We start from the raw sequence: 215479 nt of genomic DNA on the forward strand, positions 1-215479 counted from the left end.
CCGAAACAATCGAGGTAGGCTATGTGAAGATCAGGGTGAGGCCGTATATCCCAAATCCCCTCCTATGTTTTAAGTGTCAAAGGTTTGGCCACAGTTCCCAGAACTGCCGTGGCCGACTGACCTGTGCCAAATGTAGCGACCATGAACATCCGTCCGAGTCATGCCAGAACACTCCACACTGTGTAAATTGTGAAGGCGAGCACCCCGCATACTCGCGGTCCTGCCCACATTGGAAAAAAATGGCTGTGGCGGTCCTGCCCACATTGGAAAAAATGGCTGTGGCTTAGGTTAAGCCCAGGATGCGAAGCATACTAGCCTTTATTTTAGTTGTTGAACCACTGTTTAGCCTGGTGAACTGTTGTTGCTTGGCTATATTTGGTTTGGCTAGACGAAGAAACAACTCATGCGTTACTCTGCTTCGCCTTCAAGAGTGGAACGCGACAGCGTTCCCGTCGACCCGCCAAGGGGTGTAAGACAATGTGCTACAACGCAGCGACTACGCGCCCCGCATTGGACGCGGTGAGCGTCGAGCAACGCAGCGTTCGGCGCGGCAACGAAATGTGCGCCTGAGCAAGCGACGCACGCCTGAGCCTTAGAAACAGCTCGTTTCTAAGGCAACACCGCATTCACTAGAGGCGCTTTTGTACCGCTTTGAAGCATCGTACTCGTGGCTCAGTGGTAGCGTCTCCGTCTCACACTCCGGAGACCCTGGTTCGATTCCCTCCCAGCCCATCTTGCAAGAGTTGAGCCAAAGCCACCTAGAAAATCAGTCTCTGCAGCACGCCGCAACCTTCGCTTCTCATTCCAACGAGCAGCTCTGTCCCCAGGAGGCATCTCACCTCGTGAGTGTCTAGCAGAGGCAAGCGCAGCTGCTTATATAACGCCGCGAGCGACGGCGCGAGTTGGAGCCCCGTTTCTACTCTGTCGTGACGTCACGGTGTCACGTGGTATTGAAGGCGACACCGCCGCGCCTGAGGAGCTGGGTTGAGCTCTCGTAATATGCTTCGCATAAAAGAAAAGGAAATAGTGGCACTCAAAACCAAAAAGAACATTTCGTTTAAGGAGGCACGCAGGCGCGTATCCTTCTTACCGAAGAATAGCTTTGCCGAAGTGGCGCGTCAGGGGGCAGCGCCACAACGGCCTCCGGCGGCTGTCCGGCCCACACCTAGTGAGCCGGCAGTGACGTCCCCTGCCCCCTCGGCGGTTGCGGCTAGCGCTGCTCCGTCATCCGAGAAGGGGCCGTCGACCTCCGGGCTGGTGGCCTCAAGGGCCTCATCCTTTGAGAAGAGGCTTTCTCAACAAACAAATCGCTCACAAGAGCGGGTGTCCAGCGCTTCGCAGGAGGCGATGGTCACGACACCAAGTCAAAGGGCGCCACTAGCGCCTAATGAGCGGCGAGAATCACTCGACCGCTCCAAAAAAGAGAAACATCGCATTACAGGACCGGAAAAGGGTCCTGTAACCTAAATTCTCTTTCTAGACACACAGCACTAACCTCGTTCCCGTTATGGATACCCAAATAATACAATGGAACGTGAGAGGACTTCTTCACAGTCTTGATGATGTTAAAGAACTCCTTCGCAAATTCACTCCAAAGGTGCTGTGTGTCCAAGAAACACACCTAAAAGTAACACAGACCAACTTTCTAAGGCAATATGCCACTTTCCGCAAAGACCGCGAAGATGCAGTCACCTCCTCAGGGGGTGTAGCCGTAATAGTCGATAAGGGCGTTGCATGTCAGCAAATCAAACTCCGAACTCTCCTTGAGGCAGTTGCAGTCCGAGCTGTGCTGTTTGGTAAGTTAATCACAGTTTGTTCGATATACGTCTCCCCCTCCTGTCAATTTTCTAAAGCAAAGTTTCAAAGCCTTATCGATGAACTTCCTCCACCATACATAGTCGTTGGTGATTTAAACGCACATAGCCCCCTGTGCCGACTCGCGTTCCGAAGCGCGTGGGCGCCTGATAGAAAATTTTCTGTTTTCTTCAGGTGCATGTTTATTGAACAAAAAAGAACCAACGTATTACAATGTTACACATAACACATACTCGGCCATAGACATGAGCATCGTTTCGAGTTCACTATTTCCTTACCTGGAGTGGTCTGTTCTCAAGAACCTCTATGGGAGTGACCACTTCCCAATTACATTAAACCTAACCAAACCAGATGCATGCTCGCCGCATTTCCCTCGATGGAACCTCGAATCAGCAAACTGGGAACTGTTTTGAGAAATCACGTGTTTAGGATGGGACGACATTTCTGATTTTAATATAGACGATGCTGTGGCATACCTAACTAGTTTTATTATTGACGCTGCAACAAAATGCATTAAACATTTTAACGGACTGGCAAAGAACTGTCGCATCCCATGGTGGAATGACGAATGTCGAAATGCACGCAAAAATCAAAACAAAGCTTGGGGATTGCTTCGTAATTCTCCAACAGCTGAAAACCTTATTAATTTCAAACAAGTCAAATCTCAAGGCAGGAGAATACGTCGACGTGCGAAGAGAGAGAGCTGGGAGCGGTACATATCAAGAATAAATACTTACAACGACGAGGCAAAAGTGTGGAATAGGGTGAATAAACTAAAAGGCCGGGAGACGAACCCCCTGCCCTTAGTAAGTACCCATGGAGATATGGCCTGGAAGACCAGGCAGACTGTATGGGGGAACACTTTGAGTATATCTCCAGTGCATCGCATTACTCACAGTCATTACTGAAGTTCAAAGAACGCGCAGAGCAACAGCGCCTTGATCGGAAATGTGCCCAAAATGAAGATTACAACCGCCCGTTCAGTTTAGCTGAGCTCAAAACTTCTCTTGCTAGGTGGTGACCGTATCATTTATGAAATGATCAAATACCTGCATTCTGAAACACAGAAAACACTCGTCTCACTATTTAATGCCATTTGGGCCGCTGGGTATATTCCATCTTGGAAAGAAGCAGTAATAATACCCATACTCAAACAGGGTAAGGACCCGTCCTTACCTAGTAGTTACAGTCTAATCGCTTTGACAAGCTGTTTCTGCAAGCTTTTTGAAAAGATGATAAACCGGCGCCTAATCTATATCCTTGAGAGCAATAGACTACTAGATCCTTACCAGTGTGGTTACAAAGAAGGCAGGTCGACCGCAGACCACCTTGTCCGCATTGAGGCTAATATAAGGGATGCCTTCATACACAAACAGTTTTTTTTTTCTCTCCGTATTTCTTGATTTGGAGAAAGCATACGACACCACATGGCGCTTCGGTATTATTCGAGACCTTTCCGCTATGGGTATCCGCGGAAGTATGTTAAGTATCATTGAAAGTTACCTTTCTAACCGCACATTTCGTGTTAGGGTGGGCCATGCCTTGTCAAGGTCTTTCACCCAGGAAACTGGTGTTCCACAAGGTGGTGTGCTAAGCTGCACACTCTTTATGGTGAAAATGAATTCTTTGGGCATGGCTATCCCACGAACGATCTCATACTCTGTATATGTAGATGACGTTCAGCTTGGTTTTAAATCATGCAACTTAACTATCTGCGAACGACATGTCCAGCATGCCCTAAATAAAGTGGCAAAATGGGCTGACGAAAATGGTTTCAGGTTAAGCCCACAGAAAAGCACCTGCGTTCTTTTCACGAATAAGAGAGGAATAGTACCACGTCCTGCTATTGAGCTCTCTGGTAGCAGATTACCTCTAAGCGCCGAGCACAAGTTTCTCGGCATCATACTGGATTCGAAACTGACATTCATCCCGCATATTAAATACTTGAAGGCTAAATTTCTCAAAACAATGAACTTATTGAAACTTCTATCAAGTACCACATGGGGCAGTGACAGGGAAATGTCTTTTGAACTTGTATAGGTGTCTTGTCGGCTCACGTCTTGACTATGGCGCTATAATATATCAGTCCGCTACACCAAGTGCTTTAAAGATGTTGGATCCTGCCCATCATTTAGGAATCCGCCTCGCGACTGGAGCCTTCAGGACAAGCCCCGTACAAAGCCTTTATGCAGAAGCAAATGTATGGTCACTCCATTTTCATAGATCATATAGCACTTTTACATATTTCCTCAAAGTAAATTCTAACCGCGAACACCCCTCTTAATTTTATTCATGCATAAGCGATATGGCCGATGCCATACTCTTCAATAACCGACCTGCAGCGAGAAGACCGTTCTCTTTGCGCGCAAGGAACCTCAGTGAGGAAATGGGTGTTCCGGTGCTTGAACATTGTCTTATGGCTCCAGCGAAACTGTTAGCGCCATGGCAGTGGCAGCAGATAGAGTGTGCACATCCTTTGTAGAGGTCACTAAACATGCGCCAGAGACACATATCAAAATGCATTTCTTGGAGCTCCAGTACAAGTACTCGTGCACAGAGTTCTACACAGACGCCTCTATGTCGCATGCCGGGGTGTCCTACGCAGCCATTGGTCCATCCTTCTCGGAATCCGGTGTACTGCACCCTGAAACAAGTATATTTACGGCTGAGGCCCATGCACTGTTATCGGCTGTGAAACATATCAGAAAATCAAATCTTCAAAAATCAATTATATTTACAGACTCCTTAAGCGTCGTAAAAGCCTTGAAGTCACTCTGTAAACACAAAAACCCTGTACTTACTGAGCTCTATTCCATTCTCTGTAGAACGTATATGTCTAACCAGCATGTCATTATATACTAAGTACCGGGCCATAGAGGCATCGAGGGGAATGTACTAGCTGACGGAATGGCTACATCAATCACCTCGCAAGCTATTATTCCTACGGCTGCTGTCCCTGTCACAGATCTGAAGCCTCTCTTACGGAAGAATCTGCGAAGCCACTGGCAACGCTTGTGGAACATGGAAGCTACGAATAAGCTTCACTTGATTAAGCCAAAGTTAGGCTTCTGGCCCCCGAAAACGAAAACACGACGAACTGATGTCCTATTCTGTCGACTCAGGATAGGACACACCTATGACACCCACAATTTTTTACTGACCGGAAATGAACCTCCAACGTGTGGTAGATGTGGTGAGAGGCTGACCGTTCTCCACGTCCTCGTGGAGTGTCGGGAAGCCGAAGCTGAGAGAGACATTTTACCCTTGTATATCGCCAGCACCCCCCTCTCTATCCGGCAACGTTTCTTGGTGAAGAACCGTTCTTTGACACCAAATCAGTTCTAAATTTCTTGAACGATGTCAACTTGCAAGTTTTTAGCCCCAGATATTCATAGCACATCCTCTTTCTAGAGGATGCCGCTGTGATGGTATACTCTAGCATAGCACATGCCTACAGGCCCTTGCATCCCAAGGACTCTGTTAAGGCAGTAGTGCTTATTGGAAAAAGTATATCTGTGAGATATATCACTAAATCATCATTACTTCACAATGTGTATTTCGTGTCCATTGTACAGCCCATTAACCATCGGCATAGTTTTATCTTGTATAGGTTTTATGCATTTTAGACCGTCAGTTCTTAGGCCCCTTTACAGCCACCGTAACATCTGCCCTTCGTTATTCATACCTCCATTTCGAACGCATTACCACCGGCCTGGCGCTCTTTGGCCACATTTGGCCCTTGCGCCACAAAACACCACATTCATCAGTATTGGCCTCGAGCTCCACCACTGGAAAAGCTGGCGCCACCGTCGCCGTGACGTGCAATTAGGGATCACGTGGACATAGCGGCCGCGTCGGCTGCTTCGGGAGCGCCGAAGCGAGCTGAAAACGAGAGTTTAAATTCCCTCCTACGCTGCGCTCCCCATTTAGTGGCGAGATTTTCCGGCTTCGAGTGTCTCCTTTACAACGCTTGAAAGCACTACAATAGGTAGTGGCTGCCTTTGAAGGCGCGCAATATGGTAGGCTACTGCTGGGTGCCGCAATGCCGGACGTACGCAATGGAGCCCGGTGTCAGCCTTATTCACACGTAGCCGCACGACAAGAAGCTGCGTGAAGCTTGGCTCGCGAAACATAAAACCGGCAAACAGTCATCGGCTACAACTCGGGTATGCAGCAAGCACAGACGCGAGGAAGATTTCTGCTACGGCGCCGGGTCTGCAATCTTCGGAAAACGCGCACTGAGACGCTCGCCCGAGTCCGCTGCCCGACTAATGTCATGACGGTTTGGTCTATGAACTTGTCGATGCTATAGATACTGGCAAGTTCACTGGAGTGGAAAGGGAGCGTAAGAAGCAGATTATAAACAAGTATGACATAAGGTCATGTTTGTGTTATGAATTAATGCACTAGACTACAAAAAAGAAGCAGCGGGAAATCGCACACTGAGAACACCGATAGACATACAGTGCGACGCAACTCGAGCAATAATATTGAAATGTCCAAGAATTTAGAAGAAAAAAAAAGATTGAATCGTCGCGACGGCACATATCCCCCTAGGCGTCGAAGTCTCTACAATGAAATTATTTTTGAACAGCTCTGATAGCGCCCACGCAACAATGATTGCTTATATATAATGTCAAATGCTCATATTCTGCGGCCTAAAGCTCATGGCACGGTGCGAAAACGCGCACGCTGCGAAAGCGAAACAGTGCGCGGACAAGCATACAGACGCGAAGTCGGTCGCTGCGAATCTATACGTGCGATCGCTGCATTGAGGCTTCATTCTATTACGCTCCATTCAGTTATACAAACACAATAAGAGCATATTTTACATAGTTTGCTCTCACCGTTTACCTACCTTTCACGCAAGAATTAAGCCGGTTCGGGAGACTCCATCGCGGCGACCGCGCGCAGTGGCATTCACTGTACGTATTCGGTAAAGAGATAGCGTCTGTAAACGATTCTGTGCTTTCACTTTGTCCAAGGTTATTATTTAGTGAGTAAAAAACTTCTCTCGTTTCGAAAGTACTTACAGAAATGTCCGGGAGAGCTCGCGCGTGGTGTTTTCAGTGAGCGCTGACAGCAAAACCTACGGGGAGCGCGCCGCGTGATTCCTCATACTAAGCCAGTGAGGCGCTTCCCGATAGATGGCGATTCCGTAACTCCTCGCCGCCAATAGTAGCAAGAGCTTGGTGGCAACCCACCGCCCCGTTCCAAGGGGGACGCTCATAACATCCATATATCTATCCGCTAAAACCCCTTGATAATTTGAAACATTTGAAAGTAGCGACCCTTTCCTCCCCGCGGCGCTTTCCTCCTCGCTTCACCTCGCCCGCCGGCTGCGTGCGCTGCGCACAGCACGCTTTTTCTCCTGGGCTCCCGCGGACGGGCCGCATCATTCTAGGAGGCGCGTTATTTTGGGCCAGTTGCGCGCCCCAGTGGTGCCAAAATTTTGAGAAATGCTGAAAGCAGCATCGATAATGCTGAAGGCAACGTTTATGGGGAGGTTGGTTATTTCTTAAAGCCGTGAATGGGGTACACTGATGTAAAAGGAGCTTTGAGGCGAGTTCTATACTCCAGACAATTTTTCTGCCACATGATCAGATGCTTTACTTTATGCGTCTGATGTAGTATTGCTTGCGGCACAACCCTCTGCAAGTGGCTTATTAAGCGAAAGTCTTAGATCTCTTTCAAGGTTGCGTTGTGAGGTATAGAAGATATCACGACACCCAAGGTAGGCTGGAAGTGAATGAAAGCATGTCCAGCCATGTTAAGAGATGATTACTCAACAGCAAAGTTCATTAATGATTGATTAGTGAATATATCAAGAGGTATATTAAGGTGGATTAAGGTCAATGAAGGTGGATTAGGGTGGATGAAGGAGAGTTAAGGTGCATTATGGAGAATTATGATGGATTAGAGTGGATTAAGGTGGATGGAGGAGGATTAGGGTGAAATACGTTGCAGTGCTAAACATTATTGCCTGCACAATATTCTCTGCATTACTACATCATGACCCCAATTGTGATTGATTGCTCAACATTCGTAAACAAAGCGCATTGAGGCAACGATTACGGCTCGTGTTAAATCAGTGGAAAAAGTTTCCCCACAGAACAAAACCACAGACGGGTGGTTTTAAAACATTCGCTATTAAAGCAAAGATTCCCGGCTTCCACCTAAATGTCGATATCGACAGCAAGCGTGCGCGATCATGTGAACCGCCTGCAGATTGTCTGAATCCGTGAAAAAAAAACAAATAATAATCATCGTCCACTCATGCATGCATGGAAGTGCAGTTCCAAGCAAATTCCAAAAATCCAAGGTGTCCTTAGGTATCGCCTAAGAGACGCGAAAGCAAAAGCCTTGTAAAGCCTACTGTAATTGACCTTAATTCACCTCCATCAACCCTAATCCATCCTAATCGGTTTTAATCCTGCTTCATCAACCCTAATCCTCCTTAACATGCCTTAATCCTTGTTCATGCACTTTAATCGCCTTTTATACACCCTAACACACCTTAATCCCCTCAATCCACCTTAATCGGTCTTAATATTCTTTCATTAACTCTAATTCACCTTAACCCTTGTTTGTGCACTCTAATACACCTTTATACACCCTAATGAACCTTAGAAGGAGGCAAGGAGGTGAGAAGGAAGCGGAGGTGGCAAAATTCAAAGAGTGGCGGTACTTTAAAATTATCAAGGTACTTTACTCACCGCACGTGGCCTCAGCGACAGCGCACGAATACGAAACCATTACCGCTTCCACTTTGCTTCTGTACGATCAGATGTTAGAAACGCAACTGAGTTTTAGTTAACGCACTGTGCTCCAATCATGCTGAATTGAATCATGTGGATTGAAGACGTGTGCAGTACTTGTCTGCAAAAATAGTGACTGGCATATCAAGGAATGGAATGAATCTGTGTGGCTAAGTTCGCAGACTGCTGCTGCAACTGTCAGTACGTATTACTGGCACTTTGAGATGTACGGCTTTCCTCAAGAATACAGAAATTTGCTCATCTGCCACCGTCGTATCGCTAACCTTCAAAAAAAGTGCTTCAGCCCCACAACGTACGTCAGCAACAGTGAGTACCACTCGTTAAACAATGGCAAAGGGGGTAGCACCGCTTCCTGTCGTAGTAAGTATTGCACACAGTATCTACACACATATACATCTACCCCAAATGACACGGAATCTTATGCCCACTTTATCGCCAAGGTGTCAATAAATAAATGGGTGCACACTTGATATGTGCACCGTACACGCATAATAAATGACGGACTACACCGATAACGCACGAATAGTCGAAGCTGAATGTTTCGTGACGGTCCACAAGAGTAAGCGAGTAACTTGCAATAATACGTATTTGCTACAAGATATTGCAATGTACAAAACAGCTGTGTTTCAAGCCTTGCACGTAGCAAGAACAAATCTGTCGGAACTGAGCGCAACCGTGAGCGATTAGGCAGAAAATGAGATAGCGACGGCACCAAGAAAATTTACTGAGTCAGAAATGTGATAAGCCGCTGCTTCAAAATATTTGTCAAAAAAAAGAACGAACAGCAAAACACACTAATCTTGAATCAATCCATAAGCGAAAATTTGTTTAGCTTGGAATACATATTTAGTTCCGCTTTTAGAACAAGCACTATATATGCTGATCGCGCCATTTGGACATTGCTTAATCAGCTCCGGAAGCGCTTTTGCATGTTCTCTGAAGCTGTAGCCAAAGCTTCGTGTCGTTCACCCAATCATCGTCTACAGTATCTCCTGAAACAGAGGTTTGCTAAGCTGCACCGCCATCATACACAACTATTGTAAACATGGAGGCATTTGAGGCAAGCAATGGACACGTCACCACGTGATCAAACATGGCAGCGCCCATGGTATCACCGCGAAAAGGGTCAATACCCACGATGCGTCGTACAAGACAGCAGCAGCAGCAGCAGTAGAAAAGCCGAAGGAAGAGGCAAAGAAAGCTTCACTTAAAAAAATAATAATAATAATAAGGCGAGGACCATGACCTATGTGACGTTACTCTCCGGCTCCGGCATTGGAGAACGTAGGGAATGAATTTTGCTTGCGTAGACTAGACGGGGCAACTGGCGAGAGAGTTGATGTTGGTATGCAGCGAAGCTTGCCCCCTGAAATCCTGGGTTATAGCGACACTTCAAATATTTTTACCTCTGCTAATAATGAACCAATTTGAAAAAAATCTAGTGGTAGAATGCTCCCTAGAGGGCACGACAATTTCCAGTGTATAATCAAAATTCGCTATGTCGAATGGTGACGGGCCCGTTAACTGCTAGTGCAGGCTTACGAGGTCTTGCTGTATTGCTTTTGTTTCTTGTTTTATTTCACATCTACCATTTTCTCTCTCATGTTCCGTTTTTAGAATCAGGACAATGCTTTCTACAAGTAAAGTATTGCCACGCATGCTTTTACTTTTTGCTAGTCGTCACAATGATCATTGTTACCATAATCATGTACAACTTCTTGAAGATTGTAATTGATTCTATAGCAAGGCAGAAAGATGACACATATGTATACAGGGACTTGGTTGCTTTTATGCTAGCTTGAAAAAATATCTTATGCTTACTCTTGCTTTGTTTTCACTGAAATACCACAGATCACATTTTTTGGTACAGAATATAGTTCAATAACACACTAGGCAACTTTGCTTGTCTAGTCAATCCGGGAAAAAAAGAACTGGCATCATATGCACATCATATGCATTGTGCTTCTGCAGAGGTGTGGACTTTATTGGCTGCATATAAATTGGCAACTAAACCTTTGTAGCAGGCAAACAATGATGCCAAGTATTCTACTGAAATTTAGGGGGGAGGGGGGGGGACCTATCTTATTGCAATATCTGAGTGGGCACAAAGCAGTGGTAAGTACAAGATCTTATTGCCAGAATAAGAAGAATGTCAGAAGTTGTCAGAATAAAAGTTTTGCTCACTCTAATATAGTAGATGGACTTAAATAGTGAGATTCGATTCCAATAGCACCGACTTTGCTCGCCATTTAAGTGGACACTCATTAGCCTCCTGCACACTTTGAAGTCTTGCTTTTGCATGTCCTTTGACTTGTATACATCTTAATTGGAATCGTGAACTAGCAAACACCAACCAGCCATGCACATGAAGAATTTTTCAAGTAGAAAAAGGTGTATTGTTTATTTGTAGCTCTTTTTTACAGAACATATTAGGCACACTCATGTAGATTATACAGCACATTTAAGGTTCTGCGTGGTTCTCATGAGGTTACAGATAATGCTCATACGTCGAGCCACCAGAGCATAAAAATGCAATACAAGGCACAAACTCGCAAGGCCATATTCCACGCTTGCACAGCTTGTAACTGAACACCAGTACCAGTACTGCATCCCGTTCAAATTGCAAAAGTTGCTTATTATTTACTTACTAAGTGCTAACCATCATTGAAATCAACATAGGAAAATAATTCATTTCTACGGTCACCACTGCAAAGGTTATGGAGACTTTACAGTTTGTGGTGATGAAAGACCATAGCCACCACCGCCAGGTGTCTCCACATGAAGAACATCCTGCAAAATAAAAAATATCCCAACATATTGAGTGCACAGAAAACTGCAGGACCTGAGCAGCTCATTGAAAGCATACGTTAGGGTGAGATCCAGAGAAAGTGTCTAGTCACTCCACTTCCCTTATCAGCAAAGGCCATGTATTTTTACATTTGTAACAAGACTCCACCACATCACCAAACAAGTCACACTTCATGACTGTCACTGCAACACTTTCCTCCGACTGCATTGCAGCTGACCTGGCCACATGAGTAAGGATTGATGGGTATAGAAATATGGTACACGGCTTACCAGCAGTGTAATCAATTTACCTTCTCTTTTCATTCCTTGCAAGGCTGCATTTTTACATGACTACAGCATATTTCTTTAGCACAGGAACTCAAAGGCTGAAGAAGTACTTTATCACTTGCCACAAAGCAGTATACTATATCAGTACAAATCGTAATGCCTCCAGTTTCTATCACCAGTTTGTGTCAAGCTTTGAGTGGCAATATGGATGGAGCTGGAGCAATGGAAATGCTACGTCACCATATATGCTGGGAAATATTAAGGCCAGTAATGATATGCAACATGCTAAAATAGATAAATATGTGTTACAGTTTAATGGCAGTGTGGCACTTTGCAACCTTTACATCATAAAGCAAAAGACGGCCAGTAAATTATGAGATGCCTGAGCTGCTGATCTCAAATAACAAGTTTGTGCTTTTCAGTTTATAGAAGCTACAAGGGACAAAGGTTTGTAACAGAGCAGTGGAAAAAAAAAATTGCTGTATTGCCTCGCAACTTAACCTTAGCTTGAACTTTAAAGTTACAGTCTACACATGCATGTGTAATGACTAAGCTGTGAGAAAGCTTTTCACAGCTTTCAAGGTTCATACACCTTAGTCCCAAATAAAAATGCAGCTCTACAAAGTGCAGCAGTGTCACATCCTAGGCCTAAACAATGGGTCAAGGAGGCATAACTATTTTTGCAGGCAAGATTATTCAACATTTTGCTGGGCATTCATGCACTATGATGCCATACCAAATGTGTTGTATAAATGAACTACGTATAGAATAAATTATAACAAATTTTGCTATCATATTTGCACTGCTATGACACGACCATAACATTATGATCATATGATCTTAACATGATTTGATGCTGTGTCATGTATGCAACATAAAGCTGCGTCAATAAAAAATTTTGAATTCAAGCAACTTTTTTATCTCCAAATATTGGACTTTCACTGGAGTAGGGCACTCGGAAACAAATAATTTTTACGTTCAGTAAATAATTTCTTTTTTCTGAAATGCAGCCATTCAAAAGGTACAGGGACTGCTATAAATATACAACACAAAAATTAACATTTTTCATGTCTCAATATAAAAGTGTGTTGTTATGATCACGTGATCATAACATGAATTGATGCTGTGTTACTTATGCAACAGAAAGCTGCATTATAAAATTATGCAGATTCCATGCACTGTGGGAATCGATGTAAGTGAAGTTTTCTATGCTGTTTGCTTTGATTGACGATAATTAACAGTGATGTTGATAGCGACTGTTTAAATTATTCAATGTTTTGTCCAACACGAGAGTGGTGAGTTGCTATTAAATGGCTCTTTGCATGCACCGCTGCTGTTTCTCCGCATAGTACACAAAACACAAAGAGAGAGGTGTTTGCTTGAGGCGTTCTTGTGCGCCACCGTTCATAACCTCTGAGAGTGTTCAGCATCAATGCACACATGGCACATCGCATAGTGGCAGAAGCATTAAACTTGAATTGATTATGGGGCTGTATGTGCCAAAACCACAATCTGATTATGAGGCAGGCCACAGTGGTGGACTCCGGAGTAATTTTGACACCATGGTGTTCTTTAACGTGCCCCCAAATCTAAGTGCATGAGCGTTTTTTATTTTGCACCAGTCGAAATGCGGCTGCCTAAGTCGGGATCAAATACACAACCTCGAGCAGTGATATAGCTGCAAAGCCCCCCGCGGCAGGCACAGAAGTGTTGATTTGTCATGCAACCACTTCCATTGTGTCACATGGACCCTGCGGTGTGCTTTAATTAATGCGGCTACGTTTCTGCACGCCCTGTGTAAGTTGTCCGCTAGACATATTTGTGTAGTTTTATTTTTCAAAAATAGGATAAATGCACCATACCATACCTAGAACTTAAATTTATCCAGTTTCCCTGCAACTGCTGTCATGTGTGTAGTAGTAGCCTTTCCTTGCCTTCTCACATCACTTTTTCCCTATCCCCCCCCCCCCCCGCTTTTATTTGTATGGAAACTGCGAGCAAAGAGTGGCAAGGCTGTTAATCACTGGTTTCGTGACTGCGTCGGTTCTGCCCATTCACTGCCTCCTCTTCCCCCCTCCTCTCTTCCATTTTATCTAACTTGTCTATGGACTTGCATGTTAATAGAAAGGTAAGCGCTTGCAGGGGTTCACGGATAATTACAGATGTCAAGAGGTGTGGTGACGCCCAGAAAGCTCCAGAGGGTATTAGCACATTCAACGCGGTGCAGTCCAAACAAGTTTCTCTTGCTCTTTTCTTCCCCACCCCGCTCCTTCCACGTATATACTACATGCTCTCAACCACCCCCCAATGCAGTGTGCCAGACAGCAGCAGCAGTAGCAGCAGTAGCAGCAGCAGTAGTGGGAAAGTCAAAGAAAGAGGCAAAGAAACCTTCGCTTTAAAACAGCATGAAGCATTACTTATGCTGCATACTTATTATTATACTTTATAAAGCAACTAAAGACAAAAGCTAATAAAACTGAACTGTTGTGCATGACAAACAGACCCATGATCTATCTCTTCATAGTATACTTCATTATTATTCAGCCCTTCTACATAGAGAAAAAGTGGCACGATGTAGCATAACACTAAGAGAAGCAGTAAATCAGTTTAGACTGATGGAGCATTCTTTCAAAGTATTAATTACATTTTCCTGGCTCAAAAATTTCAATTGTCATAGGAGAAAATGTTGCCCATTTCTGGCATTTAGAAATCTGCACTGTAGAATCGGCACCAAGTTATTTGGGGGGGGGTATTTGGCCGGTAATATAACTGCATGTTACAATCGGGGGCACCGTAAAATCATGCAAATACGGTATTTCAGCAAGTACAGTCTTCCAGAAGTATGTACTTCAGAGGTACATACTTCACTATAATGCACTGGCCCTTCTTAGGAAGATAAAATGTGCATTAAATTTCATAGTTTATGCTCTTTGTAGTATCAAATGAAGAGGAAAGACTAACTGAACAAGTTTATTACAGCATGAAATATTTAACTGAGCTTCAATGTTTGGCAGGGCAAAAGTAAGTTTCGGTGAGAGACCTGTTTCTCTAGCAAGTTAACTATTACAATTAATCAGAGAAACAGTCCTACATTTGTTACCTTTTGCTTATTGCCATGGGTTCTGTGGACCTCTTGGTGACATCGACGGACTGAAAGAAGCTCCACCCTACGTACTCAATTGCTTTGCAGTGCCACCAAACTACGTCTTTCATTTGCCTACTTACTATCAAGGCATGTAAATGCAACTTCAATGACATTTTTCACTGGTTCGCTTATTTGAGATGATATCGAGAAACATTTCAGCATTTATTCATGACACCACTGTCAGCATAGAAAAATCTCTATTCAACCACTCACTTCAATGGCACTGAACCATGCTAACAATTTGCCTTTCAAACTATCAGTGCCAATTATGCCGTTGTCACATTTATGTGCCAAAGTGTTAACATGATATGCAGAAGGAGAAAGTGTGGTTTGAAAATGACGAAATACAGTAATCTAACAGTTCAATAATGTGAATTACTCAAAACTTTTGCCATCACTTTATATCAAAGTTTTGCAGTGCTACAATTCTGTCTAGAACAAGACGACATCAAACATACCCTGGTCTAGCATATTGCCAGGGCTTTAACTGAATTAGCATTTGCTGGGACTTCTAGAACATGTCTCAAGAGAGTTAAAATTTTATGAAGCTTGATGAGAGTGACCTCTGTGTACATACCCTGAATTTTAGTCTCAAAAGCTTGTGTAATGAATGGAAGGACCAAAATAACAACATAATGAAAAAGAAATGCTTTGGTAAATTAAGTGATCTACATAATATTGGAGGCAATTTATGCAAAGTTTTGGATTCCTGGAGTTCCAAACTTCGTCACGGCACAGTAAACAGCTATTAGGGCAAGCATTTTTAAATTATGTGCAATGTGTCATGGCATCAATTTGTATGCATTTGATTTCATTTGCACAAAACACAGGGTGTAGTATACAAAAACTACACACTGCACCAAAATCAAGTCTAGTCCTACTTAATATAAACACCCCATGCACCTTCTAAAAATTGTATTTTCCTTAGAAGAAGAGCAGCATATAAGTTACATGAGAAATTTGAAAAATGCTCTTTTTTATCATTGTGAAATTCATGAGAGCATATACCCCAGGTGAGATGTTAACAGAGGCCTTTGAGCCCACGTTGACAATTCTGCCACTCTTGAAGTACAGCAAGTTGACACCGCATGAACCTGGGTGGCCACCTGCATGAAGCATGAACAAGCACAAATGCGGTGCAGTCAGGTACTTAAAGAAGGTGGAATCACATCATTTTTGTGCCCTTTCTCATTTACCAAGCCTCCATTCATTGTGACTGAGCTATCTTGCATTCCAGAAGTGTAGTCTATGAATTTAACTTAACTCGGCATTTCTTTTGGGTGTCCTGGTAATATGTTGCTTTCTGATTCATTCTGCTTGTCACTGTCTGTATCACTGTGACTTAAACACAGCCAAACATACCCTGATCTCCTAACTTCTAACAACCCAAAACGTAAGGACCTAATTCCAATTAAAAAGCCCATCATTAGATCTGGTCTTACTGGCCTGACAATCGCAGTGCATACAATGCACGCTAATAATCATGTCTGCAAAGTATTACATTGCTAAACGTCGTGAAAAGAGCTGAAATTTTAAACCAAACACTGTGCGCCCTTGTCGCGGGTGCTGTGCTCCTCGCCGGAGAGTCTACGTCATTCGCACAAAGGCACCTATGTAATTCGCAGTGCTGTGACACCACTCACTGTGACATGTGACCGAGAATTATTCAAGGCGATGGCAGTTACTTGTTTGATCTGTTGCTTCAATAAACAAATGAATGTTTAGAGAATTGATAAAACCTACAAACTAAATGTGTGCATGTCTGTTTTACTTCGTACTATAGCAAGGGAGATTTACTTCCATTTCATCTGCTTGTTCCAACGTCGTGCAGTCACAACGTGCAGAGAACGAAACTATGTCATTTTCTACCGCATTACAGCACGCGATCATGCTCTTTGATCCGCTTGTGTCTACCTCAGTTTTCATGTGGCACTGATTTATCATACTGCTAGTCTGGTGCCAGCAGTACAACGACACGGTGTATTGCTGTAAGGATCCTTGAGCCGGGCCAGCCTCTCCAAACATGTGCACACTGAGGAATCCAGCTTGCAAAAGCAGCCAGACAACAACGCAAGTGTTCTTGCACGTTTCTATCTCTGTTAATAATGAACCAATTTTAAAAATTGTTGCAGTAGAATGCTACCTAGAGGGCACGTAACAATTTCCAACGTATAACCAAAATTTGCTATGTGACCTGGTGAGGGGGCCCTTTAATACTATTCATGTGATACCTTACCAACAAACTGTGTCCAGCTATGACAATCATTCCTTAAAGCACTGTACTTCTACAGTGAATGTTCTCCACCCACTTGGAAAACAAAGAAAGAAAGTAGCAAGAATGTGCTCCCTTTTCCAAAAGACACACACATGCATATACACACGTAATTGGCACTGGGCGTTTTTCAAATAGTCCACCGAACAACGTCTTCCAGTCTTTGACATAACAAGGGCACACCTGTAGCATCATCCATCACAAGGACAATTGGTGAGAAGATTCGACAGCACTAAGAAGCAGGCACAAACTTTCGTTTGAAACTTTTGCTGTTTTCATGGGTTCACTCGTACAATAATTTGTGCTGAAATCATAATGGAATCTATGCACACTACTTCGTTTGCAATGCCGAGATCTGGTGAGGGGCAAGAATGCATATTGCAGGACCTCCTTGTGCTCTCGTCACCAGTGAAAAGAATAAACACGACAATGTGCAGGGTGATCAAGAGTTAACAAGGCCTTCAAATTCAACTAAGACCCAAACTCACTGTAGCCATAGTACAAATTTGAATGAGGTTATAACCCCACCACTAAAGAAATGATTGTTAAAGAACAAATATGAAGGAAAGCATAGTCCCAACACACAATGGTTATAAAATAAAGCATTTGAAGGAGTGTATAGCCTTTTCAGAAATGGAGCTGGGCAGGTCATGTAATGCGTAGGGTAGGTAACCAGTGGACCATAATATGTACAGAATGTCCTGTAGTTTTAGGTCCTGCAGTGGACATAAAGATAAGCTGCTGCTGCTGATGATGCTAATAATGATAGCTTTTTCGCAGCTAAATCAAGAATAATTCTGGGCGAATGATTCATATAACAAATTTGTTTGATAACTCTAGTCACTGACACAGAGATACACTCAAATATCAATTAAAATATTTCTGCTTTAATGTGTACCTAATTGTACTTGCATCTCATCTACTGCGCAGTCATTAGACTGCACAGTGAATGAGATGAAGGTAGTACAGGGTGCTGCATATTTGCGGAAATTTTGCAAAAGGGTCGCATGTTGGAGTCCACGTTGTTCAATGTAGCACTTGCCACAGTTAAGTGCCTGGTTTTTAGGAAAAAAGTGCAAATTTGCCTGCACCTGTGGAGATGCGAACTGCTGCCGTGATAGCACAAGTATAAAATTGTGTCGACGCCTGCCGGCAGCTACAGAAAGCAGCCAGCAGGCGGTGTCATAATTTTATGCTTGTGCCGTCGCAGCAGTAGTTTGCATCCCCATAAGTGCAGACAAATTTGCACTTTTTTCTTAAAAACCAGGCACTTAACTGTGGCAAGTGCTACACTGAACAACGTAGACTCCAACATGCGACCCTTATGCAAGATTTCAGCAAGAATAATGCAGCAGTGAGCGTAACACCTTTTTTTAACATACGCAGTGAAATATGCAGCACCCTGTACATTGCACCCTCTTGTATGTGATTTACCCAGTGCACCACCACTGGCAGTCAAATTTCTCATGCAGGCTGCTTAATCTTTTCTGCCTTAGCATTTCTACCTATCTTAACATTTCTACCTTAGCTTTTCTCTAAAAAAAAAAAAACAAAGCAGCACCTGACAAGCATGCCTCAAAATCAAGTGGCTGATCAACATCCCAAGACACAGGAAAAGTGCATCATGGAAAGGCGTGACAGGCTCTTCTTGTGACTTGGCTAGCACAGAAGCAGCACAGAAGTGGCACAGAAGCAGCACAGTAGCATAATTGTCTTTGCACGGTTCAAGAGCTCACTGGGGCACACCATGCCAGCAAGCACTGAATGCCAGTATGCACAGCATGTTTTCATATGCAATAGCTGAACTGCTTTGGCTCTTTAGCTTTTATCATAACTTGATGATGTATGGGGTTTTATGGCGCAAGGGCCAGGTATGGCCAAAGAGCGCCATGTCTTGCTAATGGGTTTGCAGTGTAATGATGATTACTATGAAGTTGGTGTGACGTGGCTGTAAAGGGGCCTTAAAATATACGCTCTAAAGTGCATAAAATCTGTATAATAAAATTATGGCGATGACGTATGACTTGTACTATGAACATTTAGATGCATTTAAAAGAATGATACGATAGGTAAAATATATCAGATTATAAGAAATGCCAGAGCACTACTGCCTCCTTAGAGCCCTTGAAACACAAGGGCCTGGAGGCATGTGCTATGCAAAACAATTATCGCAGTAGCATCCTCAGGAGAGAGGAGGCGCTACGAATGCATGGGACTAATAACATGTAAGACCACATATCTGAGGAAACCTAAGACTGTGTCTGTATTAAAAAGCGGTCTGGACCAAGAAGCATTGCAGGATGTAGAGGAATGTGCTGTTGGTATGCTAATGAAAAATGTGTCTTTCTCTCAGATCCGGCTTCCCGACACTCCAGGAGGATGTGGAGTACGATCAGCCTCTCCCCGCATCTACCAAAGGTTGGCAGCTCACTTCCGGTGAGGAGAAAATTATGGGTGCCAAACGTGTGTCCTATTCTGAGACGACAGAATAGAACATCTGTACGGCGTGATTTTGTATTCGAGGGCCAGAATCCTAACTGTGGTTTTATCAGGTGGAGCTTATTATCCGTTTCCGCATCCCACATGTGTTGCCAGTGATCTTGCAGCCTCCTTCGCAAGAAAGGCCTCAGATCTGTGACAGGCACCTGAGCGGTAGGGTTAACAGCTTGCGATGCGATTGACGTGGCCACCTCGTCCGCCAGAACGTTACCCTCAATGCTCCTATGGCCAGGCACCCAGCATATAATGATATGCTGGTTAGATCTGTACGCTATACACAAGACGGAATATAGTTCATTAAGTACTGGATTTTTGTGTGTATTCTTATATTTGTGATTTTCTTATATGCTTCACAGCAGACAATAATGCATAGGCCTCGCCCGTAAATATACTTGTTTCCGGATGTAGTACATCGGATTCTGAGAAGGATGGGCCGACGGCACCATACGACACCCCGGCATTAGACTTCGAAGCGTCTGTGTAGAACTCTGTGCAGGAGTGCTTGTGCTGGAGTTCTAGGAAATGAGTTCGTATTTCGATCTCTGGTGCGTGTCTAAAAAGGATATGTCACATTCTATGACCTGCCACTCCCAAGGCGGTAACAACTTGGTTGGATGCATTAGGCGAAGCTCGAGGAGTGGGACACGCATTTCATCACTAAGCTCCCTCACTCGAAGCGAGAAAGGCTTTCTTACAGAGGGGCGATTATGGAAAAGTGTAGTGCAGGTCATATCGTTAACAGTGTTAAAACATGGATGTTGATGATTGGATTGTATTTTTAGGAAATATGTAAGGCTGATGTAAGTTCTCTGTAGATGGAGGGACCATTCATTTGATTCCGCATATAAGCTTTCAATCGGGCTCGTTCTGAAAGCGCCAGTGGATAACCGGATACCTAGATGGTGAACAGGATCTAGCATCTTTAGCGCGCTCGGGGCGGCAGAGTTATATACTACAGCACCATAATCCAATCGAGACCGAATTAGGCTCTTGTATAGGTTTATTAAACACTTCCTGTCACTACCCCATATAGTCTGCGATAAATGTTTCATTAAGTTCATTGTTTTTAGACATTTTTCTTTCAGATATTTAATGTGTGGAATGAAAGTGAGTCTGTAGTCAAGTATAATACCCAGGAATTTGTACTCTTTGTTGACAGGTATTTGGTGTCCACACAGTTCTAAGGAAGGATCCGAAAACAGGCCTCTCTTTCTTGTAAAAAGAACACAAGAGCTTTTGTAGGGGTTGATTTTAAATCCGTTTTTGTCTGCCCACTTGGAAATCTTGTTCAAGCCCTGCTGCACCTGTCTCTCGCATACTTAGAGGTTACAGGATTTAGATTTGAATGTCGTCAACGTAGACAGAATAAAGAATGGCAGGTGGTAGCGAAGCACGAAGCGTGTTCATCTTCACGATGAAGAGCGTACAACCCAGCACGCCTCCCTGTGGTACACCTGTTTCTTGTGTGAAAAGTCGCGACAATATGTTGCCGATTTTCACTCGGAAGATGCGATTCAACAAATAGCTTTCAATTATTTTCAGCATATTGCCACAGATGCCCATTTCCGACAAGTCTCGCAAGATGCCGTAGCACCATGTTGTGTCATATGCCTTCTCCATGTCAAGGAATATTGACATGAAAAACTGCTTATGTACAAATGCGTCCCGAATACATCCTTCCATGCGTACAAGGTGATCTGTTGTCGACCGGCCTTCTCTGAAGCCACACTGATAGGGATCAAGTATATTGTTGAGTTCAAGGAAACGTATGAGTCTGTGATTAATCATTTTTTCAAAAACCTTACACAGGCAGCTTGTAAAAGCTATCAGGCGATAGCTTGCCGCCATGGATAGGTCTTTCCCCTGCTTCAAGACAGGGACCACAATTGCTTCTTTTCATGCAGTTTGAAAGTATCCCGCAGCCCAAATAGTGTTGAAAATTGTGAGTAGTGTAACTTGGGTGTCATTGTGTAGGTTTTTGATCATTTCATACATGATTCTGTCAGAACCTGGTGCAGAGCTCTTGCATGATCTCTAGGCAGCTCTGAACTCGGTAATACTAAAAGGACAGTTGTATGGTTCAATCTTTCGACATTTTCTTATGAGTGGCTTACATTCTTCTATTTGTTTGTATTTGAGAAAGGATTCTGAATAATTTGTTGGACTTGACACGCTCTCAAAGTGCTCCCCAAGTGAGTCTGCCTGATCTTGCAGTGTATCGCCCTGTGTATTTACCAGAGGGAGTGAGTACGTTGGTCGACCTATAATTCTATTTACCCTGTTCCAGACTTTGGCCTCATCTGTAAACGAGTTAATACTCAATAAAAAGTTCTGCCAACTTTCTCTTCTGGCCTGCCTGCGGGTTCTCCTGCCTTGAGATTTTACTTTCTTAAAGTTGATAAGATTCTCTGCAGTGGGGGAAGCGCGTAGCAACCCCCACGCTTTGTTCTGTTTCTTACGAGCAATCCTACATTCGTCGTTCCACCACGGGACACGCCGTCTGCATGCCAAGCCACTTCCTTCACATATGCATTTAGATGCGGCATCTATTATGAACACTGTAAAATACTCCACAGTGGCATCAATTTCTAGAGAAGACATATCAGCCCATGAGATGCTAGATAGAGTTCGAAATTTCTCCCAGTCGGCTGTATCTATCTTCCACCTAGGAGCTTGTGGGGGAAATTAATTTTTTTTAGATGTTCTTAGCAGTACGGGGAAGTGATCGCTCCCATAAGGATTGTTCGTAACTTCCCATTTGAGTTCGGGCAGTATAGACGCGGAAACTATACAGAGATCTATTGACGTAAAAGATCTGTTCGCAAGAGAGTAATATGTGGGTTCTTTCTTATTTAGAAGGCACGCTCCAGAAGAAAAAAGGAACTGTTCAACGAGACGACCTCATGCATCGATACGAGTCTCCCCACAAGGTGCTGTGTGCATTGAAATCGCCATGAACAACATAAGGTTCTGGCAATTCATCTATGAAGGACTGATATTCGGGTTTGTTTAATTTGTAATGTGGGGGTATGTAAAGCGAACAAATAGTGATGAGTTTGTTTAGCAGGGCAACTCGAACCGCCACTGCTTCAAGGGCCGTTCGTAGCTGTAAACATTGACATGCTATGCTTTTTTGAATTACAATGGCAACACCGCCCGATGATGCGATAGCATCATCGCGATCTTTGCGAAAAGTAACGTGCTGTCGAAGAAAATTTGTGTGTTTTGGTTTTAAGTGCGTTTCCTGTAAACACAGCACTTTTGGATTGTGTTGGTGGATGAGTTCTTGTACATCATCAAGGTTTCTCAGAAGACCTCTGACATTCCATTGTATGATTTGTGTATCCATATTTAACCCTTTGAGGGTCGATTTTTTTCGCCACATGCGACCACTCAGGGTCGATTTTTTTTATTGCACATTTAAATTCTTCAGAGGGAGCTATTTCGAAAAAAAATTACTGTAATTTTTCTAGGGTGACCGTAAAGTGAGAAAAAAATGTTTGGCGTTGGCATGTATGGACTATTTATTCATGAAAAACAATAAAAAATAGCAAATAAAGTTATAAGATTTTTAAAAAATTGGCGCATTGTTATACACAATGTGCACACGAGAAATATACACAAGAAGAATGTGCACACAAAAATTTTTTGCAAGTCTCAAATGTTCCTTTTGCACTAATACTTCTTCAGCGTGTGGTAGTTCTTGAAGCATGGCTCCACGCAGAGCGGTTTGTTGCACTCAGCGCGCATGTACCTTGTGTCCTCGCGATATTTTTGCTGCCGAGTGGTGTTGGCGCAGACATGGCACCTCCTCTGGGTACTGCTTCCCTGAGCAGACGTGGGAGGCAACTTCGGAATAAAGGGCCAAAAAAGGAAACGCATGCACGGCGGCATCCTTCGTATGCGGACTCCTGTGAGCAACAACCGAGCAGGCAACAGGCGGTCACCCTTTGAGTGACAAGAACGAGATAGCCATCAGTTTCGCGAGCACAAGAAGCCGAAACCGCGTGCAGAACAAAACCGAAACTAACCGCCGCGCGCCCGCGAGCGTGCCAATGCGCGAGCGGTAGCAGACGCGCCAGAGCAAGAAAAAACTATAGAACGAAAACTGAAAGAGAGAGACGCGAGAAAAAAATTTCATGTATTCCCACATAGTAGCACCACATGCCAGGCAAGAAAAAGTTAGGAAATTAGCGCGCGTTTTAAACGTACAGACGGCGCCGTAAATATACGGCATCGACCATTTTCGGACCTGTTCGCGGTGCCGTATATTTACGGCGTCGACCCTCAATGGGTTAAAGTAATTTGGTGCTGTGTAAACGGAAACAGAAGTGATGCATTAGATTACAGAGCTCTTGCGAGGCCCTGTAACCGGGGTTCTGCTTTTTCTGGAGCGTTCGAGGGAGCCTCGCCGCTCCTTAGGGGCTTGGTGTGCCATGGGGATAGGTGTTGTGTCCATTGCCTCTTGTGAGGCGCCGGACACGTGCTTTTGCGAGCGAGAAGTTACTAGAGAGGGTCCCGCCTTGGAGGGCAAGACCGCTGCGCCCACCAACCCGGAGGTCGATGGGGCTCCCTGAGGGGTTTGGCTGCGCCGGCTGTTGCCAGCGCAGGAAGGGGCCGGGGAGGCCGGGGCAGCCTCGGCTGCGCCAACCTTCGGGGTCGATGATCCCTCATTCTGGGTTGACAGAGCAGCGCTAGCTGCAACCGCCACGGGGGCAGATGGCGTAGCTGCCGACTCACTGCTTGTGGGTTGGACAGCCGCCGGAGGCCTTGTGACGCTGCCCCCTGACGCGCCACTTCGGCAAAGCTTTTCTTTGGTAGGTATGCTACCCGCCTGCGTGCCTCCTTGAATGTGATATTTTCTTTTACTTTGATCGTTACAATTTCTTTTTCTTTCTTCCAGGATGGGCACGACCGCGAGTACGCGGCGTGCTCTTCATCACAGTTTACACAGTGGAGAGCGTTCTCACAAGTTTCAGTGGTGTGTTCTTTGGTACTGCATTTAGCACAAGTTTGGCGGCCTCGGCAGCTCTGCGAGCTGTGGCCGAAGCGCTGGCATTTGAAACAACGGAGTGGGTTTGGCACGTACGGCCTAACACGGAGCTTGATGTACCCGGCCTCGATTGACTCGGGCCGGACACTTGAACCAAAGGTGAGTATTAGGTGCTTGGTTCGGATCTCTTTACCATCTCGCCTCATTTTAATTCTTCTGACATTGATAACATTTTGCTCACTGAAGCCCTCCAGGAGTTCTGCTTCAGTCAGCTCAAGCAAATCATCATCCGACACAACACCACGGGTGGTGTTCATTGTATGATGCGGCGTTACTGTTATGTGGGTCTCCCCGAATGACACTAATTTCTGTAGATTCTCATATTGTTTCAGATCGCAGAGTTCCAAGAGGAGGTCACCGCTTGCCATCCTCGACACCTTGTAACCTGGACCAAAAACATCAGTCAAGGACTTTGAGACAAGGAATGGTGAAATGGTTCAGACTGCTTTGTTTGGCTTTTCAGAATGAATAACGTGGAAGCGGCGGAAATTCTGGATTTGGTGTCCAAAAAACTTGAAGACATCTTCGGTGCGCCCTCATTTATGAGGGCCATCAGGAAGTTTGGGGAAAGAAGTTTCCATGAAAATATATAAAAATTCGGCAACAGCGCCGACCACCCACCACGGAGCCCAATGAGGGGACGCGGCAGAGCTTGCATGCAAGTCTGCACGACGCCAGTCGTACGCCGCCACTATAACCAAATATGGTGTACGCAAGGTTGGATAGCCACACAGGGTTAACCCTTGCCGCCAAGAAGAAGGAAGTAAATAGAAAAGAGAAGAAGACAGGAAAGGTGGAAAGAAAGGGAAAGACGAAGGTTGTAGGAAGAGAGAGACAGGAAAAGGCGACTGCCGATTTCCTCCAGGTGGGTCAGTCTAGAGGTGCCGTCTATGTGAAGCCGAGGCCGAAGAGGTGTGTTGCCTCCGCCGGGGGGCCTTAAAGGTCCAAACACCCAGCATCGGCTCAACCCCCAGGATCCCCTTTTCCCCAGACACGGCTAAGCCGCGCACGGCTACACGCGGGAGGGTCCAACCCTCGTGTGCTCGGGTACGTGGTGTCGCAACACACCAAACGCCTGCTGACGTAGACGCCCCTGCGGGGAATCATAACTTGTTTCACCTATTGAGAGTGCCTTCAAGATAACTAATATCTCACCATGAGATAGACGAAATGCTCTCTTTGTTTTGCTATTATCACAATTATTTTTTCTATAGATATTGCATGCCTTCAATGTTACAAGTACCTCTCCATGTTATAAGCGAGACTCCAAACTCCAAACATTTCAATCCCATAATTATTGCCTGAATTTTTAAACAAATGTTATTTAAGGATGCTCATTCAGAATAGCCAACAAGAATGTCATAGAAAAGCAAAGAAAAACATTGTTTTAGTTTTCTTTCTCGTGATTGGTGTAGGTTTTATCTTCTATTATATACAAGATCATTCACTGTGTTATAACAGAAAAACAAAGTCTTTATGAAAATAACTTCCATAACCAAAATGTGGCCATTCTCTCAAAAAGTGTAGCTGCCAAAACAATTTACAGCTTGCTATGCAACATTTCTATCGCAAACAAGGCTCAGGTGCTATTACAAATATGGCTAATTGAGGCACATGGTGATTCAGCACCCAGTCAACACTGTGGTAAATGTACACCCTATTGCAAAGGAGTAAAGGCCAGCCACCCATCACCAACAACGGCCAACTAGCATTTACATATTTGCAGTAGGCTGTACACTGAAAACGACAGCAGGCAAGGATATTTTTGTTTTGCCATGTATAGCACTTAGATATCGGTAAGTCAATCACATCAAAGCCAGTCATTTAAAGCATGCAACATCATGCATCAGCACATATGGCAGCAGCATATCAGCATATCATGGCAGCTATTAAAAAAATTCAAACACACACAAACAAATAAATTATAACCTACAGAAAGCACGTAAAGCCTGAACATGAGTGACATGAATAGAATCCTAGTAATGCACATTCTGTGTTCACTCAAAAGGAAAGGAGACTACAAAAGCTACATCATTTACAGATACATAGGTGTGCCATGTTTTGTGCTGCAGAACCGCTCTGCACAAAGGAGCTGTAGATACCTTGAAGGCCATATGGAGCAAAAACACGGCGCTCTGTAAGAACGGAGAGATGCAGGGGCTTCCGGAACAGAAGCTCACGAACAACTCCATCTCCTCCTGTAAACTTTCCCTGACCTCCTGTGCCTGGGTTCAGATGATACTTCTGCAGAATCACAGGGTACCTGCAACATTAAAATGTTTATGGTGGTAAAGGAACAACAACATGTGCAGCAGCAGGCAGCAAGTACTAGCAGATTGGTAGTGATGTGAATGAACAAAAAATGCATGTTCCCTAGCCTCCTTTTTATTTAAAAGCTCGATCTCCTTGTGATTTCGCTAGCAGTATGCTGGCTGCCACATAAACATAAACAATTTTTATAAAGAGCAGAATGGAGAATTTAAATGCACTGATGAGAGAATGCAGGCCAATGATTAGCAACACTAATCACCTGTCTAACAAAACATCAAGTTCAAGATGCCATTACATCACTACACTCATTTTTCACGTGTGCATTTTAGGGGATTGTGAATATTCAAAATTGTGAATATAAAGTAAATATGTTTTTGATGCCTGTATTCAAATAAAAAATATGTATTTGACAAATTTATACTGTCAACATCACATGCATATTTGTAACTATGGCATTTGCGAGCACTAGCTTCCATTTTTTCTTAGCAAACCTTATCAACAAAGCAGCATGGTGGCTTCGCGCACTGTTTGTTGTTATTGCCAGCTGTGCGGTAGCAGGTTTGTTCTTTTTGTTTCTATCTGTAACCTGTGAAAATTTGCTAAATTCTGCGCAACATTGTACACTTGTGCCATGGGAAACAGAGCTGTTCACGGGCCAGAATGTCATGTCATGGCAAATGCACTTTCACAAAGTAAGGAAAAATGGCAGACGACACAGACAACGAACCCAGTCACCTCTCAACACTGCTGCCCACCCATGACCAGGACAGAGAATGCACACATGTCAATTCTAGCCTGACCCTTAAATTATAGAGCATAAGTTAGAATTTTAAACCATCCATTTAAGCTATACACCACAGACTAGATCTAAAGGTGTATTATTAACTGCAGCTAGAAATTTTGTTATGGTATTGCATGAAGCTCTCCTATGGAAGGTATATCTACAGCTGCATTCATATGCTCAAGTTTGGTAAAACATTTTGCAAAATTATAAAAATTACAATTTCACTGGCCACTAACATCTCACAGATTTGTAAATACTACAGTCAAACCTTGTTATAGTAAAATATGTTGCAACAAACTAATTAATAAAACAAGTAATCATAATTTCCCATGAAACCTTGTTTTAACCAAGCAAGAACTTCCTCTGCACGATCACAATGAAACCATTTTGGTTCAAAATAAAGATTTACTGATTATTTCCTGCTGATGGCACTGAAATCGGGTGGCATACTTCACTGCTAGTAACTCAGCTAATATGGCATTTGAAAACTTCGGCGGCTTTCGGGCACCTGGCAAGGCGCCAAACCGACCATACTGCCCGAATTCGCAGTGGTACTACATTTTACTGCTGCCACCTCGCCCCCCACCGGCACACTACCACCACCATCTCCCACACAATGTGCTGTGCCTCAGTTGAGTGTGGCATACTTTTATGCCAGAATGAAACACAAACAGCAGAGTGCATGACTTCTAGTATATGTGTCGTCTAACCCTTAACCACAACCACAGTAAACTGCTGCACATTTGTGGTCAAGTTCACGGATTCACAGCTTCGCACCCTGCTCGTGTTCTTGGCATGTACCCTCTTTCTTTTTGCATTCCTTTTGCAGCTTTAGAGCAGTGCATGGTGGGATGTTCAAATGCTTGAGCTTACATGGTGTTAACACCCTCACCACAGCCCCCAACTAAGGTTGGCAATATTGACTGTGAGGGCAGACAATAGCTAGAATGAAGCAATTCCACATGCTTCTTCAACTTCATTATAGTCAGGTTTTACTGTAGTGTGCTTATGGTGCATACGTAAAAAGCACATCTGGAGGAATGGAGACCATTTTTCTTTCTCTCTTGCTACCTTGCTCTCATGGAGCTCAGCTCAAATACACATAAACCAAGAACATCAAAAAGAAAAACGATCACATAAATAAAAAAGTCACAGTTTCTCACAAAAAGCGAAGCATTGAGTGCGATAGTAAATTACAGGACAGCTATACAAAGTAAAGATAGTAGTTTTATCTGCCGTATAAATTTGTAAACATAGGCATACTAACTAAATTAACAAGCATGGTGTCACGCATACACAAGCAAACATGAACACATCTCTCCCAATGACAGCAGAAACTCACTGTCGAAACGCTGTAGTGAGGAAGCACGCCACCACAAGCGAGCGGATTGACCTTCATGCTGCATCTCGGATCAACATGAACTAAACCATGAAAACACAGCGCGTGGCAGACTCTTTCCCTTTCGCAGATGGCTTTCAAGATACAGTGGCACAGGCCGGCGCATGCAAGTTCCTGGGCCTCCCGGAGTAGAACACACAACCCCTCCCTGCCCTCCCCCCAGAACCTTGCGCGCAACAGAAGACATCGTGCTCCTTCCCCACTTTCCTCCACTGTGTACGTGAGATTGAGCCGTGATCGCCGGCTCACCCTCGCACCCTTTCACTCACACATACAGCATACAGCGCGCGGCGACAATTTTATCGCCCTTGGACTTTACATAGAACCTTACTGAGAAGCCAATGGCGACAGTAGAAATGCACCCGGAGTGTTCATATAATATGCTATTGCAACAAAAAGCTAACCTAGATCTAGCTGGTATTTGCTAAAGAAATGCTGCCAAGCATCACTTACTGTACATTTAATTCTAAGCAGCACATTGTCACATCAGTTCTTTCATTCACTATAATGCAGTATAAAACCACTAAATGATTTTTACAGACACACTTTATTCAGTTATAGCATAGCTAAAATCTGATCTCCATAATAATACCTTTACCAACTACGCTATGTAATATACTTACAGTCCCGTGAAAAGTGTATCACTGCCGACTTCCATTATTTTGACCCTAATGGGACCGACGAAATTGATCTAATTATCCAATGGGTTGAATTAAACAAGATGCATAAAAACTTGAACGCACACTGCTCATTCATTTAGTAGTATTTGCCTGATTCTAACAAGCCCCTCAATCAAACACACGCATGCTTTTTGTGTCCCAGTCCAAAGTAGAAAACTAACATAGAAAACACATTAAAGCTTAAACAAAGTGAAACCTAATGCACACTCGATTTTTATCAAGAAAAATGGGCAAAGGTCTAATATGCGTTGCAAAATGGCGGCCGACTTTCTAAAGCCACACATTAAAAAAAAAATCAGGTTCACCGCAACACAGCCAAGTTATGCAGAAAAGCATACAACCGGCACAGACGTGGTTTTAGTTTGGTATACAACTGCACCGAGCAGACAATTTTCGACCCAATTTTCCCGGGCAAAAAAAAAAAAGGAGATGCAAGTTAGAATCGGATACCATCATAATCGGAAATTTCAGCTAACGCTATTTCTTGAAAATCTTCCTAGGGCAGGCTGTAAATAGGTGTTTCCGACAGGAGGTGACGCATGTTCAATGTGCCCCAAGTTCCACCGAGACATGGCTGCCACTAACGGGGTCACTATTAGGGTCACCATAGGGCTCACGCGCGTGCATGCTAACTGGTCAAGTTCGAATTACCCGGTGAATGCCAATTTTAGGATTGGAATAAAGAAATTTTGGACCCATAGAAAAGCATGGGCACTACCCGGGACCTTCGGTCGATCGAATTAACCGAAAATCGAATTAACCGGAGTTAAAGGAAGTCAGGCATTACGGAAGTCAGAAAGTTCAGGCATTCTACTGCATAGTGATATGAATTATTTCTAATAAACATTTGCAAATGGAAACAACAGCATGTGTATGCTTTGCTTTGCCCATCCTTTTAGCATTGTTGGGCTCATTCAACCTTCTTGCCAACCAAAGAGCAACTAGGTTCTTTAGTGGACAGAAAGAAAAGGCAAAATAATGAAAGAAAGAAACCTGCGTTCCAAGATTTCTGGGTCCGTGATTCTAGTATTGGTCATGTGAGTGTGTATGCCACTGCGACCATGCCAGTGAGGACCCTGGAAAACAAGACAAGTAGATATTTACAGCCTTCATCAAGCACTGCATTTGGCAACCGGGTGAAAAGACAAGAGCCTGAGCCAGCACAGACAAGTGCATGATCAGTAAACTTATGTGCCAAATGCACCTGTGATGATTAAGAGATCCGGAATACTTTCAGTTGCATTTTCGACCACCCATATGACTTTCTTCTTCAACAAAAATACTTGATAATTGCATTCATCATATAAAAAATTCCGTTTTAGCATTAAAAAGTGCCATGAGGCAGTTCCCCCTGAAACCTGAGGTACATGTTGGAATGAGTGCGATACTATTAAAGAAACATATTCCCCAAAAGTATTTTAGAAAAAGTCTTAATATCAATGACAATATAGGAGGGCAATGATTACTCTCCCCATTCACCCTTCATCTCATCTGTTCTCTTCAACCATGGTGGCACTGGCAGCAATGCCCCATCTATCTCGCCTCTTTACCTACCTTCAACATTTTTCTTTATCACTTTTTGTTTATTTTCGAAGTGCACTTATGGTAACCTCTACTTCATGTTGCTGCACACATTGCCAGTCATAACATTCAGAGACAGGGATGTGCCACACTGAGCTATGGCTACTAGCTACACTGGGAATCAGACATCATGCCTATGACCCTCCATTGGCCATTAGCAAGTGCTTTTTAAGGTGAGCCCCTGGCAAAGCTGCCCAGGAGCAACAAAACAGCAGTGGTTTAATGCACAGAATGCATTAAAGACCAATGCTTACCCATTTCCAAGAAGCATAAGTTGGCAAAATAAACTGTTGAAAGAACAAGCGAGATGGACATTGAGCAGAGAAACAACACTTGCATTTGTCTCACATTATGTTTAACCCCAGTCTGCCAGTCCGGGTGACCTGCTCTGTGCATGCTCTACTTTTAGTCTTCTCCACGGGTCGGTGGTGCCCACTGTGAAGAGTGCGCTCCACTAGAGCTCATGTGCATGACACTGTCAGGACACTACACGATACAAACAGAGCTCACTCAACCTCACTCACAAAATTTAATTTTAGCTTAGGGATCACTCGGACTCAGACTCACCAAGATCGAACCCAGCCTGGCTTCATCATCATCATCATCATCATCTTTTATGTCCACTGCAGGACGAAGGCCTCTCCCTCCGATCTCCCATTACCCTGTCCTGCGTCAACCAATTCCAACTAGCACCTGCAAATTTCCTAATTTCGTCACACCACCTAGTCTTCTGCCGTCCTCTACTACGCTTCCCTTCTCTTGGCTTACTCAGACTCAACCTCATTATAAAAGAGGTCAGCCAGGCTCACTGTGGCTCAGACTCATAAAAATCAGGCACTACCAAACTTGCCCAGACACAGACTCACTAGTATCTGGCTCAAGCAACTCACTCAGGCTCACAGGCCTATACTCATTTGGGCTCACTCATATTCATGGAAACACCAACTCACTCACACTCACTCATGCAGACGCAAAAGCTCATAGTGCACTCACTTAGACTCACCATCTCATGGTAAAAGTATTAGCTCTATTAAACGTCAAAATCTATAGATAATGGCATCACAAATGTGTGTGTGTGTGTGTGTGTGTGTGTGTGTGTGTGTGTGTGTGTGTGTGTGTGTGTGTGTGTGTGTGTGTGTTTGTGTGTGCGTGTGTGTGTGTGTGTGTGTGTCTGTGTGTGTGTGTGTGTGCGCACGTGCGTGCGTGCGTGCATGCGTGACACTGATGACAGTGGCACACACTGTTAATGACGGTAAAAGTCCAAATGTAACTCTACTGGCATAGCAAACAGTGTTTGTGCACTGAAATATCTACACAAATTATTGTGTCACCTAGCATGTTAAACACCTGCAAAATTTTATATAAAGGGCATAAGTCCTTTGTTCACCTCAGAACGACAGACCCCACTGATGTATACACTATATCCAATTCATTCGGGACCATATATACCCTGCCTTGCATGTTGTACTCTTATGAACTCAAGAATGATTGGAATCATATTCAACTTAGATTTACTCGAACTCACTCAAACTCACATGGGCTTCAATTCAACGGTACTAGCTTAGACTTGTACTCACACCCCCTTCTACTCTCCTCAATTCACTCAGGCTGAGGGCTCACCTTGACTCACTCAAGTTTGGAATCCTGCCCACCCAGGCTCACTTCAACTTGCTCAGACTCACAACCACTCAAACCCACTGGAGTTCACTTAGACTTCCACTTATGGGTGGCTCTAAATCTGAGAGAGTGAGCGATTCGGCCATCAGAAGTGAGGTTGCCAAATTAGACCTAGAAAATTTGAAAGAATGTGCATGCATGCCCAAGCTTTCTCACATAAGTAATTTGTGGTCAAAAACGCAGGTTGGTGAATAGGCTCGTAAGTCAATCCATCAAGCAGAATAGAGCAATGTACGAGTCTGAGTGAGCATCAAGTCCAAGTGAGCAAGCAAATGAGCACGAGTCTCAGTATGAGAGAGCCCAAATGAGACTTAAAGGGGAGGTCTGACTGTGAGTGAGTTGAAGTGAGTCTGAGCAGGTGCAAGTCTGTCTGAGCAAGTCCAAGTGAATTCAAGCGAACCTGACTCTATTTACAAGTGGAGTCCTCTGGAACAAGCAAAATTCCAAGTGGTAACATGTGAATAAAGGACTGGTGTAGTAAAGGGACACTAAAGAGAAAAGTTACTTCACCTGTATTAAAAATTACCTCTCTACAATATAAAAAAGTCACTCTTTTCATGAGATGAAGTTTGGTAAGCCAGAAAAGATGCAAAAGTGAAAGATAGGCAGCAACGATGCCTCGAAGTTCTCGAACCGGCTCACAATGGCATCACAAATCTGGACGGCATCTGCTAGACCTTGTTAATTGCTTATAGGTAAAAATGAATTACATTGTGTTCTAAAGAAGTCAAATATTGAACATGGCAAGTTTCTGGAACTTTTATTGAACCAACATGGGCCAAATACAAAAAATATATATATATACCTTGAAATCCATGACATCACACTGACGTACTAGCACTGGGGTTTTGGCAAAAATTGAGAAAAATAGAACTTCGAAGTTCATTTTCTCTTTAATAATCAACCTATTAAAGTGAAAATAACGAAAAATATATCCTATTATCGTGAAAATAGTGAAAAATATATCCTATTATCGTGAAAATAACGAAAAATATATTTCTCAAAGAATAACTGTCAGTCTAAACTGATTTAGTGTTGCTCTTTGGTGTCCCTTTAAATAAATTTTTACAGATGTAAAGAGACAGGTTATGTGACAAATTGTGCAGAAACTTTACTGTGAAAAACAGTTCATCACACTAGTTAACAGCGCCTATACCTCTTTCTCGACTAACCTCTTCACTCACTCTCTATTTCTCACACACAAACACACACATACACACTCATGCACATGCGTAAATCTGTTTTACCTGCAGCAGAACACCAATGCAACTTGTTCATTATGACACCATTACACATGCTATATTATACTACCATTATGCTATTCTATACATACTGATTCTCAATCAAGATATCCTTATTGCAAGATGGATATTCTGAGTGTGGGTGTATAATAAGCCTTCAAATCTGAAACAAGCCCAGGTGAGTCCATGGATCCATTAGTCTGAGTGAGTCTGAGTTCATCATTCTCCAATTTTGTGTGAGTCCGTGATTCCATGAGTCACGTAGAGTCTCAGCTCTTGATTCTGTGGTCCCTAGTGAACCCAATTGAGTATGACTGTATGCAAAATCTCATGCACCTGAGTAAGCCTGCTTAATATTTTTACGAGTGTGTGTCCAAGTGTATTTGGCATGGTCTGATTTTGTTTAATCTCAATCTGAGTGAGTTGAGTTGGGTTCCACTTCTGAAATTTTACATCAAAGTTAGCCTGGCTGAATATTAATTTGGTGAGTCTTAGCGAACCCCAAGCTAAAAATATTGTTACGGTGAAGTGAAGGAAGACGTTGAATTGGACTAGAGAAAGACGAAGTCTGGCGGTTGCCTGAACGCCATATCCATCATTTGTAAATATAAGTTATTTTACACTCGTGGGCCTGCTTTCTTCCCGCAACATTTTGGTGGAAGGTGCGGGGTACCACCACGGAACTTCGCAGCGGACGTCATCTACCTGCTGCCACAATGGCAAATCAACCGACACAAGCGACAACGCCTCGGCAGCCCGTGCCCACGGTCATCCTCACTCACCCACGGGACCCGGGAACATTTTGTGGCACGGACAACGTCGACGTCGAGGACTGGCTTACGATGTACGAGCGAGTGTGCGACAACAACAGGTGGGATCCTACAATGATGCTTGCAAACGTAATATTTTATCTGAAGGGAACTGCGAAGCAATGGTATGACACACATGAAGCTGACCTAACGAGCTGGGATGTTTGCAAAGAAAAAATGCGAGACCTGTTCGGCAGACCTGTCGGTCGTCAGCTGGCAGCTAAAAAAGAACTTGCGTGCCGCGCTCAGACGTCCACAGAATCCTATGTCGTGTACATACAGGATGTGCTGGCCCTCTGTCGCAAGGCTGATGACAACATGACCGAGGCAGACAAGATTGGCCATATATTGAAAGGTATTGCAGACGATGCCTTCAATCTCTTGATGTGTAAGGATTGTGCCACTGTGGATGCAATTATTAAGGAGTGCCGGCGCTTCGAACAAGCGAAGGGCCGCCGCGTCACTCAAACTTTCGACCGGTTGCCCAATACCGCCGCGACATCTTCTTGCGAAGACCCGCCGCGGTTCGTTCAGCCCGCAGGACCGGAAGAAATAACGCGCATCGTTCGCTGTGAGCTTGAGGCCATGGCCCCGGCTCCCGTTCGTTCAGACTGTCGGGAAAGCGTACCCGCTATCTCCCTTATACAAGCGGTCGTTCGGGAGGAAATAGCAAGTTTGGGCATTCCATCTCTCTGCTCAGTCCGCCATACCAACACCTACCAAATTTCTCCGACCGCTCGCTCCCGGACGCAAAGCTTTCCACCACTCCGTCGCAACCCAGCTGAATGGCGCACAGCGGATGATAAACCCATCTGTTTTAATTGTTCCGGTATTGGACACATCGCCCGTCATTGCCGCAACCACTGGTCGTCGCCTCCTCGGTGGTCGTCTCCGAGTCACTACAGCCAAGTACCCGACAATCGCACTTTCTCGCCCTATACGCCGACTAGGAACATCAACGCCGACAGTGCTCCACCAAGATCCAGCCGATCCCCGTCTCCGCAAGGTCGTAGGTCCCGTTCGCCTCTCGTTCATCGCTCTTCGTCCCCTTCTGCAACCGGTCGCTTCGCTTCGGGAAACTAGGCGGTGCAGCTCCCGGAGGTGAAGCTGCAACTCCGACCCGGTCCACAAATCCTCTATTGACCCTGCCTACATGTGGAAACCTGCTGGACATTGAAGTCGATGGCGTTCCTGTTAGATCTCTCGTTGATACAGGAGCGCAGCTTTCAGTTATGAGCGCTGCTCTCCGCCGCCGGCTCAAAAAGGTTCTGACCCCCGCCGTACCGTGCACCGTGCGAGTCGCCGATGGGAGTACGTCACCTGTCCTTGGAATGTGCACAGCACGTGTGACCATTGGGGGCCATTATACCGTTGTTCTATTTATCGTCCTTGAACACTGCCCACACGACCTAATTCTCGGCCTCGACTTCCTTTCGAAACACTCTGCCCAAATTGACTGCTCCGCAGGTGTTGTACAGTTGGACCTGCCGCTTCCTGCCGACGCAACCACTTGTGCTCCACACCGCTTATGTGCTGCTGAATTTGCAAGGCTGTCTCCACAGGCTGCTACAAATGTCCTGCTGATGCCCTGTCCTCCCGTACCTGATGGCGAGTACGTCCTGTCGCCGCTTACTGACGTGGTTTTGTCGCGTAATATTGCCCTACCGAGCACCTTAATTCGGATCCGCGAAAACTGCGCTCGCGTGCCCATCCTCAATTTTGGGTTCTCGTCACATGTTTTGCCACACGGTATCGCCATAGCGCATATCACTCCTTTGGAAGAATTTCAGATTTCTTTTTTGACCTCTGAATCCTTCCTCAGTACGAACGGACCTTTGTCACCCACTCCTCCGTACTCGACGCCTGCGGACGATGTTTCTAAGATGATCGCCCCCGACCTTCCTTCCGAGCAAACAACAGCTCTTCGTCATCTCCTGTCATCTTATCGGGACATCTTTGATTTGGACGACCGTCCACTTGGCCAGACATCTGTTGTCACGCATCGCATCAACACCGGTGACGTCAGCCCCATTCATAGGCGGCCATATCGTGTCTCGGCAACAGAAAGGGCCATCATACAGAAAGAAGTAGACAGGATGATGGACAAGGACATCATTGAACCCTCCAGTAGCCCGTGGGCATCACCGGTTGTCTTAGTAAAGAAAAAAGATAACTCGTGGCGCTTCTGCGTTGACTACCGTCACCTCAACCGGATAACAAAGAAGGATGTTTACCCCTTGCCTCGCATTGATGACGCTCTTGACTGCCTTCACGGATCCCAATACTTTTCATCAATTGACCTCCGCTCCGGCTATTGGCAGATTAGCGTCGATGAGATGGACCGCGAGAAAACCGCCTTTGTCACACCGGACGGTCTGTACCAATTTAAAGTCATGCCCTTTGGATTATGCAATGCGCCAGCTACATTCGAGCGCATGATGGACTCTCTCTTGCGCGGCTTGAAGTGGTCTACATGCCTGTGTTACCTCGACGATGTGATTGTGTTTTCGCCGAACTTTGAGAGCCACCTGCGGCGCCTCACAACCATACTCTCCGTGTTTCGCAGGGCTGGCCTTCAGCTAAACTCCTCCAAGTGCCATTTCGGTCGCCGTGAAATTAACATGCTTGGTCATCTCGTCAACGCCGCCGGAATCCAACCTGATCCACAGAAAGTTCACGCCGTGCGAAATTTTCCTGTACCTTGTTCAACGAACGATGTCCGTAGTTTTCTGGGCTTATGCTCTTATTTTCGGCGATTTGTGAAAAATTTTGCGGACATCGCTCACCCTCTCACTGACCTTCTTAAGAAAGACGCCTCTTTCTCTTGGGGACCGCTACAGGAGAAAGCCTTCTCTACCCTGATTGAGCGGCTTACCACTTCCCCGATTCTCTCCCACTTTGACCCTTCTGCGCCCACTGAAGTACGAACTGACGCGAGTGGTCATGGCATCGGCGCTGTCCTCGCTCAGCGTCAACAGGGCCAAGACCGTGTCATCGCTTACGCTAGCCGCCGCCTTTCCACGCCCGAGCGAAATTACTCCATTACTGAGAGAGAATGTCTCGCGCTCGTATGGGCGGTCGCGAAATTTCGCCCGTACCTTTTCGGTCGGAGCTTCTGCGCTGTCACCGACCATCACGCCCTCTGCTGGCTCTCCTCTTTGAAGGACCCAACTGGACGACTTGCACGTTGGGCATTGCGCCTACAAGCATATACATTTTCTATTATATATAAGTCAGGACGCCTGCATAAAGACGCTGACTGCCTGTCCCGCAATCCCGTGGATCAACCGGACGATACCGATGCAGACTCGGACATCAGTATTCTGTCCCTCTCCGGCTTCCTCCACATTGGCGACGAGCAGCGCAAGGATCCTGTTCTTCGAACACTTATGGAACGCCTAAGCTCCTCGCCCAATGACCCGTCCCTTCGGATGTTCACCTTGCGCGATGGAACTTTATACCGTCGTAGCGTTCGTCCTGACGGCCCGGAGCTCCTCCTAGTCGTCCCCAAGCACCTTCGACTCACCGTGCTCCAGCAACTTCATGACGCTCCTACTGCTGGACATCTGGGCGTCACTCGTACTTACGACCACCTGCGGCGCCGCTTCTTCTGGCCTGGCATTTATCGCTCTGTGCGCCGTTATGTCGCTTCTTGCGACCTGTGTCAGCGCCGGAAGACGCCTGCTATGCCTCCCGCTGGTTTGCTTCAACCCATTGATATACCTACAGAGCCCTTCTTCCGTGTGGGCCTCGACCTCCTTGGTCCGTTTCCAATTTCCATCAAAGGAAACAAATGGATTGCTGTAGCAACCGATTATGCCACTAGATATGCCATCGCACGAGCCCTGCCTACCAGCTGCGCTACAGATGTCGCCGACTTCTTACTAAAAGACGTCATCCTGCACCACGGCGCCCCTCGCCAGTTGCTGACGGATCGCGGCCGCTACTTTCTATCGAAGGTCGTTGATGATCTGCTCCGCTCCTGTTCTACAGAACATCGGATTGCTACCGCGTACCACCCTCAAACGAACGGCCTCACCGAGCGACTCAACCGCACACTCACTGAAATGCTCGCCATGTACGTTTCCAACGATCACCGCGACTGGGACGTCGCTTTACCATACGTCACTTTCGCATACAACTCGTCCCGTCACGACACTGCCGGATTTTCACCATTTTTCCTTTTGTACGGCCGCGACCCCACCTTGCCTTTTGACACATTGCTACCTTCTGCAGTACAGTCACCCAGCACTGCTTACGCTCGCGATGCTATTGACTTAGCCGCCCAGGCCCGAGATGTCGCCCGTCATCGCCTCACAGTCTCGCAAGCTTCTCAAAAGCGACGCTACGACCTTCGGCACCGAGACCACCATTTTTCACCTGGTTCCCTTGTCCTTCTCTGGACGCCTTCACGTCGTGTCGGCTTGTCGGAAAAATTACTGTCCCGTTTTTCTGGTCCGTACCAGATCTTACGCCAACTGTCCGACGTGACCTACGAGATCGCCCCACTCGGTCAGCCTTCCGTGCCTCCCAACTTAACCAGTGATGTTGTTCACGTCACCAGGCTCAAGCCCTATGTCCCCCCAATAAGTGAGGCTGTTTAACTTGCACCGGGACGGAGCTCCCCCACCGGGAGGGTGATGTTACGGTGAAGTGAAGGAAGACGTTGAATTGGACTAGAGAAAGACGAAGTCTGGCGGTTGCCTGAACGCCATATCCATCATTTGTAAATATAAGTTATTTTACACTCGTGGGCCTGCTTTCTTCCCGCAACAATATATCTAGTGAGGTGAGTGTGAATGAGTTATTATTTTGCCAACTTATAGTCTAAAAACGATTGGCAAATGGCTGGTATCTATGGGCTGCTGCGACCTTGGTACCGCTCATGCTAGGTCTATTTTTTGACAAAAGTTGGCTGAGATGTTTGCAGCTTCATGCTCTTCCTGCAGATTGTGTTTACTCATGAAGCTCATGGAGTGGCTCTAGGTCCCTTAATCCCTTCCCCCAGTGCAGGGTAGCAAACCAAAATCTCTCCAGGTTAGCCTCCCTGCCTTTCCCACCCCATTTGTCTCTCTCTCTCTTCTCTCTCTCTCTCTCTCTCTCTCTCTCTCTCTCTCTCTCTCTCTCTCTCTCTCTCTCTCTCTCTCTCAGGGTCCCTTAAAGTTTATGCCACTAACAAACTTCTCTTCAACTCATTAATCCAGAAAAAATAAAGTGCTGTCAGTCCTTGGGTTCTTTTTTTTTTCTTTCCCAGTAGCTTGCCTTTAACATACTAAATGTTGGGTTACAGATATACAAACAGATTTGTTTTGTGCAAGTAGTCCAATAGAAAACTGGTATTTTTCTTTCAAGCACATCTTTGGGAATTGCTTGAGAAAAATACCAGTTGTTTCAGTGACCTCTCTCTCTAACCACTAAAGATAAAATATTCAAGACAAGACAACAATTATTACTGGCTAAGATTGATAGCAGTGGCAGATATTTAAAAAGAACAATGTCATAACTGATTAATCATTGAAGTAACTAATCAACTATCAACATTTTAATTAATTAGACATTGCTGCAATTGCAGAAATAAACCCAATCATCACCCAAGATGTGATTTAGTAGGAATCCTTAGATTACACCCAGTTTGAAAATATCCATCAACAAAATTTGTTGCAATGTACATTAATATTCTGTATTCATATGCATATGAAATGCTTACTTGGAAAATAAGGGATACGCCTATGCATTAGGTCCATGTTTGTAGATGGATATGTCAAAACTCGCGCTAATCTCTGGGTTCCTAGTAAGTCTACACGGATTAAGCACATCTTGGCTTTATTCTGCAATTAAAATGTGTGTACTAAGACGCTTAGTTACAAAGTCAATTAACAAAATTGTAAATGCACATAACACTGTATTATTACTTGTTGACTTATACAGTAACCACATACACAGTGTGTATCTATTTAATCTAAAAATCTATTTTAATGTAAACAGATGTTTTTTAAAGAAGGATTTAAACAATGTGATGATGCCTCCTTCCATATCCATTCTTTCAACACGGCAGACACTAGATGGTCGAAAAGCCGTCCCAGTTCATTCACTACTTAACTAAGACTGGCCAATTGATTCCTTATTACTGGTTTTAACACCAAAGTTGCCATGGTAGTATTGGAGGAGGATGCCACAGGAGACAAAAGCAATTTACTTGGTCTTAAACATGCCATCCATTGTTGAGATTTTCATCGACAAATATTTGCCCTTTTTTGCTCCGATACTGAAACTAGGAATGCAAACAGCGCTGGAAGCACCACCCACATTATTCACGACACTTTCATGATGTAATGCAGTTCGCTGTGAGAACCTGTTGAGGCATTCAATTTGTTGTCACACATTTGTACTGCAGGCGACGGTAGGTTGCTGAGAAAGTTTCTTCGCAAGATGAGATAACAGGCGTGCACAGGTGGTCAACCCGTTGACGTAAAGACGCCAAATGAGGTGGGGAATATCGCATGGGTCGTTCTTTCTGTGTGTTTCATGCACCCAGTTTCAGTACCAAAGTGAAAAAAGGTGAACTTCTGCCAACAAATATTTCAACAACAGATACTTCTATTGCAGCTTTGGCATTAAAACCAGTAATTAAGAATTTAATTAACATACCTTAGTTAATTAGTGAACTGACTGTGAAGGTTTTTTGACCATCTAGTGTCTGCCATGCTGAAAGAACGAAAAGTGAAGAAAGCATCATTGTGTAGGCTAAATCCCGTTTTTTTTTTTCCTTTTCTTTTTTTTAAATCTGTTTCCATTATAATAGGTCACATGGTAAATTTAAGTTGTGATAAGTTATGTATACAACAAAATTCTCATAAATGATAAAACAAGAGGCAAACTCACAGCGCCAGCACCTCCTCCAATGGTTTCATAATAGCCAAGAGTATCATCTCCAAACGTTATGTTGTTCATACAACCCTGAAGACAAATGGAAAAACATGTTTTGTGATGCACACAAGCGCCTAATGTAAAGTCACTGAACAGAATTACCGACTTTGAGCTTAATGACAAATTGTAGTATCACCATAAAATTTTCCAAAATGTGTGGCATAAAACAATAGCAACATAGAAACTTAAAATAAATATACTTTGTAGCTGCTTACTCATTTTAAATGTATCTTTCCAGTTTTAAGCAATATTTCCTTTATAGTCATGCTTCACTTATTGATACTTTAAAAGCATGTAAATAAACTGTCTATTTACATACTGTTCCTTCTGATTGATGTAACACAACATTCCATAACTCCTTTAATTTCAGAAAATGGAACATAAGTTTGCGTAAGTTAACTTGCCTGCTCAGAAATTCAGCTAAACTTACTGCTTACACCACTGTGAGGTGGAAAATTGTGTTTGTTGTCCTATGTGCACAATAAACTCAAAACTGGAGAGTGGCAGTGGCAGATTATGATGCCAGTGTCCCTGGGTTCTTGTGTCTCTAAATTCGGGGACAACTTATTGCAATACTACTGCATCAAACGCTATGAGAGTGGAACATGTACAACAATGCCAGCTATTCTCAGCATGTTTATGGTTGGTTTTGATCTCAGGCTTATTGCTAATCTTCTTCTACTGAATTTGGGTGAGGACAAATATATTTACAAGCACATGAAAAATTGACAAGGATCATTTAGTCCATATTAAAACTTCAAAATATTTAAGAATGCTATTATTTACAGTATGAAAAACTAACACGCGTGAGTTGCTGACACTCTTGAGGTTGCAGCACCAAAAGCAAACAGTTGACAGAACTGATACTGAGCAGAGGCTCCCAAACTGTTCAACTTATCATAGAATTTAGATTATTAGAGTTCATCAGGCCATATGATGCAATTACATTCAGTTGTAGCAATGTTCATGAAAAGCACAGCCTTTGTTTCAACTTTCCTTTTTCTTCTAAACTGAGTGACATGTCATCAATCCCATAGAGCACAAATTTTTGAAACAGTACACTTGGCATATAATAAGAAGTACTGGTGTACATTGTATTAAAATGCAATGAGGCAAAGGTTATGAGGCTGAGCTTTGTTCTCTTGTTCTTACTGGAAATGCTTGGAGTTACCACAATGAATCACATGCGCCTCAAAGACACGAGAGGACAACATGGCATTTCTTACTTTATCAAGGCGACATTGCGCTCACTGCAGCCAGTGAACTTATTTGCAGCCTGCCTTGTGGCATCCAGCATTTTGCTGCATCTGCAACAGCACTGCAGCCAATACGTCTGGCTCCTTGAAAACTTTTTCAGATCACCCTTTATTTCAGCCAATAAATGAATGTGGAAAACAAGCTTACTCATGAGAATAGAGTTCTTCTTTATATGATGCTGATTCAATCTATTTCAAACCTGTAGGGCACAGGAGGCATCCAGAAATTAGTGTTCATTATAGATCCTGATCTGCTGTGCTACCTGCACCTTGCAGCATAGGTGTTAATAAGGTGTCAGCCTTGGTATGTCGGAAATATGCTCTGTCATATGTAGAGAAATGTGGGGTGCAATTCATGCTTTCACCCATGGTAGCCAATGAAAGAACAGAACCCTGGCATAGTGACATTCTATTACACCTGTAAGTAAACCATATGCTTATCCAATAAATCTTTAACATTGCTAATTTTCAAACTAAATAACAATTTAACAAAGATCGATGAATGGTGCAATAGACAATATGTAAAATCAGCAAGTGCGCTTCTCCACACACCTTTTCTTATGCAAGCAAGATGGCGGACCTCAAACTAGGATCATAATTGAAGTACCAACATGCGGGTCAGTGACATTTTATTATATATATTATATTATATTATATTGTATATCATAAAAAGGTCACAGTTTCCCCCAAAGGCAAAGCATTTTGCAGCAGTAGCAAAGTTACTATTCCACAATGTAAGACTCATAGTTTTGTAGGTAGTATAAGTTGCGGTAAGCATTTGTTCACTAACTACACATGTGTGGCATCATGCACCCAAAGACACATACGAACAGAGTTCACTCAATGACTGTGAGCACTCAAGGTCACAAGTCTGGCATGATGAGGAGCATCGGCAGTAGGGAGTGTGTGCTTATCCCAAAGCGAATTACATGCTGCCATTCCCTTCACCATTTCAACTGTGCTATGCCTCCAAAACTTGGCAGATCATATGATCTCTGTTCTGACGTCAGCACATATGCAGAGCGTGGTGGCTATCGTGGAGTACCTGGTGGCAATCACTTTCCCCTCCCCATGTTCCCTTACCCTTACCCTGTGATGTGAGGGCATAAAAACAATGCCCCAAGACAATAAGGCAGGCTTTTTTCTTGTTGGCATTGGCGAGTACTGATGTCTGGTCACTTCAGTGGCGACGAGGGTGGGATGATCGGATGAACACCACCAGGAAAATGGAATGGCCAACAATACAGGCCCACCGCCATTCGACAAGGCCACCGATAAACGGTGAGCATACCAAGTTCGTCTGGAGGCATTCTTCAAGGGCCATGGCATTACGGACAAGAAGAAGAAACAGGCTTTACTCGTCGCAGCGCTGAGCACCAACAAGATGGCCGTATTTGCTGGACGCTAGGTGCCAGCCAAGGTGAACGAACTTTCGTACAGCAAGGTCGTTGCCGTTCTGCAACAATACTTTTCGTCGGAGCCTAACGAGATAGTCCAGTCGTACAGGTTCTTCACGTGCAGCCAATGGCCAGGTAAGCTGGTCAAAGAATTTTTTTCTGGCTATTCATCAGATTGCAAATACGTGCGATTTCGGAGACATTCTGGACAGAATGCTGCAAAATAGGATTGCATGCGGGTTGCAAAGCTCCAGTGAACATCGGCAACTTTTAGCGAAAACAGGCCTGACCAGAAGCGAAGCCGAAGAAATAGTGCTGGCAGCTGAGAACGAAAAAGGAATAGGCGCGGCCAAGTCGGACAAAGACGTGTATGCAGTGACTGAGAAAGGCGCACCAAGGGAGAGACGCTGAATGTCATGCTTCAGGTGTGAAGGTCAGGGACACAGTACAGAAACATGCAGTTTCCACCCAGCTGTATGCTACAAGTGCCGTCAATGAGGGCACCTGGCATCTTGTGAGCACTTATTCTGTGACCCAGGAAGTCAACTTCCGGTTAGCGAAATTTGGACTTGCCTGGGTGCAAACACACTCCCGACTCTTGGAACCTGGTGTGCTTTTGTCACACAGATAAATTGCCTACCACACCAAGAGCATCACATCAGGACATCGGTATGCTGGGGCCAAGGAATGACGACGCCAAGGCTGGTGGCCTATTCATGCTGGGGGCTGCTGAAGACTACGTTGGGGCCCTCGGGACAGTCAAGCCACTTGTGCCTACATTGTAGTGGGGCGGAGTTCTGGTCACCATGCAGCTCGACACTGGGTCGCCTTTTTCAATCACCATGTGGACAATATATATAAAACACTGGGCGGCCTGGCCTAAGCTCCATGACTAACCATTGAACTTAACTTGTTTCCTTGAGAAACTTCCTGTGCACGGATAGTTGAAGCTCAACGTTTCCACAGGGGCGTTCCGTGGCAGACACCTTGGCCACCCTTGGATGCAAAGGGCCCAACCTGTGTGGCCGAGACCTCATCAAAGCGTTCAACCTACTGAATGTATCGGTTTTCAGCATGTCAGCCAAAGGTGAGCCCTTCATCATAGATTCAGCAAAAAGGTTGATGTCCAAGACCTGTTAAGAGAATTCCCTGAGGTGTTTGAACCAGGTCTGGGCCTTATCAAGGGTCCTCCTGCCCACCTTCACCTAAAAGAAACCACCGTTCCAAGATCTTGCAAAGCTTGTCAAGTGCCGTATGCATTACGTTCCCAAGTAGCCGAGGAAATTAATCGGCTAGTAGAAAGCGGCATTCTCAAACCAGTGCCACACTCTGAATGGGCTGCAACCATAGTTCCAGTGGTGAAACGCAATGGCAGCATGAGGTTTTGCAGGGATTTCAAGGTCACAGTGAACCAAGCCTGTCTTACAGCCCAGTATCCTCTTCCCCGCATGATCTACTTGCTACGTTAAATGGAGGGGAAGTTTTTACAACGATTGACCTTCGTGACATTTACAACCAGCTTCCTTTTGATAGAGAATACCAGCTACTTACAACTGTGAACACGCAGAAGGGGGTCTTCTGTTTCACTCTACTATTACTCAGGGTTTCGTCGGCACCAGCATTGTTTCAGAGCCGCATGGAGGCGATACTGCAAGGTTTTCCAGGGGTGAAAGTCTATCTCAATGATGTCATTGTTGCAGAAAGAAGAATGACTGCATCACGGTTCATAAAGTACTGGAGCGGTTCCGAGAGTCGGGAGTGTGTTTGCACCCAGACAAGTCCAAATTTTGCCAACCGGAAGTTGACTTGAAGTTGAACCGGAAGTTGACACAGAATAAGTGCTCACAAGATGCCGCCGAAGAAGAAAAGCATTGATGCAATCCTCAAAGTGAAGGAGCCGCAAAGCGCATCGGAACTACGGTCCTTTGGACTGGTCACTTATTACCACAAGTTCCTTAAAGGGCCCCTCACCAGGTCTGGCCATATTGAGCTGACAAGCGCAGAGCATATAATGCACACCAAAGATCATGTCTGCAAAGAACTACATCGCTACGCGCCGCGGAAAGGTCTGAAATTTCAATCCGAATGCTGTTTTCCCTTCTCCTCGCAACCGCTACGCTACAAGCCGGACGGTGACGTACTCGCATCTCTGCGCCTACGTACTCGTGTCCGCAATGTGACGTCGCCCATGGTGACACGTGACTTCGAGAATTATTCAAGGCACCATCTGTTATTTGTGTGATCTGTTGCTTGAATTGACGAACTGAAGTTTAGAGAAATAATAAAACACTCAAATGGAATGCCTGCGTGTTTTTTGTTTTACTTTGCACTGAAGCAAGAGAGATTCACTTCTGCTTCGTCTGCTTGTTCCCACAGTCGTGTATGTCACATGTGCAGGTACCAAAGCTATGCCATTTTCTGCCGTGTTACAGCGCGTGATCATGCTCTGCGATCCACTTCTTCTGCCTCGGTATTCGTGTAGCACTGAATTATACCACTAGTCATGTGTCCTTGTGTACAGCACGCAAAATCGTTCGCTGCGCGAACAACACAACAGCTCGCACGCAACGCTGTCAGTGGAAGTGCGTAGCGCCGAAAAAAAAAAGCGAGGAGAAAAAAAATGAAGCCAGGGCTTGCAACGCATGCATCACGCGATCCTCGAGGTCCGGTATGGAAGAACGCAGGGAAGGAATTTCACTTGCAGAGGCTAAACGGGGTGAGTGGAGAGAGCGTCTTGCTTGGCAGTGGAGCCCGCCTGCTGAAATGATGGGTTTGCGGCACTGAAATATTTCTATCTCGGCTTTTAATGAGCTGATTTGAAAAATTTTTCAGAGGACACGTAACTACTTGCAGCGTATGACCAAAATTTGCTATGGGGCCTGGTGAGAGGCCCTTTAAGAACGCATCCTCAGTGATGGCACCCCTGTATGAGCTTCTCCGCACAAATGTCAAATGGCATTGGGGCCACCCACAGCAGGCAGCCTTTGATGAGGTAAAGATGAGGCTCAAGGAAGCTGACTGGCTAGCTCACTTTGATGGTGACAAGCCACTAATTCTCGAGTGCGATGCACCACCAGTCAGAATCAGCGCGATGTTGTCACACAATGTGGGCTAGGGAGTGTTATGCCTGTTGGCTTCCACTCCCACATACTCACCCAAGTGGAGCGTCTATTCACAGTTAGAGCAGGTGAATCACATTGGTGTTTGGTGTGCTCAAATTTCATGCGTAATTGGAAAACTCGGCTCAGCAGAGTTTTCACCTTGATAACAGACCGCAAACCACTCGTGAGCCTCTTCCATCCTGACAAGCCTGTCCCTGCCGTGGCTGCGGGTTGGATCCAGCGCTGGACCCTGCTCTTAGCGCCTTCAGCTACAACGTCCAACACAAGGATGGCAAGGCCAACGTTCCAACCAACGCACTCAGGTGGATTCCAGTAACCACATTGACACTCCCCGGTGAATTTGAAGATTGCAACGGTTGTGAGTATGTCCTTCTCACGGACAGCCTCAACGATGGGGTGATTTCAGCCAAACAGCTAGTGGCCTTGACTTCGAAGGGCAGAGAGTTAAGCAAGGTGCGAAAATGGATACAGGAAGGTTGGCCGCAGCACATGGCGAGACAAGACGAGCCTTTAAAGGTATACTTTAACAGAAGAGACGTGTTGACAGTAAGTCACGGACTCTTGTACTGTGGCCATCGCGTGGGGATGCCCATTGAGGCAAGAACAGTGATGCTACATGTGTTGCACGTAATGCATCAAGGAATCGGGCCGATGAAAGCACTAGCCCGCTCACTGTTTTGGTACCCACGGATTGATGCTGACATAGAACAGCTCGTAAAAAGTTGTCACATTTGCGTGCAAGCAGCTCCTATGTTGCCTAGACAGGACGAGATGCCCTGACAGGAAATGGGTCGGCATTGGTCGAGGCTGCCCATAGATTTCACCAGTCCTGTTGAAGGGTGGTTGTTGCTGATATTGGTAGATGCTCATACTAAGTGGATTGAGGTTGTGCCCATGAAGAGCACCACAGCGTGCTCAACCACATTCAGCACATTTGGCATACCGGAAACCATCATGTCAGATAACAGTCCTCAGTTCACGGGGAAAGAGTTCACTGACTTCCTGCGGCTGAATAACATCAAACACTTGCGCACCCCATCGTATCACCCGCAGTCAAATGGATTGGCGGAACGGGCTGTGCAAACCGTAAAGCAGGGATTGAAGAAAAACCAGCAAGGGTCATTAGAAACCCGTCTGGCAAGGATCCCGCATAGTTACCAAAGGACCACGTTGGCCTGTGGAGAAACATCTGCAATGCGGCTGTTGGGGTGCCAGCCGTGTTCTAGATTAGACAACGCTGTGGTACCTCTTGCTCTGGTTGAACGTAACCCCTGCTATACTCATATGCCCGGCTTCTTTCAGACAGGCGATCCAGCGTGGGTACGTAACTTTGAACAAGGAGAGCCCTGGACGCCGGCCACGATCTGGGCGGCGTCCAGATAGGCGCCTGGATAGCAATGGCAGACGGCGCTGCGGGAGAGATCATGCGCCGTCACTTGGACCAAGTCAAGGTGCTACTTCCGGACAGCTCATTGGCCAATCCACCAGTCCAATGTTCCACCAACATCTGGTCGAAAAGCACCATGGGCCATCCAAAACCAGAGGACCCAGCTGCAGCAGGTTCGCCTGCATCTACACGCCTACTGCCCCTACATGCCACTCCACTTCTGAGTAGGTCCACTCGGATCCAAAGGCCTCCCCAGTGGTTCTCCCCTTAGAGAGGGAGGGGGCGAAGACTGTTCTGATGCCAGCGCGCATGTGGCATGCAGCAGCTATCACGGAATATCTGGTGGCTACCACTTTCCCCTCACCGTGTTCTCTTCCCCATGCCCTGTGATCTGGAGGCATAAAAACAACGCCCCAAGACAATAAAGCCGGCTTTTTCCTTGTTGGCATTGGCAAGTGGTGACATCTGGTCACTTCAATCACCAATAACAGACCGCACAGGTCGCACATGCGCTACCACACACTGGGCAGTACGGTGACAGCAGCAGCAGTGCCACTGACAATGGCAAAAGCATGCCTCAGGAGTGTCCACGTACAGTTAAACCTCAAAATAACAAAAATCAATAGAACAAAATTCTCGATATAACAAGGTACCTAACTTTTCATAACCTCTTGCCCATAGAACACTATGTATTTAGAACCTCAATATGACGAAGTGTGCTTCTATGTGATTTCAATATAACAAAATTTCACTGCCGCCGCAAAGGAATGCCAAGATAATAAATGAAATTTCTGCGGATGCAGATGGTCAAATGATTGATTTAGAAGCGGCTGCTTGCAAATGCACCTCTAAAAGTGCATGCCGCACGACAAGAGCCACTGTAAAAGTGAAGCCGCATCATGATGACGTATAAAGTCCAAGTGCAATAAGATCCTATCGCGCCCCGCACACTGTTAGCTTTAAGTGTGAGTGAAAGTGTGCAAGGGTAAGACAAGAGAGATGGTGGTTTCACGAGTGCCGCCTACCCGCACGAGCAAAGGGAAAGAGGCGGAGGGGCACGAGCGAGGAGGTGGAATGGGGGAGGGGGTGGCGGTGTGGGGGTTAAGTTAGCGTGCAGCTCGATTTCTGGTGCGCGTCTTGGCTGTGGCCACGCACAGCTGTAAGCGCAGCTGAGCGCATAAGCAGCCGTGTACTCTGATTTAGAGGTAATCTGCCCCCTCTGCAAAGACTGGGCGTGCCGAGACGGCGTGGCACTATGTAAGCTGTCTTCCTGCGCATTTAGTATTGGACATTGCATAATCTTCAGTTTCGGTAACTAGTTGGAGCGAGAGGCAGACGAAGCATTCGCTCCCCACTGCTGGCACTTTTCCTGATAGCGTCGTCCCAGTGTGGGCGATGCTATTATCCACAGTGGTGGAGTGCACGCGAAAGCATGGGTAGGCTTTGCTTAATTTGTACCGCCGATGTGAAGATATCATCGACGTATGTGGCGTGAAACAGTATCATTCACCGCCGACTCCCAAATATATAAAAATGAATTGTTTTCTCATTCAAGCTTGTTTTTTCAATTGCCCAATAATTCGGAAAATTCTGTGGCCCCTTTCAGTGCAAGAAAAATCGATCGGCGACTGCACTTATTTGCATAAAAGGTTGAACTTCAATACAATGAAATTTTGATAAACCGAAGCAAATTGCCTATTTTACCGACTTCGTTATATCAAGGTTTAGCTGTACTTCCGCTTCATTAGTTTGTTTCTATGTCGTGCAGTCCCATACACAGAGAACAAAACTGTAATTTTCTACCATGTTTCAGCACCACAGTCATGCTCTTTCACCATCTCACTCCTGCCCCTGTGCTCGTGATTATGGCACTGACTTATACCGCTAATCAGGTGTTTAGCGGCAAACAGCAATTATACAATTGATAAATTGCTGAAACAAAGCTTTCACTCAAATAAAGTGCATCTAACAGAAGTGTCACAAGGAGTGCAGCAGGCAGAGCTGCAGCTTGTTGACAACGCTATCGAATGTAAGAGGAAAAGCTGTCTGTATCCACTGATTTCTGTACTCAAAAAGCCAGTAGAGCAGCTGAGAGACATAGCAGGCCTAGTCTTCATCTCAGAAAATACATACGTTTCAGAAAGCAAGTGAGCACTGGAGCGATCATGTTAGAGTCACAAAAGAAAAGACACTGGCCAACGTGGTCATGCTGACAGCACGTCTTGCCATCGGTGGTACGCCACATGCATCTCACCACCAGTGTGTGAGGGGCTTCCAGCTCCTTTCATTTAGATGTCCCGTCCACACCAACAATGTCTGTACTACGAAGACAAAAATGCATGGCCTTGTGTAAAGCTTTGTGCTTTTTTTCACCCTGCTGATTGTCTGGACAATGAGTTTCCTTATTAACAAGGCACAAAGGTATCGGAAAAGTTTGGTGCTTCCAGAAATTGTCTGTAATTCAAGTAGTCCATAATAATGAGGCACAACTGCACATTGTCGTGGTAAAATTTGCTAACGAAATCTGACACAATAATATTTTTAAATGTTTAACAGCAACAAAGTGGCACACTTTCAACATTGATTATAGTAATCTTTATGACTGTGATAATTAGATGAAATTGATCTGTAGTTCTATTCTCAATCTAAGGTGAAATTTACTAACATAACAAGCAACATACAAAATAAATGACGAGAAAAGGAAGGCTGAACTTGCCTGTGATGCAGCACATGTGTTGAAGGCATGAAAGACAACATCAACAACTCTTTGTGAAGTCAACACATTGCCTCCAACAACTGCTGCATCTACAGAAGGGTTGAGCAGTGAATTCCGGGGCAGCACTACTTTTACAGGTGCCAGGCAACCCTGCACAATGAAATTGTGGTTAATGTACTTCTGAAGAAAAATAACGCAGTGATTGAATAGCATCAAGCACTTGAGGGGTGATACGACAAAGGCAAAGGCTCTCAATCTAAGCCTTGTTAAAAAAATACACCCCCCCCCCCACCTCCCCCTTCCCAACCAGCCTTACAATTGAAATCTTCATGATAAAAGACAAACCAAAAACTGTTATACACAGCTAAAGCTGAGAACACCACAAGTTCCACTAGCTCAGTATTCAAAATGTAGAAATTGCAGTAATATAATGCTCTTACTGAATTTCAGAGATTATTAAAGCTGATAACATTCCAAATAATTTAACTATTCTCACAGCAATTATACAATTGCTAAATTTCTTCAATTAGCAAGATAATGTGTCGTGTTTCTATAGAATGTGTAGAAGTTGCTTTACAATTTTTCCATGACTGTCAAAATTTCTGCGGGCAATGAATGAGAACTAAGAAGACTGTTTCACTATCAGCTTTAAATGAGTGCTAGGAGCCAGATAACTAGTAAGATAAACTGTATTTTCCAGACTACAAGTTGCATTTTTTTTTCTATAATTTTCGTCGGTGCGTTTGCAAGCTGGAGTGCAAGCTGGAGCAACCATTATGAGCATTTCTTTAGTTCACGAGTACAATAAGAAACCATGCGCAGCAACATTCTGAAAGAAATCGAATCTTTTATTAACAGAGCAGTGACAGTTGTGACAGATGTTAGTTTCTAGGGCTCACCATGTAAGCAGCACCGTGGCAGCCAGCGTGACTTCTCTGATCTTGTTTATGAAAATTTAGTGCCCGAAATGGATAAGTATGGCATTTTGCGATGTGTGTACAAGCTTGCATAATCACGTTTCATCATGCCGACTGAGTTAAGATAGGTGTGTCTTATACACCAGTGCGACTTATATACACATTTTTTTCTTAGAAACTCACATAAAGTGAGGAGTGTGACTTATAGTTCGAGATACGGCACTAATTTTTCACCTATTCAATTAAAAATACAAATTAACCTTTCAATAAAACCCCCATGTAGCCACCAACAATGTGAATTCCGTAGCTTTCTAGGAGAGAGAGAGAGAGAGAGAGAACACTTATTAAAATAAAAGGAAATCTCAGGGTCCTTCGACAGACCCTGGACGCGGGTGGAGTCCAGGACCCCATGAGGCACGGCCACCCAGCAGGCTCAAGATGGTCCCATGAGTTGATGCTAGACAGTGAGGCTTCCGACTATTGTGTGGTGGGGTGTGGGATTGCAGGGTTGGCACTCACGAGCTGGCACGCCCAAGTGGCATGGTACAGCTTAGCCAGCGCATTGCAATCTCGACATTGTTGTGGGTATTCTGTGGGGTACATGGTATGATATATTCTGTTTCAGCACGCATGAGGGAGTTGTGCAGTGGGGGATATTTCCTGCGCTATAGTCTGTAGTGTTGAAGTATGGCGTGAAATTGTTTTGGGATCAGTTCCGAACTCTCCTCGTCATGGTTGTGTCGCTGCGAGGCTTGGTGAGTGTGCGCTCGAGCCAATGTGGGCCCTCAGGTTCCCAGCAGTGCCCCCGGGCCCAACAAGGTTACTTACAGAATCTTGGCAAACCTCGAAGATCAGGCCCTAAAGACGCTTCTAGACAACTTCAATGACTTTTGGACATCAAGCAAGCTACCGCAACAACGCAAAACAACCGAAGTATGCTTCATCCCCATACCAGGCAAGTCCCTGCCCATTGACCACCTGCAGTCAATAATAATATGTGGTTTTTATTGGTGCAAGGGTCAGATATGGCCAAACAGCGACATGACATATGGTGATGGTTTCTCAATGTATTATAAATGGAGTGGGCAGTGAGTTGCAAATGCTAGATGTACCGTGGCTGTATAAGGGCCTAAAAACAATTCATTGTAAATTGCGTAAAATATAGGAGTATTAAAATAATGACGAATAATGACTCAGGGTATGAGCATAAAAGTTCCGTTAAGAATCGATGACAATAAAACGTATGCAGTAGCACTAGTGCCTCAAGAGGTCCTTGAAGTCAAGGGATGTGCTCATGATATGTGGGATAAAAGTACTTTTTACGTTGGGCTTCTATTTCAGGACACTTGATAAGAACATAGAGGACTGTAAGATCGTCGCAACACCTATCACATGTCAGGGGATCACTGCCAGTAAGGCAGTAAGAGTGTGTTCCATAGGTATGTCCTATCCTTAGTCTGGAAAGAAGCACTTCCTTGTGTCTTGTTTTTTCTGATAGCCATTTCCCTATCCTTGATTTGATCATAGGTATGTAGCTTATTACAGGAGGTATTCAGAGACCTGGATTGGGAAGAATTCGGGATAAGATTTAATGGAGAATACCTTAGTAACTTGTGATTCGCTGATGATATTGCCTTGCTTAGTAACTCAGGGGACCAATTGCAATGCATGCTCATTGACCTGGACAGGCAAAGCAGAAGGGTGGGTCTAAAAATTAATCTGCAAATAACTAATGTTTAACAGTCTCGGAAGAGAATAGCAGTTTACAATAGGTAGCGAGGCACTAGAAGTTCCTTAGAAGCTAATCCCTTTGGATTTTGTCCATATTGTGTATTTTACATTTGTATAGTTTTATGCTTGTGACATATGTGCAGCAAGAGTTGATAGATGATGATTTGCCTTCCCTTTCTTCGTTTCTCTCTTTCAGCCCGTTGCGAATAGTATATATTTGTGCAGGCTTCGATAAACATGTTGTTGGCAGTCAGCACTGGTCCTGTGCTTTTCCTTGTCCGTGTGTTTTTTGGCGTTTTTTAAATGAATGATCCGTACAAACTAGCTCGCGCCCAAACCCTTCTAAGTTATCACTTGATGACCACAGGTATTCGTGGTCACAACACTGGTGTGATGAACGTCGCCAGCAGGGGACACACAAACTCATCCCAAAGTGAATGTTCTATGCTGCCTTTACCATTTCACTATGCTGCGCCTTTGAAGCTCGGCAGATTACGTGACCTTCAATACTGGACACATGTGGGAAGATGACGCACATAAAGGCACCAGCCTTTTCACCTTAAATGCTTGCCTTCGCTGTTGCATTCACATGCTTGCGCTCACACCTGCAGCATATCACGTGACCTTAAATGCTCAGTGCATTGGCTATGAATGTGCCATCACACCTAGGACAGCACAGCAGTGGTGACAGCAACAGTGCGAGGGTGCCTTTTGTGTAAGCATAATGGCTATCAGGAAAAACATTAGAGTGGCAACCAAGTATCATAGCTTTGACGTAGCACCTCAAAAACTTTGAAACATTCCAAGAGAAAATTCCAATAGAAATTCCTATTGGTACTATACACCAAGAATTATAGGCCCAGTACCAAAATGTACAGGTCCCATACAGCTTTCTGTCGGTCCTCTACCTCCTTCTATCAGGGCAATACACTGCTCTATAAGACAAATAAAATGGTTTATGGGCCCAAATGAAGCTAGTAGTAGTGATCATGATATAAACTTGTATTGGTAATATTGCTTGGCAAGAAGCCACCCAAGTAAATGCACCGAATATTGAGAATGAAGGCACAGTAGGCTTTGCTTTAATCAAGGAATTATGCTTCCTAAGCTGTATGTTTGTTTCACGAAGGATATTTAGGTACTGTTTGTTGCTTCACTGAGTAATTTCATGGAGAACAGAGCTGACCTCCAGCACATCTGTAGGGGAACACAGGTCGGGCCAAGACTCACTACATGAATGTCGTCCTGTGTGTCAGCTATTTGGCAAGACAGCAGCATAAACCACAATCAGCAAAATCTGATAGGGTTTACCTAGAAAGCTTTGCTTTAAAATGAACAATGAATGTGCCTTTATACTTGTAAGCTCATAGACCAATATCGGCTATCAGTGTATCAGTTGTATTGTTTCATAGACCAGTACTGGCTATCTGTTTACGAGTGTATCAGTTCTATTGTTTCATAATCGAATAAAATAAAACAAATAAAATTTCTCTATCGGAATTTTTTGTGGGGATTACATTGTTTGGAGAATGGCGAATCAACAAGTGATCAAGTGATCAACGAAGGTTTTTCTTTTTTTCTTTTTTTCTTTTTAAAGAAAGACGAAACTTACCCATTAGCTTATTTTTGATGTCAATATGGTCAACAGATGATTTGATTATATGTTAAAAACTTCACATATTCCCATACCCCTAAAAAAATTAATACAAGCTCAAGCTTACACACACGCAATACAAACAATTAGAGTTTTAGAGTTTAGATTTCTGAAAAATCAAACTTTGAGAGGCATTTATCTATGAGACTCAAGTAGACCAATCTATGTCGAATTGAAAAGGACAAACCTGGTTTAGTGGCAAGTCATGTCCTACCATGCAGCGAAGACAATACAGTATTGCTGAGAGTGTCACCGCACGTGGAGCATTCAGGTTACCATGCACTTCACGGCCTGTCCCAGAAAAGTCGAACACAGCTGTTCCCTAAAATAAATAAATAAATAAATAAATAAATAAATAAATAAATAAATAAATAAATTATTGTGCCCAGGAACAACCCTAAAGTCTGAATGCTGGAGCATGCATGCATTAAAGAACAAACAAAAAAACCTGCAGAGGAATATAATAAAAAAGACTGTATAGAAAAAACAAGTTTGAAAACATGAGTGCACATACAACAAAGCGCAAGGTAAATATAAAAGGAAAAGGAGGAGAAGGGCAGTCGAACAATTGTGAAACTATGACACAACAACACCAAGACCGGCAAAGAACAAAGAACAATGACAGCGAGTTATGAAAAATATCGAGATCATGAAAATAAGCGTTATAAAAACTCTGTTCTCTGTGTATTCTGTATTGAGTGTTGGTGATGACAGGACGGAACATTAAAAGGTCTATGTTCTCTGGTAATCCTGTGTGAAATACGAAACATGATACAACTGAGGGTACCATGAAAGAGTCTGAAAAGAAACAGAAGGCCAGCATGATTATGTCGGCAGTGAAGTAATGGCAATGACAATAATCCAACTGTGCTAGAACAAGGTCCAGTGCCCTTGTTAGCGAAGCGGCCACAAAATATGCTCCGAAACTTTTTTTTAGCGCAATTATGATAGCAGTGAAGTAAGGGCAATGACAATAATACAACAGTGCTAGAACAAGGTTCAGTGTTCCTGTTAGCGAAGCGGTCATGATATATGCTTGGAAACTTTTTCTGGACACGATCCATGATGATGATGATGGTGATGATGAAACCAGTGAGAAAACATGCATGTCTACAATTTCAATTGGCTTAAATGGCAATTATACAAGCTTCTTCAGCATGTATTGTTGTACGTATGTTTGTCAGCTGCATATCTCATATAAAGTAAAGCTTTAACAACTCGATATCAGTTTAGTAGGAATTCATCATTATTAAAAGGAATATTAAGGTCTGCCAATTTTTCATGTTAATCTTGCTCTACATTTTGGACTGACAGTGTGCCCTTATCTGGAGAACTTGTCCTCCGGGACCTTTGGCACTGTGGGACCCTTGGCACTGTGGTGGAAGTTCTTGGCATCACTGCTCATATTCGCAGCCTAGGAGTCTGACTGCACTTGCTCATCACCCGTGACTGCTTGTGCCAGCTATTCCAACAAGATGCTGACAAAGCCTGGTAAACTATTGCGAGTTTTTACCACATCGATGTCAGGATAGCATGCTTTCCTGGGCCAATGGATCCTGTGCACTGGGGAGGGACCCAGAAGAACATGCAAATTCTTCATTTCTGAGAATAAAGAAGCTGAAAGCAGCAAGCAGTGCTGACAAGACAAAGTATTCAGTATTTGCTTTGTATGGAAACATGGCAGTGAGAGGAGTACATGATGTAGGGTACATGATGGGTACGATAAATTTTTGAATTTACACTTCACAACGCCCAAGATGAAACGACAGCCGAAACATGCTGCTATTACAGCCAAAATACATTCTTCTTCATAGGCATTACGAGTGATGCCCAGCTTTCTCAGGTGCAATGGTGGTGATTTTAAGGTGCTGCACGGGGCTAGCCAGATATGAGCTGCGGCACCACAAGCTGCCGAACTAAACGTTCCTGTGATGGTTGACCATCCCTTGAAAGCACTATACAGCAAATAGACAAATGTGATATGTGCCTATCAAATAAGCTACTCACTTTTATTTGTGAGTGTTTTCTTTCCCATAACTTTTGGAACATATCATACTGAAACATATAACCGTTTTCTTAGAAAAGGAAAGTATCATATCACAGCATCAACATGGCTTTCGCAGAGGCCTTTCTACAATCACTCAACTACTAGAACTAACCCACGACATATCATTTAACATCGACAAACACAGACAAACAGACCTCATCCTACTCGATTTCTCGAAGGCATTTGATCGGGTATCACACAAAAAGCTCATAAGGAAACTTGAGATTACATTAGGTACAGGCCTCATAATTGACTGGATTTACTACTATCTTACTAACCGTACCCAGTTTGTGGAAGTGAACGGACAGATTTCCCAGACAGCCCAGGTAACATTGGGAGTCCCCTAAGGAAGCATTCTGGCTCCCCTTTTATTTCTAATTTTTATTAATGACCTACCCACAAAAATCACAGGAAACATTAGGATATTTGCAGATGACTGCATTCTTTATCGAAATATTAACTCGTATGATGACCACATAACATTAAACAACGACTTGAAAGTTGTGTCTAACTGGTGTGCCCACTAGCAGATGACCATCAATACTAAGAAATCTGCTGTTCTTTCAATCACCAGAAAAAAAAGTAACTCGAGCTTTATGTATACCGCTAACGATGTGCCACTAATGCGAGTTCATGAACACAAGTACCTCGGATTAACGTTAACACATGACTTCAGATGGAACTCCCATATAAATAATGTTACAGCAACTGCAATGAAACGCCTTTTCTTTCTTAGAAGACACCTCCGACTAGCACCACCCGATACAAAACTTCCGGCTTACAAAACTTTCGTCAGGTCAAGTATGCAAATGTTATCTGGTTCCCATACACTAAACAACTAATTGAAAAACTAGAAGGTGTACAAAGGAAAGCTCTACGGTATATATACAATAAACATACATTAACAGACTCGCCCACAGAACTACTTAATGAATAAAGGGAAAATGAGACATCCACCTGTTCGTAGCAATTGCTACAAAAGAAACCCATACGGGTTCCTCGAAATAAAAGCCTCATAGTTGAAGAAAAATTCGTCCTGGTCCGGGACTCGAACCCAGGACCACCGCCTTTCCGGGGCAGCCGCTCTACCATCTGAGCTAACTAGGCGGCTAGCAGATGGCAGGGCGAAGTCGAATTTGTCGACAACACGAAGCAAAGGCAAGAGTTTGATGTAGTAGTTCTGCGGAAACCCGCAAGGAGGAGAGAAGTAATGAATAAAGGGAAAATGAGACATCCACCTGTTCGTAGCAATTGCTACAAAGGAAACCCATACGGGTTCCTCGAAATAAAAGCCTAATAGTTCTGCCGTAGTAGTTAGCCTACTAGTAGTAGTTAGCCTCATAGTTCTGCTGACGTAGTAGCCATAGTAGTAGCTGCCGTAGTAGTTAGCCTCATAGTTCTGCTGACGTAGTAGTTCTGCGGGTTTCCGCAGAACTACTACGTCAAACTCTTGCCTTTGCTTCGTGTTGTCGACAAATTCGACTTCGCCCTGCCATCTGCTAGCCGCCTGGTTAGCTCAGATGGTAGAGCGACTGCCGCGGAAAGGCGGTGGTCCCGGGTTCGAGTCCCGGACCAGGACGAATTTTTCTTCAACTATGAGGCTTTTATTTCGAGGAACCCATATGGGTTTCTTTTGTAGCAATTGCTACGAACAGGTGGATGTCTCATTTTCCCTTTATTCATTACTTCTCTCCACCTTGCGGGTTTCCGCAGAACTACTACGTCAGAACTACTTAACAAAGCCGGAATCCTAACAGTACAAAACCGTGTTGTACTAGCCCGTTCTAAACTTATATGCCAGCTCCTACACAACAAACTTAATATTGATACCTCTAGATACATCTCCAGAAATGAAACACGGCCAATGCGACATAAACACACACAAACACTCAATGAGTATTCTTTTCATACCGATTGCTTTAAGAATTCATTCTTTCCTTTAGCGATAAGAGAGTGGAATAAACTGAGTGAATACATTAGTAACAGCTCCTCATTAGATACATTTGCTAATTCAGTAGAAAAACATCTCCTCACCTTACAGCTCTGATTTACATACTCAGGTTTGTTACCGATCTTCATAGTCTAACACTTTAATCTATGAGTGTTCTTTTTGTATGATGCATTATATGCATGACTGCATCCTGTTTGTCATGTTCATTAGGTGTTTTATATGACATGTGCTTTCAGGTGTCTTTTTTTCTTTCTTGTTTGGTTTCTTCTTTTCTCAGATTCTTCTTCGTTATAGTATATTGTACCCAAATATTGCATTTGTGATGAAGTGCTTAATTCATTTGTTTAGCAAAGCCAAAACCTATGCAATGATACACTCATGATTATATAATGTATTTATATTCTTTGTTCGCAAGTACTACCATATGTACTTGCCCTTCCTGTTATAATCCTATGAGGGATTGACAGTATGTGAAATAAATAAATAAAATATTTTAAAAAATCATCTTATATCATATATTTTCCAGAATCCAACAAACTCCTAACTAACAAGGTTTTACTGCAGCTGAAGTTATTTCAGTTAATTTGTAAGTCAAGTTAAAAAAATATCTGTCATGAAAGCAGTGTAGCATGCTGCCTCAGTAAGTATTCAAAGACACATATTAATGTACATACAAATATCCACAGCATTTAAGTTCTTAAAGTTAGTTTAGTTGCCCAACCTGCATCTGGGTGAAACATTACATGCACTGCATGGCCCTACATTCCAATTATTCTTGCCCTGGATGTGCACAATGCGAAATTGAGCTGTCAAATTAGTTATATAATGCTCTATAGTAATAAACGCTGAAAAAATGTCAACAAAGGTATTATTTACAATATGAAGTAGCACCTTTCATTTCAGAGTTTCAACTGCTAGTAACAGACTCATTTTTACATTAAAAAGATTGAAACACTTAGGCACGTGGAGAGCAGCACTTCACTTTTCATACTCTCACCTGACATCACTCCATTTTTTTTTTCTTTTTCACATTGCACATTTTGCGCTGCCGTGACGTAATCTGACGCGCACTTTGCACTGCATTTGGCGGAATCTGATGTGGGAAATGTGCCCACTGAGCTGTTTCAAATTGCACAGACATTAAAACAGACGTGCAAGTTCCACAGATATCGAGAGAGAGTTTTATTCTGAGCAAGCACAGTGTGCACCTAGGTGGGCAGCCACCGTATTCTAGGTAGCCATGGGCCATGGCCATCTCTCGTGCCCGTTTGATCAGGCTGCACTGTTTCTTCGGGTCCAGGTCTGTTAGCTTGGTCTCCCACTGCTCCTCAGTTAGTGTTTAGATGTCTACTGTGCCATGTTTTTGTACACCACCCCATACGATATGACATAGGGTGTCTGGGACATCACAGTACTTGGAGATGTAAGAGTGCTCAGATGGTGAAATTCGGTGCACTAAGATACCGTGGATGTAGGTATTGGTTTGCAATTTCCTAAGTGTTACTGCTTCTTCCCTAGTTAGGCTCTCCTAAAAGGACAGTTAGCGTCATCTATTGACAACATATATAAACTTGTACAGTGTATATTGGCTGTCACAGCATCCACAAATAGCTTTTTAAACTAGCAATACCTCCCACCCAGCCTATCCTTTTTGTGTATGAAGCAACCATAAGTGTGATAGCATGCTAACTCTTTTGTTACTGTTGGTTTCAAGCATTCTTTTTCTGCTCTTTCTAGTAACCTAATTTTAACAGTCACGTGTTATCAGTGTTACCATATGACAGGCTTGTTCCTGGCATAAAAGGATTTAGTGTTTGAAGTTCTATGAGGGTGTAAGATGGCAAGACATGACTATATTTATGTATCGTAATCAGACAACTATCGCTGCTAGCACCACATTTGCTTATCAAGCCAAGCCCAGACAAGCTTACATTCTTCATTTATTAGTCTTCCTCTTATTATGACACATTAATGTTGTAGCAAAGAAACTTGATTACACACAAAACACAGTTTGTCAAAAACAAGAAGTATTGCACAAGTTAAGCCACTCAACAAGATTACAAGAAGTGATGGATGACATGTCTACCAGCCACAGTAAATCAGCGGCTATGGCACTGCACTGCTGAGCATGACGTCAGCAATTGGTATCCTGGTTGCAGCAGCCACATTACAATGGAAGTAAGATGTAAATATGCTCATGTAGCTAGATTTATGCTCACATTATAGAATCATCATCATCATGTCCACTGCAGGACGAAGGCCTCTCCCTGCGATCTCCAATTACCTCTGTCCTGCGCCAACCAGTTCCAACTAGCACCCGCAAATGTCCTAATTTCCTCACCCCATCTAGTCTTCTGCCATCCTCTACTGCGCTTCCCTTCTCTTGGTACCCATTCTGTCACCCTAATGGTCCAACGGTTATCTAGTCTACGCATTACATGACCTGCCCAGCGCCATTTTTTTCTCTTAATGTCTATTAGAATATTGTCTATACCTGTTTGCTCTCCGATTCAAACCACTTTCTTTCTGTCTCTTAAAGTTATGCCGAGCATTCTTCGTTCTATCGCTATTTGCGAGGTCCTTAACTTGTTCTCAAGCTTCTTTGTCAGCCTCCAAGTCTCTGTGCCTATGTCAGCACCAGTAAAATGCACTGATTGCATACTTTTCTTTTCAATGATAACGGTAAGCTCCCAGTCAGGAGCTCACGATGTCTGCCGTATGCGATCCAACCCATTTTTATTCTTCTGTGAATTTCCTTCTCGTGGTCAGGGTTCTCTGTGATTAGTTGACCTAGGTAAACGTACTCCTCCGCAGACTCTAGAAGCTGGCTTGTGATCCTGAACTCTTGTTCCTTTGCCCGGTTATTCATCATTATCTTTGTCCCTTCTGCATATTAATCTTAAAACCCACTCTTACACTCTCTCTGTTAAGGTCCTCAATCATTTCTTGTAGCTCATCTGCATTGTTGTTGAAGAGAACAATGTCATCGGCAAACCGAAGGTTGCTGAGGTATTCACCGTCGATCTGTACTCCTAAGCCTTCCCAGTTTAATAGCTTGAATACTTCTTATAAGCATGCAGTGAATAGCATTGGAGAGATTGTGTCTCCTTGTCTGACCCCTTTCTTTATAGGTATCTTCCTACTTTTCTTGTGTAACTTTTATCCCCAATTCTTCCCAATCCAGGTCTCTGAATACCTCCTGTAAACACGCTGTGAATAGCATTGGAGATATCGTATCTCCCTGCCTGACGCCTTTCTTTATTGGGATTTTGTTGCTTGCTTTATGGAGGACTACGGTGGCTGTGGAGCCGCTATAGATGTCTTTCAGTATTTTTACATACGGCTCGTCTACACCCTGATTCCGTAATGCCTCCATGACTGCTGAGGTTTCGACAGAATCAAACGCTTTCTCGTAATCAATGAAAGCTATATATAAGGGTTTGTTATATTCCGCACATTTCTCTATCACCTGATTGATAGTGTGAATATGATCTATTGTTGAGTAGCCTTTACGGAATCCTGCCTGGTTTTTTGCTTGACAGAAGTCTAAGGTGCTCCTGATTCTATTTGTGATTACCTTAGTAAATAGTTTGTATGCAACGGACAGTAAGCTGATCGGTCTATAATTTTTCAAGTCTTTGGCGTCCCCTTTCTTATGGATTAGGATTATGTTAGCGTTCTTCCAAGATTCCGGTACGCTCAAGGTCATGAGGCATTGCGTATACAGGGTAGCCAGTTTCTCTAGAACAATCTGTCCACCATCCTTCAACAAATCTGCTGTTACCTGATCCTCCCCAGCTGCCTTCTCCCTTTGCATATCTCCCAAGGCTTTCTTTACTTCTTCCGGTGTTACCTTTGGGATTTCGAATTCGTCTAGACTATTTTCTCTTCCATTATCGTCGTGGGTGCCACTGGTACTGTATAAATCTCTATAGAACTCCTCAGCCACTTGAACTATCTCATCCATATTAGTAATGATATTGCCGGCTTTGTCTCTTAACGCATACATCTGATTCTTGCCAATGCCTAGTTTCTTCTTCACTGTTTTTAGGCTTCCTCCGTTTCTGAGAGCATGTTCAATTCTATCCATATTATACTTCCTTATGTCAGCTGTCTTACGCTTGTTGATTAACTTCGAAAGTTCTGCCAGTTCTATTCTAGCTGTAGGGTTAGATGCTTTCATACATTGGCGTTTCTTGATCAGATCTTTCGTCTCCTGCGATAGTTTGCTGGTATCCTGCCTAACGGAGTTACCACCGACTTCCATTGCACACTCCTTAATGATGCCCACAAGATTGTCGTTCATTGCTTCAATACTAAGGTCCTCTTCCTGAGTTAAAGCCGAATACCTGTTCTGTAGCTTGATCTGGAATTCCTCTATTTTCCCTCTTACCGCTAACTCATTAATAGGCTTCTTATGTACCAGTTTCTTTCGTTCCCTCCTCAGGTCTAGGCTAATTCGAGTTCCTACCATCCTGTGGTCACTGCATCGCACCTTGCCGAACACGTCCACATCTTGTATGATGCCAGGGTGAGCGCAGAGTATGAGGTCTATTTCATTTCTAGTCTCGCCGTTCGGGCTCCTCCACGTCCACTTTCGGCTATCCCGCTTGCGGAAGAAGGTATTCATTATCCTCATATTATTCTGTTCCGCAAACTCTACTAATAACTCTCCCCTGCTATTCCTAGTGCCTATGCCATATTCCCCTACTGCCTTGTCTCCAGCCTGCTTTTTGCCTACCTTAGCATTAAAGTCGCCCATTAGTATAGTGTATTTAGTTTTCACTCTACCCATCGCCGATTCCACGTCTTCATAGAAGCTTTCGACTTCCTGGTCATCATGACTGGATGTAGGGGCGTAGACCTGTACAATCTTCATTTTGTGCCTCTTATTAAGTTTCACAACAAGACCTGCCACCCTCTCGTTAATGCTATAGAATTCCTGTATGTTACCAGCTATATTCTTATTAATCAGGAATCCGACTCCTAGTTCTCTTCTCTCCGCTAAGCCCCGGTAGCACAGGACGTGCCCGCTTTTTAGCACTGTATATGCTTCTTTTCGCCTCCTAACTTCACTGAGCCCTATTATATCCCATTTACTGCCCTCTAATTCCTCCAATAGCACTGCTAGACTCGCCTCACTAGATAACGTTCTAGCGTTAAACGTTGCCAGGTTCATATTCCAATGGCGGCCTGTCAGGAGCCAGTGATTCTTAGCACCCTCTGCTGCGTCGCAGGTCTGACCGCCGCCGTGGTCAGTTGCATCGCAGCTGCTGGGGACTGAGGGCAGGGGTTTGATTGTTGTGTTCATATAGGAGGTTGTGGCCAAGTACTGCACCAGGGTGGCCAATCCTGCTCTGGTGAGGGAGTGCGTTACCAATTCTGGTCACCGGGATCAGGCCACACTCCAGGCCTGTTTGTGCAATTTTATCAGCACGCGGATTTTTTTTTTTTTTCAATCCGGTGGAAAACTGCCGGCACCGGGATTCGAACCACGGACCTCTTGCACGCGAGGCGGGTGTTCTACCTCTACGCCACCGCTGCACCGCTGCACTACAGTATACCCAATAATGTATACTGTACATTATTGTTTCGAATAGAGTGCTCCGGAGTCCTCTGGGTACTGTAAAGGTCAGTATAGAATTCTTCCACTGCTTTTATTAAACCTTCGAGATTGCTGATGATATTACCCTGCTTATCTTTCAGTGCATACATCTTGGTTTGTCCTATGCCAAGTTTTCTTCTCAATGATTTCGAGCTGCATCCATTTTTAACAGCTTCTTCAGTCTTTCTCATGTTATAATTTCTAATATCACTTATTTTCACTTTGTTGATCAGTTTTGACAGTTCCGCGAATTCTATCCTATCTCTTGAGTGGGACACTCTCATTTTTTGTCGTTTCTTTATTAGGTCTTTTGTTACTTGGGAGAGCTTGCCTACTGATTGCCTTGGTGCCTTGACTCTAACTTCAATTGCTGCCTCTGAAGCCAGCCTCGTTACGGTTTCATTCATTACCTTTATGTCATCATCATAATCATCTCTCTGTTCTAAGGCTGCATATTTGTTTGCAAGTACCAGCCTAAATTTGTCTGTTTTTACCCTTACTGCCTCTAAGTTGAACTGTTTCTTCTTCACCAATTTTACTCTTTCTCTGTTCAAATTGAGGTGAATCCTGGCCCTCACTAACCTATGATCACTACACTTTACCCTACTTATTACTTCTACATCCTGCACTATGCTGCGATCGGCAGAAAGTATGAAATCAATTTCATTTCTTGTTTCACCATTAGGGCTTTTCCAGGTCCATTTTCTGTTGCTTCGTTTCCTGAAAAAAGTATTCATTATTCTCAGCTTATTTCTTTCTGCGAATTCTACCAGCATCTAACCTCTAGCGTTTCTAGAATCGACATCGTAGTTGCCAATTGCCTGTTCACCCGCCTGCTTTATCCCCACTTTTGCATTGAAGTCCCCCATTACTACTGCATACTGCGTTTGCACTTTTCTCATCGCTAATTCAACATCTTCATAAAACTGATCCACTTCCTCATCGTTGTGAGTGGATGTTGGAGTGTAGGTTTGTACTACCTTTAATCTATACAGTGAAAGCTCGTTAATTCGAACTTCAATAATTCGAATTTATGGATAATTCGAACTGTACGATTTGGTCCGGCCAAGCTCCACAGAAGTCTATGTATACAAAAGTCCGTTAATTCGAACGCGAGAAGGTTGCCTCACGGATAATTCGAACTACGCTCGCCTGGCACACGGCCAGAGAAACGCGCCTACTGCCTACACACAAGGCTGTATTGCCTCCGAAACGGGGAGAACGGCGAGAGAAGGCAAAATCGGAAAAAATCTAACCGACGCGGGGTCAGCCAGAAGGCAACGGCGGCTGCCGCCTCTCCGTTCTACGTAACCTCTGAGACTTCTTGCCCGCTACGAATCTCGGAGGCTTTGCAAATCTTGTACAGCTGCTAATGTTGTGCGGAGATGGCACGGCAAGCGCCAAACACAGCGAATCAAGTACGTCGCAGCTGCGCTTGCAATCAAGAACGAACGAATCAGGGCCTTCGCCACCTTCACATGTTCGACGTTTTTGTCTCGGCAGTCTTCATCGGTTGTGTACCTCTGTTTTCAGCTTAGGAGGTATCGGCCGTCGCGATTCATTGTGATGGTGTTAAGCCTCGGCTAACGTTCGTTACTTTGGACATCGGTGGTGTGGCACAGTCGGACCCAGAGCTTCGACTCGAAGATGGCGTGTGCCCGCGGCACACGCCATCACTTTTTGACTCGCCAAATTTCTGACATGCCCTACTGCTTCCAAATCGCAGTGTACTGTTGCTCTCCTTCACTTTCGTTAGTTCGAACTTTCGTTAATTCGAACTGAAGCGGCTTCCCCTTGCGGTTCGAATTAACGAGCTTTTACTGTACCTCTTATTGAGTTTGATTACGACTACTGCTACTCTCTCGTTGATGCTGTAGAATTCTTCAATGTTGCCCGCTATATCTTTATGGATTAGGAATCCTACCCCGTATTGCTTCTTATTCGGGAGACCCCTATAGCAGAGGACATGGCCGTTATTCAGCAGTGTGTAAACCTCACCAGTTCTTCTAATCTCACTAATGCTGATAATATCCCAAACAGTGCCTGAACAGAGTCCTCCTAAGCTAGCCTCAGTCAAGAGAGTTTGGGTGTTAAACGTTGCAAGGGTCAGTTTCCATTGGCGGCCTGTCCGGAACCAGGTATTCTTAGCACCCCCTTCTGCGTTGCAAGTCTGACCACCGCCTTGGTCAGGTGCTCCACAGCCGCTGGGGACTGAGGGCCATTTCATTGAGGAGATCATTTCATTAGGGAGGTTGTGACCAAATACTGCACCAGAGAGGCCAATTCCTGTTCTGGTGAGGGAGTGTCTTTGTTCAAGCTTTGTGGGCCTTCCTGATTTGGTTGTACCTGGATTAGTATAGCCCCACTCGCTCTCGGCATCTTTTGCCGGTGTCAGGTGCCACTCCAAGCCTGCAGATGTAGTGCACTGAAGGATGTCACAAGCAGATACACCATCATTTAAAAAGGGGGGGGCGGGAAGAAAAGAGGGGGGGGGGATTTGAACTTCCAACTACCGCAACCGAGAATAAGACATAGCATCTTAGAATCTTAGGTTATAATAATAAATTTAAACTCCTCTTAACCAGCATCTCTCATGGCCCATGAGTAGTTTTGGGATGTACAGTCTCATCAGTTATTAATATTATGGATGGTACACTTATAACATGTCTGCCTAACCATGATGTGAAGTATAAATGTTGAAAGAAATTACGAATGTTAAAGAAAGATGCCATGGTTTAAACAATTTTGGGAAGCTGTATATGGCACAACATGTGGCACATATTAAATGAACTAACCTCCTTCTCATTGAGTTTGACAGTGAGGCAGATGCGTGAGCCATCATCCATGCGGTCCCAGGCATGCAGCTCAGCTTTACCCAATTTGCTGATGGCCGAGTTAGCCACCCGACGCAGCAGGTCCTTAATGGCCACTTCTGCATTGTCCTGCACGTAGCCCATGTAGGCTTGCACTGCCTCTAGGCCATAATAGTCAATAAGTTCCTTCACAAGGATGATGCCCTGCAAACAAACAACCAGCTATAGCTCCACAAATAATCATCACAGCCTAACACATTAAAATGAGCTAAGAGACTACCCAAATATAGTCAAGTTAGCTAATGCTTTATTTAAAACATAAATGTTAACATCAGTGCTTTTAAATCCCAGAAATTGGAGCACCTTTATGCAACACTGATACAGGTAAAAGATACAGTTATTCTTCGCCTTTTAGTATTTATTTTTCAGTGAACACGTTACAAACAATACCATTCCAAAAGCCTTACAAGATGTTCTTAGAGCCTAATGATAAACATTCCGATTCCTTATTTGCAACAACAAGGAAAATTTAACCAGCAATGGCATTATAGGTAATAATAAGTCAAAATTATTACAATATGGCAATGCAGCTGCCAAGTTTAATCTGAGTGACAGGAGAATGAATAAACTATGGCTAAGTATAAAGAAGCGTCCCAAAAATCACAGAGGCACACACAGAGCCACAAATAGGAGAGTAAACACTCTGTTTACTCACTGTTTTTTCCAATATGGAACCTGTCTAAGTTCTGAAATTTAAAGCTGCTCTGAAAACTGGAAAAACTAAAAAGAAATATTATACTAACTGGCATGTCATGGCAGCAGAGGGCAAGGAACTGTAATGTTCACTGAAGCTGCTTACCACATATGTGCATGCAAACACCACCACACAGAGCTTACAAATTTCAGTTAAATATATCACGTTGCACATCACAGTCGTTATAGGTGAACGCCACTGATATGCCCCTGGCTGTGGTGACTTCCTGGTAGTTACATTGAATTTGATCAGTCCTGGCTCAAAGCCTAACTGCCACGTACCATGTGGTAATCATTCATCATCCTGCAAAGTTCCAGCATCTTTTGTAGCATTTTGTATGGAACAGTGACACAATGTTGCCAGCCTGAAGAGCAAGTACTGGGTATACTATTTAAATATACAGTATTTGGTGAGTGAATAGTTCTCATTTACATGGGCACAAGTTTTCCAGTGGCCTGGAATACATCCATCAACATGCCATCCACAGCCTGGCATTGTCATCATTTCTTTATTTTTTCTTCTTCTCATGGGTTTTATGCTCAGGTTTGCGCTGGATGTTTCTTTTGTGTTCAAAGATCTCATTTCTTTATCCCTCATCTCTTCAAGTTTTGTTCACACTACTCATGGTGCTTGTACAAGCTTTTACTTCAACTGCGAAGCTTTCTTTTCGAGATACTTGTACAGGTTCCTTTGCAGCTTCGTGCTACACTCGGGTGAATGACAATTTTTCTTTATCATGAACCTTCCTCCATATTGCAGAATTTCTTAGAACTGATATGCCTTATTCAGAGTCCCCGTGCTTTGAGTTGATTAATTTGCCCTCGCTCTGCAATCGGTTAGCCTTGTGATTAGCTCAGATGGTAGAATGGCCACCCCAGTAAGGTGCTTGTCCAAGTTCAATCCCTGAACCTGGACAAATTTTTCTTCAACTGAAACTGCAAAACTTTCTTTCTGAGAAAGAAATGAGCTTCTTTTTAGCTTCATGCACACTCAGGTAGGTGACAATATTTTTTTTCTCTCGAGTTTTCTAAGCCTGTGAAGTAATCCATAAATATATCTAACACATTTTGGTCTACTGCATTGGGCAATATATGATCATCGGAACCAAGAATGGGACTATGTTAAAGATACTTTCAATAAATAACCCCTTCTCAACGTCCTAAATGTATGTCTCTCCTCCTTTGGCTTCACATTTCAGAAAGCATAGAGTGTGTACTGTACTCTCCTGTTTGTATTTTGCTTCATGTTGCACAACTCAACACGGCAATCAAGACTAAGTGTGTGTTAACAGGCTAATGCTGGTAAAGACTGTCTTGAAATCCAGAAAGTCGTTGCAGCCATGAAGCATCCAAACAAGTGTAATGTTTGCAGCTCGAATTGTATAGTGGAAGTGACTAGGAAGCTAAATTATTGTTAATGAACCAAGAAAACAACAGCTGTGCAAGAATTCATGGCCATATTCATGGCTAAACATTTCATTTATGAATTTAATTGATATAGGTTTAGTTCTGCTTGAGAAGAAAGCAGCCAACATCAACCGCTCACTGGTCACATACCTTTTGGTTGGCTGCAATCTGCGCCTGTATGTCAGCCAAATTATCACGCAGGTTTCGAGTACCACTGCTATTGGGCAACAGTGAGGGGGCATTGAGGGCTTTGGTCAGGGCTGCATATACAGAAGTAGAAAAATGTGAATACATGAAAATCATTGTGTGATGGTAAACAAGCAGGCATCTAAACCATGGCAATACCAGGAAAGTTACTCTCAGCAAAACAGTGATCAGCAGCGGTTGAGCCAGGGATGTCTCAGGCAGGAGCTGACATTTTAACAAGGGGACTTTTATTCATCATGATCCCAATGAAGTTCCTTTTCAATAAGTTAGCTCAGCCTATAAAGTTCTTTGAACACTTTTCTACACACAGAAAAAAAAATATCTCATGTCTAACAATATGAAGAATGTTGACTGTGATAAGCAAAGCTTAGCTCAGAGACTTTCGTTTTGTATGCTACACTCCTTAATGAAAGCTTTAAAAAAGTTTCAAAATACTATAATTCGTGAGAGTGTATATGAATAATGACTTCTGATCAAAACATTTTAATACAGTACAATCAATTATTGCTGCAATGTATGTTTTTTCAGCTTTGAAAAAAATCCTGTCCACATAAAATGCATTTAAGTTTTGTTCAGAAGGTTTCTAGACTTAGGCAGTGCTTTTCCCCAGTGCAATTACTGCTTTGTATGTCAGATGGTGCCAAAAAATGGAAAGTGCAGAGTCAAGTTTGTGGCCATGTTCTGAATGGCTAAGAAAGCTGGCTACAGTGCCACACATACAGTAAATGCATCATGTTTTCATTAAGGTGTGCGGGTTTGCGTTGCAGTGCTGAAGTTACTGCATGTAACAAAATAGTACAGGTATGAGCAATCACACACATAATGTAGAGTTGAATCATTGTCAAAGTAATTAAAGAGAAGAAAAACTCCAACCAAAATTTATTTTAATAAACCTGACGTTTTGGAGCCCAACTGGCTCCTTCTTCAGGGGCAAGACGGCATGAGGCCTAGTAGTGCTTATATGCATTTTTGATGCTTTGACAGACGCTTTGAAAGCGCGCACACACTTTTCATAGAACTTGAGTGTGAACCACGGGAAGTGTTCCTGACAAACAATTCATGTTACCCGCCGTCTTCTGGATGCACCAGGATTCTAAAAGGACTCACCGCCGGTGGTTGTTTCGTCTCTCCAAGATGACAGCATCGTTGTGGCTAAGCTGGCGATCAAAAAGCTTGCAGTGTTCTGCCACAGCATTGCATTCTCTGTTTAGGTGGCGGAGGTCATTCTTGTGTTGACAAATTCTTTCTGGGAAGTTTTTAGTCTTGCCAATATACAATGTGGGGCATTTGGTGCAGGTAATCTTGTACACAATGCCCTGCGCCTTTTCGACAGGAACATAGTCTTTTGGACGAGGGAGGAGGCTACCGTCCATAAAGAGAGGCTTGTGAGTGATATCTACTCCTGCCTCTTGCAGTACACGGGCTAATGACCCGCTGATGCCTCGAACATATGGTATCAAGACACGGCGTCGTTGCCTGGGTGGTGCAGCAGCCATTGTCTTCCTTTCATTCTCATTCCGTCAGCGGAGGGCAAAGGATCTTCTTAACGGAGAAGCATACACCAAGATCAAGAAACATCAAACGTCACAAACCAAAACCCACAGGAAGAAAATTCTCTCTGAAATTCTCAAGCAACATTCAGAATTCAAAACCTTTTACTTGAGGTTGATATGCAGAAATGGCTCTGCCCTAAACTTCCATGACCTCCCAAAGATTCACAAAACAGGAATTCCTCTACAGCCCATAGTAGATTTTACGTGCTTTCCCCTACGAGCCGTGTCCACCCATTTTCATAAGATACTCTCTCTCCTTACTGAAAACATGGAAACCTACATTCACCACTCAGGACACTTTACAGAAATGGCGTCCAATGCGAGTCCTGATGAAAACGACTGCATGGTGTCTTTTGATGTGGTTTCGCTGTTCACTAGCGTGCCTGTGCCCCTCACGCTTTCTGTAACATGTTATGCGCTCGAACGCGAGTCCACACTGAAAGACTGCACCCCCTTTCTATTAATCACACCTGTCGGTTACTGGAATTTTGCCTTTGAAGCACTTCAAATCTACAAACAGACTAGTATAACTGATTGGGTGCCGCAACCTCGGTCACAGTCGCCACACTCGCTACAGAGGACGTCGGCAAGCAGGTGCTTAACAACGTTCGACGTTTATTGACCTTGGTGTATGCTTCTCCGTTAAGAAGATCCTCTGCCCTTCCCCGACAGAATGAGAATGAAAGGAAGACTAGCTGCTGCACCACCCAGGCAACGGTGCCGTGTCTTGATACCATATGTTCAAGGCATCAGCAAGACTGCCTATGTGCTTTGAGAGGCAGGGGTTGATGTCGCTCACAAACCTCTCTCTATGGTCGGTAGCCTCCCCCCTCCTCTAAAAGACCACGTTCCTGTCGAAAAGGCGTAGAGACTTGTGTACAAGATTACCTGCACCAAATGCCCCACATCATATATTGGCGAGACTAGAAACTTCCCAGAAAGAATTTGTCAACACAACAATGACTTTCGCCACCTAAACAGAGAACGCAGTGCTGTGGCACAACACTGCGAGCTTTTTGATCACTGGATTAGCCCTGACGGTGCTGTCGTCTTGGAGAGAGAAAACCACTGGCGGTGGCACCTTTTGCAATCCTGGCACATCCAGAAGACGCCAGGTAACATAAGTTGTTCATCAGGAACACTTCCCGCTTTTAAGCTCGGGGTCAACGAAAAGTGTCTGCGTGCCTGTCTGCGTGCCTGTCAAAGTGCCAAAAATGCATATAAGCAATGCTACACCTCACACCATCTCACCCCTGAAGAAAGAGCTGGTCATGTTCTGAAACGTAAAGTTTTTAAAAATAAGTTTCGGTTGGAGTTTTCCTTCTCTTTAATTCAGTTGTCCCCAACCAGACAAATATCTGCAGAATGTTTACCTTTGTTGAAGAAATGCCTGCAGTGTGTAGTAGTCCCTTAAATACCAATGCCTATTCAATAAGAAACCATTAAAGGTTGCTAACAGCATTGCAGACAGGCCAAACACTGCGCCTTTTTTCCTTACTGCATTCTCTTTCAGTAAGATCAACTAGCACATACATCATAATCCTAAACAAATGTAACAGAAATGGCTGAGCTCTGCATAGCTTTCATGCTTGGTAACAAGTTGTACTACCTTTTTTATTCTATTTCAGCTAAAGCCTAAAAAAAACATAACTTTAATATCTGCCCATGATAAGTACACTCGTATTTCTCCATAGTTTCCTTGGTTTCAATGCATGCCCAAAAACACTATCTTGAGATGACACTATTAGTGATACTGTTTTTAACACCTGCACTACAATGCAAGTGGTAATGTTGCTAATGACTAAAATGTACCCCACCTTACAATATTCTCTCACTAAAATCCACTATGCTATTCCAGCATCCCATTAATACCAATTAAAACTGATCACTGCTAGCTTGCATCACCACAAGTACAGAAACACCATGAACAACAGGTCCTTTTGGTACCCGCTGTATATTAGAAAAGAAAACTAGACTTGATGCAGACATCTTTGCAGTAGTCATCACAAGAACCGTTTATGAGAAGACAATGAAGGAACACCACGCTGTGGTGTTTCAACTGAGAACAAAGCATCATTAGTAGGGGATCATGCACCAGTATTATTAGAAGTCTCCCCGGTGAGGTGAGGATGTGTCAAGCCTGACAGGCCTTGCAGTAGTACACTGAAACGGTGTGTGCAGGGAAAGCTGACCTCACTACTATTCAAGAGGTGTCAATGTGTTTGAATACAAGCAGGACAGACTCAAGGAGCGGAGCTAGGTCAGCCACATAACAAGACTGCAGGGCTCCAGCACACTAGACCTACCAGAGGAAATGTGAGCACTAGAATACTATAACATAGCATATGATATGCTGCCTGCTTGAACTTGGCCTAAGTGTGCCTATATGAGTATATGTGTCTCTAATGTTGTGTGTTTTCTGATGTGTGCCATGCATGTGTTAATGACAATGTTAGTCACAAATGCTAATAAATGTTCTGAACATATGAAGTGCTCTTACCACGCATGGGGTACGCAGCTGGTATTAAAGCAAAAGCCTTAGATGGCTTATGGGATGAAAATTTGGCTGTCCAGCATTATGGCACCAAAATTCAATGGCACCGAAATTGAGGGTCAGACCCTCAACCTTTGATGGGAGTCGAACCCACAATCTTTGGTGTTAATTAAGGCAAAGTTAATGAAGGTACAGTTAATTAGGATATATTTAGGGCACTCGAACCCACGACTTTTTGTGGGAGTTGAACCCTTGACTTTTGGTGGGAGTCGAACCCATTACCTTTTAGTGGTAATTATGGTAAAGTTAATTAGGACAAGGTTAATCAAGCCACCGTTAATTAAGATGTCATTAATTAAGACACTCGAACCCATTACCTTTGGTGGAAGAAAGCAAGTAATAGAAAGTGACAACGCATTCGAATGAGAATGTCAAGTCATTTAAGGAATGTCTCGTGAGCGTGCAGGCTTTCGCCTTCATCCTTTTTAGCATATGCTAAAGTGATTGTCAACTTTTATACATGACAGATAATCAAACCTCTGCAGTGACAGTTCAGGCTGCTCATTTTGTGACTGGCACTCACAGACACAAAGAACGTTGTGACAATAGCACTGGGAATGAAGAAATTATTTCTACACCAAACAGTGTTATGCGGCAATCTCTACAACCAGGATGCACGTTGATGTGTGTCCAGCGAAGAAAACAATTACGCTGACAAAACACAGCTCTTAAATTTTTTTCACTTCAATCTTGCTTTCAAAGTGAATTGCTGTGTCCCAGTAAAGATAGCTATCTAACAGACAGTGGCTAGTTTTTTTAAACATTGTGCATGTAAATAAACAAAAATGATTAACTGATTTATGTGGCTAGCTTTTTTTAAACATTGTGCATGAAAATAAACAAAAATGATTAATTGATTCATTTACCAAATTAATTCAGATCGTCAAATGGGGAAAAAAATTAATTGACATCCAGCACTGATGTTAAATGAACTGCATCAGCTTGTCTTAGTGGGCAGCACTTCGTGAAAGGTTCATTTACCTTCTTGTTGAAAGACGCCAGCCTGGACAACTTTGAAAGAAACAAATGTGGCACCTTCTTCAAGAATGGTGTTTGAATTAGCTGGCATTGAACCTGGTGCAATTCCTCCAATATCAGCATGGTGGCCACGGTTGGCAACAAAGAATACAGGCCGTGGCTGATCCTTGTAGAAGACCTAAATGCCATGAGCATTTAAAGCAGTAAGGCTAAGGAGAACATTTAACACCCATTAACCACACACAAAAAAATGCAAAAGACAAAAGAAAATAAAAAAAACATTTCGAGGTTAATAGTGCAAACTATCTTAATGTTAAAGAAACCCTAAATATAAATGGCCCCTATCAATTTCATCAGACTTCAGTGTTTTAGCTGTGCTGGAGGCATAAACAATCCTAACATCAGATGAATGCAGTTTAACTTTTTATTATTGTTGTTACTATCTTAATCCTTCTGGCCCGTCAACTTTTAAAAGAGAATATTAAAAACCTACAATGGAAAAAAAGTGCTTGTAATCTTAAATTTAATCCAATGGTGTTAGCGTTTCAACTGGAATGAGAACTAGAGGAATAAAATAGTGTTTTTGCTCAGCGTGGGGAAACAATATACAGGTGGCAAATAAAGCACAATAAACTTTATGAAGCAATGCAGTACGTCATGCAGCATGGGACAAATCATACAACTACTACATGAACCTCAGTAAACATTGCTGTGAGCATTTTGCTACAACAGCTAGCAACAGCAGATTATTAGTTTGATGACAACAGAAAACTGCACAAAGAAAAAAAAAGAAGAAATCGTTACTTGAACTTCTCAAACTCATGTTTGCTCTTTGAGTGCTTAATGTTTGAAGGGTAGCGCAAAAACCTACACGGGAAGGCTGGACAAAGCACTGACTTTTTGCTGATGCTGATGGAAATTATCGAAACTACCAAGCTTTATATAGGTCTCATGCTAACGACACGACTTACAAGACAAAATAAAGAAAGAACAGAGGTGGAAGAAAATAAAAGAAAGAAGAGAGAAAAAGAAATGGAAAGGACAGTGGGACACAAACTGAAATAAAAACATGTGTACACAGCAAAAAATGCACTCTACTGAAGCTATCACAGATCCTAAAGCATGGTTTCACTGTCCAAGAGGTAAACTTGTATGTAAAGAATCAGATGTAATTAATAACTTGCATACATTTTTGGTAGTTCTGCAATTGATTTATTACCTTTCTTTTACTCGCTGATGCTCACTGTAATTCAATTACTTTTTTTCAGTAACCAATTACATGTTACAGTTACTTTTTATTGATGAGACAAGGTGTAACAGGCAACGCAGCTTTGAGCACGAATTTTCCAGTTACCACAATAGAATGCCTGCAATCGTGCCACACAGCAGCCTCATAGATGCACATGTTCAAATGGTAAAACCCAGGTTCTCAGTATTTGTTTCCTCGTTCTAACACTTTAACGCCCTACCAAACGTTGGCTTATAACCTGAACTGGCACTGCTATGGCTGGATAGCGATGGCTAATTTCGACTTTGATGCCACAAAATCGCCAATAGATGTCTTTTTTTCATTTTGCGTTGGCCCCACCGGTAGTGCCTTCTTAGGCCCTGGCAACAATGAAGTGCTGCATTTCATAGAGGACCAAGATTCTAAGTAACCGCATTCTTGCACGTAAAGTGTTCGCATGTTAAAACACGACTCTTCTACCCAAGTGTGCACATCGAGAGAGTTTTCAGTGGTACTGCTGGTGTCTAGATAAGAAAAGAAGAGAAAAGATGACTGAAAACAAATTTTGAAAGGCAATTGTTAGGGAACAGCATGTGAAGGGCGACAGAGGATGCACTGAAAGAGCCAGGCCAACTTGTTCTATTCACTGTAGTAATTGTGCAATGTTAATATATATTGGAAGCAAAGTAGCATAAAAGTAATTGATTACATTTTAGTAGTTGCCTAATTACTTTTGTGGAGCAGTAATTGGTCACTGCAATCAATTAACTTCTTTAGTGAAGTAATTGTAATCAGTTACCTTTATCCTGTAATGCGTACAAGTCTGTTAAGATGTCAACCAATGGCTTACTCACACAGTAAGCTGCGCTCAATTGCCTGAGCAGAATCACACAGTTCTGCTATTCCTCAAGTGGCCTTTTCACTATCACTTACAGTAATCTCATTGCTTTTGAGTGTGTGGACATATTCATGACTGAACTTTTATTTGCGTAAGTATGCACTTGCTACAATGCATGAGGCGCTGCTACCAGCTTATAGTACATGGCATATAGTGTATATGCAACAAAGAGCGCATACAATAAATAAAACAGAAAAATCCTACAATTTCAACTGCATATTGGTGCTGACGTCATGGCAGGGTTGTCAGGGCACAAGCTTTCAAATACAGACAAAGCAAAGAAAGGTGCTAGCTACAAAGAATGAGAGTGGACACTTGTACCATTCCAAGGCAGAAAGGGAGCCATCAGCGTTGTTATTCTCAGGACTCCCTTCTATGGACTGACAAAGCCCAATAGTGTATAGTTAGCTTCAGCAATCTAATGACAACAGACGCATTCAGAATGACATGGCTCATGTTCAAAATCATGCGGAAACCCTATGTAGCCACTAGATGATTTCTTTTTCTTTTGTAATCTTTTTTTTTATGTGCTGTCATGGGCGGATGAAGATCTTCCAGCACATGCTCTGACCAGTAGTGGTCTAGCCACTTTAACATTTGGAGTCATTTTTAGGGCAGAAAAAAGGCAGTTTTACAGTAGTTTTGAAACGTCTTGGAGAAGCCACACTAGCTTTTTTTTGGAAAAGTTTTAGAGCAGAAAATTTGCATTTTTGATCACCTAGAGCAGAAAACAGTAGGTGCGCAACCATTTAAAGCAGCTTTTTATTAATGCAGAATCAGTAAATGCTGCTCTACAGTTAAAATCAGTCAGCAGCAGCTAATTAAGCTCGCCTACCCAAAGAAGAATGCCATGGTGAGAACAAAATTATGTGGCCAAGTGCAATACGAAAATGGCTACAAATGTGCAAAAATAATGTTGCGCCATAAGGCATAACAGAAAACGACTAGATGCATGGTGTGCAGTCATATCACAAATTTGAATAAATCAGGCATTCAAAAGTGCCTACATGCTCGTTAAAACGGACGGTTGGGCAAGTTGGTAAGCCATATTTGAAACAGAACAGCACGGTTTTGACGGGGACAGCAGGGAGAACACAGCCGGAGGTTTCAGATATGGCTCACCAACTCACCCAAACGTCCGTTTTAACGAGTTGCATTTCAAGTACATCGGGCTCAGTGCTCGTCCGTGTCACTCTCCCTGCTGTCCCCGTCAAAACCGTGCTGTTCTGTTTCAAATATGCCTACCTGCACCATGCAAGCATATTTTGTTTATATTGCATAAGGCAAATACATTTTACAAATACTACACATTAACGCCCATGTCATTAACGATGGCTTGTTCAATCCAATCTGGGTATCAATCAAACGAAAACATCACTGTTGGGAAAGTGTGAAAAATTTTATATGCCTTTTCCCTCTGTTAGTGTTTTTTTTTTGTTTTTATTCTTCAGATCATCAAGCTCACAAAGTATGGTAGCCAGTCTCATTGCCTTCTACCAGCAACTTTTGCCCACTTTGAACTTTCTCCATGTTCTTGAGTGCCAAGAAAAAGGATATTGTCTCTTTAGCCCGTTTAAGTAATGCACGGTATGATGCAACCTCTTCATTTAACTCCTTTGGTCTTTAACCCTTTAAGGCGACTTGTACACAATTGTGTACATTGTATTTCTGGTGTTTTTTTCATGTTTATGGCGCGCAATTTTTTATTAGGTTGGCTTTAGCGCATTCCCAAACTTTAAACTGACAACCATGTGCATTTTGGGCGCCATCTGTCGCATTCCGGTGAAGATGTTCATATCAAAACAAGAAATGGTGGACGCTGGAGCAGCAAAGAGCGGTGAGTGAAGTTCTTATTTTTTTAGAGCTGCTTTTTTTTATTGTGGCAAGCGAAAAAAATCAGACGCGCTTGTGCATCATATGAAGTACCGAGGAGTGATAATTTCATCCATTCTGAGGAGATGACCGAACGCTAACGCTCACACGCGCATGTGTACACGATTGTGTACAAAGTGCCGTGGTCGCTGCAGAAATGAAGAACGCTGAGAGCTGCTTTGATTTTCTTTCCAGGTTTTTTGGCCATTCGTCGTTCTTTCTACAGTGCAAACAAGCATAAGAAAACCCAAAAGACAGCTGAAAGGCTTTTGGAGCTCATTGCTGATAAATGTTTTAGACGTCGGGGAAAGTGACGAAGAAGAAGCCACGTGTGAAGCGACCGACGCCTGCGTCGCAGCTGCGTTCACCAACCTCACAGAAGAGGAAGATGCTGCTGCAGGGGAAACGCAAGCTGAAGAAGTGGACACTGAGAGTGCTTTTTCCTTTCCTGAACCTGGGTACCTGCAATTCTTTGCTGGACTACCACCGCGACAATCAAAGGCTGCCTAGAGCTAAACTCCTATATTTGATGAATTTTCGCTTGCAAGCTGCCGAAGCATTAATTAAGTCGGTACTACCCGAGAAAAAGCGTGGAAGGCCTTCTCTTGCAGAGATCCAAGCACCACAACCAAAGATAGGGCAAAAAAGCAAGAATATCGCTTCCTTGCACCGACGCGCACTACGACTCCTTTGACCATTGGCCCGAATCCCGCAACCAGAAGGTGTGAATTAGGTGCAAGCTCGAGAAGTGCACACGAGGCGCCCGGATATTCTGCATGAAATGCGCCGTGCCACTGTGGCTGACGAAAGAGAGAAATTGCTTCCTCGCATTCCACTAGTGAATATTGTGACCACCGAGGCGCTGTGTACACAATTGTGCACGATGTTGCAAATAATAAAGTTTCATGATAACAATAAAGTTTCATGATAACTTTCAAGAATTCGATGGTTTTGTGTTTCTTAGGTCCCAAAAAGAATGTTTATATATAAAAATATTTTTATCTATGCATAATTGCAAGTGGCGCCTGAAAGGGTTAAACATGTCAGAGCAAGTCCATGTGCCTGCAGGTTTTGACACCTGTGAGTGCTCCTTTTCCTGTTACAAACATACCCTAATAATATTAAGCCACAGCCTTTTTTTCTTCTGGTAACTGCACTGCTGACACTCTCCTTCTCAGTACCAGCCTTCAAAAGGTAAATTCCATGAAAATTTTGTCCCTTTCTTCAACCATCCTTTAAAATCGCATGACTACCATCACAAATCATCATCTTCAGCAGCAGCCTATTTTATGTCCACTGCAGGACGAAGGCCTCTCCCTGCAATCTACAATTACACCTGTCCTGCGCCAACCAATTCCGACTAGCGCCCGCGAATTTCCTAATTTCATCGCCCCACCTGTCTTCTGCAACCCTCGACTCCACTTCCCTTCTCTTAGTACCCATTCTGTAACCCTAATGGTCCTATGGTTATTTAACCTGCGCATCACAAGGCCTGCCCAGCTTCATTATTTTCTCTTAATATCAATTAGAATATCAGCTATACCCATTTGCTCTCTGATCCAAACCGCTCTCTTTCTGTCTCTTAAAATTATGCCAATTAAGCCAAATTATGCCAAATTATGCCAAGTTAAGGACCGCTTTTTGCGCGGTCCTTAACTTGTTCTCAAGCTTCTTTGTCAACCTCCAAGTCTCTGCCCCATATGTCAGCACCGGTAAAATGCACTGATTGTATACATTCCTTTTCAATGATAACGGTAAGCTCCCAGTCAGGAGCTCACGATGTCTGCGGTATGCGATCCAACCCATTTTTATTCTTCTGTGAATTTCTTTCTCATGGTCAGGGTTCCCTGCGACTAGTTGACCTAGGTAAACATACTCCTCCGTAGACTCTAGAGGCCAACTGGCATTGCTGAACTCTTGTTCCCTTGCCCGGTTATCCATAATTATCTTTGTCTTCTACATATTAATCTTCAACCCCACTCTTACACTCTCTCTGTTAATGTCCTCAATCATATGTTGTAACTCGTCTGCAGTGTTGCTGAATAGAACGATGTCATTGGCAAACCGAAGGTTGCCGAGATATTTGCCGTCGATTCCATGAATCGAATTTGAACTGAACACAAAGAGGCAAAGGACACGAGAGCAACGTTTACCCAAGATAGCCAATCACCTGCCAGCCAAACTACAGTTATTAACAGAAAATGACGCTTTTGGCTGCTGCTTCTCTGAATGCACAGCACCATCAGAAAACATACATGATTGTTAAACAGTATACTCGCTACTAGGTGCATCCTGTGATAATGGTAATTTTTTTAGTCTTCAGTGCAAGAAAACACAGCCACACAAAGAAAGGCACATTCGTCACAGCACCCCCCCCCCCCATTTTTTTTTAGAGGGCCACTGCTGTAACCTTCAAATACTGCACAGCTGGGGCCCACTAACAACAGGAACAAATGGGAGTGAACTTGGTCAGTCAGGGGTCACCGTCACCTCCTACAACAGCAATCAGGCTGAGGCCCACTTTTGTCTGTCTAATTGCACTGCTCTTGTTTGTCACAAATGTGAATGTACCCCTGTAACAGGTTAGTGATTACCAGTGAAAAGCATGTTCCAATGAAAAAGTATCCAATGTCACAATCCTCAATCAATGGTGCTAACGAAACTGGAAGCAGGCCTTAAGTAATACCAGGTGACTCCAAACATGGCCATGGGCATGCATGTGGGCATGCATGTAGGCATGCAGGTAGTACAGCAACACTCCATGTTTGCTCATTTTGTGGCTGCAGTGTTTAAAGGCAGAAGATCGCTAAAAGCCTTCATTGATGCAGCTGCAGCAATGCTGGATGAATGCGCTGCTGCCTAGAAATGAATGAGAAGGCTAGTAAAACAAGGCTAGCAAACCAACCAATGGAAAGTTGACTGGATTGAATTGGCTTCGCCTGCACCTGGTGCTATTCGCCAGGCCAAGAACAAATACTGTATAGGCTAAAAAACCATCCATTCCCATGTAAGCAAGGTGAAACTAGTGCACTTTGGAACAGTTCGCACAAGTGGCACTTGGGTAAGCACAGAAAGGTGCAGGCAAGTAGAATGGAAAAAATGATACAGACGGTGCAGTTGGATCACCACTGTCTGACTAATCAAACATGGGTATTCTAAAAAAAAAAAAAATGGAGTTCACTGTGTATGCTATAAGCTGAAGGCCTGAAGGAATAAGATAAGTATGCCAAGCAAGCATGGCAATTTAATAAAAACTAGCAAACTGAAATGAATAAATGTAACATGACAATCAGTGCTTTGATGATGCTTTCCTTGAATTAACTTACCGGGGTGATGACTGTGAGATCAGGCAGGTGGCTGCCACCAGCTTGAGGATGATTAGATAGCAGAACATCTCCAGGTATAAGGCTGTCACCCAGCATCTTCATCTGGGTGATTCAAGCAATAAAAAATGTAGCAATAGTATTGCAGAGCTCTGCATAGAGTGAGACTAAGTTTGCAAACTCAGTCAACTGCTACGATTATATTTTTCTCATTTATGTAAAGACAGCAATGCAAATGCAACTCAAAAAGGGCTACTTACTGCTGATAAAAGCCAAATAATAGTTACATATTTACATAAAACACAACATAAATGTTATTTTTCAAGGCCGTTAGTAATGACACAAATAAGTCACAACTCACATCATTTGTCTGCAAAAGTTATAAAGCCTCATCTTCTCCTACAATGCTAAATCCCTCTAAATTATGAATTTAAATAACCTTGTATCCATTCCATTTAGTGCCAAAAAGGACATTCTCGTGCAGCTCAGCAGAACATAAGAAAAATGAAAGTACCTTAAAACGTGCTTGATTCTATGGCACAGTAAATAAGGCAACAGAAAAAGTTTACGATCACAGAAGTTTTTCAAACATAGAAGCTATGAAAAGGTTAAATTTCCTCACAGCTAAGCACGCAGCCAGACACCGAGCACAATTTTTTCTGACTGGCAAAGAAACCTCACGAAATATGAAAAATACCACGTGAATGCACTCCCACCCGCATCATAAAGCAGCACCCTCAAATAAGCTGATTGAAAGCAACTGCAGTGCCCGCAACCCTGAAGAGAGAGCGCATCACCTTGATAATGGTACGGAAGGAGCAGCAACAGCAGGTTTCGTTGCTTTCGCAGCTATTCCTTCCTCTCATTTCTACGTCACACTTATCCGTCTCTCAAGGCCAACTGATCACATTGATAACAAAAGCCTCTTGATAACGCAGCCGAAGCGCTGCTCTGACCACCCACGAAATGTGAAAAGCAATGGAATAGGCATAGAATGTTTCAAGATCTGGGCATTGCCCGCACTACATCGAAAGAGTGCTAGGGAAGCTATATTTCATGCCAGATTGCTTGCTTCAGACCAAGACCAAATTAAAGTGACCGTTTTATTTTTCATGAAAGTGTATATGTGCTGCAAAAACAGGTTCGTGTACAAAAATACAAGTGAAATAAACAGACTGGGAAGCAACTAACGCGTAGAGAAAATACAAAAGCGATGCGCTCAGGAAAGTAAATATACCACTACTAAATGATCCAAATTGGCAATCTGGATCTCTGCACAAAAAAGAAAGAAAAAAGAAACCATCAGATATTAGTGTGCCCTTATTATCTATGAATTCATAAGCTCCGTTGAACACGAGCCTAGAGGACGTGTTCAAATAAGTCTCCTTTTGTAGCTACGCAGTACTGTGTCCATTTTATCCCATATTCAGTGGCTTTCTTGACAACCGACACTGGAATTCTACGGCAGACATCCATTATTCTTGCCTTGAAATAATCTGCTGTCTGTCTCAATCATGTAAGCGCAATCTTTCACATAGTCCCAAAGAAAGAAAGCGAGTGGAGAGAGGTCAGGTGATATAGCCGGCCAATTTACAGGCCCGCGCCTTCCAATCTATTGTGCATGAAAAGTCGCATCCAGCCAGTTTCGTACTCGGCTGCTGCTGTGTGTGGGTGCCCCATCTTGTGGATACCACAGAAGTGGAAGATGTGACAGTGGAACTTTGCTGAGAAACTCGTCCACCACCCCTTCAAGTGTTCCATTCACTTAACGCTGTCCAGTCAGCGTGTGATCGAACAAGATACGACCGATTATAGCACCGGCGTAAATTCCGAACCCCACACTGAGCGACCACTGGTACTGTACCGTTTGTGATCTACCCAGTGTAGATTGGAGCCCCTCCAATAGTGTGCATTACGCTAATTTGCCTAGGTGTTTCTGCGAAAATTGGCTTCATCTGTGCACATGATGTTGCTCAAAAAAGTCCGGTGACTCATCGACTTTTGTGAGGACCCGATTCGAGAAATCTAGATGATTCTACGGGTCTCTATCTTCTATGCATTGGTGCTGGGTAAGTAGTACAGGTGAAAGGCCGCCATTTAGAATCCTCCAAACTGATGACTTGGAAACTGATACCTGGGCGGCCCTGTCCCGCATGCTAGCATGAGGGTTTGAGGCCATAAATGCTAGAACGTCCGTGTGTAGGCTGGAACTCAAACATGGAGTCTTCCGCCACTGTTTCTTGAAGCTGCTCGTTTGTCTTAGGTTTTCAAAATTTGTGATGACAGTCGATGTGCTTGGTCTACCGCCACACTTCCATTACCAATACATATATATATATATATATATATATATATATATATATATATATATATATATATATATATATATATATATATATATATATATATATATATATATATATATATATATATGTGTGTGTGTGTGTGTATGTATTGTAGATCCCAACGCAAGGATCATGTTTACCTTCTGCTCATTAGAGAAACACATGGTGACAGGGACAAAACAAAACGCACCTTTAAACCTTTGCACTGACATTGTCAATTTGCTTTTGTGGTGATAGATCTTGTGGGAAAAAAAAAACATCCGTGCACTTTATCTATGCTAAGACAACAGCTATCATAGCTTGTTTCCGACTGACACCAAACGCGATGTGTTACTTCGGCTGGGGTGCGGCTGATAAGGCACCAGCTCGATCACAATGTTTTCCTTTATTTCCTTTATTGCATTCTGGTTAACTCAGAGGGAGCCTGTTTGAGGGCGCTGCTTTATGCTCTGGGTGGGAGCACAGTCACGTGGTATTCTCCATATTTCGCGAGGTTTATTTACCAGTCGGAAAAAGAATAAGCATGCAATTAGTACATCGCTGAAAATACCGCGGTTAGATGTCCCTTGGCTGTGCCTTCAAATGCCTCATTGACACTTTGATAATCAGGATGGTACGTCTCGAGTTACATAAATATGATTACCTAATTCAATCTCAATAACGAAAAAATTACTGGCAGCTACTCCACTGTACTGTAAACAATATGCACTAGGTTTTCTTCGAGTAACACACTGCTCTTTCTTTTTTAATATTGGTGAGTAACAGTTAACTGGGACGCCCTGTATACATTTATGACCTTTGCATGCTACTGACGATGTTTCCATCCCTAATAAATGTTGTAAATTATTAGAAATGTTTTATTTTCTTGAGTCGCTAGCGTTGCTCACTGAAAAAGGAAGCAATACTGAGACACACAACATTCACATGCATTTCATACACCATTAGACGAAAGACTTCTGAAGGGGTCACTGAAGTCTTTGGGCTGTTTTCATGGTAAAAAAAGCAAGCAAAGCAATTTGAAGCGTGGTAAACATACAGCAACATATTCATTCTCTAGACATAGGCTATCCATACCTTTAAAAATAATTTTTAATTAGCTACCTCCATATCTTTCAAAAATATAATAAACTTTGTCCTTTGTGTGTATTTAAATATATTGTGTGTATGTGTGCTGTTTACAGTGGAGATTTAAAACAATGTTGAAGTGAAAAAATACAAATAAGGCAGCCGCCACTAGTCCAACCAGTGATGTACCAATCAGCCCAGTGTGCTGCACTGGGCTGATTGGTACATCGTTAGGACAGGAACAAACAGAGCTTCAACGGGACAAAATGAGGACAACAGACTAGGCACTGAACTAACAACCGCTTGTTTATTGCGGGAATTGTAAAATACACAAAACACAGGCCCGGTGCAGAAGACCAACAAAAACACGGTACCTGTGCAGGAATAGGAGTGAAATCATCACATCATGTGTGTCGTCAAAGCAAGCTGTCATGTTTTTAACAAATAGTTAATCTCATAGCTATGCAGAGAAACAGAGGGTACACTGACACATGAGTTTCCGTGTGATTCGATGCAAAATGCTTCGTAAATCTCACATGCACTTTGCTCTTTATATCTACCTAATATTGTGCATTTATTCAAGATAGGCTGGCAGCCACATTCTTTGCAGTGCTGGGCTAAATGACTGGGTACTGAACCTTTTAGTGAGTATGCATGCTCTCTCAGTTGGTTGTTCAAGCATCGACCTGTTTGGTCAATGTAGCAATGCTCACGTGTGAATGGAACCTTATAAACAACTGCATAGGCGCAGTCAACAAAAACTTTTCTGTGTTTTTTTCTCATAGATTGCTCTTCTGGGGCCTTCCTTGTTAACTTCGCGGCATAGTGCCTAGAGCTTGAGCTTTGCGCTGAACAAAACTCGTGCACTTATTTTACCTGCAATCTTTTTTAATCTGCGTGAGACCTCATGGACATAGGGACTGATGGCTTTGCTCGAATGAGGTCCTTTATACTGTGCGTCATGTCATGCCCTTCCCCTGGCCAGCTTCACCAAAACCCTTTCTGAAACGGCCATCAGCAGGGCCATAGGATACCCAGCCTGAATGTACCAGTGCACTTGGTGCTTGAAGCTACTAGCCAACCGTTGGTGGAATGATCGGGTCAGAGCTGCTTTGAGGCAGCAGGCTGCAACAATCCTTTTAACTACTTTTGAGTGCACAGACATGAAGGGGAGAATACTTTTCTTCGAGGAGGGATTGTATGTCCAACATACGTGATCAATTTCAAACAAAATCTCGAGGTCTAAAAACCGTATCCCAATGTTGGAGGGATGCTCAATCGTTAGTACCAAAGGTTTCATCACCAACTGAAAGATGTCAAAAATTTATTTTGCACACCTGTTTTGTCAGTTCTGTGAAGTACAATGGAATTAACCACGAAGCGGAAAACTTTAGTAATGCTGCTCGGTAAGAGGCTGCTCATGAGGCTTCTGTCAAACCGTGCCAGCAAAAGGTTGCTCAGAATGGGAGCGATACTGGACCCAATGTGCACGCCATCCCGTTGGATGAAAATAACATCATTGTAGCTTATGAAGGTCGATTGATGGTAAAAGCTAAGGAGCTCTGAATAGTTGTCAACGTGTATTCCACATACATTCTGAAAGTTAGTGGTCCCATATCTATCAATGCAATGGCTAACTTTATCACACGCGAGGTTGTGGGGGCAAAGAATAAAACAAGTCTTACACGTCAGCCAAGACGGCACTTATTTGCTCCAGGCACTCACTCTGAAGGTATTGTGAAACACTGTTTGGGCTCATGATGCAACATGGATCTTCGATGGGGAGGACATCAAGGGACGACTGCAGGCACGAAGCTACGCGCCGTTGCCAAGTACCATACTCTGAGACTATGCTCGAAATGGGTTGCCTCCTTTGTGGGTTTTCACAAAAACAAACACAGAAAGGCACAAATTTCATGCTGCCTTAACAAACTTGGCCATGGCAGAGAGACCCACCTCTTTACAAATCTTGACCATATGGGTTCTAATTTTTGTCTGGTTGATGCTGACCAGCCTTTTGAAGTTCCTTGAGATGGCCTGTTCAGCTTTGCAGTTGTATTCCCGCCTTGGCAAAAGCACAAAGTCCCCCTCCTTGTCAGCCTGAAGGTGTTTGGTGTCAGCTTTTCGTAGCGAGGCCATCATGAAGCGCGAGCATTGCCCTGTTTTCGTGACCTCTTGAAGAAGGCACTCAACACCTTCCTGCACTAGCCGGCCAACTTCATCTTCCTTTGCCCATTCCACGGCATGTCTCAAAAGGCTGAGCAGCTCCATCCTGTCCAGCTTCGGATGCTCACAAAATTTTGGTCACTTCAGTAGCACCTGTTTCACGTTTTACGGTATCGGCATGTCACCAAGGATGGCCACCTTCTGACCTGGTTCTTTGTCTCAGTGGCTCATCTTCGGCAACCAAAGCAAGAGCTGTAGCAAAAGGAACTCCACCATTTGCTATGCCACTCGAAGGTCCTGGTAGAAGAGCCTCCCACCCCTTGGGTGCCTGTTCCATATTGGTGCAGTGCAGGCATTCTGTGAAGAAGCGGACTTGATGCCATGCTTCGGAGCGCAAGATGTGGCATATTCTATTCACATATCCCTCTTAAGGTGCAAGCCCTCTGAACAGGCAGAGGTCTTCTCAGGGCAAATAATAATGCTTCAGTGAAAAGGTATACAACCGTGCCTTACACGTCACAGCTGTAAGCAAGCTCACACAATTGACTGATTACTTCAGAAGCTAGGGGAACAGCAGAGAAGAGCTTGATGAACTAGAAACGAACTGAAGGAGTGAGCTGGACTGGGCTGGTTGGTACACCATTAGGATGGGAACAAACAGCACTTGCATGGGAATGAACAGCACTTGGACAGGACAAGTGAGGATGACAGACTAGGTGCTGAACTAACAACCAATTGTTTATTGCAGGTAATGCAATATATACAAAACACGGGCTCTGTGCACAAGACCAACATAAACATGGCATCTGCGCAGGGATAGGACTGAAATCATTACATCACGTGCGTTGTCAAAGCAGGCTGTCACGTTTTTAACAAATAGTTAATCTTGCAGCTATGCAGGGAAACAGAGGGTACACTGAGGCATGCATTTCCGTGTGATTGGATACAAAATGCTTCACAAATCTCATGTGCTTTTTGCTCTTTATATCTGCCTAATATCGTGCATTTATCCAAACAGGCTGGTAGCTGCATTCTTTGCAGTGTAGTGAAGAGGAATTCTCGACGGCTGCAGCCACATTGCCAGTTCTCCAGGGAGGCGCGAGCTTGAGATTGCCTGGGCTACTCTGGCTGAAACGCTGCCAAAGCTGCTTGCTGCTCTCGTGTCCTGTCCCTTGCTTGCTTTAGATTTTGGTGGAGGTTGTTGTGGTTTTCTACCACACTGGAATTACGCAGCCAGACTCTGCCGTCCTTCATGCCTGACGACGCCAACCAAACGTCCCCGTCTGTTTTGCCAGCCATCGTATGTGCCGGTACACAGCGTCAGAGAGATCCTGACATCTTTAGCGGCGCCGTTGTGAAAGACGTTGAAGATTGGCATTCCTCTTCACTACAGCAGTGCTGGGCTAAATGACCGGGTACTGACTCTATATCCAATATCAACATATTCGAGTTCATTGGCCCAAGCAAGAGAATTTCTATTCTTGAAAACACAAGTATCACAAGTGCCTGAAGCAGTAGCTACAGATTTTACACATAAAGAACATGCATGAAAATACATAGAAGGCTGGAAATAAAGGCAAGGCAAAAACTGAAAGGTAAAGCTGAAGGGTAACTGCAAACATTTTAAACATTCCTTTTAAAAATGGCATATTTTTGTGCGTTACCATTTCAAAACTACACATACTGCACAATACAGACAGTTAACAACACGCGCTACAATGTTACTATGCAATAAATATGTTATGAACTAGTACAGCATCATCAATGACACACGAGCTTGTGGAAGTGAGCCACACAAATGCTGTCCAAGCCTAACACTAGTTTAAGCAAATGTGCAGTAATGACATTACACTAAATGCTTAATGTATGAGTACCTTGAAGCAGCCCTGAAAGACCCTTTTCTCAATCTTGAAAATGCCTTGGAATGAGTGCAGTACCTTCCAAGAAACATAATACCAAAATAATTTTGCAGGGGGTCTAATATGAATAGATATATTCAAAGGTCACTGTTTACGTCTCCAATTTCTCCTCAACTCATCCGTCCCCCTCAGCAAGGGCAGCACAGTTAACATTGCTTTGCCTACTGTGACACATCATCTAGCTTTATTTCTTCTTTCTTCACCATGCTGATGGCAACATCTACTTCCAATTGTTGCCAGCTGTTGGGAGATGGTTCCCACCAGCCCCAAGATTCCTGATACAATGCGGTATGGCTCTTACCAACAACATGAATCAGAAGTCACACCTGGAAACTAAAGTCTGGCAAGTGCCTTTCAAGGTGGCTCTCTGACAATGGAAGCATCAACTGTGCCTCACTGCCTGGAAAGTATGAAAGGGTTTGCAGGCATGTGTATGCTTGTGTGCACAGCTAATTGGAGGTAAAAGCTAACAAAGTTCTATGCTGGCATACCAATAATGAGTGACCCTGAAGTTTCATTTAGGAGGGCACAAGTTTGAGCAGATGACACTCATTTTTCCTGCAAGTGCACCATCCTTAACAAAATTCAAGATATCAGTTGCATTTTCTTCAGCCTGTTTCATTTGCATCATCAAATATTATAAGCATTAACAGTATAAGAACAGCATTTCGGTTTTTGAACTGTCATACAAATTTTTCACTTGCGTCATCTCAGCAATTGCCCAATGGCTAATGGTGTCTTGGCTGGTGTCAGGAAACAGCCAGCTTACAGCAGTACAACAAAGAAGGAAAAATCCTCTTTTCCAAAAAAGAGGGAGCTGAATTAACTTTCCTTGCTTACAAAGCTCTAAGCTCTGTGTACAACTTTAAAAGTTGGCAGAGATGTTCATAGCTATGTGCTCTACCAGTTAAATATAATTATTGATGAAGCTGGAAGGTGGTTTCAGATAGCTTAAAGAACAGCCTTGTGACATAAAAATTTAAAAAATGAAGCCACTACAAGCATGAGCATTGCTGAGCCTTGGCGGCATCATGTTGAACCCATAAAACTTCTGGTGCTACATAGAAAGCTTTAGAGGGGAAGGTCAAGGGATTACTTCCCACTCTTGAGCTTCTGGGCAGTTCAGATGCAACAAAAAGCCTAGTAGACAAGGTCAGCTGCAGTCACGCACAGAGCGGCATTGCTTCTCTTGACAAAGGCTGTACATTATAGTGAATTTTGAGCAAATGTGCAACAGGAACAAGAAGGTATAAATGCAGGGCTCACCAAGCAGTCATATGAAAAAAAGAATAACCATCATATTACAGTGCAGTGCAATTACCTGGTATTGGACAGCCTCTTGCATGGCTCCCAGGTGGACAGGAATGTGTGGTGCATTGCACACGAGGCCACCATCAGGACCAAAGAGTGCACAAGAAAAATCGAGCCTTTCCTGCACCACAAGATTGCACATTTGTTTTTTGTAGCAAGCATAAGTGAAACAAAACCACTTGCAGTTAATTTTTTCGCAATTAGTAGCAAGCTCGGCTGCTTCATCAATTCATCAGCCATTTAACAAAAAAGTTTATCAGATGTACTTCACTACCACGAACTATGTTTTTGATGAAGTCAGCTATTTAAGATAGTTTCTTGCTCTATGTAGCTTAGAATAATTAAAAGCTAACATTTCTGTGTCAGACTGACAATCACTGTGCCAGAAACACAGTCAGAAACAAGGATTACAAAGTCCATTAGTAATACAGACATCACCTTCTGGCATATACAGAAAAGCTAATACCACTAAAAGCTCAGCTATGTGATAAGAAACTGACAGCACAACTGAACACACTGAACAATAAGTTGGCATTAAAGCTGTCCGAGTGCCAGAACACATGCTAGGCCTTGCATCACCAAATAAATTGTGTAGAAATCAAATTCTTCCTAGTAGACTTATATGGCAAAATAAATATGTTATTTCTTCTATTAATTCGCATTGTGCTAGTCCAATTTCATTTCATAGTAATTGCTAACCTAAAGTTTGGGATTATTTTACCTTTGCCTACACACAAGGGTTGTTCAATTGAAACCAGAAATGTTTAAGAGCTGTCTGTATTGCCAATATCACTGACTGTTGGACATATGATGACTTTGATCTGGAGCTATCAAATTATGTCAGAAAACCTGCAGCATGCATATGAGACTGGGAAAAAAATTGAGAAGTTGTCAGCAACAAAGCACAAATGTGCCAAGGAATAACAGTGAAGCTTTAGAACTTTGTTTAGCAGAGGTAGAAAAGCTATGGATAATCTTTGTTTGCTGAAAACTGGATTGTAGAGACAGGTTTGAGTCCTACACAAGCCAATGAATGAAGTGACAAATTAAAGAATGGCATTGCCAGTGTGAAGAACTATGCCTGCCTGGGTCCCGAAACTGCAGAAGGAAAATACAGCATTGCTGCAGTAGAAAATGTGATACAGAACCGCCCCTCCCCCCCCCCCCCCCCCCCCCAAGGGCTCCTATATCTCACAATCGCTTTCACTAACCATTTGTCTTTTCTTGTCATCTATCAGGCACGTAGCGGCTAATTCATGTGGCAATGAACCCAAGTAATTATGAAGAGTGAATAAAATGAAAAATCCCATGAAATGTTACAAAATACAACTATAGTGCATCAGATTTGAGAAGATGGTATAGCTATTAATTATTAGGCACGAACAAATTCACCATATCATTCATTATGTACGAAAAAATATGTGCAAGGGGGCACCCAGTCGTAACACCTGAAATGAGAGGCATCACTTTCTGCTAAGAGCATTTGTGTCTATATTACACATGATGAGGAAATGGCAGGAAGTCACCTGGTGTCGTCTCATCCAATTTTTATGTATGTCAATCGAAGAAGCCGATTAGTTACAGAAATTGTAATGATGTCACAGGAGTAGCTGCATGCTCATATGTCATTTGTTTTTTGGGGCAGTATGTACAGCCCTTGCCTAAAAAATTCAAGCTGCCATGACCTGTGTTAGTGCAACTGTGGGGCTGTGCCATGCTGTGGCTGTCCCCAGTGCACTACAGCGTGCAACTTGCACAGTAGCCAGTGCTTGAGATAATAGAGGATGAGGATCGAGGTAATAGAGGGTGAGGCAGACCGACATGCTCGCATGCTGCCAGGCAAGTCAGTTGTACAATAGCAAGTGTACTGCACCTGTCATCCTTGAGTCATGCACTGCACCACTGCACTGTGTGAGGGCGCTTGTTTTGAGAATAGCGAAGAGTGATGTGTGGTCAAGCTGCCAGACGACTTCTACATGTGTCTAAGGAAGTCTAGTTTCCTGTTTCAGGGCCATGACAATTGCTTTACTTTATACACGGCCCGACACAAAACCTTTACACACAAAACCAGACACCAGCATTACATGTAGCACTCAAGGGCAAGGTCATGTTTCCATGAAATATTTTAAAGCATATGTGTAGAGCTATATCTTTTACGTGGCTTGTACAGCACTAATCCAGTACACTGGATTATCCCCAGTTCTATATAGGTAGTAGTGATGAAAGACAATTTTAGGGTTAACCTGCTGAACTTCTTGATTGCCATGGCATTCTTAGTGAGTGGATTCGTCAAGACAGTAAACTGAATAATTTTTTAATGGTCATATAAGTTAGGGCTATTAATAATAGCACAAGTAAACAAGCTGTTGCTGCCATATGAGTTGATCTATTAAAATCTTATAAAAAGGAACAACACTATCAAATATGACAGGTGTGTTCTGAAAAAAATCCTGCCCTTACTTTACGCAAATTTTTCAGAGCAGGTTGGTAATCTGAATGCTTCCAGCTATCCTGTAAGCTTTTTTCTGCTAAGGCAGAAGTAAGGAGCATTATGCAACAAACTTCCAAGCAGCAGACACACAACAAACAAAATAGAAAAGAAAAAGTTGTCGTTCGGCCCATATTCATTGGGTCTCACATACACTTAAGAAAGTAACAGAGTAGTCAAACATTAGGGCTGTGTCTGCCCTCCTCCTGAAGCTGTCTCAATTTTGTAGGCTAACAAGTCGATGCTCGAAATTTGCCAGTTTGTATGGTTCTTCGCAAAAAATGTTCAGTGCCAAGAGGTCGTAGTTTACACGATTCACTTTTACTGCAGAATGATGCAGAACACATGGCAAACTGGTCTTAATGTCACATAAGAGAGTACTGAAATAACTTTTTTCTAATGAATGGTCATCTGATTGCCCACAGTGATAGCTATCATATGCATTCTTAATTATAGTTGCACCATTCTTGCTTGAAACTGGAATAAGTGGGCTAAGCTTGATTATCAAGGAAAAGATGACAGATGAAGGATGTGAAAAAGATAAAAACTTAGTGCCACTTTGATGATGTTAGCAGAAAAAGAACTTCACTTTTTGAATAAAAGCAAACTGTGCATGTCTAGTAAATTCGTTGTAAGTGCGCCTTCTGTGTGTGGTCTCTGCATCTTTCTCATATGTCATCATTAAGTTGCACTTCTGTCCCACCATGCGAGATGAACATACCTATGAATTAGGTAACTATTTATAATGATGTAACAGTTTACAAATTGGCATCATGCTTTTGCAAAGAGATTTCATATTCATTTTTCTCCATGAAGCTAATCATCAAATAAAATTTCACGAAATTTCTCGAAACTACACCTTCCTTCAAGTGACCCACCAAGTACATGAGGGTGTAAGTCAAGTCCCCACACTACAAAGCACTTCTACTGCAATACTTCATGACCAAAGAAACAACACTGAATACCACAGTTTTAGGCAGAGTGTAAGTCCAAGCCAGTTAAGGTAAATGCATGAAATATGATCTGTGACTAATGCACACCGCTACATTCATACTGTGGCAGAGCTCCCTACAGTCAAGTTTTCATTTCCTGGTGTGCAGAATTAACTTTCTCCAATTTGTTCTTTACTATATGTCAACTAAACTTTTATGACAAAGCCATTTTTATTTTTTCCTGCCTCATTTGAGTGATGACATCTGCTATTCATTTTGCACACAACAGTTTAGAAACACCAACAGTCAGCCACTAAAATATTTAAATCTGCAGTTTATCTTTGGCCATAAATACAGGACCTAGTTAGAATATTGTGCAGTTAAAGAAAACAGCAAAATTATCATAAATATATTAAGTGACAGTAATAAAATACCAATAACTGGCTAGCAGCTATAGTGCATTTCAAATGCTCCCAAATTTTGCTACCCGATCTCTTAAAATAAAGTTAACCTAAAAAAGTTTGCTAAATAAATGTTCCTTTTACAGATGGCACACTTAAGTTCTACAAACACATGCACCTTTATTGGTCAGTAGTCAACAACTATGGATTTCCTTTTATTTATGGCTGGTTAGTTACTTTGGCTTACATCCTATGCAAATTAGAAAAATTTATTTTACCTTTATGTTTGTGGATATTGATGTTCTCTGAAGAATCCTGCAATGAAGCAAGTTATAAGAGGCCTGCTCGAAGCATTCAACAATAAGTTTTGCATCTGAGATATGAGCGCTTTGAAGAACAACAGGTCATGTATCTTGAATCATTCATGTACATGGAGTGAAAAAAATTCTTTCAGAAAAACTGGTTTGAGAAAGCACCATGCATGCCATGCTAAACAGCCACAATATTTCTTACTGAAACCTGCTATGGTTAAGCCTAGGACACTTGCAATAAAATTTTTTTTTAACAAGAGCAATTCTTAGCACACATAAAATATATACATATATATAACAAAACTTTTTCTGGAAACAAGAACTAAGTCAAACCAAATCATTATCTAGCACAACGACATCTCTTACCCATTCGTTTGGTGTAATGAATCCAACTTCTGCATTTCAGTACTGTGTGCATCAGTTAGGCTTGTATTTCACTCCATAAAGTTGTGCAGTGAAATCCTAGTTACTACTAGATTTTGTAATGTGTAATGTGTCAACTTTAAAAATTTGTTTTCTTCCTTAACGAAAATAAACCTTACACTTTCTGCAAAAGTTCTTGATTTACTTCTCTTTGAGGGCCACTATTTGGAAGATTTTTTACAAAGAGCACTACAGTGTTCTCTGAACACTTAAATAGGTCAAAATGCTGTATTTTCCAAATTCAACGCAGTTTCCGGGGCTGATGCATAACATAAGGGCACAAATAAAATTTTAGCACATAATTTGTATTGTGCACACTAATATTATATCATGTCTATGCTTTTGCATTCGACCCATTTTTTGTACACAGCTTCTAGAAAATAGTATGTAATCTTTTTTTTTTCAACTTTTAAAAGCAAATTCCAAGAACAATATTAGAAGTGACTAAATTGTTTTCTATTAAAGAAACCATGTCTAGCAACTATGATAGTGTGGGTGCTGTGACAACGAAGACAATACTCAATTTTTGCCAACTTTTTCTCACACCTGGTTTGGTTCAATCTCAGAAAATTCAAATGACCCTAAAGTGTACAAAAAATTTTTTTTCACTTGAAATATTCTGGAGAAAGAGTTTACTGTCCTATTAATTATCTTATATTTTTACCGCAAAGCTGTCTATGGCTACCCTCCGGAAAAATTGTGGCTGCGACCAGAAAACACCTTGTGGCAAAGCCAACTTTCTTGCGAATGCTCTTAGCTCTCAATCTAATGTAGGTATCTTGGAAAAAAATCATACTGAAATTGGCCGCTAAGATGACTCTATCGTTATGCCAAGTTTCATTTACTTTTCATGATTACATAGTTCACAGTGAAGTTGTAAACATTGTGGAATTCCGATCTACTGTCAATACATGGGCTTCTACGGGAAGAAAATGGACAGCCCCATGTTTGTCCGCTAGGAGATATGCTCAATAGCAAATTACAAACAAATGTGTTTTGTTTCGTGCACTCTTTTGGACTACACCCGGGTCAAAGCGTATAGTCGCTCGCGTCGAGGCTCGGTTTAATGACCACCTGTGTATAAACGGCACTTTGTTGCAGCTGCGTCGGCAACACCTGCATCTTTAGAGCGGTGCCATAAAAGCCCTTCAACGGTAGCTGAGTGTATGTACGACATAGTGCATGACGTAGTGTGTGACATATTTCGCGCCTGATGTTTTTTTGTATTTTGCATAAATGACATATACATAATTATATGTATAATTACATACCAACAAAACTTTATACCAACATAATTTATACTACCATAACAGTTTCGCTGGTCAACCACCTTCACAAGGTGGAATGGCTCCTCAATTTTTTTTTTTTTTAAGAAAATTGGAGATGGTCAAGTGCATGGGTTGGGACAGTCAGCTTTGATTGACCAAATTGGGCAAAACACCCCTGAAGTAGCATAATTGGAGCCTCTAAGACACAGAAACACATTTAAAAGCACAAAAAGTCCTGATGAAGTATGATATGCGTCACAGTTTAGAATAATTTTGAAGTATACACACTACAGTCCATCAGACCGTGTAACATCTAGCCAAGAACAGCATCACAGTGCTACGGCAAATATACTGATATGAGTGCTTATGCCTTTCTTGGGCAGTTAAGGAATGGAAACATTGAAAACTAGTAGCCTAGTAAGAATGTCTCTAAGAATAACACAGTGATGAGTAGTAGCTTCAGATGGCCAATTTAATGTAAGTAAGGCCCTCTGGAGCTTCACTAATTGAGTACTGTATACATCCCATTTTTTCCACAATTTCATTCTCCGAAACAGCATCTGCTGTGGTTTCCCCACAAATTAAACACTGAATCCTAGTTCTTACAGATCACTTGCAGAATCCAATTCTTTCTGTGGAAAATCGTTAAAACCAGCCATTATTTTTATACTAGAGTGTGTTTGATAATGTGTAAGATTTATGAGTCTGCAACTGTGCTTTTAAAAGCCCAAAGATGCATAATACGTGATCAATGACAGTCAGGTGCACCAGCACTAGCGAGTGGTGCACAGCAGAGCAAGAGAAGCAAGATCTGCTGCAGCTATTGGTGCTCATGTCTATAAGGCTTCAAGTCTGTGTGCATGATTGCAATGCAGGTATCACTGTGCAAATGCAGTTGGTTTACTGATATGTCACTTTTGTTCCCTGGGTGGGCACCACTCCAGCTATTTAGAAAAAACATCCACACACTTGAAAAGTGAACCCTACTGCTATTTGTAAATTGCATGATTAGAAACGTTTGTTTCAGTTCTACATCTACTCACAATAAACTTCTTTGTATGACAGTTTATTTTCACAGAAACTAAGAGGCCACACTTTGCTACTACCTGTTGTGTGCATACTCCATTTGTGCATGTTTCAGTTCAATGTAAACTAATTAACTGAACAGCATTACTTTTTTTTTATTGCCCCACATACCAGGTGATCATTTCTAAGTTTTACAGAATTTAAAAAAATCACCTGTTGTACATGGCATAATTCCATTGGTTAAAACACATTTGCGGGCTAGTTGGTTTGAATCCCTGATAGAGTGTGTAAGCACAACTGAATGAGGAGGTAGGAAGAAACAGACACACAAAGACAGCACTACTTCCAACTATTGATTTTATTTTCACACGCATCGATAAATATATACTGTACGAGCGGAAACAAATGTGACAGCAAAAAAGAACATTCAATGGTGCATGTTGATGAACCGTACGTGGGTCCAAGGCATGGTCAAAACATACACTGCAATAGTTACAACGATAAATCGAGGAATTGTATCTCTTTTTCACATAGCGACACTGATGACTTGCTCATGCACCTTTCCTCTAATTTTGCAATTTCATAGGCCTCCACAATTTCCCTTGTCATCCTACTATGAGCCCTATACAAAACAGAAGTACTTTCAAACATAGGTTTGCATGGGAAATCTCGGCAATTAATGCCCAAATGGCCCAATATTACTCTAGCAAAGTTGTATTAATGTTCTTTTTAGTCTTTCATTGATGCATCTGCCAGTCTGACCAACATGCATTCTTCCGCACGAAAGCGGAATGGCATAGACATCGTTATGAGTGCAGGTTACAAATTGTTTGTGATGTTGTGTGGAACATGCGTTCCAACAAGCGCCTGGCAGATTCTGGTTACCCAATGCATATGTTCACCTCTGTCATGGAGGGCTTGAGGAGGAACTGTAAAAACACATCGAAGGGGAGCAGTACCACTGCTAGAGAAAAGAAAGTTGCTGTGGTACCATACATCCATTGTATTTCACAAAATCTCAGAATAATAGCAGCAATGTCGGGGGTGGGCATGGTTTTCTTTGCCCCTGGGCATTTACAGAAGCAATGCAAGTAGGTTAATTCAGAGATTAACAAAAGGAACGCATTCTACACAACATCACAAACAATTTGTAACCTGCACTCATAACGATGTATACGCCATTCCGCTTTCGTGCGGAAGAATGCATGTTGGTCAGACTGGCAGATGCATCAATGAAAGACTAAAAAGAACATTAATACTTCACTAGAGTAATATTGGGCCATTTGGGCATTAATTGCCGAGATTTCCCCTGCAAACCTATATTTGAAAGTACTTCTGTTTTGTGTAGGGCTCATAGTAGGATGACAAGGGAAATTGTGGAAGCCTATGAAATTGCACAATTAGAGGAAAGGTGCATGAGCAAGTCATCAGTGTCGCTATGTGAAAAAGAGATACGATTCCTCGATTTATCGTTGTAACTATTGCAGTGTATGTTTTGACCATGCCTTGGACCCACGTACGGTTCATCAACATGCACCACTGAATGTTCCTTTTTGCTGTCACATTTGTTTCCGCTTGTACAGTATATATTTATCGATGCGTGCGAAAATAATATCTATAGTTGAAAGTTGCACTGTCTCTGTATATCTGTTTCTTTCTACGTCCTTGTTCAGTCGCACTTACACGCTCTATCACAATTCCATTCCTTGAGCTGGAATACTCAAAGAGGTGGACATTACTTGCAAGAGAAACCAAAATACATATCCAGCAAATTAACGAATATGCACTAATTAATCCCGTAATTAATTACTTTACAGCACTTACTACAATTTACTAATTGAAGCTGGCGAGTTTGCAAGGTATACCGACTTAGAATGAATTTTCAGGGTGACACCAGTTTCAAGATATTCATTGCAAAAGTGCGCAACGAAATACATGGGTGTTCTAGTTACTTTTGTACTTCAATGCATAACAGAGCACTTTGTTAGTAAGTTTAGTAAGTTAGGACTTTGTTAGTTAGTAAGCAAAACAACAGCGCATTTTTACTGCAAGTTCGATGGTGCATATTTTGAAATTTTTGCCATCCGCAAAATTTGTTCCTAGTGGATATGCCTTGCAAACTAACCAGCTACAATGCATAAATTGCAATATGTGCCAAAGTAATTAATTAAGAAGTTTATTAGTGAAATTTTTAAATTTATGTTGTGTTTTTATTTCTAGTGCAAGTAATATCCACCTCTTTGAATATTCCAGCTCAATAGAATTATGCAATCTGCCATAAGTGATCTTTTTTTAATTAAGTAAAACTTAAAAATTATCACCTTGTATATTTCAACCACTCTATCTCCCGGACCAAAAGATTAAAACAAAATATTAGACTAGAGATGAAAGGTAGGTGGCCTTTGCTAAATGTTTCAAGGCAACTTTCCGATCTTTTGCTAGCCGAGTTGAACATCGTACCACGTGGGCGATGCGCATGCAGAATTCCTCTCCCTTGCACTACTTTAGTGTTTGCCGAGTGTGTTGAGTGTACGCAGCGTGATTGGAGTCACCCCTGGCTTGCTGTCACCTGCACATCGTCTGCGCTGCTGCTCAGGACTACGATCAAGCCACCCCGGGCGATGGTGATGCTGTGGCCAGTTCGGCGCAGTGACTTCGGCGGCCTCCTGTATCCAGCTCACAACCCTCGGCGGCGGACAAAAGAGCCGGCGGTCACCAACAGCTACGGCGGCTCTTGCCAGCAGGGCGCGTCGGCGCGAGCGACGCTTGCTCATACCGACTACTGCGTCGTCGTTTCCGGAGTCCTGGCCTGGAATCGTGCCGTCGAGTCTGCAAAGCTGCTGCTGTGACCAGCGGACGCCAGCGGTGTACCCAAGGACAGTCGGCTCGCATGCTATGGACAGCGTGTGGACATTTCCTCAGCGCAGCCACTGTTGCATGCACTACCTTGATGTTAGACCGTGTGACATGTTTCGCGGGAATATGTAGTGATTTAAGGTTGGGGGGATGCGGGGATGCGCGACTCTCGCGCGTCCCCTGATGTTTTTCCCGCATAGCGCGTCTCCTGTAATGCGGCTTCGCCGCGTGGCCTGCGTGATGCCCGCGGCGGTCGATGTGGTTGGGGCGCAGTGCGAGAGATGGCGCGAGTGTTGCGCTGCTAACGCCGCCGACAGGCGAGGTTACTTGGGCGCCGAAAGGAAGGCGCTTGCTCTCTTGGGTTCGAGATCAGCAAACGGTACGGACGTGCCGTGCCGTGCATGCGCCGACCCATGCTTCTGCGAGACCGTCTCGCGTGGCCGCCTTACAATGCGCCACCATTGGCGTGACCGTACACGCGAATGACCAGGCGTTGGGATCCAGCATGGGGCGAACATATTCGCTCGCTATCAGGTTGCAGTGAGTCGGACTTCAAGATTTGTCGCGCGCCCATCGGCATGTTTTGTGGATAGCAACTCGGCTAGCAGGCATTGATCTATGAAAGGTGCAATAAACGCCCTTGCGATTGTTTGCACTACTGTGTTGTCATTCCTTTGTCCCAAGAGCACGGAGGAGAACCCCCACAAGCTATTGCTTTGTAAATGGCACACATCACTTATTGCACTGGTAGAATTTGTTTGGCTCCTCATATCAAGTTTTCGGTTCCTTTCTTCCTGCATTCTTTTAGGCTTTAGAATCAATGACTTTCAGTGTGGGGAACATTCAGTACCATACACATACTCGATTGAAAGTTCTCAATCAGCTTTTCTCTGAAAACAAGCATACCTAGCTGTGCAACACCTTGAACTATCATTGGGACCTCTATATGCTATGCCTGGGATTCCTAGTGAAGAATAAGGTCACTTGCACAGGCTCTATTAAAGCAGTAAGACATCATACCACTAGCCAAGCTTCTGTGGAAGGTCAGGCTAAGGTCAAATGTATGCTCTTGTCAAAGTGATGATTGCTGGGTTTTAATGGTGCAAGGGAATCTTTAGCCAAAGAGCGCCAAGTCTTGTCAAAGTGAAAACACATGACTGGAAGCATTTATCATAATACATTGTCCACACACTGTTAAAACAATAATGAATAAAAGTAATCCACTGCAGGAAAAACTGGAATCATATACTCAATAAGTGGAACAGGAACATAAAAATCAAAATGTGCACTCCAGGGTACCATATTTTCCAGTGTATAAGACACTGTTTACATACTACCAAAATTTTCAGCGGTGCACCTTGTATAACAGTGTGACTTATATATAGAATTTATTGAAGGTGGCAGGTGTTACACGGCAGCACTCAGAGCACACATGCTTGCCAACTCGTGAAAGTTTGCATTTTACGCACCTATGCATGTGCAGACGATGCGAAATAGGTTGTACGCATCGAAATGCGGCACGATTTTGGCCCTTTCTTCATCATCTTGGTGATAATGTGAGATCACGCAAGCATCTCACTTTCCAAACGTTTGTTTTAGCTCCCACGTCACTGTGCAGGTGATGTTCAATTTGCGCTCCTGCCTTGCTGTGCTGACAAACACTGATGAAAGCATGGCATCGGCCCAGCATGAGAGATAACAAGAGTGCAAGCAAATGTTTGGAGAGTGAGATGACCACCCGACATCGCCCCTAGCTCATTTTTAATAGTGGCTGCCTCGTGTCCCTGTGTGCGTGCTGTTACAGGCATTGTCGTTTTTCATACACCCATTGTGCATACAGAAAACAGCGCGAGATATTTTTCTTGGGTGGCCAAAATCTCTGGTAGATCAGTGGTGTGTAGTAGCCGAGCACATCAGAATCGGGCAAGTATGGCATTTCACGACGAAGATATATGCGTGCAAGCCCACAATGTGTGAAACACATGCGTCTTATACAAAGGTTCAACATATATTAACTTTTCTGCAAAAGTGGCTGTTCTTAGAGTGGTGAGAGTTGTACACCAAAAAATACAGTATGCCAGAAAGTTTTAGGCACCATTGTATAAGTGTAGGTGTTGGAGCGTAAAAGTGGGCACTATGATAGACTCCACCAAGTCTTCAACACTGCTTTCATTTAAAAATTCTGCAGTCAAGTTCACCAAAGTGCACATTTTGCATTCTTTGATTTGGCAAGTGCAACAAGCAGTGGAGGCCAATTTCAACAATACCTCCTGTGAATATTTATTTTCCAAGACCCTCAAATGTGCCGAATATTGATAGATCTACCAGATGATAAAAATGTAGTGTTTGGTTCACACAGTGCATGAAAGAGCTTGAAGAATCATTCTGAAGCCAGTGTTATGAAGCATGTGCAAAAGCTAATATAGTCAAATTGATTAATTTCCTATAGCCTAGTAAGGAAAAAGTTAATGTGCACCTAAGAGTCAGTACAAAAGCATTCTTGCACTTAACTCCACCAGAATGCAGCCGCTACGGCCAGGGAATCAAATCCATGACTTCTTGCTCAGGAGCGGAATGCCATACCCACTTAGCCAGCATCGCCGGTACAGTTTTCTAATTTTACTGAAAATCAGAGATCGGAAGTGCTAGAGGAGCTCCTCCACAAAGCTTGTTGACAGCCCTTAGCTTCACTAAATTTAGTAAAGTTCGTACTACAAAGCTTTCATTTCATTGTGAAAACAACTAAGACTTATCAAACCCAAGTGAGAGTAATTTACTATTTTAATTAATGCTAAAACCATAAGGGACACACAATACATAAAGTGTACTCACTTTCCCATCTGTTCAGCAATGCTCATGAAGCGATGAGAGAAAAGAGAAAGCCGTACTGCATCCAACTCCAGTCCTATTTTTTCTTCATTAGACTTGCTAACCTGGGGAATTTGCAAAATATTAGTCCTGATTCTTCCGAATGCATCACATCTTTAAAAAGCAGAACTAAAAATTGTGCCGATTCTGGAGTAAGCTGCAAAACTACTATTTTCTACAGAGTTTCTTTCAAACTTAATTAATCATAGGCTAGCCTTAGACACCGCAAAATATGTATCCCCCTTGATAAGCAGATCCACTTGACACCACTACCCTCATTCTCTAGCACCAATTTTCACAAGAACTGAAACTTTTCGGTACTCTTTTTTTTTTTCACAAACAATAGCTGACTGGAATAAACTAACTGAAGCATACCCCCACCGTCCATGAGCTGTATACCATTTGTGTAAATAATCTTGTTATTTCATGTATTAATTATAGTTGTGTTGTAAAGAAGCTTAAATTTTTTTTAATCGTCTACCTTATGACCAAATAAATTGTGTGAAAAACATGTTACACATTGTTTCATCTTGTTCTTCTGTGTATATAATCTTTTGTATTTTGCTCACCCTGCTTGGACTTCTTGTCTGCATTATTGAATAAATAAATAAATAAAGCGTGTATCCTTTGTTGTAGAAGTACAATGGAACAGAAAAGTCAAGTGGCATTAAAATGGAAAAGTAAAACCTCATGAATGCTGTTCCAATGACCTATAACTATTGAATAATATATATATAAATTATACCAGAGGAAATAAGCTTATTTTCAGATCTCTTTTGTGTTATCACTTTACTTAAAGGCACATTACCTGCAACACGACACGTACTATGATACCTCAAAGCTAAATCATTAGGGTCTTGAATGGAAGCAATGCATGATACTCTTGAAAATTTTTTTAAAAATGAGACTTTTAGAATAGCACTTAAGCAGCATGAACAAAAAAACTATCTTATTTTAGTGATAAATTTAATAATTAAAAAACCTGAAACATTCAATAAACAGTCTACTACAGTTAATTCGATCCTGACAGGACCGGCGAAACCAGTTGAATTATTCAGCAAGTAGAATTAAACAAAAGGCAGAAAAAACGCTGAAACACGCCATTGATTCCTTTGGCAGTGTTTGCCTTTAAATTTAGTGCAGGCATAACAGCAGCACCAAAAAACACGCAGGAAAGAAAGGGGCACTGACAGAAACGGACAATCACTGCACACACAACTGATTTTATTCCATGAAAAGAGGTTGAATATAAAGGCTGCGTCGCGCATGCGTGTTCGGGGACAAATAATGCCTGCCACCCCAACACCCCATAAAGTTTTACTGCTGTGTGTAAAACATATTATGAGAATTGCTTCCCATTGCGTGGAGTACTTTTAACTGAAACAATAGTGTGCAGTTGATTTTCATTGAGTTTAGTGCACAGTAGCAGATGTTGCTTGCCCTGAAGTCATTGTGCCAAAAGCGCTGCTGTTATGCCTTCAATAAGTGACCAACTTGCATAAGAACTTGTTTTACTGAACTTTAAATTTAGCTTTGCCGCAAACACAGTTGTGTCTTGCGGTGAAGCATACCAAGCAGGGAAAGGTGGCACTGTTAGTGGACATAGCACGTGTTCCTTTATTTACACACAAACATGTGCCGTCTCCAGTCATACTATGAGCACTGAGAGGCCTAAGTTTACTTGCAGGCCTTAATAGGATTAGATAAGCTGCTGCTTTTTTGTTGGCTTTAAATGCCCCCCCCCCTCCCCCCGACTTTTTTCTTTTTTCCTTTTTTTTTTCATTTTACCGCCTTCCTTTTCGCTAGCTTTCCCAAAACGCAAATGTTTTTTCTCTGCTTCTCAGTGCATGGCGCATGCGCACGCGTATAATTAAGGAGCGCATATGCGCACATATAATTAAGGAGCGAGTACTAGGCCCCGTTAATGGTCGCATATACGAGGCGCACATGGCGCGCGAAATGAAAGCTCAAATCGCCATAGTAACATCAGAACCAATGCTGAATGGTTGCCAGTATGCTTATTAGGCATCTAGGTGCTTGTACTGTGACCGGAGACCAGTGGAACCCTTCCCATTCTTGATATGCTGATATTATATGCAATATAGCTGCATAACACGGCTGTAGTGCAGCGAAGCTGACAAGTCAAGTTTGAATTATCCGGCGAAGGCCAATATTGAGATCGAAATATCGGAAGTTTGTGCTCATAGAAATGTATGAGCACCAAAGAGGGCCTTTGGTTGGAATCAAATTAACCGAATCAAATGGAACTAAACAAGGTCAAATTAACGGAATTAGCCTACTGTATGTGCTTTGTCAGTGTTATTTATTTCTTGATGATAGAACAGGTTAACAAGTTTAATGGGTAAGATGCCGAGGTTGATGTTTGCCAATATGATGCCCATATTATGCACAAGAAGAGCAGTTTCTCCATAAATGTGGAGCCTTTATGCCCTAGCAGCAAGCTTGAGGTTCCTTTTTCTCTGCATTTTTTTTAGGCTTTTGGCACAATGACTGTCAGGGCATGCAACATCTGCTACTATGCACTAAACTCAATGAAAATCAACTGCACACTATTGTTTCAAACTCCACACAAAGGTAAGCAATTCTCATAATATGTTTTATGCACATCAGTAAAACCCTAATAAATAAAAGTAACTCAACTGTGGGGGGAAAATACAATTGCGCTCAACATTACAGCACAACAATAAATTCAAAACAATGCACACTCCCAAGGCTGTGCCAATGTTTAAGGCACTGTTACAGCAGCCTATTCGGAAAGTGGGCATACCAAAAGACCTGGCTAAGTCTTCACCCCTGCTTTCATTCTAGAATTTTTAATCCAAATCAGCTGAAGTGCAAATTCTGCCCTATCTGATAAAAAATGTTGAAAAAGAAAAAGCAAGCCTCAGGAAACTGAAGCTCCATGTCATTTTTAATGTTGCCTGCCTCTGAATTGGTGTTTTTTTTTTCTCAAAATCTTCTTTTAGAAATTTCAGTGTCCTTTAAACTTTTAATGAGTATGAAAATGTTTTTATTGAGCTTGCCTCAAATGCCTATGAAGTGAACACTAGCACAATCTGTCAGTACTTAGAAGAAGACTTTGAGCTAAGAACACACATAAAACAAAGCTGCAAAAGCATACAAACAATCAGGTTAATACATCTGGTTTGGTCAGCATGCTGTATGTGTACCAAAACCTCTCTGGAAAAGTTTCAATCTGCGAGCAAAATCTGGTGCTTGCATGTGTGCGTGTGTTTGTGAGTACAATGAGCATTCCTAAAATAAAGTGGTAAGCACAATTTACTTCCAATCCTCAAGGTAAGTAATACGCAGAAGTAAAGCAAGTCAATACATGATGATTATCAAACATGTTACAAACCAGTTTAGTTAAGCCTTCCTACAGCACCTTTTTAGTTATTTTTTTTTCTAAAATATTAGAGTATTTATGTTAATGGAAAAAAAAAAGTATCTGGAAATAAAAGTTACCTCAATGCTTATGTCTCCATGTTTCAGAACTTCAGCACAGCATGCAGGCTCCACAACAATTGTGCTTTGAGAAAAAGAAAATCCCAATTGCTCCTGTTATGACTGCACTGATGACAACACTACCAAAACTACTAGAAACAATGTAGAAAAGGTGAACAGGAGAAGGTTATGAAATTGTCAGGAATTACGAAAACTTCCAGCACAGCAAAATTGAATGCAGATTCAAAACATTCATTGCACAATATTTCCCACATTAATTAAACTAAGTAACAATGTAAATGCACCGTGTCTGAATTTATGCATCCAAAATTGTGGCCTTGTCCGGCAGTGATGAAGCACATGTAGCAACATTAAAACCTTTATAAGCCTTTCAACATGTAATATGAGCTCTTAAGAATGCAGACGTTTCTTAGACTATCATAAAGCACAATGTTCCAGTAAATCACAATTCTTGCGGCAAGAAAGACACTCAACAAACAGAAAAAAGAACTTAGAATAGGCATCTATTGACATTCACAATAGCATACACTAGGCAACTGCAATCTTGGATTCCTCAAACAACGAGCCTGCTCATCTTAAAGGGCCCCTCACCAGGCCCCATAGCAAATTTTGGTTATACGCTAAAAGGTATGTGTCCTCTAGGGAGCGTTCTGCCACAAAAAATTTTTCACATCGGCTCATTAATAGCCTAGATAGAGATATTTCAGTGCCGCGAACTCATAATTTCCGGAGGCGAGCTCCACTGCATAGCGAGACACTATCTCCACTTGCCCCGTCTAGCCTCCGCAAGTGAAATTCCTTCCCTGCGTTCTCCCATACCAGACCTCGAGGATCGCATGATGCATACATCACAGGCCCCGCCTTTTTTTTTTTTCTCAATTTTTCTCTCTCTTTCTTTTTTCTTTCTTTTTGCGCTGCGCATGAGTTGTTGTGATTGTCCGGTTTCACACAATGCACGATTTTGTTTGCTGTGCGCAAAGACACATGACTAGCGGTATAATTCAGTGCTACACAAATACTGAGGCAGAACAAGCAGATCGCAGAGCATAATCACGCGCTGGAACACGGTAGAAAATGGCACAGTTTGACTTATACCGTTAATGACTTATACCGCTAGTCAAATGTTCTCATGCACAGCACGCAAAATCGTGCACTGAGCAAAACAAGACAAACAGAACAGCTAGCGTATGACACCACCAGCAGAAGTGTGCCACACAGCAAAAAAGCAAGAAAAAAGAAAGAAGGCAGGGCTCATGACGTATGCATCATGCAATCCTCAAGCTCTGGTATGGGAGAACGCAGGGAAGGAATTTCCCTTGCGGAGGCTAGATGGGGCAAGTGTAGAGAGTCTCTCTCTTGGCGATGGCGCTCGCCTTCTGAAATCATGGGTTCGCGGCACTGCAATATTTTTATCTTGATTATTAATGAGCCAATTTGAAAAATTGTTGTGGCACAGCACTCCCTAGAGGGCATGTAACAACTTTCAGCGTATAACCAAAATTTGGTATGCTGCGTGGTGAGGGACCCTCACCGTAATAGGATTTTTAGCGCCAGTCACCACTGTCACCAAAATTGCCAACAACGATTATGGAACAGATTTGAACAACAACAAGGCTCTACAAGCCCAGTGCAGATGGAACAACCACACACAAAAAAAAAGGACAAGACGACATGCAGAGCGCAAACTACCAACAAAGGTTTATTTTTCCAGGGCACAGTTTTATACGATCGCACAAAGCCACCATGCATGCACAAATAATTACCTTGTAAGAGGTAATTATTTAATTAACCTCTTAGGACATAATTATTTGCGCATGCGTGGTGGTTTTGTTCAAGCGTGTAAAAGCGTATAAACCTTTGTAGGTAGTTTTTGTTCTGTGTGTGGTCTTGTCCTTCTTTTTGTGGTTGTTCCGTCTGCGTTATGCAACCTGAAGACTCTATACAAATTGAAATGATATGGGACACATCTGATGAAGGTACCAAGTGAAGATATGGATGACAGATATCGAGGCCAGTTTCACCTAGAACTCAGTACTACAAGCAAGTGCTTAGATATTTAATGCAATAGGATTTATAGTGCCAGTCAAAACTGTCACCAAAATCTCGAACAACAATTATGGAGAGCATATGTTTTATGGGAAGACCCAATTGAAGAAACAGAAAATGCTAAATGGAAGAACATAATAGAGGGACCACTAACAACCAAAAAGCTTAATGCTGAGGTCATATGTGGAACGTTTAAGGATGCCCACAAACATAAGCATCTATATATTCTCAGATGCCAGTCAGCTGGCATAAAGAATGGTAGAATACGGAACAGTGCCATACTTGGTAGTATCCCACGAGGATGGAACAAAATTAGTACAATTGCTGTTGGAAAAGACAAATGTAGCTCCAAATAGAACTACTAGCCTGGCAAGGTTAGAACTTCTGGGATCAATGCATTCAGCAAGAATATGGAAATTCTTAAACCAAGAGTTGGAGATGACAAAATAAGTCACTCAAGTGAAGTTTTGGACTGATTTAACGATAGTATTTCATTGGATCACAAAGCAGAAGCGAGAAGCTTTCACTGACAACAGAATCAGAGAAATAAGAAGTATGTTGCAAGAAGAACAATGGAAATATCTGCAGAGTAACGAAAATCCAGCAGACTTCCTCACGAGAGGTATTACTGCGCAGAGGCAACTGCCAGCTGAACTGTGATGGAAAAGACCACAGTGACTGCACAACAATGAGCAAATGCCTTAACGGATGAGTAACCTGAAAGAAAAATCAGAAGATAATGTTGTCATTGTACAGATTGATTGATGTATGGGGTTTTATGGCGCAAGGGCCAGATATGGTCAAAGAGCACCATACACATGGTGATGGGTTTTCAATGAATTGCTCGTGAAATCGAGAAATGTACTTCGAATGGTGGATGTAGCATGGCTGTAAATAGGCCTAAAATCAGTCGCTCTAAATTGCATAATATATATAAGTATTAAAACAATGACAATGACCAGAGATGTGCACTATGGCACTGTCTTGTTACGCACGGATGATGTAACAGAACGTGTAGTGAATGCAGCACTGATGCCTCTACAGGGCCCTTGAATGCAAGGGCCTGGAGACACATGATATGTTAAATGTAACGAACGCAGCAGCAGCCTCTGGTAAGAAGCTGTACTACATAACATTTGGTCGGATAATGTGCAATGCAAGAATGTCATTTAAATAATTTAAAACTGATTTGGTGTCAAATAATGGGTTAGTGCCGAGATTGTGCTGGATGTAATGGGATATGGTGCCAATATACCAAGGGAAAGTGCTTTTTCCTCTCGCATTCTGTTTCCCTACACACCACAATGATGTGGATCACCGTCAGCCTTTTACCACATCTACTACATGTAGGAGGTTCATCACCAGTCAGCAAGAAGATGTCCATACAGCATGTGTGCCTCTTAGTCAACGGAATGCGACATCAGTTTCTTGTAGCTTTATTATAGATGAGGAGGTGCTTAAATGTGGCCTGATTAAGTGAAGTTTATTTGAGATTTGGGAGTCCCACGAGCGTTGCCAATAGTCTCTTAATTTTTTGCGAATTAAAGGTCTCAAATCTATGGTGAGGACAGCTATGGAAGAGTTGGAATCTTTTCTTGCTGTGGATGTGGTGATTTCATCAGCGAGCACATTACCCTCGATGCCTCTGTGTCCTGGCACCCAGCATACAATGACCCATTGATTGCATGCACAAACAGCGCAGAATAGTGTATAAAGATTATTAATTACAGAATTTTTTTGTTTTCTTTAGCAATACTAATGCCTTAACAACACTCAGAGAGTCGGTATATATAATTGACTTGAATAGTTTTAATTGTTTTATGTGTTTCACAGCCGGTAATACTGCATAGGCTTCAGCCGTCCAGATACTTGTTTGCGCATGCAGAATGCCAGAGTCCGAAAAGGACGGATTGACTGCTGCATAAGAAATGCCGGCTTGCGACTTAGATGCATCACTGTAAAACTCCGGGCAGCAGTACTTCGACTGAAGTTCAAGGAAGTGCATTCGAATGTGCATCTCAGGAGCATGCTTACTGACTTCAATAAACAACATGTCACATTCCACGAGCTGCCACTGCCACGGCGGTGACAGCTTCGCTGGAAGCATTAGATGGTTTTCTACAAGTGGGACACACATTTCTTCACCAAGATTCCTTACACAAAGCGAGAAGGGCTCCCTGGCTGTAGGCCAATTATTAAAAGGTATGGCACAGAACACATCGTTTACAGTTGTGTAACAAAGATGTTCAGAATTCAAGTTTACTTTCAGATAATATGTGAAGCTGGAATATGACCTCTGAAGACGGAGTGACCACTCGTTTGATTCTACATAGAAACTTTCTACAGGGCTTGTTCTGAAAGCACCGGTCATAAGGAGGATACCTAGGTGGTGCTCAGGGTCTAGGATTTTTAGCACGCTCGGCATTTCAGAATTATAGATTATAGCACCATAGTCAAGACAAGAACAGACAAGGCTCCTGTACAAGTTCAGGAGACATTTTCAATCACTACCCCACGTTGTGCGAGACAGAATTTTTTAAATATTCACCGCCTTCAAACATTTTGCCTTCAGATATTTAAGTTGAGGGATGAAGGTAAGCTTAGAGTCTAGAATTATTCCCAGGAATTTGTGCTCACTGCTCACAGATAGTTCCTTTCGATTGATGGTGAGTTTTGGTGCTAGTGTTATGCCTCTTTTGTTTGAAAAGAGTACACACATACTTTTGTGGCAATTTATTTTAACGCCATTTGCATCTGCCCATTTAGATCATTTGTTTAATGTAAGCTGTAGCTGTCGTTCGCACATCACAATGTTACATGATTTAAAACCTATCTGTACGTCATCGACATACGCAGAATCAAACCTTGTGTGTGGTATGACTGTATACAGGGAGTTCATTTTTACAATAAACAGTGTGCAACTAAGCACATCCCCTTGCAGCACCCCAGTCTCTTGGTTGGATGTTCTAGATAAAGCATTGCCCACTCTCACACCAAACGTGCGGTTGGATAAGTAGCTTTTCACTGTGTTTAACATATTTCCACAGACACCCATTGAGGAAAGATCTCGCAAAATCCCGAAGCGCCATGTCATATCGTATGCTTTCTCTAAATCTAGAAATACCAAAAGTAAAAACTGCTTATGTATGAACACATCTCTGATATTTGCCTCGATGTGAACAAGGTGGTCTATTGTCGACCTACCTTCTCGGAGCCCACACTGGAAGGGGTCCAGTATTTTGCTATTTTCTAGAAAAGAGATTAGGCGCCGGTTTATCATTTTTTCATACAGCTTGCACAGACAGCTTGTTAGTGCTACTAGCCTGTAGCTGCTGGCTAAGGACGGGTCTTTGCCTTGTTTAAGTGTCGGGATGACTATGGCTTCTTTCCAAGAGAACGGAATATACCCAGCCGCCCACATGGCATTGAAAAAAGATAGGAGCATTTTCAGTACTTCGGGGTGTAGTTATCTAATCATTTCATACATCATGCGATCACCACCTGGCGCCCAGTTGTTGCAACAAGCGAGAGATGCCTTAAGTTTAGCTAAGCTAAATGGTCGATTGTAAGCCTCATTCGATTAGTTTTGTGATTAAGGGGCTGTCTCTCTTCACGTGGAAGAAGAAGGCAACGGTGAGCGCACGCACCCCACGTCGACTACAGTGATTCCTACAGTGATTTCTAGCGGTAAATGTCGGATCGACCAGAACTGGTTAAAATAGTCAATTGGAAGTAGAGAGGACTCTGTGGACACCAGCGTTTTGTTCGTAAGTCGATTTTTCGCCCTTTGAGAGCCAAAAGTCTGCCAGCCGTGGTGCTGATGCACTAACCCTAACGCCAGCCACTAGGCCAAACGAGGGCTAAGGCTTACCGAGGTCCCCGGTGCCGCAGCCTCGGCCGTGCGGCAGCCAACAGGCAGTATGAATATCACCGTGCAAGGTCGCAGCGCCGAAAAGGGCAAGCTCGACGCCACAGAAAGGATCACAGTACTCAACAAATGCAACCTCGAGGAGAAATGGGCATGGAAAGCCAAGCTCGCTTCAGAAGAGGTCAAAGTGATACATACCCTACCACCATCACCAAAGCACGACGGCAAACAGCAAGCGGAGAAATCGATCGCCTCGAACCAAGTCAAGCTTCCAGAGAATGGCTGAAGAATCATTTTCCACCCCAAGGGAGGCATGGTAGTCAAACAGTACGATGGACCAACCCTGACCGAAGCCATACAAGTAACTGCGAAGATTGAATGGAACAAGGCGTGCCAGCTCGTCAAGAACGAGAAGCAAAAAATTTTTGTCTTCTTCAATCCCAGCACGGAGGCAAGAGACAGGCTCCTATGCCTCACACACCTGGACATTGAAGGGAAAGTGCACGGGATGACCGTTCACTTGAAAGTGCCTGACGACTTCCCAAGAGGAGTCATCCACGGAATAGGACTCAACACCTCACTGCAAAAGATCAAGCAGGGGATAGCAGAACATGAGGAGAATCCCAAGGTACTGGAGGTAAGATGACTAGGACAGAGCGAGACCATCATGCTCACATTCACCACCAAGGAGATGCCGAGGAAAGTCAAATGCCTAGGTACCATCCTGAATTGTTACTTGTACAAGAAAGAGTACGATGTATGCTATAAGTGTGGAGACCTGGGACATCGATCCGACGTATGCAAGAGCAAGGAGGAGAAGTGCAGGGGCTGCGGCATCCCTAACCCAACCGAGGGACACGACTGCGACCCCACCTGCAAGCTGTGCGGCGAGCCGTACCCCAACGGCGGCAGAATCTGCAAGATCTTCAGAACCCCATACATGGTTAAGAAATGACAATGGGAGAAGCTCCAGCAACAGGAGGAGGAGGAGAAAAAACTACCAGAACATCGCAGCAGGCGGGACGAAAGCCAGACGCGGGCCACGAGCAAGGTGCAACTCTGGTCCACATCCTTCCTGAGGCTACCGCAGCAGGCCACCACCACCCCGCCCAACAAGCAAGGGGCACCAACCATTAAAAAGGTAGGCTGGGAAGCGGGGAATTCCCATGACTAAGACATAGTGAGGGAGCTCAAAGAGCAAATGAAACAACAACACGATATGATGAAACAGCAACAGGAGCAATGGAAGTTAGTGTTCTTACGTCCGAAATTACAGATGTTCTCATACATTGACTCTATGGGGTACGTAGTGGTGGCGCAAAGCCATCCGAATTATCGGGTGTGTCCCAAAAGTCGGGCGTCGATTGTACGCTGCAAACTCCTCCAGCCGACGACACGGCGTAAAAGTCGATTTGTTACGATCCCTCTCTGTTACTCGAGCGAGCATTAGCGCGACTTTCGTTCCCTTTCAATAAAGTTACAGCTAATTTTCCCTGACAGAAGCAGAAATTCCCTGAGTTTTCCCTGAGTATTTCCAGACTATTCAAATCCCCTGAGAATTTCCGGTTTTCCCAGCTGGTGGACACCCTGGAATCTCATATTAAAGATTGAGTAGAGTTTTAGCTTGGGTGTTAAGGTTTATAAGAAACGTCCGTTGATGCAAAATGAGCAGTCCATTGAAATTCACAGAAACATCACATCAAGGCAGAGACCCGACGACCACAAAAGGACGACAGCATTCTATTTTGAGGGGCTGCAAAGTCTTTGAAGATGAGTATGGACTGCCGAGACTTTGAGGAGGGCTACAAGAGGCATTACTGAGATTTCATAAAAAACATTCAATCGTGCTACCAAGTCACAACAGTTTCACAAAACTGCTAGTGACACTTATCATGAGACGTTACATGGTGGAATCGGGGACAAGTTAACAGAGCTGAGGATCAAGTTTTGAGTGATAAAAGAACGACAAGTCATCAAGCAAATCATAAGAGAGTGTGGTCTACATAGCCAATTCAACTTTAAGGCCTCTGAGACAAGACACACTCCCACTATGAGCTTACAGAGTAAGTCAAGCACAACCAGTCTAAGTCATCTGAATAGATTTTACAGGTCCACTTCAAGCAAGAGACACAAACTCGAAGAACAATATGAAGATATATGTAGTAATCTTTACTTGAGTGGTAACATGAGCTGTACATTTAGAATTTGTACAGAATGTCACGACTCAAAGCTTCTTACAAGCCTTCATACCATTTGTAGCAAGACGAGGAATGTGCCAAGTAATTCACAGTGACAATGCAGCTACCTTCAAGAGAGCAGCCAAGGAACAAAAAGTAGTCACAGGCATATCAGCTGATCCCTCCGTACAAGACTTCATTACCAATCAAAACGTAAAATGGAAATATATCCCAGACGAGACACCTTGATGGGGTAGCTTTTACAAAAGATTGTTTACAAAAGCTTTTACAAACATTGCAAAGGCATCCCTTTGCAATGTCATCAGACGTCGATTACTCAACATAGATGAGATGCAGACCACTGTTAGCAAAGTAGATGAAATACTGAACAACAGACCTCTTACCTACGTTTATTATGAACCCTGGGAGCTTACGCCACTAACATCTGCTGAAATCATAGTTGGTTAACAAAAACTGAAAGAAAAATCTACTCTACAGTGCAGTGACAACTGGAACAATCGTGGCGAGTTAGACATGAAGTTGTCGCTAGATAATGGTGAAGGTGACACGAAGAAATACAAAAGAGCTCAAAGGAACTTGAAAAATGGAGATAAAGTTATTTTTAAAGAATGTCAATCTTGAGCTTTATGGAAACCTTGCATCGTCGAAGAGTATGTCTGCTGCAGACATGAAGCACAAAGTTAATAAGGACGCCACTATGCTCAGTCTTTCCACTAGAAGGATCACCCGGGAAGCTGTTGAGCCCACTACAAGGAGAAGAATGCAAAACGAAGAAGAGAAAGAGCAACTCTGCTTGCCCATGCTTGGATTACAACTATGAACAAAATAAGCAATTCTATACCATATGGCATTGTGGCTTCTCCATTTATAACAATGCATGCCAGTAAGCCCAGTGGAGTGGTCATGCAGCTGTGTCAAGCGGTGCATGACTCCCGCCTACAATTTACATCCTGTTATCTGCAGCCTGCTTTGTGCCCAAATTTGTGCTACACTACCTGATATATGTTTTGAAATGGTTGCATTAAAAGATGACATTTTATTTACTGCACTCTCGAGGAACCAAGGCTTCATACCATAATTACTAGAACGACAGCTATCTACTGAAAAAAAAAAGAAAATCTAGACAAAGCTTTTGCTTCAGTACTTAAAGACACTCAATTCTTCTAACACATTATAACAACTGCAATGTAAAATTAGGAACCACTTTTATGAATTATTCACAAGGCTTTCTTTTCTGAACCTCAAAGTTTGTCCTAAATCACATATTAAGAGCTGATGCAGCATAGATACATATAACAGCTGCACATTACTTACTTACAAGATTTCGTGCTAAAAAGTTGGGGCACACTTACTGCAGGGATAAAATATATCGTCTTTTGCAGCTAAAAAATTTTTTCCCACAGTTCGCCATATCTGTCGTTATTAAATGGAACTACAAAGAGAGCAAAGTGTGTGTATGTGTGTGTGTGTGTGTGTGTGTGTGTGTGTGTGTGTGTGTGTGTGTGTGTGTGTGTGTGTGTGTGTGTGTGTGTGTGTGTGTGTGTGTGTGTGTGCGCGCGCGTGTGCGTGTGCGCATGCACGCACATGCATCTGTGCATGTGTATCCATTTTAATTTATGTTTCCCATATGAAATAATACATTATCTGCCTTTGTAGTGCCTGCTACGTAACCAGCAATTGTAATGGAATTATAATCGTAAAGGCTGAAATGAATAACACAGAATATTAAAAATTACACTGCCATACAACTATGACTACATCACAACATGGCTAAACTGGGTTTGAAGCTCTTTTCACAGAAAAATGACTAATCAACTCCTGAGGTTTCGGGTACAGCTTATAAACAAACAAACATCTAAAAAAACATTTTTCTGAAATAATTGTTTCTATGTTAAAGGTGTGGGTATCACACAAGTTTGCATGGTAATCAGAATTTCAGAATCAGAAACTTTTACAGCTGTGACGTTCCACTCCTGTACAGGTGCTGCGGTTTCGTCACTAAATTGAAGAAAGGGAAGTTTGGGCTTCATTTTCTCCATAATTAAGCAACAATTTTTCCCAAAAAATGAAAATCGCGCTCTGAACAAATATTGACATGTCTGCACAGTGCAAAAGACGAGGGCAGAAGAAAGGTCACAACACAGACACTGAGTTGTGTCCTTTCTTCTGTCCTCGTCTTTTGCACTGTGCAAACATGTCGATATTGAATCACCAACTCGCCCAAGCTTCCACTTGAAAAAATACTAGTCAAAAGTGATATAGTGTTGCCCTTTATGTATTATCTCTTTAAATAACACTGGTTTAATGCTACAATTCTTAATCCTACAACAGAGGTCAGGACAAACACTACAAAAGTTGGTATACAATTAGTTCCATCCCAACCAGACAGCTGTGCCCGTAACAAAGATAAATAACGAAAATCATTTATCTCAGTGAAGCATATCTTACAACCCAGACATGTAGCAAATGCAAAGAGCTGGTTTGCATCAACGTGTGCCTTATTAACCAACATCTTGCACCAAGGTAATCGGAGACATTTCATACCAGTTATCGTCAATGATGATAGCAGGACCATTAATGATATTGCCTGCCAATAGATTTTTCAACAGGTACACAGGAGTTTGGTGGTAGCTGTCTTCAAAGTAGCACTGCACAGTCTGAAATTAACAAATAAGTTTTATACATTTGCTCACGGTAATGCTATCACAATCTGTGCCAAGCAAATAGACGGAGCAACAGGGTGGAAGGAAATAGTGAATAAAGTAACCAGTAAGCCAGACCACATTAACTGCAATGCTCAACCATAAATTTTCTGGAACATTTTATTAACCTTTCCGGATCTAATCATGACAATGTATAGTGTTGTTTTATCTCAAGTAATAATTCTTCCAACATTTCATTTCAACGAATCATCTGGTATACAGCCACAATAAGGAATTTAAAAGGTAGTTTTACCTAAGGCATGAAGACTATATTGACATAATAGTGCTGCAGAAACCCTCAAGGTGGAGAGAAGTAATTAATAAAGGGAAAATGAGACATCCACCCAAATGTAGCTAAGTGCTACAAAGGAAACTCATACGAGTTCCTTGAAAGAAAAGCTTTGCAGTTGAAGAAAAATTTGTCCTGGTCCGGGACTCAAACCCAGGACCACTGCCTTTCCGGGGCAGCCACTCTACCATTTGAGCTAACCAGGCGGCTAGCAGATGGCAGGCGAAGTCAGGTGATGTCAGGTGAAGTCAGGAGATGGCAGGCGAATTTTGGCAGGTGAAGTCGAAATTCGACTTCGCCTGCCATCTGCTAGCCACCTGGTTAGCTCAGATGGTAGAGCAGCTGCCCCGGTAAGGCGGTGGTCCCAGGTTCGAGCCCCGGACCATGACAAATTTTTCTTCAACTGCAAAGCTTTTCTTCCAAAGAACTCGTACGGGTTTCCTTTGTAGCACTTAGCTACGTTTGGGTGAAGCATATATTGCTTAGTTCTATTAGAATTGTTTCTGGCCCCCTAGCAGCACATTTGTAACACATTTTTCATCTATAACTTATTTAATGGATACCATCTACACATCAATCTAGTTCAAGAAATGGCACAGCACCTACCATGTGATAGTGAATGTATCTATATTCCTGAAGCAATGGAACAACTTTCCTAAGACATTACGGAAGCATCCTCAGACAATTTTTTTTTAATAGAACATGAACGAGAAACATTTAACACTCAACATTCTTGCTAACTTCATTTAGCATTTTAATTACCTACAACACTCACCGTTTAACCAAAATGTAAAAAGTTAACGAAAATACACTGTACACAAAGAGTTGATAACTTGGAATAGTCCAGCAGTATAAAGAAATCAATGGTTTTAACTCTACTGAACACATCAATACAGACTCAATATATTGAAAGGCATGTACACATAAGTGCAAACAAAAATCTTTAACAAATGTTGATGACATTAGATATGCTGCAAGTCAGGCCTATTGGTTGTTCATAGTTGAGAAAAAAACAGCACACAAATTATACTACCACCTTCTTCCTTCTTCCAGAAGGAAAAAAGAGAAAAAAATTATTGCAGTATCAAGCACACAGTCCCATTCATTCCTTGTGCCAGGGGAGTTGTCTACAAGTTGGCATTATCCTGTGGCACACTGTGCATCGGTGAAACTGGACGACGCATTAATGAAAGATTAGGAGAACACTAAAGATTACTTGGGTCAGGTTCCCTTGATAACCTCGTTAAACATTGTCGCACATGTGGCAAGAATGATAAGAAAAAGATCTAATGCAAACTGCTCTTTGACAAAACAACAATCCTATTCAGGCGCAGGGATCAACTCATGCGAGAGCTCATGGAAGCCTTCCATATGCGTATCAACGGAGATAAATGCGTCAGTCAGACGTTCGTCCGCTTCTCTGATGATAACCTTGTTTTGTTCTGTTTCGATTTTCCTATTTATTCGGTTGTGCAATAGGAATAAACTTCAATTGCGAGTTAGCACTCGTCTTTGTCCTTTCTCGCCTTGTCCTTGTGTCTCCACGCAAACTTTTTCAGTATACATTTCAACCAACTAGCCCAACTATCTGCTCTCCTTTCTTAGCAAATTAATACTTGTTCATGTAAAACAAGGCCTTTACTTGTTGAGCCACAGTGGCTGCATTTCAATTGGGGCAATATGCAAAAACACCCATGTACTTAGATTTGAAGCACATTAAAGAACCCCATGTGGTCAAAATTTCCAGAGTCCCCCACTACGGCATGCCTCATAGTCAGATGATGGTTTTGGCACATAAAACCTCATAATTTAATTTTTTACTTGTTGAGGAAATGTGTACGTGGTTGACCTACATATGTTTTTTTCTGTATTGAACAAGGTACTCGCTACATAGGCTATTGGTCCAACTGTTTTTGTACCCATCCCTTGAATTGTTTAAATAAAGCTCATTTTTTAGTTATTGATTGTTAAATTGGTTGATTGATCGATCGATCGATTGAAATGTGCACTGATACTGCTCTCTTTCCTAACACTATGCGCAGTTCTTTCTCAAAATAACAGCTCATTCTCAGACAGGTCACTCACACTTGTCGAAGGCAGGTCTACAGCCAAAGTCATAGCAATGCACACCAAGACTCTGAACTGTGTAATTAAATTATAAAGCTGATCTTTCATAACCGAAAACATTGTTTTTATTAGCGCCTTTATAATGTTAGTCACACAATTCAGGGTATAAAAGAGCACTTCCATAATGTTAATCATGCAGTTGATGGTCATAATGGTATGCAGCGCCCCCATGAGCATGGCTGAAATCTACCTTACCACCTTCACCAGGTCTGGCACCTCACCAGGTCTGGCCCCTCACCAGGTCTGGCCATTTTGAGCTGACAAGCGCAGAGCATACAATGCACGCCAATGATTGTGTTTGGAAAGAATTACATCGCTACACACCACAGAAAGGTCTGAAATTTCAATCTGAACACCATTTTCCCTTCTCCTCGCAGCCGCTGTGCTCCAAACTAGACCAGACAGTGACGTACTCGCGTCCCGGCGCCTAGGTACTCGGGTCCGCAGAGTGACGTCGCTCGTGGTGACACGTGACTTCGAGAATGATTCAAGGCACCATCTGTTATTTGTGTGATCTGTTGCTTGAATTGACAAATTGAAGTTTAGAGAAACAATAAAACACACAAATGGAATGTCTGCATGTTTTTTGTTATACTTCACACCAAAGCAAGAGAGATGTACTTCTGCTTCGTCTGCTTGTTCACACAGTCATGCAGTCACGTGCACAGGTACTGAAACTATGCCATTTTCTACCATGTTCCAGCGCAATGCTCTGCAATCCGCTTGTTCTGCCTCAGTATTCGTGTAGCACTGAATTATATTGCTAGTCATGTTTCCTTGTGCTGTCGTGTGCTGCGCAAACAAGACAACAGCTCGCACGCGACGCCGCCAGCGGAAGTGCATAGCGTTTAAAAAAAAAAAAAGCGAGGAGAAAAATAAATGAAGGCTGGGCGTATGACGTATGCGTCATGCAATCCTCGAGGTCCGGTATGGGAAAACGCAGGGAAGAAATTTTGCTTGCGGAGGCTAGACAGGGAGAGTGGAGCGAGCATCTTGCTTGACAGTGGCACCCACCTACTGAAATCATGGGTATGCGGCACTTAAATATTTCTATCTCGGCTATTAATGAGCCAATTTGAAATTTTTTTCGGCAGAATGCTCCCTAGAGGACATGGAACAACTTGCAGCATATGACCAAAATTTGCTATGGGGCCTGGTGAGGAGCCCTTTAAAGGGGCCTTGTGCCCCAAATTATGCACATTGTTTTTATTCCATGTTTGATTACTATAGGACTTGACCATGGCTACAACGCCGTTGAAAGCACTGAAATCAGAGCATCTGACATTTTAATTTGCTCCTGAAATCTGTTTCTGTGCTAACTGCAGTGTCATAAATCAACAACTTTCTGCAGCAAATGTGAGCCATAGGCACATGGCTTATGCTGTTCGTATTGATTGGTTGGGTATGAAGAATACAGTCTGTGCATTTATGCTGTACATAGAATGACAACCCCAAATATAGAAGACGTTTTATGCTTTTTAAAGCTACAAAGAGGACACACATTTGTCAAATATAAAGTAATTTTGTTTGAAAAAGACACTAGGTGAGCTGTTCAACAGTCTACACCCGAAATAATGCAAAAATAAGCATTTGCATGTAGCACATACATGTGTAAAGCTGATTCCGCATATTTCTGACAAACATCCTATGAATGTTTATACAATTTACTGCACCTGAGAGGGTGTATTTGCAGACGCCTTAACTAGATGGCACCACCACATCCAGTGAGGCTCAGGATCACATCCAATCACACTCTCATCTAAATCGCATCTCATCGTCTGCACTTGCTGCTAACCTGTACTGAGAATTCGACTTTACCCATATTAGACGTGACAAACACAGCTTTGTTAAATACGATGAACCTTTATTGTGCAGGGCAAGTTATTGTAACCATGGCAACAACGTCGTCAAATGGCATGGCTGGCACCACTGTGGTTTGACGGTAGGAAGGCCACAATGGGAAGAAAGCTTCTGGCACTAAGGGACGTAAGCTGCGTTTTGATTGGAATCAGCATAAGTGCTCGCCTGGTAAGTGAAATGCAGAAGGGTATGCTTCTTTCTGTTGGCTGCTTTTACTTTGAGTCTGTAAGTTAAATAACTTTTGCTTGACCTTGTCCATTCTCATAATTCTATTTAAATTCACCTTGTGATAACATAAAATGGTCACAGGTCTCCCTGAGACCAATATGTAGTTGCCTCTGTGCAATTGTGAAATTACGTCAGTTATCACAAAAAGGTAAATAACTGCAGTCACTGAAATAGCACAGGCTAGTATGAAGCTGCCTGTCCATTGCCCTGTCTGAAAAGGAGATATCATTCTTGTGAATAACTATTCATGGGAGTAATATCAATATAATTATTTTTTGGTGTACCGTACAAAACCATTTTAAATACAGATGCTTGTTGAAAATACAGCACGCTGTTTGTGTCTTGCACATGCCCTTAGCTTTCAGTCTTCATTCCTGCCTATAGCATGTTGCCTTACCATTAAATTTTGCCAGAAGAGAGAGTAAATTAGAAGCCATAGTCATAATAAATTGATACGAGGAAAAACAATTGCTTACAGTTAAGCACTTAAAACATCCTTCATGGATAAGCACTCTTCAACCTTGAATATATTATTATGAACTACAAAATGCTAGCAATTTAAAAAACTGAGCAGTGTGGAATATTAGTGCTAATAGGTAGAAATGCCATAACTGACAAAAAAAATCTTAACAACTTCATTTGCTCAGCATTCATGAGACAAGAAAGGCAACAACTTAACTTATCTAAGGAATTATATTAACAAAATCTTGCTGTAGTTTGCAAAACATCACAATTAGTTTCATTAAGGTAGGCTATTTGCCATTACAACACATTAAAGGGCCCCTTACCAGGTCTGGCCATTTTAAGCTGACAAGCACAGAGCTTAAAATGCGCGATAACGATCGTGTCTGCAAAGTATTACATCACTGCGCGCCACGGAAAGATCTGAAATTTCAAACCAAACTCCATTTTTGGTGATAGGTTTCGTGGCAAAAAAAAAAAAAAAAACTTCCATGCACTTTATCTACACTAAGACAACAGCTATCACAGCTTATTTTTCAACTAACACCAAACGCGACGTGTTTGGCGCGGGTGCGGCAGATAAGGCACTAGCTCAATCACAATGTTTTTCTATATTTCCTTTATTTCGTTCTGGATAACTCGGAGGGAGCCTGTTCGAGGGTGCTGCTTTATGATCAGGGTGAGAGCGCAGTCACGCGGTATTCTCCATATTTCTAGGGGCTTATTTATCAGTCGGAAAAAAGTTAGTATGTAATTAGTACGTCACTAAAAATACCGCAGTTAGATGTCCCTTGGCTGTGCCATCAAATGCCTCATTGATACTTTGATAATTAGATAGTTATGTCTCAAGTTACATAATTAATTATAATTACCTAATTAAATCATGTCTCAAGTTAGATAATTATTTAATTACCTAATTAAATCTCAGTAACGGAAAAAATACTGGCAGCCACTGCATTGTAAAAGGTTTTCTTCGAGTAACGCAGTCATCATCATCATCATCATCATCAGCCTGGTTACGCCCACTGCAGGGCAAAGGCCTCTCCCATACTTCTCCAACTACCCCGGTCATGTACTAATTGTGGCCATGTTGCCCCTGCAAACTTCTTAATCTCATCCGCCCACCTAACTTTCTGCTGGCCTCTGCTACGCTTCCCTTCCCTTGGAATCCATTCTGTAACTCTTAATGACCATCGGTTATCTTCCCTCCTCATTATGTGTCCTGCCCATGCCCATTTCTTTTTCTGGATTTCAACTAAGATATCATTAACTCGCGTTTGTTCCCTCACCCAATCAGCTCTTTTCTTATCCCTTAACGTTACACCTACCATTCTTCTTTCCGTAGCTCGTTGCGTTGTCCTCAATTTAAGTAGAACCCTTTTTGTAAGCCTCCAGGTTTCTGCCCCGTACGTGAGTACTGGTAAGACGCAGCTGTTATAAACTTCTCTCTTAAGGGATAATGGCAACCTGCTGTTCATGATCTGAGAATGCCTGCTAACGCACCCCAGCCCATTCTTATTCTTCTGATTATTTCCGTCTCATGATCCGGATCCGCAGTCACTACCTGTCCTAAGTAGATGTATTCCCTTACCACTTCCAGTGCCTCACTACCTATCGTAAACTGCTGTTCTCTTCTGAGACTGTTAAACATTACTTTAGTTTTCTGCAAATTAATTTTTAGACCCACCCTTCGGCTTTGCCTCTCCAGGTCAGTGAGCATGCATTGCAGCTCGTCCCCTGAGTTAGTAAGCAAGGAAATATCATCAGCGAATCGCAAGTTACTCAGGTATTCTCCATTAAATCTTATCCCCAATTCTTCCCAATCCAGGTCTCTGAATACCTCCTGTAAACATGCTGTGAATAGCATAGGAGAGATCGTATCTCCCTGCCTGACGCCTTTCTTTATTGGGATTTTGTTGCTTTCTTTATGAAGGACTACGGTGGCTGTGGAGCCGCTATAGATATATTTCAGTATTTTTACATACGGCTCGTCTACACCCTGATTCCGCAATGCCTCCATGACTGCTGAGGTTTCGACTGAATCAAACGCTTTCTCGTAATCAATGAAAGCTATATATAAAGGTTGGTTATATTCCGCACATTTTTCTATCACCTGATTGATAGTGTGAATGTGGTCTATTGTTGAGTAGCCTTTACGGAATCCTGCCTGGTCCTTTGGTTGACGGAAGTCTAAGGTGTTCCTGATTCTATTTGCAATTACCTTAGTAAATACTTTGTAGGCAACGGACAGTAAGCTGATCGGTCAATAATTTTTCAAGTCCTTGGCGTCCCCTTTCTTATGGATTAGAATTATGTTAGCGTTTTTCCAAGATTTCGGTACGCTCGAAGTCATGAGGCATTGCGTATACAGGGTGGCCAGTTTCTCTAGAACAATCTGCCCACCATCCTTCAACAAATCTGCTGTTACCTGATCCTCCCCAGCTGCCTTCCCCCTTTACATAGCTCCCAAGGCTTTCTTTACTTCTTACCCGCCGCGGTTGCTCAGTGGCTATGGTGTTAGGCTGCTGAGCACGAGGTCGCGGGATCGAATCCCGGCCACGGCGGCCGCATTTCGATGGGGGCGAAATGCGAAAACACCCGTGTACTTAGATTTAGGTGCACGTTATAGAACCCCAGGTGGTCGAAATTTCCGGAGTCCTCCATTACGGCGTGCCTCATAATCAGAAAGTGGTTTTGGCACGTAAAACCCCATAATCTAATCTTTCTTTACTTCTTCCGGCGTTACCTGTGGGATTTTGAATTCCTCTAGACTATTCTCTCGTTCATTATGAATGAATGAATGAATTTTATTTCTCCTGTTTACAACAGAAAGGAAGCAGAAGCTAAAGGCCATGTGGCCTGACGAAGGCTTCTGCTCCCGCAACAATTCGGCACGCAGGCCGTACGCAGCAACATGTATCATACATACATACTGAAATCAACTGGAATAGTCACGAGACAATATTGTTTTCGTGAAACAAAACATGTATACAAGAAATATGAGAAACGAACAGGATACTCAAAGTACGATGCATTTTGTAAGCGAACAACCACAACCAAAGAACAAAAGAAACAAAAGACTGACAATTTATAGTGTGGTTCTAATCAGACGAACTCAATATTGTTCAGGATGAGAAAATGTTTGAATGATTTATTCGAATATTCTATAATTTCATCTTCAAAATCACGTAGGCGGTTTAGTAGTGCAGGTGCCTGGTAACTGACTAGTTGTTTTCCGTAATTGGTTCGTATTTTTGGTGTTCTCATGTTATGTTGTCGAAGGCTGTAATGCGGATTGGTGGGTACATTCAAGATGTACTGCGATTTGTTCTGTTTAATGTATTGCAGCAACTTGTAATAATACACCTGGTTTGCCTTTAACATAGAGTGTTTTATAAAATATGGTGTGGTTCTAAAGTTTTGTACAGGGCCATAGTATCCCTCGAATGCGCGTAGGACTCTTTTTTGTAGCACTATCAGTTTATTATAATTTTTTTGCGAAGTAGTGCCCCAAATTAAAATACAGTAGGTTAATCTAGAATAAAAGAGTGCGTAGTATAAAGAACTTTTCAACCATGGAGGGACCAGAGTACTGAGTCTGTATAAGCAGCCAACAGTTCTGCTTAGTTCGATAGCAAGTTTGTCAATGTGCATGTTCCAGGCCAAATCCTCCTGGAACCACACTCCTAGAAATTTTTGACATTATCGTTGTGGGTGCCACTGATACTGTATAAATCTCTATAGAACTCCCCAGCCACTTGAACTATCTCATCCATATTAGTATCTACCTCCTATAAGGCAGTGCTCTCCTTTTAAATCTTGTTGCATGACAGTTAACTTGGACACCCTGTATATATTTATGACCTTTGCATGCAAGTGCCGATGTTTCCATCCCTAATAAATGTTTCACATTATTAGAAATGTGTTTTTTTTTTGTTCGTGAGTCATTAGCATTGCTTACTGGAAAGGGAAGCCATACTGAGACACAACATTCACGCACATTTCACACGCCATTGATAAGACCCTGCCGAAGGGGTCACTGAAGTCTATAAGTTCTTTTTTTCATGGTCAAAAAAAGCACGCAAAGCAATTTGAAGCATGGTCAACATACAGCAACATATCCATTCTCTAGGCATAGGCTATCCACACTTTTAGAAATAATTTTTAATTGGCTACCTCCATCTCTTTCAAAAATATAATAAACTTTGTCCTGTGTGTATATCTAAATATATTGTGTATGCACACGGTGGTTACAGCGGAAATTTAAAACAAAGTTGAAGTGAGAAAATACGAAGGAGGAAGCCGCCGCTAGTGCTTCTAATGCGCGTGTCCTTCAAGTGTGAGGATTTGCAGAAATAAAGCGAAAGTATGAATTAAAAGCCGTGCACGTCCGCGCCAACAATGATGGAGTAAGCTATTAGCGCCAGTAAAATTTCAAGTGAGAAGGTGTGTCTGGCGGGGGGCACTCAGCCACCTCCACCCCACCCTCGGAAAACTTCGGAGGAGGCTCGAGCTCCAGAGCCCCCCGTAGTAGGGGCGTATGACCCTGCTAGTACGTGGCACACCTAAAAACACTGTTTGGAAAGCTTTATAAGGATACATCCTTTAATACTAAATATATAGTACCCCTTTCATAGACAGTGTTGCAGCGATCATTTAATATGTTAGTAATTCTTTATGTTCACACAAACATACAGTTTGCTACTTACAATGCCCTGACTCTTTGTCACCTGTAAATATAAGATACCAAGCACCTACTATGATGTAAAGTTAACATTAAATCAGACTGAAACAAAACAGTGTCATGAACGGCACCTGAATGGGCTGTGGCAACTCCTCTTTTCCAGGATCAAGGAACTCACTCTCTGGCAGGCATGAGCGTCCCACAGCTCGGACACGGATGTCATCAACAATTATGCTGCGCCCTTCCAGCACAAAGCCAAATTCCCGCTTGTACCTACATCCCATTGCAAAAGGATACAATGACATTTCTCACTAGCATGGGAGGAATATCAAACTAAGGAATTTGATTTCTATAACTGCTCGTACTGCTTTTATTGAGCTGCCTTCATATAAATTACTGTACAAGCAGAAAAGAAAAAAGAAATTGACCAAAGGCCACACATGCTTTGTTAAAAAATTGAAAGACTAATGCTCCAAAGTAAACAAATATTCCATGACAGTTCAGCACAGACTCGCTACTAAAAAACACCCAAGCATGCTGTAATAACTACACAGCCTCATTACTGGCATAAAAAAGGCAGATAATGTTGATTTGCTAAGTAGCTTTCACCCAAAATTATTTGGGTGAAAAAATATTTTGTTTTTTTTTTACATAAATAAGCAACCTGCACAAAAAATTTCCTTCTAATACTAGAAACTGTACAAAGGGAGAAATTCGAGTTTACTGACATGCCCATGACTTCTGCATGTCGAGCACATTTCAGAGATATTCCACTTATTCAGTTGTCAGAATGCCTACACTAACAATACTGTGAAGGATTCCTGTGAGAATCACCTTGCATAATATGCATTTGTCAGCATTCAATGCATAAGGAAAAAAAGAAAGGGGGTGGTGCTCCAGTTTAACAAATTGCCAAGCATGGCACACTATTATGACTTATCCTGTTACCAGGCTCATTCTTTCTACATTATCTTCATTCTGTTCAGTGCATTTCTCCCTTCTGTGGCTGCATTTAGCAGAATATCCTAAGATGCTTAAATAATATACAACAATGTTTGCTCTTAAGACAAACAAATATAAACTAACCTTGCCTTGAAGGACATTTCAAAATCTCCAAATGTGGAGACAGCCTGCTCAGCAGTAGAGCCAGAAGATGTATTCATTTCACTCTTATTGATGTCAGGTGGGCACATGAGGGCACAATCAGTCCGGTCATAGCGCATGTGAAGAAAAGGCTCAACAATAATGTTCTGCCTGGAATCAAGAGGATATTATAATTTTAACATATTTTTACCCATGACCAGCTAGCAACTATAGCATTTAATTTGTGTGGGCTTACTTTTCAAAACCTTGACGACGAAGGGCTTCTGTGCACTTCATACTCAAAGCTTTGATTCTGGCATCAATCATAGGGATGTTTCCTAAAAAACAGTAAAATTATCCTTTGCTGTGAATTAACCAGGCATTATTTTCACAAGACAATTAGAAAGCAAAGACAGAAGGCAAAGTGCTATGCATAAGATTTACCAAGTGTTGGCACAGACTTAAATGATGGAGCGATATGTTCCTGAATACCTGATGACTCCAAGCTATCAACCCTCAGTAAAAATAAAGATGCTGTAAAATAGGCATGTGGTTAATAGGAATTCCAAAAGTACAAGTCCAAGTGTACATTTTTAATTACAACATTAAAAAAACATAAAAAATTAAAATCTTTCTTTTTGTATTACTATAACATATAGAAGCAAGTTAAAAGTAAAAATAATTTTTTATTTGTTTAAATCTGTTTAAAATCCTTTTCTAAAAAGACAATGCATCTTTCTATTCTACATTCTGGCCACCAATATTTTTGAATTGCACATTGCAAATGAAACACCACAGTGTTCTCACCAGCAGTATATTTCATAGCACATGGCTCTTGAGACTCTTCCACAACATCAGCAAGTGCCATGCCATAGGCTGATAATATACCTGCATATCTAGAAAAAAAAGAAAGTGTGTACATACATACGAGGAACGTTCCAAAAGTAAGTTTCATCATTTTTTTTAAAGAGATGGTACACCAGGTGAAACAAACAATCACCATAAGAATCCACGCCCATTGCTGGTTCAAAGACAGAAGAAGCGGTCAGTGGAGGAGAAATGATGCATGCACCGAGCACCGAAGAAGAGAGAGTAGCAGCAGATCGGTGTGCCCAAGTTTACTAGAGTACATATCATGATGGCAGACAGACGTGTGCTGACAACGTAGTCGCCAATGGAAGTGTGTGCTGTTATCCGGTATGAATGGACACCTGTTCCCTGCATTGAAAGCCTCACTCTCAAGGCGTCACTTCCAAAACAATGCTGAGGTAAAGCAGGCTGTGCGACAATTCCTTGCATCCCAGGGCACTGAGTTTTACCAGAGTGGTTTCTTCAAACTGATTGCATGCAACAACAAATGTCACAATGTCAGTGGCGGCTATGTGGAGAAATAGTGCAAGGTGTATAATTCATGATGCCATGGTGTATTTTTTTTTTTTGGCAATAAAGTTTCCATGTGAAAATAAATGAATAAACTTTCTTTCGAAACGTCCCTCATACAACAGGAAGTAGAACCTCTGTGGTATAGGCATGGTTACACAGCAAGTAACAAGATGCTTTTTGACTGCATGTATGTAATGCTACCTAGTGTGGGGATGCGCGACCCTCGCGCCTCCCCTGATGTTTTTCCCGCATAGCGCGTCTTCTGTGGTCCCGCTTCGCCGCATGGCCTGCGTGACGTCAGCGCGGTCGATGTGGTTGAAGTGCACTCCGAGAGATGGCGCGAGTGTTGCGCTGCTAACGCCACGAGGTTACTTGGGCGCCGAAAGGAAGGCGCTTGCTCTCTTGGGGTTGGAGGCAGCGAGCAGCACGGACGTGCCGCGCGTGCAGCGCCGCTCTTTCCCGGCGGGTCGGCGCGCGGCGGGGGACATCTCCCACGTGCGCGGCGACCGATGCTCCTGCGAGACTGCCTCGCGAGGCCGCCTTCGAACGCGCCACGATTCGCGTGACTACACACGCGAACGACCAGGCGTTGGGATCCAGCATGGAGCGAACATATTCGCTCGCGAGGACGCGGTGAGTCGGACTTCTAGATTTGTCGCGCGCCCATCAGCATGTTTTGTGGATAGCAACTCGGCTAGCAGGCATTGATGTATGAAAGGTGCAATAAATGCCCCTGTGATTGTTTGCACTACTGTGTTGTCGTTCCTTTGTCCCAAGAGTACAATGTGAGAATCCCCACATCAGACCCCACACTAGTAGCCTGTCAAGATGAACCATACAAAATGTTGTGTATCTCACATTTCAATATGTCATGTATTTTAAATGTTCATTGCAGAAACAGTTCCCAAAGTAATTTCTGTGCGCCGTGACCCAACGGCAGATCACAACCCATATGCTCCAGGTGCCCTGAGAAAATGTTTTTTGATTAGTGCACCACTGTTACAACTATAATGTGCCAAAGGCCCGTTCTATTACTATTCATGGTGGTCCTAATTGACTGGTTCCCAGAATGGGGCCAGCTGTACACCACATTATCTGCATACACATTCCAGCACACCCTTAAAACTTCTAACTCAGAGATACCTTCAATGGTTGATTCTAAGCATAGAGGACCTCTCATATATATATATATATATATATATATATATATATATATATATATATATATATATATACAAAGTTTCAAGGAGATATTGTGAATTGTTCGTTTACAGCATCAGTTCTGAAATCTAATTCACTGCTCGAAAAAGTGTTTCAAGGCCTCAATGTCAGTCTGAAAACTTCCTACAGTTCCCTCAGTACACCTACAACTTAAAAATTTCTCCAGCATATTTCTCCCAAGATGAACTTAATTCCTACAAAGTTTCATCTTGATATGTTTGATAATTTTGAAATTGCACTGTTGGACACTGCATAAAGCTTCAAAGCACAATTAATACACTTTAACTATCTCCCACAGCATTAATAATTAGTCCACACACTCATAAAATTGCCCACAGATCCCATTTGATATGCCCAACATTCCCTTGAAATTTCATTGCTCTCGTTCTAATATGTTGTATACAGGGTGTCCAAGTGAATTTGGACCAAGATTTGAAAAAAAAAAACAAGAGCTCTAGAGAAATCGTACCAACTGCATAGTAGCCGTGTGTACTTTCAGGCAGTATTTTTTTCATCACAAATTATTAATTAATTGTTTTTAATTAGTGAACATTTTAATTATTGCTTGAATTGCAAACATATCAATTCCAAAGTTGTAGGGCACCTCAAATAACCTCCGAATCGAGCATTTGTTTTGTGCTCAGCTTTGCCTTGTTGGTTTTCCCGAGAAAAAACAAAAGTGCACGAAACATCCAAAATACGAAACAGATACGCATGTGCACGCCGCTACTCAAGCGCTCCCAAGTGAATAGCCACAGATACACGGCTTTACTAGTGGTGGCAGCTTGATACAGGGCTTCACGCTATGTGATGGTCGTAGCATCATGAGAACATGCCGCTGACGCATTGGTAAGCCTAGCGGAGCCATAGAAGGGAAGGGGGGGGGGGGGGGATTTCGAAGCTGGGAAACCATATAGACGAACTTGGGACTGTAATTTTGCACGCTCATCTTGTTCTGTAGATAAGCGCACCCAAAACGTGTGTTCCTTTTGTTCCCTTTACCAACAGAAACAAACCTTGCGCAGGCTATGTCCATCTAATACATTTTGGCAGATCTGTATGGCCAGCATATGCTGTTGTCGATTACGTAAATCATTTGTGCTTGACGTGTCAGTGCGTAGATAATAATGGGAGATCTCAACAGTACCATGCCAGTGACCTGCTCTTCAAGAAGACAGTCATGCCCTTCATGAATGATCAGAAGGCTAAAATGATCCTGGCTTTGGGAGCGGCACACGGCGACAAGAGGAAGGCAGCCGAGCTATTCCGGATGTGGCATTGTGGAGGACGCCCTAGTCCATCAACAATACTTACAACGTACGAAGTCTTTTGCGAGACAGGTAGCTCCACAAGAAAGTGACACAGGACTGTGATGGTATTTCAAGAAGAGGAAATGGATGTTTTGGCATTCTTTGCTGCTAACCCTCATGGTGGTGTACGTGATGCCAGTGTGGAGGATTTTCAAAAAATGTCATATGCACCCGTACCATGTACATCTTCTACAAAAACTTGAAGACCGAGATTTTGAAAACAGACTTGACTTTGCCAATTGGATTTTCCCGAAATGTGAAGAAGAACCGGACTTTCTCACTCGCGTGCTTTTGACGGATGAAGCTTATTTCTCCAGAAATGCACAAGTTAATCTTCACAACGTGCACTACTGGAGTGATAGGAATCCCCACTGGCTGGCACAAACACGACGCTAATACAGTAAAAGCTCGTTAATTCGAATCGCATGGGGAAGCCGCTTCAGTTCGCATTAACGAAAGTTCGAACTAACGAAAGTGAAGGAAAGCAACAGTACACTGCGATTTGGAAGCAGCAGGGAATGTCAGAAATTTGGCGTGTCAGAAAGTGATGGCGTGTGCCGCGGGCACATGCCATCTTCAAGTCGAAGCTCTGGGTCTGACTGTGCCACACCACCGATGTCCACAGAAACGAACGTTAGCCGAGGCTTAACAACATCACAATGAATCGCGACGGCCGATACCTCCTAAGCTAAAAACGGAGGTACACAACCGATGAAGACTGCCGAGACGAAGACGCCGAACATGTGAAGGTGGCGAAGGCCCTGATTCGTTGGTTCTTGATTGCAAGCGCAGCTGCGACGTACTTGATTCGCGGTGTTTTGGCGCTTGCCGTGCCATCTCCGCACAACATTAGCAGCTGTACAAGATTTGCAAAGCCTCCGAGATTCGCAACGGGCAAGAAGTCTCGGAGGTTACGTAGAACGGAGAGGCGGCAGCCGCCGCTGCCTTCTGGCTGACCCCGCGTCGGTTAGATTTTTTTCCGATTTTGCCTTCTCTCGCCGTTCTCTCCATTTAGGAGGCAATACAGCCTTGTGTGTAGGCCGTAGGCGCATTTCTCTGGCCGTGTGCCAGGCGAGCGTAGTTCGAATTATCCGTGAGGGAACCTTCTCGCGTTCGAATTAACGGACTTTTTTATACATACACTTCTGTGGAACTTGGCCGGACCAAATCGTACAGTTCGAATTATCCATAAATTCGAATTAATGAAGTTCGAATTAACGAGCTTTCACTGTACCAGTGGTCATTTAATGTGTGGTGCGGTATTTTTTATGACAACATCATCCGACCCATCTTTTTTGACAACACACTAACGGCGCAGCACTACATCAGCAACATCCTCAAGGGCCCCGTAAATGACGTCTGTTGCAATGTTCCACTTGCGCACCTTCTGAACATCTGATTTCAACACGATGGTGCTCCTGCGCATAGTAGCAGTCAGTCTCGAGCGTGGCTTGAAAAATTTTTCCTGGACATTGAACGTCAGAGATTGACCGTCACGGACTGACCGTCACGGACCTGTACCCTGGCCTGCAAGGTCGCCGGACATGAAACCCCTGGATTTATTCTTGTGGGGCTATGTGAAAGACTACGTGTTAGCAGCGAAACTACCACACCAGATGCCCTAAAGGCAAAAATAAGCAGAGTCTGCCGCAGGATTCCAATGTCGTTGGTCAAAGCTGCAACAGCACAAGTGTTGGAAAGAAGCAAGTACTGTATTGCTTCAGACAGTGACCTGTTTGAGCACGTGCTATAAGTGGCAGTGGAAAATAAGTGCTCAAAACTGGTGTAAAACATGACTGTTTATCCCACCTTCATGATGTCACCCTATCCTTACATAAAGAAAGCCTGCGACAAACATAGAAACAGGTAAAAAACTGCTTTGTTTTGCCTTTTTTCTGAAGTTCAAGAGACAGAAAGCGTAAATGGCTAAACCAGTTGCACCTTTAGATGTTTCTTTGTGGTCGGCTGAGATGCCTTACGTGCTTTTGGTTTATTTTTTATTCAAATAAACTCCCGAGTAGCTCTTTCCTGCTCTTTCGAGAGCTGTCTTTTTTCTTTTTTTGTGCTCTTAAGCGCACATAATTTTTAAGCATTGCCTGAATTTCTTTTGTAGCTTTATTTCATGATTCGCAAAGGTGAAAGCTATCCAGAGTGCCTGTAATCGAGTACAACATTCTTGCGTCCACAGGTGCTGATGCTTATCGCATCACACTAGTTAGGTCACGAAACCTCTCAAGCCATCCTACATGATGAAGCTGTGTATGTGGCGATAAACAAAGGTAGCGTTATATATTTCAGAGGTTGCTTGGAGGCGCTTGAGTAGCGGCACGCAAGTGCGCATCTATTTCATATTTCGCGTCTTTCGCGGGCAAGCAACCAGGCACACTTCAGCACGAAATAAATGCTTGATTTGGGGGTTACTTAAGGTGCCCTACAACGTTGTAATTCACATGTTTGCAATTCAAGCAATAATTTTAAAAAGATTATTAATTAATATCAATTAATTAATACTTTGTGATTAAAAAATACTCGCTGTAAGTACACATGACTGCTGTTACTATGCAGTCAGTACGATTTCTCTAGAGCTCTTGGGTTTTTTTTTAAATCTTGGTCCAAGTTAACTGGGATACCTGGTATGTGAATTATCATAGACATTTAAGTTGGACAATTCTTCACTGCATCTGGTTTCAATAACAGCGTTTCTGTAAAATATTCAAACAGCTTTACAGAGAGCAAATAGTCACTTGACAAACAGGGAAATGGCATCACAAAGAGTGAGATGTAAAAAAAATACAAAGGTATCATCTTCCTACCTGTGAATGAGAACTTTTGTCATGCCAAGAGCTCTGGCAATAGCACAGGCATGTTGTGCTCCTGCACCTCCAAAACAAGCTAGCAAATGTGTGGAAACATCAAAGCCTTTGCCTTGGGTCAGGGCTCGAATAGGACGACACATAGACTCATTGGCCACATTAATGAAGCCCATTGCAACTTGTTCCAAGGTCATGTGCTTCTTTGCACTACCCGGCTGGCTTTTCAGGAACAAATTCACCTGCACAATGCCATTGACAGCTGTATAACCAAGAATCCATAAACAAACAAACAAATTATGCAGCAGCTAGAGACTACCTGCCAAGCAGGTTAACTTAAAAAGCAGGCATACTATGCAGGGTGTTTCAGCTAACTTTAGCTAGAGTTTAAGAATATGCCAATACACTCTAAGGCGACGTGACCAAATGCATGTTGCTTACTTTTGTATGTAGTGTGCCATGCTGTATTTGTATTTTGCTTAATTAGATAATTAGTCAAGATTAATTAACCAGTTTCTGAAGCAACAAAGCAAGCAAAAATATTCCAATTAGAAAGTTGCAGAGCAGTTTGCAAAACATCCGAATAAAGTTTCTGTCTTTCTATCTATTAAGTATTAGTGTTCTTCAGCTTACTGCGGATGCCCGAAAAATTGAAAAAAAAAAAACATGTGACATGCCTGCTTGCGCGTCGTGATTGCACTGCTCCCAAGCATTCCACGCACAAACGAACATAGCATTTAGTCAGGTGTACTGCACTGCATCTGCTTATCACTATCATGAACCGCCACAAGGGAAGCACATCACTGGCGTAAATCGCACAGCCAACACCTTCATCACTGCCCTGTCGCCTTTTAAGCGGCAGCACGCCCACTAGATGCTGTGTTCGTTTGAACAAGGACAGTTTGGAAGCACTGAAATCACAGCGTGCAAGCGGTAATGTCATGTGGTATTTTTTTTTTTATTTCGCGGGCATACGCAGTAAGCTCAAAAACGCTAATACTTAACAGATAGAAAGACAGAAACGGTTTATTCGGACATTTTGCAAACCACTCTGCAACTTTCTAATTGGAATCTTTTTGCTCACTTTGTTGCTTCAGAAACAGGTTTATTAATCTTGACTAATTATCTAATTAAGGAAAATACAAATATAGCGTGGCACACTACATACAGAAGTGAGCAACATGCATTTGGTCGCGTCGTCTTAGAGTGAATCGGCATATTTTTTCATTCTGGCTAAAGTTAGCTGAAGACACCCTGTATAATGAAACATCACAGTATTGCCCTTTATTGCTAGACCAAAATGCATACTCTGAACTTGAATAGTGCTAAACCTCAAAACAGCCATATCATTAATCATCTCTGCAGCAAAAATTATACTAAAACATAGACAGGGGGCTGTGTTTTATAATAATTCTTTAGTTCTATTCCAATCTTTTCTTATACGGTAGTATTCTGTTGCACAGAGTGGCCGATACCAGAGATAATTACAGCAAGAAATGTACTATTTAGTATTTCTTTTGTTTCACCCAGCTAAGCACCGAAGAAAAAGATAGCACATACATCTACGAGGACATTATTTTTCATTTGGACAATGTTCTTCAAATGGAGTCCAAAGGTTGTATAGTATCTGTAAATACAGTTCTAGTCTCTGTAAAGACATCACTGTTAGCAAAGCCTCCTCCTTGTATGCCCAGATAACAACATCAGACGAAGCCAGGAGCCATGTAAGTAGGTTTGTGTAGCATATGAATATTTAAAACCCACTGTTGCAATGAAGCAGCAGCATGTAATGGTGAAGTAGAAAATGAAGTCCGCTTTTTAAGATTACTTCTTTTTGAGCATACCAAAAGACAAGGTCAAACTTTCAGTTATAGATTGCTGAAGAACTCATAATTTTATTGTCACAATATCACCCCAGCTCTAGCTCCCCATGTGCTCCTGGGCCCTCTATTCCTGTTTCCGGTCCTGTTTTGTGGTTGAGAATGACCGCATCAGGAGATACCTAGTGCAATGACACACATAGCAGCTGTACAATATGCAGTCAACATGTAGCCACAGAAAGCTTAAATGTAGGAGTTATTTCATGTGCATCCTCTACAAGATCTATGGTGCTTTACTTACACTTAGTGTCATAATAAAAAAACTTCTGGCAGAACTCATTTCACAATGAATGTTAACGTTAATGTGATTAGCATTGAAGCAGTGTAGCAACACACCATACTGCCACCACCGAAATGTGCCACATATGAGGCATGTGTGCAGCAATTCCTCTCTTGCGCTTCGCACTGAACATGGCACGCCACCTAGTGGTGCTGCCACAAGATCCGAGCATGGTGCCTGTGTGAATATATTAACGCGAGATAGGCTGATACCTGTGTCCACCGGCCGCTTGAACAAGAACGCTGAAATGCGTAGTGGTACACACTCTCTAGGCATCTCCTGTTGTTAAAAGGACAACACACTATGCTCTTATGTCGACTACAAACGGCTTAACAAAGACACCGAACGCAATGCTTACCCCCTGCCATGGATTGACGATGCCTTGGGCCATCTACGCCATGCACAGTTCTTTACCTCACTAGGTCTTAAGTCACGGTACTGGCAGGTTAAAGTCGAGGAGTGTGACCACAAGACAACTGCATTTGTGACTCCCGATGGGCTATATGAATTCAAATGTTCTCATTCAGCCTGTGTTCCACATTTCAGCAAATGATGGACACTGTACTCGCTGAACTGAAGTGGGAGATGTGCCTGGTCTACCTGGACAACGTTTTTGTGTTTTCAAGCACGTTTGATGAACATCTGGCACAACTGAAAAGCATTTTAAATGCTATGCACAAGCAAATCTCACAATCAAGCTTGAAAAATGTCACTTTGCTTTTCAGGAACTCAAGTTCCTTAGACATGTGGTCAGCCCCCAGGGCTTTCGGCCAGACCCCGAGAAGCTGGCTGCCATTGCTGAGTTCCCTCGTCCTAAAGACAAGAAGGCTGTTCAGTGGTTTTTGGGCCTCTGCACCTACTATCGTCACGTCATTACAGGACATCTAAAAATTGCTGAGCCTCTGAAGAGACTAACACACCACAATGTGCCCTTCATGTGGATGAAAGAGCAAGAACTAGTGTTCACAGAATAATGCAAACGATTTCAAACATCTCCAGTGCTTGTGCATTTTTATGATGGTGCCTTATTTCTGGTTGTGCCGTACATTATTTGACATTCCATGTAAGTTGATTCTTTGGAAGCACTTTTGCAGGCTGAGATGAGTAACAATGCAACTGCTTTCTCTCTGCCATAAATGTGTAACCTTAGAGTTGTGGCTATGATGTCAACCTGTGAACTACACCATTGCTGGTTTATTCCCAGCTAACAGTAGCTGCTCTTTGCGTAAACAAAGATTGTTTTGGTACACGTGCAAGGTCTAGATGTTTACTAGAGCCAAGCACATTACACTAAAGTCAAAAATGAAATTTGAAATCATAATTTTAGTTTAAAAAATATGTGTAACATTCCTTCATTATTGTTGACCATTGTTGACCTGAGACTGCCTATATTATTACCATTAGCAGTGCCAGTATCAATGGCTATGGTTAAGACTGACAGACTGACCATCTGTATGAAAGGTGACGAATTAGTTACATCCACCATGCAATTCTACATCTACAAAAGTCATTCAAATCAAAACAATCATTCACAAAAGTAATGTGTCATGTTCAGGTACCACCATTTAGGCATTTAAAGCATTATCCTGATATAGCACCAGAAAACCGAAAACCTATATCTTTTCTTCTTTCATGTAGTTACAGTACAAAGTTTGGCACTTGCCAAGCCATAGCAATTACGAAGCAACAAATTTAATTTACATTTTAAAAGGCGCTTGACAGCTCAGCTTCTGAAATAACTGTATTATCATAGTAATTACCAGAGTACTTTCTGCAAGAGGGATGAATTAATCACCCTAATTAATGATCTGCAAGCCAATCTAATTGCTCTAACTGAAACATGGCTCAGTAGCAAAATACTAAACTCTGAATTGTTTCACTGTGATAAAAAGTATGCTGTCTACTGTAGTGACCACACTGATAGAATAGGGGGTGGTGTTTTGCTCACAATCGACGAGCGCTTCGACTGCTACTGCCTGAGGGATGGGTCAGGGCCCTTTTAATATCAATGCACCCCTAAAGCCCTGCTATTTCAAGAACTACGAAATTACCTCGTGTGTGAGTCTACGAAAAGCTGCTACAGCAGCTTCTTTATCCAGTGACTCTTTTTCTGATGGGCCAAAAATCTTGGGAAAATAATCTGGTAACAGCCGGCCCAAGCACACATTGGCATCAGTCACAGTTAGTGGACCTCCTGAAAAAATGGAATGTGGTCAGGCTGTTATAGGATTATGCAACATGGAAAAATGATAAAAGCACTAACGTAATGAACACTTTATTGAAGCAAGCTTATAAGCCTAAAATTACTGCAGTGGTTACACACATTTGAATTTGCAACAACAATCAGGTCTTTAACACAATACAGCAGAATCTTGATGACAAGAACCTGCCGAATATATGTATAGTCATGAATATATGTATAAACCATAATTCATACACCAAGATAAATGAAATTTGTACACTGAGGTAGCAGAGACACATTCACATTAATTTATTGATGGCTCAAAAGATCCTGCACCATCTATGCCTGATATTTTGGCAGAGCAAGGACTGTAAAAAGGTCCTAAAAGAAATCATTTAAAGCAAATAGTTTCAGGTAAAAAAAAATTTGTCTTTTACAGTGCCACCAGCATGGAAAGCTCTTTAATAAAGTGTTGCTCAATCCTATGCTCCAGTTCAACTATGCCTAGCTGACAATTTGTAACAGTCAGGTGCCAATGTGTAGTCTCATATGCATGACACGTCATTGATTGTACATCACTGACCCTCAATGTCATGCTGCAGTAATTAGTTAGAAGGCTAGCATCCACACATAAACTTGCTCGATTCTTCTCACACAGAGAAACTGAAAAACAGACCCACAACCAACCACTGGTCAGGCAGGTACTTGAGTCTGTGGATGCCTTCTGCAGCTTAATGTTTGCAGAAAGCAGCTAGTGTGGATAATGATTACAGTGTTGGCAATACATGCACATGTGGGATGATAAAGAAGAGCAAATTGGAGCAAAGGGCTTGCGAAACTGTAGGATTGTCCAGTTGGCTGGGCTGCGGAAAAGACACCAATGAGCGTTACCACAGCATAGTCACATGAAGTACTGTACAACATTGAAGGACCAGCTTTCTACTTGTTGGAGCTTGCCTTTTCACCAGAATAGCAAACAAATTTTAACTTCTCTTGGCCTTTTCACCATGTTACTACCAGCGGTGATGATTCATATACTGCAAGATGGCACGGAAGAGTATTTGTATAACCTGAAAATTTAGCATTGTACAAACTAGGCATCAGCCAGGGGTGTTTCTTAGCTCATATCATCCAGACATTCATATTAGCTGTGTTCGTATAATCAAGATTTAAAGCATTTCTGTACTCTAGTACCATCAGCAAGCCCTGTGAAACTGAACTATTTGTGGAACCCAGCAGAAATTTGGATGAAATATAAGCAACATACTTGAGCTTAACTTCATTCAAATTTTTGCTTGATTCCTCAAAGCATGAGGCATGCATATGTCACTATTTACTAGTGCTTTGAATAAACACGAAGCATCATGTGACAAAAGTATGCAAAGGTATATTAGGACATATTATTCTAGCTTCACTTAATGTGCAGTCATAGTGTACTAACAGAAGAGATCACAGATAACAGGAAACATAGAAAAAGGCAAATTAATGGTAATAATTTATGAGTGTAATTATATGTTACGGCAACAGAAGTGTAGACTTGTCTAGAAGTCTAGAATTGTCTAGGCTTGTCTATCTCTAAGCATAATCATGGCTTGTATGTTATATTCATATAACACCATCCTGAACAAAAATATTCACAACAGCCAATGCAAGTGTCATGTTTGTATCTCGTGTCCTGATATCTGCACTTTTTTACAGTGCAGATAACAGGATAATTAACATAGAAAACAGATCATTACAGAGCCTATATAGTTATAGTAATAAACACAGTATTTTCAACATTACAACACTAGACACCATATTGCCATATTATATTCAAAACATGACTGTATGCTTGGAAACACATGATGTCAGCCTGCATTACATTCCCATTACCAAGACCGATGTTAAAAGGTGGAACATAACATTGGTGATATTGCTAAGTTCCCTAGTAGCCACCTTACACATAATAAAAATGACCTTATGACATGTAAGAACATGGAAGTTGTGTATTTGGGATTGCATTATCAAGAAACGTAATGTTTTCACCAAAATAAATATCCCATTTGAACAATGTTTATAAGTAATTTGTAATGACCTGTAATAAAGAGATATTAGTTTTTCAGTAATGTATTAAAAAGCTACAAGGAAGAAAATTGACCTCACCTCTAAGACATTATCAGGAGGCTATGGTGATTACTAGGTTATAAAATTATTACAGCTTAAATGTTTTTTAAGCTGGAATAGTTTTATAACCTAGTAATTTAACCTAGTAACCTGGTATCAAAAATAAGTTGATATTAACACAATGTGCCAAAAAAAGTCATCATGTGATCCAACTACAGCAGTTTATGATATGTAAGAGGCGGCAAAATGGTCACCTTTTCGATAGCAAACTGGTCCAGGGTGAGCCCCAGCTGACTCTGGTCCCACAACAAAGAGCCCGGACCGAAAGAAAAGCATGGAGCCACCACCAGCTGCCACTGTGCTGATGTCCAGCTGAGCAACACAATGTGAATAAACTACAGAATTAGCCACTGAGATTACAAATATATCAAAATTTGTGACAACTGACAGCAATTTAGCTTCATATTTGGGTTTCAGTAGCATCCCATTGTGGCATTTCACTAACTTCACAGCATGTCTGCTGTTAAATAGTCATTCAATGTGACATCATGCACTATGACAATTAACTCAATGGGACCACAATTATTTCTGATGCCTGTATCATTAAAGTGGAAGAACCAGAATATAGTGATTGCAGTTTTTTGAACTGCAAAAGAAGCACTGCAAAATTTGTAATGCAATATTAAGGCAAACATTGATTACCACAATCTTGCAAACATGTTTGATCACTTATAGTTCATATTCACTATTAAGATATTTCTATATGCCAATTCTGATGAGCTGCACTGCATCATTGCCTAGCTAGTTTTACAAAGCATGACTTCTCTTTATTTTAATTAATATAATCTTGCTGTACTTATACTCTGTGTACGTGTGCATGCATGCATTCATTATGATCTGCTTTACTCAATGTGTTAATTGTAGCAGTTTGTAACTTGTGATTTTTCATTACTTGTCTTAACTTCGTTGGAACTTTTTTCCCAAATCCCCCTCCTATGTAGTGGCCCAGTACCCTTTGGGTTCACTGGGAATGATCAAGGCAATTAAGCAAGTCATGAACATATAATTAATAAGGCAATAAACCTAAAATGAAGTCTTGGAGAGCAACTAAACTATATAGTTTTTAATTTTAAATATTCATGTGACTATTCCAAAATATTGCAAAAAATTGTACCTGCAGTATTGTCATAGACTATAATCAGTAAAATGCATTGGCTGCAAGCATTTATTATGTGTTCCTGTTTGCAATAACTATAGGCTGTAAGTATACTTTGAATATTTCAGCTTAGCAACAGGCTTGAGGTCACTGATGTCCAGACTGGCCATCTTCTTGACAAAAAGGAAGTGCTTGGTTCTGCACTCCTTACCAGAAACCACTTCTGATAATTTCAAAAGACCTCCCAACTTGCAGTTCACTCTAATTCCCTTTGCAAACATTAATGGCACAATTTACAGGTGTCTCAGTCTTTGAAAGATACGCTTTCTTGTTGTAATGAAGACAAGCCCATTTGCAAACAACACTGAGATGAGGCTTTACCTCTGATTTGTTGTATTACTGCTTACCTGTGCTCCGCACCAAAAATAAGGAGCATTCATAGACAATTACTACTGTAAGAGGGATGCACTAAAATAAAGGCATTTATGCCCCTTTAAAAGATCAAATCATAAACCTCTTACCTGAGGAGCTTGAATCGTCACACCAGCAGTTGTAGTCTCAAAGGTATGGTCGAAATGACCATCATATCGGCTAACATCAGTAGATGTTCCTAATAAGTAAAACAATCAAGAGATAAAAAACAAAACAAAACAAACAGCCATTTTATCATGGTTCATGAATGACAGGCACACAGTAATGCACAAGGAGGACGTGACAGTTACAGAATTTGTTTCACATAATAAAACATTAAAGTACAGTGCCCATTGCAATTTATTCACCTATATTAGGACATTCTTTGTTTCACATTATGAAAACAAATGTTATTAAATAAAAAAATGAAACAAAAAAATGATAAAGCAAATTAGAGTTCATAGATCAGTGCACAGGTGCATACATAGGCAGCAACAAATTTAACAGCAAATAAAATATAATAATATCCCTGGACACAACTGCAGACACAATGTCTCTTCGGATACAACCTAAGATTCCTTGACAGCTTGGCTCACATCTCTATGGATTAAGTTCCGGAAGAAGCATTTAAGCATGACTTCATGTGTTCAAAGAAATAAAGGAAATGCACTATGTTTTAACTAATCTCAAAATGGCTTTTTCATGTATGAACACTTGAAGACAGCTTCTGCAGAGCAACCCAAAATTTTATCACACAGGTTCCTGTTAACATCTCAGGGCAAGAAAATTCATTATGCAACCCTGTCCTTTTTCTTTCCTTCTTTTTTTCTTCCTTTTTTTGGGCAGCCCTTTTACAACAAAAAACATTCCTACAGATAAGAAGCGAATATTTTTCATAGTTCAAATGTCTTGCTCCCAAGACTACCGTCTACAGGCGGTGATTCCTTGCCACTGCACCTTGGCATTCATGTTGCTTTTCACTGTAGGAAATGCAGACTGACTGACAGTGATGTTGGAATACGGAATGAGGAGGGGGGCAGCACCACTCCCTTGCACTTCCAACTTACACTGCTTAATTTGTATGCTTCAATAGGAATAATGGGTACATAAAACTTCCTTGGAAACCACTAGCAACCATAAACAGCCTTGTTCAGTGGTTCATAAAGTTTTGCTGCTCTGATACTGAGATAATGTCCACACAACATTCTTTATTCTATTCACTATATGCATGGGGGGATGGGCCATGGCACCAAGAAATTACTGTAGTCCAATTTTACCAGTTTCTAAATCGGAGCACAGAACTTCCACCTCCAAAATGCCACAGCCTTTGACACAAACTTATTTGTTTATGGTGAGAAGAATAACAACTAAGCAGCAACGAAAAATGATACATTGTTGCAGCATTGAATGCCCAGAAGTGAGGCAATTTATTCATAAAATTACCATAAGCTGGCATCACAGATGCTGGAGAATCCAGAGGAGGGGGGCCCTGGGCCTCCCTTTATTGAGACATGCTGGTTGACAGTATTGAGTGCACACCGTCACACACCCAACGCTGAAAAGTTCTCTTTTCTTCCATTTTAATTTGCACTTTCCTTATTATTTCTGCATTTTAATTAAAGACACAGTAAATTTCCTCTATGCTTTCCTGGGCATTATTGTCTATTGGCTCTATGATTGTATGCCAGTTTCCCTGATTCTTCTTACTCTTACTTTCTGTATGACAAGAATGTGGCATAACTACACTGCAAGAATCAAGAACGAAAAATATACTTTCAGGTGAAACTGTTAGTCAAAATCAGTTAATGTAAAAACAACATTTTTCTGAAAACTTCAAAACTTTTCTGGAGCAGTTTTGCTGCTGAAGTCATGTCTCACTTAACGCAAGCACAAAAGCATCTATACACAGCAGCACCATCAACAGTGCAAGGACCTGAATATAGTGGCATAATAACTATACATGGTGGAAACTATAGTGACATAATGACCCAGAAAATAATAAAATTGCTTAAAATTAAGTCAGTACGGGTTCAATCTCAAACACATCCCAAGCATGTTAAAATGCTGATTCATCTTTGCTGATACAAATACTGATTCATCCAAAGTCATGGGCACTGCACCACTCCATCAAAGAACCACACCTGATGATACTGTGCTATGACCCTAAAAATATTTAGGCTTTTGCAAAAGGCATATAAACAGATAACTTGACACCAACCTCCCATGTCAAAGCCAATTACTGGCACTTGGTGTTCAGCACTGTAGGAAGTTTTAGCATAGCCAACTACGCCCCCAGCTGGACCAGACAGAATGGATCGGGAGCCTGAAAACCTGTCAGCGAGTACACACATAAGAGGCACCAAGAAAATTGTACACATTAAAATAATTTGAGAAGAAAAAGCAAGGCGCTTCAAGTACATACGTTTCCATGGGTGTCAGTCCCCCATCGGATTGCATGAAGAGGACAGTAACATCCTGTAGGATTGAAAGAAAAGGAGGGAGGTTGTTTATGCTGTCATTCTCCAGCATCAATGAAAGAGAGAAAAATTACTTTGACGTTGTCATTGAATCCGCACGTGAAACTCTTGACATAGTTCTTGATGCATGGAGTCAGGTAAGCATCAACACAAGCTAGAAAAAAAATAGAAAAAGAAAACATAAGTGCACAAGATTAATACCAGCATGCTTATATTTTATTACATCTCTTTTACACACCAGTTTGCGATCGTCGAAAAATCTGACCAGCGGGTCAAGCACGTCAGCTTTTATACATCAGTCATCAAATGTTCCCGAGTAATCCCTGGCACCCGTGTGTCTTCCACAAAGTTCTACACTATTCGCATCGTGCATACATGCAATCAGATTACACAAGGTTCGGTGACAGACATCGGATGGAACCATCGATAACATTCCAGAAACTTCCGATACATGCAGGCGCGTCCTGCACTGTGCGATAACATTTGTTAGGCAGTGAAACATGGTTGCCCGATAAAGATAGGCAAGTACACGTGTCAATACTATTTACTATTAACTGGACGTGCAGATATATTGTGAAATGCCTGAAGCAGACATAGTCAACATTAGATCATCATGTAGTAATACAGTTGTTACAGCGCAAAAAAAAATTTACAACATTGTCCAGTTGCCATGTACTAAAGTCTTTGTCAAAAGCTTCAAACTTAGCGAGTATGGCGTCGTTGCTCACTCAGCATCGCGGGAACATTCTTCGTTGGTGGATTTCGCGCAGGCACCGTTTACATTCTCGTTGCTGCTCCCTTCGGCGCTCCTCGTACGCATGTTGTTTTTCAAGTGTACAAACTATACATGTCTGCCCCATTGATAATGCAGCTGTTTAATGGCTCACACCCCCGTAGACGCGGCCTCCCAATTACGACGACAGAAAAGAAGTGAATTCTATGCTGAAATGATGAGCGGCAATGGAGCCAGCTGTGGAAGACAACGACGATCGTGCCATTGCTGATGATGAAAGTTTTTTGCGCAACGGAGCCAGCTGTGGAAGAAGACGACGTCAAAGAATGCGTGAGCAGTGGCACTAGCGCATTTGCGCGGTTGGCAGCATAAATTTTGAAGTGCTTCTTGAAAAAATTTGTACGAAACACTTTTTCAAGAACGTATGTTCTTACCCGTGTGCCTGGGACCTCTTTGTTACATGTGTGACAAGAATAGTTCAAGGGCACGCTACAGGTTTCCAAGCCTACGGGGTATGTGCCATTGGCTTGGACCCTTTCTGCACTATCATCAGGATCGGCCCATATGATGATTTTTTCTGTTGCCAGATGCCGAAAAAACTATGGAAGGTTAGTCACATACAGCTTTCGCTGTAAAAAGCACCGCGATTACCGCTTGCCGGTAGTCACGGATGACTCAGAATGTGTAGATCCTCAGCATGACCAAGATTTCGCTAAGTTTGAAAACTATGCTATGTTTTCAAGATGAAATTGAAAGCATATAATGAAGACAGTTGAAAAATATGCTGACGTTTTCTTGTCATCATCATTGCTATTAGAAATGTATGCTGCACATCAGAGAATGGCAAGTATAAATAACATGATGCTTTTTAGCGCAAAAACTAAAAAAAAAGAAAACAGAAAACAAAGAGAGGCAAAAGGAAAGACGAGCGCTCGTCTTTCCTTTTGCCTCTCTCTGTTTTCTTTTTTTCGAGATTTGCGCTAAAAAGCATCATGTTACGTAAACACCAACTCGTCCAAGAAGAAGTCATCGCAAGTATAAATGTATGTGGAAATTCTAATGGTTTTCTTTCCGCTTTCTCTGTGCTGAAAAATAAAAACAGTTTTCTTCCCCAATCATTCTGGGTTGTTTCCCAGCCCTTACATCTCTAGTATGAACCAAAGAGCCCAGCAACAAGTAGTAATACATTGTATGTTGTAATTTATTATCAACTTAGCCAAAAGTGAAATTTAGTTGCAGTTTGCCTTTAAGGCATAAAAGCGAAGACGGAGACATGGACTACTCCAGATCACCTGTGCAGGCTTCATCTCCCTCAGGCGCTGTTGCTTTCTCTTTGTATGTGAACATGATTTGGAGCACTTTCCTAAGACAATTTTGACCACTGAACTGCTTAACTGAGCTTTGCGTAATCATGTCTCAGAAAGTGAGGAGATGACTGTTACAGATGGAAAGTGCAATGCTGCTTGTAATTGTGGAAAGTGCAACTTGGCTGTGTTCCAAGTTTACTGCAGATAAAGAGAAATATCTCAAGACAGAAAAGAATCAATAATGAGCTTAACATTGCATGCTGAAGTTCATGCTTATGAAAAAGGCAGTGACAATGCAAACCATGAGAACTCAAAATCTGGGGGAAAAGCTAGAAGAATCTACCACAGAAGCCATAGATATAATGAAGGCTGTTATTGTGCTGTCAGAGAAGCAATTAACTGTGATGTAAAGGAGACAAGCAGGGAAACACATCAGAAAATTCGGAGAAAATGATCATTTTTCTAGAGACAACCTTGCTGATAAGGATAAGAGTATTCAACAACATCAAGTTTATACATACCATGGAACAACAGAGAGCTTTAGAAATAGGGGACCTAAAGTTACGGGATGCTTTCGGGCAAGCGTACAAAAGAATGCAAAGTGAGTACAAAAGAAACTCCAAACTTGTTTCTATGCCTTTTGTGTTCTTTTGAATGCAAAAGGCACAGAAACAAGTTTTAGTTTTTTGGTATGCAAAGCTGCTTGGAGACGCTATTTATAAAGCTCCTTAACATTCTAGAAGGAATAATACGTGAATTCATAGTGTCCCTGAAGAGAACCAAGACCAAGTCAGGGTCACTGAGAGACTTAACCTGCCTCTTCCTCTTAAAGTGTCCATCTTTTCTTGAAGCTGGTGTCATCTTCATAATATTGTCATGAGCCTTCAGAAATACTCTTGGGGGTTTAATAAACTGCAGAGCAGCTGGCTCCTGGAAAATGCGTCTGTCGGGGTTGGCTCACGAGCAGGGAAGAGAAGCGCGGTCTTCTTTGTTCTTTTGGGCTCGACCAGCCCTTGGGCTCAACCCACTCTTGCCCGTGACCCACTATCTACATGTGGCAATATGTTCAAAGTGGATATGACTTTAAAGGCATCGCCTACAATTCATAGATTGCAACATGTGGCACAAAGTAATTAGTTTTGGAGTTAATTAGCAAACATTTGGTAATTAGCAAATATTCAGTTTTATTTTCTTGTGGAAATTATGTCTGCCTCTGAGAGTAATCTAGCTCAAGAGAGAGAGAAAAGGATGCACAGAAAGGCAGCTCAAGAAGTATAATTGTGCTATATGTCAAGGGTGATATTTAAAAATTCTGTTAACAATAAAATAAAACAACTTGTATAAAGGTCTGTACAACGGTCACTGCGCTTACCTGCATATGCTGCAGAGAGGAAAATACAAAAGCTCCCACTCTTCACAGATTAATTTTAAAGGGCCCCTCACCAGGCCTGGCCATTTTGAGCTGACAAGCACAGAACATACATTGCACTATAACAATCATGTCTGCAAAGTATTACGTCGCTACACGCCGCGGAAAGGCCAGAAATTTCAATCCAAACGCCGTTTCCCTCTTCACTCGCGGCGAATCCGCCCGGAGAGGGACGGTGACGTAGTTGGGCTCCTGTGCCTACGTAATCGTGTCTGCAGTGTGACGTCGCTCGTGGTGACACGTGACTTCGAGAATTATTCAAAGTAACATCTGTTATTTGTGTGATCTGTTGCTTGAATTGACAAATTGAGGTTTAGAGAAATAATAAAGCACACAAATGGAATGTCTGCACGTTTTTTTTGTTTTACTTTGCACTGGAGCAAGAGAAAAGTACTTTCGCTTTGTTTGCTTGTTCCCACGGTCGTGCGGTCATGTGCGCAGGTACCGAAACTATTCCATTTTCTACCGTGTTGCAGAGCGTGATCATGCTCTGCGATCCACTTGTTCTGCCTCAGAATTCGTGTAGCACTGAATTATACCGCTAGTCATGTTTCTTTGTGCACAGTGCACAAAATCGTGCGCTGCGCGAACGAGACAGCAGCTTGTGCGCAACGCCGTCAACAAAAATGCGTAGCGCTGAAAAAAAAAAAAAGCGAGGAGCAAAAGAAAAAAAATGAAGGCGGGGCCTGTGACAAATGCGTCACGCGATCCTCGAGGTCCGGTATGGGAGAATGCAGGAAAGGAATTTCGCTTACGTAGGCTAGACGGGGCGAGTGGAGAAAGCATCTTGCTTGGCAGTGGAGCCCGCCTGCTGAAATCATGGGTTCGCAGTATTGAAATATTTCTATCTCGGCTATTAACGAGCTGATATGAAAAATTTTTGCGGCAGAATGCTTCCTAGAGGACACGTAACAACTTCCAGTGTACATATCACCAAAATTTGCTATGGGGCCTGGTGAGGGCCCCCTTAAGTCACAGCTGGGCTCGACTTTGCACATACCCTGTCAGCCAATTAAATATGCTTGCAATACAATGAAGACAGGGATCGTCAGAAAAAAAAAGGAGGGCTTTAGGTTCCCCACAGATGCTAATGTGTGGTTTTCCTGGTATACATAACTTTTTTACACATCCACTCATTTAGTTGTTCACTGTCACCAGACAAGACTTGTTTAACAAGCAAAGACAGCCTTGAAGTGAAATATATGCCTCAGTGAGTGCAAACAGGCTTTCTGACTTATGCATGCCACATGAAAGTGCAAAGCAAGTTTTTCAAGTTATGCACTGACCTGTGAATCCTCTAGGCACAATGCGGACCATAGGCATAACATCTGATGACAAGGACACATGCTGGAAGCCCAACTCAGTGGCACACTGCCCCACCAGAAGCTCGTGCTCCTTAAACCTGTAAAATAATTTGAGAATTACATCCTTTGGTCTGAAAGAAAACCAAGCAATAATCAAGGCACAATTAGCATAGTTTTGTAAATAGAAGCTTGTTGCAGGTCCCAATGCAGACTGACAAAGCACTACACAGTTTGCATGTGTAGTGATGCACTGGTCAAAAAGCCAAAACTCGGGAGCTTTGAAGTGGCTCAGCAGTGAGTAAAATGAGCCATTTTTTCATTGAAATCATAATACATGTGTAAGAATTCAACACAATAAAAGTAAAAAGAACAACTCTGACAGTTTTCACATACACTTCCACTTACTTTTTTCTCACCTTTAGTGCATCTGTGCCACCTAGCATAGTACAATTGCACAAACAAACAAGAACACAAACTATTCTGTCTCTTACGATAAGGCACCATCAGAGCAAGGATACTTTTTGAGAAGAGGAATTATAAGCGATAGGGCATGTTGCTTTCAAAATTTGGCATGAATAAACAGCTAGCAGAGCTCCAGACAGTGAAGACTAATCTAATCATGATGGAGACAAGAGCTGAACATACTGCCAGCACTAGAAACATCTTCATTAGACAGCACAATCCACACTGGCCACCATCGGCACTATCCTTACGAGTTATGCCCAAAAAAGTTAACCCGGGATCTGGGGCTTTCCTAAACTATAACTTATCCATGCTGAGCTTGCTTTGATGCCTTGTACGAAAATCTAACACTTCTCAAACTTACGTATAAGAATGAAGCAAAGCCACAGCCAGGCTTCTGATTCCCAGACTTAACACCTTCTGTAGATCAGCTCTCAGTTTTTCCATGTCAAGATGTTTGAGAATGGTCACCTATACGTTAACAAAATTAAAGCACATTTCAATGCAGTCTCCCATAACTTCTGTTGCAAAACCTTTACCAATCAAATAAACAGCATGAACAAAACAGCATCATAGATAAGCAACAATCCATCAAGTAAATACAGGGCCTTCGAAATTAAAGTATCAATAATTTTAATGAAAACACTATTCTAGCTACTCTAGCTATGCAAATGCTGCTATGTAGGTAGTTTATGCACTTTGGCAGACACAATTTTGTAGTTAACCGTACGCAGTTAACCAAACCATTTCAATTAACTTTTAAGTTAATGACTATGGCATATTTTTAATTTAGGAACTAATTTGGAAACTTATGACAATTGTACTTGAAGAAAGCTTTACTTTGATTTTTCTAAAGTACTTGTGTTTAGAGATAATCATAATTAAATTTGACATTCAGTATGCTAATTTCACATTTAGAGGCAGGAATTTCAACACAAAGACAAACCCAACATGCGACGTGGTGATTTTCTGTAGTGCATCAGTACTGATGCCTGGTGGAGCTGATAACAGCTGCACCTCTGTTCTCGGCTGGCCAAACAAGACCCGCTTCCTCATTTACACCACAAGACATTACATAACACATGGTGGGTTCATCTCTGCATCAAGATTCCTGCCTTTAAATGTGAAATTATTGTGCTGGTGTCAAATTTTGCTATTAAAATATTGAAAAAAAAATGCTCTAGAAGAATTGAACAAAATGAACTTGTCTTTGAATATGACCAAGTTTCTAATATAAACATATATAATAATACTGAAATGTATAAAGTTCATTATAAGTATTTTCTAATTATGTATTTTCCACCTACTTGTTTGTGAAAACTGTGTCTGCCAAAGCACATAAACTACTTGTGCAAGCAGCATTCATACGGCTATTACAGCATTTTTATTAAAACTTATTATAGTACTTTAACTTTGAAGGCTCTGTATGTGATCATAGCTAGAATACAAAGGACTTCTTGAGGAACACAATTTACAATGTGCTAAAATCTCTGTACACATGCTTGCCAGGTTTCATAAAGAAGTAGAAAGTTTTACTAGCAGGATTATTGGGATATTATACACATATTTTCTAGCATTCCCATGCTAAATGCACACCAGAAACAGTTATCACTTAACACACCACTTCTCAAACATAACAGAACCTCAAGGATAAAACATACAAGGGTTGGGCAGAATAACTGGAAAACCTGCCATTTTGATGCTGAAGGCTCAAAACCACTTTAATTTTTTCAAAAACTGGTGGCTACTGTTTGATGTCCCCTCTTAGATAAGAAAAGGCTGAATGTGGGCTTGCGTAATGTGTGCACTTATAGAGCTGCAACTCGGGCTGCGCAAGCCACACTGCAATGACAAACGTTGCAAAATGCAATGTGCATCAGAGTTCAGGAAGGTGCACAGTGTCAGTGCACACCTTCCAGTATATCCAGGAGTGAAATTTCCAGCACTTGCAGATTGCCAAAATCCCCAATGTCCAGGGTAATGTTGGCAGACCACAAGGAGGGAAGAACAACCCAAGCTAGTGGCGAGCAGATTAGTAAAGTGCCTGCAACAGACCATTAGACAAGAGTGGCTGAACGAGGAATGTCTCTGGAGCTGACATTTCAACAAAGGGACTTGTCAAGACATTGGCTCCAGTGACATTCTTTTTTCTATCCCAGTTGATCCCTTCAAGCTTTCATCTTCCTGTGAACTCCTGTCTTACTTAGAAAATAAGACAACATGAATGGTATTGAGAAAGTGCAAGACCACTGCCGCACCAAGGCAGTTTGTCACAGACTCATAAGGGAAAAGTGCATGGCTGGATTGTTATCACGAAAACCTGTAATATGGAGTGCAAACACACAAACAGTTGCTTCAGTGTTGCCGGTAGCACAATTCCGGGCCTTAAAGTGACATAAAATGTGTAATATTCTCTGAGCAATGAACATTTACCAAAATTATCACTTCTGGTAAGGCAAATATCCAAAGAGATGCCTGTTGCAAGCTTACAGCTCCGAATGGCTTTTTGCCCAGAGTGAAACATGGAAGCACACAGGTAATTGTTGGGACTACTTTATCCTGGTTTTCTCTGGTCGCGTTAATTGTTCTCAGTGGTCATGTTACTAGCAAACACTACTGTGCCTTCTTTGAAGGACAAAAGTGCCTCAATAATTCCAACTTCGTACCCAGAAGGCGGTGCAATATATCAAGACAATAGAGCACGACCACAAGCACTTGCAGCTTTTTGTAAAAAGTAATGACTCTCAACAATACTATTGAACGTACATGACTAGTATTTGTCATACTAAAGGCATTGCTGTAATAGCTGCTAAAGGTGGTTCCATGCGATGATAATAAAGTACTACTAAAGCTACATGGTTCAGTTATTTTCTCCAAAGCTTACACTTCTAAGGTCTCTAAATTCACTACTAAACAGGGTATTTGTTAGGTATAATTTGTTTTGCTTTACATACTATAGAACAAAAAGATTAGAGGTACAAGTGGGAAGTACACCCAGAATAGAAATTGCAGAATGCTGGTAGCCTCTCATTCATATAATCTGGTTACTTTCAATAAGTCAGCAAAACCAAACCTTTTGCACTCACCAGGCAAGTTTAACTACAAGTAACAGACAAGAATTCTTGCATTTCATAGCTCACACATCTACCACAGGATGTGATGTGTGATGAATGTGATGGTGTTCTTTTTTCTTCTGTCATTATTACCTTTTCATCAGTGCTCCCTGAGCATTCTGGTGTGTTCAGGTCTAAACAGCAGTCATCTCGACACAGAACAACTCGCTCATCTGCCTCTATTACACAGTCGTAGAGCACTTCAGGCTTGGCACAGGTCTGTTAAGAAAGCAAAGTACAATGTCATGTGAAATCATACGGGGTGCTCTACTCGACACTAGATCCATGCACTGCTCTCCAACGTTTAAAATATCACAGAAGTGTCTACCAGCACTGTGTTAGTTAGGTGGGCATCATGTTGGTCAATGCTCCCCATGAGATTATTAACCTCTCGGAGAGTAGTACTTCATACTACCATCCAAAAGAGCAAGACAAACCAACTGCTGCACCATTATCATCAATGTTAATCAATTAGATTTTAGATTAAAATAATATGTACTAAAGAAAGAAAATACGGCATAATGCTATAAAAGTGAAGTTATTAGCTGTAACATAAAAAAAATTGAAGGCACTACAAAAGCCACAATTAGGTACAAAATCAAGCAAGCTGTTAAAATTTTCAAGAACTAACTATATGTTCTACGCTCTATGGAACCCGAGGCCAGGAGAAAAGTGGATGCTGAGTGGGGAGGGAGGGCTTGGACAGTATACATAGAAGATAAGTAAGACATGAAGAAAGCTCAGTGGAGTCGATAATGCATGAAACATGGACAGACGTAATCTTGAAACAAAAGATTGGCACTCCATGCAAAAGAGGACACACAGCATAAACAGTAAAAATGAAATAGAAAAATATAGCTAAGAGTACAAAAGATGGCCAATCTGCAAAAGGATGATAGATATCAGACCGGCAGTTTAGGTGATAAACACAGCTAACATGATGGCAAGATGAACCAGCATGAAAAAAAACTGCATAAAAATTATGACATATCTCAAGCAAAAGAGACGATCATCAGTCATATTATGAAACCCTGGCAAAAGGCCACCAAGTTGCTCTTTGTCACCTGCATAACTCTCTCCTCTAGCACGTCCCTGGGCAGGCACTTGCTTCCTAGCTTAAGTTACACGTGACATTTGTTAATCATGCATAAAAAATACACATGTTATGTTCAAATCCATATGCGATTAAAGGACTTGTGTTGGGGAAATTCAATTGTTATGCAATGTCAGTTCAAGAAAAATTTTTAAGGGCAGAAGCAACAACCTCAGACATTTTGGACCAGCTCAAGAAGCAGGAAATGTTTCACTTCGAAGAAATATTGGGGCAAGGAAAGATCCATTTTGGAAATGCTAAGGAGAAGAAAATGACTAGAGCTTCAGATAATTAAACTTCTTCAATTCCTGAGAAGACTACACCAAACACAAGTCAAAATGTAAATTTTAGTTTTCTATATTAAAAAATACAACAAAAGTTCTACCTTCTTTTGACAATATGGATTTTTGTGAAACTAGGAGTTTTTAGGTGATAGCAGAATTGCACCAAGGTTTAAGTAAACGTTTTCCTGTTTAACACAATGATGAAAGTTCTGATGAACCACTATACATAAGAGACACCATAGAACCTGTTTCACGCAGATGGCACTGTCCTCTGTGAAATATTGAGGGAGTCTTGAAGCAAAGCTGGAACACTGTAGGAAGTGTTTGGAAGACAAAGGTTTGAGGGCAGAGGAAGCAAAGAGGAGTATGCGACCTGCAATATTGGAAATCACCATACTTGCGATAAAAACAAATGCAGAACATGATGCTTTATAAGAATTACGAGTTTACTGAGCATCAACAAACTGAAAAAGCGCCTCTTATTATATGTAGTCGTATGCTTCAACAATTACGAACAATAACGCCCCCCCCCCCCCCACCCCCTTGTTTCACCCTTCAAAAGCCGATGACAAATTCAGCCACCAGATGACTAGCCTTTGCAGGAATGTCAGCCTCTTCACGGAACAAGGTGGGTGTGGTTCTGCAAACTATGAGTGTAATTTAGCACAATGAGAAGAAATGGGGGCAAGGGTACCATTAATGAGCTCCCTTACAGTAACGGTATTACTTGAAAACTTTAGGTCCAGTTGTTCGAACCATTCACGACAGTGTGCCCTCATCGGTGCAAACACTGCTGCCTCAGCACCTGCACATCTGGAATCTCAGGGTAGCATATGCTGTGTCATCTGTTTTTGCAATACACATCTCCCACCCTCTCATGGTGTGCGCGCATATGTGAAAAAAAGAAGTCACAGTTTCACCAGAAAGGCAAAGCATAGATTGCGACAGCAAATTATCAGACAGCCACATGAAGTAAGAATAGCACTTTTATCAGCCATATCAACTTGTAAATATTTGCTTGTTAACTAAATTAACAAGCATGGTGTCAGCACACATAGCAAACATGAACACATCACACTAGATGGCCGCAGGCACTAGCTGTCGAACCGCTGGCATGAGGAAGCATGGCAGCAGCAGCGAGCGAAGTGACCTTCATGCTATATTTCGCTTCAACACAAACTGAGCGCTGAGAACATATAGCACGCACAAAGGCATGAGCCATCGACGCACTTAGACTATGCCCCCAACGCTCTCAAGATACAGCCGCACAACCGTGTGCAGCCGCCACATATGCAGTTATAGCTGGAGTAGGAAGCTGCCCCCTCTCTGCCCCCCTCTGGTGCCTCGCAACATAGGATGCCTTGCAACATTGGACGCCTCACAACATTGGATGCTTCGCGCGTGACAGAAAACGGCGCACTTCCTTCCCACTCTTTTTCCTTTTGTGTGGGCAAGACTGAGCCTCTACCATCAGCTCCCGTCGCACGCTTTCACTCGCACATAAAGCGTAGGGCACGCAACGATGGTGTTATCATCCTTGGTCTTTATATGGAACATCACAGTGATGGCAGAAATGCCCCTGGAGTCTCCATGTAATTGCTATCGCAATAATAAAATGAAAACTCAAATTTGGAAAATATGACAATCAAGTGGACAAGGCAGTATGAACAAGTTGGAAGCAGGCTCCACGAATCTTGTGTGACAAAATTGATCGATTTATCAGGCGCAACGTCCAGCGCCCATTATGGGCTATGATGGGCCCGGTAGTGGAGGGTTACAGATAATTTTGACTGCCAGGAGCTCTTTAACATCCACCGAAGGTATGGCAGACAAATGTTTTTAATTTAAGCCCCAATTGGAAGATGACCACAACAACCTAAAATCAAACCCACACCTCATTCAGCAGAATGCCACGGCCAATGAGCCACTGTGGTGGGTTTGTACTACAGGTTGTCAGCCAAGCTGAAATTACAGGTTTAACATTGAGTGGCATGACCAGCAATGCTTAATGAAACCAAAATGATTCCAGACAAGAAGCGCAGCATTCAGAAAATGTAAGTGATTGAAAAATGAGGATGCTGAGTTTAACTAACATGAACTGCCAAAACAATATCAAGAAAGACATCATCATCAATGAACTGACGGAGGAGTGTGACATACAGAGCAAAATGCAGGTGTTTGAAGAAGAATGCAAACTAATATTTTATTTTTTCTCATCAAAGACAGCCACAACATTTCCACTACAGCAGGGCATTCCTGTACTTTCCAAATTTTCATGTAAGCAAACCTTTGATGGTGCTTTGAATATTTTAAGAATTTTACTATGTTATGTGACCAGTGTGCAAAAAGGGCACCAAAACAATCATAGAAAGACGGCCCTAGTAATCAAACAAACACTTTATTTCCAGAGGCAGCCCCCCCTCCTCCCCTCCCTCATGTAAAGGTGTGTAAAAAACAAAGAATGGAAAGGGCCCATAACGTGGCCCCATTCATTGTAATAGACATAGCACAACTAGCGTATGTAATCCACTACCATGATCTACGCAAGCCTTAATGTGCCATCTACAAGCACACAGCTACCACACTGCATGTGCACATAGCCCGTTAGGTCTGTGAAGTGTGCTATGCTAAAAATATCTTCCAACAATACACCAAAGACAGGGCACTGATGCATATGCTCCCATATGTCTTGATCAAGTAAATTTTATTGTGATAGCAATTATATGGACACTCCAGGAGCATTTTTGCCATCGCCCTGATGTTTCGTATAAAGTCCAAGTGCAACAACACCATCGCCGCAAGCCGTATGTACGAGTGAAAGCACGCGAATCGCGGCTCAATCTGGCATGCGCAAGGAAGGCAGAAAACGAATGTCCCGTCTTCCGTTGTGTGAAAGGCCGTGGAGGGATGGGAGGGAGGAAGCGGCATTGGGCTCCGGCAGCAACAGCATATATCGCGACCATGTGCAAGGTGAACTGATGATTACGGCTAACTCTCACACACGAAAGGGAGCAAAGCGGGGAGGCAGAGGGAGGATCGGCTTCTACTCCGCCAGCAACTGCGTACTTTGCACGATGGCACGCGCCGTATCTTGAAAGCGATCTGCAGACGGCTCATACCTTTGTGCGTGCTGTTTTCTCATTGCTGTTTGCGTTGAAGTGATGGACAGCCCTAAGGTCACTTCGCTCGCTGCTGCTGCCACACTTGCTCGCAACAGCGTTTTGACAGCGGGTGTCCACAGTCATAGAGTGTGATGTGTTCATGTCTGTATGTGTGCATTGGCATCATGCTTGTTAATTCAACTAAGCAAATGTTTCCAAGTTCATACGGCTGATAAAACTACCATCCTTACTTCTTATAACTGTCAACTAATTTGCTATCACAAACGATGCTTCGCCTTTCGGGCAAAATGGCGACTTTCATTTTTTTTAAATCTCACGTGCTCACTATGCGTAGTGTTTTACAATTTATTAGCTAAAAGAATTCCTCTGGATACACTCTGACCTTTGAAAATATGCAAACAATAATGTACGATAGTCGGTGAGCATGTGAAACCTGTAGCTTAGAACAATGACACATGAACAGATGTGCGTCAGTGCCTTTAATAGTGTCATCTAAAAAAAAATTAAATAATCGGGTTTCACGTGCCAAAACCACAATCTGATTATGAGGCACACCATAGTGGGGGTCTCCGGAAATTTTGACCACCTGGGGTTTTTCAACTTGCGCCTAAATCTAAGTACACAGGTGTTTTCGCATTTCGCCCCCATCGAAATGCGGCCACCGTGGCCAGGATTCGATCCTGCATCCTCGTGCTCTGTAGTATCATCTAAAAAAGTCCGCTATCTACCCTTATAAATGCAACATATTTATGCATTTATTCTTTTCCATGTGTGTGTGTTCTACCCATGGCAACAGTCAGTACTATGTCGACGTGGTTTTTCCTGTCCCGAAGAACTTGTTCAACAAATTTGTGCTTTTAAGCCATAGAAGGATGGACACAAGAACATTCACACAAACGAAAACAAGCACCTGTTGCTGCTCGCCTTTCCTCTCTGTGTGCATATGTTTTCATAGCTGTCCTTCTATACTACCTCTGTGCTCTGTTTATGTACTGTTTGCTCCATTCTTCTTACGATACCATGGCTGCCACTAAAACATGCACCATGTCTCCAGCAAGGACAAAAATTGTAAACAGGAGCAAGCTTGAAACAATATATGCTCCAATAACAGAGGCCTCATCTATCATCCTGCTGTCAGAAACTTTCAATGAGACGAGAGCTTCCAGCTATACCTTTGCTTCACAATATGCTTCAAGAACATCAGAGTGTACAATGCTTTTCATCTATCCTTAGAGCCTTTCACATTTTCCGGGTCTGAAAACCTGGAAGAAAATTCCATCCCTTGGGCCTAGATACAGATATCATTCTTGCAAGGCTCTGTGCCTTCACACAAGCCCACATGCATACAAGGCTGTTTGAGGGCTTTCTACAACAAAAAATTAATGTAGCATTTCTGATTTATTAAAGTGTTTTTACAACAGTGCCAAATGTTTGTTACATTTGGCAGTTACATACTTATTGAGTGTCTGGTGATTTCTTTATTGTGGCTATAAAAATGTGTCCTATTATGCTGAAATAAAGCATGATCACTGCAGACTAGTGTTGTAAAGTAGATGGATCCTCCTACATAAGGCAAAAAAATGAAGGTTTAACATCCCAAAGCTGCACAGTGGGCTATGAGGGATGCTGTAGTGAAGGGAGGGCTCCATTTTATCACCTGCGTTTTTTAATGTGCACCCAAAGCATGATACACAAATGTTTTTGCATTTCATCCCCATTGAAATGTAGGAACTGAACCTGTAACCTGAAGATGAAGAGCAGTAGAACACATAGCCACTGAGTCACCATGGCAGGCAAAAAAATAAATTGTCATCAAATATGTCTAACAAACTAAATTTTACTATATTCATGAAACAACTGCTGAAAGGAATGCATATTAATGCATTCCTTTCAGTCCATCATACACCCTTATGTTGTCCCAGCTGCAATTCACACGGACCTTATACCTGATTTAGGAAAAAAAAAAGAATACACTGCATCTTCCGTAAGGCTGCATAAACAGAGCTGAATCTCTGACAGTCAGAAAAGCACACCCTACATGGAACAGAAAGAGCTGGAATTGCCTCGTGAAAGACATTCAAACCTGCTCATAATGATTTTCTTCTCCGATGTTTTTTGCACTTAACTTGCTTGTTCCGTTGACAGTCATGACAGACAAGAGATAAAGGAGCATACCAGTATGATGAAAAATATACATAGCAAAGCACAGCATGTGGTATCTGTTAACATCATTAACCTTTTGAGGATTTTTGCAAAATATGTACGGGGCCACTGATCTATCTCGCATGGATTTTGACGTACGTGAATGGCACCAATCTTATGTTTGATATTTTGCCCGTATTCGACATCACTGGTTGTCGAGAGGTGCTGCCATTTATATGGAGTCACCCAATGTCATTCGAAATTGCGTTTCTGCTTGCCAGGGTGTACAAGTCTACTTATTAACATCAGAGTGCTTGTTCATATGGTCACACACGACTCGTTGGCTACCTCCAAGGCGTGCATGGAGGGGATGCTATCATTTTTTACAGCCGCCGCTATCATGTTTTTGGTAGCTTAGATATTGCCCTGCACAGCCAAGGTTCAGAGATATTACTATGTTTTCTTTTTCTTTGCTTTTGGTTGCGGTTCCCTTCATTTGCTGCTTGCATATTCCCCTACACTGGGGTGCATGCAGTCATGATTTCAGTATGGCCACACGTGGTGCCTATTCTTGAGGCGACTGCTTCATCCTTTCTTCTACTGACTCATTTCTGATACTATCCTTCTTCTGATAAAGTGTTTTTGCAACAATTTTATAGCCAAAAATTTTGCAATAAATTTTTCTAGACCTCTTACTGTGTAGCATATTTGTGTGTATACTGTTGGTGTGAGTAAAGAGTTTTCAATCATTTCCCACTGTAAAAAAAAAAAGAAAACTTAAAAAATTAGTCACAGGGGCACAATTTTTGAAAAAAATTTGACTCTCAAAGGGTTAACTGAACTATATCTCAGCCTGTTTTTTATGTAGCAAAGGTTTTTAAATGCTTAGATAATTCATACAATGGAAGGCGCTGTGAGGCACTCAACACCATACATGCAGGTAAGCTCCGCCTGTTTCACCCTTCAAAAAATGTGTTAGGATTGAGTGCAGGCACTATTCGGGCCACCTCATTACAGACCCCATTCTCTTTGTCACCCCCAATAAAGGAGGATAAGCACAATGAGCCATTATGCAGGCAATTTATTTGTGAAACTGCATTGTAGAGGCATTGAATTGTACAGAGGCTGCTTCCTACCAACTAAATAGAATATTCAAATCTGTGTACACTTTAGCAATCACTGCACCTCACTTGCTTAGAATAACAGTTTCGTATAATAAATTTGTTACTACTAAACATATTTCACACACATATTTTCTCAAGGTTACACCTCACTACCTTTAGCAAGGTAGCTAACTTTTAAATGACATTTGGAAAGAAAAATAAATAAATGTGCACTTTTTTTGTGCATGTGTTCATGTGATCAATTATTTCTTCAAAGGCCTAAAAGAACTATATTCCCGGTAATACATCCCAATATTGACTTTCAAGAAAATTATCCTGACCTGCACACGAGAAATTTCGGACCTACTTTTTTTACTTTTTATGAGGTCCTGAATTACCTTCAAGCATGGCAACCTTACCACAAAATAAGTATGCATCTTAATGCCAGACCACAAATATATAATTTATTATACAATGATTTCATAGTCAAATGAAGAGGGAGGCTCAGTACACATCCGGAATTGACTCTTAGAATAAATTACAAGGGTTGAATGCAGCACCAAACGTTTACCAAAAGAATAGTTTAGCTTTGAACGTGAGCCAGATTATAATACTTTGGGCCAAACTTTCAGTAGCAAACACCGCCAAGCACGCAGACAATGTTGACTGACAATGCCCACTTCAAAGACACAGTCACAAGCCAAACAAATATTAGAGACAAACAATAAAGCTGAGTGCACTATGGAGCCTTACAAGATCAAAGAGATGTGGTCTTGCTTGATTTCCAATGTATAGTAGGTCTTTGAAGCCAGCAGTAACAACAAATGCCGTAGGTTCTCCTTTCCGCTCTAGAAGAGCATTTGTAGCCACCGTGGTGCCCATTCGAATCCACTCTATCATTGAGGCATCAATCTTTTCATTTGGTGGGAACGTTTGCCCTGTTTCCTGCAATTGAAACAGACAATGATAAGACCCATGAAGTTGATATAGGCATACAGGATTGCTGGAAAAATTATGCTTATTGTACTAAACAAACTGAGGCTTATGCTGCAATAATACTTAATGCTTTAGTATCCTACTAAGCTACTGCTTCAAAAAATCCAACTGGTGACAAAGCAGAAGCAGTGCAGCACATACGTTATCTTCACAAAACAATGATGATTTAGTCAGATGGTTTTCTTGTTATTCGCATTGCCTCATAAGAAATAGAATATTTTCCTCACATAGTCACCTTAAAACATGATCAATAGCATGCATGCAATGTCACACTGTCGCTAACATGGGCACGATTTAAGTAGTATTGAGATTTTTTGCCATGACATGTTGAATTAGCATACCTTTCACAAACAGATCCCTTGCTTATTCAAGGGTGTTCAGGTTTTGTACTGACAGGCTAGATGTTTATTAACCAGCTATTGTCAAAAGAAATGCTATGCCCTTTTCATTACACATAAACTAAGCTAGCTTCAGCATTACAGAAGAGCAAGGCTACAAATGTTACTCGCATATATTTTTCTAAAATCTCCTGTAACTTCAGCTGCAAACACTTTGCATTTGGTGCAATAATGAGCTTGCTGTTACGCTGTTTGTGACAAGCAATCAAGGATCCATACAAGTCAGCTGCACTTTGTGCAGTTCAGACGGGGTGTGCATAACCCGGTTCAACATAGCTCGAGGTACCAGCACGGTGTAAACCATTTGAACGCTTAACTTCTGGGACAAGCAGTGCAAGAACAGAACATAAAGAGCCTTGTTCTGCATGAAATGCAGCATGTGTGTGTCAGATACTGCTGTTGATTGCTGGCAGCGTTTGCTGTTTTCACGGCAATGCATGAACTAGGTCCATGAATAGTTCGGTGATTCTGGCACAGTTGTTCAGCTAGTGTATCCACTGCTTAACTTCGCGCGCGCGGGTGTGTGTGTGTGTGAGTGTGCGTGTGTGTGTGTAAACTTACTCTCAACAGTAAAACTTGTTCTTTACTTGACACAAACGTTAGTGCTTTAACAATGCTGCTCTCTGGCATGTAAATATCAGGCTCACCTCTTCCAGGATCCTTCTGATGCCTTCGCGCGGTGCGTCTGTGTAGTTATTTGGATCCTCAGAAAGAAGCTTCATGACTCTGACGTTACCTCCGGGACAGCGAGCATATATGTCAGTAAAGGTGCCCCCACGGTCTATGGCAAACTGAAACTTGCGACTCGACTCTAGAGGTCTCATTGTGTTAAAATGGCGAACGTACACGCTAACGGAAACCTCGTGTGATCACAGCAGAGAGACTGCCAGTGCACGATGCGAACAGCTGTGAAGAGTCGTTGCTATCGCAACTATCGCTGCGAAATTCGAGTTGCAATGATCGCTGCGCTCTGCCCCGAAACATTTACGACCGCTTTGCTTGCTTGAAACCGCAGCACCGCAGATGGAAACACATTGCAATGTTTGAAACAGATGTTTGTCACGCGCTTCACAGACGCCCCGCCCATTAGTTTCATAGCCCCGCCCTAACACGGGGTCAACAAACTAAACAAACTGACGACCGCTGATGACTGATAATAAAAGTACGACCTTTAATTTTGATTGAACTTTATTTAGAGTTATTTATTTCAGTATACGCTGAAAACTAAATTCTGAGTTAGTTTTTGAGCCATACGATTACTTTGAGCTACCAACAAATCGATGCTGCAAACAATGTTTTCCGTCACCATCACGGCCACGAAGAAGCGTCTGCTGCTGACGTGTTCGACAACAGCGGCGCAGTTGTCACTGCGAGAATAAAACGCCTGTCTGAATTTCAATATTAAAATTTGCTTGCTCGCCGTTTTCCTTGGTTGATTAGTGAAGCTTAAGTGCTCACCGTATGCGTGCAAGTTCAAGAATATAGAGAAAAGAAAACAATAGGGTGAAAATAATACTTGAGGCCGGTTCAGTTGCGTGCTTATTTTTTATAGCCTCGAAACCGGTCCTTTTCGTAATGGTGGCGCGGCACGAAGCGTCAGCGTAGTCTGCTCGTCACCTCAAATCGGTTTTAATCCTCGAACTTCTAGGCACTTTGGTTGCATATTTCAATAATACTGCAAAATGTTAAGTCGGTATATTATTTTAGCCCTGCTTATTGTACCTTTGGTGACTATATTTCATCAAAATGGTGAGTATTTACTTTACGTGGCTGCAGACGTATTTCCTCTTAAGATGGTAGTCAACAGCTTCTCAGGTGATTTTTGAAAGGCGTTAGGCAGTGCTTATTTGGTGAACACTGGTGTTATATATTGTAGGTTCCAGCGAATCATCTTGTGTATTTGCATCGCTATAGCATAACGCAGATTTTCTGACGTGACTCGGATGAGCAACATGGGTTTGTCGGAAGTGTTCAAATTGCGGACGCAGACTAGAATAAAGTGATACACATACCTCATATAAAAGCAGTTATACGATGAGTGTCTCCTGATTGATCCAGCTTGACGGTGCATGATCGTTAACAGTCTACAAACAACTAAGGTGGCTCATATGATTGTTGACTTGTTTTTTAATTCAGCAGCAGCCAGGGAACTCCTTGTACTGTATGTTATTCGTCATTGCTTGTCTGGGACGAGTTATCTTATGTTCAATCCAGATGTTCTTATAAGGACGCAGATTTCGTACCTAACGTCAGAAACGTTTCAATAAAAACAGTTGTATCACGTATAAACTGCTGATTACAGTGAATTTTGTCAAACTGCAGAATCGTACAGGAAACATCTTGCTCCTCTCACGTCGTGTCACATTTGCCGCATATAAAAGCTTGCAAAATGTGAAAATGTGCCTACTGCGTTAACCTTAAAAAAATAACTTCCCACTTAAATAGTTTGTGAAACTGAGGGACAAAACTAGGCAGTCATGTGCATCTTGTGAAGGGCCTTTACAATACCCTTCTGGAAGCTCTAGGATTATGCTGCTCTTTTCAAAATTATTGCATCTGTTCCTCAATCCGTTTTCGATCTGCTAATGTTAATGTTAGATTGCAGATGTTTCTACAGGCATAAGCAGTTACTTGCGTTGGTGCTGAAATGGTATTTGTCTATACCATTAGGTGTGCCTTGTGCCAGAGCAGAAGACGAAGATGATGTCGTCGTTGAAAATGATGCACCAGCTGACTCAGCGCAGCAAGAAGCAGCAGTCAGTGAACAGGTGGGACATTTACTTCATTTTGGGCCTAGTCACTTTTCTATTGAAGTCTTAAGCTTTCAGGTATGCTGCATGTTGTCAAGCCATTACTGAATGTAATGTCAATAATCAATCAACCATATACATTGTCTAATGATGGCCATCCAAAGATAATGTTGATCAATAAATTTATTAAAATCTATTTCAAATCATTATGGTTTACGATGTTCACCTGTGGGAGGTCAACACGTCGCATGATAGTGTGATCATCAACTGGTATGCATGAGACCTCACATGCTTAACTAGTTGATGAAGTCAATGTTGAGCGTAGGATTAGAATGTTGCTTGTGGTCTTTATACTCCAGCGCTGTTTCAAGAGGTTCCAATGAAAACACAGCAGCTATCCTCAGATCGTTGTATTGCTTATATTGTATGTATTTTCATCTAATAATATGTTTGTCTTTCCTGCTTGTACCTGCACTGGTCTGCACTATTGTATAAGTAAATGCACTTGCTAAGCGCAGTGGGGGGCATACTATGCAATTTCAGGTGCTTTTACCTGCAAACCAAACCCTCCTCATTTATTTACCAAATTATGCAACACCTGCATTGTCATTGGTTTTGCTGAGGTGAGGCATGCAACAGACATTATACACGTTTTTCTAATCTATAAAGCATAAAGAAAAGCAAGTGTGAAAGAAGTAAATCTTAAGAGGTAACAAACAGCATATAGGCAAAAATAAATGTAGCTGTAGGAAAAAATGCCCGTGTCAGCTGCCTTTGAACTTAGTAACTTGAAAGTGCAAAAACAATACCTTTATGTGGGAACATATGTGAAAACTTAACTATTAGCCACCTATTTCTCCTTGACCTGATTTGATCTCATGGGAGTGTCAACTGATGCAAAAATCAGTGCCCTATTGCGAAACGCAGCTATGAAAGTATCGCATGTGCACAGAGCATACTTTTGTCCAAGCAGCATGTGATAGACCGGTACATAGCCTTGCTGTTTCTCCGCTTCCAACGCAAATAGAAATTGCACACACATGCACATGCTCCTGCATGCACAATGGTTACAATAAGGAGTTGCAAAATATCGATTAGCTAATAAACAGCAGCTATGCCAGGTTGAATGGAATAGTCTAGCAGACTATGGTCGGACACTACGATGTTATGCATGCATGTGCATTGTAGTGTCATGCTTGCCCTCAGTGCTTTCGCAGGTGCGCTCCCTGACATCGTGCTGGCCGATGTGCAAGTAATTGGGATGCAAAATTTCTGTAAATTTTAAGTGGGAGGAAAAAACTTTTTTTTTTCCACTGTTTTGTTTCAGGAAATTTTGGAAATTTGGTGGAACATTGAAACTCCATTAAATATAAATTATATTTATATATCAGTATTAAAAATATCATTATATACATGCAATAATAATGAAGAGAATGCGAAGACAACGTAATTGTTGTTCTCATCTGCGAAAGATTGCTGATCTGATAACTGAGAAGCACTCGTATTAGAATTGGTCACGACTGCTTCCATACTCAAATTTGATTTTACATAGATGAGCTTTCAAACACACTTACTTGTGAGTCTGTTGCGAAGCTTGCTATGAACATTTTCAAACAAAGACTAGTTTGTTTATAACTGGCAGGTGGTGAAGGTATTTGCGACAGCCTAGAAGCTATAGGTGTCGGCGGCTGATTAGTGCAAAGGCCTTGCCGCCAGGTTTATGGTTTCACATTCTTTTCTCCCCACTTTTTCTAGTCGAAAAAAAATGAAAAAAATCTTTTTTTCCCCAATCTTTACGTGTTTTTACCCGCCCCTTACATCTCTAGCCAGTCTACATTTCTGTGAGATTATTAAAATATTGGAGAGCTATATACATGCATGTTTTGTTTCTGCTTCGTGATGCTTTACCAGCATTGTGGCAAATTCTCTAACCCTTTGTGGTCATGAGTATTTACCCACTTAGCGGTCATTCCGATTGAACTATTTTGCATATTTTGAACGATGTGCAGAAATGGAACTTGTGTGAACAAGTGCCTAGTAAGTGACTCATTTGAGAAAGTTCTTTTGTTATTCCTTGGGCTGTTGTACAGTGTAGTCTCCAGCTAGCATCATGTTGTGGGTGAGCACAACAGGAATTGTTGTTTTTCTTCAGTGCTCTCATTAGATGTTTACTGGTTGTCTGAAAGCAGTATATACTTCTCCTCGGCACTAAAAGTCTTTAGATTCACTAAACTCGTGCGAGCTCTTTCCATAGAATGCTTGTGGAGAAAACATTGCCATTCAGTTCGTCCTGTCAAGGAACGCGCATGCAAATACCTTTGTGTTCTGCTAGATAAGTGCTGCCCTCATACACAGATGCTGCAAAATGCAATTACCAATAGTTAAGGGTTCCCAAAAGGTGCTGCAACAAAGATAAAACAAGCAGACACAAGCTTGCATGTGTGTCAGTTGCGTCTAGACATCTGACCAGAAGCAATATGATCTCGTGCTGGAAGGGTCTACACACACCACCATAAAAGGTTAAATTTGTTTCTTTGTTGTATAACAATCTGTACATTTCTGCTTTTGCTTGCATTCTGTTTATTTTAATTGTGTAAGGGCTAGTAGTAGTGCAGTGTTCATTGTAAAGGGGGCGTGCAGTGTTTATTCTAAAGGAGGCACTGAGCTCAATCTGTGATGCACTGACAGCATCACTAGGGCAGCCATGCTGCATTGCTGGTTGTGTCATTTGCACAGTGTCAGAGAAATACAGGAGAGCACAGTGTCAGGAGAAATACAAATCATCTGCTGCAGTTATTGGCAACCGGTACAAATGAGGGCTCAAGAGAGCATGAGGGTGATGCAGGAGCTCTCGGCAGCAGTCGTCAGTTCACCAGAGCCCCCTGGTTGGTTGGTTTCTGCCGGGGTTGAACTTCGTTGCTGGCAGCTCGTTTTCAGGGAGAAGCCAGTCCGAAACTGCCTCCCCTATAGAAGCTGGCCTAAGTCAGTGACAGGATTGAGCAGAAAGTGGTTGTGTGAATGAGGCAGGCTGTCATTTGGGCAACATTTTACATTTTTGTTGGAAATAAGAGTGGATTTTTTGGGGTACTATTTGTGAGAAGCAAGCTCTGATGAACCACAAACTTTTTTACTTATTGCTTGAATGTTTCAGGATGATGACGACGACGACGGTGATGACAGCTCTTCGGGTGGTCCACTGAAACCTTCCCCTGATGGCGATACTTACATGCTGTTTACAAAGCCTCAGAATTTTCAATCAAGTTAGTCAATTCTGCTCTTGTACCTACTAAGTGTGCTCATGTAGCAAGCATGTCTTCTTGACAATAGCATGGTCTATAAGGAGCTTTCATAAGATGTTGGAATGTGTTAGCAATATGCTATAAACAGCTTCTACAGCACTGCTGCAAATAAGCAGTAAATCATAAAAACAAGTTTACACACCACATTTTACCATGCTAATTGAATACCACCATGGTTACCATGATTATGTCATGCATACTACCATTAGTACAAAGCTCAGGGGCCTCGTGGTAGCAATTCTAATTATGTAAAACAGTACGCAAACTGTATGGTAAAATGTTTGCTGCAGATTTACCTAGTGGAACTGTAACTAGTGGTTTGTCAGTCCTGTCAAATGACTCAAGCTTTTATGCTTCAAGTGCAAGATCAAACTAGCACATAAAAAGCAAGTAGCAAAGGAAGAGGGTAATGTTTCCAGAATATTATGCAATCATGTCTAGTTCTGAACAGCTGCTTTATTAACTTTAATTGTTTATATTGCCATTGATATGCAGTAGTTCGGTGAGAATTAGTTCAGCAAATGCATGGTGCATGAAAAATTTGGAGTGTCTGCACTTCAGGAAGAAGCTGAAGTGTGAAATAAATCCTAGAAAAAAAACACTTCGCTGGTTACACCTAAGAGCATAGTGTCCAGTTTTTGCTCCCCAATTCTTAAAAAGGTAAACAGATGAAACTGAAGGCCCTTAATTATGTTATGAATTAATAACATTGAAATTTGAAAGCAAAGTACTGGTATGGATGCCAACAGGTGTGGTTTTCCAGTGTGTCCAATGTCAGTTGTAGGCAGTAACAGTGCAGGAGAAAATATAGCAGCAACATAAAGGTATTAAAAGAAAAAAGGACAAACACTGTCCAATCGACCAACATAGTGGCTTAGTGGTTATGCATGCTGCTGGTGAGAACGAGGCTGTGGGAATGATTCCCAACTGCTACAGCCTCATTCTGATTTTGGTAGAATTGATTTTCGTGCTTGCGAAAGAACCTCAGGTAGTCAAAATTAATTTCGGGATATTAAACTCAATCAGCACTGTACAATCCTTTTGTTTTCTTGTCCATATGTTCTTGTGATAAACTTATCTGTGCCCACCCAACGATGATGCTCAATTTATTTATGGTACCCTCAAGGCCTGAGGTCATTGCAGAGGGGAGTGGTAAAACAAAGCATAACAATGAAATACAAAAAATAAACAATGTAGCATGTTAGTAAGGCTAAGTAATGCCTTGCCTAATAGTTTGCAAGGACGGCACGTAAACAAAATAACATGCTAATAATTCCTAATTACGCAATGTTAGCTAATGCCTTATGAAATAGTTTGTTGTTGACGATGAAGATAATTTCACAGGCAAGGTGGTTCCACTGCCGTGATCTCCTGCGAAGTTATGGCAATGATAGATGTAGCTCGAACGTGCTTGATAATGGTCTCTTAGACATTTCTGGTATGTAAAATGACCACTTTGACCTAAGGACATTTCAACACAAATCTTGACTCTTGCTTTTCCATATTTTTAACAGATTTAATAAACAGGTACATTTGGGCATGCATTGTGTGACTAGCTGGTCTTTCAATGCAGAGTTGCCTGCTGGCAAGGAGGTACACTTTCTTGTGGGCTTCAGCAACAAGGGTGATAAGGAATTTGTGTTGGATACTATGGATGCTTCTTTCCGTTACCCAATGGACTTCACTTTTTATATACAAAACGTGAGTGTTTGTGTCTTCTATTGAAAGTATTCCAAACCCACAATGAAATATTATGTAGGTTGCATCAAAATAACTCTAGGAAATATGTTTCATCTTACACTGTGCAACATTTCACAATAGTTAGAGGATGAAGCATTTTGTCATTTTATCCATGGACCTTTTTTTCAAACAAAATATGTATCATGATTCGAAAAAACCTTGATTCACTAGTACTCAAGAGCTCAAGTATTCGTGGAGTGATTTTAAAAGGACACTATAAAGAAGCACTAAATTAGTTTAGACTGATAAATATTTCAAAACTTTGATTTTCGTTAATTTTGCAGGCAGAGGTTGTTCACTGCTAGGGGAAATGCAGACCACACTTTCATTTCTTAATAATTTCGCTCTGAAACATTAGTGTCGCAATGCCCACTGTGATGTCGCAAATTTCAAGTATCTTCTGATATTTGGGTCATTGTGGTGCAGTTAAAGCTAAATTGTGTTCAGCTTCTTTAGAATACAATGTAGTCCAACTTTACTGACAAAAAAATAGCGAAGTCCGAGCAGATGCCTGTCAAAATGCATGACATCATGGCTGGATAGGGCAGGAATTTCAAGGCTCTTTCGGCACCAGTCTTTAGTTTTTGCATTCTTTCGGATGTATCATTCTTCCTTTCATAGTTAGAGTGCCTTTTTCAGTATTCTGTGAGAGTGATTTACTAATACTGCCCACTTTAATTTCCTTTAATGTACCTTTAAATCATGGTGTGATTTCTAAGCTGATCGTGTCCTGTATTGGCATGAAGGGGCTGTATCAATTATTGGCGTCCACAAAAATGTAAGTAAAATGAGCCAGCATGTGCTGCACTGCAGCAGTGTGCTTATGCTGGGTGCTAGAGCTGTGGTCTGAGAACTTCTGACAAAGCTGTACTTCTCTTGTCAATGCATGAATAATTTGTACAACTTAGTTTGTTGGCTTGTGTAGGAGAAAACCATTCAATTTGGGCATTGTACTCTCTTGCACTCGTTAGACCGACTATGTGCATTGTCAATTGCTCCATATCAGTGAAATATATATCATATTTTCATAAATATAAATGTAACTATGTACATAATGTAGACTGACACTTGAAGTTAAAAATAAAAGTAGTTATGGTTATGACATTCAGACATACAAGCACCACAGCCAAGGGCCTTTTGAGTGTCAAGCATAACTTAAACTGTCAAAATGGCCAGGCTCTCCCCAGCCTTGTCCAGCTACTGCCATTGCACCACTTTACGCCCTGGGTGTGTCAAGCCTGGTTGGTGCTTTGGGGGAAAAAATTTTACATTCTCAACATGGTTCATTATATTCTGAGGCGTATGTGCCATAAATTATTTGGAAAAGGAAAGAAACTGATTAGATTTGTACAATTATATGATTTAAAACACTTAAAGGGAAGCTGAAGAGTCTGTCGAATTCAATAAGACGCTCATATACGGATGCGGGAACCTTATAAACCATGTAGGTCAAATTTGGGTTTTGTTTTTCTAATAGGAGCGACGTAATCGTCGGTTGAAATTGCGCTGTAGCTCCGCCCCCCGTCGAATGCCGCGCGCTGCTGCTGACGCTGACGATGCGAGCGGAGACCGGAAACCGCGGTGTTGTGACGTCAACTTTAGTGTTTTGCTCCTTCGCAGCCTGCGCGACCGTGCCTGACCGTGCTTGTTTCTGCGTGCGTGCCGTCGTAATCTGCTTCGATCGACCCTGCATTTCTTTGTTGGTGCGTCTGTGTGTATGTAGAGTGGTGGTCAACGTGCGCAGCATCAACTGATGTGGTGGGCCGATCATGCACGAACACCAGCGGCCGCGACGATGTTGTCTTCCATTGCTTCCCACAAGACAAGAAGCTTTTAAAGAAGTGGGAGGCTGCTGTAAAGCGAAAGAATTTCAAGCCCTCAAGAACAACACTGGTGTGCTCCAACCACTTCCGTGACGACGATTATCACCAGAATTTCCACTAGCAGGCTTTCTAAACGCAGCGCGAAAAGATTGGAGCAACGAAAACAAAGACGGCACAAGTGCGGACTGACTGATGATAACTGGTAATGGAAGGCCTTATGAATACACGAACTCGCCCAAACCTGGATTTTGATTTACTGCGAGCTTCTTCATGTTAGCACGCTGAACGGAAGGTGCATGTTTATTTCCCACCCTCGACGCAGGTTTCGTCGCAAAGCGCCGCGAATTTTCTATTTGCACGTGTGTTGTAAAACAGCCTGCACGCAGCTACCATAACGCAGTGCAAATGTAGAGTTTGCATGTGCTGGAAAGCCGGCGCACGCCAGGACGCTACGCTCCCCCCGTCTCTCGCGCACAGCGAGAAACCGACCGTCTCACGTAGCCGACGGAATTCGCCGCCTTTACGACTTCGGTTACGAATAGTGTGCGGATGGCGCACAGATGAAGGTCACTACGCGTACTGCATGAACCGGGAAGCTTTTCACGCGTTTGAACCGTCTTTGTAGGTTGCCGACAGCTTTGGACAGCGCACAAATGCCAACGATCGCATCCCCGCTTACGTTCCACGAGGAGGCATGCAGGAACACAACACTGCGGTTGTTTGACCGGAAACGAGCTCACTAGATCGGCGAAAGATCGGCGAGATCACTAGATCGCTTTGCAAAAAACATACTCACCAAAGAGCATTTCCAACACGAGGAGATCCCAAGACTTCGCTTTCGTTCTCGTCGAAAGCACTGCTCGCACCAGCATCGTTTGCTTCTTCGAGAGGCCGGCTCTTTGCAATCGGCTCGTACATGTAGGGAGCAACGCCGAACTCTTCAGAAAAACGCAGTCTCTCTAAATTTTCTATTACCTCTTAATTTTCCATTACGGCACCAAACTACCTGGCACCGCGCTTCATGTGGAGCGGCAGCGGCCGGTCGCTAAAGTTGACGTCATGGGTCGCCCGACCAATAACAGGCGGAAACGAGATGCGCGAGCTGGGCGTGTCCGCTGCTGCACTTTTCGTCGAAATAAAATATATTTGCGCTTTCTTTCGCTCAATTTCGATACGATATTCGAATTCGGAGGGTTGAAAACCATTATGTACACATGTTCACTCATTTTTTCTGGAAAGCCTTTCAGCTTCCCTTTAAGCCATAGAGCGAAAGTTAGAACCACTATTTAATCGTCAAGCTAAACTTAAGGTGCTGGTGACTTACAAAATAATTTTTAGTCTGCCAGATAGTAAATTCTATTTCTAAACAGTGCTGTGAGCTTGCTTTTCTGTTTGCGATTTTTAATGTTTGGCATTTTTATTCCTTTTCACCCAGTTTACAACCATTGGATACAACAAGGTGGTAAAACCAAAACAACAGGCTACCCTGTCTTACAGCTTTTTTGCCAGTGAGAGCTTCAGTGCTAGGCCGTTTGGCCTGGCTGTAAACCTCAGATACAGAGATGCCGTAAGTATCACTTAAATGTCTCGATAATGCTCGTTCATATGTTTGTAAAGACTAATGTGTTGAGGTTGGTAAGATCATTCAACTTGCTTCTATGGGCTGCAGTTTCAAGGAGACCATGACACCACACTTTCACATAAACTCTTGTATGTGTTGCACCACACCCTACTGTAAAACATATTACGCAGCTACATCAAAGTGGTCACTTTCTCTTGCCTGCTTGATGTAAAATGCAAACAATGCTTTACAGAAGTTAGCTGGTGTGCCAGCTTAGTGGTGCACGCAAATCCACTCGATTATTGAGCCTCATGTCATTCAGAGAAGTAGCAGTGTATGAAACTAGCTAAATTGTATAACCTATAGACCAGCTGTTGACATCATGTATCCACGTATCCTGCCTTGTTGTGTGTATTGGTATGACAAAAGATGGTTTATCTCAAATCATTTTCAAAACTAAACTTAGACATTTGTCTGCATAGAACAGGGGGTTCTAAATCTACGTTCTATAATTTCTTAATTTAAAGAAAAATTTTGCATTGCAATTTGGACTTGAGGAAGCCAACGCACACCGTATCTGCACATCAGTAGTCTTTGTTAGAGACCCACGTGGTAGCAGTGCACAAGATTTATCATTGTGTTTGTTGAGCTTATGGTGTTCATGCTGAGTATTGTTCATTCGTGCTCACGAGGATGGTTTGTAGCACGTGAGCGGAAATCAACTCCAAAGTTCTGCAAGTTGCGGGGCTACTTCTTAATTTAGCTGCGTCTGCCTGGTCAACTCTAGTTGCCGACAGATGGCTATATTGGTCGGTACATGCCGTGCGCATGATTTGCAATAAAGGTGTGTCGGTGTCGGTACAGCGATGTTTTGATAAAGGCTGGTCTGCTACTGCACTGCCTCAGTTTCTACATTATTTGCTTTTAAAATACGACAAGCGTTTTGGTGTGCTGAAGGGGGGGTGCCACTGCAGATCACTAGCTGCATGCTGGGCGAAGCAGCCTTTTAGGCTTAGCATTGCAGTCGCTATACCGAAGCCCTTTTAGCGCTTTCTGCAGTGTGAGTGACTTGTAACGTTTGTGTGCCAAAAAATAAACCTAACTGTTATGTGTCTGTCACTTCGATCATATCAGGACATCATTTATGAAATATTTGTATTTTCCATGAGCAATGCTCAAAAAGCACACAAGCTAACTGTGATGTTCATAACGTGGCAGCTGAGCCAGGTGGTATTGAAGTATACGTTTCAAGAAAAAAAAAATCATGACAATATATTTGTGCAAATTTAGAAAATCTCTTATTCAAGCTTCTTGTTAAAAATTTTTCTCACCTTAATAAGCAGTATCTGCAGCTCAGTACTCCTATACAATCTGTGTAAATGGATCAAGAAGTCTCTCATAGTTTACTTTAATAAGTATTTTGAGAAGCTGTGGCGTGCCGTTCAGTGATGTGTGCTAAGCAGCAATCATTATTACTATTTATTTATTTATTTTTTTGCCTCTCTTCAAGGATGGCAATGCCTACCAGGATGCTGTCTTCAATGAAACTATCGAGGTTGTGGAAATTGATGAGGGACTTGATGGAGAGACGTAAGTGAGATATTCGTGAAGCCTTTAAATTGGTAATGCGTGAATATTTGGCTTATGAATTCAATACTGCAGTCGCCGACTGATTCTTTTTACGCAGACGGCTGTAAAAATATCTGGCAGCCCAAAGAACAGAATTTCACGTGAAAACAACATGGAAATTTTTCTCACATACTTGTTTTTGCTTGGCGTTGTGCTCCAGTAAAATATCCACGTTGTGGGGGTCTGGTATCTCACAGGAGTACTGACCATTGCGGGCTCGAGCTTAATGAGCCTCAGGCCGTGTCAGCTGTCGCCTCTCTTATTCTAGTGCACTACTGTGCACTAGAGTATGCTTGGGCAGCGAAAGGGGGCACCGAACGCTACGCATGCAAGAGAACACAGTATTGCCCTGCCGGGAAACTGTTTATCATCTCTAACGGCACCCAACACTACACAAACACCTGTTCCCAGGGTTCACTGGAACCAAAGGGCTCCTGCACCAAGGGCGAAAATACAGACAGGGGCGCCAATAGCATGTTGCTGCGAGAGCTATGGCTCCCTGTGACACACCACTGGGAAAAGTCCCCGTGGCTATGCTGCTTGCTCTCATGATAACCAATGGGCCCGCTCGTGAAAACTCTGGCAATCTTCTTCGGCTTGGGCCTCTGATGAGTGCAGCTTGGCGCAGTTCAACCATATGCAAGCACTAGGCACCGCTCTTCGGCTAGGCACCGCTTCGGCTTTGGACAGGATCAACATGAGGTATGTACTTGCCGTATGTGCAAATGCACTGCACGTAAACTCAAGTCCGAGACACAAAGGGGCCGGCGGATGAGAGAAAGGCGTGGGATTACCCAGTGCTGTCCAGAAAAGACCTCTCACGCACGCGCTCTGCGGCCAGCCGCTGCCAGCAACGAGAGTGCCCCCACCGCAAAAAACCACTGCGAGTGGAGTGCCACCGCCGACAATTGTCACGAGTGGAAAGGGGAGAGGCATAGGGACGAGAGAATAGGTGAATGTCCATGCAAAGGTGCCGAGGCATACTTCAATTCCCACAATGAGAAGTATCATGGTCACTGATACCAAGGAGGCATTTTGTGACAGCACAGCTCAATGTGCGTTACGTGCTGTTGCCAACGCTGGCGTTTCAGACTGCTTTGCATGAATTTGTTGCAGAGCATTCTTTCCCTTTTTCAAGCACTTGGACAAGAAACTTGGCAGGCACTGTCGTCGAGATGGACAGTACTTCTAGCACAGACTTTGTGCCTAAGCAGTACATCTTCAGGTGTTAGTGACCAAAGTTATGATTGGGTATCAAGTTGACACAGATCTATTTGCAGTAGCCACATAGCACTCAGAAAGCCAAAAACAAAAAACTGTACCACCAATGGAAGCAAAAGTACAGATGAGAAACTGAATAGCATGAACTTTGTTCATGGCCACCATCTCGGCAACCTTGCTTGTGTGGATCATGTCCAAACAGTTGGGTAAGGCATTGTACAGCATCCAAGATTTTGGTCAGTGTTATACGTGTACTTTGGTGCTATTGAAAAGGTTATGGTGCCACTAGGAAGTAACAAAAATCGGTCAGTGACTGTGACTTTCTAATATGTGGTATTAATTGGAAATAGTCACGAATACATGTGACACTGCTCTGTTGCCACTAACTCAGGATCTAAAATAATGCATCATCATTGTCAACCTACACAAAAACTTCTGTCACCATCTTATGATGACCACGGCAATGACGTTGATTCTGACAGTAGGCTATTGACAATGCTGTGGACGCAGTTTCAGATCTGTATCCACTTGTAAAGTGCAGGCAGTTTGGGACCTGTTTTCTTGAGAAAAATGTGTGTGCATTAGAATTGGATAAATACAGCAATAATTGATTGTGAGCTGCCATTTTCACTTGAAACTTTGGTGAGGGCAAGCCCTCAGCATTTGTTTCATTAGGCAATATCTATTCTGCATCGTGCCAGTGAAATAACAGCACATGTTTTCACAAGGGCATTTGTTCTATTGCAACACTTTCCTGCTTTAGCTTCAAAAAATGACTTAGTAACAGTGTCTGCACACAGGGAAATGAGCTAGCAATATCTGAAAAGGAGCATACCAACTTCACTGAAATACCGTATTTCTTTCCCACCTAATGATAGCACCCCAAACTTGCCGCAGCGATATGTCGTGTGCCAGGTCTAGCTAATGACGATCGCGCTTACCATCTGTCGAATGCTACGCGAATGACTCTTCAAGATATACCAAGCAGTCTGCACGCACCAAACAGATTCTTGAGCAGATGGCCCATTTCATTCCCGTCATTACTTTCTGCACTTCCATGGAAAAAAAAAAAAAACTACAACCAAATTTGTCTTGGCTTTATTATTTGTAGGCTTTATAATGGTTGTGGTCAGCAACAAGAACAGAAAAGGCGCCTTTCAATTCCTCTTGTCTGCACTCGTGGGCACGCAACAAATTGTGAGCGGCAACGATAGTAGCCACGTTACACTAATACTAGAAGTGTACCCTATTCCTATGCCGACGCTTGTAACACAGCTAAGATATTCGCCCACCCTTAGTGGAAGTGTGCTGTATTAGGATTGTAGTGAAGACAAATGCCGCAGTTTTCGCAGCATGCCCGCCATGTGTTTTATGTCACTGGCAGCTAAGTGCACCCATCTCTCTTTTTGTCCCCTCAAAGTGGACATGGATATGTTATTGCCGTAAACTTGCCAATATTAACAATATTATTCATTACTGATACGGGAGAAATTGTTTCAGTGCACGCAATGTACACACGAGAAGAAAAAAAATTGCGTTCGGCTTGCTATGCCGACCGCCATATTGTTTTAGGGTCCCGCACTGTTACAGCGGCAGCCGCCTGTTGACCTGTTGTCATCCCGCAGCAAATGCGGGATGGAAAAAAAAGTTTTATTTTCGTGGAAAATTTAACCCACGTAATGATTGCACCCCTGAATTTGCGGCAATTTTGTTGACAAAAAAGTGCAATCATTATGCGTGTAGGTACGGTATCATCTAGTAAAGCCATCGATACCCTGTGTACGTGTTAACGTACCAGTAATGCTAGCTTTGCATCATTATTAGTTTATTTTTTTCTGTACTGTGCTCTTGCCAACTTCTCCAGTCCTTAAAGAAAGAAGCAGTACTTCGAACAGGATGGCAAAGAAAAGAAGCTAAATATTCATGCAAATATGGTACATTGTAAAATTTGTGCTAGATTGTCCTCTTTCTCAATACATTCGAACCCACTTATAATGATACTGGCTTTAACAAAATATTGGGTCCTGTAAGAATGAGCAGCTGATGCACCGTCAGCTTTAGTATGTGTTCTATGGTAAAATAAACTGCTTACTAATATGCTCCCATGCCACATTATTGGTTGTAACAATAAAACCTGGCTACTGAGTGTGTGCGCAATATTCAGCTCATTTTTTTTAGAAAAAGGGTTTTCTCTTAGCTATTGTCACCCAGTTTATTTTCATTGATAGCTATAAAAGTTTGTTTAATTAAAGTATTGTCAAATTGGGACACCATTTTTTGTTATTGTATCCAAGTTAGCAACTTCAGGAACTGAACAATTGATGTAGTTGAAATTGTGAGCGTTGTGTGTGTGGCATCGTTCATGTTCCACCATTCACTGCTCATACATTGCAGGTTCTTCTTATACATGTTCTTGGCTACATGTTTGGTCCTCCTGCTGGTAGCTGCACAACAGTTCCTGGGAACTCTTAGTGTGAGTCTAAAATAGTGCTGGTTATATGATCGGTCTGCTATAGTAAAGCCAAATATGAATAAATATAAGTAGATAATCTATGCTACACTTATTAAACCCGGGGGCTTTTAGTTACTGGCTCTGTTCAACATTTAAAGATCCTCTATTAAATCTTTTGCATGAAGAATTCAAAAAGAAATGCGACATGTGCTTTTCTGCATTTCCCTGAGCCTGGAAGTGGTTTGAGCTCGTGCTGCATACATACATATACTTCAATTGGGGCACAGCATTAAGTGGAACCTGTAGCTTAAACCCTTTGCAGATATGTATGAAAAAAAATGGCAGCACCCTTGTTAGACCACCACTGAACCAATTTGAATGGTGTTTTTAGATTTGAAATGAGAAATCATATTTTGGTGGCAGCAAATCTTTAGGAAAACACAATGTTGGGCTAAGGTGAAGATGCTTATTGTAACAGATTTGATGGCAATAGCTATGAATGCCACGTGCGACGACCCGGGCGGAGATTTTCTGGTACTGGAATAAGAAACTGTGCGTGCCATTGTTTTCACTTGAGATGGGCGGCTATATACCGTTCTCAGTCACGCGCGCCGCCTGGCGCCTTGTTCACATGGGATCTAGCGGCTGGAAAACGTATGCGATTGCAGTCTGCCGCAGGGAACAGTGGCACGTTTCAGATATCGCCTGTTAGAAGCTTGCGCTTTTGACGGCACCACGGGCTGTGAAACAGCTAGGTGAAGATGCTTGTCGCAATAGGATTGGCGGTGAAAGCTGTGAATGCAGCGTGTACTATGACCCCGGAGAAGATTTACTGGTACCGAAATGAGAAACTGAGTGCGTGCTGGAACCGAGACAGACAGGCAAGTATTGCGGTGAAGCTGCCGCGGCGGGCAGCTATATACTGTTCTCAATCGCGTGCGCCTCGGGCATTCTCTTGTTTACATGAGATCTAGTGGCATACTGAACGTTGTTGCCGAAAAATTTTTTTTCCTGAGAATGTATGAACCAGTAAAAAATGAGCGTAAATCTATTGGATAATTCTTTGTGTTTTTGATTGCAAATGTTGGCGCCGGGAAAACATGTAACGTGAACGTATCAACTGGGTTCTACTGTACACATTAATAAGAAAATTTAGAATTTGCAGACCCAAACATAGCATATGCTATCAGCCAAGCATGCAGAAGAATCAAGGCAGAGCTCCAGCTCTTGGTAAAGTAAGAACACTTGTATCTGGGTTGCAAATTTTGACAGTTATTTGAAGTGCCATATGGTTTTGCTTAGTGCATCAGCCTCTGTTGTTTAATTATCAATACATTTTTGAAACTTTCTGGAACTAACCATACAATAAAGCTAACATTTTTTTCAGTGCTTCGCATACAATAATGTCATTTGTTCTAGCACTAGAAACTGTTGACATTTCTGCCAACTTCGCTTGCTGTAGAACTTGTACACAAACTTGCAATGACCACTTGTTCTGCTCTCTGCGTTCTGCTTTGTTTTTTAGAAAAAGAAGCCAGCCAGCAAGCAAAAAGTAGAGATGGGCACCCAGAGTGCCAGTGACGTGGACTATGACTGGCTGCCCAAGGAGATAAGTAAGTCAACTCTTCATTTGCAGTTGCCAACCGATATTTTAGTCAGCTTGGCAGTGCCACCACTGGCCCCATGTACAGTGAAACCTCATTAAATTGTATTTGGCCAGAGCTCAGAAAAACTATGTACTTAATGGTAGTACTGCTTAACCGAAATAGCATGAGATCGCCCACTTACTTGTCAAAAACAACTCGGAGAGAGTGCCATGAAAGCGCAAAAAATGTCACTGTTGTTAGGCAACACTTCGGCAATAACAGATGCAACGATGGCGAAATGTCAAACCTCGAAAAGTCAAACCTGAAGCCGACATCTTTTCACGGTAACAGCTGCACTGCCGAGCAACTTCTCCTTTGCATTCCAAATGCCGCACACTGTAGTCATCAGTAGATCCCTCTCACGTACCAGCACCGGCTTCTTCGTGCCACGTTTCTTCTATGCTGAGCACCCGGTTTTTGACCGAGTTTGAGCTCAGCATGACGCGAGTCCTAGCTTGCACGACGCCACAACACAGGCCACAATGCTCTCTGGCACGGTGTCGAAATGATATCGATGTGGCTTCACCCTTCCAAGCGCCCTCTGCCTTTGCGTTTGGAGGTCATTCTGGTCACTGAGGCTCATTGTTCTGCCAGGCCAACCTACAGCCGTGATTGAGCAACGAAAAGTGGAAACACTACATGTTAACGAATAAGTACACAATAGGCTGGTACGGTTTATGCAGATACGAAATGCATTGTGTTAACTGGCCGCTGATTTGGGGATTTGACTTCGCTACTTTTAGAACGAAAGTGCTGTTTAAGCAGGTACGGTTTAATGAGGTTTTACTGTACATAATGTATAAGTACAACTGAAATTGCAGACACCTTGCAGTGCGCCATTTAGTATTTCGGACTCTTAACTGCATGACCGCATGCTAATTTAGCTACTGAGACCTGCAAAAATAGCTGTATCTTAGTTTTGATACATTTCCAGTGTGTGAAGCACACCAGACAATGGATGTTGCAAAGGAACATGTAATCATTATTCTATTGCAGCACGGTCAACTTCTTTTTAAGTTGCCATGGCATTAAGCTTTAAAGGGCGCCTCACCAGGTCTGGCCATTTTGAGCTGACAAGCGCAGAGCATACATTGAACGATAACGATCGCGCCAGCAAAGTATTTCATTGCTACGCGCTGCGGAGAGACCTGAAATTTCAAACCAAACGCTGTTATTCCTTCTCCTTGCGGCCACTGCGCTCCAAGCCGGACGGTGACGTAGTCGTGTCCCTGCGCCTACGTAGTCATGTCCGCAGTGTGACATTGCTCGTGGGGACACATGACTTCGAGAATTATTCAAGACATCTGTTATCTGTGCGATCTGTTGCTTGAATTGACAAATTCAGGTTTAGAGAAATAATAAAACACACAAACGGAATGTCTGCATGTTTTTTGTTTTACTTCGCATCGAAGGAAGAAAGATGTACTTCCGCTTGTTCCCATGGTTGTGCAGTCACGTGCGTAGGTACCGAAACTATGTCATTTTCTACCGTGCTCCAGCGCATGATCATGCTCTGCGATCTGCTTGTTCTGCCTCAGTGTTCGTGTAGCACTGAGTTATACTGCTAGTCATGTTTCCTTGTGCACAGTGCGCAAAATCGTGCGCTGCGCGAACGAGACAGCAGCTTGTGCGCGACGCTGTCAGCGAAAATGCGGAGCGCGGGGAAGCAAGGAGCAAAAAAAATGAAAGCGGGGTCTGTGACGTATGCATCACACGATCCACAAGGTCTGGTATGGGAGAATGCAGGGATGGAATTTCACTTGCGAAGACTTGACGAGGCGAGTGGAGAGAGAGTCTTGCTTGGCAGTGGAGCCCAACTGCTGAAATCATGGGTTCGCAGCACTGAAATATTTCTATCTTGGCTATTAATGAGCCGATAACTTTTTGCGGCAGAACGCTCCCTAGAGGACACGTAACACCCTCCAGCGTAAAACCAAAATTTGCTATAGGGCTTGGTAAAGGGGCCCTTTAATGTATGCATTAGCCGTACTTTCTCTTCTCTGTAGCAACATCATGACAATGGTCGAAATACAGACCAGCCATGTTGCATGCAAGCGTTTGTGCATGCAACAATGCGTTGACAAGCTTGGACCATATTTACGGATGATCACTTTCAAAGATGCTTTCACTTTCATGAGATTTCTTGCAAGTAGCACAGGACACGTCAGGAGGTAACCGTGTTTCTGGCACTGTGTTAAGAATGCTGTTGCTCACGGCAGCCGATATATCAGGTGCTAGTCAAGCGAAATCTCACTAAAGTATTGTCAAAAGCGAGCACCTTTGATTGCACGGAAAAATATGTGATTACCGTATAGCTGCAATGCATCGTGGTAATGCTCATTTTGCGGAACACTCACTGCCAGCAAGACCTGTACTACAATTCCCGGGTTTCTCTTGAGTGCGTATTGCGGCAGCAGATTGGCCATCGCTCTCTCCTGAAATGTTGGAACAGGCATGCAATACGTTTGCACGGATGCGCAACATGGGCATGCAGTGGGGAGCTGGCATAAGCCGCTCGGACGGGCATTGCTGCTAAGGATTGGCCCATCGGACCTATACTCCTGGAAAGAACATTCTTATTGCATTTGTATTCCTTTCCGCAGTCGCCCTCATCCTCTTTCATTGCACTCCATGCGCAGCCTGTGCACTGTCCACAAACCCGTGCCTCTTGCTAGAGAGGCTGGAGTTCCCGTAATAATTGTCCAGTGGCTGAGCGCACTTTACTGGCGAAGTTTTGCCAGCAGCACGAAATTATCACAAAATTCGGCATAAAATAAGACAGATATCTTTAGGTTAGATAGAAGCAAACGCTAAGAACCGTTCTTGCTCCCTCACAAACAGCGATGCACAGTTAAACTTCAATATAGTGAAGTTGCTGAAATCGTCAATTTGCTTTGTTATATCAAAATTTCTATACATTGAAATTCTTTGTTGGATTATCTTTCACCATAGGGAAGGGCACTTGCTCGGAATTTTACAATAGTTATCACGCTTAGCTTAATGTAGCAACAACAGTGTGCAGTTGGGACAGTTTATATGTGGATTACTATATGACAAAATCTAGAATTACTTTTGACTGCTTGACTACCTGCAGACCGATCACCAAAGAGGTCACCACGCCAGTCACCGAGGTCACGACGGCTCAAGAGGGGCACTGGATCTGGAGAGGAGTAGTGAGGTGTCAAAAAATGACTGTTGCCACTGACACTCGTGCTAAGCACCACATCGCATCGCAGACCCCTGTCACATCACATCTCCTGCCACAGGGATTCTCGCGGTTTGCTGAAAGGCGTTGTTTCCAGTCATTCTTGTTGTGGTAATGGTGCTTTGTCGCTCATTTTTTGGAACTGTTGATGATTTTGTTGCATTCAGAATGGAATTTTTGGTCATGGCACTGACTGGACGGCAAGGTGGCAGGAGAAGGGAGCTGCGGTGGGCTGTGATAGGCCTCTATAATAAAATTTTTTTTACGTCTGTTTTCTTGTGTATGCATGGTTATACTTGCACTTTTAGCAACAATGTACACCATCAGGGACTGCCAATTCCATTTTACTGGAATTGTGTGGGTCAACATTTGCAATTCTAATTATTTCGCCTTATATCTAAGCCCCCTTTATCTCAACATGAACTTCAGTAGCACGAATTACAGCCCGTGACTGCAGTACATTTAGCATTTGTCTGTGTCTAGTTTTTATGTGACAATAAAGGACATTTCATCAACATTGTAAATGTGAGTTAGCACAGTATGTGTGTACTTGGAGTCCTCTTTCTTGGCCTTTATAGCACCAACTCTGATGCTGCGTTTCATAAAGCAGGAACTGAGTGTAGCCTAAGTATGTTGGCACTGATTGCAGTTTGATGAGCTTTGAAATGGGCAGAGAGGTGTATGCAAAAGTGATCAAGGTGGTCTGTCGGCAGGATACAAAGCAGCACTGCACCATGCAACAGGATTTTAGCAGTAATTAAAAAAATGTAGCTGCATTTATCGAAGCATCACGGGACTCAAAATTTGCAACATATAAATTGGGAAAATATTATTAACTATTGTCGAGATTTTCTGAGATCTTGAGGCTTGTGACATTTGCCACTGATTGGTCTTTTACTACATGTGCTTAGAGATTTCAAGTTCTGCTTGAGAGGGTTTTTGATGAAGGGGCTGTTTGTCTTCGAGAGTTTGTGTATCTGAACATCAGCTTCAATAGCATATGTAGAAGTATTAACATCAAATGTTTATTTAATGCTCTCGCAGAATTGTAGAGATAAAGGAGTGATACATGCAGGATATTATTGCATTAAAGAAGAGTAAAGGATGGTATAGTGCTGTAGATTAATATGTTTAAGAGCTACAAATGTGAAGCTTCTGTTCAAGTTTGTGACATTTCTCTTGAACATTGTGGTGCACGTCCTGTCACTGAAAGCTCAGTGCACTGCTTCTGTCTTTAAACATACAAACATACAGCTCAATTAACTAGTCAGCACCTGCCTTCAGCGCCTGCCTTGAGTGCTGTCAATGGCTTCCTACTGCATATTTTCTTAAGGGGAGGGGGTGGAAGGCAGGCACATGGTGTGCTCCCCCTGGCTAGGCTCCTGCAGGGCTGTCCGCAGCGCTGTTATGTAGTGGTATTATATCTGTCACTGTATTTCTTAAATAATTATATGAGGGTGAATCGGAAAGTCCTTGCCCCTATTTTTTATTAGCCGAGATAATGTGCATACAGGTAATTACATATATACATACTATTCTGTGTAACTTGCACTATTTTTCCACATAGTCCCCACACTGGTTCAGACATTTGTCCCATTGCAGCACTAAATTTGAGAAATGTCAGTCGGCGATGCAAGTGGCCTCCCCGAACGCTCATTGACAGGCAAGTCTTCATGGCCTTTTCCAAACTCAACACCACTACCTCACACTTCTCAAAGCAAGACTTTTCCCCTTACATGACTGCATTTTCCTATGGGTTTTGATGGGTGTTTGCCCCTTGCTCCATAGAAAACGAATTGCACTTTGTTGCTTGTATGCTGCGGATGTGTGAAGCACAACTGCCATCTTCAACAACTGACAGCAGCACCATGTCAGGGAGCTACTGGTAGATAAGGCCGGGCCGGTCCAAGAAAGGTTCACCGCTGGGGATGGATATGTTGACTTCACATGTACAGCTGTAATTTGGCTAAAAAAAGGGGGGGGCAACAACTTTCCGATTTGCCCTTGTATAACCAAACAATTTAAGTGCAGCAGCAGTTCTCGTATTGCACTTTCCCAGTCTTATAAGGAGAAAAATAAACCTAGAAATAAAAAAGGTGCATGTTAACTTTTGGGAATGAATACTGTTAGAAACTAGCTTCCAGTAAAAGCTTTCACCTATACAATGTTCTTGTCTTGTATTTGCTTTCTAGTTAATGTATGATATCTGGTAGTATAAGTTGCAAAGTTGTCCTGTTCCTTTGGCTGCTTCTAACTGCTTATTGGCTGCTGTAGATTACAAGCAATTTCTAAGTATATTTGGAAAATATGCGTTCCTCTAACTGCATTTCATAAGCTGCCAGGTACAGCTTTTTCAATGGCAACGTTACAAGATCTATTGGTAACGTGAAATAATTGGAAAGTGTTCCTGTTGTTCCTGTTAAAAATCTTTCAGTTGTACCAGTGTTTACCTTTACATGTGTCAGTGTTCAGTGTAATGTGTGCTGCAGTGCATTGACTTGTTTCCAGAGCATATGCACCACAGTGGTGCGATGCTACAGACCAAAACACTGGTAGTGCAAAACTTGCTCGTGATGATCATCAGTGGCAAGTCGCACTCATTTCAATAGCACTAGGATGTGCCTAATAGAGTGTGGTCCCCAGCTATCACTACAGCGCTGGCGAGTGCTTCCCAGCCATTTGACCTTGAGCACATTTAGCCTCCTGTATGGTAGTTTACTATGCCCTATGATTTCATAATGTCTACGGCGTTACTTATTTATTTTATTTTGCATTACCAAGATCTAGTAACATCTCCGCTCAGTATACTATATGTGGCAGTGTATAATCATGCAGTAGTGGGAATACTGCACCAATTGTGCCATTTCGATACTTGAGCAACTTGTGCCAAATTGCACCAGAACAGCTTTGGCAGCCTTGGCTTTGGCAGGCATCAGTGAAAGTCAGTGCGGTGCAGGGAATTGTGTCATTGGTTTCTAAGGGCATGTAAAAGACTTTGGGGCATGAACAGCCGCACCCAATGAAGCCCCAAGAATAAAAGTAAAGGTAGTGAGATGTTTTTATCTCGCCGCCTGTGCCAGCGAGTGAGGACAGGCGAGGAGGTCTGGGGCATATCCGCATCTCTGTTGGTGAAACGGAGTCGCATGGTCGTGCTAACGCCGTTTCCGAATAAAAGCGTCCGCGTGCTGCAGGCTGCACTTTTTTTTTTTTTTACTCGTGCTAGCACCATGACAGTCTCTTGATTGCCGTACGCACAGGAGTTCCCCCAGCAACTGAGATAAGGAGGGGTGTCTGAATTTTAGCAGAGAGGGGGAAGGGGGGAGGTTAAGGTTAGAGGAAAAATGGTAGTAAATTTGTGCAGCTCTCACATGCCCGTTCCTGCGGCGTAATTTCTCGGCGTAGCCGAGCAGACAAGCACAGTGAAAGATGAAAGTGAACGGGGAGCGCAGCGGGGGCGATGAAAGGCGCGAGTACCGTAGGTAAGTGGAGAGGATGGTATGGCAAAAAGGATGAGGAGGAAAGCAGAGTGCCAACAAAACCAGGCATGCGGCCAGCGCGAAAACAGCGCTGGTGTGGGCTTCGGACCCACTGCGCATGCGCTACTTCGCCTGCGGTGCCGCTGCCACTAGAGAACGCATCTGCGCAAGCCATGCGTTACCGTGTTCACGCTTTCCGAACAATGAGCGACGCAACCAGTGGCTTCGTCTGCCGCTGCTGCTAAATGAGCCTCCCGAGCAAAGGCTCAGCGCCACCAGTGAAGGGTGCCTTGTCCTTCAGAATCAAATTCTTTCTCATAATGTGAATTTTTGTCAAAATGCCTGAACAGCTGCATTCGAAATTCGCATTAGAGAGTATCGTAATCGTAAGTGAAAATTTTTATTTGTGTCATTGTTGTATCACGTAGGACTAGCAATGTTTACAACTCCAACACTCGTAACGAAGGCTGCAAAGACAATTATCTTTACATAAGGACTAAAGTCGCATTTATGAACAGACTAATGAACAAGGACTGCAAAATGTGTCCTCTACATACACCAAGAAGTCGAACTCGTGCTTTGACACTACAATACTTGGAAGGTGTATATCAGAGCTTTTATATCAGCCACAACGATTTTCATGACATCGACACATCTAGATATGAATTTACACCTTCTACACACAATTGGTTAAATATGTACAAGCAGAGGTATAACAGAAAACAGAAACAGCACGACACGGGACGAGTGTGTGAATAGCACAGAATAGAGCACTGTCCTGTGCTCTTTACTCGCTCGTCCTGTGTTGCGCTGTTTCCGCTTTTTTTTTCTAAAGATGGACCGACCAGCCCCTTTAAAGCAGAGATACTTTGCACATCACGACCTTTCACTCAATAACTAAACTAGTAAAAGAAATATAAAACAAGATGTGAGCATCTATGTACTTCCTACTAATGGTGTGGAAGTCGTGGTTATATCCACCACAAGCCAGCTATGGAAGATGTGTTCCTTCGCGTGCATGCCCCTCTTCCAGCGCTATTAAACAAAATTCCCCATCGTGTGTAAAATAAATTGTTACGCATATAGTAGGTGCCTTCAGAAAAACAAGAGGGAGTTTACCCCCCCCCCCTTTAGGGCGGGGAGAGGGGAAATCGCTGCGTACGCAGCCCCACGATGCTTGGAACGCAAATCCTTTTTTTTCTTCACTTTTTCCTTAAAAACCAGGCAGTTAACTGTGGCAAGTGTTGCACTGAATGATGTGGACTCTGAAATGCAATCCTTCTGCAAGATTTCAGCAAGAACGGTGCAGTGGTAAGCGCAAAATCTTTTCTTGAGCACGTTAAGCGAAATATTTAACAAGCTGTATACTTATGCAGTTTACGGCAAAAGGACGAAGATAAAAGTGAAAGGTATAAAGCCTAAAAAAACGCGTTACTGTATAACTACAGAGCATATAATGTGCACAACCCAAGCAAAGTCGAGGAACAAGAAAATCTTTTTGTGACAGAACAAGCGAAGGCTTGCTAACCTAACCTGGCCATTTCAAAGGCCTCGAGAATTTCTCGTGTCAGCTGCACCTGGCGACGTTTAACCTTGCATCGTTGAAACTCGGGGACGCAGTCGCGGCACTGAAAACCAAGACTGCAGCCCATTAGGCCAATAAAATGCTCGCAGCATGACAGTAAGAATTAATACACCATCCCTTCAGCGCAAGTAATGAAACAATCGCGATGTTTCGTTCGTCTTGCAGGCCCTAGTTTTCTTGGCAGTGGCATTAATGCTGTAGATAGCTTGTCAGGAATGGAGAAAAACACATCCACACCACATCTACCTGCTTTTCATTCGATTGAGAGCCATGCCGTGACTATACAGAATAACGGCAGACTTCCTTATATCCTGCCCCATGTCCCCTTATGCAAGTGCAACCACTCGTCGCAGAGCTAGTTCACTTTCGTTTGTTTCAGTGCACAGGGCGACTGCTGTGAGCATGTGCACGGGTAGAGAAACCAGCCATTCCGAGGCGTGCAGTTTGTTTTTCAAAGCTGTACTGGTTTGTGACAACAAGACTTTCACAGAGCATGCAGGAGCATGGGAGTAGCTAGCGAGTCCTCGCAATCGGCCATTTTCCTCACAGCCACAGTTGTCGCGCAAGCAGGGCTGTCGACCATTCCAATGCAGAAGGAATAGGCCGGCATTCCTGAATGCCATGCCGAGCCGCATTCACACATAGAGGAGAGCATGAAAAGGACGCGTTCGTTCTCCATGGCTGCCAGGAAGGAACCATAGAGAAAGGAACCCCGGTACGGCGAGGACAAGAGTTGGGGGGGGGGGGGGGTGACTGTGCTCGCGTAGTCGCTCTTGCATTCGTTTGGCTGTTTGCTTACAATTAACGATCATCGTCGATAGTTCTTGCATAACTTTTCCTCTCTTCCCTTTCTTTCTGAGCCGCGCATTTACAGCGGTAGCGTTGCGCCTTCTGCTTTGGATGATTAACCGAAGTCGCTTGCCATGGTGAGTGATGTAGCTGAGAGTGTGTTTTACGTCACGGCATTTGTGAGAGTGATCTTGGGAGAAAGAAAAGGTTGGCACTATCTTCTGCAGCCCTTGCAGGATCACAGCTCGGCGCCAGTGACCTTGATCATGCCTTGATTTGCTTTATTCTCTGGCTGGGATCGGATCTTTCTTGAGGGGGAGGGCATTTGGTGTCGGGGAGGGGAGGGGGCCTGGTGCTGTAATATTTTGCACATATAGAAAGCGCATCTTTTATATTGACACGTGTACTTATATTTATCGGGCGACCACGTTTCGCCGCCTATACAAATGTTATCGCACAGTGCGGGACGCGTCTGCATGTATCCGAAGTTTCTGGAAAGTTATCGATGCTTCTATCCACTGTCTGTTGTCGCCGAACCTTGCGTTATCTGATTTCATCGCGTGTGTCGAATGGTGTAGAACTTTGTGGACGGCATGCGGGTCCCAACGATTAGTCTGGAACGTTCGATGACTGCTGTATAAAAGCCGACGCGCTTGACCCGCTGATCAGATTTTCGACGATCGCCGACCGTGTTCGCCGCTATCGTTGTGCTATAAGTGTTGCCTCTCTTGTGGGCACAGGTTCGCCCAATAAAAGTTAGTTTTGTCGTTCACAGTATTGCTACTGTGTTCTTCAACGTCACCACCACGTGACAATATGCTGCGCGTATACCAGCTGAAATTTCAAACCAAACGGCGAACGCTATACCCCTCGAGAAAGCTCCAATCCCTGGTGGAAGTGGCTGTGTCCATGCGAGAACAGACAATTAAACGTAGCATATAATTCACGCGCTGACGATCATATCTGCTTACAACAGCGTTTTTTTGGTGAAAGAGACTGCGGCCATGACCGCGGACGTATGCCACTGGATGCAGCTGAATCAATTGTCCAGCACCTGCTCTGTCAAACAGATTGATTTAGATTTTTTTTTCTTCGCTCGGATTGTGCTCATGATCTGTACAGTTATATAGTAACAGAGTTTTTTAGACCTTTTACCGCTAATTTTAATCATTATTTGCCCTTGTAGACACGATGAATACTAAACTTTAGTTGTGAGTCATTGTTGTATCTGTCTTTCTTTGCCTGGTCTCCCGTCGTTCGCGTTGTTTTAAAAATCCCGTTCATTGACGCTGGTGTTGACTGAATAACCAATGATTCCAGCTGCCGCCGGGATGATACGTTCTTTTCCTTTATTGCTATGATAGTGGCGTCGTCCCAATCAATCTTGTGAGTATGCTTCTGGGCATGCTCAGCAGTGGCGTTCGTCGTATGACTTATAACATCACAATTGTGCTCCTTAATTGAGTCGTCTTGGGAACTTTACTGTTTCCCCCATTGTAATCTTGATGGGCAATCAGCGCATGCTGCCACAGTTGAGTCCGTCATCGCGGTTATAGAATGTTCCGGACGACGAGACCAGAGGCTCGTAAGAGACGGCAGAAGAATCTCATTCCTGACACCATGTAGTGGGGGGCGGTTAGCGCAGAACGAAATTAAGCGACTCGTTACACGGCTCGCAGGGAACCAAAACGTTTATTCTACAGGCACGTGGCCGCGCCTGTCTTCGCAGTGAAGTCTGTTCCGCGTCCGGGAGTGCGTGTGCCGGTCCACACTACATCACGCAGCGCATGCACATGACACTACGCGAGGCGCCGTGCTACGAATGAGCGCCACAATAAAATTCAAGACCATTGAGTTATAAAGTTTGTAAACAGGGATAAGGCGCCTCAGAAAGGCTGGCCAACGTTTCGATAGGAGGACCTATCTTCGTCAAAGGTGGCCTCGGCATGTTAGTTTTATAGGGTTAGTGCAACGACGGTACGTGCGGTTGTTGTCGGTGGAGGTTGGTTATAAAGGGAGAGACTTCAGAGGTAATGAGCGCTGTCGCCTGACGTCTGTGAGCGTGGTTCCCAAGACTAGGGGACAAGAGCGGGAGAGTGGGAAGGCGGGTAGAAAAGAAAAGAAAGAAAAGGAGAGAAAAAAAAGGGGGGGGGACACCAAGAGGACAAAATGAAAGAACAAGAAAAAAGAAAGAGGGGGGGGGGGCATGGGAGGGCGTTGGGGAAGCGAGAGGTTAGGGAGCCTTCAGGGGTGTCATTGGCGGCATGTTCTGGTGGCTTTAGAAGAGCCGGTCAGGTGGTCAGTGCGCGAGTAACACAAAAGACCAGAGGAAGGCAATAAGGTTCATTTATAATAAACACAAGTTAAAAGATTCATGGACTGAATTATTAAAGAACCGGTTTATTAACACTGCAAAGTAGGGAAAACTAGCATGACTAAAGTTTTTGTTTCAATTTATTCATGGTGACAAAATCATTGACACATCCGTGCGAAGTTTCTTGAATTGTTCTAGGTCAACACGCCACAAGCACTCTAGAACACCTAATGAATACACCTCTAACTCAAATTGCTGTAAATATTAATATTTCTTTAAAACAATTAGGGAACGGAACGAACTTAGCCCTGCCATTACTAACGCTTTATATTTAAATAACTTCATGACTTCGCGTGGCCGCCAACTCCAACAGTGTTCGCTAGGAGCTTGCCCCTCGTTGATCATCGAGGAGGGAACGGCACGTAGACATCGCTACGGGCGAGCGAACACCGAGCAACAGAACACCGTAGCCTTATGCCAGCAACTACAAAAGTTAGAAGCATTCTTATCTACTGAGCAACGTGTTCTTTCTTTATATCCCTTACGGGGTTCTGTCTTCACAGCGCTAGAGTCTGGAACAAACTATTCTAATGCGTCTTTATGCTCTGAAGTACGCATTAGCGTTATTTGTGTACTCGCGCATGGCGTGCCGTCCATTCGGTGTACTTAAATGAAAAAAAAAAAAAAACTTGCGCGGCGTAGCGCGCGTGCATAAAGAACGCGCCGCGGGCATAGGCAAAAGCAACACAAAAAAACTGTGCATGCGACATGGAGGGGGGGTGGAGTAGGGGGGGGGGGGAGCGGATAACGAACCGGACAAGTCGCTATAATAATTTTAAGAAAGCCGCTTTGGAGATGAGGTGCCGCGCGTCTGCTGTTCCTGTTGCCAAGACGACGTAAACAACCATGTGCGCCGCCACTTTCCTAAAGTATCGCCCGCCCGAAAGGGCCGTAACTGAAGGGCGCCTCGGCGCTAGCGTCGGAAAGAACGACTGCATTCACTCGACCAATAGGAGCCATTCGAAGATTCACACGGCGGTCTGGAACACTACCACGGTTGTCTAGATTACTGGGAGTTGAAAGCGCCGGCTCCCGCGTGAGACTTTTTCGGGGAAGTGCTGCGCCGCGCCGCTGCAGTGCCGGACCCGTTTTAGGACCCGTGGGCTTTCCGCGCTCGGGAAGGAAGCGGAAAGCCAGGGGCGTCTGTTACGCGCTGTAGTTTTCTTGCGTTGAGTTTCTACGCAAGACACTTGGAGGCTATTTAACTTCAATGGTGCGGTGCGGCATGGAACTTCGCCATCGTAAAGCGTTGTCTCAGTGCTGGAGCACCAAGATAATCCAGAAATAATGTGTCAAACGGCCTCAGCGCGGCTTAGTTCCGGTGCTAGAGTTCGGAAACGGTAATGTGGGAGCTGTGCGTGCGTAGAAACGCGCAAAATGAAGTCGCACGCATAAGGAGAGAAGGAAGTTATTCGCATGGGTAATTAGGCAAAAGGGTGATGCATGCAATAATTAAGAGTAACGAAAAAAACTAAATTGCTTGCGCAGCCAACTGCAGTACATAGGTGCAGTTACAGCTTCGCACACACCACTATACGAGCTTTCCAGTCACGGTTGGTGACTTCCAAATGTCTTCCAAATGTCTTCATTCGACAATTTGTTAGCCTCGACTAGTACTTTATTATCCAAAGAGCACCGAAAGAGAGCTTAGGGGAAACTAGATAAAGAGTAGAGACGGCCGTAGCGCCGTAATCAAGCCTATTTCGCTTCAGAGATAGCGTGCAGCAACGAGCTTCGCCGTGCTTAGGCGAAGCTTGTATTGAATGCAGACATTAGAAATAAAAGCAATACCACGTAAACTTTATTCGACTAGGTTTTACACACGTGTCCCACAGAAAGATACTTTACAGATATCCAGATAAAATTAAATAAAAGGCATAGGCACACCAGCATTTTTAATTAAATAACTGCCGAATCAAAAATACGGCAAGCAATGTGCAAACGTAAAAGTGTTATTTCAAATACCTTAGAAAATTGCTCAGGAATACAAACCTGCTCTATATATAAATAAAGATAATCAACAAATATACAGACCTCCTATGTTCCATGCCTGACAGAAATATAATATGAGACAACAAATTTCCATTATAAACAGTATGCAGAGTGGACGTTTCGGAGTATGCTGGGGTCAGTCATGCATCGGCTTTGTGTTTTTCTACAGGGCTCACTGTACATCCATAAAAAATATTCATCCGAGGTGCTGGGATTGCTTCACCATAAAAAGTGCAAGAGATGAGAACGTTTAAAACATATTCAAATAATCCAGCCTCATGTACAGCAGCTTAACTGCAGATATTTTGAAGATTTGCGGTGGTTAGCGTTCGGCGCGTTTCAAAAACTTAGCAAAAAAAATGTGGACGAGTAGTTAGAAAGCAATAATTTCAGCGGCAAGTGAGTGCCGCGAATGGGGCCCCCGACCGCAACTTCCTGCTTTTTCCTAATGAGCTTAATAACGTCGATGCATCACGCTTTCGTGATGAAGCTCCCGAGTACTGAAACAACTTGTGAAAAGGTTCTCAAATTCTCTGATAAATCTAAAGTGATGGCCAGACAGGTACAGCAAGCTTGCGCAATCAAGCAATCAACTGCGCTCAGTTGGCTAACATATTCTTTCTAGGTTAGTAGAATATCGCGACAGTGTTCGCACTTTGTTTTCACAACAAACTTCCTAGTCACATAGCCGCAAAAGTAAAAAATTAGCCTTTCATCACTTTTTTGAGACAAGCGTTCGGCGTGATCCGGTGCTGCACCGGACTGCATGGTTTTTGCCTTTTTCTATCAGCCTTTCGATCAAGCCACATTTTCTGGCTTTGCACCACCTGCATCATCTTGAAATCATCATTGACTCTGAATTGATGCAATGATGCAATGCCTAGCAATGCGGCAGATGCGCGTAACTGCGGAATGAGCGAAGAGAAGAAAGTAAAGAAACAACAGGAGCGATGATTGAATGTGGGGACGACATTAGCTCAATATGAGAAGCGAGGAAGGTTAGGATACTAGAAGTGATGATATAATGCGGAGACGACATTATACTAGGATTACGCCGTTGACTAAAGAGGTGCAGAGGCTTTACTGTAATGTATGATAGGTCAATGAGAAGAAAGAAAGGAGCGAGGTCTGGAGGTGATAGGACGCGGAGACATCCAGTCAACCCGTCAGAAGCACCAAATCTTACATCTGCATCACCTGCATTTGTCCGGCCCCTCCTCATTTTAGGAAATTTTCCATTTAATAACAAATTTATTTTTTCTAGATTGAAATGAATATACATAACTATTACTGGCCCAGCCGTTTACGCATTTATTATGTGAAAGTTTAGCTGTTACAACATCCTTGTTATATAATACGTAAGTCCTCTCATAAATCATCAGCATGTAACTTGTCTCATGCTATCATATGCAAATGGCCCGCCAGTGGGATAAGCGTCATTTATTGCCTAACGTAGGGCTGTTACGTAAACTAGCAAGCATTTATTGTGCACGACGATGTCATGTGTGTTTGCAATAATTTATTTATTAATTTATTTATTTTCAATACTGCTGCTCTCAGCTGAGAGCATACCATAGAGGGCAATATAATATGTGAAACGTTTACAAAACAATCAAATATGTAAACAAATGTAGGAAATAAGAGGTTACAGTAATGCATTACAACACAGGCTGGTTACATGAGTACAGACAGTGCACATCACTCTAGTGTTACTAAACTTTAGCAATATTGAAACCATAAAGCAATAATTAAAAAAAATCTAGTTTTTGTTGCCTTCAATTTTATTATCGAATTCCGAGAAAGATTTTGTGTTTGTGTTAGATTCACAATCGAGATGCCCTCGATGCACTGCAAATATTTCTATTTAAATATCAGTAAATCAGCAACTATATTTGCTATGTACGAACAGGCGAGCATACTGAAGAAATTGCTAAATTTACTTTCATGTTAAGAAGGAAACAGCAGAGCGCGGAAGGCGGCCTTGTAGAGAAAGTCCAACACATGAAATAAAAGAAAGTAAATGAAAGGCGCAAAGCGCTAGCATGAGCAAGCCGTTTCTATCTGCTTCGCTCTCATGGTTATGTCCGTCATCTCGTGCTTATTCTATTTTGCAGCACGTTTACGTTCGTCATGCCACACTTAAAAACCTCCGCTCACAATGAAGTGCGCGCTGAATGTGCGCCAGAAACAGCCCCGTATGTGCGGACCAGTGCGGTGACAAACCTGCAAGCATAGAAGGAAATATACAAAATCCCCGTATTTACAGCACACAAACGTGTTCTCTGTGTGTCGAGTAGCTGCAGTATTCTTGCAGTCACGTACTGTATTATAGGAGCTTAATTATCGCAATGTTGGCTAACAGCGACCATATCAAGCGCATAGCAGACGCCCGCCGCTTTGGCGCAGCTTTCACAGCGGAGAAAGCCCGCGGGTGCGGCAAAGCAGCGCAGCGGCGTGGCAGTTCTCCAGGATAGCTTCACCTTCCTAGTATTCTAGGTCACCCTAGCACGGTTTGGTCCAATCAGCAACGCAGGTGCAAGATCGGACCATGAATGGGCATAAACGTCTCATGCGCGCACCTGCAAGCACCCGGCGCTCGCGTCGGCAGGCGGGGAGAAGGGGTGAGCGTCCGAAGGAAGAGTAGGCGCCGCTGGTACACACACACGCACGCGCACACACGGCTCGCATGACTTCCAACGGCCGTGTCTCGGCGACTCGTCGGCGCCTCCGTTTGCTGGCCCATTGGCGCCGTCTGCAAAGGTCTTACCATGCCTGATTTTGAATGTCTGCGCTTTGCGCTCGCCCTAACGGTTGCCACACAGGCGAAGCGTAACATTAGCTGTGGTGGAAATTAATGTACATGTTGAACTGTTCCTGTGAACAATTTTATTTAAAACCTGTATCGGTATTTTGGTTGAATAATCTGATCGCATCATCGCGCATCCTGTCATTGTATTTTTCGTGATTTCTATTTTTTACTCATACCAAGCGTACTGCTACTAATAATTTCATGTATTAATTCTGCTAGTGTTTTCCACCGTATGTTACTTGATTGTGCTTCTTTTGTATTTATATGTGTGCCCTCCCTGCAACGATCTCTTTTGATACATGCAGTATTCCTAAAAGAACAAATAAACGCTAGGCGACTTTCGTTCGCCTGCTTAAGCGCATTCAATCCGCGCTCTTTTCGCTGCAGGAAAAAAAAAATGTTTTTCCACCCTTGGCTCCCCTAACAACTCGAATTCAGCGGAAGAGCCATTCGCACAATAAATGCCGAAAACACGAGAAAACCGTATAAACTACAACAATGTGGTCCTTGCAAGTTTCGTAGGGCTGGAGAAAGTGACCTGGCTTCAAATCATTTCCGGCTAGCAGCAGACAGCCAACACAACGCGAAAAAAAGGAAAACGAAGAAACGCAGATATTCTGCCGAAATGCAGTAAAATAACTTGCTTCTGGCAGGTTAACAGCGCTCTCTCAACGTTTCTCAAATATTACACAATATAAAATACGATAAAAACACATGCGCAAACAGCAGAACTTATTTAATGTCTCAACCCGCGTAATTCTATGGAAGCTGCTCTACGCCTCCCGAGCGCCGAAACTGGGAGGGCGAGTGTCAAGTGACGAGTGGAAGCCCGCAACGCGTTTTGGATGAGGAGATATGTCTCTACGCTTAGTTTTTTTATGCATCAAGAAACTAGTCAATTGGAACATTTTGCAGATTTTATTTCACTTTGCTACTAAATCAGTTTTGGGCGAAAATATCACAAACATGGCGAGCAGCCCGAAATACCTGTAATCCTAGAATTTAGACCAGTAGGTTTGTCGAACTGAGCATAATAGAATCCGTTGGCTTTTGTGTTTGTGCTATCGTTTGAGACTATTCTTGTGGTACGGCCGAGCGTCATTATATTTGAAAAGTAGCACTGCTAAGCTCGAGGACAGGGATTCGTTCCCCGGCTGCGGCGGCCACATTTCGTGGGAGCTGAATGCCAAAACCCCAGATGTTCAAAGTTAATCCGGAGTCCGCCACTGCGGCGTGCCTGTTAATCATATCGTAGTTTTGGAAAGTAATACCCCGGAAATTATTATCTGAGAAGTTCGCTCAGTCATGCGTAATGCATACAACATAAAAGCGAAATTTTCAAGTACACCCCCCCCCCCCCCAGCTAGCACCCTCTCTTGCTACGCCTACGATCACCGGAAACATACTTGGTGGAGTTCCAGTGGCGTGCTCGTCAGCCTAGGTCGTGAAGATTGCTATTTGTTTTTGCTTCTCGCGGGGACACAGAAAATCCGGTGTCGGCGTCGTCGGCGTCTGTTGGCCGTGTGCGAAAATTTCCGATAAAGGCAATAAATAAATAGACGTTAACCTGAAAATAAAATTGCGGGCCGGGGATTCGACCCCAGGAACTATGGGTTGCGAGACCAGCACGTTAACCCATTCAGCCACTGTTTTTTTTTTTTCTTCATTGCCGAATTCAGCCACTGTCGGTCGATGGTGCGCACGCTCTTAAACGGGGTTTTATATGAAGAAGTTGGGATGTGGTATATGCGTGCACGTGCCTTCGATACTGCGTCCACTTCCTCTTCGATAGGGTCTCGCCAACAACAGCCTCCCATTATTTCAGATGCGAACGTAGCATGTCTACGCTATCGCGTTCCACTCTTAAAGGGAACTTTAAACGTCTTCAGTTGTGCTAGCTGTGATATGCTCACCCACGTTAATACTCACGTCTACTCATGCTCACTCACTCACCTTCGTACTCACGTCTACTAACACTCACGAGCACTTACTGACATTCATACCGTTATTCACAGTCATATTCAGAGTGACCTCAACTCAAAAGCACTCACTCACATTCACACTCACCCTCACTCAATAACTCAGGTTCACGCTCACCTCCACTCACCCACGTTCACATTCACCTGTACTCATACTCACGTTCACACTCACCTCCAGTCACACACAAACACCACATTCACACTCATTTCCACTCACACTTAAAAGCACTCAGTCACATTCATACTCACCTGCATTCACTCACCTGCATTCACTCACCTGCATTCACTCACCTGCACTCACTCACCTGCACTCGCACTCACAGGCACTCACTCACGCTCACATTCCCACTTACACTTATAGTACTCAGTCACGTTCACACTCACCTCCACCCATACTCACAGTACTCAGTTATGTTCACACTCACATCCGCTCACACTCACTGGCACTCGCTCGCACTCACACTCACCTACGCTCACACTCACTGACACTCACTCGCACTCGCCTCCGCTCACACTCACTGGCACTCACACTCACTTTCGCTCACACTCACCGGCGCTCACTCACACTCGCACTCATATCCACTCACACTCACTGGCACTCAATCGCACTCACCTCCACTCACACTCACTGGCACTCACTCACACTGGTACTCGCCTCCACTCACACTCACTGGCACTCAGTCGCACTCGCACTCACCTCCGCCCACACTCTGGCACTCACTCATACTCACTCACGCATTTGAAATGAGTGCGAGTGAGTGTGAGTGAGTGCACTCATGAGTGGGTGCGCCGACCTATGCTTCAAGGCTATGCTTTTGCATGCTGCGTTGGACAGAAGCAATAGGTGGTGTCCTAATACGGCTAATACCACCCCCAGCAATGGTTACCTCGATAGCTAATGTCGAAGACCATGCTTCTTTGTGCCAGAAGCGACTGCAACCGACAATTATCGAAGAACGTCAGCTAGTCTTTATGGTAAATTATGATAAATAATATGTGATAAAGTTTGTTTTTTCACTGTTATTTTTGTTTGCCATTAGTGCAACAGAAAACTACAGGTCCTTACCGCTTTTTCGTCTTTTTTCTCACGTCAAAAATTGACAGCTGTTGGCTTGTCGCACCGTGGGTACATTTTCCGCTAATAAAGCTTTTGCTACAGTTGACGACTTTTTTGGCTATTTTTCAGAATCTTGCGGCTACCTTTCCTCCCGGAGACCTGGTAACTCTCCCGCGCGACTGGCCACTCGAGGCACTTTGTGTGTATTTGCGGGCTTCTTTCATGCTTGGAAAAACACTTTTACGTAGCACGTACTGAGGAACAGAAAGCTGTATCGGGAGTTTTTCATGTCGCTCTACAATTGTTCCATCTAATTAATATTTTAGGAGTTTATTAATTAAGACCAATAAACCAACTAGGCGGAATTTAAAAAATAGTTTATCTCCAAGCGACGGCAAACAACATTACCTTTGTTTTGTCTAGCCACGTGACATTTGCATATTTTTAAACTCCGGCTAAAATTAGCTCGGACACCCTGTATACTCGGTCACCGAAGTTGGTTGGTTTTGAGCCCTGTTCCATAGATCAGCACAGCAGCACGACACGCTACTCATTCGACTACAGACTACTCAGTGACCCAGGTAGGTGGGAAAAGGGTAGATACAAACATACATATAGATAGCTACAAACAAATAGTTGGCCCCCTGAAAGAAAGCGCGTGAAGTATCCTAAAAATGCGAACGCATTAAAATCGGCAGAACACGTACATCTCACGATGACTGTCGACGGTAGTGCGTTTAACATTGAATCAATATAGCGACATAATGTATTGTCATCGTTGAAACGAGTTATGGCTAAGGCGTGCGTGTACTGCAGTGGGACTCCTATTTCGCGCTTTGGATGGATGAATGCTATGAGCGTCCCCTTTGGAACGGGCGGTGGGTTGCGCCACCATGCTGTTGTTATTGCTTAACGTCCTACCTAAGTTTTAAAAAAAAGAACACACCTAAGAGCACTCGGCGCTGTCAAGAACGGCGAGTTGCGCAACAAGATTGCCACCTTGCCACCCGATTACGACAAGGGGTGCAAGACGCGCACCTCCCCCTCTCCGTCGCTGCAGCTGCGAGGCGTTCAAAGAAGCGACCTTTGCGCTGGAATCCGCCGCCTCCCTCCAGCCCCTTCGACATTGTGACGGGACGAGTTCGGTGTGTGGACAATGATTCCACGCGGAGCTGATTCGACCCGCCTGGTCAAGCTGCCGCGGGAACGACTTATTTTTGTGCTTCTCACGGTTCAGAGTGGCTCGGAACAATGAGCGACGCGCGATCGACAACGACAGTTTCCCGGAACGGCACCCCGTGCGGTTGCCTCTGTGTACGGAATGTGTGTGCCTTTGTGTCTGTAAACTGGTCTTCAGAGCAGCTGCGAGTTGGTGATGTGTAAACGAACAGCCGCCGCGTCGTAGGACCGGCGGATCGAGTGTATAAAAACTGTGGTTGTGCGAATGTTGGACACACTTCTCTTGAGCAGTCATGTTAGACTGAGTCACTTCTCTCATGCAGTCCTGTTGGACTAATACTCTTTTTCTCAAGCAGTCATGTTAGACTGAGTTAATTTCTGTAAATAAACCCCTTTTTCCTCGTTCTCGATGAGAAGCAGTTCTTCACTTCATCAACGATCTCAGCGTAAATAAGTTGGACGACGGCATGGGCCAGCTACCTTCGAATTCATGCCGTACTCCAATCTTGGCAAAGGACCACGGACGAAGGGATTGAGCCCCCAATCCTGACAGCGCCATCTAGCGGCACCGCCGCGAAACCTGCGCGTGGCCCCCAAAATGCATGGCACGCCGGTGCGTGCGAACGCTGAGAATGTTCCCTCACTTCCGCACACCCACCCAATGGCGCACAGTAGAGTTTTAGATTAGGGGACGCAAACGACTTGCGTACGCAAGAACTAGGGGCTACGGTACTTGAATAGGTTCATTGAATAGCGGCACATATACACAGTGCATTTGTCGCGCCGCCTGCTAAACCATCGAATTGCTGTCCTTGAGGAACCCGTGTGACGTGGGTTCGATTCCGCCCAGCATCGGTGAAACTTAAAGATCTCCTTTGTAAAGCGGTAGAAACCTATTATTTGTCTATCTATATATCTATCTACTAACTGTTTTTTCTCCAACATGGGTCACTGGATAGTCCATGGTCTAATGGGTAACACATCGAGCTACTATACTCGCGGACAACTTGCTGTGGCTACAAGGGAAATCTACGGGGGCGGAGCTTCTGCACATGTGTTACCGCGAAAAGTAGTCCACCAGCGTCTGACAGTGTTTTTGGTTGCTCGGAACGGACGCTGAATCGACGCAGCTTCCACGTGCGACGGTTTAGCGTTTGCCCCGACGCGGAAGGGAAAAGCCGCAAAATAAGTTCACTTTTACATTCAGTGGTGTGTTTTGCCTTATTTGACTGTTGCTAATATATGTTTTCTCTTTGCCAGCTTAAACTAACGTGGATGAAAACACGGGACTCTTTTCAGAGGCACTCTCACATGTGCGCGCTTTGTCTCCGTAGGTTTCCCTTCATAGCCACAGAAAGTTGTCCGAGAGTATAGTGCTGAGGGAACAGGTTTCGTAACAAACCGTTGGAACAACGTGGGTCACTGCTTATGTGGCAATGGGTATACGCGGTATATGTAGAGGCGTTTCGAGATATTTTGCCACCCCAGGCAAAGTATAATTATTGCGCCCCTCTACACTCTGGCAACAAGGATATGCTATAGAACATTGCAAAATTCAAATGTCACTTTTTGACACGTTACTAAATTTTGTCGCAAAAACATTAGCACACAGGCTTCTGGGTATCATTTTGTAACTCCGTGAACAATCAGCCATATATATAAGATCATGCGACTAAAAATGAAAAAGGAATCCAGTTTGCGCATAACATAAGATACTAGTCTTGAAACAACGAAATAATATACAATACACGTCTTCGGCAAAAGTAATGTAGGAAGACATGCCAGACAGGTGAAAGTGAGTAAAAACACAATTAATCAGAAACATCATCAGATAACGGTCTAGCTTTGCATAATACAATATTTTAAAGAATATAACAACATAATATGAGCTTAAACAAATCAGTACAAACGTTACAAGCATTGACGACAACTCTAAGTTTGACGTGCATACATGTATATAGAGGCACTGTGAACGTTTCAATTCGGGGGAAGCAATAAGATGTTCAAAGAAACTGAACTTTGCGGGCTTTCGCAGAAACAGTCTCAGTCTTTCAGGGTCTCTGAAAAAGTTCATTTCAGTCACAAGCTCCTATTCTATTGATAGCATTGCAAAGGTGACTAATCGATTTTGCAACATTGCGGTGCGGATGTATCTTTTTATAATTTTCAGCTTTGAGAAGCTCCTTTCTCCAGGCGTGACTGTGATTGGCAAAGTTAAGAGGATTCGGATTGCGATGTCGACATTGGGAACAAAGTCATATTTTACGACGTACTCGAGTACTTCAGTGACGGACATTCCTTGTTTATGATCCCATGAAAGTGCTGCGAGCTGGTTACAAAGATGTAATCCATTGATATCTTTCAGCCCGTAATCAGGTAGAAGCCCTTAGGGTCAAACACAACAAGAGCGCTTCTCAAGGAGCTAAATCCAGCGTCTTGATGTCGTATAAGAACCGAAAGTACCTCCTATGTTCTTGTCTGTGTAAACGTAGCTTTGACAGAGTTAATTGTCACGTCCAAAATGGAGTTGAAGAAGCCCGCTCGGAATTTCTTCAAAAAATGAGATGATCATTGTTTCCTGCATATGCAAATTGCTTCGACCTTTCCCGAAGACGCAGAGGATGTGCTCTGAAAAGCAGGTTTGACTTCCAGCTCTCTTGCTTCTCCCAGTGCCTCCTGGAAGCATTTATCCGATAGGCACCTCATAAGAAAATAGCGTACGCTTTTCAGTGCATGAGTAGCACCTGGCAGGAGCAAATTCTGGCTCTGAAGTAACTCAATTGCTAAAATTAGATTTTTTTAACTATATTAAACCGAATCACCACGGCGCACAAAAATTTGAACCTCTTCACGACTGTGGACAAAACGTCTGCCTCACGCCATGCAATGGCTTCAAAATATGCATTGTCTGAAATGTCTACGAGAACGTCGAATATTCCATTGTAGTGCCCACTGACGCCGCAAAGCGGGGACGCTAAGGTCGGCGCTCTCAGCCTGCGTCTTTGTGCCGTATGGGAAAGGCGAGGAAAATAAAGCTGAGCGGCGTGTGCTCGATGCGCAAGCACGGCATGCGCAGTTCTGTTTGACGCCTGCTACATAGAGAAAGAAATTGCCTGCTACGCTGGTTCTCTTGTTCGGGCGCTCCGCCATGGATGGATGTTATGAGCGTCCCCTTAGGAACGAGGCAGTGGGTTGCGCCACCAAGCTCTAGCTATTATACTGCCTAGTGTCCTACCTAGGTTAAAAAAGAAAGAAAAAAAAAGAAAGAAGAAAGAACCCACGATGAATTCCCATAATCAAATTTTCTGACCGCCTATGGTGAGCTTTGTTTTTGTGCGTCTCCGTTTTTTGTCGTTTCCCTACTTTTCTTCCACGAATCTGCCAATCGCCTCTTACTAATCTCTATTGCAGACATGTTTACTTTCCCCCTGCTCTCGCTGAACCCAAGGGCTTCAAGGAGTCCAGTGATGCCTTAATCGACCGCTGGGCAGATATCTTCACATTCTAATAAAACATGCTCCATCGTTTCCCTACACTCTAAAAACAGTTGCACCCTTTGGGGTGTATATTTGCCACATAACGATAATCGTCATGTGTCTTGCCCGCAGTTCCTTTCTTTAACGTGGCGAGCCCGGTACTTTCCAGTAACGAACGGCATGCACGTTATCAGCATGACATAGCATTCCCGACAGGAAAGTAACGAGTGCAGCGTTTTCAAGAAAGGAAACGCAAGCAAGGCAGATGACGATTAACGGGCGTAAACGTTTTTTAGAGTGTGCTTCTTCCTCTATCCTATATCTCGCTTTATAGGTGCCTGTTCTAAGGGATCCTGATCTCGCTTCTAAAAGTAATGACCTTCCCTTTGAGTTATCATAAAATGCTTCCTTCATGATTTCGTTTTTTCTTCTTAAGTAGTTACTCATAGCAGGCTGCTTTTCCATCGCCGCCACCCATGACATTATTTCAGCCTCTCTGACTTTCCGCTTGACGTTCTTTGTTGCTATGTTGTTCAACCTACAGGCCGCATAATTGCTGGTAAGCTTTTTTTTTATAGTTCTTTTCCTCCACTTGAATCAATGTTTTTTCTGTACAAATACCTCAACACTTTCCCAGCCCATTTACTTTCTTCCACATTCCTCAGTCATTCTTCATAATCAATTTTACTGTGAGCTTCCCTCACTTCAAAACTTGTCCAGCCCAGATCACCCTGCACAGCTTCATTTGCAGTGTTCCCGTGAGCGCCCAATGCGAGGCGTCCCGCTGACCCTTGGTTCCCATCGAGTCCTGATTGTACCCCTGATTTCAAGCAAACAAACGCATTTCCAAAAGTAAGTCCTGGAACCATTACACCTTTCCATACCCCGAAGCACCTCGTACCTATTGTATCCCCATAGCGCTCTGTGGCTTCATTATGGCTGTATTTCGCTTCCCCTTTACTGTTATTGTTTTTTCCTGTGTTTCCATATATATATTGCCTTCGTTTATCCATATACCAATATATTTATATTCTTTTACCTGAGGTATTTCCTGGCCCTGTATTCCACTGTCTGTTCACTGCTTTCACTGAATACCATAACATCTGATTTTCTAACACTAAATTTCAAACCTAAATCGTTGCCTTCCTGCCCACAGATATTAGCCAGACGTTGCAAATCAATTTGCTTGTTAGCTAGCAACACAATGTCGTCCGCATAAAATAAACCTGGGAGCTGCTACTCTATTACTGTACCCGCCTGTTTGTATGAGAGATTAAACCCGATATTACTTCCTTGTAGCGCCCTATCCATCCTCACCATGTACATCATAAACAGCAGCGGGGATATAAAGGGCACCCCTGCCTCAGTCCCTTGTTGATATGAACTTTCTCCTCGCTCCTCATCCCTTCCCATTCAACGCAAACGGTATTTTCTAGGTAAATCTCTCTCAAAAGCTGTAGACAATCGTCACCTAAGCCTTCCCCTTCCAGAATATCCCACAAAATGTTGCGGTCTACGTTGTCATAGGCTCCTGTAATGTCTAAAAAGGCCACATACAACGGTCTGCTTTCTACTTTTGATATTTCAATACACTGAGTAAGAACAAATAAGTTATCATCTAAACACCTACCTATTCTGAAGCCATTCTGAAGTTCTCCCAAAATGCCATTATTTTCTGCCCATGCCTGAAGCTTTAATTTGATTGCCTGCATTGCTACCCTGTATATTACCGATGTAATGGTCAACGGTCTATACGAGTGAATTCTATCTTTCTCCCCCTTACCTTTATAAATTAAATTCATTCTACTTTGTCGCCAACTGTCTGGTATTCGTCTATCTTCTAAAGTTTTTTCCTCTGCTTAAACCAGAGCTTCCTTACTTCTTGGCCCTAGTTCATTAATCAGCCTAACAGGAACCTCGTCTAGCCCCGTGGCTGTGCGCTTAGGAATTAGGAATTAGGCTGTGCGCTTAGGAAAGTGGAATGACGCAAAAGAAAAGGCTTTTGGTATGCTGAAGAAAGCACTAACGAGTCAGCCAGTGTTGAACGCGCCCGACTACTCTAAGCCATTCATTCTTCAGTGTGATGCCAGCGACAGGGGTATGGGGGTGATGCTTTGTCAAAAAAGAGATGACGAAAACGAACCCCCTGTAGTGTACGCCAGTAGAAAGCTTTCAGTTCGTGAGGAAGCATACAGTGCATCAGAAAAGGAATGCGCCTGCGTGGTATTGGCGGTGCAGAAGCTAGCTTGCTATATCGCTGGTTCAAGATTCATCATAGAGACTGACCATGCACTGTCCCCTCACATGGCTGCAGTCCATGTCTACAAAAAACGGCTGTCTTTTGTGCTGGAGCTTGGCTCTTCAACAGTACACCTTCGATATTCGCTACAAGAAGGGTAAACTTAACGGCAATGCCGACGGTCTGAGTCGTTGCCCCTAGAGTGGCGAAAGTCTCATGCTCACTCTGGTTCCCGTGGCATTTTTACGTAGGTATTTTTTTCTCGTTTTCTTTTTATTACCGCGAAGTTGTAGTTGAGTGTTAGCTGATTTTAGCAACGACATCTTAATGCTTTCAAGAAATGGCCGTTTTTAGTGTTTAGGGAGGGAGGACGCGCGAAAGGGATGGAAAAGCGGTAGCGTTTTTGTTGTTGTTGTTGTTGTTGTTGTTGTTGTTGTTGTAAAGCTTGGTGTATCTTGGGGGAGGGTGGCATAAATTGTGCTCACTTGCCTTGTGGTTGTACGTCCGGCACTATTCTGGATTGATTGCTTGCCCAAACGAGACGAAAAGTTGCGAGACCGATTTGCAAGTCCAGTTTCACCGGACCGGACCAGGGAGAAAAGGCATACAACAGCGCCACGAGGATTGATGAACGACTCCCAGGAATCAACCAGCTACGAACCAATGGTTCGTCACCCCGGAGGGAAATTGTGCTGCTGAAATGCCGATCCCTGGCCGTGTGGCTGCTGACCCCTACGCGTCGGGATCTTCCTCCCCCGCCGGAGAACATCCCGGGCAAAAAGGATGCTCAAAGACCATGCTGAATCGAAGCGAAGGATGGATTCCTAATTTGCTATGGTTGTCTCGAGTGGTTGCCGGTCTGGCAGGCACCCCGCAGTGATGACAGGCCCCTTTGTGTGTGCGATTCCAGGGGAGCACCTTTCCCGCGAACCAAACAGGACCCGCGTGTTCCCGCCAGAGGAGGCAAGCTCGTGCAACGTTACCTGGGAGAAATGATCAGCCGCCCATCCCCGACCAGGCTCCGTGGGTTGCCGCCAGAGGAGGTAATCACGTGAAAACGTCACCTGGGAGAAAGGATCAGCCGCCCATCTACAACCAGACTCAGTGCATGTCACGTGACGTTGACGTGAGCAAGATCCCGCCTACGATTTTAGTGGGCCTTGTTAGGAACGGCCTACAGAGGCGCCGACATGCAAAGTTTTCTCAGCCAGCTGCAGCTGCGAGCATTGCGAGCTTCCCCAAAGAGACCACGGAAGCCTTCACCACCTGCCGCGGTGACTCGGTTCGTAAGGACGACGATGTGCCGCGTCAACCCCCCACCCCCCCCACCCCCCACCCCCCTCGGCGCCGCTATATAACTAAACGCGGTCGGCGGACCAAGCATTGTTCGTGGATTCGCCGTGTCCGCTGTTTGAAGCAAGGGAGCCGCTGGAAGATATTTTGCGCGGCCATATCACGGTGCTTAGAAGTCAGGGACGGATGCGGTGGCCATTGTCTGCGGGGTCAACACTGGGATGAAGAGGCGCCTGACTGTGCCAAGCCCCCGTGTCTCCAAGAACCCCCTCACCTCGGCGTGGTCAGTAAAACCTGTGGTGAAGTGCGTGTAACCCTCCTCCAAAAAGGCGGGTTGACTACGATGACGTTGGACGCTACAAATTGGCAGTGAACTGCCGTTTTCCCTCACCTAAGGATCTAGGAAGGAGGGAGTGTTTATAAGCAGCTGTTGTGAGGCTGCTGAGTGTGCTTTCTCTCGCAGTCATGCAAGACTGATGTACTGCAACGTCCTTATGTATATACTGTATATAAACCCATATTCCTCGTTCTCGATGAGAAGCAGTCCTTCCCTTCAACAACGTCCTATTCTACCATCTATTTCATGCCCGACTACAAACCTTACAACTGGATGCCAGCGGTGAGATCGTCCTACAACTCTGAGAGCCTATTTAAGGGGCCCCGCAGTGTACTCTTTCAATTCATTCATTCTCTTCTTCTTGCCCATCACCAACCATCGAATAAACAGTGCAAGTTTCGCACTAGCAGTCGTCTCGTCCCTGCCTGGTCGCCATGGTCTAGCGGACGCCTGCAGCCTGCCGGCAACGCCACGCTACCCAATGCCGGTCGAGGTTCGAGAAACAGGCGTCGCAACAATTGTTGTTGACTTCCTGCCTAATAATTTTACGTGGTTCCAAAATATTCTAGGTGCCGCCTTCTTTTCCTCGCGTATTTCTGACAACCAACGTTCACTTTCACCTTTTAATTTTGCTTGCACCAGTATTTGAACCATAGACTTTTTCTCCCGGTATATTTCCTATTTACTGGTTACTTCATCGTGCGGCAACTGCGCCTTCTTTGCCTGCCTGTGCTCACTGGATGCTTTCTGTCGTTCGGCGATCACTTCTAGTATATCCCTGTTCCACCAGCTTTTCGGTTTCTTTTTGTCTTTTCCAACGAGCACGTTGTTTATCTTTCCGTATGTCTGTCGTTATTACACTTAGAAGCTCACTATGTTCCCACTCTTTACTTGGCCATTTGTAAAGTTCTTCCTTGAATCTTGTGACTATATTTGTTATTTGTTCAGCGTTCAAATTTGGACTGACCATTTTGCACTTCTTGCTCTCTTTCCCAACTACATATCCCATTTTCAAAGTGATGCGTTTATGGTCACTCCCTATGCTGCTATACCCTTCCTTGTCAATGACCATTTCTCTCAACTTATTGTCACGTGGTAGTGACGGTGAAGAAAGAAGCAGTAAGGTGGAATACAAAACTAGCTTTTATTGGGCGAACCTGTGCCCACAAAACAGGCTACACTTATAGCACAACGAAAGCGGCGAACACGCTCGGCGATCGTCGAAAATCTGATCAGCGGGTCAAGCGCGTCGGCTTTTATAGAGCAGTCGTCGAATGTTCCAGACTAGTCGTTCGGACCCGCATGCCTTCCACAAAGTTCTACACCATTCACGTTACGTGATGAAATCAGATAACACAAGGTTCGGCGACAACAGACAGCCGGGTAGAAGCATCGATAACTTTCCAGAAACGTCGGATACATGCAGGCGCGTCCCTCGCTGTGCGATTACAGTTGTTAAGCGGCGAAACGTGGTCGCCCGATAAAGATAAGTACACGTGTCAATACCCCCCTCTTAAAAAGCATCGACCCGATGCTGCAAACAAACGAAGGTAATAAACAAAAGCACTCGTAGCAAAGAAAAGAACAAAAATGGCGAAGTTCGTCAGCGTCCGTAAAAGGGTTTAAGGCGCACCACGTGGACCACTTCAGATCGTGCGCGGCGCCGCTGTGAATGCGAAATGCCGTCTGGCACGACCTCATAGTCCAGAGCGCCAATGCGTCGGATGACCTTGTACGGTCCAAAATAGCGTCGGAGTAGTTTCTCACTGAGTCCTCGTCGGCGTATCGGTGTCCAAACCCAAACACGGTCACCGGGCTGGTACTCGACGAAGCGTCGTCGGAGGTTGTAGTGTCGGCTGTCGGGCCTCTGCTGGTTCTTGATTCGCAGGCGGGCGAGCTGTCGGGCTTCTTCGGCGCACTGGAGGTAGGTACGGACGTCAAGGTTCTCCTCGTCAGTGACGTGAGGCAGCATGGCGTCGAGCGTCGTCGTCGGGTTCCTGCCGTAGACCAGCTTGAACGGCGTGATCTGTGTTGTTTCTTGTACCGCCGTGTTATAAGCGAATGTTACGTACGGCAGGACGGCATCCCAGGTCTTGTGGTCGACGTCGACATACATCGCTAGCATGTCGGCGAGGGTCTTATTCAGCCGCTCCGTAAGACCATTCGTCTGCGGGTGGTAATCCGTTGTCCTCCTGTGCCTTGTCTGACTGTATTTCAGAATGGCTTGAGTGAGCTCCGCTGTAAAGGCCGTTCCTCGGTCGGTGATGAGGACTTCTGGGGCGCCATGTCGCAGCAGGATGTTTTCGACAAAGAATTTCGCCACTTCGGCTGCGCTACCTTTCGGCAGTGCTTTTGTTTCAGCGAAGCGGGTGAGGTAGTCCGTCGCCACGACGATCCACTTATTTCCGGTTATTGACGTCGGAAAGGGTCCCAGCAAGTCCATCCCGATCTGCTGGAATGGTCGGCGAGGAGGCTCGATTGGCTGTAGTAATCCGGCTGGCCTTGTCGGCGGCGTCTTGCGTCGCTGACAGTCTCGGCATGTTCTGACATAACGGGTGACGTCGGCGGTCAGGCGCGGCCAATAATACTTTTCTTGTATCCTCGATAGTGTCCGGGAAAATCCGAGGTGTCCAGCGGTCGGATCGTCATGTAGGGCGTGCAATACTTCTGGACGAAGTCCTGACGGGAAGAAGGTAATTGGCGCGGACTGGTGAGAAGTTCTTCTTCACGAGTAGACTGTCGTGAAGCGTGAAGGAAGATAATCCGCGCTTAAATGCCCTGGGGACAACGTCGGTGTGCCCTTCCAAATAATCGACGAGGCCTTTAAGTTCCGGGTCCGCTCGTTGTTGTTCGGCGAAGTCTTCCGCGCTTATTATTCCAAGGAAGGCGTCGTCATCCTCGTCATCTTGCGGCGGCGGGTCAATGGGGGCGCGTGATAGGCAATCGGCGTCTGAGTGTTTTCGTCCGGACTTGTATGTTACAGTGATGTCGTATTCTTGTAGTCTGAGGCTCCACCGTGCCAGCCGTCCTGAGGGATCCGTTAAATTCGCTAGCCAACACAAGGCGTGATGGTCGCTGACGACTTTGAATGGCCTGCCATATAGGTAAGGGCGAAATTTCGCTGTAGCCCAAACGATGGCGAGGCATTCCTTTTCGGTTGTAGAATAATTGCCTTCCGCTTTTGACAACGACCGGCTAGCGTAAGCTATCACGTGTTCATGTCCATTTTTTCTCTGGACCAGGACGGCGCCGAGGCCTAGGCTACTGGCGTCAGTGTGGATTTCGGTATCGGCGTTCTCGTCGAAGTGCGCAAGTACGGGCGGCGACTGCATGCGTCGTTTGAGTTCTTGAAATGCCTCGGCCTGCCGCGTTTCCCACTTGAACTCGACGTCACATTTAGTTAGCTGCGTCAGCGGCTCAGCGATGCGTGAAAAGTTCCTGACAAATCGCCTGTAGTAGGCACACATGCCAAGAAATCTACGCCTTCTTGTCGATGGGCTGTGGGAACTTTGCTATGGCAGCTGTCTTCTGCGGGTCGGGGCGGACTCCAGATTTGCTGATGACGTGGCCTAAAAATAGAAGCTGCTCGTAAGCGAAGCGGTACTTTTCCGGCTTCAGAGTAAGTCCTGATGACCTGATAGCCTCTAGTACTGTTGCCAGCCGCCTAAGGTGAACGTCGAAATTTTCGGCGAAGACGACGACGTCATCCAAGTATACGAGACAGGTCTGCCACTTCAATCCTGCTAAAACCGTGTCCATCACGCGCTGGAACGTTGCAGGCGCCGAGCACAGTCCGAATGGCATAACCTTGAACTCGTAGAGGCCGTCTGGGGTGATGAAGGCGGTCTTTTCGCGATCTCTTTCGTCGACTTCTATTTGCCAATAGCCAGACTTGAGGTCCATGGACGAGAAGTATTTAGCGTTGCAGAGCCGATCCAATGCGTCGTCTATCCGTGGGAGGGGGTATACGTCCTTCTTCGTGATCTTGTTCAGACGACGATAATCGACGCAGAAACGTAGGGTTCCGTCCTTTTTCTTTACCAGAACAACAGGGGATGCCCACGGGCTTTTCGACGGCTGGATGATGTCGTCGCGCAGCATTTCGTCGACTTGTTCTCTTATAGCTTCACGTTCTCGCGCCGAAACTCGGTAAGGGCTCTGACGGAGTGGTCGAGCACATTCCTCGGTGATTATGCGATGCTTGGCGACTGGTGTTTGTCGAATCCTCGATGACGTCGAAAAGCAGCCTTTGTATCGTCGGAGCAGACTTCTGAGCTGCTGTTGCTTAATCATAGGGAGATTTGGATTAATGTCGTAGTCTGGTTCGGGAACCATGGTCGTCGGGGTAGATGCGGCGGAATCCGAGAGGACAAACGCATTACTTGTTTCCAGAATTTCCTCGATGTACGCGATCGTCGTGCCCTTGTTGATGTGCTTGAACTCCTGGCTGAAGTTTGTCAGCAACACTTCAGTTTTCCCTCCATGCAGTCGAGCAATCCCTCTTGCGACGCAAATTTCACGGTCTAGCAGTAGACGTTGGTCGCCTTCGATGACGCCTTCTACGTCAGCGGGTGTTTCGGTGCCAACCGAAATAACAATGTTGCAGCGAGGCGGGATGCTCACTTGATCTTCGAGCACACTCAAGGCGTGGTGACTACGAGGGCTCTCCGGCGGCATTGCTTTATCTTCCGACAGCGTTACTGACTTCGACTTCAGGTTGATGATTGCGCCGTGTTGGTCCAGGAAGTCCATACCGAGAATGACGTCTCGTGAACACTGTTGGAGGATAACGAAGGTGGCAGGGTAAGTCCGGTCATGAATGGTTATTCTTGCCGTGCAGATCCCAGTCGGCGTGATGAGGTGTCCTCCAGCGGTGCAAATCTGAGGGCCTTCCCATGCGGTCTTCACTTTCTTCAACTGGGCGGCGATGTGTCCACTCATTACGGAGTAATCGGCCCCTGTGTCGACTAAGGCAGTGACTGCGTGGCCATCGAGAAGCACGTCGAGGTCGGTTGTTCTTTGTCTGGCATTGCAGTTAGGTCTTGGCGTTGGATCACGGCTGCGTCGTGTTGAACTGA

The 215479-nt window shown here is 43.1% G+C and overlaps 2 protein-coding genes and 1 pseudogene across 4 annotated transcripts; 2 read left to right on the forward strand and 1 right to left on the reverse strand.

Annotated features, from left to right (window-relative positions):
* Positions 1–10967: 10967 nt before the first annotated feature.
* Positions 10968–165585, reverse strand: LOC139052368 (5-oxoprolinase). 3 transcript variants are annotated; one of them, XM_070529460.1, is made up of 33 exons: positions 165138–165585; positions 163850–164041; positions 155446–155571; positions 152604–152710; positions 151760–151875; positions 147079–147158; positions 146950–147002; positions 146746–146858; positions 144638–144726; positions 143215–143332; positions 140724–140866; positions 136516–136754; positions 130596–130684; positions 130045–130126; positions 129792–129959; positions 128837–128978; positions 128731–128751; positions 118898–119010; positions 108242–108305; positions 104720–104820; positions 96282–96318; positions 92193–92303; positions 83380–83481; positions 76059–76233; positions 70914–71023; positions 68586–68807; positions 56375–56509; positions 51886–52035; positions 41963–42037; positions 30766–30848; positions 26741–26901; positions 15823–15920; positions 10968–11384 (listed from the first exon to the last, which is right to left on the reverse strand). In XM_070529460.1, exons 1-33 carry the CDS (start codon positions 165312–165314, stop codon positions 11310–11312), a joined length of 3867 nt encoding a protein of 1288 aa, XP_070385561.1. In that variant the 5' UTR covers positions 165315–165585; the 3' UTR covers positions 10968–11309. The 3 variants fall into 3 exon arrangements, with proteins under 3 accessions (XP_070385561.1, XP_070385567.1, XP_070385571.1); XM_070529466.1 differs by lacking the exon at positions 128731–128751; XM_070529470.1 differs by lacking the exons at positions 151760–151875; positions 152604–152710; positions 155446–155571; positions 163850–164041; positions 165138–165585 and adding an exon at positions 149862–150000.
* LOC139054925 (uncharacterized) lies at positions 44495–45071 on the forward strand (annotated as a pseudogene).
* A 307-nt stretch (positions 165586–165892) lies between the features above and the next one.
* Positions 165893–186087, forward strand: l(1)G0320 (signal sequence receptor subunit 1 l(1)G0320). Its single transcript, XM_070529476.1, has 9 exons — positions 165893–166239; positions 167161–167258; positions 170392–170500; positions 172113–172240; positions 175538–175669; positions 177174–177253; positions 180908–180986; positions 182491–182578; positions 185706–186087. The coding sequence occupies exons 1-9, from the start codon at positions 166173–166175 to the stop codon at positions 185783–185785; spliced, it is 861 nt and encodes a 286-aa protein (XP_070385577.1). The 5' UTR covers positions 165893–166172; the 3' UTR covers positions 185786–186087.
* The last annotated feature ends 29392 nt before the right edge of the window (positions 186088–215479 follow it).

The sequence above is a fragment of the Dermacentor albipictus genome, chromosome 1 (assembly GCF_038994185.2).
Source record: "Dermacentor albipictus isolate Rhodes 1998 colony chromosome 1, USDA_Dalb.pri_finalv2, whole genome shotgun sequence".
Taxonomy (NCBI): Eukaryota; Metazoa; Arthropoda; class Arachnida; order Ixodida; family Ixodidae; genus Dermacentor; species Dermacentor albipictus.

Coding starts and splice junctions, on each gene's coding strand:
- LOC139052368 (XM_070529460.1), bottom strand. CDS start 165,314: ATGAGACCTCTAGAGTCGAGTCGCAAGTTTCAGTTTGCCATAGACCGT. Junction 119,011..128,730: donor TGACAAAGAGTCAGGGCATT/GTAAGTAGCAAA, acceptor TGTTAATTTCAG/ACTGTGCAGTGCTACTTTGA. Junction 52,036..56,374: donor ATGACTTGCCACTAAACCAG/GTTTGTCCTTTT, acceptor TTCATTGTGCAG/GGTTGCCTGGCACCTGTAAA.